Here is a 272,930-nt window from a genome sequence, read left to right on the forward strand (position 1 = left end):
GAAGGGGAATTCAGGGCAGGTCATTAGATGCTACACAACAATAGCAATAAAATCACAATTAAAACATTAACTAAACAGTAAATTAAAAGATTCATTTAAAAATTAACAAATCCAAGTCCAAATCCACATCCAAAGTCATAGCTGAAGTCTGTCCATTGTCAATAAATAAATAGTTTGCATTATTACTTCTGTATCTGCTGCTCAAATGCTTGGTCCCATAACCATGATTTAAGCTTTTTTCTAAAGGACAGGAGAGAAATGGTTGGCCTGATTTCATTGGGTAGTGCGTTCCACAGATGGGGTGTGTGTGAGGGGGGGGGCACCACAGAGAAGGCCCTGTCTCTTGTCCCTGCCAGTCATGCTTGCGAGGGTGACAGGATCAAGAGCAGGGCCTCCTCTGATGATCTTAAGCTCCTAGGAGGATCGTAGAGGGAGATACATTCAGACAAGTAATCTGGGCAGTGGTTCTCAACCTGTGGGTCGCCAGGTGTTTTGGCCTACAACTCCCAGAAATCCCAGCCAGTTTACCAGCTGTTAGGATTTCTGAGAGTTGAAGGCCAAAACATCTGGGAACCAACAGGTTGAAAACAATATAGGGTTTTATAGGCTAAAGCCAGCACTTTGAATTGTGCCCGGTAGCAGACTGGCAGCCAGTGGAGCTGACGTCACGAGGGTGATATCCTTGTTTCTAGAAAGAATGAAGGTGCAGAGTAGAGAATGAGTCCTGGCATCAGAACAACTGGAAAGGTAGGAGGAAGCTAAATCAATGCTGCCTCCAGTCTTTGCACATGACAACAACAAATCAATAAGTTCTTCAAAATGAAAATGTAGCAAGCTATTTGTTAGCAGAGCTGGAGAGTTCAACTCAGTCCTTTGCTCTTGCCCAGATCTGAGCCGACCAAAACTGGAGGCTTTTTAGCCTCATTCTCACAAAAACGGTGTGGGTGTCCTCGGGCAAGCCACAATCTCTCAGCCTAAAGGCAGCAGCAAACCTTTGTTTATTTATTTATTTATAATTCAAACTTATATGCCGCCACTCCCCTGGGGCTCGGAGCGGCTTACAAGAACAGGCTAAAATCTAACACAATGTAAAAACAATTTAAAACAATTTAAAAACAATTTAAAACAACAATGTCAAAGATCAAAGGCCTGTCGAAACAGATATGTCTTACATGCCCTGCGAAAAGCTGATAGGTCCCGCAAGGCACGGACTTCAGGTGGCAGAGTATTCCAGAGTGATGGTGCCACTGCTGTGAAGGCTCTGCGTCTGGTTGCTGTTAGGCACAAGGTCTTGACACTGGGGACTTCCAATATATCTTGGTCCTCAGAACGGAGGGATCTCTGGGGTTGGTAGGGGGTGAGGTGGTCCATCAGATACATTGGCCCCAGACCATGCAAAGCCTTCAAGGTGAGTACCATCACTTTGAAAGTTTTTTGAGAAAGCCCTAGGATAATATATCTGAGGGTACATAAGAACAACAGAAACATGGTCAGATCAATATCCAGTTCAGCTTGTACTGATGTCCTAGACCAGGGGTCCTCAAACTTTTTAAACAGAGGGCCAGGTGACAATCCCTCAAACTGTTGGAGGGCTGGATTATAAATTGAAAAAAATGAATGAATTCCTATGCGCATTGAACATATCTTATTTTTAGTCCAAAAAACACTTTAAAACAATGCAAAAATTAAAATGAAAACGATTTTTACAAATATAAACTTATTAGTATTTCAATGGGAAGTGTGGACCTGCTTTTGGCTGATGAGATAGGATTGTTGCTGTTGTTGTGTGCTTTCAAGTAGTTTCAAACTTAAGTTGACGCTGAGCGAGGGCCGGGTAAATGACCTTGGAGGGCCGCATTCGGCCCCCTGGCCATAGTTTGAGGACCCCTGTCCTAGACAGAAATATTATGTACTCCCTACATAATAGGATTGCTTTCACCACAGTTCTATTGCTAGCACAAACTGGAGTAGACCCGTGGATCTGCAATGAGATTTACCTATGCGTTGACTCATCATTGAACAACTGAGATAAATTTTGGACCTTTTTTCATTAGGATTACCCAATACAATCCAGGTCAAAGTGTTCTCTAGATTCTCACTGTGCTTCACAATCTGACAAGACCTTAACTCAAAAAGGGTGTGGAAGTGTATCCTAGGAGCAGTAAAACATGTTTAAAATTCTGCTACATATTGGGCAGGCGTAAATTATGCATTTCCCCCTTTTCCAGTCTCAAAGGGCCTTTTAAAATTCTTCTAAGCAGCCTTCTTCCCATTATAGGAATGCCTATAAAATGAAATTCTTAATAAAAGGGGAAGGAAGCCTTGATAAAAGAACAAGGAAATGATGCTGACAGAACAGTTCAGCATGTGAAATTGGGAATAAAAATTGAATTGGCCCATTACAGAATTCCTAAAACAATGCTGAGATCAGTGGTTAGTGGACCAAAATATTTTATTTTTATTTTTAAGTTGGAATTCTTGGTCTCCATCCCTTGCTTTTCTCAATTAGAACACAATAATTGCCTCCAAGGAATTTATCTCAGAACTTTATTTAGCGCTGAGTGAAAATTGAATAGGACAGCATGACATAGTGGTTTGCATATTGAACTATGGATGCATCTACACTGTAGAATTAATGCAGTTTAACACCACTTTAACTGCCATAGCTCAATTCTGCCAAATCCTGGGATTTGTGGGCACCAGCTCTCTTTGGCAAAGAAGGCTAAAGACTGTATAAAACTACAACTCCCAAGATTCCCTAGCACTGAGTTGCTGTTAGTTCAGGTGGTGCCAAACTGGATTGATTCTGTAGTGTAGATGCACCCTGGTGCATAGATGTATTTGAGGGATCCAGTATAAGAACATGGGAAACTGTCACACAAAAGACCCAGAGAATACTAAGCATCAGATTAGACCATGGCTTTGAAAGCTATTGCTTGACTATTTTGACAACTGACACTGATGCCAACTTTTTGTCCCTAGAATATTGCTTCTGAGTTTCTACAAAGTCATACAATCTGAGAGATGTAGAAGCCTGAAGGCTACAAGCTGGGAATATTACTTTGCTGGATTGTTGTGGCTGTTCTGTGCTTTCAAGTACAAGCGGATTCTGACTTATAGGATTTTCTTGGCAAGATTTATTCAGACGAGGTTTGCAGTTGCCTTCCTCTGAGGCTAAGAGAGTATGACTTCCCAGTCTGGGTGAGGATTGGAATCTGGAGATGCAAATATACTGTCAAATGAATGCAGTTTGATACAACTTTAACTGCCATGGCTCAGTGCTATGGAAATATATGTGGTTATAGTTTCACAAGGTCTGCTAACTTCACATTTTTGCATTAGTGAAGGAAATAATGCAATCCTGGACTTCCATTAGACCAGTGGTTCCCAACTTTTTTTTTTTACTAGGGACCACTTTGACCAGGGACCACTCTCCAACATTAGTACCAAAAGGGTTATAAATCAGTTTTTGGCCAACTTTAGATTTGATTGGTTATTTGGGGTGTTGATTCAGAAAATTGCATTGGATAGACCACATCAGCTCTATTTTCTGATACATAACATATGCCATCCAGTAGTTGCTTACTGCTCGCCCACATAAAACCATGTATAATAAGCCTCGGCACTATAAGAGGATTTTACGCTCCCGTTGCAATGGTGTAGTAACAACCATATTTTAGTTCTTGCGGACCACTGGTGGTCCACAGAACACAGGTTGAGAACCACTGCATTAGACCAAGTCAGCATAGCCAATGATGGGGCACTGTAGTAAACGTAGACTATCTCCATATGGAAGGCCACAAGCTGCCCATTCTTGCTATGTCTATTTACCTGGGAATAAATTGTAGTTAACTAAACAGACTTCTTAGGAACTATACAAAAGTCAGAAACAGTTAAGTCTTTTGTAGTCACTCGGGCAATAAAAGCTGAGATTCTGTTTATTAAAACAAAACAAATACAGGGTGGGACAGAGGAAACACATGTTTTTCAAATGGGTAGCACATTGGACGGGGAGGGGTGATGGTCATCCCTCTCCACCAGCTGCCAACAAAGACGTTGCCATTTCAGTAGTCATGGCCCTGTGAACTGCAAAGCACCGTGTGCTTTCAGTGGAGCACTTTTAAAAAAACAGTGAATTCATGGCAACCATACAACAGACCTGACTACCTCTGAGGATGCTTGCCATAGATGCAGGCAAAAGGTCAGGAGAAATAGCTCTAGAACATGGCCATATGGCCCAAAATAACCTACAACAACCCAGTGATTCCGGCCATGAAAGCCTTCGGCAATAAACTGTACAACATCTCTTCAGACAACATTTCAATATTGCATGACATGGAGCGATACCCAATTGCAGCACTCTACTGCGATGGGTTCATATGTTCCGGACCACAGGAAATGTGATAAAGAGGTAGCCACTCAGCCTTCCTCAAAGCATACGGACACCCAAAACTGTGGAAGCAGTGAGGCGGACTGTTCTCTCTAGTTTGCAATGTTTTGTGCAGCACCACACAGTGGCTTTGTGGGTGTCAAGTCGGTCCCTAAGGCACGTATTTCACACAGTATTGCGCTTCCATGTGTACAAGCAAACGATTGTGCAGCAGTTGAATGCCAATGTGTGATCGCCTAATTTGGCAATATTGTGTGGCTCCCACAAGCCTGGTTTATTGGTTTGTGATTTCTTCTTATGTGGATATCAGAAGGCCAGAATGTATGCAAGAAAACCACACACATTAGTGGACTTAAAATGCAATTCATCAAGAAATTAGGGCTGTGGCAGAGCAAATGTTAGTGAGTGCAATGGATAACTTTTTGCAGCAGTTCCAAATGTGTGTCCGGAATGACGGATGACATCTTCCAGATATTATCTTCTCTATATAACTCTTACTGTTCCTGCATTTACCTGCATGGACGTACCTTATTTTCTGTGTATGCATGTATGATGTATCTTGCAAATAAACTAAGTTATACATATTTCAAAACCACACATTTCCTCTGCCCCACCTTGTACATAAGAACAAAAAGTAGCGACAGTTAAGTCTTGCATAGTTTCAGGTAATAAAAGCTGATATTCTGTTTATTAGAATAAAACAAATACATAAAGTCTATAAGGAACAATCTGTTATAAAAGCTAAAAATACGTAAGTAAAGGAACAAACATGGCAGTTATTTTTATGCAAAACCACAACACACCTGCAGTAAAAATGTAACACTCCCTAACGCAAATACAACAGAGTGCTAGATGTTAAAAGCACACCATTTCCTTGAAATCATACCAATTAAACCAAAATCCCCATTGAAAAGTTATGCATCTTGGAGAGTGACTATTCAGTATCTCCAGTGAGGTGTAGTAGTTTGAATGTTGGATTTGAGTGCATCTACAGTGAATATCGTTTCACAACACTTTAATTGCCATGGCTCAAACTTCTGGAATCATGGGAGATGAAAAATTACAAGGTTTTTAGCCAAATGACAACTCCTGTGATTCCATAGATTGAGCCATAGCAGTTGAAGTTGTGTTGTATTTATTTTTCATGTCAGAAGCAAATTGAGAATACAGTTATAATGCATTAAAAACCACAATCAAAGTTAAAAATTTGGCATTGTACTAAATTTTCTTTGACCAGAAGCTGGCCACTTGGAGTGCCTCTGGTGTCGCTCTAAAAAGGTCCTCCATTGTGTATGTGGCAGGGCTCAGGCTGCATTGTAATAGGTGGTCTGTGGTTTGCTCTTTTCTACACTCTCATGTTGTGGACTCAACTTGGTAGCCCCATTTCTTAAGATTGGCTCTGCATCTCGTGGTGCCAGAGCGCAGTCTGTTCAGCCCCTTCCAAGTCGCCCAGCCTTCTGTGTGCACAGGGGAGAGTTTCTCATCTGGTATCAGCCACGGATTGAGGTGCTGGGGCTTATCCTGCCACTTTTGGACTCTCACTTGCTGAAGTGTTCCTGCAAGTAACTCTGCAGATCTTAGAAAGCTATTTCTAGATTTGAGGTGTTGACTTGCTGGCCAATATCCGAATAGAGGATGGGATGGAGATTCTACAGTGTAGATTTCCCCAAGGACTCAGACAGACCAGAGTTTGAATTCACACTCAGTCATGAAAATCTTTGGAAAGTCACACTCCTTCAGCCTCAATGGAAATCAATGGCTAACCCTCTCTTAACAAATCTTTCAAGAAAATCTATCTATATAGCTATCACAACCACCACTCACAAAGAACTTTATATATGTTGATGACCTAACAACACAAGCAACAGTTGAAATCCAACTTACTAATGCTTTGAAATATCTCTCCAGCTACTGCAAAGATAACCACCTGAAGCCTAACCCTGCCAAGACACAAGTGTGTGCTTTCCACCTACGCAACCGTGAAGCCAACAGGAAATTGAAAGTCACCTGGGAAGGTCAAGAGCTTGAACATTGTTTCCATCCTAAATATCTCGGTGTCACCTTAGATCAAACACTAGCATATAGGAAACACTGCTTACACACCAAGCACAAAGTAGCTGCATGCAATAACATCCTCCGGAAACTTACTGGCAGCACATGGGGTGCAGACCCAAAATTAATAAGAACATCAACCCTGGCCTTGTGTTATTAAACTGCCAAGTATCCCTGTCCTGTTTGGCATAAGTCTGTCCACGCAAAACAGGTGACCATAGCATTGAACGAAACATGCAGAATAATCACAGGATGTCTTAAACTCTTCAAGCTAGCTGGCATTGAGCCCCACACCTCTCCCCAATGTTCAACAGGAAGTTGCTGTTAAATGTGAGAGAAATAAGGTTGAACACTGTGAAAGCCATCCACTACATGGCTACCAGCCTCCTCCTAGTAGACTCAAATCAAGGAAAAGCTTTATGAGAACTACCACTCCTCTTGGTGTCCCTCCAGCAACACCAAGGGTATCCCTCTGGGAAGCTAAACCAGGAAATTCCAAATGGATCCCCCCCCCCCCCCCCGGTGAAGGTCTTTCAAGGACAAACCAAGAATGGGCAACTTGAAAGTCCCTGAATAGACTCAGAAGCGGAGTGGGCAGATCAAAAGACAACCTGGCAAAATGGCACTACCTAAAAAAATCCCATACTTTCTGTGACTGTGGAGCAGAACAGACAACTCCAAATCTGTATGATTGTCCATTGCGCCCTGCCTCATGTACAGAGGAGAAATTGTTGGAGGCTACAGACAATGCCGTTGCTGTTGCCCGTTTTTGGTCAAAAGATATTTAGCTGCCTGCACGCCTTCTATTTTTATCAGTTTTATAGTAATTTATGCAATGCTTTTGATACGAAATAAATAAATGTACACTTTAAAATTAACACTGTTTTACACCACATTACTGTCAAGGTGCAATACTATGTGATCATAGGAGTTGCAGTTTTACAAACACCTCAGCTTTCTCTGTCAAACAGAGCTGGTGTTTCACCTGGGAAGGTCAAGAGCTTGAACATTGTTTCCATCCTAAATATCTCGATGCCATCTTAGATCGAACACCAGCATATAGGAAACACTGCTTGAACACCAAGCACAAAGTAGCTGCACACAATAACTATAACTCCCAGGACTCCACAACGTGGAGCCATAGCATTTGACGCAATGCCAACCTCAATTTATTCTACAATGTAGAAGATGCACCCTACGGACATGGTACCGAAGGTGGCTTACGCCAAAGCTTTATAATGGATGAAGCTTTAAAAATGTATGGTACAGAAGTAAAAGCACAATTAAACAAAATATCATATTAGTCATTCTTTTTTTAAAGAACAGCTGTATTATTATGAAATAAAAGCACAAGTCAAGCACAAATAACAATTTGCAACACGCTACATTAACAATAATAAAAATGAAGCACAGACAAATGAAATGAAAAATGGAAACTCCAATGTCCTTGTGCTAGGCGAGAGGAGATAATAGATAATGTATTTTAGCAGGTGAGATGGTCTTAGTTGTTGAAGTCAGCATTTGTGGAGTGAGCGAAGATGGATTTATCAAATCATATTTCTATTAATAAATGCCTTTCCAGAAAATGCTGTTTGTGATAAATTTGCCTGTAAGTTAAAGGCACTTTAAAAATCACAACAAAAAGGTAAAAACAAAAGTTTTCCCTTGACATTAAGTCTAGTCATGTCCGACTCTGGGGGGTGGTGCACATCTCCATTTCTAAGTTGAAGTACCAGCATTGTCCATAGACACCTCCAAGGTCATGTGGAGGTGGCCAGCATGATCGTTACCTTCCTGCAGAAGTGGTAATAATAATAATAATAATAATAATAATACTTTATTTGTACCCTGCTACCATCTCCCCAAGGGACTCGGTGCGGCTTACATGAGGCCGAGCCCACAATACAACAATAAACAATAGCAACAGTAATACAAAACAATAAATAAACTCATAAGCAAATAATAAGCAATAAACATTAACAATAACACAACGCGTTTAAAACCTATGGCTGGTCCAAATGTAATAATTAATTTTTTAAAAAATGCTGGGCATGACAAGGTGACATATAACTGGGATAGAAGTTTTGGAGAGGGGTGAAATGTGCAGACAATCTTAGATCACTAATAAAGTACGTTTAGGGACATATTGCTGGGAGTTTCCTTATTCTGGGAAGGCACACTGAAACAACCCCGTTTTCAGGTTCCTCCTAAAGACTGCCAGAGTTGGGGCTTGCCTAATGTTCTTGGGGAGTGAGTTCCAGAGTCGAGGGGCCACCACCGAGAAGGCCCTCTCCTTCGTCCCCACCAATCACACTTGCGATGGTGGTGGGAGCGCGAGCAGGGCCTCTCCAGCTGATCGAAGAGATCGTGTGGGTTCGTACACAGAGATGCGGTCACGCAGGTAGGTGGATCCCAAACCGTTTAGGGCTTTGTAGGTAAGCACCTGCACCTTGAATTGGTACCTATTGATTTACTCACATTTGTATGTTTTTTCGAACTGCTAGGTTGGCAGGAGCTGGGACTAACAACAGGAGCTCACCCTGCTCCCCAGATTTGAACCACTGACCTTTAGGTCAGCAAGTTCAGCAGTTCAGCGGTTTAACCCACTGCACCACTGGGGTCTCCAAAACGGATAATGCTGTTCCCTAAATGTGAATAATTATTTGGTGAACTGTATCATTTTGTATCTTATGCGTATCATCTTGTATTAGGTGCAACTTCATTTTGAATTAGACTACAGCAATATGGAATTGGGTGTGCTTCTTAATTAAATTAGTAAACTTTTCCTTAAAGCTTGATGCTTTTTCTTTAGAGGTCGGATTATCCATGATACGCACAAAGCTTTATTTCTTCAAGTCTCTAAAAATGACTTGGAAATGGTCTGAACTTATTCTTAGGTCCATTCAAAAGATGAATGTGTTCTTTTCAGGGTGTTTGCTATGCCTCCTGCAAACCTGGGTTCTGTAGAAGATCTGTCGCAGGAGCAAAAAAAATCCAGGTCATCTATGCAGAGCGAGTGTCTTATTTTGGAAGACTTCTGCAAAGAGAACCATGGGTTCGATGTTTGCTCCTGAAGAACAAGTGAGAAACAAACGTGTCACTCCATAGCAAAAGTATCCATGCCAATGTGCTCTCCTTCCTCCTTTCTTTCTCCATCTCTCTCCCTTCCCCATGGAAGCACAAGTCTATATTTGGCTTTGCTTTATTACTCCATTCTATATAGAAGCAACTCAAGGAAATTGAAACATCATTTTTTTTATTTGTGAGATTGGGGTGGCATTTGAATATCTCATAGGGATGCAAATATTTCTTGCAGATTTTCTCAGTCTTGATAGGAAAGGCGGCCAGAGTGTATCAAGCAGTTACTCATCCCTAAAACTTTGGGGCATCAATAACTGGAAACTGCATCAATAGGAATATAGTGTCTAGATCCAGGGAAGTCATGCTACCCCTCTATTCTGCCTTGGTCAGACCACATCTGGAATACTGTGTCCAATTCTGGGCACCACAATTGAAGGGAGATGTTGACAAGCTGGAATGTGTCCAGAGGAGGGCGACTATAATGATCAAGGGTCTGGAGAACAAGCCTTATGAGGAGTGGCTTAAAGAGCTGGGCATGTTTAGCCAGCAGAAGAGAAGGCTGAGAGGAAAAACGATAGCCATGTATAAATATGTGAGAGGAAGTCCTAGGGAGGACGGAAAAACCACTGGAGATGCTATGGAAGACACACTCTACCTACCTCTGCCTAGCCTGAAGAAGAGAAGAGAGAGAGGAAAGATTATGAGAGCCATGTATAAATACATGAGGGGAAGTCATAGAGAGGAGGGAGTAAGCCTTTTTTTCTGCTGCCCTGGAGACTAGGACTTCAAAACTACTGTCAAGAAAGGAGATTCCATCTGAACATTAGGAAGGACTTCCCGACTGTGAGAGCTGTTCAGCAGTGGAACTCTCCGCCCTGGGTGTGGTGGAGGCTCCTTCTTTGGAGGCTTTGAAACAGACACTGGATGGCCATCTGTCGAAGGTGCTTTGAATGCAATTTTCCTGCTTGTTGGCAGGGGGTTGGACTGGATGGCCCACAAAGTCTCTTCCAACTCTATGATTCTATGATTCTAACTACTGCCAATTTAATGTAGTAGTTTGAGTGTTGGAGTACAACTCTGGGGACCAAGGTACAATTCCCTGCTCAGTTATGCAAAGGCATTGGGTCACTTTGGCTGAATCATGTTCTCTAAACCATAGCAAACCCTGTGATAGGTCCAACTTAGGGTTGCCATACATCAGAAATAATAATAATAATAATAATAATAATAATAATAATAATAATATATTTATATTCCGCTGTATCTCCCCAAGGGGACTGAGAGTAGATTAGAGGTACATATATGGCAAAAATCCAATGCCATTATACAACTGACAAGACAGACAGTACATAAACAGAGGCAAGGCTTCCCTCCCTTTTCCATTTCCAGCATCTGGAGGCTGTGCTCGACTTGGCCAGGAGGAGGTGCTGTTGTTTCATTTTTCTGCACTGAGGAGCCCATCATCCATGAACGCCTTCCTGATCAAATTTTGCCAGCATGTTTTTCAGAGGTGCCTTTTACCTCCTCACCAAGTGGTATCTATTTATCTACTCATTGCTGTTTTCTAACTGCTAGGTAAGCAGAAGCTAGAGCTAATAGTGGGAGCTTGTCCCATTCATGGTTTGAGCTGCCAACCTCTTCTGTAGCTGGTGGTTTTAACCACTGTGCTAGCCGCGGCTCAGAAATGTCTTGAAGGCTCATAGCACCATCAAACATAAAAGTATAGATAATAACTGAAGGAAAAAGAAGGAAGGAAGGAAGAGATGTTGAAAGCTGCCTGATGTTGAATCAGACCCTTGGCTCATCTGATTGAATCCTGGGAGTAATGGCTTCCCCTTGTTTCACCTAGACTTCAAGCAGGTTTCAAGAAGGTTTTTGCCAGGAGGAGAGAGAGAATGGAGTGGACAGAGAGAAGAAGGGGAAAAGTGACCCCCCCCCCTGCTTTTTGAAGGAACAGTGAATTAAACAAGATGGAGCAGAAATGGCATCTCCATTAAAACATGACAGAGATTTTTACACCTGCCGACACTGCAAAAAGCCTGCGGGTAATCAATAAATAATAAGACGAGTTGGGCTATTCATGGCAATGAAGTCTTTTACGATCTAGGAAAAGACTTCTCCTCCCGTTGCTTGGTCAACATTGTTTTGTTTTTGATGGGGAGGGCCTATTCCTGAACCCCTTTCCTCTTTATCATCACTACCATAGCCACCAATTTCTTTCAATTTAACTTCCCCTTTCTGATGCTAAAGTAGATTTGCAAGTAGCTGCCTCTGCTTTCCAAGATAGCTATAACAAGGGGCACCTTTCCCCAATAATGAGGTACAATCATATGCAAAGGCATATCTGTTACACTTCTATCAATCTTTTAAACTTAGCTTTTAAAATAGCAGGAGATTTTTAGGAAGTGCATCTAAGAGAGGAAGCTGAAGATGTTAATCTTTCCTTATTTCATTCTGTCTTGTAAGTATTTCAAGATTTTTTTCCCTACTGGGTGAGGTGGTGAAAAGCACATTTTAATTATTTCTTTTGGAACTTTGTGGGTTTTTAAAGCCAGATTTAGACTGGCATTGGGTTACTGATATAAATGTAAGCATCAGTTTCATCTTACTTCTGAATATATATTTGGGAGGAGGTTAATGCAGGAGCCCCCAGTGGCGCAGTGGATTAAACCACTGAGCTGCTGAGCTTGTTGACCAAAAGGTCACAGGTTTGAATCCAGGGAGCAAAGTGAGCTTCCGCTGTCAGCCCCAGCTTCTGCCAACCTAGCAGTTGGAAAACATGCAAATGTGAGTAGATCAATAGGTACCACTCCGGCAGAAAGATAACGGTGCTCCATGCAGTCATGCTGGCCACATAATATTGGAGGTGTGTGCCGTTGCGCCTGGGGGCTATAACTCTTAGTGTAAGAGGCATGGATGTGATATCTCTCCCCAGGGGATTGCTTCTTGCCCTCCTTTAGGAAAACTGGAACTCCCAAGGGCCAAAACACTGTAGATAACTCAAAATTGGTTTTATTGTTCACAAAGAGTTATCCCTTTAAGACAATAAGCTGGAAGTTTCAAAGGGGTAAAGGAAAATATACATTACAGATTCTGGTTGTCCTGGGTCCAAGGAATTTTGCAGCTGAGAAGCTTTTCCAGGTCCCTCTTTCTCAATGGCTGTGTACATCGGAATAATCCACAACCCCAATTCCAATGGCCTATATTATGAAGGGACAAACTCTTCCTCTGGTGAGGAAGAACTGGTTTGAAGGTGCTTGAGACTTCTCAGTGTTGTCCAGGTTGATCTGAACATGAAGCATAAGTCTCAGGGGTAAGAACCTCTGAATTGGTGCTGAGAGGTAACTTAGTGGCTTTTAGAGCCAAGTCTCTTTCTCACATCCATCTGATATAAAGTCTGATGGTGGAATGGAAAAGGAAAGCACTCCCTTCCTCCAGGAAGAGGTGGAGCCAAGCAAGCTGAGGCAGCAATATAACTGGTGCAAACAACATTGATTGACAGCTATAAATAACCAATCAATCCAACTATACATAGGGAGGGTAAAAGGGCAGGATTAAGCATGATACAATAATTTAAATCTTGTAACTAACAGTTCTACATATAGGTGGCGCCACTCGCCGGACAACGGCGGCTCTTCTGCTTAGAAATGGAGATGAACACCAACCCCCAGAGTCGGACACGATTGGACTTAATGTCAGGGGAAATCCTTTACCTTTACCTACTGCAGAAGCAGAGATTAGCTCTCTGTCTTAATGACAATCACCCCTAAAATTCCCCAAGACCAAAATGGCATATAGAAACAAAAAGAAGATAATGTAAAACTCAGTGAGGGTTGTTCAGCTATATTCCAATAACTAGACATGCAACAATCAAGGCAATTCCCAAGGAGAGTAGTAATTACCAATGAAGTTCTACATGATTCAAGTCCAGATTATTTGAAGGACCTTCTTTAACCAAATGGACCTTCCTATGTTTTGAAATCTGGCCCTGTTCTCTGTCCCACTTCATAACAATAATATAAAACTTTCTTTTTAACCCGCCCTTTCTCCCCGAGGAGATTCAGGGTGGCTTGTATTAAAAACACAGTGGCAAACATTCAATGCCAAGGACCAAGAACAACATATAACAAATCAAACCAAACTCAATAAAAATTAATATAACAACATAAATAAACATAGTATAGTACAACCCACACTTTACAACATACTAAGTTATTTAAAACTTTGACTAAAAAGTGATTATTATAGTGAAGGCGGTATAAGTTAATAGACAAAGGTGGGTATTCAACACTTTGGCAGGGGTATATATTAAGATGTAATCAGTCCTCACAGGTACAGTTGCCAAGAACATGGGAAAAATACCTTCTCAGTGGCTTCTTCCAAGTTCTGGAACATTTCTATCACCACACGTTCTCAGCAGTAACATATTACAGTAGTGCGTGTGCGTGCATGTGTATATGCCTTCAAGTTGCCTGTGGACTTATGGTGACCCAATGAATTCCATTGGGGTTTTTATAGGTAAGGAATACTCAGGCATACTTTGGCAAATTCTTTCTTCTGAAATATAGCCTAAAGCACCTGCTATTCATTGGCTACCTCCCATCCAAAGACTAACCAGAGCCGATTCTACTTAGCTTCCAAGAACAGAAAGGATCTCATAGTATTATCAAGTCATGGTAACTCTTCCTTCCCAACAAGGATTTATAGTTTACAAAGGGACTGCAAGCAAATATATGAGTTCTTGTTTTTATTAAAAACCTTTTCCAGAAACTTGCAAAACTCTGACGTTTTAGAGGACCAATAATGGATCTAGCAGCTGTACCACTCTAATTCTGTTGTGTCTAACAATTTAATAAATTGTACTGGGGAACTAGTATCTTTCTTACTGTGTACTATATTAATGTCTTCATACCCTCTGTTTGCATAATCTCTTGGAAAGGGGACATTGACTAAATCCCTCCAGCCATTTCCCAAGCTGGATATCCATTGTTTGTATGTATAAATAGATGATCTTCTTTACCAGCAAGAGAAGCTCAGGATATTTGTCCATTTCTTCTGAGGCTGAGAGCCTGCTACTCCCACGGAAGACGGGACTTAGTATATCTGCATTTGTTAATTTTCTATACTGATAGCCAAGTCCTTGATTGTCTGAAAACAGCATCTTTGTCTTTTGAACTCTACATCTTTGCATTGAATGGAAATGGTTGTTTGAGTTAATAAAAAACTTATTAGCATATCTTTACGATTGTGTCTTCTCTGGACTGTGCCCTTCCAGGGGGTGTCTCTCCAGTGACATTTCCCCCCCCCCCAAAACTATATATCCCCCAAACAGTCTGAGGGACTGTGAACTGGCCCTCTGCTTAAAAAGTTTGAGGACTTCCTGACTGTGAGAGCCGTTCAGCAGTGGAACTCTCTGCCCCGGAGTGTGGTGGAGGCTACTTCTTTGGAAGCTTTTAAACAGGGGCTGGATGGCCATCTGTCAGGGGTGATTTGAATGCAATATTCCTGCTTCTTGGCAGGGGGTTGGACTGGATGGCCCATGAGGTCTCTTCCAACTCTTTGATTCTATGATTCTATTATTCTATGACCCCTGCTTTAGAGCAACGATAGTCAAACTCTAGTCCTCCATGTGTTTAGAACTTCTAGAAGCCTCAGCCACCTTTTGTTAATGATCTGGAATTCTGGGAGCTGAGGTTCAGCATATTTGAAAGACAAGAATTTGGGAAACAATGCTTTGGGGTATTTAGGCCCACTGTAACATTCTAAATAACTTTGCAAAACAAAACAAGCAAAACATCCCACCTGGGTTTCAAGAGAACAATGAAAAAAGTGGAGCTTTTTAATATTAAATCATATGTACCCTAGAAAAGCTGGTCAGTGGATCTAGTACTGAGAAAACTAAAAAGTGGATCTAGTACTGAGAAAACATGGAGGCAGTGACAGACTTCGTATTTCTAGGAGCAAAGATTACTGCAGATGCAGGCGGAAGCCAGGAAATCAGAAGATGTTTACTTCTTGGGAGGAGAGCAATGACCAATCTCAATAATATATTGAAGAGTAGAGACATCACACTGGCAACGAAGATCCACATAGTTAAAGCAATGGGATTCCCCATAGTAACCTACGGATGTGAGAGCTGGACCATAAGGAAGGCTGAGTGAAGGAAGATAGATGCTTTTGAACTATGGTGTTGAAGGAAAATTCTGAGAGTGCCTTGGACTGCAAGAAGATCCAACCAGTCCATACTTCAGGAAATAAAGCCTGACTGCTCACTGGAGGGAAGGATATTAGGGGCAAAGATGAAGTACTTTGGCCACATAATATGAAGACAGGAAAGCTTGGAGAAGACAATGATGCTGGGGAAAATAGAAGAAGGAAGAGGGGCCGACCAAGGGCAAGATGGTATCCTTGAATTGACTGGCTTGACCTTGAAGGAGCTGAGAGTGGTGATGGCTGGCAGGTAGTTCTGGCATGGAGTGGTCTAGGAGGTCACAAAGAGTTGGAAGCAACTGAACGAATAAACAACAAACTGAAAAAGGTAGTCTAGTTGACAGCAAAAACTAGTTCGGGAGTTATCCAGATGGATCTAAATTGAGAGTGAGTTGTAGAAAATTGAAACCACCCAGTGGCATTTGAAACACTACAAAGGAGCTGACCAGCTTTTCTAGGGTACATATGATTTAATATTAATAATCTCTGAACATGTCTGTTTTGGCTGTTGTGAATGAGTCCATTGTTATATGTCTCTTTGCTAATGAGTAATCAGTAATGTTTAGGGGTCATTTGGCGGGTGGCACCCATCAGAGTTGAGGAAGGGACAGAGAGACAGGCAAAGCAGTCTGTAGTGTGAAGCAAAGCTTTGCAATAATTCCAAAACTACATTTAAGGCAGATGACAAATTCCTGAGCATTACTTCTTTCACAGACAATTCAGTATCAAAATGGTATCAAGAAACTAGACCCCAAATTATGAATTATTATCAGAGGCTCTGGTGGATAATACATGGTTACCCGCATGATCATGTTACTTTTGAATATATCTTTGGTATATATAATTGCCCTAAAAAGTAACCTTTCTATGATATTCCCCAGAAAATGAATTCATCTCACCCTTGACTCACCTTCACCCGCACCCAGAGGAATTCATCATAGTCCCACACAATGAATTAGGAAGAAGGGGAGTGAGACACACAATGAATTTAGGTTTTCTTTATCTATCTGCCATGATATAATCTGGGCTAGTTGGGGAATGTTCCCTTTTCTCATATCTCTGTATCAGGTCCACGAGGAAAGGTCTATTGACTAACCAACACCTGATAGCACCTTACTGTGTGTTAAGATTCACCTCATTGTGTTCACTGGAAATTGCCACACCACATTCCTTTCTGATCACACCCCTCTCAGAGGTGGATCAATAAATGGATGATGTCGAAGGCTTTCACACTGGGTTACTGTGAGTTTTCCAGGCTGCATGGCCATGTTCCAGAAGCATTTTGCCAACATCTATGGCAGTCATCCTCAGAGCTTGTGGCTACTTTCTGTTGGAAACTAGTCAAGTGAAGTTTATATATCTGTAGAATGTCCAGGGTGGGAGAAAGAACTCTTGTCTGGGTTGTTGTAGGTTTTTTCAGGCTATATGGCCATGTTGTAGAGGCATTGGAATACTGTGAATGCCTCTAGAACATTGCCATGCAGCCCGAAAAAACCTACAACAACCCAGTGATTCTGGCCATGAAAGCCTTCGACAATACATTGAACTCTTGTCTGTTTGAGGCAAGTGTCCAGGGGCGGCTCAACCCATTACGCAAAGTAAGCATTTGCAGTATAGTTGATTTTGCTCAGGGGCACTCTTGAGGCACTCTTGGGGGGAAATAGACCTTGACATATGCGAATTGTAGTTACTGGGATGTATAGTTCACCTGCAATCAAAGAGCATTCTGAACTCCACCAATGATGGAATTGAACCAAATATGGCACACAGAACTCCCACGACGAACAGAAAATATATATCAGTGATTGGTTGGGGGAGGGGGGCAAAATACTGTTTGCTTACCATCGAAAATTACCTAGGGCCGCCTCTGCAAGTGTCAATGTTGCAATTGGCCATCTTGATTAGCATTTAATGGCCTTGTAGCTTCAAAGCCTGGCTGATTGCTGCCAGGGGATCATTTGTTGGGAGGTTTTAACTGGCCCTGATTGATTCTTGTCTGGAATTCCCCTGGTTTCTGAGTGTTGCTCTTTATTTACTGTCCTGATTTTTGAGTTTGGTAGCCTGATTTTGTTCATTTTCATGGTTTCTTCCTTTCTATTGAAACTGTCCACATGTTTGTGGATTTCAATGGCTTCTCTGTGTAGTATAGTAGTTGTTAGATCAGTCCAGCATTTCTGTGTTCTCAAATAATATGCTGTGTCCAGGTTGGTTCATCAATAAACAGAGTTTTCTGCCTCACGAAGAGTCAATTAGCAATGATGTCGGACAGAGTCCTGAGCCACTCAGGATGCAGATCCTAGCCAGGCAATTTCTGGACCAATAAAGAGCTGATGTGAGTTTCCTGAATAATGAAATAAAAATGTTCTGTATTTGCAATAGTAGTATGTCAGTACTTTGGAGTGTTTTCTCCACTGATATCCTCTCTGGCAATTGAGAACAAAACCTCAGTTTTTACCTTCTACCTGTCTGTGTCTGATTTGGCCTTGTGTAAAGCTAGACACACCACAGCTCTGAACCAGCGATTTTACAGAATCGGAAATCATTCAGCAACAAACAGAAATAATATGAAAAATAAACAGATAGGCTCCAGGAAGAAAAAAATGGTTCGACATGTTTCTCCAAATGTTTATCTGAGTATAACATATGCATGTCTGAAATGAAATGTTCAAACCAGATAAGCCTTGCATAAGAACAGCAAAATATTTTGAGCCTTCTATGCCTGAAAGCTTCTTCCAAAATGAACCTGGGATTATTTCTTTTGTCCACTTTCGCTTTTCTAGTTATTTTTGTTTTAGTAGCCAAAGTTAAAGATCTATGTAAAGGGATCTTGTAGCTTTCTAGGCCCCTTCTGCCTTGCCATATACAATCCAGATTATCTGCTTTGACCTGGATTATATGGCAGTGTAGACTCATATACTCCGGTTCAAAGCAGATAATCTGGATAATCCACTTTGATAATCTGTATTATATGGCAGTGTAGAAGGAGCCTAAGAATTCTCGCCTTCCATCTAAAGTATAAAAAAAATCAACAATATCTAGAAGCTATTGTAGTAAGGCAGTGTAGACTCATATAATCCAGTTCAAAGCAGATAATCTGGATTACCCAATTTGATAATCCGGATTATATGGCAGTGTAAAAGGGACCTAAGATTTATTGCTTTCCATCTAAAGTATGGAATCAACAATAACTAGAAGCTATTGTAGTAAGGCAGTGTAGACTCATATAAACCAGTTCAAAGCAGATAATCTGGATAATCCACTTTGATAATCTGTATTATATGGCAGTGTAAAAGGGACCTAAGACTTATAGCTTTCCATCTAAAGTATAGAATCAACAATAACTAGAAGCTATTGTAGTAAGGCAGTGTAGAACTCATATAAACCAGTTCAAAGCAGATAATCTGGATAATCCACTTTGATAATCTGTATTATATGGCAGTGTAAAAGGGACCTAAGACTTATAGCTTTCCATCTAAAGTATAGAATCAACAATAACTAGAAGCTATTGTAGTAAGGCAGTGTAGAACTCATATAATCCAGTTCAAAGCAGATAATCAGGATTATCTGTTTTGATAATCCGGATTATATGGCAGTGTAAAAGGGACCTAGGACTTCTTGCCTTCCATCTAACCAACAATAACTAGAAGCTATTGTAGTAAGGCAGTGTAGACTCATATAACCCAGTTCAAAGCAGATAATCTGGATTATCCGATTTGATAATCTGGATTATATGGCAGTGTAAAAGGAACCTAAGATTTATTGCTTTCCATCTAAAGTATAGAATCAACAATAACTAGAAGCTATTGTAGTAAGGCAGTGTAGACTCATATAACCCAGTTCAAAGCAGATAATTTGGATTATCTGATTTGATAATATGTATTATATGGCAGTGTAGAAGGGGACTAAACATTCTTGCCTTCCATCTAAAGTATAAAATCAACAATATTGTAGCAAGGCAGTGTAGACTCATATAATCTAGTTCAAAGCAGATAATCTGGATTATCCAATTTGATAATCTGGATTATGGCATCGTAAAAGGTGTCTTAGAGGTAACTGAGAGAATAATATTGATAGCAAAGCCTTTTCGAAGGCTGAGTCTACATTTCCGAATATTACAGAATCAAACTGCATTATACGACAGTGTAGATCCAGCCTTAGACTAAGCGTACATCTACGCAGTAGAGTTAATGCAGTTTGGCAATCCTTTAAGTGCCATGGCCCAATGCCATGGAACCATGGGAGCTATGGTTTGTTGCTCTATTTACTGCAGTTGCGTTGCTGTAACCTGACATGAAGCCCAATTCTCCTTCACCATCCTTTCGGAGCCAATTCTGCCAAAAAGCATCCAGCTAAACAAAAGGCGAGAAGGGAATTGGGGCAAGTGAACAGGATTAAAAACCTTTTAACAGACTTTCTTTATCAGAGGCTTAGTTAACAGAGGAACCTGTTTTTGAAGAGGAGGTCTCCAGGAACAAATGCTATTTAAGAGTTCCCTCATGCCTTTTTTTGACTGAACTAATCCACCTGTTTTCTGGTCTCCTTTTCCTACTGCCTCCTATTTTTCCGATCATTATTATCTCTTCCAGTGAGTCATGTTGCCTCATGATTCATTGAAAGTATGAAAACCTGTACGTTCCTTGTAATGAAATACTTATTTTCTGTTAATGAGGCTACATTTCCAAGGCAACATATTGAGCAGGAACAATGCAATATGGAGGGGTACAACAAGAAAACTTTCCAGTTATTCTTCCTAGTTATCCTTAATGGGAAAAGTTGGAGGCATTTTGAATTAAATGTCTCAGCTATTATGGATGTCTCTTAGTGTGGATCCACGTGGGCGTGAAAATCCAGAGTCATGCCAAATGGACTCCTATTCATCCTCACACTTTTCAAGTGAGTATCCTAGGTTAATCCAGCTCTACCCCAGTGGCGCAGTGGGTTAAACACGAAGGCAGTGACAGACTTTGTATTTCTAAATACAAAAAATTATTGCAATGCAGACTGCAGCCAGGAAATCAGAAGATGTTTACTTCTTGGGAGGAGAGTAATGACCAGTCTCGATAAGATAGTGAAAAGTAGAGACATCACACTGGCAACTAAGATCTGCATAGTTAAAGCAATGGTATTCCCCATAGCAACCTATGGCTGTGAGAGCTGGACCATAAGGAAGACTGAGCAAAGGAAGATAGATGTTTTTGAACTGTGGTGCTGGAGGAAAATTCTGAGAGTGCCTTGGACAGCGAGAAGATCTAACCATTGATGGATTTCTGAATACTCTTTGATTGTAGGTGAACTATAAATCCCAAACATCAAGGTCTACTTTCCCCAAACTCTGCCAGTGTTCACATTTGGGCATATTGAGTATCCATGCCAAGTTTGGTCCAGTTCCATCATTGTTTGAGTCCACAGTGCTCTCTGGATGTAGCTGAACTACAACTCCAAAACTCAAGGTCAATGCCCATCAAACCCTTCCAGTATTTCCTCTTGGTCATGGGACTCCTGTTTTTCAAGTTTGGTTCAATTCTATCATTGGTGGAGTTCAGAATTCTCTTTGATTGTAGGTTAACTATAAATCCCAGCAACTATAACTCCCAAATGACAAAATCAACCCCCCCCCCCCCCCAACCCCACTATTATTCAGATTTGGGAATATCACGTATTTCTGTCAAATCTTGTCCAGTGAATGAAAATACATCCTGCATATCAAATATTTACATGACAATTCATAACAGTAGCAAAATCACAGTTATGAAGTAGCAACAAAAATAATGTTATGGTTGAGAGTCACCACAACATGAGGAACTGTATTAAGGGGCCGTGGCATTAGGAAGGATGAGAAACACTTCCTTACAGGAAAAAGGGGGTGGATCATTCCAATTTCACTGCCATTGCTGCTGTCAGGTGACCGAACTCTGTGTGAGCTCTGACTTGTCATTCTGATAGAAACATAATGCTCACATGAAGAATGCTATAGAATCATAGAGCTGGAGGATACCACAAGAGCCATCCAGTCCATCCTCCTGACATGCAGGGACACACAATATAAGCACTCCCAACAGATGGCCATCTGGACTCTGCTTAAAAACTACCAGAGAAGGAGACTCTACCACATTCCGAGGCAGCATATCTCTGTTGAAGACTATTAATGTTAGGAAGTTCTTTGTAATGTTTAGATGGAATTTTTTTCCCCTGCAGTTTGAATCCATGCTCTCTCACTCAACTTAGGGCACTCACAACAGCCAGAAGATTGCTTGGAGATCTGTGGTCAGTTAGATAATGTGAAAGGTAACATGATGCTCACCTGAATTGAGTGAACGCAAATCAGTTTAAAGTCTTGGCTTCGCTGGATCCTGTAGGACACCAACACTGTGCCACAATGGGTTCAGCAAAGTGTGTAAAGCCATCTCCAGGGCAAATCAAGAGCATTTTTACTCCAGATTGGCTATGGATTTACCAACTAGTGTAGACTTGTTCAAGGGGTGCACCTACATTGTAGAACTAATGCAGTTTGAAATTACTTTAGGTGGTATGGCTCAATGCTATGGAATCATGGGGGTTGTAGTAATACAAAGTATTTAGCCTTCTCTGAGAAAGAGTGCTGGTGCCTCGCCAGACTACAGCTTCCATAATTTGCATAGTACTGAGCCTTGGCAACTAAAGCATTGTCAGACTGCACTTATTCCACAGTGTAGATGCACAGTAAGTTTCAGGTTCCACCTCCAAAAAGTAATGAAGAGTGATGTAAGCTGGATGACGAGTGATGCAAGTTGTATTTTTATATTGTGGTGAATAATGATCACAAATTACTTACTAAACACTGTAATGAAGAACAGAAATGAATTAATTTTGAGAAAGAATTGTCCCATACGGGGAGAGAGAGATGGAGTATTGATCCACTATGGAAATATGACACAGAATTAGCAGTTTTGCTGCCCACAGTTGGATTCTCCTTAGATCTCAAAACTTTTTTTAAAGAACTTTTGCATTATTTAACATGATTGCTGCCCTAATTCTCAAATTAATTCATTTAGTAGTCAGTACATTACTCTTTAAGGCATCTAAGGCACATTTAGATTGTATAATTAATGCAGGTTGACACCATACTAACTGCCATAGCAAAATACCATATGGGATTTGTAGTTTGGAAAGGCACCAGCACAAAACTAAAACTCCTATGATCCCATGGCATTGAACCATGGCAGCTAAAGTGTTGTTAAACTGCATCTGGTCTACAGTGTGGATGCACCAAAAAAATTAACTGTAAAAGGTGGCTTAAGTGGGCTTGTTCCATTCTGTTTTCTTACTTGAATACAATAGGAATCCCAGGTGGCACAATAGGTTAAACCAGTGATGGCTAACCTTTTGAGCTTGGTGTGTCAAAATTCCCCAAAAACCTGAGCAAAACTTGGGTGGGGTGTCACTTTGAGAGAAAAAAACACACCATCATTTTGCAATATTTATAGTTTAAATAAGAAAAATATATAACCCATGCTGAGTTATGGAGTGAGCAATGCTCAAATGTGCAGATGTTAAATTTGTAGAGCCTTTTACAAATTTAAGGGTGGAATTAGATTGGCTCTTATAAGGTGTACTTCTCTGTATGTGGCTGCATGTGTCTGCGTGTCATCAAAAGTAGCTGTGCGTGTCAGTGCTGACACACGTGTCATAGGTTCACCATCACGGGGTTAAACCCTTGTGCCAGCAGGACTGAAGATCAACAGGTCGTAGGTTTGAATCTGGGGAGAATGTGGATGAGCTCCCTCTGTCAGCTCCAGCTCCCTATACAGGGAAATGAGGGAAGCCTCCCACATGGATGGTAAAATCATCAAAAAACATCTAGGCAGTGTCCTTGCAGACAGCCAATTCTCTTACACCAGAAGTGACTTGCAGTTTCTCAACACCAAAAAAAGAAGAAGATACAACCCTTGAATACAATTTGGCTGAGAAATCAAAAAGTGCACTACAAACCCCAGGATTCTGCTACCTCAGTAAACACAAAATCACTATATAGCAAAAGGCCCTTCAAAAACTTGACTGCACTTAAGTAAAGCAATTAAGCTGAGAACTTCCCAGGCAAAGCGCAGTAGACTCTGTCTTGAGGATCCACCCAAACTAGGCTAAACCGGAGCATGATGAGTTGATCTGTCATCTCCTTTGCGACATCTCAGAGTCTGTTTTTTTCCACACACATACACAGCTGGCTTCTTCAATGCCATTGTAAATTAGCCATGACAGCAGCAGAGCTGTGCGCTGAAGAATCAGATCGGCAGCCAAATTTCTATAACGGGATGGGAGCAGAGGAGACGATTCACAGCAGAGTATAGGCAGAAGGAGAGGGCTGGAGTTTGGACTCTGGCCTTGACTTCCCAACCCTTCTGCAAACTCAACCTTTTTTATTTCTCTCCCCCCACCAAAAAAATATTTATATTTATTTTATTTTTATTTTTCTCATGTTCTTATTTGCCATCTTTCCCTTTCAGTGGGACCCAGGATGACTCACATAAACAATGAATTCAAACACTTATGATTTTTTAAAAGGCAGTTAAAACCATCACATTTAAACAGTATAAAAACATTCATAGGAAAGTTGTTCTGTCGCGCGCTGGGCCTGTAACAGCTGTTATTTCTATAGGACATATACTTTAAGCCCAACGGGAAGCCAGGGTGCCTCAAAGAGAGGTTCTCAGGGGTTTTTCTGAAGTAATGGTCTTTAGAGTCTTTAATGATACAACAAAGTCTTTATTATGGAACAAACAACAAATCTTCAATGGTTCAAACAACACTTCAAGGCTCTCTTAGTCTAGACCTCAATGAACTGGTACCTGACTTTGATTAACTGTATTTTCTCTGCAGGAAAAAAACCCTTTTTAACCTCTCCCAGGCTGCTTACTATCTATGCCTCATCGGTGTGGGTCCTACTACCGATTCCAAATGTACCTGGGTATCGAGTAGACCTACCAGCCAAGGCTTGTAGATATTTCAGATGGAGTTCCATAGATCTGTGGTGCTGTCCTCCTTCAGAGAATTCTTTGAAAATCTCAGGGTTGTTTTCACTCTGATTGCTGTGAGGCTGAGAGGCTGTGAGCTCTCAGACAGAACCTTGGGACCTTTTCCCTGGAATTTCTGTTTCTGTTTCCCCAGATGTTCTTGAGAAAAGAAGCTTTTCTACGGGATGAGCTGGTCTACATCCTATAGTTTAGCTTCCTTATGTGAGACTGCCCAAAAAATGGCTCCTTTCCCTCCCAGAGCCCTGAACAAGGGGCGAAACCAAAGCTTAATTATGATGGACAGGAGGCCTGCCCTATGACTGCAAACAGATAACAGAAAGGAAGTTGGAGCTACTGGTACAGCCGTACCAGCACAAAAGTCATGCACAAGTTTAAAATAAAACACACACTCTCATAGCTGCTTTGAGTCTCCTTATGGAGAGAAAAAGTGGGGCATAAATAAACATAATTTACATAATAATAATAACAACAACAATAATAATAATAATTCCTTGAGAGTAATAATTAGACATTCAGGGAGTTGGACTAGCTGGCCATTGTGGTCTTTTCAAACTCCGTGGGTGCATCTGTATTGCAGAATTAATGCAATGTGACACCACTTTAACTGCTGTGGAAGTTCCCTCTATGCTGACAATCTTGCCTTCACTGCCCAAGCAGGGAGCTTTGAAATGGTTGGACGCAAGCTCTCCAAAGCTTTTGGTGCTTTCACTGCCCATTACAGGGAAAACCAGCTGATTCCTAATCAATCTAAAATGCAGACGTGTGCTTTTCACCTTAAGAACAGACAAGCATCTCGAGCTCTGAGGATGACCTGGGAAGGAGTCCCATTAGAGCATCGAAGCACACCCAAATACCTGGGAATTATCCCGGAGCGTGCTCTGACTTACAAGAAGCACTACTTGACTATCAAGCGAAAAGTGGGCGCTAGAAACAATATCATATGAAAACTGACTGGCACAACCTGGGGATCACAACCAGACACAAGTGAAGACATCTGCCCTTGTGCTTTGCTACCCTGCTGCTGAATAAGCATGCCCAGTGTGGAACACATTTCACCATGTTAAAATAGTGGATGTAGCTTTCAATGAAACATGCTGCAAACATGCTGCACCCCACAGCACTGGAGAAATTGTACTATTTAGCCCAGTGGTTCCTAACCTTTTTTTGACCAGAGACCACTTTGACTAGGGGCCACTTGACCAGGGACCACTCTCCAACATTAGTACCAAAAGGGCTATGAATCAATTTTTGTCAACTTTAGATTTAGTTTGGTTATTTGGGGTGCTGATTCAGAAAATTGCATTGGATAGACCACATCACCTCTAGTTTCTGATACCAAACATATGCAGTCCAGTAATCGCCATCTGCTTGCGGAGAGAAAACCATATTTAATAATCTAGAGCTATTGACCTTATTTTAATTCTCAGAGTCCACAGGTTGGGAAACACTGATTCAGCCGGTTTTGCACCTCCTGACATCAACTGGGTAGAAGCAGCCAATAATGAAAGGATCAAGGCAGTGGAATCTCTGGCCCATCCCGTTTGGTTATGAGCCAGCACGCTAATGTCTTAAATCAAGAAACAGCTTTCTAAGATCTACAGAGATACTCGCAGGAACACCTCAGCATGCAAGAGTCCAAAAGTGGCAGGTGAAAACCCAAAACCTCAATCCATGGTTGATACCAAATGAGAGACTCCTCCTGGGCACACAGAAGACTGGGCGACTTGGATGGTGCTGAACAGACTGAGTTCTGGCACCACGAGCGAATTTTAAGAAATGGGGCCACAAAGTGGAGTCCATGACATGCGAGTGTGGAGAAGAGCAAACCACAGACCACCTATTACAATGCAGTCTGAGCCCTGCTACATGCACTATGAAGGACCATCTTATAGCAACACCAGAGACACTCCAAGTGGACAGCTACTGATCAAAGGACATTTAGAATAGTGCCAAATTTTTAACTTTGTTTGTGTTTTTAAATACATTTCAATTGTACGCTCGATTCGCTTTTGACATGATAGATAGATAGATAGATAGATAGATAGATAGATAGATAGATAGACAGACAGATAGATAAACAGCTATGGCTATAGAATCTTGAGTGAAACACCGGCACTCTTTGGCAGAGAAGACTAAAGATCTTGTAAAACTACAGCTCCCATGATTCTATAGCATTGAGACATGGCTGTTAAAGTCGTGTCAAACTGCATTAATTCTACAGTGGAGTTTTATTTATTTTGTATCAAAAGCACTGCATACATTAGTATAAAACTGATAAAAATAGAAGGAGTACAAGTAGCTAAATATTTTTTGACCAAAAAGACTCTGGTGAAAGTTGAAGAAACTGCACTGAGAAATTCCTCTCACTTTGCCAATCCACAAATTGCAGAATTCTGTAGGATGGAGACAAGGCAACTCATGAAGCATCAAACTGCTGTAATTGAGCTGTGTGGACAGATCTTTTGGCTGCCCTAGAATTTCCTTGTTATGCCTGTTGTTCAGATCTCTTTCTTTGGCACAGCACACATTTCCTGCTGTGCCTCTTTCTTTATTTCCCACCCTCCTTCCCTTCAGAAACCGAGCCTATACATTCCTCTTTTGGCTTCTGCTGCAAATACAACCTCCCATTCTCTCCTTCATGTTTTTCTTTCTCTCCTTCCCCCTCTCACATTCACACACATACGCTCAATAACACCTTCTTTCAACATATCCATCCTAAATACTACTGCAAACAGCAGCAGGGCTTTATCCATTCTGAACGGAAGATTCGTCATACAGCTGTTGCATTTCAGCATGGGTTTAAAACGCTTGAGCAATCATCTTAATTCTTTATGTTGCTTGACGCCTGGAAATCGTTAAGCCTCTAGTTTGATTTAAATGCAGCATTTTGACTTTACCTATGAGAATTTCTATAGCTTAGGAAACCCGATGCCATAGAACTGAAACTTTGGAAGGGACCCCAGGAGTAATCTAGTCCAACAACAACATATAGATGGATCAGTGGAAGAACACATGGGTAAAAGTTTACATTAATCTCTGATTTTAGTGGAAACGTTTAGAAGATAATGTATTGATGGTACGTGACAAGTGTGAGAGCACATCTATGCAATTGGAGACCACTCTAAATACCATGGCTCATTGCTATGGAATCACGGGAGTTGCAGTTTCACAAGATATATTGCCTTCTCTGTCAAATAATGTTGATGCCCCAACAAACTACAGAGCCCACATTTCCATAGCATTGAGCCATGGCAGTTTAAGTGGTGTCTAAAGACATTAATTCTATATTCATTGTATATGCACCCAACGTTTACTACAGCAGGTAGAGGCAGGGAATGCTGTGAATATAGCTTATCTGGAATTCAATAAGGCCTTTGACGAGACACCCCCCCCCCCCAAGACTTCAGGGAAACAAACTAGTCAAATGTGGGCTAGGCAAAACTATGGTTATGTGGATCACTGTATAAGTATGTGAGGGGGAGTCATAGGGAGGAGGGAGCAGGCTTGTTTTCTGCTGCCCTGGAGACTAGGACACGGAACAATGGCTTCAAACTACAGGAAAGGAGATTCCACCTGAACATGAGGAAGAACTTCCTAACTGTGAGAGCTGTTCAGCAGTGGAACTCTCTGCCCTGGATTGTGGTGGAGGCTCCTTCTTTGGAGGGTTTTAAACCAAGGCTGGATGGCCATCTGGCGGGAGTGCTTTGAATGCAATTTTCCTACGTCTTGGCCCACGAGGTCTTTTCCAACTCAATGATGCTATGACAGTGCTCGGCACCACAATTTCAAATTGTGAGTCAATATATTGTAGTTTTGGTGGAGTTAACATAAGCTGCTCTGATAATAGTACAATTGTAATTGAAACCAGAATTTTTTTTCTGCTGGGCCTGATGGATGAACAGATGGAGAAGAGACATGGAAAAATGACCCAGTATGTGCTATCCTGCTGTAAGGATGTGCATAAATTGTCACACGAAGATCGGCTGATGAAACGATATAATCTTGTAGAGATGAATAGATGCACTGACAACCTTGCTAAGAGAGGAGTCATTAAAAGTTGGAAAATCATAATTGTTTCATTCAGGGAATACAGGGGGAGATTTTCTGTATCTGGATTTGAAGAGGAAGCAAGATTTATTTATTTATCATGTCAGAAGTGAATTTAGGGTATGGTTATAATGTATTTAAAAGCACAAACAAAGTTAAAATTTTGGCATTATGCTAAATGTCCTTTGACCAGAAGTTGGCCACTTGGTGTGCCTCTGGTGTCCCTGTGAGAAGGTCCTCCATTGTGCATGTGGCAGGCCTCGGGTTGCTTTGTAGTAGGCTGTCTATGGTTTGCTCTTCTTCACGTTTGCATGTTGTGGACTCCACTTTGTAGCCCCATTTCTTAAGATTAGCTCTGCATCTCATGGTGCCAGAGTTCAGTCTATTCAGTGCCTTCCAGGTTGCCCAGTCTTCTATGTGCTCAGGAGGAAGTTTTTCATCCAGTATCAGCCACTGATTGAGGTTGTGGATTTTATCCTGCCACCTGGACTCTTGCTTAGTAAGGTGCTCCTGCGAGTACTTCCATAGATCTTAGGAAGCTATTTCCTGAAATAGGAAGCAAGATAAGCAGATAACTATAATGATTAGCTGGAAAGTTTGAAGACAATTATTTCCCTCCTCCCTCCTTTTAAAAATATGCTAGTATAGTGTAATATGTGAGTATAGGATTGAAGTACCATTTTTAGCTGTACAGGCTGTGCATCACTTATCTGGAAATCTAAAATACTACAAAATTCAAAATTATTCACGTGGTTGGCTGAGGCTGCATCTACATGGCCATACAATCCAGTTTCTGAATCCAGATTATTTGCTTTGAATTGGATTATGAGACTGTTTGTTGTTTATTCATTCTGTCGCTTCTGACTCTTTGTGACCTCATGGACCAGCCCACGCCAGAGCTCCCTGTCAGCCGTCACCACCCCCAGCTCCTTCAAGGTCAAGCCAGTCACTTCAAGGATATCACCCATCCATCTTACCCTTGGTTGGCCCCTCTTCCTTTTTCCTTTCATTTCCCCCAGCATTGTTATCTTCTCCAAGCTTTCATGTCTTCTCATGATATGGCCAAAGTACTTCACTGTTGTTTCTAATATCCTTCCCTCCAATGAGCAGTTTGGCTTTATTTGCTGGAGTATGGACTGGTTGGAGCTTCTTGTGGTCCAAGGCACTCTCAGAATTTTCCTCCAACACCACAGTTCAAAAGCGCCTATCTTCCTTCACTCAGCCTTCCTTATGGTCCAGCTCTTGCATTCATAGCTTACTACAGGGAATACCATTTCTTTAACTATGCAGATCTTCATTGCCAATGTGATGTCTCTACCCCTAATTATTTTATCAAGGGTTGTTCATTGCTCTACCCCCAAGAAAGAAATGTCTTCTGATTTCCTGACTGCAGTAATCTTTGCACTTAGAAATACAAAGTCTATCACTGCCTCCATGTTTTCTCCCTCTATTTGCCAGTTATCCATCAGTCTGGTTGCCATCATCTTGGTTTTTCTTTAAAATGTTTAACTGAAAACCAGCTTTTGCCCTTTCTTCTTTCACCTTGGTTAGAAGGCTCCTTAGCTTCTCCTCACTTTCAGCCATAAATGTAGTATCATCTGCATATCTCATGTTGTTAATGTTTCTTCTGACAGTTTTAACTCCAGCCTTGGATTCATCCAGCTCTGCATGTTGCATGATGTGCTCTGCATACAAGTTGATTAGAAAGGGTGAGAAGAGATAGCCCTGTCGTACTCCTTTCCTAATCTTGAACCAGTCTGTGGTTCCGTGGTCTGTTCTAATTGTTGATACATAGGTATATGTGTGTGTGTGTATACGTGTTTTATATATATATATATATATATATATATAGAGAGAGAGAGAGAGAGAGAGAGAGAGAGAGATAGTCTACACTGCCACGCTTCAGCAGTGTGATTGATTGACAGATTACCGGAACACGGAATAATGGATAATGAGTTTGGATTCTGATTTCATTGATGAGACCTGATGGATTTGTTATATTGATGTACTGATGTATTGATGCTGATGTTTAATGACTTGTGATGCTATTGCTTTTAAATGCCTAATGATTTTGTATTGTGTATACCTAAACTGTTGTAAACTGCTCTGAGTCGCCTAAGGGCTGAGAAGAGCGGTATACAAATAAAGTAAATAAAATAAATAATAAATAAATATAACCCAGTTCAAAGCAGATAATCTGGATTCAGAAACTGGATTATATGGCAGTTTAGATGGCACCTCAGATAGTGACACCTATCCTTTCTGATATTCCAAAATAGACAAAACTTTTTTTCATGCACAAAATTATTGCAAACATTGTGTATAAAACTATCTTTAGGCTATGTGCATCAGGTGTATATGGGACAGAAATAAATTTAGTGTTTAGACTTGGGTCTTATCCCCAAAAGTATATAATTATGTACATATATGGAAACACAGGTATACCAAACACCTTTGATCCCAAATATGAGATACAGACACTCCATTTGGAATTGTTATTTTAGTATAGATTAATTGTGTTTTCTCTTTCTTGCAGCCTTATATATATATTGTTTTCTGCTATATAAAATGTTGATGTTTAATAAAAAATATTTTAAAAAAACAAACAAGCACTGATCGTATTGAACACACATTACAAAGAGTGGCCTCCGGGTTGCTATTAGTGCAGCCAAGCCATCAGTTATTAAGCAGTTGCACTGCATAATTAGTTAAAAGTTATAAAAAAGCAATAAAGATTTAAAACTATTAGCAAAAAACCCCATTAAAATTATGGGAAGTAAAACAATATAACTTAGCAATAAAGTCAAATAAACTGCAGAAGTTCTAGCAGAGCTACGTCTCCATTGCCTTCTTGGACTTCATATTCCAGTGAAAGCCTTTCTGAAAACAAATGTTGTCAGAGAGCAATTGACAATTTGAACACTGATTTGTCCTTAGAATGAAATGCCAAAAATAAATGTAGTGCTCTAGATGAGGCTGAAACAGCATAAAATACAGTAGCACTATTACAACCCTTGATTTGGATACTATATTTCTTTTCATACAGGCTAAAATAGCATTTGCCTTCAGTGTTGCAGCATTACATTGCTGGCTCATGTTCAGCAATAATCCTGAAGTTCTTTTTCCATGTAATAGTGCTGAGTCCTGTACCTGTGCATTTGAATTTGGCCCTAAATACCAAATATTGCATTTGTCTCCATTGGATTTCATTGTATTAATTTCTGCCCAATTTTCTAGTTTATCAAGATCCTTTTATATCCTGTGATGCTTTCCCCTCGTTCTGCAGAGAAGACGAGTGGCGGCAGGCAAGATGGACAGTGTTCTTCTCCTCCACTTCTGATTGGTCCAGCAGGCAGGGCTCTGAGGGAAAGAGCATGCGGTAGTTCTCCATGGGGCCGCGTGATATAAAAGCAGGGGAGGAGCCAGTAACCGCTCCACTTGCTTTTGTGGCGAGCTTATTTTCGTTCCGGGGGAGGAGTTCCCGTTTTTTGCTCCCAAAAGAAATGAAAGAATGGCTGAACAGGTACCGCATACTCCTCTACTGCATTTGAGACCTCTTTCCAGCATGAAACACAGCCAAGGATGACGAGCATGGTTTTCCAGCAATTTATGGATCCATCTAATCCACATTTAATCAGTTTTGTGAATCCAAATATTATGCTTGACCTTATGCAATGCTTTGCTGAAATACAAATAAAGAGCATGCACAGCATTCCCGCCATTGACTAAACAAGGGTTGAGACTGAAGATTAGTTTGGCATGACTTGTTCTTGATAAGCCCATATTGGCTCTTGCTAACCGCAGCATTATCATCAAAATACTTCCAGAGACTCCTGTATAAATCATTCTAAGCCCCCCCCCCCCCCCCGGTATTCAGGTTAGGCCAACTGGTTTGTAGTTTCCTGGGTCATCTTTGTATTCCACCTCATCTTCTCTTTATCTGCCTTTTTAAAAGAGCAGGTCAATGTCTTACAAGCACAAAGTAAATGTGAAAGGTCCCTTCATGTAGTCCGTGTAGCTTACGACAAAGTAGGGATGGATTGAAGGAAACTGTTATATTTATATTAATATCTCTTAGGCTGGTTCTAACTGCATGGAACTGGATTAAACAGCAGTGTAGACTCATATAAATCAGTTCAATGCAGTTAATATGCATTCTGAAACTGCATTATATAGCAGTGTAGATCCAGTCTTATGGTTTGATCATTTAGTACCTTTTTCAAATTGATAATCTGGCCACAGTGGTCCACGCTCTTGTTACATCCCGAATAGACTACTGCAACGCACTCTATGTGGGGCTGCCCTTGAAGACTGTTTGGAAACTTCAACTGGTCCAGCGAGCGGCAGCCAGATTGCTCACCGGAGCGACATACAGGGAACACACCACCCCCCTGCTGTGTCAGCTCCACTGGCTGCCGGTTCAGTTCCGAGCACAATTCAAGGTGCTGGTTTTGACCTACAAAACCCTATACGGTTCCGGTCCAGTGTATCTGTCCAAACGTATCTCCCTCTACGTCCCACCCTGGAATTTGAGATCATCTGAGGAGGCCCTGCTCTCGACCCCACCGCTATCACAAGTGAGGTTGGTGGGGACGAGGAGCAGGGCCTTCTCAGTGGTGGCCCCTCGGCTGTGAAACTCACTCCCGGGGAAAATTAGGGCATCAATATCACTCCTCTCCTTCAGGAGGAAGGTAAAGACGGGGTTGTGGGACCAGGCCTTTGGGCAATCGGACAACTAGATAAGAACAACCAGACGGATAGGACTGACAATTGTAGAATTGGAATTTGAACTATGAGATAGCGAACGCTGACCATCAATGAGGAGAAAGTGGTTTGTATTGGTTTTATGGTTGTAATGCAAGAATTGTTTTTACTGTTAATTGATGTTATTTTGTCTTATTGCTGTTATGTGATGCAGGCATCGAATTGTGCCTTGCTTTTGTAAGCCGCCCTGAGTCCCCTCCGGGGTGAGAAGAGCAGGGTAGAAGTAACTGAAATAAATAAATAAATAATCCCCAAGGAAACTTCTATTCCAAATTTACCAGATTGTTTTGTGGCGTTGGCTCAATGCATGCGTAGTCTTGCATGCTGTTGTCTGCCTTCAAGTTGCCCCAGTGACCACAAGGCAAATCTATCACAGGGTTTTCTCAGCAAGGTTTGTTCAGAGGGCACTGGCCGTTGCTCTTCTTAGGTTGAGAAAGTGTGGCTCACCCAAAGTCACCTAATGGTTTCCATGGCTCTGCTATTTAACCCTGGTCTTCAGAAGTGTGGTCCAATCCTCAAACTACATTTCATGGATGAAAAGCTATTCATGTGTGGCTAAATGGTATCAGAATGTGGTCAAAACGGCAAGTTATTAATCAGGAAAATCAAACTAAGCGGGGATGAAGCGGTTTGCTTTTGCCAGTCTCCTCGGAAGGATATTTATTTATTAGCTGTCCACTGCCACGTGTTGCTGTGGCCCACATGGGGGTTCTGTCTGGGAGGTTTGGCCCAATTCTATCATTGATGGGGTTCAAAATGCTCTGTGATTGTAGGTAACTATAAATCCCGGCAACTATGACTCCCAAATGTCAAGATTCTATTTTCCCCAAACTCCACCAGTGTTCACATTTGGGCATATTGAGTATTTGTGTTGAGTTTGGTCCAGATCCATCATTGTTTGAGTCCATAGTGCTCTCTAGATGTAGGTGAACTACAACTCCAAAACCAAAGCACACTGCCCACCAAACCCTTCCAGTATTTTCTGTTGGTCGTAGGAGTTCTCTCTGTCAAGTTTGGTTCAATTCTATTGTTGGTGGGGTTCAGAATGCTCTTTGATTGTAAGTGAACTATAAATCCCAGCAACTATAATTCCCAAATGACAAAATCATTTTTATGAGTGAAGGACATACATTGGTTTGTTAGGTGTCTTGTGTCCAAATTTGGTGTCAATTCGTCCAGTGGTTTTTTAGTTCTGTTAATCTCACAAATGAACATTACATTTTTATTTATAAAAATTTATTTATTTACAGTATTTATATTCCGCCCTTCTCACCCTTCAGGGGACTCAGGACATATTACAATACACATATACATGGCAAACATTCAATGCCATTTAGACATACAACACATATAGATAGACACAGAGGCAATTTAATATTCCAACTTTCCGGCTTCATGAGGGTAAGCTCGATTCCAGCCACAGGGGGAGCTGCCACTTCACCATCCACTTGTGGCACCGAGTCCTTGATGGAGTACTTCCGCATTCTTATGCACACTTCTGGAAGGTTTTATGGTATCGTAAATTAGTTAAATTAGCCTTCCCGCATAAATCGGTACCTAAATTTCCTACTTGACAGATGCAACTGTCTTTCAGGCTGATAGGTCTACAGTAAGCTGGACTATGGGATCAGGACTTTGTAGATTAGGTTGACCTGCTGACGTGATGGCTTTTGTGGAACTGACTAACTGCTCCTTGGACGATGACTTAAACGGGCGACTATTGACTGTTTGATTGTCTTCATACTGTTTTATATGTTTTATTGCTATATTGTTATTTAAATTGTATATTTCTGTTTTGGTTGTGGGCACCATGGGGTGCGGGTTTGTCAGCCGCCCTGAATCCCTCTGCAGAAGTTGAGATAGGATGGGATACAAGTGTCTGAATTAATTAATTAATTAATTAATATTAATAGTCAGGGGCTCACTCTGACCTGGGCTGGCTTCGAACTCATTACCTTTTGGTCAGTAGTGATTTAATACAACTGGTTACTAACTAGCTGCGCCATAGCTCAGACCTGCACCACAGTCCGGTCTTCTCTCCTCTCCCCCAAATAAAAAGTACTTTTGGACTTTGAAGTCAGTTTTCTTCCATTGAAAAATGCTGAGAACAAAGGGGGAAAAGTGGGAGGAAAAACTGGGACCTTCTAAAAGCAACTGAAAAATTGGGATAGCACATGGTTAACCTGACACTATCCCTGCCAAGATGGAGACAGTTGGAAAATATGGGATCTTGAAGAGTATCTCTAGTTGGGTTGTTGTGGCTAGTATCTCTAGCCTTTGCTCCCACATTATGTTGTCTTTGGGACTTGATCATCCATCACAGAGCCAGCTTTTAAAACCTATCATTACAAGGGTTAGCTGAGAGATTTGCCTTAAAAGGGAAACTTTAAAATTCTCTGTCCTGAATGTTTTCAGTCCCAACTGATAGACATCTAGTTAAATGGCGCTTTATGACCGGAGAAAATTCATAAACCAAGTGAGTTTACTCTGGTGTAGAGGGCTAAGCGATAGGTTCAGTCTTTCTTCAACTGTAATGAATGGCTGAGGAATGAATCATACGAGATTAAATGGAGTTGTGTACGTCCATGTCTCTCTCACACACACTGTCATTTTTCTCTCTGCCTCTCTCTCACACACTCATATGGCCTCTCTCATACATATCCACACTTTCAGGTGATTTGTCTCTCTTCTACACATCCACACTCACTCGTATGGTCCCCTCTTATCTTTCAAACACATAGACACACACTGTGTGTGTGTGTCTCTCTCTCTCACACACACACACATGCTTTCTCATATAGTCTCTCCCATATATTATACACACACTCTCCAGTCACATACACACTCTCATATGGTCTCTCTGGCAGTCACACACAAATACTCATGTGCTCTCTCTAGCTCTCTCTCTCATATGCATACATATGTTCTCTCTCTCTCTCTCACACACACACACACACACACCTCCCTCTCTTGCACACACATATACACTCATATAGTCTCTCTCTCTAAGGTATGGTCACTTCCTCATACACAAACTGACACATTCTCTCTCTCTCTCACACACACACACACACATACACACCTACTAATATGGTCTACCCCTTCTCACACACACATGCTCATAAGGCTCCCCTCTCTCCCACACATACAGTCTCTCCTATGGTCTCTCTCTCAGTCACACCCACAAACACTCATGTGCACGCTTTTTCTCTCTCCCACACAAACATAAATGTGCACTCTGTATGACCCCTTTCTCTCACACATATTCACACTCATATTGCCTGTCTCTCTCACATCCACACTCAGTCTTATGGTTTCCACCTTCTCTCTCACAAACACACTTATACACTTATAGAGCCTCTTGCATACTTTCTCATCCAAACTCGCCAATCACATTCACACAGTCATATGGTTTCTCTCTCTGTCACAAACACTCATGAGTGCCCCACACAAACATAAATACACACTCATATAGTCTCTCTCACACATACACACTCATAGAGTCTCTATTACACACACACACACACACTCATATGGTCCCCTTTTCTCTCTTACACACAAAGCCCCTCTCATGTACACTGTTATGATCTCTGTCACAAACATTCATATGCATGCTCTCTCACGCACACATAAATGCACTCATATGATCTCTCTCTTACACACATAACACACTCATACAATCTCTCTTGAACATCCACACTCACTGATATAGTCTCCCCCTTCTCACACAGACACATAAAAACACACACTCATAAAGCCCTTTCTCATGCACACTCTCATATGTTCTCTTCCTCAATCACACACCCACTCATGTGCTCTCTCTCTCACACACAAACATAAATACACACACATATGGCTCTCTTCTGCACCCATTCTCATATGATCTCTCTCTTTTAGTCACAAACACTAATGTTGTCTATCTCATACACATAAATGCACACTCATATGATTTCTCTCTCTCACACAACATACTCATAGTCTCTCTCACACATCCACACTCACTGATATGGTCCCCCCTTCTCTCACACACATATAGAAACATACTCAGAAAATCCCTTCTCATGCACACTCTCATACGTTCTCTCCCTCAATCACACACCCACTCATGTGTGCTCTCTCCTTCACACACAAACATAAATGCACATTCATATGGCTGTGTTCTGGCACCCACACTCATATGATCTCTCTCTCTTTCAGTCACAAACTCCTATGTGCTCTCTCTCATACACATAAACACAGTCGTATAGTTTCTCTCACACAGTCACATTATGCACTCACTCATGCCTTTAAAACCTATAATTACAAGTCGCACACGCACAAACATAAACACACCCTCATATGGCTCTCTTCTGGCACCCACTCTCCCATGATCTCTCAGTCACAAACACTCTATCACATACACATAAAGACAGTCCTATAGTCTCTCTCACACAATCACATTGAGCACTCTCTCACACAATGATCTGGCCTCTCACTCTCACACTGGCTCCGTCCAGTTCACTCTTTCTCCTCAGGAGGCTCTTCTTGGGATGGAGGCTGCATCTCCGTTCCTTTTCCCTTTCCCATCCCCATTTGCCCGCCTTTCCTATAGTCTCTCTCTCACACGGTCACATGAAGCACTCTCTCACACAATGGTCTCGCCTCTCATTAACACACCGGCTCTGTCCCATCCGCTCTTTCTCCTCCGGAGGCTCTTCTTGGGATGCAGGCTGCATCTCAGTTCCCCTTTCCATTCCCATTTGCCCGCCTTTCCTATAGTCACATGAAGCACTCTCTCACACAAAGGTCTTGCCTCTCACTCACACACCGGCTCCTTCCCGTCCTCTTTTTCTCCTCCGGAGGCTCTTCTTGGGATGGAGACTGCATCTCAGTTCCCTTTCCCATCCCCATTTGCCCACCTTTCCTATAATCTCTCTGATACAGTCACATGAAGCACTCTCTCTCACAATGGTCTCGCCTCTCACTCACACACCGGCTCCGTCCCGTCCTCTCTTTCTCCTCCGGAGGTTCTTCTTGGGATGGAGACCGCATCTCAGTTCCTTTTCCCTTTCCCATTTGCCCGCCTTTCCTATAGTCTCTTCCTCACACGGTCACATGAAGCACTCTCTCACACAAAGGTCTCGCCTCTCACTCACACACCGGCTCCGTCCCGTCCTCTCTTTCTCCTCCGGAGGCTCTTCTCAGGATGGAGGCCGCATCTCAGTTCCCTTTCCCATCCCCATTTGCCTGCCATTCCTATAGTCTCTCTCTCACACGGTCACATGAAGCACTCTCTCACACAATGGTCTCGCCTCTCAATCACACATTGGCTCCGTCCAGTCCGCTCTTTCTCCGAGGTTCTTCTTGGGATGGAAGCCGCATCTCAGCTGCCTTTCCCTTGCGCACCCCCATTTGCCTGCCTTTCCTATAGTCTCTCTCACATGAAGCACTCTCTCACACAAAGGTCTCGCCTTTCACTCACACACGGTCTCCGTCCCGTCCGCTCTTTCTCCTCGGGAGGCTCTTCTCGGGATGGAGGCCGCATCTCCCTTTCCCATCCCCATTTGCCCGCCTTTCCTTTCCTTTCCCATCCGGACTGGGGCCAGAGAGAGAGAGAGAAGGAGAGAAAGAGAAAGCGAGCAGCGGCAGAGAGGGTCTCCTTCTCCTTCTCCTCCCCTTTTTGAGGAGGAGCTTGTGTTGCGCCGGGTTGCTCTCTCTCTCTCTCTCAATCTCTCTCTCTCAATCCGTCTCTCTCTCTCTCTCTTTCTCATCCACGTGGCTTCGGTGGGGCGGGAGCCGCTATATTAGGCACTGGGGAAGCCTCCAGCCCGGGGCTTGGGCGCTCGCCTGGCTATTGTTGCCGCCGAGAGAGAGAGAAAGAGAGAGAGAGAGAAAGAGAAGAAGGAAAGGAAGGAGACGGCAAGGATCGGACTCGGAAAGACACAAAGGAGGAGGCGGCGGCGAAGGAATGAGATCGGATCTGCTCAGGCTCAGTGAGGGTGAGTGCCTTAGCGATCGGGTGGGGATCCCTGTTTTGGGAGGATCCGAAAGGAGAAGAGAGAGGGAGAGGGAGAGGCAGGCTCCGTGGGAAGCCCCCGAGAAGGTCCGGCTGGAGCTCTGGGGTCGGAGAGAGGAGTGGGGAAGAGGGGGCGTCCGCAGGGCAAGGAAAAAGCGGGACGATCCCCTTTGGGGGGCCAAGGCATCGGGGTGGAAGTGGCAAGGAACCTCCCCCTCGAGCCAGGAAGGGCAACTTGGAGGAAAGTTCACTTTTGGAGGCGTTTGAGAGAGAGAGATTGAGAGAGATTGAGAGAGAGAGCTGGGTTGTTGTAGGTTTTTTCGGGCTATATGGCCATGGTCTAGAGGCATTCTCTCCTGACATTTCGCCTGCATCTATGGCATGTATCCTCGGAGGTAGTGAGGTCTGTTAGAAACTAGGAAAGGTTGTGAGGTCTGTTGGAAACTAGGAAAATTTAGAGAGAGAACTCTTTGGGCGCGTCTACATAGTGGAAGTGATTCAGTTTGGCCCCTTCTTTAACTATCACTCAATGCTCTGGATCAGTGGTTTGAGGCGATTGGAACCTCTTGTTTTCACTATTCCGTCTTCACTACTTGGAAGTGTCCTTTGAGTGGATTGCTGTGAATTTTCCGAGCTGTCTGGCCATGACACGGAAGCATTCTCTCCTGACGTTTCGCCCGCATCTATGGCAGGCATCCTCAGAGGTTGTGAGGTCTGTTGGAAACTAGGAAAATTGGGTGTATGTATAGAATCCTAGACTTGGAAGAGACTTCATGGGCCACCCAGTCCAACCCCATTCTGCCAAGAAGCAGGAAAATTGCATTCATTTTAATGATTTCTCTTTAGCTGGAGTGGATTTAAGAGTGGCTCCACTAAAACTAAATGGATGAGTACAACCAGAGTTATGTTGGTATACTATCTATCGGAAGACGGGACTCCCAGGTTGGAAGACAGAATCATATCTTCCAGTTGGAAGAGACCTCGTGGGCCATCCAGTCCAACCCCATTCTGCCAAGAAGCAGGAAAAATTGCATTCAAAGCACCTCCGACAGATGGCCATCCAGCCTCTGTTTAAAAGCTTCCAAAGAAGGAGCCTTCAACACACTCCGGGGCAGAGAGTTCCACTGCTGAACGGCTCTCACAGTCAGGAAGTTCTTCCTCATGTTCAGATTGAATCTCCTGTCTTGTAGTTTGAAGCCATTGTTCCGCGTCCTAGTCTTTAGGGCAGCCTTGTTCCCTCCTCCCTATGACTTCCCTTCACATATTTATCCATGGCCCTCATCATGTCTCCTCTCAGCCTTCTCTTCTTCAGGCCAAACATGCTCAGCTCTTTAAGCCGCTCCTCATAGGGCTTATTCTCCAGACCCTTGATCATTTTAGTCGCCCTCCTCTGGACACATTCCAGCTTGTATCTGTGGAATGATGTCCAGGGTGGGAGAAAGGATTCTTGTCTGCTTAAGGCATGGGTAAATGTTGCCATTGGCCACCTTAATTAGCATTTAATGGCCTTACAGCTTCAAAGCCTGTCTGATTGCTGCCTGGGGAAATCCTTTGTTGAGAGGCCCTAAATCCCCTGTTTTCAGACTGTGGTTCTTTATTTACTGTCCTAGTTTTAAACATTTAAAAATATTCCACCCTGGATCTTCCACAGATATATAAACCTACCTTGCTTGGGAGGTGTTAGCTGGCCCTGATTGATTTTTCAATCAGGGTTTTTTTTTTTAGTGTTGCTCTTTATTTGGTCTCCTTGATAAGCATTGAATGGCCTAGCAGTTTCAAGGTCTGGCTACTTACTACCATGGACGTTCAACAGATATATCAACCCCAATCAAGCCTGGTTGATTGCTGTCTGGGGGAATCCTTTGTTGGGAGGTGTTCGCTAGCCCTGATTGACTCTTCTCGGGAATTTCCCCTGTTTTTTGAGTCTTGCTGTCCTTGATAAGCATTGAATGGCCTAGCAGTTTCAAGGTCTGGCTTCTTGCTTCTTATCACCCTGGTCTGGCTTCATACTATCCTTGATAAGCATTGAATGGCCTAGCAGTTTCAAGGTCTGGCTTCCTGCTTCTTATCACCCTGGTCTGGCTTCATACTGTCCTTGATAAGCATTGAATGGCCTAGCAGTTTCAAGGTCTGGCTTCTTATTTCCTTGAACTTTCAACAGATATATCAACCCCAATCAAGCCTGGGTGATTGCTCTCTGGGAGAATCCTTTGTTGGGAGGTGTTCACTAGTCCTGATTGACTCTTCTCGGGAATTCCCCCAGTTTTTTGAGTGTTGCTGTCCTTGATAAGCATTGAATGGCCTAGCAGTTTCAAGGTCTGGCTTCTTACTACCCTGGGCATTCCACAGATATATCAACCCCATTTTTCTCGTTTCCAACAGACCTCAATTGCAACATTCACACTTGCCCACAACAGACAAGAGTTCTTTCTCCCACCCATCTATATAAATAAAAATGTAATGTTCGTTTGTGGGATTAACAGAACTCAAAAACCACTGGATGAATTGACACCAAATTTGGACACAAGACACCTAACAACCCAATGTATGTCCTTCACTCAAAAAATTTGATTTTCTCATTTGGGAGTTGTAGTTGCTGGGATTTATAGTTCACTTACAATCAAAGTGCATTCTGAACCCCACCAACGATAGAATTGGGCCAAACTTGGCACACAGAACTCCCATGAACAACAGAAAATACTGGAAGGGTTTGGAGGGGAATATCCATTGATTTTGGAGTTGTAGTTCACCTACATCCAGAGATCACTGTGGGCTCAAACAAGGATGGATCTGGACCAAACTCTACACGAATACTCAATATGCCCAAATGTGAACACTGGTGGAGTTTGGGAAAAATAGAATCTTGACATTTGGGAGTTGTAGTTGCTGGGATTTATAGTTCACCTACAATTGCAGAGCTTTCTGAACCCCACCAACGATAGAATTGGACCAAACCTCCCAGACAGAACCCCCATATGGGACACAGCAATGCATGGCAGGGGACTGCTAGTAGATATATATTTTTTGTTGCATCAGGAGTGACTCCAGGTGTGAGAGAATTGGCCGTCTGCAAGGATGTTGCCCAGGGGACGCCCAGATGATTTTATGTTTTTATCACCCTTGTGGGAGGGTTCTCTCATGTCCCCGCATGAGGAGCTGGAGTTGATAGAGGGAGCTCATCCGCCTCTCCCCGGATTCGAACCTATGACCTGTCAGTCTTCAGTCCTGCCCGCACAGGGGTTTAACCCACTGCGCCACCGGGGGCTCCGGGCTGTCTGGTCATGTAGCATTCTCTCCTGACGTTTCGCCTGCATCTATGGCAGCCATCTTCAGAAGTTGTGAGGTTTGTTGGAAACTAGACAAGTGAGGTTTAGTAGATATATAAGCCTACCTTGTTTAGTTTCCAACAGACCTCACAACCTCTGAAGATGGCTGCCATAGATGCAGGCGAAACGTCAGGAGAGAATGCTACATGGCCAGACAGGCCAGAAAACTCACAGCAACCCAGCGATTCCGGCTATGAAAGCCTTCGACAATACATTTTCCCTTTTGAGTGTTTTGAGAGGAGAAATCGGGAGAGGGGTAGAATCATAACGGGGAGCAGCTATAGTTCGGCGAGGCACCAAAACTATATCTCCCGGGATTGCACGGCATTGAAGCAAAGGGAATATCAAACTGCATTCCTAACCGATACAGTGTGGCTGTCCCTTTTCCCTGGAAGCGTCTTGGGCCGGACTGGGAGTGACAGAGCTGGCTTTGGCCCCCTTTCTGGCTGGGATTGGGGGGCTTCCTTTCCCATTCCTTGGAAAGATCCGCTTCTCAAAGCCTCAAGGAGACCACAGAGGACAGGAAGGCTTTCCCCTTCAGTCCCTCCCTTCTCAGGGAAAAGGGGGATTTGGAGAAGGGAAGGGGCCAAGGGGGAGCTTCTCCTCCCCTCTCTTCCCCTTTCCCCCAATTCTTCAAGTCCACCCGGGGAAGGATGGAGAACTTTTTGCGGTCGCCTCGCACCGCCTAAAGGGGAAGTTCTGCGCTGCCGGAAAAGTCGGGCAGGAAAGCCGTCTCTCGCCACGTGGGTTGCCTCGCTTTCCTCTCTCTCTGTGTGTGCATCTTTCATTACACCAGTGGCTCTCAACCTTCCTAATGCTGTGATCCCTTAATACAGTTCCTCATGTTGTGCTGACCCCCAACCATAACATTATTTTTGTTGCTACTTCCTAACTGTTATTTTGCTACTGTTATGAATCATAATATAAATATCTGATATGCAAGATGTATTTCCATTCGCTGGACCAAATTTGGCACAAATATCTGACATGCCCAAATTTGAATGCTTGTGGGGTTGGGGAGGATTAATTTGGTCATTTGGGAATTGTAGTTGCCAGGATTTATAGTTCCCCTACAATCAAAGAGCATTCGGAACTCCACCAACAATGGAATTGAATCAAACTTGGCACACAGCTCTCCCATGACCAACAGAAAATACTGGAAGGGTTTGGTGGGCATTGACCTTGAGTTTGGGAGCTGTAGTTCACCTACATCTAGAGAGCTGTGGACTCAAACAATGATGTATCTAGATCAAACTTGGCATAAATACTCAATATGCCCAAATGTGAACACTGGTGGAGTTTGGGGAAAATAGACTCAACATTTGGGAGTTATAGTTGCTGGGATTTATAGTTAATCTACAATCAAAGAAGGTCCATGAGGTCACAAAGAGTCGGAGACGACTGAACGAATGAACAACAACACAATCAAAGAGCATTCTGAACTCCATCAACGATGGAATTGAACCAGACTTGGCTCACAGAACTCCCAATGCCAACAGAAAATATTGGAAGGGTTTGGTGGGCATTGACCTTGAGTTTGAGAGCTGTAGTTCACCTACATCTAGATTTTTTTTGTCGTGTCAGAAGTCGCTTCTGGTGTGAGAGAATTGGCTGTTTGCAAGGACGTTGCCCAGGGGACGCCTGGATGATTTTGATGTTTTTATCATCCTTGTGGGAGGCTTCTCTCATGTCCCCACATGAGGAGCTGGAGCTGATAGAGAGAGCTCATCCGCCTCTTCCCGGATTCGAGGCGGATGAGCTCTCTCTATCAGCTCCAGCTCCTCATGCGGGGACATGAGAGAAGCCCGTAGATGTGCCTCTGGGTTCAAATCTCCACTTTGTTATGGAAACACATTGGGTGATTCTGGGCAAGTCACTCTTTCTCACCCTAATACAGTGTTTCTCAACCTTCCTAATGCCACAACCCCTTCATACAGTTCCTCATATTGTGATGACCCCCAACCATAAAATTATTTTTGTTGTTACTTCGTAACTGCAATTTTGCTACTGTTATGAAACATGATGTAAATATCTGGTATGCGAGATGTATTTTCATTCACTGGACCAAATTTGGCACAAATACCCGATATGCCCACATTTTAATACCGGTGGGGTGTGTGTGTGTGTGTGTGGGGGGGGGGGGGGGGAATTGATTTTGTCATTTGGGAGTTGTAGTTGCTGACATGGTCCATGTAGATGTTCCTCTCGGTTCAAATCTCACCTTTGTTATGGAAACACATTGGATGATTCTGGGCAAGTCATACTTTCTTAGCCTCAGAAGAGATCCCCCTGACCTGGACAAAGTTTGGCAAGTAAACTTCTTGATGAGGTTGCCTAAGTATGAAACTACTTGAAGCCATAGAACCTCAAATGTCCATGGAGACCCAATATTAGAAGACAGAGCGTTCCTGTACCAAAGGAAGCATGCACACAAATAAAGACCTGGCTTTTCCAACAAGCCTTCCACCATGTTTAGACTCTCTAATAATACCTATGAGGACCTTTAGATTATTTATTAGCACTGAGATCGACTATTGCTGTTTTATCTACGGCAATTGCTGTATTTTATTGTATTTACTAGGGGGTGCTGTGAATTTATGATGTTGTGTTTATTGCTTATTGTCTACTTGCATGCTTTGTTTTACACTTGTTGTATTTTTCATGTCACACCTTGAGTGTTTTGTGAGCTGCCCCGAGTCCCTCTGGGGGATGTTGGCAGGATATAAATAAAAGATTATTATTATTATTTGAAACATAACAAGATGAGTCCACAGCAGACACTCTGCTGGCCGTTGAACTGAATCACACGTTGGACACTTCCCAAGTGTCTAGGACTGTGTGATGTATCGGCGAACAATGCATGCAGATCCTGGTAAGGTGGCCTTTTGCAGCCAGCAGATGGTAATTTGGTCAGTGCCGATTGTGTTTAAGAGCAGGCCAAGGTCTTTAGGCACTGCACCCAGTGTGCCAATCACCATTGAGACCACCTTTACTGGTTTGTGCCAGAGTCTTTGCAGTTCGATCTTTAAATCTTCATATCGTGTCAGCTTTTCCAGTTGTTTCTCTGCAATCCTGCTGTCACCTGGAATTGTGACATCGACGATCCATACTTTGTTCTTTAACACATTTGTGAGTATTAGTAATTATTTATATGATGTGTGCCCCATCCCCAGAATTCTATTATTATTATTATTATTGTTATTATTATTATTTACACAAAAGCACAGTATGTCACAGCAAACGAGATCTATATGCTGGATTCCGTATCACAAAATCACGTCAAACACTTCCCAAGCATCTAGGACTGTGTGATGCATTGATGATGCACACAGATCCAAGTAAGGTGGCCTTTTGCAGTTGACAGATCATAATTTTGTCAATGTTTATTGTTTCCAAATGCCGGCTGAGATCTTTTGGCACGGCACCCAGTGTGCCAATGACTACTGGGACCACCTGTACTGGTTTATGCCAGAGCCTTTGAAGTTAGATTGTGAGGTCTTGATAGCGGCCGAGTTTTTCCTGTTGTTTTTTCTCAATGCCACTGTCACCTGGAATGGTGACATCAATAATCCAGACTTTTTTCTTTTCCACAATTGTGATGTCTGGTGTGTTGTGTTCCAAAACTTTGTCAGTCTGGATTTGAAAGTCCCACAGTATTTTTGCATGTTCATTTTCCACAACCTTTGCGGGTTTATTATCTCACCAATTCTTTACTGCTGGCAGGTGGTACTTGTGACATATGTTCCAGTGAATCATCTGGGCCACAGAGTTGTGTCTTTGTTTGTAGTCCGTTGTGTGATTTTCTTGCAACAGCTGAGGATATGATCCATGGTTTCATCAGCTTCCTTGCACAGTCTGCATTTTGGGTCATCCGTTGATTTTTCAATCCTGGTCTTAATTGCATTGGTTCTGATGGCTTGCTCCTGGGCTGCAAGAATCAGGCCTTCTGTCTCCTTCTTCAGGGTTCCATTCATGAGCCATAACCAGGTCTTCTCCTTGTCAACTTTTCCTTCTATCTTCTTCTTCTTCTTCGTCTTCGTCTTCGTCTTCTTCGTCTTCTTCGTCTTCTTATTAGGGATAATGGGGGTTGTAATTCAGCTTGCGATCCAGGAACTGTTTTTGATGTGGCAGCAAAGGGGGACAACACTGGCAGGCAAGCAGTTTCCATCCATGAGCATGGAAACATCATTAGAGATGAAGACTCACCAGCACAATGTCTTCTTAGAAATTCTTTTCATGTGTTTGGGGTAGCTTATTGCTGTCATTTCTTGCTAAGATGTGTCCAGAAGGGGTTTCTGTTGCCTCCCTCTGAGGCTGAGAGTGTGTGGCTTGCTCAGAGTCACCCAATGGGTTTCCATGGCTGAGTGCCAATTAGAACCGTGTTCTCCAGAGTCATCATCCAACTCTCAAACCACAACAATCATGCTGGTTTTCTTAGAATAACTTACTCCCAAGTCAGTGCTATAAACTAGATTGTATTATTCCTGGGAGGGCTCAATGAATATTTCTTAGCCGTTGATCATTTAGTAATTATTTATATGATGTGTGCCCCATCCCCAGGATCCAAAGAAGCTAATTAAAATTCAAATAAAAGTATAAAATAGCTTGCTTTTGATCACTAATTTTTGCATAAGCTATATAGGCGTCTTGGTGGTCCAGTTTTGCCTGATCATTTTAAGAGCGGCTCAAATCCCCCTGTTGTCTAGCTGTGTCTGAGAACAATGATGACATTCAACCAAGTGTTCCTCCAAAACCTACTTCTCAGAAAGTAACATTGCTTTTCTTGCCGTAGAGCATCCACTGCAAAGGAACATGGCACTTTGATACCACTTTAACAGCTATATCTGTGTCATCTGGGTTTCTGGTATTTATAGTTCAGGAATTCTCGCAGAAGAGACCTAGTGGTATTGTTCAGGAGAAAGTAGTAACATAGCATGACTCACATTGCCAGTCTCACTAAATTGCCTGTAAAGAAAGTGATAATAGTAATTTGTGTATGTGTGTATCACATGCTGGCTTACAGTAACTCCATGAATTTCCTAGGTTTTCTTAGGCAAAAGATACTCAGAAGTGTTTTTGCCATTTCTTTCCTAGTCTATGACATCTGATATTTGTTGTCCGCCTCTCTTCCAAGTGCTTGGCTTCCAATATTGGACAGAATCTGATGCCTTTTGATGTGGCACAGATATAATACTATGACATGGGGGTATTAAAGTGTAGAGTTACTGGTGGAACAGATAATTTGAGAAACGCTACATTTTAGCTCTTCTAGCAGAGATTGCTTACTTTTTTGCCAAATCATAAATCTGAAGATTTTGCAGGGTGGATACCATTTAAAGTGTTTTGCTGTTGTTACGAAAGTTCAAGCTGACACTGACTGATGACATCCTGTTTCTTGGACAGATTTCTTCAAAGTGGTTTTGATGTGTCCTTCGTATTAGGGCGGTGTTTCTCAACCTGGGTGTCAGGACCCCTGGGGTTGTTGCAAAGGGGCGTTAGAGGGGTCGCCAAAGACCGTTGGAAAACACAGTATTTTCTGTTGGTCACGGCAGTTCTGTGTGGTAATTTTGGCTCAATTCTATTGTTGGTGGGGTTCAGAATGCTCTTTGCTTGTAGGTGAACTATAAATCCTAGCAACTACAACTTCCAAATGTCATGGTCTATTTTCCCCATACTCCACCAGTGTTCATATTTGGGCATATTGAGTATTCGTGCCAAGTTTGGTCCAGATCCGTCATTGTTTGAAACTACAGTGCTCTTGTGATGTAGGTGAACTACAACTTCAAGACGCAAGGTCCATACCCACCAAACCCTTCCAGTCTTTTCTGTTGGTCATGGGAGTTATGTGTGCCAAGATTGGTTCAATTCAATCATTGTTGGAGTTCAGAATGCTCTTTGATTGCAGATGAACTATAAATCCCAACAACTACAACTCCTAAATGGCATAATCAATCCCCCAACCCCACCAGTATTCAAATTTGGGTGTGTCAGATATTTGTGTCAAATTTGGTTAGTGAATGAAAATACATCTTGCACATCAGATGTTAACATTACAATTCATAACAGTGGAAAAAATGAAGTAGCAATGAAAATAATTTTATGTTTGGGGGGTCACCACAACATGAGGAACTGTATTAAAGGGTCGCAGCATTAGGGAGGTTGAGAACCACTGTATTAGGGTGAGAGAGAGTGACTTACCCAAGATCATTCAGTTGTTTTCTCTGACTGAGCAGAGATTTGAGCTCAAGTTGCTTAGTGTCCTCCTATTTCAGCCCCAAACCATCATCGCATCCAGTCTTGTTAAAATGATATTGAATTCCTATAACACCACAGTGTGGGTGCACAAATGCTTACAAGGTGGGATACATATGTTTGCAATTCTGTCACACCTGGGACGGTTTAACTTTTGTATTTCTCTTCAGGTTTTAGATACGTGGCTAAGCTATGATTATGAGGCTGCGGGACTTTTGAGAAATTGTGCTTGGTGGTTATGAATGCTGCACTTTCGAGTCTGCTTTTAACACATTTGGCTGCTATGTTTTATTTATGCTTGTGATCCTCTTGTAGCGGGCTCTTCTGAAAGGCTGTGTAGCAGACATCTTTTAAATAAATAAAAGCCAAATGTAGAGCGTGCAAAGTACTTTTCATAAATTAGTGGTTTACAAGCACCCTTTAGGTAGGTGTTATTGCTGAGCTGCAGACAGGGGCAACAGACTCAGAAAACCTCTCGCTTAAGGCAGAGCAATTCTGTTTGTGCTTACTTGAACTTCCCATAATGTTTCGTAGAGTGCCAGAAGCAAATTGAGACTATACTGCAAGTCGCTTCCGGTGTGAGAAAATTGGCCATCTGCAGAAATGTTGCCTAGGGGATCCCCAGATCTATTACCATCATGTCCGAGGCTTCTCTCATGTCCCTTCATGGGAAGCTGGGGCTGACAGATGGGAGCTTACCCTGTTTTGAGGATTCAAACTGCCAACCTTTAGGTCTTCAGGTCGGCAGTTCGGCCAGCACAAGGGTTTAACCCATTGCCCCACTGCGGCTCCCTTCATAGGAAATATATTTCGAAAGCCAGGACACAGCAGAAGGAAATTATACTTAAATTCTAGGATAATTCCCTTAGACAGGATCCCTTTCTAGTGGGATAAGATCAGAACTAAACTTGGTAAAGTTATTTTTTTTAACCGTGTCTCCTTAACCAAGTCATCAAATAGGTTAGCAAAATATGGACTGTTATTAATACATCCTATATGGGTTCTTTTTGCGGGTTTAATGCAGCTCAAAAACATGGGACTACAATTCCCAGTTGGCAAGTCATTTTCTCTCATCTTCAGAGGGAGGCAAAAGCGAACCCTCTCTGAACAAATCCTGCCAAGAAAACTCCTCGATAGGTTTGCTGTAGGATTGCTTTCAGTTGAAATTCCTTGAAGGCACGTCGCAACAAGGTTGTAACTAACTATCGCTTTGAATAGTGCATGCAAACAGACCGGCAGCAAAGGAAACGGCAGGATGTCACATGCACAAATGTGCAACGGTGTCTCAAATGAGCAAGCTTCTATAAAAAGGAGAGAGAACAGAAAGTGAGGCTCAAACATGTCAGAAAGGAGGTTTCAGTGATGGTTTGTCAAATGATTTATTTTCCTCCATGCTTCCAAATTCTCCAAACTCGGCTTTCTGCATACAGGCAGTCCCCCCACGTTATGAACAAGATAGGTTTTGTAGGTTTGGTCTGAAGTTGAATTTATATGTAAGTTGGAACAGTTACATTTTCTTAGTGTAGGTAGGTTCTCAAAAATGTATAAACCTTTTAACAGCTAATGGTAGTAAAGGTTTTCCCCTGACATTAAGTCCAGTCGTGTCCAACTCTGGGGGGTGGTGCTCATCTCCATTTCTAAGCCGAAGAGCCGGCATTGTCCATAGACACTGTCAGCGTTAGCATGAGTAGCCCGGAGACTGACTCTAGCCCTTATAATTCTATGTGTGATAAAGTAACTCATAAAAGAAAACTAGAAAAGAAATAAAGTTGTATTCACAGCGTACAAAACAAAACAGAAGAATTGCTCTCAACATAACATAACACAGTCTCTTTGGTGAGTCGTCTTCATTCCACGTTGATATGCAGACTTTTAACAAAAACAATATACAGTCCCTTTTACTCAGTTGTCCATAGAGTGACCCTGACTTGCTGCCTTAACTTCAGTTCTGGACGCTTCTCCCGGCATCAAACAAAGGTTTTTCAGCTCAAACCGAGCCCCACGCAAAGCATACAAACACAAAAACTGGGATTGTGGCGCAGCTGGTTGAGTGTCAGCTGCATTAAGATAACTCTGACCAAAAGGTCATGAGTTCGAAGCCAGCCTGGGTTGGAGTGGGTTTCCAACCAATTGTGTAGCCTGTTGTCGACCTTTGCATCTGTCAAGTAGGAAAATTAGGTACCACCTTAAAGTGTGGGGAGGCTAAATTAACTGATTTATGAGGCCATAAAAAAAGACTCCGACAAGCACTCCAGCTAAAAGCATGCGGGGAATGTGGAAGTACTTCATCAGTGTTGCAGATGGACGATGAAAGCAACAGCTCCCTTGGCAGCCAGAAAAAGTTAAATAGCCTCTGTCTATGTCTGTATATGTTGTATGTCAAAATTGGCATTGAATGTTTGCCATATATATGTGTACACTGTAATCCGCCCTGAGTCCCCTGCGGGGTGAGAAGGGTGGAATATAAAAGCTGTAAATAAATAAATAATAAATAATGCTCAAACACGGAGAACACAATACTCTAACACAGAGGATGCAAAACTCCAACACAGATAATGCAAAACTCAGAGTACAAACACACAGTGACTTACTATATAGATGAGATAACAATACACTCAATTATCCCATTAATTAACTGTGTCAGCTGTAACAGAAACAGCCCTGGTCCTTTCCACAACTTAGGAAAACTACATTGCAAACCTTTAGTAGCAACAGACACCTCCAAGGTCATATGGCCGGCATGACTGCATGGAGCGTCATTATCTTCCCGCCAGAGCAGTACCTATTGATCTACTCACATTTGCATGTTTTCTAACTGCTAGGATGGCAGAAGCTGGAGCTAATAGCTCACGCCGCTCCCCGGATTTGAACTTAATAATAGCTATGGTGATTATTTGACAGCTAAAGAAATACAAGTATGGTTGAGAGAGAGGGCCTTTTCGTTGGTGGCCTCGCAGCTCTGGAACTCCCTCCCCAAAGAAGTGTGTTCGGTCTCCACATTATTGGCCTTTTGCTCCAAAGTGAAGCCCTTTTTATGGAAGCAAGCCTTCCCCGACAACCCACAATAGCAGCTTACCTCAATCAGACAAGGTTTGCATTGTCAAAGACGTGGAACTCTAAGACTTTTAGTTTAATGTTTTAGGACAACCTCAGTGGCCTGATTTTAATTATTTAATGAATATCTGGCTATTTTTATGCTTATTTACATTTATGTAATTTGTATTTTATGCAATGGGTGATCTATAGTTTTATATGTCGGGTTGTGGGGATGATGGTTATCTGTATTATGTAGTTGTGTGTTTTTTTCTATTTTGTTTGCCACTTTGAGTCCCATTTGTGGGAGAAAAGCGGGAGAAAAGTAAATAATAATAATAATAATAATAATGAAAAGTAAATTATAAAAATGATTTATTTAGAGTTAGGAAAAAACCCTTAAATTATAATTTTGTGTTAAATGTTCAAATTGTTATCCAAAATGAAGAAATGCATTGCTCCCAGTGTGGAAGCACAGAGTTTCAAACCTCTATTGAAATTTTGCAACACCTTTCCAGTATTGATTCCTGTTCGGGTTTATACCCTTTTTACAAAGGTGTTGCAAAGGATATGTGTATTTTCAGAGGACAACCTGTATGTGTACTTGCAACAACCAGTGAGAGTTTAAAAACAAATAGTGTTTATACATGATATGCTCCCAAGAATATCAGAGAGGTTTCTACCCATTCTTGTAACACAAATATTGCCATACATGATGTTCTTCTAATCCCAATTGCAGAACAAGCGAGATGAACTTTTAAGCCTCTTCAGAAATCATTTTCCAAGTTCTGTTGTTGTGTGCTTTCAAGTTGTTTCTGACTTATGGCAACCCTCAGGCTGGGTTTTCTAGGCAAGATTTCTTCAGAGGGGATTTGTTTGTGCCTTCTTCTGAAAATGAGAGAGTACGATCTGCCCTAAGTTACTCAGTGGGCTTCATGGCCAAGTGGGAATTCGAACCCTGGTTCCTAGAGTCATAATCCAACACTATTTTCCAAGGTCTGGTTGTTGCGTTATGAATAACTTTTCAGTAACTTTAAAGCATAGGTTATTTTTATTGCAATTTTTCAGTAAGAGAAAGTTTTTACAGAACAACATGTACACATACAGATTTTATGTAACTACATTGAATCCACAAACAACCTACAGTTACATTGGCTAACAGACAGATAGAGGGGAATTACATTTTTACTCAGCATTCTTCCTTCGTGAAGAACATCTCTTAGGGCAGACTGCTTCCTTGCAAATCTGCCACTTTTCCAATACTTCCAAAAGTTCTGAAATGCCAGAATACATCCTCTTTCCCCAAGAACAACTCCAAAAGCACACTCCTTTCTCTTCCCTTGAGAAAAGGAGCCCAAGTGACCAGAAATCTATTTTTCATTGCAGATCTGACACTCCTCGTGCATAATGACTCCAAAGTACACAATCTCTCAATAGAGCGCTGCTGTCTGTCACAATTTTTGGATTGTAATAAGGTCTCTTATATAGCAATATTTCTTTGCTGATGTTGTCCCAAAGTTGAAAATGAATGATAGATGTTTTTCCAACCTGAAAGATCCTGATTTTATCAGTTCCTGGACAGATGTTAACTTTTATTTATTTATTTATTTATTTATTGCATTTGTATGCTGCCTTTCTCAGCTAGAGGTGTCTCAATTGGTGTTGGTAATGAACCATTCTGTTCTGGATTTGACTTGAAAGAACATCGTCTCTGACTAATGTAAACAGAGATAATTTCTCTTAGAGTTAATCCGGTTTCTGGTCAGCAGATGTTGACAGATGTGAACAGATGTAAACATTTCTCTTATCACTGCCACAGTTCTTATCACAGTTTACTATGGCAGGTCAACCATTTCAGTTCTCATTAGCAGGTTTTAATTACAGTTCACCAAAAGGTAGTTAATGATTTAGTCATTGCAGGCCTCAGTATTTTAGAATTGGTGTCTTGAAAATTATTAGCTCTCATTCATTCATCTTGCATAAAATTCCATTCAAACCATATATCATATTTCATGACCGTTGTTGCTGCTGCTGCTGCTGCTGTTGTTGTTGTTGCGTGCCTCTAAGCAGTTTATAGTAATATCATCACAGGGTTTTCTTTGCAAGATTGATCTGCAGCTGCATTTAAAGGTCTTTACCTTTTTGTAGGCAGGGAGCAGATGCTATGGAAAATCTATACAATTGTGCTTATGGGATGCTCTGCTATTCTAGTATTCAAGATCCAGCTCATTTAGATACAGTGCAGCCTCTGAGGAATACACTCCTGAACTTCACATGGATATGAGAAATGGTGGATTAGGACTTCTGGCCATAAAGTCATGATGGAGGACCTAGATAATGTCAAGTGAGAACATGTTTTGTTAGAAGTGGATAAATGGAATTGCAGGTGCAAGTCTTGCAGATACAAGAGTTGCACTGCACTTATTCAGTGAAGTAGATGAGAACGAAAGCAAATCTTTATTTGGTATAGTCAAGTCTATAATTTATTTTGACATAACTTCTATGTGTCTGTGTATGAGAGAGAGGTAGGTAGATAGACTGAGGAACAGAAGTTTCTAATAGCAATTTTTGTTACTTTGAACATTCCAAAGTTTATCTTGTGTTTACAACCTTCCTGAGTCTGGTCATCTTCAATTGTTTCTTTAGCTGTGCTGGTTGGGGTTGATAGGTGTTGCATTCCCAAGCACCCAGGGTTCCTTGGCAGGGGAAAGGCTGCAACATATTGGTATTTAGGAAAAAGGTCAAGACCTGGCTATGGAACCAGATGTTTGGGGAGTAGTGCAATATGGAACCAACATAAATGTAGCAGCACAAATGACCACTGTAGGTCTAGGGCTATGTTTTAACAGTGTTAATTGTATTTGTTTTATATGTTTTATTGCTTAAGGTGTTGTATTTATATTTTTGTATTTGTAATATGCCATTGAAATTACCAAACTGTAAGCCACTCTGAGTCTACTTTGGGGTGAGATACAGCAGGTTAGAAATATAGTAAATAAATAAACATATGGAAGGATCTGGAGTGCATGGACATGTTGTTGGACTACAACTCCCATTGTTGGCTAAGATGGCTAGGTACTGAAGGGAGTTTGAATCCAATGATTATTGAATCATGACATTCTCCACCCTTGCTGTGAAGTATAATTTTAGACTAGAATCTAAAAGATAGAGGGAACACTAGGTTCTTGTGGGTTTTTTCAGGCTATAGGGCCATGTTCTAGAAATGCCTCTAGAACATGGCCCTATAGCCCGAAAAAACCCACAAGAACCTAGTGATTCCAGCCATGAAAGCCTTCGACAATACATAGAGGGAACAGTTTGGATCCATGCTAGTAGCTGCTCTTGACCAAGTCATTCACTCTCAATCTAGTGCTGGTCTGTTGTATTATAACAATGAAGTTTGAAAAATCATGTAGAGTCACCTTGGAGTTTGTTTTAAGGGACAAAATAAACGCATAAATTAAAAATATTGTACTGGATTCATGGCAAAGCAGGATTTGAATTGATGGTGCTTTCTAGTTCATGGTTGTTAGCTCATTTCCTCACAGAAGGCTCCAATTCTGCCTGGAGGCTCTGTTTGCTATCTATGCAAACGATGTTAACAGCTGACATTAATGCAGCGGGGGACATTTGTAATGCAAATTGGCATTCTAACACCCATCGCCATTATCTATTGGAGCAAATTCACTGTGGACAGTTAAAAATTTAATGATGTTTCCCTCTTGGATTTGTTTTGTGTGTGTGTGTGTGTGTGTGTGTGACAGCTCCTTTAAATAGGCAAATAGTTGCCTATTTAGTTTCATCTAGTTTCACTTCTTTTTTTGGTATAGGTGTAACCCTGCCTTGTTGCCAGTAATGTTCTCATTTTATATGGTATAATTATAACATTAGCCTCACTGCTGAAAAATACCTTAGATGCTTGATCCTGTGCAGACCGTTCTTCCATACTTGCAACTAGCTTCTGCATGTCCAGGGTTATGGATAATGGTAAAAGGTATGATGGCTTAAGGAAGCAACCTTGGTGTCCTTTAGGTCCACATGTTATGTGAGGGATCCCTTCTAAGACTCTTAAGGTAATAAGATTTTTGCATAAAATCTGGAATCACTTTCAAAGGAGAGATTTGTTGGTTGAGTCTCTTGCTGACCACAATGCCACTGAAGGCTGAAAATATAGTACATCGTTAAAATATTTCCCTGCTCACTTTCTGCCCCTGGAAGGGAGAGTAGTCAAATGGACAGCTCTCATTTTGGAGTGCAGGCTGCCTGTGTTGTAGGAAATCTGGGGTTGCAGGAAGTCTGGCTCTGAACTTGGGTTCCTCCTCTGCTGACAGAGGCGCATCCAAGCTCCTGGTGCTTTTCTCAACCAAGAAAGGCATTTGTCTCCTTCCTCTGCCAAGAGAAGTGCATCTCTACCTGTCTGAACGTATCTCCTGTTACGAACCATTACAAAGTTTAAGATCTTCAGGAGAGGCCCTGCTCTCGATCCCACCACCATCGCAAATGCGGTTGGTGAGGACGAGAGACAGGGCCTTCTTGGCAGTGGCCCCCTGTCTGTGGAACTCTCTTCCCAGGGACATCAGGTTGGCCACCTCCCTCCTGTCCTTTAGGAGAAAATTGAAGAGAGAGAGAAGTGCATCCAATCTTCTGATGCTTTTCTTTAACAATCAAGTTATTAATTTCCTTCCTCTGCCAAAAGAATCACAACTAAACTTCTGGTGCTTTTTTTCTACCAAGAAAGGAATTTGTCTTGTTTCTCTGCCACAAGAAGTGCTGGTTTTTTTCTCCATCAAGGAAGGAGTTTGTCTCCTTTCTCTGATGAGAGAAGCAAAATCAAACCTCGTTGCTTCTCTCCACCATGCAAGGAGTTTGCCTCTTTCTTTTGCTCAGAGACGAACTATTGGACTTCTGCTCTTGTTGAAATAGGAAGAAGATGAACCCCTTCTTCAGCTGAGAGAAGTACAACTGGACTTCACTTCGAATGTTATACCTGGGGAGTGGACTGCTTTTGGGAGCTTAGTGTGGGCAACCTGGTCCCCTGGTGCCCTTCGGTTCATTTGTGGAGGGGGTTTTCATGTATAGTTGAAACTATATAACACAAGCTTACATAATATGTGAGCCTGCTGTACCCTGCCATGCCTTCTTTTCTAAGGTGACATGCAGTCAGTGCCCATCTAAAAGGTAGTGTATGCTGTTGACAAATATGTATGCTCATGGAAAGTGTGTATGTCTATGGAAATGCACTAGCTCATCAGACTTACACCCACTGGTTCAGTATCAGTTATAACATCTAAATCAGAACAGATCCAAATGATTTTATTTGCAAGGTACCAGACCAGTTCTTCACACTGGGGTGTCAAATTATCCAAATTTTCCTCTCTTGACCAGTGTATAAAAGATCTCTGATTACTCAAAAAAGCTTTGCTGGCTGGCTCCCTGTAGAAATAGAGGCAGAGAAGAAATGCACATTTGCTGCCTTTATTGCCACAGAGGAAGCTCTCAGATAAGCTCTAGTCAGTCTTTGATCATATATACTTCCAAGTTTTCTGCCAGTGCTTTTCTAGTGGCCTACTTTGGTTTTAATCTGTTAGAAGTCCACTGACTTGACAGAGCAGTGGTTCTCAACCTACGGGTCCTCAGATATTTTGGCCTTCAACTCCCAAAAATCCTAACAGCTGCTAAACTGCCTGGGATTTCAGGCAGTTGTAGGCCAAAACACCTGGAGACCCACAGGTTGAGAACTACTGTTCTAGAGACTGGCCAAAACATCAAAAGGTTCGCCTATCAAGTCATCAGAAAGCTCAAGAGCCATAAGGAATCCATCCAGAGTCATGAAGCTTCTAGGGCAGTGGCTCTCAACCTGTGGGTTCCCAGGTGTTTTGGCCTACAACTCCCAGAAGTCCCAGCTAGTTTGCCAGCTGTTAGGATTTCTGGGAGTTGAAGGGCAAAACATCTGAGGACCCACAGGTTGAGAACCAGTGTTCTAGGGAAAACTGAAATAACATGAGCTTTTTTCCCAGTTGGGTCTGCAGGGGAAGGGCATTCCATAATTGGGTTTCATGGTGTGAAGGTCCTCTCACATGTTCAATCACAGTGTTTTGAATTTAGAGGTATAACACAGATGAGGCCACCCCAGGCAGACACACATGGAGAGGGATCATATTTCCCCCAGGTACCATATTTCTTCAATAGTAAGACACCATTGGTTGTAAAACCCCATCACCAACGATAGAAAGACATAAGATTTACCTGTTGTAAGACACATACCATTTTAGAGATGTTTATATAGGAATAAAAGTGGAATTGAAGAGATATTTTATTGAATCCCATTATAAGTACCTTGAAGTCAGATTGGAAATATATTGGCAGGCAATGCAATTATTTCAAGACTGGAATGATATGCTGCCAATCTGGTACTCCTATTAGTAATTGCAATGCTCTATTTTCCACTTGCTTCAACTTCTAAGCATTCTTCAAGGGTAGACACACATGTAGCACATTACAGTAGTCTAACTGGGAAGTTACCAGTGCAGGGATTATTGTGGCTAGGTTATCAATGTCCAGGAAAATGTGAAAGGTATATAACACAACTCCCCCTTTCTGGAAAATGTTTGCATAGATATGAATATTTTTTTAAAAAAAACTTGATTAAATATATTTAAAATCACTGTGCAGGTACAGCTGTACCAGGAACTCCAATTTTGTTTGCTTTGCATTGAATGTTTGTTTGTAGTCCTAAGTTTCAGGGACTGCAGGTAGATGGCTTCTTTTGGCTGCAATCATAGGGCAAGCCACCTGTCAATTATAGTTAGGTTCCCTGGTCCCGCCCCCTTTTTTGGGTTTTGGAGGGAATAGGAGCCAGTTTGGGTTCAGTCCACACAGAGAAGCCTTTCATGCAGGACATAATACCAAGAGCTCCTGTAGAAAGCTTTGTTTTCTACGGCTTGACCGGGGAGATATACAGCCCACAGCTTGGCCAGGGTTATACAGCCCTACAGTTCCTTTGCTGAAGGACTTCAGTCAGCCATCACAGAAACCTGAACTCCTTTTCCCCTGGAAGTCTGCAAAGCTCTGCTTGGTAAGGGTCACTCGCGGAAGCCAGACGCAGTTGGTACCGGGTGTAGGGGCTCCACGCCAACAGAGGCAAAGACAGACTGCCCAGATTAGAAGTTAAGGATTTCCCCATTAGTTACAGTTAAGAAGATAGTGCCTGTTCCCTGTGGACAAGCTTGAGAGAGAGCCAATAGACTGTTAAGAAAGCCTTAAAGTACCTGTTTGTTTTCATTAATAAAGAACTTTGTTGAACCTTTAAGCAATCTAAAGACTCTGTTTTAAGGAAATCCAAAGGCCTTTAATCTGAGGCATCCCCGGCATCCCGTTGGGCACACAGAATTTATGTCCTGTCTACAGTCATGTGCACAGGCCCAGCGTGTGACAGCACAATCACTGCTTCTTAAAATGTGGGTCCCAACTCCAAATGGGATTCCCTTCACTCAATGTTGGGGTAATGAAAAAAATGATAGCAGTAAAAGCTTTCTGAATGCCACCCATTTGCAAAAAAAACCTTGCAGTGTTTACAGCAGACTCTGCAGAAAATGTTTCAGCTGTACTCTACAAAAAGGGAAATCAGCCTTTTTAGCAAGCCTTGCAAATTCTGATTTATTATCAGTAAATGTTTGATTTTATACCTATTTTATATGCCTATATATCTGGCATCTATAAAAATGTACAGGGCAGAAAGGGGTTGTGAATGGAAAAAGTTTAAGAAGCCCTGCTTTAAATGATATCTCTGTATGGCACAAAGTTTGAGTCTGTCACAAGATATTAGACTCATGATTATGTTTTGTTATTCACACTGCATGAATTCATTAGTTTACTAAATGCTAGAATATGTTATCAGCAGCAGTTTTCTGAAAGGACAGTGCTAATAATCTCACTGTCATTCCAAGTATGTTCTGCATTTAATTGTCCTCTGGCTAAAGTTTAAATTCCACTTACAACCAGAGGTGCTACGTACACACCTGGAGGTCTGCCATGCCAACCTCTTTGGTTTTTAGTCTGAACTTTCGTTTATACCCCCAAATTGATTCATCATCTTGATTAACTCCTTTGATGTTGAGACAGAACTCTAGAGTAGATTTACCATCACACTACCATGAGGGACAAGATAATATTCCTGCATTCAGTAGAGCAGCATTTCTCAACCGGAGGGTCAAGACCCCTGGGGAGGGTCACAAAGGGGTGTGTCAGAAGAGTCACCAAAGACCACCAGAAAACACAGTATTTTCTGTTGGTCATGGAGGTTCTGTGTTGGAAGATTGTGCCAATTCTATCATTGGTGGGGTTCAGAATGCTCTTTGATTGTAGGTGAACTATAAATCCCAGCAAACACAACTTCCAAATGTCAAGGTCTATTTCCCTCAAACTCCATCAGTGTTCACATTTAGGCATATTGAGTATTTGTGCCAAGTTTGGTCTTGATCCATCATGGTTTGAGTCAGAGTCCCTGGTGGCACAGTGGGTTAAACCCTTGTGCCGGCAGGAAGACCGACAGGTCGCAGGTTCAAATCCGGGGAGAAGTGGATGAGCTACCTCTGTCAGCTCCAGCTCCCCAAACGGAGACATGAGAGAAGCCTACCACAAGGATGATAAAAACATCAAAAATCATCCGGGCGTCCCCTGGGCAACATCCTTGCAGATGGCCAATTCTCTCACACCAGAAGCTATCTGCAGCTTCTCAAGTCACTCCTGACATGACAAAAGAAAAGTTTTGAGTCCACAGTTTTCTCCGGATGTAGGTGAACTACAACTCCAAAACTGAAGGTCAATGCCCACCAAGCCTTTCCAGTATTTTCTGTTGGTCATGGGAGTTCTGTGTGCCAAGTTTGGTTCAATTCCATTGTTGGTGGAATTCAGAATGCTCTTTGATTGTAGGTGAACTATAAATCCCAGCAACTACAACTCCCAAATGACAAAACCAACCCCACCAGTATTCAAATGTGGGTGTATTAGGTATTTGTGCCAAATTTGGTCCAGTGAATGAAAACATATCCTGCATACCAGATATTTACTTTATGATTCATAACAGTAGCAAAATTACTGTTATGAAGTAACAATGGAAATAATTTTAGGGTTGTGGGGTCACCACAACATGAGGAACTGTACTAAGGGGTTGTGGCATTAGGTAGGTTGAAAACCACTGCAGTAGTTCAATTTTTGGTGACCTTCAGGCAAATCTTTCACAGGATTTTCTGAGGCTGAGAGAGTGTGACTCACCCAAGGTCACCCAGTGGCTGTCCATGGCAGTGCAGGGAATCAGTATTTATTTATTTAAAAAATTCTGTATTTATTTATAATTAATCAAACCCTGGTCTCCAGAGTCAAGAACTATGCATCATGTTGACTATTGTAGGAAACCTTTCAGAGACTGCAAAAAATCTTCCTTGTTTTCTTGCTGTGACAGATTTACGCTCCTACCCTTTTGGAAACTGCCAGCATCTGTTGCTGCTCTACTCTTTGCATATCTTTTCAATATAGATTTGTTTGCCTAGGTTTCCGGAGAAATAGACACCCACAGACCTAAACACCCACAAGAAGAACAACACGTTTTAACTGACACTGACAGCAAAGCAAACAACTCAGTAGTCCTCTTGCTTCATTTCTGGGGCTCATCTTAATTCACCAATTAAGACAGGAATGTGCTGACAGATTGGGCTCCGGTCTCTCACCGAGCAGATGGTCTCTTCAGTCTTTGGTAGTTGCTGATAAATTAATAAAGGTGCCTCTCAGGTTTTCTGTTGCTGATCGGCCTCACTCTCCAGTCATAACAACTTGGCTGTGGATGTTGTAACCACAGGATCCCATCACCTCATAGAACAGGACATTTGGGCACGGTTGTATGTCTTGATCAGGGAGGGAAGCAGGTTAGAGGAGCCGAAAGTGATTGGGTGTGATGTCACATTATTAAGTTTATTCACACCCTGCATGGAGTATGTGCCGAGGAAACCTTTCAGGATGGTAGGCATATCTATTCTTTCATGCAATAGCAAAGGCTACAAAAGAATGGCAAAACTCATGGGTTCTTCGTGCATTCAGTGAAATGGTCTATAGAGTAAAATGTGTTGTATTAAATCTTGCCACAAGGGTCTTTCTTGTTGTGGCAAGACTCTGTTGCAACTGGTTTATGCTGCTGCCATCCTTTTGGGAAAGGCAGGGTTTTGTTCAACTTTTCAGCAAAGCTTTTCTCATCCCATAACTTTTGGCTGGATGTGGAAGGAGTGGCAGAGTGCTTGACACGTCACCTTTGTAGTAGGATTGATGAATAACCTGTCCCCATTTTGCAGGTGTAGAGACTGAGGTAGAGGTATACGGCTCTGGCCCAGCGTACCTGCCCGAACGTATCTCCTTCTATGTCCCACCTTGGAGTTTAAGATCTTCTGGGGAGGCCCTGCTCTCGGCCCCACCTTTATCACAAGTGAGACTGGTGGGATGAGGGACAGGGCCTTCTCAGTGGTGGCCCCTCACCTGTGGAATTCACTCCCCAGGGAAATTAGGTCATCGACATCCCTCCTTTCCTTCAGAAGGAAGTTGAAAACATGGATACGGGACCAGGCCTTTGGGTAATCTGGCAGACTGACAAGGTAATGACGACCAGAGATTGGAAAATCCTATGATAATGCTGAATGGACTTATGGATTTTTAGAACTCGATGAACGTTAGCCACCAGATTGGCTTTCTTTTAGTTGTTATTGTATTAATTGATTGTTTTTAACTATTTGTGATTACCGTTGCTATGTATTTTATTTGTTGAATTGTTGGCATTGAATTGTGCCATTTGTAAGCCGCCCTGAGCCCCCCCCCCTAGGGGGTTGAGAAGGGTGGGGTAGAAGTACTCGAAATAAATAATAAATAAATAATAAGAAAGAGGGAGGAAGATCACCACAACAGGTAGTTTTGAGCCAGGAATTTCCTGATTCACAGGTTACAGGATGGTAGAATTGTTGAGTTGGAATAATAATAATAATAATAATAATAATAATAATAATAATAATTTGACATATATAAACTCAATTTTCCTAGTTTCCAACAGACCTCACAACCTCGAGGATGCCTGTCATAGATACAGGTGAAATGTCAGGAGAGAATGCTTCCAGAGCATGGCCATACAGCCCAAAAAACTTACAACAACCCAATAATAATACCACGGAGGTGAGCAGAGTTCAATGGGAAGTTCTCTATTACAGGGAAAGGACTGGAGGAGGGCTTTGGGACACTGAAAGCTATTATAAACAAACTCAGGACACAGGAAGGACAGAAGACATTGATACTTGAAGATAGATGGCTCCCGTTAAGTCAGTGTTTCTCAACCTGGGGGTCAGGACCCCCGAGGGGATGTCAGAGAGGTCACCAAAGACCATCAGAAAACACAGTATTTTCTGTTGGTTATGGGATTTCTGTGTGAGAAGTTTTGGCATATTGAATATTCATGCCAAGTTTGGTCAAGATCCATCATTGTTTGAGTTCACAGTGCTCTCTAGATATAGGTGAACTACAACTCCAAAACTCAAGGTCGATGCCCACAAACGCTTCCAGCATTTTCTGTTGGTCATGGAGTTCTGTGTGCCAAGTTTGGTTCAATTCCATCACTGGTGGAGTTTCGAATGCTTTTTGATTGTAGGTTAACTATAAATCCCAGTAACTACAACTCCCAAGTGACAAAATCACCCCCCCCCCCAACTCCACATATATTCAAATTTGGGCATATTGGGTATTTGTGCCAGATTTGGTCCAGTGGATGAAAATACATCCTGCATATCAGATATTACAATTCACCAGAGTAGCAAAATTACAGTTATGAAGTAGCAATTAAAACAATTTTATGGTTGGGGGTCACCACCACATGAAGAACTGGATTGAGGGGTTGTGGAATTAGGAAGGTTGAGAACCACTGTGTTAACTAGTCTTGCCTAAAAACCAAGATCTGTAGCTGGGCTCTGCTCATCCATGTCTGCTCTGGTCCAGAAGGAGGTCCATGGAAGTGACACCATGAGTTACTGCACTGGGTGAGACCAATCTTAGCACTGCCACTGATAAGCCACCACCTTCTGAAATATCTGCAGTGATGCTGTAGTTCACACAGCAAAGCATTAGTTGAAAACATGTTTAAAGACATTGCAAGATACGTTTGTCTCATGTCTACATTGTGACAGCAGTGAGCAGTTTAGCCTTCCTTTGTCCTGATTTACATTTAATCTGATTTCAATCCCATTAACTTCAACAACATAGGCGGGGGGAGAGGGGTGGAAGAAGTCTAAGCCAGTGAGAATCTTGCTTGAGTTTACTGCTTTGAGAGATAAAGGTACTTTTTGTGTGTGCATGTCAGGAGCGACTCGAGAAACTGCAAGTTGTTTCTGTTGTGAGAGAATTGGCCGTCTGCAAGGACGTTGCCCAGGGGATGCCTGGATGTGTTGATATTTTATCATCCTTGTGGGAGGCTTCTCTCATGTCCCTGCATGGGAAGCTGGAGCTGACAGAGGGAGCTCATCCATGCTCTCCCCAGATTTGAACCTGTGACTCATTGGTCTTCGGTCCCGCCAGCACAAGGGTTTAAACCCATTGTGTCATCGGGGGTTCAATAGATACAGGTACTAGTATTGTGTGAATGCTTGCACCTTGATTTAGTTTTAGCTTTCACAGTCTGGACCAAAAGTCATAAAACAGAGATGCCCTGGAAGGCCATATTCCACGCCTTTTCTCATTGGTTGCAGTTAGGAGTAGAAAGACATTAAAGCAAGCATTCCTTGAAAGCTTGCTCCTATGAACCATCCAGCAATTTTATCTATTAAGCGTGAATGTACAAGAGGAATTTTCCTTCATGGAGATAATTCATGGATATGCAGCAAAAAAGAGAGGCAAGGAACATAATGTTTTCAAGTGAATTGATCTGTCTATAAAGTACTTGAAGCTGCCTTGGTTCATTATTTTTTTATTTTCTAAATTGAAACACTCACAGATTTTAAGAGCAGGCAAGAAAACACAAAATAGCATGCTTTGTGGATTTCTTGTACAGGATACTGTGTTAACAACAACCAAAGGAAGGAAAGGGCGGAGTGGGAAGTGGGGAAAATGACACAAAGGCTGCAACATAGGTCATGGCCTCGTTTTAGAAATTTGGAAAATGTATTCTTGAATGAAAAGCTCTGACAAAGTCTTGGGATGTTGAATTAGATTAGATTTGGCTACATGTTGTTAATAATGTTTTAAAATGGATTTTAACTTAATGGTTTTATTTAATGTGTAATGTTGTGATACATTGTGTATGTATTCTGTATGTGTTGGCATCGAATTGTTGCTGTTGTAAGCCACGCTGAGTCCCCCTTCGGGGGTTGAGAAGAACAGGGTAAAAAATATTGGAAGTAATCAATAAACCAATCCCAGCAACTACATCTCCCAAATGACAAAATCAATCTCCTCCCCCCCCCCACCCTACCAGTATTGGGTATTTGCGCCAAATTTGGTCCAGTGAATGAAAATACTGTTACAGTAAGTTGTAACAGGATCAAGTATGTATGTGCGTCTGTTATAGAAAACCTTATACTGTTGATTATTGTGTGCAGCTGTTAATGTAGGTTAACTAGTAAGTTTGGACCACACCTGGTGAGGTATAATTGTATGGGTTTTAGAATACAGTTCAGCTTTGCTCTGAGGAGCCTTTGCTCAGGCATTTTGCTCACTCATTTCTACTGCTCTCTCATTTGGATGACGATGAAGAAGCCTTATTCTGTATTACTTACAAGGACTATGTAAGTTTGTTGCAATGTTTGTTTTTGTTTGCAACATTGCAAGTTTATGTTTTAACTCTGCTGATAAGAGTAAAGTTTTTCTGTTCTTTTTCCACTTGCCTGGGTGTAATGTTATTGTGTCTTCTACATTGGACCTGACTATTTGCAACAAATACATCCTGCATATCAAATATTTACATTACAATTCACAACAGTAGCAAAATTTCAGTTATGAAGTAGCAACGAAAATAATTTTATGGTTGGGGGATCACAATGTTATGGTTGGGGAGTATTCAGGGGTCACGGCATTAGGATTGTTGAGAACCACCGATCTAGTTAAATGCAGCTGAATCAGTGTCCTTCCACACAGCTGTATAAAATCCACATTGAACTGGATTATGACAGTTTGGACTCAGATAATCCAGTTCAAAGCAGATGTTGTTGATTATCTGCCTAGATATTCTGGGCTATATGGCTGTGTGGAAGGGCCCACAGTGGGTTACCAGATCACAGTATTGAGGTTGTCCTTTCAGAATTTATACAGTAACTTCATTTCATGGAGTAAGATATGTAAGGAATGGAGTAGGAGAGGCCCATGTGTGTTTATGCTGTCTGCCCTCATGTGATGCATAGACCATGATCCAAAGTTCTTCTAATTTTAGTGGTAGTAAATCTTGCCAAGAACATCCTGTGGAAAAGCCTTAGGATCACCATAGGTCAGAAATGGCACATTATAGTAATAGAGGTTGTGCTCTTGTATTAGTAACTGCCACTAAGTGAATCTGATCTTTTGTCTTTCTTCAGTTCTTTTTGCTTTGAAGAGAGTTTAATAAGTTTGTGCAGAATATGGTAGAGATTCTCAGTCTTAGGTTCACCAGTTGTGGTCTATAGATCCCGAATTGTAAAGCTTTGCCTGTTGTAACTAGAGGTAAATCTCCAATGTGGAATGAATGCATCACTTTGACTGCCACGGAGTTGTAATTTTACAAGATCTTTAGCCTTTTCTGCCAAAGAGTCCTGGAACCTCCTCAAAGCGCAAATTCTAAGACTTGAGAGCTGTTCAGCAGTGGAACTCTCTGCCCCAGAGAGTGGTGGAGGCTCTTTCTTTGGAGGCTTTTAAACAGAGGCTGGGTGGTCATCTGTCGGGGGTGCTTTGAATGCAATTTTCCTGCTTCTTGGCAGAATGGGGTTGGACTGGATGGCTCACGAGGTCTCTTCCAACGCCATGATTCTATGATTTGACCCATAGCATTGAGCCATGGCAGTTAAAGTGGTGCCAAACCGCATTGATTGTACAGTGCAGAGCCAGATGGAGTTCCTTCACTCTCTTCCATGTTCTGAAGTGACTGTCCTCACACGGGTTGCCTCCAGTTTCATTTGGTGTCCAAAAGACAATGGGAAAGAAGGGGAGCAGTAGTCCAAGATAATGTCTTTCTTGTCTAATGCTTGAGATATACCAGCTTCAAAGAAAACTTTCTTGAAAGAGGAAGGAAGTGAAGGATGTTGATAAAACAATACATAGAATGGGGAAAGAAACAGAACAGGATAGCCATGTATAGATATGTGAAAGGGTGTCATAAGGAAGAGGGAGCAGGATTGGTTTCTATGTATTGTCGAAGGCTTTCATGGCCGGAATCACTGGGTTGTTGTAGGTTGTTCAGGTTGTATGGCCATGTCCTAGAAGCATTCTCTCCTGACGTTTTGCCTGCATCTGTGGTAGGCATCCTCAGAGACTGTGAGACCATACAGCCCGAAAAACCTACAACAATCTAGGATTATTTTCTGCTGACCTTGAAACTAGGACTCGGAGCAATGGGTTCAAATTAGAAGAAAGGACATTCAACCTGTACATTAGGAAGATCTTCCTGACTGTAGGATCTGTTCAACAGTGGAGTGGAGCCCCCGATGGCGCAGGTTCAAATCCGGGGAGAGGCAAATGAGCTCCCTCTATCAGCTCCAGCTTCTCCTGCAGGGACATGAGAGAAGCCTCCCACAAGGATGATAAAAACATCAAATCATCCAGGCGTCCCCTGGGCAACGTCCTTGCAGACGGCCAATTCTCTCACACCAGAAGCGACTGCTCCTGACACGACAAAAAAAAAAAAAATCAGGGGAGTGTGGTGGAAGTTCCTGCTTTGGAATCTTTGAAGCAGAGGCTGGATGGGCATCTGTGAGGGGTGCTTTGATTGTGCTTATCCTGCATGACAGGGGGTTGGATTAGATGGCCCATGTGGTCTCTTCCAACTCTATTATTGTATGATTCTATGACCCTTCTCTTGCCAGAACACAAGACCATGATCAGTAATGTAAACAGGATGTTTTGCACTCATGGAGCCTGAACCTCAGCTGTGTTTCTTTTTCTCAGCCATATTGTTTTGATGTTGTTTATAATGGTGATTGTTTTTATATTTTATCAGATGCTTTTTTAATTGGTTGTGTTCTATTTGTAATGTTTGGGCTTGTTCCTTGTAAGCTGTCCCAAGTCCCCTTGGGGAGATGGTTGGCGAGGAATAAAAATAGGTATTATTATTATTATTATTATTATTATTATTATTAATTTACTCCTGGCTTTGTGGCTGTGAACTGTATGGACCGGGCTGTGGTGCAGTTAGCTAGTAGCCAGCTGCATTAAATACTGACCAAGAGATCATGAGTTCAAAGCCAGCCCAGGTCAGAGTGAGCTCCCGACCACTAATAGCCCAGCTTGCTGTTGACCTATGCATCCCGAAAGACAGTTGCATCTGTAAAGTAGGAAAATTAAGTACTGCTTTATGCGGGGAGGCTAATTTAACTAATTTACGACACTATAAAACCTTCCAGCAATGTACATAAGAATGAGGAAGTACTCCATCAAGGACTCAGTGTCACAAGTAGGCGGTGAAGTGGCAGCTCGCCCCTTTGGCCAGAATCAAGCATACCCTCGTGAAGCCAGAAATGTTGGAATGTCAAATTGCCTTTGTGTCTGTCTATACATGTTGTATGTCGGAGTGAGCTCCCGCCCACTAGTAGTCCATCTTGCTGTTGACCTATGCATCCCGAAAGACAGCTGCATCTGTCAAGTAGGAAATTTAGGTACCGCTTTATGCAGGGAGGCTAATTTAACTAATTTACAACACTATAAAACCTTCCAGCAATGTACATAAGAATGAGGAAGTACTTCATCAAGGACTCAGTGTCACAAGTAGATGGTGAAGTAGCATCTCGCCCCTTTGAAGCATACCCTCATGAAGCCAGAAATGTTGGAATGTCAATTGCCTTTGTGTCTGTCTATACATGTTGTATGTCTAAATGGCATTGAATGTTTGCCATGCATATGTGGATTGTAATCCGCCCTGAGTACCCTGTGGGGTGAGAAGGGCGGAATATAAATATAATAAATAAATAAATAAATAAAATATGGTCTGTGGGTATTCCCCTCTGGCCTGCAAGCTTATTTTGCTGTTTTTTTTCTGACCAGTGATCACAGATAAGAACCTATCTAAATGCCAGCAATTGAATTCTGGTTTTTAGACTTATCACAATGTAAAAAGCGTAAAAAAGGCCTTTTTTGTGTGCAGTGAATAAAAATAAAGAAATAAATGATTGCCCCTGCAATAGTTCCACGAAGCTAGCAAAGTTGTGGGGTTATTTTTTAATTTAAAGTTTGTCTTCCAAAGCTGGAGAGAGAAACCCGAGAATAAAAAGCCGGGGTTGATTGTAATCGTGTTAAGCGGTTTTCATATCAGAGGGATCTCGTGCTCTTTTCAGGTCGTGCCTGGTATTTGGAAGCAAACAGAGGAAGATTGGAGAAATTGGTACCTGCACAAAAGTTCCTGTTATAGAAGGAAAATCACTCAAGTGCCTAATTCAGCCGGAAAAAAAATAATAATCATGAGACTGGCTTAAAAATAATGAGATTAAAATAATCCTTTAAAAAAGAGAAGACACAAAGAAACATTGTCTGGTTTCGAAGGCTTGAAGGTCCCAGTAGGGTTATATATCCAGATTGTCTTGCTCCGTTTTAATTTAGTTATTTGTGCCATTTATATCTATCCTTTCTCCTAATACTTGGACACAGGAATGTAAGTGCATTTTTTTTTGTTTGCTTGGCTGATACAAAGTTTCATCTTACCGTATATACTCCTATCCAAGCCAGCCTTGTGTGTAATTTGAGGGCAAGTTTTGAGGCCAAAATTGTGATTTTATTTATTTATTTATTTATTTACACTATTTATATTCCACCCTTCTCACCCTGAAGGGGACTCAGGGTGAATCATAGAACATATATACAGTAGGGCTGGGCGGTTTCGTTTCGTTAATTCGTAATTCGTTAATAATTCGTTAATTTTTTCAATTACAAAACGATAACGAACCATTCTGGAGCAATTATTAAAAAAAACGAATTTTCAAAAACGTTTTGTAAATGCTTCGTATTTCGATATTGTATTCGTTTCGTTATTGTTTTGAGGTCGTTTCGTTATTATTTCCGCATGTCTGGGCCAGTTTTATGGTTTAATTAGTGAAAAAAATTTATAATATCACACCAACAGTCAACAACAGAGGGAGAGGGAAGCTTCAGAAGGTTTTGGAGGTTTTTTAGCATATTTCGCGGTCGCGTCCGCCATTAACGAATTGATTCGTTATTGTTTCGGAAATCGATTCGTTAATTTTTTACCATTTACGAAATTTCGTAAATATCGAACTTTTTAAAAGGAAAATTTTGTAATTATTTTAAATATCGAAACAAAAAAAAACCCAAATACAAATCGATTTTAGAAACAAATTTTTCCGTTGTTACCCAGGCCTAATATACAGCAAACATTGAATGACATTAAACATACTTACAACTGTACATAGCGGTATATATAGGCTTTTCCCCTATCTTGGAGGCTGTGCTTGGTTCCGGCCATGGGGAGGGGGGTGCTGTCACTCCATCTTCCCTGCCAAAGAGCTTTTGTTTGCGAACTTCCTCCTTTTCGATCAAATCACCAGCATTTTCTGGCATTCCTTATGGGTGCCTAAATACCTCCTCACTTTTAAACAGTGCCTATTTATGTATTGTCAAAGGCTTTCATGGCCGGAATTACTGGGTTGTTGTAGGTTTTTTCGGGCTATATGGCCATGTTGTAGAGGCATTCTTTCCTGACGTTTCGCCTGCATCTATGGCAAGCATCCTCAGAGGTAGTGAGACCTCCAACAACCTACAACAACCCAGTACCTATTTATCTACTCACAATCGTTGTTTTTTATCTGCTAGGTTGGCAGGAGTTGGGTTAAAGGCTAGGAGCTCACCCTGACCCCAGCTTTGAACTGCCACCTTTCAATTAGTAAGATTTACTGCAGCTGCCAATTAACCAGCTATGCTAAATTTTTGATGAATTCTATAAAGAAGGAAAAATGCTAGCTATACCTGATTGCAAAGAATGATGGTTGTTGTTATCTTGTCTTTTAAGTTTATTAGATTGTGTTATGTTGTCAAATGTGTTATTTTGATGTAATTGTCTGTATGGTTTCTTTTTGGCAATTGAATGTTTGCCTTACATGTTGGAAACCGCTCTAAGTCCCTTTACAAATATATTATATTATTATTATTATTATTATTATTATTATTATTATTATTTGAAACACAACAAGATGAGTCCACAGCAGACACTCTGTTGGCTGTTGTATTGGATCACATGTCGGACACTTCCCAAGTGTCTAGGACTGTGTGATGTATCAGTGAATAATGCGTGCAGATCCCAGTAAGGTGGTCTTCTGCATTATTATTATTATTATTATTATTATTATTATTATTATTATCATCATTACCATTTCCCTGTTTTTACATCCCAAATGCCCAGAAAAATATGGTGGCCGATAAAATATAAAGCTTATGTGATTTTTATAGGTTTTCCCAGGATGAACTCTTTATTTATTTATTTATTTATTTATTTCGTGTACTTCTACCCCGCCCTTCTCAATCCTCGAGGGGGGACTCAGGGCGGCTTACAAACAGGCACAATTCGATGCCTACACAATAATACAAAACTTATAAAAACAGCAGTTAAACAGTTATAACAATTAAAACAATCAATATGTATCACAATCAATAACCAATCTCATGCTCAGCGTTCGCCAACTCAGAGTCCATACTTCATTCCACATTGTCTATTCCTATCCATTGTCGTAGTCCTTTATTTATCTGCCAGATTGCCCAAACTCCTGGTCCCAAATCCATGTTTTTAATTTCTTTCTAAAGGAAAGGAGGGATGTCGCTGATCTAATTTCCCCGGGGAGTGAATTCCATAGGTGAGGGGCCACCACTATTTTATTTATTTACTTCATTTATACCCCACCTTTCTCCCACACAGGGGACTCAAGGTGGCTTACAACTCTAGTACAATTCAACACTGGTAAAAGCAAAACTAAAAACAATAACAGATCCCCTCGATTAAAATTGATTAATAATTAGTCAATAATCACATTAAAACAGTAAACAGACTCTTGCATTTTGCCACTCTGCCCAGAGAAGGGTCTGTAGTAACAGCACATTTGGATAACTCAACTATGATTTTTGGGTCCCTTTGAATCACAGAGTCATAGAATCATAGAGTTGGAAGAGACCTCGTGGGCCATCCATTCCAACCCTCTGCCAAGAAGCAGAAAAATCGCATTCAAAACATCCCCGACAGATGGCCATCCAGCTTCTGTTTACAAGCCACCAAAGAAGGAGCCTCCACCACATTCCGGGGCAGAGAGTTCCACTGCTGAACAGCTCTCAAAGTCAGGAAGTTCTTCCTAATGTTCAGATGGAATCTCCTTCTTCCTGATGTTCAGATATCATCTATGTTTATTATATAATGGTTTGAAGTGGAATGTTCTATTTTCGGTTATACTTCTGTATGTTTCAGTGTCTTTGTTCTTAGAACCTTGCTTGGGCCCCAAGGATGCATTTTTAATTCTTTAACTAAAATGCCTAGAATGAGGTTGGGGGCTGGGTGCACTCTGTTTGATCTAAACGTATCTGATTTTTCGGTGGCTGTCAGTGTATTTGTTGCCAGCCCTGTCTGACTTCCCTCCATGGCAAATCACTCTTCTCCCTTAAGTGCTATTTCTTTGTTTGTGTTCCGTAGATCTGTTCTCAATAGTACTAAGGGAGAGAAAGTAAATTAAAAGAATGGGATTTTTAATTCCACATCACACATACACACAAGGCAGGGGAATAGGAGCAGAGCTGCTAGTAAAGTCAGTAGTTTAAAGGAGTTCTTAACTAATTTCTTTTGAAGTTGCCACAGTTACTTGATGCGTGCTGTTTCGACTTCCTTTTTCTTACAGGGAGGAAGAAACATCTACCTGAAACTATCAAACAAATGTAAATGTGGCATCTGGGGCAGAGAGTTCCACTGCTGAACTGCTCTCACAGCGAGGAAGTTCTTCCTAATATCCAGGTAGAATCTCCATTCCTGTAATTTGAAGCCATTGTTCTGCATCTCAGTCTCCATCTGCATCCCATAACTTTCTGCATCCCATAACTTTCCATCACAAATGTATACATAGCCCTTATCATGTCTCCTCTCAGCCTTCTCTTCTGCAGGCTAAACATGTCCAACTCATAAACATAAACTCATAGACATAAACGTAAACATCTACTCATAAACATGCCTCTCTTCATAGAGCTTGTTCTCCAGATCCTTGATCATTTTAGTCATCCTCTGGACACATTCCAGCTTGTCAACATATTTGACGTTATTTTTCCTATACAGGAACCATAGTTTCAATGATCCCTTCCTTCCCTAGAAAAGATAACCTTTGGAACCAAACAACTTCTGATAAAATTGGAGAGGAACACAAATAAATGGAGCTTACATTTTAACCAAATTGTGACTGTTTTTCTCTTCTTTGTTGGCCAATCTCAACTCCCTATCATCACCTTTGTCTGTGTGGTTGCGTAAGGGGAGATCTTTGTAGATGTCAATAGAATCATGATGGATGCATCTTCCATCAGAAAGCAATCTTGTGCTTGTCAAAATTCTGCTTTATTTATTTATTTATTATTGTGTCAGGAGCGAACCAAAACAGTTGAATTGCATTAAAAAAACAGACAAACAAACAAAACACAAAGTTTGCAGACTTGGTATTCTATTAAATGTCCTTTGACCAGTAGCTGGCCACTTGGAGTACCTTTGGTGTTGTTGCAAGAAGCTCCTCCATTGTGCACGTGGCAGGACTCAGGTTGCATTGCAGTAAGTGGTCAGTGGTTTGCTCTTCTCCACACTCGCATGTCGTGGATTCCACTTTGTAGCCCCATTTCTTAAGGTTGGCTCTGCATCTCGTGGTGCCAGAGCACAATCTGTTCAGCTCCTTCCAAGATACCCAAGTTGCTTTAAGAAACAACAATAACATGCCTTTAGAGAGGAATGTCTATTCAGCTTTTAAATATCTTTGATTTCAGGATCAATGTTCTGGGAAAAGAAACATGAAATGCATTTGACCCATTCCTCCATATTTACGTGATATAAAACTTGTATGCTGCAGAGGATGATAGTATACCAGATGCTTCCAAATGATTCATGTGCCACAAAGCTTGTTGAAACTGTGTGCAATTACAAGTTTGCCTCCTGGGCTCATAGTTTATCAGGGAAAAGTCATCTAATTCTGGATTTTTTAAAAAGAAGAGGTTGAAATGCTGACACATTTGTCAACCATTCAGGGGTTTTCTTTATAGTACTATTATCTTTTTGGTTCTTAATGCTTGTGAAATGAAGTTTAGAAATTAAATTCTGATTCCTTGAATGGAGACCTGGAGGTTGGCTGCTGAGGCAGGCTGAGACAAAATGCTGTTTGAAGCTGGCATGTCATGGTTCTTTCCCTGCTGTGGAAAGGATGAATGCATAAACCGAATGGAAAAAATGGGATTCTTCAGGAGAAGTAATATATATCACTGTAGTGACATTGTGGTAGTGCTACAATAAAATTCCAGCCCATATTTGCTCAATCAGCAACATCCTGTCTGCAGTCATTTCCATACTATCTGAACATCTAAATAGGTGAGCACAGTGAAGCCCTGCAGGCATTGTACGATTATTAGTACCATCAACCCTAGCCAAGATGGCCAATAGGGAGGAATTATGGGAGGCGCAATCCAACACTACACTTTGTCTACATTTTTCTAAGATTGCAATCTATCAATTTGCATAAGGAAGCTGTCATCTATATAGTTATGAACTGGCTAGTCAAACAGACAAATAGTTTTTGTTGTTTCTAGTAATGTCTGAGTTATGGTGACCATAACGCGGTGGTTCCCAACCTGTGGTCCATGGACCACAAGTGGTCAGCAAGAACTAAAATATGGTCCACAGACTCACCATTACTACACCATTACAACTAGAGTGACTGGTCTCGCAAAACCCTCTTATAGTGCCAAGGCTTATTAAATATGGTTTTCTGTGGGTGAGCAGATGGTGACTATTGGATGGCATATATTCTGTATCAGAAACTAGAGCTGATGTGGTCTATCCAATGCAATTTTCTGAATCAGCACCCTAAATAACCAAACCGAATCTAAAGTTGACCAAGATCTGATTCGTTAACCCTTTTGGTACTAATGTTGGAGAGTGGTTCCTGATCAAAGTGGTCCCTGGTCAAAAAAAGGTTGGGAACCACTGTCATAAAGTGACCTATCAATGTTTTTTACTGGTCCAACAAAGGTCACATAGCTGGTTTACATGGCCAAATAGGGAACCAAAACCAGTTCTCCAAAGTTTTCACTTCATCACATTGACTCTCATAGGTAATGGTGTTAGAGTATTTTCTACTAGCAACTTGGCAAATGCTTTTAGAATGTTTTAAGAAGAGCACAGAGACTGCAATTATCAGGATGTTTTGCATCAAATATCAGACAACAGCAGATTGGTTGAGTGACTTGAAGAGTCAAAGATAATTTCCACCATTTTCTTGGGTGTGAGTTAAAATTGTTTTATGATAAGTCACAGGAATGTGCTGTCTTCCAGAAATTGCTAGACTATAGCTGCAATCATCCCTTATATCTGGTGTGGTGGGCCTTATAGTCCATCATTGTCTGAAGTCACCACTTAGCAACCCTTGATGTATAATGTGTTATATCTGGAGGATATCTAAGAAACTGAGGCTGAATTCAACCTTGTGACCATTAGATTTTGACTGCAGTTTTTTACATCATTATTTGGAAGCAAGGTCCAGATGAATACATGATACTGAATTTGGTGCCCAGTTCATTTTCCAAGTAATAGCGACATAAATAGTCTAGACAGTTTATTTGGCCCTATTCACCAAGTATGAATTGTGGTATTCTATATGCCAAGTCATTTTCTGAAAGCTCGTAAAGAGAGAGGGAGAGGGAGAGGGAGGGAGATTACTGTGAACTCGATGGTGGTGCAGATTTCCTGCTCATTTTTCCTTGTTTTCTTGGAGATTACTGTGAACTTGATGGTGGTACACTTTTCCTGCTCATTTTCCCTTGTTTTCTTGAATCAGATTTTGTTCAGTATGGGCCAAGGCAATAATGCCAGCTTCACACACCAGTGAGTCTGTCAGGACAGACTTTTCATGATCCACATGGAAAGTCATGGACATGTTCCAGATATTGGCCCTCTTGTCCATGGTGACCTGCAGCTGGTCTAAGTGAATAGTGTCGGATTCTCTATGGTTAATTAGAAGAGAAAGAAAAGCAAAGTAGGGATGGGTTGGTTGGGTGGGAAGGAAGGAAGGCTAGTCACTTTGGTAGCCATTGCCTCAGTAGTTCTGTCATGTTGGCAGGGGCAAAGTGGGCAGAAGAGCGATCCAATATCACCCTACTGGAAAACTCTCCTCTTTGAGGTGTTGAGGTGTTGAGTGCTACCAATGCTTCCTTTTTGCATAAATTAATGTCAACTATGGTGACTACATAAAAAGTGGCAATTTTGATCTATAAACTTCAAATCTTCCTTATTTCAGTCATCAATAGTCTTACCTTTTAGTCTTTCAAATCATCACAATGATGTATTGTTGAAGGCTTTCATGGTTGGAATCACTGGGTTGTGCAGGTTTTTCGGGCTGTATTGCCATGTTCTAGAACATGGATATACAGCCCGAAAAACCTACAACATCACAGTGATTTCTACCTTCAACAAATGTTCACCATTCTCCATATTCTAGTCTTCTGAGTACAGCACATTTCAGTATGCCCATCAAGCCATTTCCCAAGCATACACACTTTGTTTTGTGCAGTTTCGGGCTATGAGATTAAGCACAACCTTCACCCACTGTATTGATTCTTAAAATATAGGTTATTTAACAAAATAAAAAGTGCTCTAATTGCTAGAGAAGGGCAAGGACTCAATGGCTGCATAGACAAAACCATGAAGCACTCCACTGATAAGTGGCAAAAGCCTTTGGATTGAGACTGAATGGGTGTTAAAAGAGTATTTTGAGGGATGGTATTTCACCTGAAACTCTAACACTGTAAAACTGGGTAACACTTAAAACAAGTGTTCTTCTAATAGAACATGTATAAAGTTCAACCAGACAGCATGAAAACACATCCTCTTCCCTAATCCAATCAATCACCTTTTAACCTGTTCACCTCTCTCAACATAGCCATTTGCTGGCTGGTGACTGCCTTGGAGAACAGCATTCTTGTTGTTTGTCCAGCCATAGGACCATAGCTGGATGCTTCACTCCAGTCACACTGGTTGGCCATGGTGTGTACAACAGGTTAAGGGTTGCTTGGTCATTGTGTGAGGTTGATAGACCTCCATGATGACCAAACAACATAGATGTCAGGTGAACATGCACCATTATAAGACATTGGCAGGATGCTAGTCAAGATTGTATAGTTAGAAGGTACTCCCAAACTATACAGTTAGAAGGTACTCCCAAACAGCCTAGGAACAATGCAGGAATCCATCTGTGAAAGCATCCTGGATGGATGACTGCCCATCTAAAGTGGCCCATCTAAATATGGCACTTATCTGTGCCAAGTTAGTGTGGTCTATATGAAAAAAAAACCCTATTTGTAGTTTGGTTTCATGTTTTATTTCCATCATTTTCATGGAGAATCTGGATTCTGGTGATGACACTTCTATATATTACAATATGACCCCAATATCCTCAGGGAATACGTTCTTGAACTGAGGAAAACAAGAAAATGTGGATAATAGGAAATGCTGTTTAAATGAATGACTCTTGCTGGAAGTTGCCATAGAGTCATCCTGGAGGACTTAGAAAATACTAGAGTGGCCCTATTTTGTGGAATGTGGTTTGGTGAAACTGTAGATACTGTTCTCATGGGTATGAAAGTCATGCTATAGTCATATGTCTATATTGTATATAGCAATGGTTCCCAACCTTTTTTTGACCAGGGACCACTTGACCAGGGTCCACTTTGACCAGGGACCACTCTGTAACATTAATACCAAATGTTTATGAATCAGGTTTTTAGTCAACTTTAGATTCGGTTTGGTTATTTGGGGTGCTGATTCAGAAAACTGCATTGAATAGACCACATCAGCTCTAGTTTCTGATACAGAATATATGCCATCCTGTCATCACCACCTGCTCACCCATAGAAGACTTAATAAGTCTCAGCACTATAAGAAGGCTTTGCAAGACCAGTCACTCTTGTTGAACGGTGTAGTAATGGTGAGGTTGCGGACCATATTTTAGTTCTCATGGACCACTGGTGGTTCACGGAGCACAGGTTGGGAACCAATGATGCATACATTTCTATACCTAAAAGGGAAGTAAGCTAAGCATAACCTTGTGGAATGATTATATTTGAATATTTTCATCATTTCAGGTGGCTTTCTAAGTGGTTTGGGAGCAAAAAGTACCCCAAAGATGCACCAAGCCAAAGGAAATCCCTAAAAAGGATTACACAAGCTTTCATATATTTCTCTCTGTTCTGGATGTTCAACATGCAACAGCTTCTATCAGCTCTTAAATACTGATAGGTGCTCGTTTTTCTTGGTGTTCTACATAATAATGGGCTTGCAAGATCTTTTTTCATTTGTACCCATGAATCTTTATAGCACTGTCATTAGCTAATGCAAGAGACAATAATTTCCTACAGCTATTTTTAAACCTTAGGTAATCTTTGGAGAGTTGACAGCGCTGTAAAGTTTCCGTGTAATTGATGACTCTTATATAACAATAATAACGTCTTCTGAGGAATGTTCGAACTATGCAAATCACTTACCACATGTTGTAGACACGATGTTTTTGTCTCAATTTTTATCTCTTGTTAGAACTGTGTCCAAGAACTGAAAACCGTGGAGTGGAATTACTCATTTAAAACTTTACAAAGTTCATCTGAATTTAGTAAACTGCATAATAATAATAATAATAATAATAATAATAATAATAATAATAATAATAATTCGAGCTTCCAGTTACTTTTGCACTGAATTCCATCAGTCTTTTTTTAGACTCCTCATCTGGACTCCTTTGAGTTTAAACATCATAGAATCATAAAATCATAGAGTTGAAAGAGAACTTGTAGGCCATCTCATCCAACCCCCTGCCAAGAAGCAGGAAAATCACATTCAAAAGCACTCCCAACAGATGGCCATCCAGCCTCTGTTTAAAAGCCTCCAAAGAAGGAGCCTCCACCACACTCAGAAGCAGAGAGTTCCACTGCTGAACAGCTCTCACGGTCTGGAAGGTTCAGGTGGAATCTCCTTTCCTGTTCCGCATCCTGGTCTCCAGGGCAGCAAAAAACAAGCCTGCCCCCTCCTCCCTATGACTTCCTCTCACATATTTATACATGGTCCTCATCATGTCTCCTCTCAGCCTTCTCTTCTACAGGCTAAACATGCCCAGCTTTTTAAGTTGCTCCTCATAGGGCTTGTTCTCCAGACCCTTGATCATTTTAGTCACCCTCCTCTGGACCCATTCCAGCTTTCCGACATCTCCCTTCAATTGTGGTGCCCAGAATTGGACACAGTGTGATTTCAGTTGTGGTCTGACAAAGGCAGAAACAGAGGGGTAGCATGACTTTCCTGGATCTAAATCTTCTGCAGTTTAGCATTTCCAAGGCTTCAACCCACTGTTATGTCCTTAAATCAACTTTTTGATTCCTAATGGATTCAGAGAATATTTATCTCAGATGTTTCACTCTTTCTACATATGAAACACAATTGGATTTCTCAACTTGTGCCTTGCATTGTAAAACAAATAACCTTGCTTCCAATTTGATCCTGGGCACAGCGGCCAAAAACAGATTGAATTATCCTCTCATTTGTGCTCTGAAAGTCTGTTCCAGGAAACTTTCTAGGGGTGTGTCTGCACTATAGAATTAATACAGTTTCACACCACCTCAATTGCCATACCTCAATGTTATTGAACCTTGGGAGTTGTAGGCACCAGGGTTCTTTGGCAAAGAAGGCCCAAGGCCTTGCAAAAGTACAATTCCCATGATACCATAGGATTGATCCATGACAGTTAAAGTGGTGTTGAACTGCTTTCATTCTACAGTGTAGATCCACCTTAGAAATCTGTATATACAATATTCTACCATGTATTCTCATACTAGCCAGACCTCTTATACACTGCCATATAAAATCCCGATTATCTGCTTTGAACTGGATTATATGGCAGTGTAGACTCAGATGATGCAGTTCAAAGCAAAAAATGTGGATTATCTGATTCGATAATCTGTATTATATGGAAGTGTAGAAGGGGCACAGTTAAAATGGTTTGATCCCACTTTCACTGTTCCATGCTGCAGTATTTTGTGGTTATAGTTTAGTAATGGCGCTCCATGCAGTCATGCCGGCCACATGATCTTGGAGTTGTCTATGGACAACGCTGGCTCTTTGGTTTAGAAATGGAGATGAGCACCAACCCCCAGGGTAGGACACGACTGGACTTAATATTAGGGGACAACCTTTACCTAGTTCAGTAAAACACACCCTATATCCCAGGATCTGATCCAAGATTATCTTCTTTAAATTGGAATAACTGAGTCTCCACTGCCAGATATTCTGGGATAAGAAGATAATTTGGGATCTGACCCTGGGATATAGGGGCAGTGTGGAAGAGCCCTTAGATTTCTCCCCCACCAAACTACAAGTTCCAGGATACTATACTATGGAAACACAACAACTGAAGTTTGATGAAAGTGACAGTGCAGACACACTCCTATGTTTTCAGCCATTTGTGGAAATCTGAATCTTCTGTTTGGATGCGATTACAGGTGCAAGACCATAATTGATTAAAAATGCTGTTTTTTGAAATCTGTGCTCAAGCAGAAGTTGACTGTAGAATCATACTAGATGTGGAGGGCCACCTGCAGCTGGATGTATACTGTGATATAATCTAGTTTCTTAATCCAGATTATCTGAGTCTAAACTACCATATAATCCAGTTCAAAGCAGATAATCTGGATTCAGGAACTAGATTATATGGCAGTGTAGATGGGAACTGTATTTTATAAAAGTGGAAGGAAAAATGCCAGCAGAAAAGAGAAAGCGAGGGTGGGGAGAGATAATTTCAACTATATCATATATGTTTATTATACAATTGTTTTAAATGGAATTTTCTATTTTTGGTTATACTTCTATGTGTTTCGGTTTCTTTGTTCTTAGAACCTTGCTTGGGCCCCAAGGATGCATTTTTAATTCTTTAACTAAAATGCCTAGAATGAGGTTGGGGGCTGAATGCACTCTGTTTGATCTAAACGTATCTGATTTTTCAGTGGCTGTCAGTGTATTTGTTGCCAGCCCTGTCTGACTTCCCTCCATGGCAAATCACTCTTCTCCCTTAAGTGCTATTTCTTTGTTTGTGTTCCGTAGATCTGTTCTCGATAGTATTAAGGGAGAGAAAGTAAATTAAAAGAATGGGATTTTTAATTCCACATCACACTTACACACAAGGCAGGGGAAGAGGAGCAGAGCTGCTAGTAAAGTCAGTAGTTTAAAGGAGTTCTTACCTAACTTCTTTTGAAGTTGCCACAGTTACTTGATGCGTGCTGTTTCGACTTCCCTTTTCTTACAGGGAGGAAGAAACATCCATCTGAAACTATCAAACAAATGTAAATGTGGCATCTGGAGTCGGGGTGTGTTGTTTTCAAGCAAGAGAAATCACTCTTCCTCAAGCTGTTGCTCTTCAAATCCATTCTCAAGATTGGGTCCTTCAGTGCCAAAAGATTGGGGGTGATAGTATGATAGATGGGTCCGGAAGCTCCGAGCGTTATGGAGATGCCGCAAAGGCGGCTGTGAATAAGGGAAGAGAAGAGGGGGAGTGAGAGCAGGGAGAGTGAAGGAAGGATAGAATGGTGGGGACGCTTAGGATAAGTGTTAGGGCAAGGTTTAGGGCTTGGGTTACGGTTAGGGTTAGGGGTTACGGTTAAGGTACAGTTTAGGGTAAGGGTTAGGGTAAGCTTTAGGGTTTGGGTTACGGTTAGGGTAAGTGTTAGGGGTTACAGTTAAGGTACAGTTTAGGATTTGGGTAAGGTTTAGGGTTTGGGTTTGGGTTAGCATCAGGGTTAGGGTAAGGGTTATGGTAAGGGTTTGGGTAAGGGGTTAGGCTTAGGTTTACCGTACAGTTCAGGGTTAGGGTAAGGTTTAGGGTTTCACCATTACAGAACCCTTACATTCCTTCTACATTATTGTCTCCGGCCTGGCTTACATTAGCTAAGTCTCTCTTGTGCAAACAGTGCTCCCGGAGGAGCGATGCAGCATCTCTGTAATGCTCAGAGCTTCCGGACCTAGCTATCATACTATTACCAGATTGGGTCCCAAAAGACTAAGGGCCCTTCCACAAAGCTGAATAAAGTCCCACATTATCTGCTTTGAACTGGGTTATCTGAGTCCACACTGCCATATTTTCCAGTTCAAAGTGGATACTGTGGGATTTTCTGCCTTGATATTCTGGGTGGACTGGCCCCCAGAGATCCTAAGAGATGAAGTCCAAAACTAGGAGGACCAAAGTTTGAAAACTCTGCATTAGTCTTATTATATGAATAAATTTAATCAGGGATAAATGTACATTAATACATTAGACAGAAAATATATGGGATATAGGATGTGTGACAACTAGAGTTGTGCACAGTATTCATTCCTAACATTTCTACTGTTTCTTTCACGTTTTCCTTTTCTTCGAAAGTGCAAAACGGGAAGCCCCCTCCTCGAATGAAAATCTGTTCAACACGAAAGCCTGCTTTCATGTGCATCCAAACTTGCCTCCTTGCCTTGGAAAAAGAGTGCGTATGTGGCAGGGCATGCAAGCAGACAGGCCTGGAGCCCAGCTACAGGCACCCTTCAGGCCTGCCTGCACATCCCTACACACACTCACTTTTGAATAGTGTGGCAGAGTGTGTGTGGTGAGGCATGCAGGCACCAGGCAGGCCTGGAGCTCAGCTGCAGATACGCTCTGGGCCTGCCTGCGTTCCCCGCTATACACACTCTCTCTGAGAATGTGGCAGGATGTGTGTGGCAGGGAGTGCAGGCAGGTCTGGAAAGCGTGCAGTCCTGCCAGGTCCTAGAGCTGAGCGCCTCTTACTCTAGAGTAAGAAACAGCAGATGCCAAGAGGAACGATTTACAAGCCCCCAAACCAAAAGAACCGAAAACCACCCTCCCAATTTTGGGAAGCTCCCCAGAAACCAATCAGGGCTCCCAATGAAAGCTGGGACACTAAATGAGCCAATGTTTACTCCGAAAGCACAACCCTAGTGACAACTGACCTGAAAATAATTCATGTGAAAGGGATCTAGGAGTCTTTGTAGATCATAAGCTGAACAGGAATCAATAGTGTGGCAGTGGAAGGTGATGGTGGTTTCCTTTTCTGGTGGATTTTAAACAGAGGCAGAATGACCATCTGTCAGGAGTTCTTTGATTGTGAATCCCGGTATGGCAGAATGGAGTTGGACTGGGTGACCCCTGGGTCTCTCTGATTCAGCCATTGCCTCCCAGCACTGGAGATTGGGCTGAACTTCTCCAAAAATGGTCTCATCAAGACTCCAAACAGTTGAGCCTTCTCAAGAATGATGAATCAAAAGTGGGCTATTTTACAGAAAAGACAGTTTTTTCCATGTACAGATGAAGAGAAAATTGTCTTGCTTGTAAGGACCACCTTGCAGCAGGAAGAAAATTAATAAAATTAGCCTTGGTTTTCACAGATAACAAAATCCGCTTTTGCTTCCTTTGAGAACAAACTTAGTGAAGCATTGCATTTTTACTGCTTACCATTTCAGCAACATATCTGTACATTTGCACATCCTGTTATGTCAGGGTCTGGCAATATTGCAGAAATATAGGACTGTGTCTACAGCCTGATAACGTATTGTTACTTAAAGCATAACTCCTTTTGAAAATAACTGAAAGCTAAAGAATAGGGAGAATGTGTGGTATATCTAAATACATTTCTTTGTAGTAGATGTAAACAGAAAACCTGTCATATGACCTGTCATATGAGAATCACATGTGTCATATGAGAATCACATGTTTTCAGATTGTTCTCATGTGTTTTATTAGGTGTTGCTTGTGTGCCTTAGAGTCATTTCTGCCTTATGGGAATACTAAGGTTAACCTATCACATTATCTGCTTTGACCTGGATTCCATGAGTCTACACTGGCATATAATCCAGTTCAAAGCAAATAATTTGGATTTTATATGGCAGTATAGATGGGGTCTATGTGACTCATCCAGGGTTACCCAGAGGCTTTTCTTGGCTAAGCAGGAAATTGAATTCTGGTTTCCAGAGTTACAGTCCAGCACCGAAACCTTTGCACCACATTGTTCTTCATTTTCTATATGATACTAGCCATCCTTTGCCATGTGTTGCTGTGGCCCAGTCTGATGATCTGGAAAATAAAGTAATGAGAAAGTGTTGGTTTCTAATATATGTAATTTCTTTATGCTTGTGGGTAAACAGCATTTCTTGTTGTTTCTTTGTCAGTGTTGATGTAGAGATTGTCTGGTTTGCCGACACTGGAACATGCAACATATAGTTGTCCTTCTTTAGGGATCCCTTTCAAATCTATGACACTATATCTGTCATATACATATATGTGTGTGTGAAGGATAGCTATCTATCTCTATCTATCTATCTATCTACCTACCTACCTACCTACCTACCTATCTATGGCTGGATGCCTCTTTGTCAGGAGGGCTTTGGTTATGTTTTCTTCCCCTGGTGAAGGCAGTTGGACTGGATAGCCTTAAGACAACATTTCTCAACCTGGAGGTCGGAACCCCTGGGGGGTCATGAGGAGGTGTCAGAAGGGTCACCAAAGACCACCAGAAAACACAGTATTTTCTGTTGGTCATGGTGGATCTGTGTGGGAAGTTTGGCCCAATTCTATCATTGGTGGGATTCAGAACTCTTTGATTATAGTTGAACTATAAATCCCAGAAACTACAATTCCCAAATGTCAAGGTCTATTTTCCCCAAACTCTATCTGTGTTCACATTTGGGCATATGGAGTATTTGTGCCAAGTTTGATCCATATCCATCATTGTCTGAGTCCACAGTGCTCTCTGGATGTAGATGAATTCCAACTCCAAAACTCAAGGTCAATGCCCACCAAGATCTTCCAGTATTTTCTGTTGATCATGAGAGTCTGTTTGCCAAGTTTAGTTCAATTCCATCGTTGATGGAGTTCAGAATGTTCTTTGATTGTGGGTTAACTATAAATCCCGGCAACTACAACACCCAAATGACAAAATCAATTTTTTTGGAGTGATGGTCACTCCTTGGGTCTTGTGGGTCTTGTGGCCAAATTTGGTGGCAATTAGTCCAGCAGATTTTGAGTTATGATGTCACTCAAAATGAACAGAGCATTTATATAGAGATTTATCTATAAACTGTTAATTTTACAATCCTAACTTCTTTTAAGTCTCCAAAAATATGTTGATAATGATCATGCCCTTCAAAACAGTTTTATCAATGTAACCATCAGACATATTACCTTTATGTTGATGCCAAGTGTATAATTTAATTTACCCAGAACTATAAAACACCCTTACTTGTCAGCTTGTCTCATTCTTTTTATAAAAAGCATAAACATGTACAACATCTACAGCTAATTTGCATTCTGTTTTTCTGGAATCCTCAAAGCCTTGGACCGATATACCATCTGTCTGGATACTTAAGCAATACAAGTTAGATTGCAAAGCAAGTACTTCTTATTGCAAAATACCGCAATACATGTTGCAGCATAAATATAAGGCCTGGGGACTGTTCCGTCTTAAAGCCGTGGTTTCCAATCTTTGGTCGTCCAGTTGTTTGGAATTTCAGTTCCCAGAAGCCCCACGTAATTTGGCCAACTGTTGGGTATTATGGGAGCTTTAATCCAAAACACCTGAAGGAACAAAGGTTGAAAAACTGCTCTAGAGCAATGGTTCTCAGCCTGTGGGTCCCCAGGTATTTTGGCCTACAACTCCCAGAAATCCCAGCCAGTTTACCAGATGTTAAGATTTCTGGGAGTTGAAGGCCAAAACATCTGGGGACCCATAGGTTGAGAACCACTGCTCTAAAGGATATCTGGGATGTTAAAATCCTGCTGGAAGTATATAACGTCTCCAGCTAACTAAACGTTCTCTAACATAATACTCTCCAGATGTCTTGGATTACAATTTGTGATGGCAAGCCCAAGACTGTTGGAAAACTATATTGCTTTACTCGGCGGCTATCAGATACCTTCTGTTAAGATTCAGACCCTTAGCAGACAGAGGCACCTTAGGCAAGGTGAAAAAATAACCAAAATGAGTTTACTGAAAACAAGATGGATAAAGGGTTAACTCCACCCGGGACTATAATAAGGCAACTTGAAAGAATACATTACAAAATGAGATCTTGCTGGTGGTAGTCATCTATCTGGAATCTTCTGCCTCTGGTGCAAAGTGATAGATTACAAGTTGCTGCTTATAAACTGTCTTAATCTTCTTTCCTGTGAAGTTTAGGCTGGCCAAAAGCTTCTGTTGTCCTTTGGACTGTTGGTATAAGAATACTGCTAAATGCAGCAGGTGCTAAGAATGCCTGTTTGGATTGCTTGGGCCTAGGATTCCAGATAATATCCAAGCCTCTAGTGATTGTAGAAAAGGGAGGAGGCCACCAAGAGAGCTCTATACAGGGAAATGGAATAGACTAACTAAGACTGGCCTGTGGGGGTGATTTTAAGCTCCATCCAAAAACTAATACAAAGGAAGGTCTCTAACTATTGGGAAGGCCTATAAACAGGGAAAACTAAAGCAGAGGAGAGGAGAAGGCAGAGCCAAGACTTCACACAACTCTCATGGCCAACCAGGTTCAGAAGTGTGATGTACCAGCAAGGCTGGGTTAAAACAGTTTGAGACCTTGAACCATATAGTATTTGAAGCCCCTAAACTATGGTTGGACTTTAGCTCTCAGTATTCCTCACCAGTATTTCAGCTGGGTACGGCTGCTGGGAATCAGGGTCGTGTGATATTTGGAGAGGTTCTGGTATTGCAGGGTTCTTGGACTCAGCATTTTAATCATGTCCACAATGGTCAACCCCACAAATTTGGAGAGTTAACTATTTTATACAAGTGGAAGAAAAAATGCCAGTGGACAAGAAAGAGAGGGCGTGAGAATTTCAATTATAGCATCGTGCGGTATATAAGCTATTTATGGTATATAATGTTTTTTAATGAAACTGTATATTTTGTGTCTAAATTTCAGGGTGTTTCAGTGTTGTGCCCATTGCTCCGAGCACATGGGGGGTGGTTGGATAGACTATGCTTGATGTAACCATATCTGGGGCTTTTTAAAGTGTGTTTCTCTGTATAACTTCCATCTGTGGCAAATCATTTTTCTCCCTTAGGTGCATTTTGTGTGTGTTCCATAGATCTGTTTCTAATTGATTAATAAGCTTCCATAGAGCTGTTCACTTTGCCCAAGCAAGCTGAATAGTCTCCCTGCAATTATCAAAATATGGATTGTTTCAGGAATTATGTAATGGCTACCAGTATTAAAAAAACCTCTAAAATCAGGACAGTAAATAAAGAGGATCATTCAAAAAACAGGGGAATTCCAGACAAAAATCAGTCAGGGCAAGCTAATACCTCTCAATAAAGGATTCCTCAAGCAGCAATCAGCCAGTCTTTGAAGCTACAACACCATTAAATGCTAAACAAGGTGGCCAATTGCAACATTCACACTTGCCTCAAGTAGACAAAGGTTATTTCTCCCACCTTGGACATTCCAAAGATATATAAGCCTCACTTGCGAACCATGAAGTACCAAGGGAACACTGTATGGCCTTACAGTCCAGAAAACTCACAGCAACCTGGTGATTCTGGCCATGAAAGCCTTCGACAACACAATTAGGTAAAAGTTTAAATTGAGTATTTTTACAAATTACAGAACTCTATTAATCAGAGGCCCTTATTGAAAGCATATTTGGCTAATGCACGAAACTGAAACTTGAGATCATATCAGGGGAAGACCAAGCCATGCTCTGGATTTCTCTTTGAGCTCCCCTGAGCTGAAAACAGTCATAAGCAGTGGTTGATCTGGCAAGAGAGGAGTTAAACATCCTCTTCTCCCCAGCCGTTCCCCCCTGTAACTGGCCCCCACCCCATATTGCCCATTATCTCAGCCAACCTGGAGCTGAGACCTTTGGACTGATAACACTCATTTTGGCAGATGGAGTCCCGCTGGCAGATTGCGTGTCCCTGGGCATTTTGCCAGGATGAGACTTTGGTATCAGCAGGTCCTGGCTGAACCGAACAAACAGAAATGCAAGGGGGAAATGACCTGTAGAACACAAAATTCTGGATTGCTTGTTGCTGTGCATCCACATTTAGCAAACTGGTGCTTCCTGAGCTTGTTCTCATTCTTTCTCATTCTTTCTGTGTGTATGCTTACGTGAGCCCTTGCTCCCGCTTCATTGGGCAGCTTAGAGAAGATCCTGTTTGGTGTACTCTCAGAAACTTCGCCCTGTCCTTCCAAGGGCGCATTGATGCAGTTTAACATCACTTAAACTGCCTTGCTCAGTGCTCTATAATGATGGAAGTTGTAGTTTAGTGGTGTAGAATCATAGAATCATAAAGTTGGAGGAGACCACAAAAGCCATCCAGTCAACCCCACTGCTATGCAGGGACACACAAGCAAATAATTTATGTTGCTCTCTTTGGCAAAGAAGGCTAAAACTTCATAAAACTTCCCATGATCCCATTATTTATTATTATTTTATTATTTTATTTCTCGCACTTCTACCCCGCCCTTCTCAACCCCCGAGGGGGGACTCAGGGCAGCTTACAAAAAGGCACAATTCGATGTCGGCACAACAACAAGGTAAAAAATAAAACATATAAACAGTAATTAAAACAATTAAAACAATCCATTATGCATCACAATCCCTAAAAACAATCTAGTGCTCAACGTTTACCAGCTCAGAGTCCGTAAATTCAAATTCCACATTGTCCAATCCATCAGTTCTAGTCGTCGCTTGTCCCTTATCTATCCGCCAGATTACCTGCAGACCTGGTCCCAATCCATGTTTTTAATTTCTTTCTAAAGGAGTGGAGGGATGTCGATGACCTAATTTCCCCGGGGAGTGAGTTCCACAGGTGAGGGGCCACCACCGAGAATGCCCTGTTCCTTGTCCCCACCAATCTCACTTGTGATAGAGGTGGGGCTGAGAGCAGTACCTCCCCAGAAGATCTTAAACTCCGAGGCGGGACGTAGAAGGAGATGCGTTCAGACAGATAGGCTGGGCCGGAACCATTGCATTGAGTTATGGAAGTTAAACAGGTATCAAACTGTATTAATTATATAGTGTAGATGCAGCCCAAGTTCTCTCCACTATAGGAGAAATGGGATGTGCTGTGTAGGAAGTGAGTCAAGAATCACTACCTCAAGTGATCAAGACCTCACTACCTCTAAGGATGCTTGCCATAGATGCAGGCGAAATGTCAGGAGAAAATGCCTTTAGAACATGGCCATATAGCCCAAAAAAACCTACAACAACCCAGTGATTCCGGCCATGAAAACCTTCAACAGTACATTGAGTCAAGAATGTATTGTCAAAGGCTTCCATGGCCAGAATCACTGGGTTGCTGTAGGTTTTTCAGGCTGTATGGCCATGTTCTAGAAACATTCTCTCCTGACATTTTGCCTGCATCTATGACAGACCTCACAAGCTCCGAGGATGCCTGTCATAGATGCAGGCAAAACGTCAGGAGAGAATGCTTCTAGAGCATGGCAATACAGCCCGAAAAACCTACAGCATCCCTGAGTCAAGAATGGTTCGACTGTTTCAGCAAAAACAACCAAAGGCCCCTTCCCACCATGCAATTATAGCACCGTGTTTCCACTTTAATTGTAACGATAGCATCCTGGGATTTGTAAAAGCACCAGAATATGTCCCAAATTACACGTAGGCTTTGAAAACTGTGGTTTGCAAAGACCTTCTTGCAGCTAAAGAAAATTAATGAAATGAGTCATTACTTCCTTTGAGAACTAGTTTAAACTACGTCTGTAGCATTAGTGAAGTTTGATGCCACTTTAAGTAACATGGGTCAGTGCTATGGAATCTTGAAGTCTGATCTTGGATACTAAGCAGGGCTTGCTTTGGTTCATACCTGGATGGGAGACTGACAACAAACCTCGGGTGCTGTGGGCTATATTTTAGAAGAAGGGGCTGGCAAAACCACCTCTGCATGTACCTTCCCTAAGACAATCCTATTAAATTCATAGGGTCATCATGAATCAACTGGCAACTTGAGGGCTAATGTGTCCATAGTTACCCATTCCCTGGAATAAACCCTATAGTGACATTTGCATGCTTGCACAGATTAACACATAGGCTCAAAGAGCTCAGTGGTGAATTTGCTGTCTGTTAGAAAATCTCCATGGGTATGCGACACAGTAAGCCCCTAATCTGCTTGCACCCTATTTCTCCCTAGTACGCAGCTTTTGGGCAGGAGTCGCCTGCTTGCTCACAATGACAAGGCTTTGTTCCATGTTGTTGTTCATTCGTTTAGTCGTTTCTGACTCTTCGTGACCTCATGGACCAGCCCACACCAGAGCTCCCTGTCAGCCGTCACCACCCCCAGCTCCTTCAAGATCAAGCCAGTCACTTCAATGGTGCCATCCATCTTGCCCTTGGTCGGCCGCTCTTCCTTTTTCCTTCCATTTCCCCCTGCATCATTGTCTTCTCTAAGCTTTTCTTTCTTCTCATGATGTGGCCAAAGTACTTCATCTTGGCCTCTACTATTCTTTCCTCCAATGAGCAGTCAGGCTTTATTTCCTGGAGGATGGATTGGCTGGATCGTCTGGTGGTCCAAGGCACTCTCAGCACTTTCCTCCAACACCACAGTTCAAAAGCATCTATCTTCCTTCACTCAGCCTTTCCTAAGGTCCAGCTCTCACATCCGTGGGTGACTATGGGGAACAGCATTGCTTTAACTATGTGCTTTGTTCCATAGAGTGAGCTTATTTCTATATATTGTTTAGCTCAAGGATCACTATCCTGATCTCTCCAAGTCCTCCCTTCCATTATTCTTATTAGATTAGAACAACAATGTTACTTTTTGCTCCTAGAAGTATGCAGAAGAGAAAAGTTTGGAGGATGTGGCCCTTCACATTTGTGGAATTAATAATTCACGAATTTGATTAAAATGTTATCTCTAGGAACATTATAATACCCTATGTCAGTGGTTCTCAACCCGCGGGTCCCCAGATGCTTTGGCCTAAAACTCCCAGAAATCCCAGCCAGTTTGCCAGCTGTTAGGATTTCTGGGAGTTGAAGGCCAAAACATCTGGGGACCCACAAGTTGAGAACCACTGCTCTATAGGAATTAACCATAGGGTCATGCTGAAGGGTCTAGAGCAGTGGTTCCCAACCTGTGTGGACCACCAGTGGTCCACAAGAACTAAAATATGGTCTGCGGCCTCACCGTTAATAATAAACTTTAATAATAAACTTTATTTATACCCCATCACCATTTCCCCAAAGGGGACTTGGAGTGGTTTATATGAGGCCAAGCCCAGCAATACTACTACAGCCCAACCAAAAATATTTATTTTCTTGGTGTCTTCATTTTTAGTCCTGTCCCTGGGATTATTTGGGGTGCTGATTCAGAAAACTGCATTGGATATACTACATCAACTCTAGATTATTAAATATGGTTTCCTGTGGGCGAGCAGATGGCAACTACTGGATGGCATATATTCTGTATCAGAAACTAGAACTGATGTGGTATATCCAATCCAATTTTCTGAATCAGCATCCCAAATGACCAAACCAAATCTAAAGTTGACCGAAAACTGATTCGTAACCCTTTTGGTACTAATGTTGGAGAGTGGTCCCTGGCCAAAGTGGTCCCTGGTCAAAAAAGGGTTGGGATCCACTCGTCTAGATATTCCTAAGGAGGACATCTCTATGGGAATTTCTTAAGTTTTTCAGTGCAGTTATGTGGTTAACGTCTGGTAGAAATTGGCCATAGATTTGCACTGGAGGATCAACACATTCCAAGAGAGGTGTTGTCTAAGCAAATTTTTATGCTGTGTTATTTTTTTCCAGGGTCCAGTGCCCCTAACCACAGCAAATGTGATGGGCTGATTGTACCTCAAAATACCACTTCCCTCCAATATATGAGCTGGACTTCAAACCACTTCTTTGTACTGTTCCATTATCCAGGTAGAGGCCAAAAGAGGGTGCTAGACAGAGAAGAATACTCAATTTTACCAGGGGGTGGGGGGGACAGGATTTGAAGGAGTAAAACCATTTCCTCCTGTTTTCCGTGTCACCATCCTGGAAACAACCGTTGTTTATGAAATGGAAAGTGGGGAGGGGGAATAACCAGTAAAATCGAGGGAAACGGTTTTTATCCTTCAACCCCCCCCCCCCCCCTATAAAATTAACTATTCTGTCTAGTGCCCCTTTTTGGCCCTTCACATGTATAATGGAACACATTTTAATTTTTGGGCTAAGTGTTTGGATTTCTGTAGCTGCTCCAAAAGCTGTGAAACTGAACCTCAAACTGATCAGCATTGTCCATACCTGGTGCTATATATATTGTCCAACTTTACTTGTTGTGTTTTACGTCTCCTTTTTTGACAAGCTAGTCAGAAATTCAACAGTTCTAAGGTTTCTTTGTCTAGTTTGTTCAGAAAGGAAACAGGAAAGGCGGCAGATGTTCCTGTATTTAAACAGCATGCTAAGCAAACCACAGTTAGTTAGCTTTACAATGACTTTTAGAGCAATTTCCATTTTAAGTGGGAGCAAATGGACTGGGTTTGCCAGGTGTGCTGGTCATAACCAAGAAGCCAGAGTTCCTGTGGATCCTTGGTCGCGTTGCCAGATCTCAGGGCCCAGGATGGAAACGCTCCGGTTTGGAAAGACTTGACTCCAGGCAACAGGAAAAGGCTGAGCATAAATTTCTAGCCCAGCTAACAGAGCAGCTTACTCACTACAATTTGCGAAGCTTAATTGATTTCTTGCTGTAACTTGCAAAAACTCTCTGAGGGAGTCTATGTATTTACTTAGTTCTGGTGCTATATATTTTCTTGGCTCAAAATGCTATGGAATCGTCAAGAGTTTGGCAGCATACCAGAACCTTTGGCAGAGAATGTTAAAGACCTTCTAAAACTACAACTCTCAGGATCCATGACAGTTAAAGTGGTGTCAAATGGCATTAATGCTGCAGTGTAGATTCACCATCGGTTTACTATCAATGGAACCCCCGGTGGTGCAGGTTAACCCACTGAGATGCTGAACTTGCTAATCAAAAGGTCACAGGTTCAAATCTGGGAGCGGCATTAGCTCCTGCTGTTAGCCCCAGCTTCTGCCAACCTAGCAGTTCAAAAACATACAAATGTGAGTAGATCAGTAGGTACCACTCCGGTGGGAAGGTAACACTGCTCCATGCAGTCACGCTGGCCACATGACCTTGGAGGTGTCTATGGACAATGCTGGCTCTTTGGCTTAGAAATGGAGATGAGCACCAACCCTCAGACTCAGACACAAGTGGAGTTAATTATTTATTATTTATTTATTTACTTTATTTGTATACTGCCCCTCTCAGCCCGAAGGTGACTCGAGACGGTTTACATTTGGCAGTCAATGCCGTACAAGATAAAAATATAGTCAAAACAATTATATTAATGTCAGGGGAAAACCTTTACCTTACTGTCAATAAATGCCTTTGAACTTAGGAAGACATTATGGCTGTTAGAGGGTTATACAGTTCTTTAGAAATCCAATACTGATATCATATCACTTCCATACCTTTATCTCAAGTCCCTTTTATTTCAATTGTGGTTAAGGCTTATCTAGTTTTATTTGCAGGACTTGTGCAAACTCTAGATTACTCCGGTCAAATATTTAGTATACTTTGGGTACTGAAGAATGAAGGCTCCCTTCCTGCCTTGAGATGGGTTGAAACTGAAATAATTACAATGGCCAGCAAACATTTTGGTGTCTCAAATGTTAGCCATGTTTCTGAGTATATTTGACCTGCGGATTCCAAAAATGGCACAGTTTTCCGCTATCAACACCAGTTTTTAAGATACAGAACATATGGTATCTACCAGTCTCCATTTGCTCACCCATCATTATAATCATATCTAAGAAACTAGAGCTGTTGTGGTCTATCCATTACATTTCCTGAATCAGCACTCCAAAATAACACCAGGAACAGGCCTAAAAGGCAGTAAGATTTTCTTTTCTTGAGCTGTGTTATAATAGTACTAGCTCCTCGATTGGTAACATAGGTATAGGCACCTTGCATTATGTCATGTTGAGTTCCATCGAGGCAGTGCAATTGATGCAAGGAGAGAACCTCTTAAGAAACTCAGACCGAGCTTGTTTCTGATTATGTCTTGAGAAACCCTGGCAGAAATGTAACCTGACCATCTTGTCCAAAGTTAGTGCCTTCCACTTGTTTAACACCCTCCCCAATTCTAGCATTAAAATCTCCACACAAGAGGAACTTTGTGGAGGACCATCGGCATTCCAAACAGGTGAGGATAGTCTCATTTCAAGCAAAGCTACGGAATCATTGAATGATGAGTCAACAGATAAGTAGATTCCAGTGATTTAATAGATTTAATGGGTTTACTCTTGTTGCAACTAATAATAGGTTTCAGGTCTATATAAATAAAGATTGAGATAGAAATACGTGTGAGCGAGCATTCCAGGAGAATCAAGACTGTAAACTTTTCAGAGCTTTGCTAAAGAACAAGAGAGCCATAAAAAGTGAATGCCTAGTCACAGAAAATCCTACAAAACTGTAGCCACGGCCAAGACATACCAGTGGGCTCCAGTTCAACTTTTCTTTTTTCTCCTGATCAGGGCTTGATGGCTTTGTCACAACATCAGCTAAACCTTCCAAAGCCAAGGAAGCACAGAGAGATCATTTCTCCGAGACAGTAACTCTCGGCACATGCAAAAGTCACGTCAGCCAAGGATTAAAAGAGCAAGTGACTGGGCAGAGCCCTTGAATAATCAACTTAGCCTTCTCAGCAGCCAAGCGGAGAGCGTGAGGGTGGATATATATCCTTCCGTCAGTAAGGAAATTGAGGACCTTTCACATGGGGGGAAGGCGTCAGTATTTCTTGAAGCAAATGTCCCTTCTACCATGAACCATGTGCAGCCATCACAGTATGCTCAAGATGACAACATCTATTAAAGAAGAAGACACAAGCTAGCCAACACTGCAACAGTTTTCTTTTGCCTGAGCCTGTTAGGAAAAAGTCTACTCCTCTCCCTTCCTCCTGGCTTTGAGTTTGCAAGATTTGAGCAGGGCTGTTGATGCCTAGGATCCTTGCACACCTCTCATTCATATAGGGTCACCATTAGTTGATACTGACTTGACAGTAAATAGCAACATCTACGCCAGCAGTGGCTCTCAACCTTCATAATGCTGCAACCCCTTAAGACAGTTCCTCATATTGTGGTGACCCCGAAACATAAAATTATTTTTGTTGCTGCGCCATAACTGTAATATTGCTACTGTTATGAATTGTAATGTAAATATCTGATATGCAAGGTCTATTTTCATTTACTGGATCAAATTTGGCACAAATACTCATTTGGGAATTGTAGTTGCTGGGATTTATAGTTTACCTATAATCAAAGAGCACTCAGAACTACACCAATGATGGAATTGAACCAAACTTGGCACACAGAACTCCCATGACCAACACAAAATATTGGAAGGGTTTGGTGGGCATTGACCTTGAGTTGTTGTTCATCTACATCCAGGGAGCACTGTGGACTCAAACCATGATGGATCTCAATATGCCCAAGTGTGAACATTGGTGGAGTTTGGGGAAAATAGACGACATTTGGGAGTTGTAGTAGCCAAGATTTATACTTCACCTACAATCAAAGAGCATTCTGAACTCTTGGGTTGTTGCAGGTTTTTTGGGCTATATGGCCATGTTCTAGAAGCACAGCCTAGATGCAGGCAGAACGTCAGGAGATAATGCTTCTAGAACATGGCCATATAACCTGAAAAACCTTCAACAACCCAGTGATTCCATGAAAGCCTTCGACAATACATTCTGAACTCCACCGACGATTGAATTGGGCCAAACTTCCCACACAGAACACCATAACCAACAGAAAATACATTGTTTTCTGGTGGTCTTTGGCAATCCCTCTGATTTCCCTGGCACCCCCCACAAGGGTCCCTACCCCCAGTTTGAGAAATGCTAATGTACGCCATCTCCTTGCTTCCCCCTATAAAAATATTGATAAGGACCAAGTAATACAGATTTGCCCAAGCATGTTGGTTAGATCTGTATTTGCAAACCGCAGACAAATTTGTCAGGGAGTGGCAACACAGCTTTGAAGACCACCTAGATATCTGAATTCTCTAAAGGGAGATCTCTTCATCTTTGTCAAAGCTTGGTTCCTTTCCAGCAGCATTGGGCTATTTTGTACTTTAACAGCTATTTGACAGTATCAGTTCCTCCAAGAAAATGACAATGCTCTTTCTCTCTCTTTCTTATTATGCTGCTGTTGCATCCATTTGTGAATACTTAAAAACCGTCTGCTCTACAGCTGTCAAAATCAATTTGCTACAGTTCCCTCCATGCTGCCATTCTTCCTTTCCTCTCCCCATTATTTTTCTTCCACCTGGCTGATGCAAAGAGCCTGAGAGTAGGGTGTTGCCTATCACTGAAGATGAAATACTCTTATTCCAGTGCTGCAATAAAATAGTGCAACTTGGCCTGTTTCTATATAGTCTTCTCTTGTTTAGCTTCAAAATCAGATGAGATAACTTGTGTTCAGGTGGCATGGTGATTGTGATGGCATGCCTGAGCCTTTGGGAAAACTATAGAGTCTGGCTTTCGTTGGGGGCTGTCTGAATACCTTTAGTTAAGATTAAGAACTTTTAACACAGAGAGGCACTTTAGGCAAAGTGAAAAGATAACCAAAATGAGATTACTGCAAACAAGATGAATAAAGACTCCACCCAGGGCTATCTTAAGGTAACTTAAAACAATACATTACAAAAGGAGCCTTTGCTGGCTGCAGTCATCTCTCTGGAATCTTCTGCCTCTGGTGCAAAGCAATGGTTATAAACTGTATCAATCTTCTTTCTTGTGAAGCATAAGCTGGTCATAAGCTTCTGTTGTCCTTTGGACTGATGGTATAAAAATACTGCTGAATGCAGGTGCTAAGGATGCTTGTTTGATTTTGTATTGTCGAAGGCTTTCATGGCCGGAATCACTGGGTTGTTGTAGGTTTTTTTGGGCTATATGACCATAGTCTAGAGACATTCTCTCCTGATGTTTCGCCTACATCTATGGCAAGCATCCTCAGAGGTAGTGAGGTGAGGATGCTTGCCATAGATAAAGGCAAAATGTCAGGAGAGAATGCCTCTAGACCATGGCCATATAGCCCGAAAAAACCTACAACAACCCACTTGTTTGAATTGCTTGGGCCTAGAATTACAAGACAATCCCAAGCCTAAATTACAGTAGCTCTGCTGTAGAAAAAAAGGAGGAGTCCAGCAAGAGAGCTCTATACAGGGGAAATGGAATAGACCAACTAAGGCTGGCCTCTGGGGGAATTTTAAGCTCCACCCCAAATGAATACAAAGAAAAGTATCTATACTATTGGGAAAATCTATGAACAGGGGAACTAAAGCAGAGGAGAGGAAAAGGCAGAGCCCAAACTTCACAGTGGTAGAGCAGAGGTTGGTAAATCCCTTGAGTCTGGGGTCCCTTTTCAGACTGGCCAAGTGCTCAAAGCATTGTTTCCTAAACTTTGGCCCTCCAGTAGTTTTGGATTTGAGCTCCCAGAATTCCTGACTATTGGCTCAAACGACTGGGGCTTCTGGGAGTCAATGCCCCCAAACACCTGGAATACCAGTATTTCAAAATCAGTGGTTCGAGGACTTTAAAAGTTTTATTTAGTTGAAATCATATACAAAATTAACTGTGTGAGTTTGAAGTGAATGAAAAAATGTCAGAATTCCTAAAAGGAATTCTTAATAAAATATTATTAGGTTCATTAAATTCCCCACACATATTAATAATAGATCAATCCTCCCACACTCATACTTGATCCTTGTGATGTATATGTTTATAAATAAGCCATAAATATAATTAAATTCACTTTATTTCATATAATACTCATTATGGTATTGAATTAAATAATATATCAAGTATGAGAGTAGCATAGAGTGAGTAAGTGGTCTGAGCATTGGACTATGACGCTGGGGAATAGGGTTTGAAAGCCCACATGGCAGATGAAAACCCAGTGTTAGGTTCATCTGTTGGTCACTGTAAGTTGGAAATGACTGGAAGGCATGCAACAACAAATGTAACTTTCTGTGCCATGAGTTGTAATGTGTTTAGTGGATCATCACTTAATTTCACATTAAACTGCTTGCTTTTTTAAAAAAATGCAATTTTGAATACCAGCAAGAAAAAAAGGTTGGAAATGTACTTTTCATACTTTAAGCAGTGGTTCTCAACCTTCCTAATGCCGTGACCCCTTAATACAGTTCCTCATGTTGTGGTGACCCCCAACCATAAAAATTATTTTGGTTGCTACTTCATAACTGTAATTTTGCCACTGTTATGAATCACAATGTACATATTGGATATGCAGGATGTATTTTCATTCACTGGACCAAATTTGGCACCAATTACTGATGTGCAAATTTGAATACTGATGGAGTTGGGGAGGGGATTGATTTTGTCATTAGGGAGTTGTAGTTGCTGGGATTTATAGTTCATCCACAATCAAAGAGCATTCTGAACTCCACCAACAATGGAATTGAACCAAACTTGGCACACAGAACTCCCACGACTAACAGAAAATACTGGAAGGGTTTGGTGGGCATTGACCTTGAGTTTTGGAGTTGTAGTTCACCTACATCTAGAGAGCACTGTGGACTCTAACAATTATGGATCTGGACCAAACTTGGCACAAATACTCAATATGCCCAAATGTGAACACTGGTGGAGTTTGGGGAAAATAGACATTGAGTGTAGTCAATTGAACATTGGGCTGTGATTCTGGAGAACATTATTCAAATTCCCACTCAGCCATGGAAACACACTGGGTGACCTTGAGGAAATCACACTCTCTTGATCTCAGAGTAAGGCAAAGTCCCTCTAAACAAGAAATTACCTTGCAGGATTGCTGTAGTGTTGCCATAAGTAAAAAGTATCTTGAAGGCACACACCAACATCATCAGGATCAGTATAAGTGGTTCTCTGCAAATTTGATGTCAAGTGTAAATAACTCCCTATTTCCAATGCTCCAGAGCTTGTATTTGTGGTAAAAGGGTGTTCATTGGAAAAGAGGGGATTTGCCAACTTCCTAATTCAGCTTTTGGATGCCTTTCAAGAGGGGCATGATCCAGCTGAGGTTGTGCTGCCAGTCTTCCGCATCTTCTGATGTGTATTGAGCATTTTTAATATGGTTTGTGCTTTTGGGATGAATAGTTGAAGGGTCACTGGTAATCCCAAAGGCCACATTGGACCTGCTATAGGCCACAAGTGGCCCACTGACCATAAGATATCCACTATATCCCTTGCAAGTTTTACTGGAGACAGCTGCAGATCAGCTTTAGTGAACCTGTGGAATGCCTTAGCTGTTTCCTTTACAACCCCGTAGCCTATTAAACGTGCTTTCTTCCACCACTTTGCGTAGATGAGGTCTAGGAATCCAGGACTTCTTGTTTTGGTTTCCATTTCACTTCTGCTGACCTGGAAGGTTCTTCCCCTTTTACGCAAATCAACTTAGAACACCTTTTGTTCTTCCTTGAAGATGTATTGGGTGATTGATGACTTGGCATTAGTTGCAGGTGTGAGGAAAGAAATTTGAATCCACTGAGGAGAAAACAAAACAAAACATGAATTCATTGGTTATTTAACAAAGTTGGGTAAGACTCAAAAGGACTATTGAATCAACCAAAATGGGTATTTCAATTGGGATACAGTTTAAATTTGTTGAGATATGATTTCACTTTTATGATGCAACTTCTAAACATTTAACATAGGGCAAGAAATGTGCAGGCCTGGGGTGCATATGACTCTTGCCCCCTAAAATCTTGTTTTGCATCCCAGACTGGCCTACTTCTGTTATCTCCAAGGGTAAATGAAACTTTGGACTATGAATACCCCATTCTCAGAACTAATCTACCAGATGTTAATATCCTTTGGGGTGAATTTTGCCAGCCTTTCCAAACCACAGAGGATCCTAGGCATAGAAAATGGGGCTCTGAGTCTGGAGCAGGTACCCACACTCATTTCAGGCCAACTTTGGACTGTGAAACATTCCTTATCACCACAGCTCTAAACGTTTGATTCATTTGTAACTGCCACTTGCTATTTTCCATAGTTCTTCCAATTTCCCCATGTGTTTCATGGGCAGCTTCAGCTGAAAGGCAATGAAGAAAACTGGTTTATACCAGAGCTTGGAAAAATTATTGCGGGCTGGCAGAAGCAGAGAGTTGTAGCCCCTCAAAAGCAATATTTCTACTCTCTGTAGAAAGCACACAGTAGAAGTAGATGTGGCACAAGAGTATCTAATTGCAGACTGTAATAAAGATTTTGGCCTCAATTGTGGACTCCACATTTACTTTGGAGTTAGTTGCCTTCGGGTCAGATGTGGATTTCCAAGCTTTTACGGTTGACAAGATCAGATCCTATAACTGTGAGAAGCTACAAATAGGCAGGTCTGCATCCTCCCACTGCTTGGTAGCTGTCAAAACTTGTGAAGGGTTTCTGTTGCAGTCATTTATTAGTCAAAAGGGCTGGGAAAGGAGAGGTGATTGGAGCCATGGTGAAGCAGCTGCTCTTCGCTTGGTCAGGGGAAAGCCATGGGGATTTGCTCTCGCCCACCTTTTCCTTCCACTTGGAGCTCAGAGCAACCAGATTGTCATGGTTTTAAGTGCCTCCTCCTTCCCAAAGGTTGATGACCCATTCAAAACAGTACTTATGGATTTGTAAGCCGTGCTTGTGTATGTGCCCCTGCACATCCCCTGTCAGTTTGTGGTGGCCCCATAGATTTAATGGGATTTTCTTAGGCAAGGAATACTCAGATGTCTTTTTGCCAGTTTATTCCTCCAAAATATAACCTACATCAATGGTTCTCAACCTTCCTGATGCCGTGACCCCTTAATACAGTTCCTCATGTTGTGGAGACCCCCACCATTAAATTATTTTCGCTGGACCAAATTTAGCACAAATGCTCAATACACTCAAATTTGAATCCTGGTGGGGATTGTTTTTGTCATTTGGGAGTTGTAGTTGCTGGGATTTATAGTACACCTACAACCAAAGAGCATTCTGAACTTCACCAACGATGAAATTGAACAAATGAACCAACCTTACCACAAAGAACTCCCATGACCAACAGAAATTACTGGAAGGGTTTGGTGAGCATTGACCTTGAGTTTTGGAGTTGTAGTTCACCTACATCAAATAATGATAATTTTGGACCAAGCTTGGCACAAATACACAATATTCCCAAATGTGAACACTGGTGGAGTTTGGGGAAAATAGACCTTGACATTTGGGAGTTGTAATTGCTGGGATTTAGAGTTCACCTACAATCAAAGAGAATTCCCCACAAACGATAGAATTGGGTTAAACTTCCCACCAGAAAATACTGTGTTTTCTGATGGTCTTCGGCGACCCCTCTGACACCCCCTCATGACCCCCCCCCCAGGGTTTTCATTGACAGTTTCCCATCAAAGTACAAACCAATGCTAACCCTGTTGGGTTTCCAAGGTAGAATGTGATGGGGAACTTTTATAGTATTAATTACTACCAATCAATTCTTAGTATTACTAATAACGACTATCCAGGGCTGCCTTCTTTGCTTCCAAGAGGTGACAGGATCGAATGCCTTCAGGGTGCTTCCGTGGAAGTAAATCACTGACAGAATACTAGCCAATTTTACCTCCTTGAGCAGACAAGTCTAAAATGCAGCCTGATATTTCTCTTTTCACTCACTTCTTTTGAGTCTGATGAGCTCACTGCTAGACATATCTCAAGACAGGTCAACATGCTACCAAAAGTAATTCTGAAGGGTACAGAGCTGAGCATTTGGGAGAAACTTCAATTTCTGCAATGCCTCTTCAGTGTCAAATTCACAGCAAAATGATTGCCTTAACCCTTCAGAAACCCATCTCCCATTTCCCAAGTGTTCTGGCTCTTTGGCTGTTACTTTGTTCCTTCGGTCATTCCTTGATTTCTCAACATTTGACTGTTTGCTTGAACCCCATCAGAGTATCTGAACTATCTACGTGTTCCTAAAGGTGAAAGAAACATTTTATTTAGAGTATTTGTATCTCTGACATACAATATTTTGAAGTCAATAATGGCAGAAGATCCAGGGTGCACCTACACTGCAGATTTAATACAGTTTGGCACCACTTTAGCTGCCATGGCATCATGCTATTGAATATGAGTGTTGTAGTTTTACAAGGTCTTTAGCATTCCCTGCCAAAGAGTGTCCATGGTTCATCAAACTGCAACAGTCATACTTCAACAGCATGGAACCATGGCAATTAAAGTGCTGTCAAACTGGATTGATTCGACAATATAGATCAATGATTCCCAACCTGTGGTCTGTGGACCACCAGTGGTCCCCAAGAATGAAAATACGGTCCACGGCCTCACCATTACTACACCATTGCCTTGAAACTACATGGCAATGAGAGCGACTGGTCTCATGAAACCCTCTTATGTCCTTAGGGAAGAGGCTGACTACGCACGAAAGATTACTATATAACATCAGCTCTAGATTTTTAATATAGTTCCTGTTGGTGAGCAGATGGTGACTACTGAATGGCAGAAACTAGAGCTGATGTGGTCTATCCAATGCAGTTTTCTGAATCAGCACCCCAAGTAACCAAACTGAATCTAAAGTTGGCCAAAAACTGATTCATAACCCTTTTGGAACTAATGTTTGAGAGTCCCTGGTCAAAGTGGTCCCTGGTCAAGTGGTCACTGGTCAAAAAAAGGTTGGGAACCACTGGTGTAGATTGACCCCCCACATATGAACTACTATATTTTTTCTACCCAATTCCAAGAGTAAATTAAGGGATATTTTCCTTCTCCAAAGGAAAAAAAATCAGCTCCTTAAAACATTTTATTTAATTACTTTTGAGGCATACCATTTGCAGTAGTGGAGATTGACGTGCTCTTCAAGAGAGGAACTGAGGAAGGGGTAGATGATTAGCCTCGCTTCCCATAAGGAAAAAAATATATCTTTCGGCGAGGGATTTATCTTCCACTCTAAATAATTTCCTGACTGAATAACTGAAGTGCTCATTTGGAATGCAGAGTCAGAACCTGCTTTGCTTTGAAGCTATCTCGGACTTCACAGGTGTAAAAAGTGTGTGTTCTCCAGTCAATCGGCTTGAATGAAGAACTCCGCAGGCGCCTCTGAGGAAAATAGACCCCATGACACACATCACAAAATTGTGGACTGTAATTTGAGGCAGCTAGCAGTCTCCCCTGACAAGGAGCCAAGAGCTAGTGGGAGGAATTCATTACCATATCCTTAGAGTCGAGAGTCCTCTGACATGAAGGGAAAGAAAAGTGGAGAAAGAACCTGGACTGCTTGGCTGTACCAGGAGGCACTGGAATGCCGTCCATCCGGGGTCCGGTTCAGGAGAGAGGATAACATGGGAGCATTGCTCCATCAGTAAAAACGCCGCCATTCTTTAAGGAATTTTTCCTTCAGCCCTGAAATTCCTAGCATTGCAGTGTCATAAAACCTAAACGTTAAGAAATCTGGTTTAGGCAGCCAAAGAAAAGGGGCAGACCAAATTACCAAGGGAATAGAAACACCTGAAATAGAAGGGATTGAGGTGTGAATTATTTTCAATGTCTCACTGTCTGCAATGCTAGAAATTGGGAGAATGCAGGAAAACTTCAACTAGGGAAGAGTTTTCTTTGGAGGAGAATTCTCTCCTTTCATTATCAATGTCCATTCCCATTTTTGTTGTCAGTCTTCATTGCATCCAGCAAATGACCAGAACATTCTCCATAGAAGTTATACCAGGAATAATATCCCCAACAGTGTAGTAATAGTAGTATTAATATTACTCTTGGACTACTATTACTCTTGGACCACACTCTTACAACTGGATATGCAGGTACTTTCCAACACACACAATTTACACAAGCTAATGAATCTTTGGATTGTTGGAGGCTTTCATGACTGGAATCACTGGGTTGTGTGGGTTTTCCGGGCTATATGGCCATGTTCCAGAAGCATTCTCTCCTAACGTTTCACCGGCATCTATGGCAGGCATCCTCAGAGGTTGTGAGGTCTGTTGGAAACTAAGAAAATGGGGTTTATATAAATATGAAAGGTCCAGGGTGGGAGAAAGAAAATACTCTTGTATGTTGGGGGCAAGTGTGAATGTTGCAATTAATCTGTCGTAACCTAGAAGCCTTAAAGAGCCAGACTCAGGAGTATGTCCAAAAGAAACAGTTTACTGAATCAAACAAAAGGACTCAGAGACACTTACTTCAGTGGCTCTGGTCAAAACTCAAAGGTAGCTGCAAAGATTAGCTCAAAAAACCAATTTAGGAAATAAACCGGATTAAATAGAGATATAATCCGGATTAAACTGAGTAGTGTCCAAAATCACCCAAAATAGAGCAGCAGATAAAGGGTAAGCAAACAAAGGTCCGTGAAGCACAGCCCTCGTCCAAATGCAGTCCAAAGTCGAAGAAATTCCAGTTGGAGGTTCCAAGTCCACAAGGCAGCATCATCGTCAAAAGCAGTCCAAAGTCAAGGAGAGGGGAAATCCGCACTTACGAGAATCCAAGTTGGTCGGTACACAAAGCAAAACAGCAACCTGCAGTTCCAGAACCCAAGCCCAACAGGAAAGCGGCAGCAACAAGACCCAAGGCACGAAACCAACACTTTGCCTACTGCAAAGTTCTATCACTCCAGTGTCTTCATTTATCTTACAACCCATCATCTGTTGATGAGCTGCCCTCCACCCCATCCTCATCACTATCAACTGACTTAGCCTCTACAACTGAACGCCAACGCCCATCCCTCCAACTCTTCCACCTTTTGTCAAGACTTAGGTCTCCCCACGATTCCATGGTATCACCAGATTGCCAATCCTTGCCACCAGAAAACCCCTCAAATGTGTCACTGGATGTTGGTTGAATACACACATTCCAAATATCCTGAGCCTTGGTCCAATCCAGTGGTTCCTCTTCATCCCCTCTACTCTCAGACCCATCATTCCCAGAAAAGCCCATGAAATCCTCTTCCTCACTAATGTCACTCTCGGAGAAACCGTCAAAGGATTCTTCATCAGTGGGTGACATAAGTATCTCCTGAATTCTCTTCTTTTGCTGCTCTTCATCTAACACCTGGGCGCCTCGTTTCCCTCCTCTACCACTCCTACTACCAGTTGCAGCGTTGCCAACAGACTCTACTACAACATAATCACCTTGATTAGCATAGACTAGCCTTATAGCTTCAAAACCGAGCTGATTCCTGCCTAGGGGAATCCTTTGTTGGGAGGTGATTAGCTGGCCCTGATTGTTTCTTATCTGGAATTCCACTTTTTTCAGAGTGTCTTTCTTTATTTACTGTCCCAATTTTAGAGTTTTTAAATCTCCCACCCTGGAACTTCCACAGACATACCTCACAACCTCTGAGAATGCCTGCCACAGATGGAGGCAAAACGTCAGAAGAGAATACTTCTGGAACATGACTATACAGCCCACAAAACTCATAACAAATAAAACTTTACTTAGATTCTATTTTTCTTTCTGTTGTGTTGGCAGTCACTTACTTTGCAGTCACCTGTCCTGCTGACATTTAGGAGAAGCATGGTTTAGTAAACTGATCATTGCAGTTCAGTGTTAAATAACACGAGAACTGTTAATCTCTCCATGGATCAGACTGTATATAGTACGGTGCAACTCAAATATATTTAGTGACATGTCCGAAATGGTTATTGCAGGGGTGGAGAAAATGGGAGAGATGAACAAGAAGCTGTGCCTACAGCAGACTATCAATTGCTTAAATGCATGTAGGACTGTCACTATAGTAACTTTGCCGAAAACTTCTCCAATTTCAGAATTAAAAGCTCATGTGGAAGACAAGTCAGTGCCAAAGGTGCATTAATGAAGCAAATGGAAACCTTCTGTGGTCCATTTTTTCTGACTGCAGCACACTAGAAATGGATACAGCAAATACAGTTGGGAATCAGATCCTCTCAGACAGAGCTTTGTATTGTAAAGCTTTCAAAATGCTTTGCGACCTTTAAAATTTTGGCAACTTTTTGACTAAGAAATGATCCGTTCTTTACACAGAATGAAGTGGCAGATAACGCTTCTAACTTCTGGATTTGCCATTATTTGAGATGGATAGCTGGATATGATTTTGTTTCTTGATCCATTTTAAATATGCTTCCATACAAATGTCCCCATGTGTATAGTAAGCTAGCAGACGGTCAATTCTCTCACACCAGAAGCGACTTGCAGTTTCTCAAGTCACTCCTGACACACACACACACAAATCTCAGTACCAGACCTATATATGTCAGCCCTACTATCGCATCTCAAAATATTTGAGCTAATTTGGCTGAATGAGTGGAAGACAGGACAAGAAAATAAACTGAAAGTCAGGTTGTCTAAGAAACAGGAAACAAACAAAACTTCCAGAATTGGTTCAGGTTCATTTTTTTCTTTCTTGCCCAAGGGACAAACTGTGCTCCAGTTGGTGCAGATGCATTTCATAAAGTGAGTTTTCTGATGGACGTTGGACTCTTTTTTTCCCCCTCCTCCCCTTCTTTTTTTAATTTGAAAAGCATTGCTCAAACAGAACTTATGCAATCAAAATGAAATGCCAAAGAGGCCGTACAAAGGAGATGCTGATAAAAGCATTTCTTGAGGACTGACATACACCTATTGAAGACGAGAGAGAGCGAAAGACAGGGAGGAGGAGATAAGGTGGGCTGAAATGCTGGGTAAACTGGGCAGCGGTCAGTCTACAAGAGCCGAAAGTGGTGACAACTCAGAATACCCGCCAGAAATTGCTCAGTAAAGTGGTTTATGTGCATTTACACACACACGTATACTCTTTTTTGTACCCTAACAGTTTGCAGTAGATATTTGTGACCTACATCATTTTTGCTTGTTGCTACCTATCAGGTAAAGGTAAAGGTTTCACCTTGACATTAAGTCTAGTCATGTCAGACTCTGGTGGGTGGTGCTCATCTCCATTTCTGAGCCAAAGGTGCCTCCAAGGTCATTTGGCCAGCATGACTGCATGGGGCGCTGTTACCTTCCCACCAAAGTGGTACCTATTGATCTACTCACATTTGCACGTTTTCAAACTGCTAGGTTGGCAGAAGCTGGGGCTAACACCAGGAGCTTACCCTGCTCCCTGCATTCAAACTGCTGACCTTTCAGCCAGCAAATTCAGCAGCTCAGTGGTTTAACCCACTGCCCAACCAGGGGCTCCGTTGCTATCTATAACTCCCTTTAATCTCTACATTAATACATATTGACACATACAAATTCATACACTGGAACTGCTGAGAACAGTGTTATAACACTCGGAGAAGTGCAAAATCTGTTGAATAGTTAAATTTCCAGTACATGTGGAGCAGGGCATTTTGCAAAAAGATTTTCGGGGATCAGATTCTTCAAATATTTCTCCTCAAGAGGCAAGGGGAAAGCTCTCATTCGCATTTTCTGTAGTCTCTCTCCCACAAGAAGCAGGGGATTAACCTAACTCAAAAACCACTGAACGAATTGACACCAAATTTGGACACAAGACACCAATCAGGCCAACGAGTGACCATCACTCATAGAAACACTCGAAAACACAGCGGAAGAGACTTAAAAAGCAAAAAACTAAAAATAAAATAAAAAATACATTACATTACAACTTATGCGCATAACCACGTAAATACATATATACACAAATACACACACACAAACATATACACAGGCTGGGCCACAGCAATGCAGTGTTCGGGTTGTAGGTTTTTTTGGGCTGTATGGCTATGTTCTAGAGGCATTTTCTCCTGACATTTCGCCTGCATCTATGGCAAGCAACCTCCGAGGTTGTGAGGTCTGTTGGATAGTTTGTGGGATTAACATAACTCAAAAACCACTGGGCAAATTCACACCAACTCTGGACACAATACACCTCTCAGGCCAACGAGTGGCTATCACTCATAAAAATACTGAAAGACACAGTGGAAGGGACTTAAAAAGCCAAAAAACAAAAATTACATGCCAATCAAGGTAGTCAGTTGAAACATTCACACCTAGCTCCAGCAGACAAGAGTCCTTTGTCCCACCCTGGTCATTCCACAGATATATAAAGCCCTTTTCCTAGTTCCAACAGACCTCACTACCTCTGAGGATGCTTGCCATAGATGCAGGCGAAACGTCAGGAGAGAATGCCTTTAGAACATGGCCATATAGCCCGAAAAAACCTACAACAACCCAGTGATTCTGGCCATGAAAGCCTTCGAGAATACAAAAATTACATTACAACACATGCACAAAACCACATATATGCACAAACACACATATATACACATATACACAAATATATACACACACAAAACACATATACACAGACTGGGCCACAGCAACGCATAAATAAATATAAAAGGCAAAGCAAGTGTGACATATTTCCAGTACAATCATGCCACATATATGTAAAACCATAGAATCCCAGCACACTCACACACATCCAAGCTGTAAATATTGACAAGTGTGTTTTGAATCAGAGTGATTCCATATAGGGCTACCCCTAGCATTAAGCAAAGTGGGGTGACGGCCTTGGATTTCAGCACTTCTCTTGTGTTAGAGATCCGCATAGTCAAAGCCATGGTATTCCCTGTAGCAACCTACGGATGTGAGAGCTGGACCTTAGGGAGGGCTGAGCAAAGAAAGATAGATGCTTTTGAGCTGTGGTGTTGGAGGAAAGTTCTGAGAGTGCCTTGGACTGCGAGAAGATCCAACCAGTCCATCCTCCAGGAAATAAAGCCCGGCTGCTCACTGGAGGGAAGGATACTAGAGACAGAGTTGAAGTACTTTGGCCACATCATGAGGAAACAGGAAAGCCTAGAGAAGACAATTATGCTGGGGAAAGTGGAAGGCAAAAGGAAGAGGGGCCGACCAAGAGCAAGATGGATGGATGGCATCCTTGAAGTGACTGGACTGACCTTGAAGGAGCTGGGGGTGGTGACGGCTGACAGGGAGCTCTGGCGTGGGCTGGTCCATGAGGTCATGATGAGTCGGAGACGACTGAACGAATGAACAACAACTTGTGTTGGAAGATGGATCAGGGGAGCTACCCAGCCTTTCCTGTATCCTCTAAAGTAGCCTACTGCACCAGGGATGTAATGGAAAATGACATTCAATTACCTGCATTCAACGGACAATCCAATCATCGTTTCCGTGTGATATCAAGAAGGGTGTACCATCTTGTCCTTTCCCTCAGGAAGCAGAAATACAATTGGCCAGCTCTGATTCTTTAATAAGTCTAACCAGATCTTTTGTGAGATGAGACATTCACCTTATAGCCCTCCCTTTGTTCAAAGTGAAAGACATGAAATCAATTGGAAGACAACGCCTGTTTCAGACACCAGTGGAAGCTAGTCTTCTGCAAAGCAAGTAATTAGAATATATATTGGGTGGACTAGAATCTCTCTCACTTGGTAAGACCATGATTTATAGCATAAGGTCGATCACAAGGCAAATCACTTGTTCTTTATACACGAGGTGCAAGGGCCAAGGCTTGATGCTTCCAGCTTAAAGGATCAGATAACAGGTGATCCATGAAGCTACGCTGCCTTGAATCTGAGCCATACTTAGAGACGAGACTACCAAGGAATGTCAGGAATTTCCTGTTAGGGCTAGAATAAAATCCATACATCCCTTTATTTATATCCAGATTTTCTTCCAGACCAAGAGTCTAGGTGGCTTACAATAAAACATATACAACCTCCCTGCATATTTGTGGGTTCAACTTTTGCAGATTTGATTATTCACGGATTTGATTAATATGGTTTCTCTGGGAATCTGAGGTCAACTTCTGGCAGGTCAAATAAAGTCACACTGGAGCACCTAGAGATTTTTTTAAAGGGAACTCCTCTCAAGTTAAAAAAAGTATGTTTTAACTGGGTTGTTGTAGGTTTTTTCGGGCTATATGGCCATGGTCTAGAGGCATTGCCTCTAGACTATGGCCATATAGCCCGAAAAAACCTACAACAACCCAGTGATTCAGGCCATGAAAGCCTTCGACAATACATATCTTTTAATTCATGATCTTTCAAGAATCCTGCATGCATAATCCTAGTAAATGTGGAGTACCAGCTGTGTAGCTACAATCACACAAAACTGAGATGGAAACAACATAAAACGACAGAATTATAATAATTTAAATACAGTAACTAGAAACAGTGCGTCACCAAATAGTCCTTTTGTTAAAACATCAGTTCTCAAAAGCTCTGTTGGAGAAGAAAGATCTTAACCTGCTTTTGAAAGGAAAACTAAAAAGAAGTCTTTTAGTTTCCATAGGAAGGTAGTTCCAAAGTATGGAAGCTGCCATGGAGAAGAACTTCTCTATCATTCCCCTCAACTATATTTAAGAAGGTGATGGGAAATAGAGAAATGACTTCTTACAGAACTCAAATCTCTGACAGTTTTTTTTGAGAAGATATGGTCCTGAAGGATCATTGGGCTAGATCCGTGTTTCTCAACCTGGGGGTCAGGATCCCTGAGGGGGTCACCAGGGGGATTCAGAGAGGTCTCCAAAGACCATCAGAGAACACATATTTCTGATGGTCTTGGGAACCCCTTTGGCAGAAAAGACTAAAGATCTCTCCACCTTCATTTTTGGAAACAGACAGCAAATCTGAGGATGCTTGCCATAGATGCAGGCGAAACGTCAGGAGAAAAATTGCCTCCAGAACATGGCCATATAGCCCGGAAAAACCTACAACAACCCAGACAGCAAATCCTTTCACCAAACCCCTCTTCTGCTGTGATTGGCTGGCCTCTCAGTGAAGGAGAAGGCTGTTTCTGAGACTAAGTAGGGAGGGGAGAGCAGGCATGCTGTCCCCTAAATCACTGTCAATTCCTCCCAAATCCCTTCAGTATTTTCTGTTGGTCATAGGGGTTCTGTGTGGGAAGTTCAGCCCAGTTCTATCATTAGTGGGGTTCAGAATGCTCTTTGGTTATAGGTGAACTATAAATCCCAGCAACTACAACTCTCAAATGTCAAGATCTATTTTCCCCAAACTCCACCAGTGTTCATATTTGGGCATGTTGAGCATTTGTCCAGATCTATCATTGTTTGAAGTCCACAATGCTTTCTGTATGTGGGTGAACTACAACTCTAAAACTCAAAGTCAATCCCATCAAACCCTTCTAGTATTTTCTGTTGGTCATGGGAGTTCTCTGTGCCGAGGTTGATTCAATTCCATCATTGGTGGAATTCAGTATACTCTTTGATTGTAGGTGAGCTATAAATCCTGGCAACTACAACTCCCAAATAACAAAATCAATCTCCTTCCCAACCCCACTAGTATTCAGATTTGGTCTTATCGAGTATTTGTGCCAAATTTGGTCCAGTGAATGAATATACATTCTGCATATCAGATATTTACATTATGATTCATAACAGTAGCAAAATTACAGTTATGAAGTATCAACAAAAAGTAATTTTATGGTTGGGGGTCACCACAACATGAGGAACTATATTAAGGGGTCACGGCATTAGGAAAGTTGAGAACCACTGGGCTAGATGAAACAATGGTCTGGCTCAGTGTAGCCAGCTTCCTATGTGATGGAGATGAACTTCTCCTTGAAAGCCAAGTGAGCCACTTCCAATACAAGTATAAAAATATTGAGCATCTTGGATAGATAATTCCACCAGTTGGTGGGAGAGCAGGATCAAACAAAGGCACGAGGATCTCTGTTTTTCACTAGTGCAATGTCGGAATTTGTGCCTTGACCCAGTTTGTAGAGGATTCCATACGAATGATCCATAAGCTGTGTGCACGCGTACATATAAGCTCTTGCAAAGGCAAATGCATCAAAAGCTGAATTAAGTCACTTTCCACACAGACACACACATATGCATCTACATTTCTGCCATAGCCAGGGACTTAAAATGTGACAGGCATATTTGCATACTGAGAAGCTTTCTTGGGTTTTCCTTCCCTCCAGTTGGATGATCCTGTCTGGTGGAGATATATTGGCGGTTCCCAAAATAGCTTTGTACACTGTTCCACCTAAATACCTGGTCTCTCGCTCACACACATTCAGAGACACAGAGATGCTTGCCTGTTCCATTTTCCTCTTTTTTGTGGGCATGTGAGGCCCCTTTCCTTATTCTAGATGAAAAATAATCTTTTTAAGAGTCTTACATTCTGACCTGCAATACCTAGATATCTAAAAAGAAAGAATCAGAGGCAGCATAGCGAAATAGGGAGCAATCTGATGAAACACCTGAGCCGCTGTGCATTACTTTCTCAAACTGTCACAAGGCTGTTAGAGTGGGAAGCACAGGCATTGCTTCAGCAGAGAGTTCAGATGTCTTTGGTGCTTACTCTTCTGAAAGTATATCTGTTCCAGCTGGGCATTAGAAGATCATCTGGCTAACTTGGTTGGCCAGGTTGGCCTTCTTTCCCTCTTCATCCCCTTTGCTTTTGGTGTTGTGCGAACCCATCTAATCTTGAAAGCTAAGCAGGTTCAACTTTGGTTTGGAGACTACGATGAATACCATGTGCTGTAAGCTATATTTCAGAAGAAGGAACTGGAGGAATGACCTCTTGCCTAAGAAAATCCCATGAAATCCATGGGGTCACCATGAGTCATGGTGTACCCTACCGCCATCTCCCCGGAGGGCCTTGGGGCGGCTTACATGGGGACAAGCCCGATCAACATAGTTAAAATATCACACACTAAAATACATAAGCAACAGAATAAAATACATAAACAGAATAAAATAACAACGTTATGGCATAATATAAAAGCAACCATTGAACCAACACCCAATGGACCTGAATTAATAATCAGTTTCTAGGGACAGGTGGGCGGACTGGTGCAAATCAACTGTGAGGGTAAGGCTGGTGGATAAAGTGTGTAAGTCAAATGGCAATGTAAAATAGAGTGTTATATCTTTGGGTAGAGAACAGTAGAAAAGTGCAAGGGTGAGATTTTGGGTCATAGCTGGAACCAAATTGTCTGGGAATTGTCTAGTCAAAAGCACAGTGGAACATCCAGGAACACCTGGTGGCGCAGTGGGTTAAACCCCTGTGCCGGCAGGAGTGAAGTCCGACAGGTCGCAGGTTGGAATCCGGGGAGAGGAGGATGAGCTCCCTCTATCAGCTCCAGCTCCTCATGCGGGGACATGGGAGAGGCCTCCCACAAGGATGATAAAACATCAAATCATCCAGGCGTCCCATGGGCAACATCCTTGCAGACGGCCAATTCTCTCACACCAGAAGCAACTTGCAGTTTCTCAGGTCGCTCCTGACACAACAAAAAAAAGTGGAACATCCATGTTTTTAGATCTTTACGAAAGGTGGAAAGGGTGGGTGCTAGTCTAATCTCCCTGAGGAGGGAGTTCCAGAGCCAGGAGGCCACCACCAACAAGGCCCTCTATCTCGTCCCCACCAACTGTGCTTGTGACGGGGTGGGAGTGAGAGGAGAGCCTACCCAGAAGATCTTAGAGATTGTGCACGTTCATAGGGGAAGATGCGGTCACGAAGATAGGCAGGCCCCAAACCGTTTAGGGCTTCGCCTTGAATTGAGACCAGAAACCTATCAGCAGCCAGAGGAGCTGTTTGAACAGGGTGAATGAATATGACTTGTATTGACTGTTTGTGTTCTCAGACAAGCATATCTATCTATCATTTGCTACTACCCCACCCCACCCCCTTTTTTTTTTGGAGGAGATGAAAGGAATATAACTTTCTGCATGCCAAGTCTGTATCCCAAATATCTGCCTTGCAGGGATATTTTAAAAAGTTCCTGAGAGAATAAATGAGCAGCTTGAAAGACCATCACACAAACATTAGGCATGAATAGCATACAACTTGTAAGTTAACCAAAGTACTCTTCAGACTGTTATTTCTAGCCATTAGCCTTAAAAGAGGATGGTGTGTTAAATGTCTTTCAAAGTGTACTTTCTAGTTGCTATTAGTAACTGGATGCTTATATGAGCTGAAGTAGTTACATGAACATTTTTGTTTTGTTTTTGCCATAATAGATCAGATGTCAGCTGAGAAGATTCAAGCAGAAGAAAGAGCTTAAATCTACCTCTTCCGGATGCTGCAAGGTAGGTGTACAATTTGTTTGGGCAAGCAGTTTGAGGAGCTCCTTCTTTGGCCTTTGCAATCCTTTTGAGGGCTGCTCAAATTGCCAAAACTGCCATTTTTAAAAAAATCAGAGTAAATAGCTAGAATTGGGAAATGAGCACAAAAGTAGTTACAGAATATAGCAAAGGAACTGCAATTGCTTGCAAAGGGCAATTGCTGCTCCCAGAAACTTCCCAGAGAGATAATTAGGATGTAAATATTTGAAAATCTTGTTCTTGCAGGGAAGACCAAAGAACTTTACAAAGTTTTGTTCTTTTGGAAATATGATGTCATAACCGGGTTGTTGTAGGTTTTTTTGGGCTGTATGGCCATGGCCTAGAGGCATTCTCTCCTGATGTTTCGCCTGCATCTATGGCAAGCATCCTCAGAGGTAATGAGGTTGTCATAACCTTTTGGAAAATGGCATCCAGAACCATTTGGGAACTCTTTTAAGTCAACCTTCTTCTTAGTGGTAAATATCCAGTTGTATTCATGCAAGGCAATAAGGTTTCTCAGCTGTTAAACTGATATACCTAGATCTCTTGGAATGGTTAGGAACAAACATATGCCAATGCACAAAAACACACACATATATACTAGGGCTGGGCGGTTTCGTTTCGTTAATTCATAATTCGTTAATAATTCGTTATTTTTTTTAATTACAAAACGATAACGAACCATTCTGGAGCAATTTTTTTAAAAACCGAATTTTTAAACACGTTTTGTAAATGCTTCGTATTTTGTTATTGTATTCGTTTCGTTATTGTTATGAGGTCGTTTCGTTATTATTTCCGCATGTCTGGGGCAAGTTTTTTGTTTAATTAGTGAAAAAAAATTATAATATCACACCAACAGTCAACAACAGAGGGAGAGGGAAGCTTCAGAAGTTTTTGGAGGTTTTTTAGCGTATTTCGCGGTTGCGTCCGCCATTAACGAATCGATTCGTTATTGTTTCAGAAATCGATTCGTTAATGTTTTGTAATTTTTTTCACATTTACGAAATTTCGTAAATATCAAACTTTTTAAAAGGAAAATTTTGTAATTATTTTAAATAACGAAACGCAAAAAACCCCAAAAAACGAATCAATTTTAGAAACAAATTTTTCTGTTGTTACCCAGGCCTAATATATACCAGAGTTTCTGAATGTTCTTTCAATTGCCCAAAAACAGCTTTCTTTTAAATCGTGCTCTCAAGAGACCAAAATAAATGGACTTCTTTAAAAGTTGCATAGTTGGTTTACTCACACACTTTATGTATTCAGCATACAGGTATATGAACCCAGTTACAGATAGGATTTGAAGTAGTTTCTCTGTGCAGATAACGCAGAGCATCTTTCTTAGAATTTTTTTTGTCATGTCAGGAGTGACTTGAGAAACTGCAAGTCGCTTCTGGTGTGAGAGAATTGGCTGTCTGCAAGGACGTTGCCCAGGGGATGCCTAGATGGTTTTGATGTGTTACCATCCTTGTGGGAGGCTTTTCTCATATCCCCGCATGGGGAGCTGGAGCTGATAGAGGGAGCTCATCCGTGCTCTCCCTGGGATTCGAACATGTGACCTGTCAGTCTTCAGTCCTGCCAGCACAAGGATTTAACCCACTGCACCACCGGGGGCTCCTTTTTCTTAGAATCAATAGTACAAAGTCCAAAGCATTTCTCCAGTCTGAGAGTCTAATGGAGTCTGTTATCTAAAGCATCCTGTTTTTACTGACTTCTAAAAGCATACTGTGTCCACAGTCTTCTGTAAAATATACTGCTTCTGACATCATAGAATTAAAATATGTGCATACCAATATACACATATACAATACAGTAAGCAATCTGAATTATATACATAACAAATAACTAGTGGAGGCTTGAAGAAGGTTGCTATTTCCAACATGTTTTCACTGCTCACAACTGTTCTGTTTTCCAAAGCTCAAGGCTTATGTTGCATGCAAAAACTTCACAGGTGGTCCATTAATGCTGAGAATGATATTATGTATACAAAAAGCATGTTTCCTGCACAGAAGAAATGCTGGGATTTTCTGCAGGAAACTTGCTTTCTGCACAAAAAGTACTTTCTGTGCAAAAACCTTTCCTGCCCAGAAAAATCATTTTGTTGCAGATTTTCTTTTCTGTGTATATATTTTTTCTGCACAAAAATGTGTTTTCTGTGTTATAAATGCTATTTTCTGTGCAGTAAACAATCCCCACAAATCTTTCAGGCGGAATAGTAAGTATTTTTGTTATTAGGGTATGTTTCTTAACTATTGAGAACCTCATTTTAGGGCCATTAAAAAAAGAATTATTTCTGGGTTGTTGTAGGTTTTTTCAGGCTATATGGCCATGTTCTAGAGGCATTTTATCCTGACGTTTCGCCTGCATCTATGGCAAGCATCCTCAGAGGTAGTAAGGTCTGTTGGAACTAGGAAAAAAGGGGTTTATATATCTGTGGAATGACCAGGGTGGGACAAAGGACTCTTGCCTGTTGGAGCTAGGTGTGAATGTTTCAACTGATCACCTTGATTAGCATTTGATGGCCTGGCAGAGCCTGGAGCAATCTTTTGTTGAGAGGTGATTAGATGTCCTTGTTTGTTTCCTCCCTACAACAACCCAGTGATTCTAGCCATGAAAACCTTCAACAATACACAGAATTATTTCTATCACTTGTGGCAATTCCATCTTCTTTCTTCATTCCCTTCTTTCTTTCCTTTCTTTCCCCATTCTTCCCCCTTCCTTCCTTCCTTTTTTGATGACAAAAATAATTATCCAGAAGAGACTGATGGTTGTAAAAATTGCTTTGGATTGAGGGCTTTGTGGATATTAAAGTTGCAGATTGCCTACCCCTAAAATACTATATATGTTTATGACATTGCAAGTGACACAAAAACCCAGACTCAATATATTCTTGCGAAGTCCTTTGAGTGACATAAAGTATGGTAGCTACTTGGCTTGTAATGGAAATCATTCCTCCTTTTCTTTCCTTAGAGTTGCACTAAGGGCTGTAAAAGGCCACTTTCAAAGGGTGGTGGTTCATTACTAGGCATTTTTGGTATGTCAAACGGATACATTCCCTTTCGGTCTCTCTTCTGTGGCCGTTTTCTGCATTAACAGCATCATTTTTCCATTTGGACAGAACAGAGATGAGGCGAGCTATACAGGACACACACAATGCTGCATGTTTTGTCAACAACATGCCCATAAGCCAGGCTTTTGTGTACTTTTTGTTCAGCAAAGACAAATAAAGAAATGATTTCTGCTTATTCCAGCCAGTTTGAAAGAGTCTGGATTTTCAGAAAAAGAACTTTTAAGCATGATAGCATTCAAGGCTGCCAAAATCCAGCTTTGTATTTCATACAATATGCAATATGTTTGTATGGGGATGGAAAGTAGGCATTTGAAAACAATGGGTGCTTTTGAAAATCAGAGAACCTTTCACTGTATTTTATTTAAAAGCTAGATACCTTCCTTTGATGTTTCCTTTGCTCTTCTTGGTTTATATGGAATTATTATATGCTGAGCCAGACCAAAGGCCTTTCCAGCCATGTATTCTATCTCTCCTGGATCTCTAAAATGTAAAAGTCTTAAATGGAAGGATTATGCAGTTTTCTGCTGGTATGAGTGGAAAGTCCAGTAGTACCTGCATCATGGGAGAAACCGACACAAATGCAAACCCTCCAACTCTCTTTATTTAACTCCTGGGATGGCATGGGACCACTCAACCCCCCCCCCCCCAAAAAAAAGCCCTTAAAAGGAGAAATAGCTTAATGGGTTGCCATTAAGATGCTTCTGGAGTCCTCCTGGCGTGTTGAAATGACATGCCAAGAGATCGGGGGCGGGGGGAGCAATTGCATTGAAGTCATGTGTGGAAGCATCTTTAGTATGCTCAAGCAAAGGCAAAATGTTACAGTTTGTGTCTTCTTCTCCCAGCTTGTGTCTTCTTCGCCATAAACAACTTCTGCACTTTTTGCCACACATTGATGTTGCATGCCACATGTGCAGGGGCAGCTCGTCCATTATGCGAAGTAAGCGGTCGCAGAACACTTTTTTTTTGCCAGGGGCGCAGAGGCGCCTCTGTAAATGCCCCTCGACTGCCACTTGAGGAGTGCCCCCTTAGCTCATAACAGCCCTAGCAGTCCGGGAGGAGCCTATGCTTTCTTGCCTCGCTGCCGGGCGATCCTCTTCCCAAAGGGGCTGGGCCCTTGAGCCTCGCCTAGCCCCTCCCGTTCCTGCTCCACCCGGCCATCGGGTGCACAAGCAGAGCCGGCGCTCAATCGTTCTCCGCGTTCGATCCCTTCCCCATGACCGGCTCCCTTTCCCGATCCCCTGGCGCTCCACCCGCCTCCTCTCCTCTCCCCAATCAGCGGGTGGGCCAAGGGGCGGAGCTGCCGCACCTGGCCCGCTACGGGTCCGGAGGCATGTCTGAAGACCCCAACGTGCACACCAAAAGTTGCCTCTTCTCCTGACTTTCTCTTCAGCCATTGGGACCGAGAGAGAGAGAGAGAGAGAGCCCCTTCGGCTGAAAGTATCTCCCACCTCCGCTCCCTCCTTTGTTTTTGCGCCTATCTTCAGGAAAGATGGGCATCTCCACCTCTCTCTCTCTCTCTCTCTCTCTCAGTCCCAATGGCTGAGGAGAAAGTCAGGAGAAGAGGTGACTTTTGGTGCACACGCCGGGGTCTTCAGGCACACCTCCGGACCCAAAGCGGGCCAGGCAAGGGAGCAAATGCGGCAAGTGTAGTTACTGGGATGTACAGTTCACCTACAATCAAAGAGCATTCTGAACTCCACCAATGATGGAATTGAACCAAATATGGCACACAGAACTCCCACGACAAACAGAAAATATATATCAATGATTAGTTGGGGGGGGGGGGCACCAAAATACTGTTTGCTTACCGTTGAAAATTACCTAAGGCCGCTTCTGCACATGTGTCTATCTGTGAAATGCAACAACAACAACAACTTTATTTACATCCCGCTCCATATCCCCAAGGGGACTCAGTGTGGATATATAAGTATATGAACTATTGACAGATACCACACAGCATTTTTCTATGAATTTGAAAAGGGACGTGTTAAGCATTAATATGGAGCACTGCCTGAGAACTGAACTAAATTTCACCAGGCAGCTATGCATTCCAGAGATAAGATAGGTTCCCAGCCGAAAGTATGTAAACTTAATTGGACTAAAGGCCCTTCAACCCATTGTGTGGAAGCCTCTCCTTTGTTTAAATATTCTGGTTGTTTCTCGATGGGTTAGAAAAAAGGTTTTGATTGTGGTGTTTTTCCCCTGGGGAAGGGAAGGAATATGTTTATGGAAAGATGAGAAAATCTGTGTATTTACAGTTGGCACATGAAAGCAGAATATAGTGGCAAGCTTTTCTCTGCTGTAACCCATCATCTATACGCATTAAGTGTCTTCAATAATATCTTTGATCACATGAATGACCTGAAGTAGTTAAAACTAAGGAAACCTGTCGACATAATCTCAGAAACTCTGTCTACAGTCCTACAGAATTCTTGGAGAATAAGTGAAATTTCTTTTGACCTCGACCTGATGTTCTTCATTAGCTTTATAAATGCTTTGGATGGAGGAATAGAGTGGATGCTCATCAGATCGACAGATGGCACCGAATGGGGAGGAAAAACAAATATCTCTGAGGACAGAATTAGGGTTCATGATGACTTCAAGAGATAGGAGATATGGACCCATATTACCAAAATGAATTATAATAGCTACACTGAAAAGTTTTATGTTTAGGCAAGAAAAAACAGATGAAGAAATATAGGGTGGGTTATTTATTTATCATATCAGGAACGAACCAGGGGTACAGTTGTAATGCATTTAAAAAACACAATGTGTAAAAAACTTGGTATTATACTCAATGTCCTTTGACCAGTAGCTGGTCACTTGAAGCACTTCTAGTGTTGCTATAAGAAGATCCTCCATTGTGCATGTGGCAGGCCTCAGGCAGCATTGTAATGGGTGGTCGATGGTTTCCTCTTCTCCACACTCGCATGTTCTGGACTCCACTTTGTGGCCCCATTTCTTAAAGTTGGCTCTGCATCTTGTGGGTCAGAGCCCAGTCTGTTCAGAGCTTTCCAAGTCGTCCAGTCTTCTGTGTGCCCAGGAGGAAGTTTCTCATTTGATATCAGCCATGGCTTGAGCTTCCTGGTTTTAGCCTGCCACATTTGGGCTCTTGCTTGCTGATGCGTTCCTGCAAGTATCTGTAGCTCTTAGAAAACTATTTCTTGATTTAAGGCATTGGCATGCTGGATGATATCTGAACAGGGGATGGTCTGGAGATGTCACTGCCTTGGTCCTTTCATTATTGGCTGCTACTTTCCAACGGATGTCAGGTGGTGCAATACCACCTAAACAGTATAATTTCTCAAGTAGTGGGTGAAAAAATAGATGTATAGTAGTACAAGTGAAAAATATACAGGAGTCTCAGTAAACTATAAGGTAAGCATGAACTGGCAGTGAGAGGCAGTAAGCAAAAAAGTGGGATGCAACTCCAGGCATCATTAATAGAAGCATAATGTTCAAATTAAAGCAATTATATTGTGGTCGGCCAGAATTTCAAAGCACTGCATTCAGTTCTGGACACTGCAATATAAGAAGGATGTGTCCAGAGGAGAGTAATAAAAATGAGAAAGTTGTGAGGAAGAGCGGAGGAGTGTATTTCAGCTGAGAAATGAAATGATAGGGAACTTCAGACGTCTGAAGGGTTATGCCTGGAAGATGGAGCTGGTATATTTTGTGTTGATTCATAGGAAAATACCTACACCAGTGAATTCAAATCACAAGGGAGGAGATCCCAAATAAAGAAGAACTTCCTGATAGTAATTGCTGTTTTGTATGAATCTGTTTCTCTGTTGGAGGCTGTTAAACAGAGATTGGAGAGCAGCAGGAATGCTTTAGCTGTGGGTTTCCATATTGAGGTGGGCAATCTTTGATAAGATATTTGATGTATTGCCATTCTACAGTCAGTTTTCTGCTTATAAGGACATTTCCCCAAGCTTAAAAAGAACATGTTACTTGTAGTACATGTCAGTAGTAGGATCCGTCACTTTACACAATTCTAAGGCATCATATTTCAGCTGCTGATTCAACTGCAATACAAGAATTTAAGGTAGAGCCATATCATATTTGGTATCATCATAGCATTTCCAGAAGTTTGCAGTACTTCAGCAATGCACTATGTCTGTATACATTGCATAATTTAGCAGAGTTATAATCAAAATGCAATAAAACTATCTGTTTAGCAAGCATTGTTAAATTTGCGATGCTGTTACCTTAATCAGAATATGGTAAACAAAATATTTTCAGCCATTCCGGGAATAGGAAACAGCGCCTATTTCTTCTTGCTCAGTTAACTGACTAATTCCAAATTTACCAGTTTATGCAGAGGTTGCCAAGCATTTCTCATTTAACAAGGGGAACCATATCGGAGAAAAGTGAGATATAATCTAAATAAATAGGTTTAATGCTTCCAAAAAGGAGAGGCATCGAAAAACCTGTAGTGACTAATTTGTCTTCCTATAATAGTTACACGGGTTTTCCTCTTTCTCATATTGAGAAGAGTTAACCTTGTATTTTCTTGTTCCTCTTCATTATATCCAGCTGATTTGCTTTCTCATTTCTTGTTTCAAAATAGCTGGCACAAACAGCCAGCCCGGGCATATAATATTTCCTTGTCTATTGTACCTACAAACATCTATTTAACTCTTGATTTCAACATGCAGAGACTGAAGTGGCAGAACTCGTATCCTTATTTTTGAACGAATTGCCATTACAATCCCACTGCACTTGAATTTCTCATGGCAGCAGCTTTTGCAAAAAACGTCTGCCTTCTTAAAGGTAAGTGAGGAACCACTTGGTGTCTCAGAGCTTCCCTGTTTGTGAATCCACTCTGGGATTTAATTCAAAATTGAGCCCAAACCATCCCTTTAGTTTCACCAGAACAGAAACACATACTAAGTGCCACAGCTTTAGCAATTGGAATAGGAGCCCCCGGTGGTGCAGTGGGTTAAACCCTTGTGCTGGCAGGACTGAAGACCAACAGGTCACAGGTTCGAATCCGGGGAGAGCGCAGATGAGCTCCCTCTGTCAGCTCCAGCTCCCTCTGCGGGGACATGAGAGAAGCCTCCCACAAGGATGGTAAAACATCACAAACATCTGGGCGTCCTCTGGGCAACGTCCTTGCAGACGGCCAATTCTCTCACACCAGAAGCGACTTGCAGTTTCTCAAGTTGCTCCTGACATGCCAAAAAAATAATTAAAGGAATTGGAATATATGGCTCTTGTGATTCTATTATTAAATGAGATTCACTGCTTCACTGGCATGGAAACTCCACACCATCATTGCTTATACTAGAAGCTCTAAGGAACCACAATTTCCCCTTAAGTCAAACCATGCCAGTGTAAGGTAAACATAAAGGTAAAGGTTTCCCCTGACATTAAGTCTACTCATGTCCAACTCTGGGGTAGTGGTGTTCATCTCCATTGCTAAGCCAAAGAGCCGGTGTTGTCCGTAGACACCTCCAAGGTCATGTGGCCAGCATGACTGCATGGATTGCCGTTACCTTCCCGCAGAAGTGGTACCTATTGACTTACTCACATTTGCATGTTTTTGAATTGCTAGGTTAGCAAAAGCTGGGCCTAACAGCAAAAGCTCCCCCCGCTCCACGGATTCAAATCGTCAACCTTTTGGTCCACCACTCAATTTCCTTTCCCTCACAGCCTAGAAGAGCTGCATTTTTATTGTTTGAATTTCAGTCCTCCCATTGGAAATCAACAGTAGTCCCTCCTAGTGCTTGATCACTGATGGAGAAGGTGCAAATGTCTAGGGAATGGTCCACTGTGCCTTATCCAATAGGAGACATATATGCACATAAGCCACATTTATTGTATATAGTCATAGGTAAGTCTAGAAATTTTAGTTAAAACATCTGCAAAACCTGGTTTGATTACTTACTGGTTCAGTGGAAGTACTCTACCTTCACTCTTATCAAAAAGGAACCATCCTCTTCTCTGAGTAGAGTGATGAAAGCTGGAAGCTTATTCTGTCACACATCCACCATTTACCATACTTCCTGCCTGAGCCATCAAGCTTGAGCACAGACATTTAATGCCTGACAGAATTTTGTAAGTCCTTTGGCATCATTTTCCTCTGCGTCATCCTTTACATCCTTTGTTGCACCCCCTTTAACTTTTACTTTCTGCTCATCCATGAGTCATATCAAAACGCATAATTTTGGCCCCAAAACATGCCCTATGAGATCGATTTGTAAACAAATACAAGGATTGAGGTCATCTACAGAATACTGTCCGTTGTCCACTTTCCAGTCTTGTGGTTCAAAGGCAGTGACAGGCTGAGTAATTTTGTTTTGCATTTGAGTTTGTCCAGAACTCCTGGGTTGGGTACTCTGCAGACCCATTGATAGGCTTGTTTTCCATTTCTCAATAAGGTCAACAATCTTATCTCTTGCCACCACTGTTTTCCTCAGTGGTGCAGACTCTTTCCTGGAAACGTTAGTTCAGACAAACGTATCTGCCTTCTATCAGCATAATGCGGCTTCTTTGCAGTCATCCTTTAGCGTTCCTCTCCCTCCCTTCCTCTCTCCCTTGTGATCCAGCTGGTTTCCTGCTTCTGATGTATTTACACATTAGTTTTTGTTGTTGGTCTCAGTATTTTAAGCCATAGCTTTTTTGTCCGTTGTGTCTTGTGTTCCAACCCAATATTGTTTGATTAAAAACTAAACAACAAATTCCTTGTTCCTCCTTGCATTTTGAATACAAATATATATCATACTTTAAGCATGACTGCAATAGCCTACTCAACACTGTTGTTAACCACACTTGTGACCTGTTGGACTTGATTTCTTTCCTGACTTGTGAACATTCTGGCTCTGTTTCTGTGCTTTTGATTCATCTCAAAATCTTCCTGAGAATTGTGACTCCCTTGAATTTCCCTTTTAACTTCCTTTTGAGCAGTTTGAAAAGTTCCCTTTTTGTAGTCAAATGTGACTGTTAGGCAATTTCCTCACTTGAATATACATGAAATATGATAGCACTGTGATCTCTCTCTTTTTTTGGCCAGTTCAGTGACATTTGTATCTCACATTAGGCCCTCGGCTTGAAGAATGAGTTGACCTCTCCTTTGGTCTGCTCCATGACCACTTCGGAAGAACTCCTGGTTGACCTTCTTCTCCAGTCAGTTCCAGAAACAGCTTCTTAAGGGCACAGTCATTTAACAAATCTGGGAACGTTATCCTTTTCCATGGCTGGATACATTTAACCAAACATACCTTCTCATCTGCTAGCTGAATGCACAGGGGGCTGGAACTGTCTTTTGTCAAAATGGAGTTATCAGAAAAGAAAAGGTAAAAGTTTCCCCTTGGCATTAAGTATAGTCATGTCCAACTCTGGGGGTTGGTGCTCCTCTCCATTTCTAAACTGAAGAGTCGGCGTCATCCATAGACACTTCCAAGGTCATGTGGCCAGCATAACTGCATGGAGCACCATTACCTTCCAGCATAGGTAAAGGTAAAGGTTTTCCCCTGACATTAAGTCCAGCTGTGTCCAACTCTGGGGGTTGGTGCTCATCTCCGTTTCTAAGCTGAAGAGTTGGCATTGTCCATAGACACCTCCAGGTCATGTGGCCAGAATGACTGCATGGAGCACCATTACCTTCCAGCATAGCTAAAAGTAAAGGTTTTCCCCTGACATTAAGTCCAGCTGTGTCCAACTTTGGGGGATGGTGCTCATCTCCATTTCTAAGCCGAAGAGTTGGCGTTGTCCATAGACACCTCCAAGGTCATGTGGCAGGCATGACTGCATGGAGTTGCATTACCTTCCTGTCGGAGCGGTACCTATTGATCTACTCACATTAGCATGTTTTCGAACTGCTAGGTTGGCAAAAGCTGGGGCTAACAGCGGGAGCTCACGCTGCTCCCCAAATTCAAACCTGCGACCTTTCGGTCAACAAGTTCAGCAGCTCAGCAGTTTAACCCACTGCGCCACTGGGGACTCCTACCTTCCAGCATAAGTGGTACCTATTTATCTACTCACATTTGCATGTTTTTGAACTGCTAGATTGGCAGAAGCTGGGGCTGACAGCTGGAGCTCACCCTGCTCCTTGGTTTCAAACTGCCAACTTTTTGACCAGCAAGTTCAGCACCTCAGTGGTTTAGCCCGCTGCACCACCTGGGGGCCCTACAATACAACACAATACAAAACAAAACTTTATTATGGTCACTGACCAGCACAAAGTGGGGCACAAGCACCCTGAGAAGGGGAAACACGGCTCCCCAGTAAAGCAGTTGGGAGCACCGTTACCATCCTACAGAAGCAGCACCTATTGATATATTCACATTTGCATGTTTTTAAACTGCTAGGTTGGCAGAAACTGGGCCTAACAGTGGGAGCTCACCCTACTCCTTGGATCTGAACCATCAACATTTCGGTCAGCAATTGCATCATCAGGGGCTCAGGTTTAACGCACACATCCCCATTTCTCATAATCAGCATCCATTTATTTTGAGCTGAAGGACTCTGTTGACCTCCTTATTGTGACCTTCCCCCAATGAAACTTGTTTCCTCTTAGAAATATCTCGAATCCTCCAGCTAGGCAGACCTTACCAGTTTTCCTTCCTGAATTCTGCAGGTGCCTCTCAGCTATTACTCTTATTAAAATGTTTATTCCGGGAACAATCTCTCTACACTTGACAGAAACTGAACAAGCCAGCTGGCTGGCTGGTTTGCTTGATGACTGATCTATCCTTTCTTTCCCTTTCTTTCTTTCTTTCTTTCTTTCTTTCTTTCGTTTTTGAGGAGAATTTAAAACTTTAGCCACTCAGCACAATGAGCGCATTCATTAAATGGTGCAAAAGAAGTGGGTCCATAAGAGATTTGCCATGTGCCTTGGACAGTGTTCAAAACAAAGATAGCCCTTTACTCTTACTTTGCAATGCTTGGTTGTTGCTTTTATTTGCCATCAAGTTGACTTTGGCTTATGGTGACCCCATACATGAGGGTCTTCCAATATCCTGTCAAAAAGCCAATGGGATTTTGGCCTGCATCAATAGGATCATAGTATCTAGATCTAGGTATATCATACTGCCCCTCTATTTTGCCTTGGTCAGACCACACCTGGAATACTGTGTCCAATTCTGGGCACCACAATTGAAGGGAGATGTTGACAAGCTGGAATGCATCCAGAGAAGGGCAACTAAAAGGATCTGGAGAACAAGCCCTTTGTGGAGTGACTTAAAGAGCTGGGCATGTTTAGCTTCAGAAGAGAAGGCTGAGAAGAGACATGATGAGGGCTGTATATCAATATGTGAGGGGAAGTCATAGGGAGGAGGGAGCAAGCTTGTTTTCTGCTGCCCTGGAGACTAGGGCATGGAACAATGGCTTCAAATTACAGGAAAGGAGATTCCACCTGAACATGAGGAAGAACTTCCTGACTGCGAGAGCCATTCAGCAGTGGAACTCTCTGCCCCAGAGTGTGGAGGAGGCTCCTTCTTTGGAAGCTTTTAAACAGAGGCTGAATGGCCATCTGTTGGGGGTGCTTTGAATACAACTTTCATGCTTCTTAACAGGGGGTTGGACTGGATGGCCCATGAGGTCTCTTCCAACTCTATGATTCTAAGTATTTCTTAACTGGGGGAGCTGTTCAGCAAGGGAACTCTCTGCCCTGGAATGCGCTGGAGGCTCTGTCTTCGGAGGCTGGATGGCCATCTGTTGGGGTGCTTTGAATGTGATTTTCCTGCTTCTTGGAAGGAGGTTGGACTGGATGGCCCGCGACGTCTCTTCCAATTCTAGGATTCTATGGCAAGTGCAGGGTTGTGTGCTTACTTTGTATTCAACATCAAGAAAAGCATGATATATTTTGCATACTAAATACCTTGTTGCATTTGTTAGAGCATTGAAAAAGGCACTAGTCCTTGTGAGGGCTTCCATTAGGTAGCATCCTTTTTACAGAAGTATGGGTTTTGACTGCTACACTTTGACTTTTTAGTTCTGCCCAGAAGAGAATGTGTTTATTCAATAGCTCATGAAATGTTTCTTTTTAAAATAAAATAACAACAGTTATTATTTCACTTTATATAATTCCCCAGCTGCCTAGTATTGAAAATAGCTCATCTGTTCCAATGTCTATCAACAAGGCACAGCCAAAAAGAACATATCCAAGATGGTCCCAGATCTATAAACCATTTTTATTGCAGTCTTTCATGGCTGGAATCAATGGGTTGCTGCAAGTTTTCCGGGTTGTATGGCCATGTTCCAGAAGCATTCTCTCCTGACACTTGGCCCACTTCTGTTGCAAGAATCCTCAGAGTTTGTGAGGTCTGTTGAAAACTAGATGAGTAGTTTGGAATGCCCAGAGTGGGAGAAAGAACTCTTGTCTGTTTGTGGCAAGTGGAAATGTTGCAATTGGCCAGCTTGATTAGCATTGGATGGCCCTGCAGCTTCAAAGTCTGGCCACTTCCTGCTTGGGAATAAATAAATAAAGATTAACACTAAAAAAAGGGGAAATCCAGACAGGCAACATCAGGGCCAACTTACACTGACGCTGGACTTAGCCCCTACAACACCTCCTAACAAAGGATTCCCCCAGATAGCAATCAGCCAGGCTTTAAAGCTGTAGGGCCATTCAATGCTAATCAAGGTGGCCAATTGAAACATTCACACTTGCCTCAAACAGACAAGATTTCTTTCTCCCATCCTGGACATTCCACAGATGTATTATCTAGCCCACTTGCCTAGTTTCCAACAGACCTCTAATCCTCTGAGGATGCTACCATAGATGTGGGTGAAACATCAGGAGAGAATGCTTCTGGAACATGGCCATATAGCCTGGTAAACTCAAAGCAACCCACTTTTATTTATTCAATATTGTAATAGGTTCCTTAAGGTATGGATTCACAATATTTCCTATTTAGACAGGATGATAATAATCCTGAACTCAATCCTTAAATTCATATTTGTGCACAGAAACGTCTCTTCAGTTCTAGCAAATTGAATTATTCCCCTCCCCCTCCCCCTCCCCCTCCCCCTCCCCCTCCCCCTCCCCCTCCCCCTCCTCCTCCTCCTCCTCCTCCTCCTCCTCCTCCTCCTCCTCCTTCCCCTCCTTCCCCTTCCCCCGCCTCTTCCTCCTACTCTTTCTATTTATAGCTGGAATTTTCCCTGAGTTTGGTACTCAAGGTAGTTTACAGCAATTAAAACAGACAGGAGTTAAACATCCACAGCATGCAATAATTAAAAAGCAATTAAACTATAAAAAATTGAAAATTGACGAACTTGTTTTAACTGAAAGGCGCCATCCTACCATGTAATGTTCGATATCGGTGAAATTCCCTTTCTGGTTTGAAAGGACACCTGGCTATTTTTGGATGCCTCGGTGGTCTCAGGGAGCCAATGTGCATCATGGCTTGAGTTATATTCACGAGGCCTACGAGTTCTCTTCCAACGCTATGATTCTATTCTCCAGGTTATAGCTCTGGAGACCAAGGTTTGAACCCATACGTGACCAATGAAGCTCACTAGGTGATGTTGGGCAAGTCGCCTTCTCTCATTCTCAGAGGAAGCAAAGACAATCCCTCTCTGAACAAATCGTTTTGAGAAAACTCCATGATAGATCGCCGTAACTTGAAGGCAGACAACAATAGCAAGTTGTTTGTGTATTGTCGAAGGCTTTCATGCTTGGAATCACTGGGCTGTTGTGAGTTTTCCTGGCTGTATGGCCTTGTTTCAGAAACATCAGGAGAGAATGCTTCTGGAACATGGCCATATGGCCCGGAAAACACACAACAATTCAAGTTGTTTGTGGCTTCCAGAAAGGTTTCCAGTTTCCACCCACATGTGAGTTATTTTCTGCTAAGGCTCACAGTCTGAGTCAAGTTTTTCATAGAATCATAGAATCAAAGAGTTGGAAGAGACCTCATGGGCCATCCAGTCCAACCGCCTGCCAAGAAGCAGGAATATTGCATTCAAATCACCCCTGACAGATGGCCATCCAGCCTCTGTTTAAAAGCCTCCAAAGAAGGAGCCTCCACCACACTCCGGGGCAGAGAGTTTCACTGCTGAACGGCTCTCACAGTCAGGAAGTTCTTCCTCGTGTTCAGATGGAATCTCCTTTCTTGTAGTTTGAAGCCATTGTTCCGCGTCCTAGTCTCCGGGGAAGCAAGCTTGCTCCCTCCTCCCTATGGCTTCCTCTCACATATTTATACATGGCTATCATATCCCCTCTCAGCCTTCTCTTCTCCAAGCTAAACATGCCCAGCTCCTTAAGCCGCTCCTCATAGGGCTTGTTCTCCAGACCCTTGATCATTTTCGTCGCCCTCCTCTGGACACATTCCAGCTTGTCAATATCTCTCTTGAATTGTGGTGCTCAGAATTGGACACAATATTCCCGGTGTGGTCTAACCAAAGCAGAATAGAGGGGTAGCATGACTTCCCTAGATCTAGACACTATGCTCCTATTGATGCAGGCCAAAATGCCATTGGCTTTTTTTGCCGCCACATCACATTGCTGGCTCATGTTTAACTTGCTGTCCACAAGGACTCCAAGATCTTTTTCACACGTACTGCTCTCAAGCCAGGTGTCCCCCATTCTGTATCTTTGCATTTGGTTTTTTTCTGCCTAAGTGGAGTATCTTGCATTTGTCCCTGTTCAACTTCATTCATATGGGACAGCTGTCTATTCTTCCTGTTTTCCATTCGATGCACATACCCCATCCTACTTTCAGGAAACATTTTCCACATCGATCTGTATGTTATTTATTTGTTTCGTGTCAAAAGCATTGCATAAATAAATAAGTTTGAAGCTGATAACATAAAGGGATCACAAGCAGCTAAATAGCTTTAGACAAAAAACAGTCGACAACGACTGCATTGTCTGTAGCTTTAAACAGTTCTTCCTCTGTGCATGAGGCAGGGCATTGTGGGCAGGCATACAGATGCTGAATTGTTTGCTCTGCTCTATAGTCACACAAGGTGGAGGATTCTTCTAGGTAGTGCCATTTAGCCAAGTTGTCTTTTGAGTGGCCCACTCCACTTCTGAGTCTGTTAATGGGACTTCCAAGTTGCCCATTCTTGGTTTGCCCATGAAAGGCAGATCCTCATGGGGGCCATCCAATTGGGGTTTCCTGGTTTAGCTGCCCAGAGGGATACTCTTGTTGCTGCTGGGGGAACATTAGGAGGAAAGCTGGTTCTCATGAAGCTTTTCCTTGATTTGAGTCTACCAGGAGGGGACTGATAGCCATGCAGTGGGTGGCTTTCACAGTGTTCAACCTTATTTCTCTCGCAATTGGTAGCAACTTCCCATCACATATTTGGGGGGCGGGGGGGCAATGCCAGCTAGCTTATAGAGCAGTGGCTCTCAACCTGTTTGTCCCCAGATGTGTTGGCCTTCAATTCCCAGTAATCCTGGTAAATTGGCTGGGATTTCTGGGAGTTGTAAACCAAAACACCTGGGGACCCACAGGTTGAGAACCACTGATATAGAGCCTATAAACAGGTATAGGGTTAAGACATCATGTGATTCACCTGCTTCGCATGGGTAGATTTATGCCATATGGGGAAGGCATACTTAGCAGTTGAGTCATACAAGGCCAGGGCTGATGTTGTTATTAATTTTGAGTCTGCACCCCATGCACTATTAGTAAGTTTCCGCAGGATGCTATTGCGTGCAACTACTTTGTACTTGGTGTTTGCCCTGTGTTTCCTAAATGTATGTGTACCTGTATGTGTTGATTTGGAGTCTCCGCTTTTTACAGAGGATTTTGGGAAACATCCCAGGGCATGCCCTGAGTTCCCATGCGTTGTCTTCCAAATCCACAGTGCTTCAGTCGCATTTTAAGACTCAAAACACCGTTGTTGCAGAAGCTGGCCAGGTGTTCCAGGTTCTTTTCCTTCTCTCATCTCTCACGCCATGAAGTGGTGCCAAAAAGAGAGAGATAAGCTTGAAGTGCCGCCTTTGTTCATTTAGCGTGGCTGGGAATAAAAGCCCACTTAATGGAATGCTGTCGCAGAATAAACATCTCTCGCTCTGCAAAGGAAATGCGCCCTCCTCTCCTGTCACCACCACTTCAACTCAGCCAACAGAGGCGTGATGACAGCCCAGTTTTCCCCCCACCAGCCTGTCCCCAAGGTGGAATAAAAGAAGTTGCTTCCTCTTTGTAAGAGGAAAAATTTCTGCTTGGAACTTTTTCTGTTATTGAGCACTTAGGTAATAGATTTTTCAGACCAGATTTGGAAAAGGCCTACCTACTTTAGCTGTTGGTTCTTGTTGCTTTTTTATATGGTACCACCAATGGTCTGTAACTCTTTATAAGAGATTGTCCACAATGGGCAGCGTAGGCCAGAGCAACCCCACATCCAGCACATCCTGGGGCTGTCGTCCAAACAGTCCGGAACTATATTGCCTGCTCTGGATTGTCATCTTTTCTGAGCTTCTGGTTTTTGTAATTGACCCCTGTAGAAGCATCTCTTAGGCCAGACCTTGCTTTCCTGCAGCCTGTCAATGCATAGTTCCATAACACCGTAACTTCAAAACACCAAAATGCCAAAACTTCTTTCCCTAAGAACAATGCCAAGTACCAGATCTCTACTTTCTATACAGCAGAACCTGACTCCCTGCACAAAATCCAAGACTCCAAAAACGCACTTTTTGCTCTTCCCTTGAGAAAGAAGGCCAAAGTGACCAGACTGCTCCCTTGCAAATCTGCCACTCTCTATAGGTACACTATTTCTCTCTTTCCCATGGAGCAGAGCATAACAGGTGGAACAGACTCCTCAGGTCTGCCACAATTTGAGCATTATTAGACTGCGTCTTTTATAGGAATATTCTGCTGATGTAGTCCCAAAGTTGTAAATTAACAATAGACTTCTTCCATCCTGGCCAGATGTTGATTCTTCTTGATTAGTGTTGATCTTATGTTGACTTCCTTCTTAACATTGTAAACATTTCTGTTATCAATGTCCCAATTTTTATCAGAGTTTACTTTTCAGTTCTTGTTAACAGGTTTTAATTACAGTCCAGCAAGCAGGTTTAATCATTGCAGACCTTAATATTTTACTGGTGTTTCCAAGATGATTAACTGCATCCATACATCCTTCCATTATTCCAGTCATCCCCACACATCATATTAAATTCACATTTATCAAATCTGCAATAATATTTTTGTGACACATTCACTACAAACCTATCCTCCACCCCCCCCCCCCCATGACCACAAAGTACTCCTTTTGTAATCATGACACATGGTTCTAAATCAGGTATGGGCAAACTTTGGCCCTCTAGGTGTTAGGAATTGTGGGAGTTGAAGTCCAAAACACCTGGAGGGCTGAAGTTTGCCTGTGTCGGTTCTAAACCATTGACCTATGGCAGTTAAATTGATGTCCAACTGCATTAATTCTTCAGTGTAGATGCACCCCATATTGAAACTAAATCCAATATGTTGTTGTGAGTTTTCCAGGATGCACGGCCATGTTCCAGAAGCATTCTCTCCTAATCTATCACCCATATCTATGGCAGGAATCCCCAGCTTCTTTCAGATCCTCATAAAGAGTTCTTTCTCCCACCCTGGACATCATTCCACAGATATATAAAACCCACTTGCCTAGTTTCCAACAGATCTCACAACGTCTGAGGATGCCTGCTTATTGATGTGGGCGAGACGTCAAGACAGAACGCTTCTGGACCATGGCCAGAGAGCCCGGAAAACTTACAGCAACCCAGTAATTCCGGCCATAAAAGCCCTCAACAACACATATATCCCCTCTTTTTGCCCCATCCATCCCTTCTTACTCCCACCCCCAATTTTGAGAGAGAGAGAGAGAGAGAGATAAAAAATCACTCTTCTGTCTCCATTTTTTATGCTGCCTCCACAGAGATGCTAATTTAAGATGACATTGGGCTGAGTTATATTTTGTCTATTTGCTGCAATATGCTCCACAGCCTTTAGTACTGGCAATGGAGTTCCCATGAACTTTCTGATTTCCAAGCAAAGCTGGAAAGTGTTTAAGTCAAATTGGCAAGGCTGAAATCTGAACCTCTGGAGGTCTGCAAACAAAGACAAATTGGAGCTGGGAACAAGAAGCAAAGAAGAAACATAGTGTATCAACAGTAAAAGCTTGATGTTAGGCAATTTCACCGCACAGAAATTGTCCCTGAATTTCACAATAAAAATTAGTTGCTTTCCTAAGGGATATGGGGACTGAGGTTACATTTGCAAACCACACATCATTATACTGTAGTACCAAGAACATTTTACAGAACAGTGTGTATTGCTGCTTTTTTAGGCCCTTTGATAAGTATATGGAGTAAGCAGCTATTTAACTGAGATTCACAAATGGTGCAGTCTAAACTTTGTGTTCTTGTTCAGGTATTTGTTTTTACAAGGACTTTAGACTTCTCTGCCACAGAGTGTTGGTTCATCAACAAACTACAAATCCTAGGATTCCATAGTACTTGTTGGGTTTCATCCCTGGACTGCATAAATCTCCAGTCCTCAAGGAGTAGCTGGGTTTAGATATAGAATTAGAATGAGGGATTCCTTTCACCACATTCCTATGCATAATTTCCCAGAAGGAGCTTTGTTTTTACTCTTCTTGCTTGCCACTATCTCCTTCCCCTTTTGAAGATGTAGCAATGGAATCTCCGCTCAGGATGAGGTAACTTCCTCTTTAAAGGTATTTTGTATTGCCCTAGCTTGGTCATGTGACCATTCTCTAGTGCCCTCTCTTTGCTTTTGTCTCCTTTCCAGTGAGGACGCATTTTGTATTGCCCTAGCTTGGTCATGTGACCATTCTCTAGTGCCCTCTCTTTGCTTTTGTCTCCTTTCCAGTGAGGACGCATTTTGCCACTCTCCAGGCAAAATGTAGCTGCATGGATATGTTGACGTTTTATCCTTTGTACCAGTGGTTCTCAACCTGGGGTTGCCAGATGTTTTTGGCCTACAACTCCCAGAAATCCCAGCCAGTTTACCAGCTGTTAGGAATTCTGGGAGTTGAAGGCCAAAAACATCTGGGGACCCCAGGTTGAGAACCACTGCTTTGTACCTTTGTTAGAAGAGCTTAGTAATCTAGTTAGCTCCAAGACCTCTACTATCTACAATAGATTTATTTTCTTTAATAAATATTTTGAATCTAAAGTACTGTCTTCAATCCAGTTCCATCCTGTTGAATAGAAGCTTATCCTAGCTCACCACACATAAGTTTCTGCTGGTTATGAAGTCTGCTTCTAGCACTCTGCTAAATTTTAGGTGGCATCACCCAGAGGCGGCCCTAGGTAATTTTCAACGATAAGCAAACAGTATTTTGCCCCTCCCCTCCAACCAATCACTGATATATATTTTCTGTTCGTCGTGGGAGTTCTGCGTGCCATATTTGGTTCAATTCCATCATTGGTGGAGTTCAGAATGCTCTTTGATTGTAGGTGAACTATACATCCCAGTAACTACAACTCGAATATGTCAAGGTCTATTTTCCCCTAAGAGCACCTCAAGAGCGTCCCTGAGCAAAATCAACTATACTGCAAATGCTTACTTTGTGTAATGGGTTGAGCCGCCCCTGGCATCACCCCAAGTGAGGGTTATTTTTTTTTTTAGTCTAACAGTTCTGATTTCCAACAGTACTGACCCATGTCAGTTAAAAGTGATGTCAAACGACATTAATTCTGCAGTATGGATGCACCCTTGGTCTGCTTGGATATAAAACCTTTGTATCTAGCTTTTAATCTGAATTTTAAAGCAAGTTTCCAAGGCTGTGAATCTAATCTGGGGAATAGATCCTTGGTAGTTCAGACTAAATATAGAACTCTGTCCTAAGCACACAAACCAAATTTCATTTCAGACTTTGATTGTGTAAGACAGAGATTATTTTATAAAGCAGAAAGCCTGGAAGATGCATCTTCAACCAAAGACCCCTTTTTCCTTCAGCCAAAACATCATGTGTGTAGCTAATAACAACCCATCCGACGTTTATGATGTGCCAGGTTTGTCTGATCTCATCTTTGAATGGCACTTCCATGATGACTGCATATATTCATTGGGCAGAAAATGCAAACAGTGAAAACTGTATGCCCATAATAGAGCCTGCCTTTTTGACGGTGGTGGCTGGGCGCCACTCAAATATAGAGGACATTCTTTTCATGCAACCCAAATGAAAATCTTAGTTGTTTGTGATATAACAGTTCAAAAGCGATTCATTTCACTAGACATGGAGGGAATGGGCCCTGTCCATTCATTCTTCCTTAAGCACACACATTTCAGCTGCTTGTGACAAAGGTCCACTAGCTTTTGCTGTATCTCTCCTGCTTTATTTATTTATTTTTTTGCCTAGTAAGATCACAGTTCTCGATTCTAATTCTAGAGCATTTTATTTTTTGCCCAAATAATGTCTTTTCTACTATACATATACACATATATGCATACATACTTTCACTTTTTTATATATAGTTTATTATTTTGCCCTTATACCAGGGGTCCTCAAACTCTTTAAACAGAGGGCCAGGTCACAGTCCCTCAAACTGTTGGAGGGCCAGGTTATAATTTGAAAAAAAAAATGAATGAATTCATATGTACACTGCACATCTTATTTGTACTGCAAAAAAACACTTTAAAACAATACAATAATTTTTTTTTGTCGTGTCAGGAGCAACCTGAGAAACTGCAAGTCGCTCCTGTTGTGAGAGAATTGGCCGTCTGCAAGGACGTTGCCAGGGGACGCCCGGATGATTTGATGTTTTTATCATCCTTGTGGGAGGCTTCTCTCATGTCCCTGCATGAGGAGCTGGAGCTGATAGAGGGAGCTCATCCGCCTCTCCTCGGATTCGAACCTGTGACCTGTCGGTCTTCAGTCCTGCCGGCACAAGGGTTTAACCCACTGCGCCACCGGTGGGTTAATTAAATGAAGATTTAAATTAAATTAAATAATTAAATGAAGAACAAATTTAACAAATATAAACTTATTAGTATTCCAGTGGGAAGTGTGGGCCTGCTTTTGGCTTATGAGATAGGATTGTTGTTGTTGTGTGCTTTCAAGTCATTTCAGGCTTAGGTTGATCCTGAGTGAGGGCCAGGTAAATGATCTTGGAGGGCTGTATCTGGCCCCTGGGCCTTATTTTGAAGACCCCTGCCTTATACTTTTCTGTCACGGGTAAAGGTAAAGGTTTCCCCGGACGTGAAATCCAGCTGTGTCCGACTCTGGGGATTGGTGCTCTTCTACATTTCTAAGCCGAAGAGCCGGCGTTGTCCGTAGACACCCCATGAATGCATGGGGTGCTGTTGCCTTCCTGCCTCAGCTGTATGTTCATTCATATGACGATTCCTGAAAGTTGTGCCACTAATACATGTTTTTTTTTTATTTAAAAAACCCCTCATTTTCTACTTTTCTCATGTTCTTTATATTTATATCATTTAAGAATTGGGCCAAGATATAATACTTAGTTGTACATACATAGGGTAAAGGTAAAGGTTTTCCCTTGACATTAAGTCCAGTTGTGTCCGACTCTGGGGGTTGGTGCTCATCCCAGTTTCTAAGCTGAAGAGCTAGCATTGTCCATAGACACCTCCAAGGTCATGTGGCCAGCATGACTGCATGGCTTGCTTTAGCGGTACCTATTGATCTACTAACATTTGCATGTTTTTGAACTGCTAGGTTGGCAAAAGCTGGGGCTAACAGTGGGACCTCATGCCACTCCCAGGATTCGAACCTGCTATCTTTCAGTCATACTTTCTATCATACCTAATCAAAAACAGTGAACTAAAGCAGAACATTCTTCTCTGTATCACCTTTTGTACATACCTTATGAGATCAAATCAAGAATGGGAATCATCCAGCCTTTCATAAGTTGTTGCACTTTAATTCCCAACAGTCCTTGTAACATAGGCAGAGAAGAAGACTTTAGTCTAAGAACATATGAAAGACGACCCAATTCTCACCTCTGGATTCAGGTAAAGAAGACAAGTATTATTAGTCTTATGTAGGCAAATCGTAATTGTTTGATTCTGCCCACTATATCATAAACTAAGCCTTTCAAAAAATGTTTTTAGGCACAATCGATTAATTGTGTTAAGCCCCCATTGTGCATTTGGGTTAGTGGTTGCAGTTTAGAGTTGTTGTTTGCCTGTTGGCTCTTTCTCACCCTTTCTTTGTCATCGGCGGCAATAACTGGGAACCGTACACCCGTGTGTACTTAAATTGGATACAGTGCTTAATTAATGCCCTGATTAATATTTGATGATTAATTGCTCTCTAATCATCTGCTGGGTTTATTCTTTCCGCACAGTATCACTTGAGGCTCAGGTGATGGATCATCTTGTCAAGGTTGAGCTAGCACCGAATTGATTAAAATCTAATTCGCTGCGCATCTCTTTTGCATGGGCAGAAAGTTGAAGAATTCCTCCTGCCTTGTTGTAGAATAAACCATTGCCTTGTTTCCTCCAAATGCATGAGGATGGAATGATCTCAGGGACTTGGAGTGTATCAACACTTGGTAGTTTGCAGAGGCACCACCAATCTTTGGCAGAAAAGGTTAAAGACCATGAAAAACTACAGCTGCCATTATTTCATAACACCATTACAGCTAAAGTGATGTCAAATTGCATTCATTCTACAGTCTAGATGTGCCCTTGGTTGAATGTGGTGCTGCCTACTTCTTTTGAGGATGAACTTTCATCCATTTCACATGTGGTCCAAGTTACTCTAGAACAGTGTTTCTCAACCTGGGGGTTGGGACCCCTGGAGGGTCACAAGGGGGTTTCAGAGGGGCCCCCAAAGACCATCAGAAAACATTTCTGATGGTCTTGGGAACCCTTTCGGTAGAGAAGACGGAAGCTCTCTCTGCCTGTCCTTCTCTTTCTTTTTGGTGTTGTTGAACTACAACTCACAGAATTCAAAGCAGGCCCCCCAAACCCCACCAGTATTCAGTGTTGGCCATGTAGGTAGTGTGTCAAGTTTGGTGCAGATCCATTGTGGGCTGGAGTTCAGAATGCTCTTTGATTTTAGTTGAACTATAAATCCCAACAACTGCAAGCTGTCCCCGTCCCTCCCAACCCCACTAATATTCACATTTGGGTGTATTGGGTATTTGTGCCAAATTTGGTCCAGTGAATGAAAACACATCCTGCATATCGGATATTTACATGGTTGGGGGGTCACCAAAACATCAGGACCTGTATTAAGGGGTCATGCCATTAGGAAGGTTGGGAAACACTGTTCTAGACAGATTCTATCTTAGCTGTAGTTGGCAATCCCAACCCTGCTCCGCTCCCTTAACTAGATAACATTGCGTGTGTTAGGATGGTATGATGGTCCATGCTTCCCATTTCTTATCAGCAAAATCTTTGAACTGGTAGGTGGTGTCAATATGAGGGAAGCATTGCATGTTGCCAAGCTAACTGAAGCCATTCAAGTTGATAATGATCAATGTTCTTTCTGCCTAGGAGTGGCACAGAATGTTTCATATTTACTGATTTGCATTTGCAATAATGCACTTTGTATTTTCAACAGTGTATGGCAGTAATTCACTTGACCCCAGATAGCTTTGATAGAAAGTCCTGGACTAAACAGGGACTTCCCTCCACCTTCTGACTGGGAAGCAAGTGAAGCTGCCTTGTTTTTGTAGCTGAGAATGCAGGATACGTTATGCTGTCCGCATTTCTGGGTTTACTATGGTCTCTATAGGAAACCCCTTCAGAATGATTCTGTGGTCAGCTTCCACAGGACTTTGACCATAACATTGTGGTGGAGGACCCAGAGTGGGATATTATTATGATTATTATTATTTATGACAAGCCTCTCCTTGAGTGATACCATTGAAAGTCAGGCCTGATCATTACTGTACTCCCCCTGGAAAAATCCTCTTCAATGGGGAACCCAGAATCTCCTGAAATGAATTGTCCATGGGAAGTGCTTGAACCTATGGTTCTAGAGCAGTGGCTGTCAACATTTCTAATGCCGTGACCCCTTAATGCAGTTCTTCATGTTGTGGTGACCCCCAACCATAAAATTATTTTTGTTGCTACTTCATAACTCTAATTTTGCTACTTTTATGAATCACAATGTTAATATCCGATATGCAGGATGTATTTTCATTTACTGGACCAAATTTGGCACAAATACCCGATACACCCAAATTTGAATGCTGGTGGTGTTGGAGGCATTGATTTTGTCATTTGTGAGTTGTAGTTCATGGGATTTATAGTTAACCTACAATCAAAGAGCATGCTGAACTCCATCAACAATGGAATTGAACCAATATTGGCACACAGAACTCCCATGACCAACGGAAAATACTGGAAGGGTTTGGTGGGCATTGACCTTGAGTTTTGGAGTTGCAGTTCACCTACGTCTAGTGAGCACTGGGGATTCAACAATGATGAGTCTGGACCAAACTTGGCATGAATACTCAATATGCCCAAATGTGAAGACTGGTGGGGTTAGGGAAAAATAGACCTTGACATTTGGGAGTTGTAGTTGCTGGGATTTATAGTTCACCTACAATCAAAGAGCATTCTGAACCCCACAAACAATAGAATTGGGCCAAACTTGGCACGCTGAAGCCCCCATGACCAACTTGTGTTTTCTGATGGTATTTGGCAACCCCTTTGACACCTCCTTGCGATACCGCCCCCCCCCCCCCAGGTTCTGATCCCCAGGTTGAGAATTGCTGTTCTAGAAGTTGTACAAAAGCCCACCACTGCCGGCCAGAGCTGACAGTACTTGCCTGTATGAACTAGTGGTCTAATTCAGTGCTCCCTATGTTTCTATCTCCATGCTCACCAGTTGCTCTTGGCAGTCTCCAGGCCTAACAGGGATGAGTGAAAGTGTGTTCAAAAGACACAGAGAAGTTATGGCCTGCTTTTAGAAATGCTTTTGCACTGTAACATGGGCACATTTTACAGAACTACCTATATCAACTGGAACTTCCTCTTCTAGTTGTATAAACTTCCTCTAGCAGAAGAGGAAGTTTCAATTGATATAGGTAATTCTGTAAGTTGCAAAAGCAATTTAAAAAGCAGGTCAGAACTTCCCAGTGTTTTTTAAAGCACACTTGCACCCATTCATGTCAACACTGGAAACTGCCATCAGCAACTATGAAAGGTACAAGGGTCACACCTTTTTGTATGTGGGTACTATTCATCTTCTTCTTCTTCTTATTCCTCCTCCTCCTCTTCTTCTTCTTATTCCTCCTCCTCCTCCTCCTCTTCCTCTTCTTCTTCTTCTTCCAACTCATTCATCTTCCTCCTCCTCCTCCTCCTCCTCCTCCTCCTCCCTCTCCTCCTCTTCTTCTTCTTCCTCTTCCTCTTCTTCCTCCTCTTCCTCTTCCTCTTCTTCCTCCCTCTCCTCCTCATTCCTCTTCTTCCTCTTCTTCTTCCTCCTCCTCTTCTTCTTCTAGGCATTTATACTCTGCCCTTCTCAACTTCCGAGGAGGGACTCAGAATGGCTTCCAAACAGGGAACAATTCAATGCCAAACATGATATAAAACACATAATAAATGCATCCATATACATTAAAATGGTTAGAATATATACATTAGAACTAGTTTGCTAGATTAAAATTGCCAATGTCTGAGTACAGTCCAATAAAATCTTCCCTTCCCAGTAAAACATCTATTCTGTGAATGCTTGATCCCATAACCAGGATTTAAGTTTCTTCCAGAAGGTCATAAGGGAGGGAGCAGATCTAACCTCATTAGGGAGGGAATTCCACAGCTGAGGGGCCACCACGGAGAAGGCCCTGTCTCTCATCCCCACCAAACACTACTGTGATGGCGGTGGGACCGAGAACAGGGCCTCCCCGGATAATCTTAAAGTAATCTGACACCTTCTGTCTTATTTTCAAAGATAAAATGGAATTAGAAACCCAAAGACTGAGCAATGAATTTAAACAGCAGGGAAAGAGATTCCACCTGACTATTAGGAAAGAACTTCCCAACAGCAAGAGCTGTTCAACAGTGGGACATGCTGTCTTGGAGTTTGGTGGAGTCTCTATCTTTGGAGTTTTTTTAAACTGAAGCAAGGTGACAATCTGTCAGAACTGCCATGACAAAGTGTTGGACTAGATGGCCCTGGCGGGCTCTTCCAACTCCACGATTCCTTGATTCTAGAATTATGAAGCATCAAAACATACCATTCGTAAATCGAATTATAATCCAGTCGGATATATTTTTATCTCCAAATTGCCTTTCTTGGGAAGAGTATCGTAGCCCTAAAATATTTATTTATTTTAGGGGTACAATGGGGGGACGAACTCAGGGCGGCTTCCAATCGGCAGCAATTCGATGCCTCGATATATACATAATAAAAACAAATAGTCAATAATTATAAATAGTTAAAACCATTAAAACAATACAATTAAAATCTGCTAAGAATTACCACTCTGGTAGCCATTATTAGCCTAAAACTGTGGTTGGATGCTCCATAAAACTTATCCATAATCCATTTCCAAGCCATTGTCAACATTGTTATTGTCATTGTCTGATTAATTTCCCAAAGGCCTGGTCCCACATCCACGTTTTTAACTTATTTCTAAGGTTGAGGAGGGATGAAGATGACCTAATTTCCCCAGGAAGTGAGTTCCACAGATGGGGGGCCACCATCGAGAAGGCCCTGTCCCTCATCCCCACCAAGCGTGTTTGAGGCTGAGGCGGGGCCGAGAGCAGGGCCTCCCCAGAAAATCTTAAACTCTGAGGTGGAACGTAGAAGGAGATACATTCAGACAGCCAACTTTCATAATCCTTCCTCCACAAGCTTTTATGTTGTTGCTGTTGTCCTTGTGTGCCTTCAAGTTTCTGACTTATAGTGACAGGTTTTACTTGGCTAGATGGTTCAGGGATGGGGCGGGATTTGCCTCTAAGGCTGAAAAAGTTGACTAGCCCAAAGTCACCCAATGCCCGACTACTCACTAAAGGGAAGGATATTAGAGGCAAAGATGAAGTACTTTGGCCACATCATGAGAAGACAGGAAAGTTTGGAGATGATAATGATGCAATGGGAAAAGGAAGGGAAAAGGAAGAGGGGCAGATCAAGGGCAAGATGAATGGATGGTATCCTTGAAGTGATGAGCTTGACCTTGAAGGAGCTGGGGGTGGCCATGGCTGACAGAGAGCTCTGGTGTGGGCTGGTCCATGAGGTCACGAAGCTTCAGAAACAGCTACATGAATAAACAACAACACACCCAATGGGTTTCCATGACCAAGAAGGGATTCAGTCCCTGGTTTCCAGAGTCACAGCCCAGTGCTCAACCCTGTACTCCATGATGGCTCTACCAGCTGTTATAGTTGACCTTACATGATATAATATCTACCAAGTTAATGTTTTGCTCTCCAAATAATTGCAGTTTTTCTTAAGATGAGGCAACCATGGGAACGTTCATTCACCCCATGTTTTCGAACTCTGCTCAAAGATAAGAACCAAAAGAATTTCCTGGACTTGAAAAACTCCCTTATTTAGTCATATATAATTAGATGCAAACATGTTTTCCCTCTTCATTTGATGTAGAGATGAAATGGGAGGAAGGAGAGACTTGAGAAGTGGGATGAAACATTTTTTTCATCGATAGCCTTGACTGACATTGTCAAACATTTACCTCTTGCTTTTATGCATGTCGGTTCAGCCTTTAATTGGGTCTTCTCTGTGATATTTGAATGGAGCAGTGTTCAAACAGTAAAAAGATAACCATCAAGGTAATGCTTCCCATAAGGCCAACCAGACTAACTTCTTTCTACCAGTAAAGAAAGCATTTTTTTTTGCTTTCATTCAAGCATACACATACTTTTGAAGCCAATTAGAATGTCCAGAAAGTTTTCTAATTGTCATCCTTGGACAATGATTTTATGAATTATGGTAGATCGAAATATTATCCAATAATGCCAAAGCTATGACTAGAATAAATTATGAGGGTTGAATAAAAATAATGCCTCCACTTTCGTACCTCCTCAACAGATGGCCGTACTGGTATGCGGCAGGTACTGTCTTGTTCGGTAGACTCTCCTCTACAGTTCCATTTTGGCAGGAAGACTTAGCATTGAACAGTTGTGTTGTTAAAGTGCGAAGTATGGAACCCTAGGCAGAAGGTCGGTCAATGTGACTTAAGCAACATGCAGTCATTGAAGTCTTGACAGCAGAAAGTGATATATAAGTATGTGAGGGGAAGTCATAAGGAGTGGGGGTGGGGAGCAGGGTTGTTTTCTGCTGCCCTGGAGGACAATGGCTTGAACCTACAGGAAAGGAGATTCCACCTGAACATTAGGAAGAACTTCCTGATGGTGAGAACTGTTCAGCAGTGGAACTCTATGCCCAGGATTGTGGTGGAGGCTCCTTCTTTGGGGGCTTTTAAACAGAGGTTGGTAGCTATCTGTTGGGGGTGCTTTGAATGCGATTTTTCTCCTTCTTGGCAGGAGGTTGGACTGGATGGCTCAAGAGGTCTCTTCCAACTCAATGTTGCTATGATTCTATGAAAAGAAAAAGCACCAGTGACGCCTGAAAGGGCCAGTTGCCCAAGCAACTCCCATCATCATTTCCCCACCCAAGAAGGTGAGAAGTGACATCATGGTGGGCGTGGTAGAGAGGATCATTGCTTGTTTTAATTTTTCCTTGCTCTAGCCTTTCACCACTTTACTCAAAGAAGGGGATGGTTCATTTTTTTGATGAGAGTTAAGCTATAGTACTTAACATTGATGATTGAATAAGTCGACTCAGTTTTTTATAGAAATCATTTACTGTAACTCCTTCGTTACTTTACTTAGGCGATCCCTCATTGTCCAAGTAGGATTGTTTTCCAAGATTGGTGTACTGGCGGTGGGTCCGTAGGTGACTGTGGAGCCCTCTTCTTGACCTCCATGTTCCCCTGCAGTGAGGGCATTGGTTTCCAGGTGGAAGGCGGTCCCGGTCGGGGTTGGCTTGATGTGCCTTCCTCCTGGCACATTTCTCTCTTTCACCCTTCATTCATGCCTCTTCAAATTCTACAGCACTGCTGGTCACAGCTGACCTCCAGCTAGAGCTCTCAAGGGCTAGGGCTTCCCAGTTCTCAGTGTCTATGCCACAGCTTTTAAGGCTGGCTTTGGGCCCATCTTTAAATCTCTTTTCCTGCCCACCAACATTCTATTTTCCGTTCTTGAGTTCAGAGTAGAGCAACTGCTTTGGGAGACAGCGGTCAAGCATCCGGACAACGTGGACGGTCCAGCGGAGTTGATGGCGGAGGACTATCGCTTCAATGCTAGTGGTCTTTGCTTCTTCCAGCACACTGACATTTGTCCACTTGTCTTCCCAAGAGATTTGCATGATTTTTCGGAGGCAACGCTGATGGAATTGTTCTAGGAGTTGCATGTGACATCTGTAGATAGTCCACGTCTCACAAGCGTTTAGCAGGGTTGGGAGGACAATAGCTTTATAGACAAGCACCTTGGTATCCCTACGGATGTCCCGGTCCTCAAACACTCTCTGCTTCATTTGGGAAAAAGCTGCACTTGCAGAGCTCAGGCGATGTTGTATTTCAGTCCCAATGTTGACTTTTATGGAGAGGTGGTTGCCAAGATAGCGGAAATGGTCAACATTTTCTAATGTTACACCATTATGCTGTATTTCTGGCATTGGAGAGGGATTGGCTGGTGCCTTCTGGAACAGCACTTTGGTTTCCTCGATGTTCAATGACTGGTTGAGCTTCTTGTATGCTTCTGAGAAGGTGTTTGTAGTGGCTTGTAGGTCTTCTTCTGAATGCACACAGATGACATTGTCATCAGCATATTGGAGTTCTATAACAGAAGTTGTTGTAACCTTGGTTTTGGCTTTCAGTCTGCTGAGGTTAGATAGCTTGCAATCTGTCAGATAGATGATTTCCACACCAGTGGGAAGCTTCCCATCAACAAGATGAAGTATCATAGCGATGAAGATGGAAAATAAGATTGGGGCAATAACACATCACTATTGTTAGTCCTAGCTGTTTCCATCTCTTGAAGGACAAAACCCTACATAGCCCTCAATAGATCTGTTTCCTTATGCTTTGAAAAAGTAAGTTCTCCCGTATCCATCCCAGCTCATTTCTGTGAGTGAAATGGAGAGGCACCATCTCATCTGTCACATGTGGTTTTGGACTGCATTTGCCCAAAACATTTTGCCCAACAACCCACCCTTTGAAAATGCTCTTCTGTCTGCTATCTCCTATCCATCTTCTACTCTTTTGTAGGCAGCTGAGAAGCACATTGTTCACAATCTTAGGCAGAGATTGTTTCCTTTGAGAAGAGATGAGCTGTTACAAGGCGCCCCTAATACGAACCACATTTCTCCTTGTCATACTATCCACATTAAAGAGCCAAGGGAGGCAAAGGGTAATGTATACTGTCCAAGATTTCACAAAGAAGCTTCTTCTTTCAGAATCAAATGTGACTGTACTGAACTTTCTTGGCTCTTCTTCACTTACTTGTGAGTGAAACTTGATATCACTGAAGTCATTATTTCCATTTGGTTCAACAGCACTTACATCTTGCTCTAGATCCTGAATAAACTCTACTGAAGGTTAAGTCTAGGGTCATACCTCTTCCGAGCAGTTTTGAACAGTTCTGTCACCAGCTGTTCTAAACCACAGTCATTTAGGGCATGTAGAAACAGATACCTTTTTGTCATGAGTTCAATGAACACTGAGTCAATGTCCCTTTACTGCATCTATTATTGGTGGATCTGGGAAAAATTTGGTCCTTCCAACATGTTCCAACTAAAACTTGTGCGCCAGCTGTGTCCATACCTTGAGATGCCAGATCTGGCCATGGTAGCCCACACCTTGGTTACTTCCTTTCTACATGGGGCTGCCTTTGAAGATAGTTCGGAAGCTGCAGTTAGTTCAGAGATTGGTAGCCAAGTTACTAACTGGAGCATCATACAGGGAGAGATCCACTCCCATGTTACGGCAATTCCACTGGCTGCTGGTCAGCTTCTGGGCTAAATACAAAGTGCTGGCTGTTACCTATAAAGCCCTAAATGGTTTGGGCCCAGACTATTGAAAACCACATCTCTGCTTGCAAACCAGTACGAGCACAGGAGGAGGCCCTACTCTCAGTCCACCCTCACCTCAAGAGTGTTTGGTGGGAATGAGGGAGGGGACCTTCTTCCTGGTCGCTCCCTACATCTGAAACTCCCTCCTTTAAAAAACTAAACATGACCCCCTCTCTCTTCTCCTTTAAAAAGCCTTTAAAGACCCACCTATGCAACCTAGCTTGGTCGAGAGGAGGAGGATTAGTATACTTTTCACACATCCTCCTCTAGACATATGATACCTACCTCAGACCACTGCTGCGACATATTTTATTAGGCTTTTAACGTTTTAATGCATTAGGTTTCAATTGGTTTGACCTTTTGTGTTATATTATGTTTGTTTAGCTTATCCTTGGTTAAGTTCTGTGGTTTGTAAGTTATATTTAGTTTGATTTATTTCATGTTTTGTTATGAGTGTTATTTATTTGTTCCTGGCATTGAATGTTTGCCATTTTTGATATACTTTGGAAACCACCCTGAGTCCCTCCGAGGAGACAGGGCAGGGTATGAATAAAGTTGTTGTTGTTGTTGTTGTTGTTGTTGTTGTTTGAAACACAAAAAGATGAGTACATAGCAAACAAGGTCACTCTGCTCAGCTGTTGTATTGGATCACACGTCAAACACTTCCCAAGTGTCTAGGGCTGTATGATGTATCAGTGAATAATGTGTGCAGATCCAGGTAGGGTGGCCTTTTGCAGCTGAGAGATGGCAATTTTGTCAGGGCCGATTGTGTTTAAGTGCAGGCCAAGGTCTTTAGACACCACACCCAATGTGCCAATCACCATTGGTTCCACCTTTACTGGCTTGTGCCAGAGTCTTATCAGTTTGATCTTTAAGTCCTCGTATCGTGTTAGCTTTTCCAGTTGTTTCTCTTCAATCCTGCTGTCATCTGGGATTGCAATTGATGATCCATACTTGGTTTTTTAACACTATCGTGAGGTCAGGAGTATTGTGTTCCTAAACTCTGTCAGTCTGAGTTCGGAAGTTCCAGAGTAATTTCATGTGTTCATTTTCTATAACTTTTTCAGGCTTGTGATCCCACCAGTTCTTTGTCGCAGGCAGATAGTATTTGTGGCACAAGTTCCAATGACTCATCTGAGCAATGGTGTTATGCGTCTGCTTATAGTCTTCTGGCTCCATCTTCTTGCAGCAGCTGAGGATGTGATCTATTATTTCATCTGCTTCCTTGCAGAGTCTACACTTAGAATCTGTTGTCGACTTTTCAATTCTGTCTTTGATGGGATTGGCTCTAATTGCTTGTTAAATATGGTGAAACAAATTCTCCTCCTCCTCCTCCTCATTACTATTATTATTATGTGTGACTTCAGTTTCCCCAGAGCCAGTGCGCATGGATTGTGGTTGTTGTCATCCAAGACACTTGAAGAACCAAACCCTCATCACTCCTATATGTGGTATTACTTGTTCAAGTTGAGCATTTCTTTTCTAGAAATCTGAAATCTAAAACAATTTTAAATTGTCCATAAGGGTAGTTGAGATACTGACACTATTGTACAGAAACTTGGTTTTATACAAAATTATTGAAAATTACCTACAGGCTATGTGTATAATGTAGTGTTTTTCAGTATGTGGGAGATGGTATTGAGCATGGCTTTGACCAACTGACATTTTATTCCACATTTGTCACTTCCATGAACCACTATTTGGTTCATTAAAATATATATATTTGACCTCACCTTTTGGATATAATGACATAGCTGGCATTTCAGGATCCTCTTTAGATTCATAAGTTTCCTCTGGCAAGACTAAATGGTCTACCTGGCAATGCATTACAGAGTGCTGCTGTTCAAGAAAAATGTTCAGTTGAGCCAGAGTAGGTGAGCGCATGATGCATTTACAACCACATATACACGCACTCATGCCAAAGTCATCCGCTTATGAAGGCTAAAGAGTTTGTTTTTCTTTTAAGTAATTGTTTGCTTTATTGCTACTTACACATTCATTTTAATCGGCAGTTAAACACAGACTGCAGTACCCACACATTCTGAGCTTCCGACATGCATCAAATTGACAACCCCGCTAGTTTCTTAGCAGCAGCACACAAGATAGGCCTATAAATTTGGGTTATTATTATTATAACCCATCTAACATTTATTTATAATTAATGCTGGGGACTTTATAGCTTAATGCCAATTATGGACGTTCTCTAAATGGGAAGAAGAGATGATTTGTTCTTCTGTTTGTTCATTTTGTTTTAGGGTTGTTGCTGTTTTTATTACCCTTTAACACAATGCAAACTAGCTCATATGTTGTACAGAGGGAAGTAGTCTCTCTGCAAAGGACTCACCTGCTTATGTCAAAATAGAACAGACGCTCCTTGTATTGCTTCCTGATAGGATTGTTGTTGATCTTTGGCCCCAGATCATCTTCAGGTTTTGACAATCCAGTAAAAAGGAGACCTTGTGAAACACTATTATTAATAGCCTTGTTCAGGTCTTGCAGACTCATGACCATGGCTTCTGGTATTGAATCAATTTACTTACACAGATCTCCTCATTTCTGGGGTCATGGGCATGGCCCCAATCTCCATGAAAGGGAAGAACTGCAATAATACAACAACAACAATATACTTTATCCACTCTATCACGCTGAGGGGACTCAGAACAGATTGTTGTTGTTCATTCGTTCAGTCGTCTCCAACTCTTCGTGACCTCATGGACCAGCCCACGCCAGAGCTCCCTGTCGGCCGTCACCACCCCCAGCTCCTTCAAGGTCAGTGCAGTCACTTCAAGGATGCCATCCATCCCTCTTGTCCTTGGTCGGCCCCTCTTCCTTTTGCCTTCCACTTTCCCCAGCATAATTGTCTTCTCTAGGCTTTCCTGTCTCCTCATGATGTGGCCAAAGTACTTCAACTTTGTCTCTAGTATCCTTCCCTCCAATGAGCAGTCGGGCTTTATTTTCAGGACAGATTACATAACACATATATGGAAAATACCAAATGCTGTTATACAATTGATAAGGACAGACAATACATAAACAGAGTTATAGACTTCCCCATCTTTTTCCAATTCCAGCATCTCTGACATCTGAAATCTGTGCTCAACTCTGCCCACCAGGGCGAATGTGTGTGTGTTGTCACTCCATCTTCCATGCTGAGGAGTTTTGTTTTCCATAGTTGTTGTTGTTCATTCGTTCAGTCGTCTCCGACTCTTCGTGACCTCATGGACCAGCCCACGCCAGAGCTCCCTGTCGGCCGTCACCACCCCCGGCTCCTTCAAGGTCAGTCCAGTCACAACCTCCAAATCCTCGGCATGTCCTTATGGGCGCCTTTTATTACCTCATCGCATTAAAGTGGTACCTATTTTTATTTTATTTCTACCTTGAAATTTGCGAGTTGTAGTTGCTGAATTTTATAGTTCATCTACAATCAAAGAACATTCCGAACCCCACCAACGATACAATTGGGCCAAATCAATTGGTGAGGACGAGGGACAGGGTCTTCTCGGTGGTGGCCCCTCGACTCTGGAACTCATTCCCCAAGGTCATCAGGCATGCCCCAACACTGGCAGTCTTTAGGAGGAGCTTGAAAACGTGGTTGTTCCAGTGTGCCTTCCCAGAATAAGGAAACTCCAAGCAATTTGTCCTGAATGCACTTTATTAGAGATCTAGGATCGTCTGCACGCCCCACCTATCTTCAAAATACCTATCCTATTTCACCTGGTCATGCCCAGCATTTTTGAACAATTTTAATTATTACACTTGGCCCTGCCATAGGTTCTTTTAATGCATCGTGGTGTTATTGTTGATGTTTACTGCTTGTTTATGAGTTTATTTATTGTTGTTTTGTTGTTGTTGTTTTACTGAGGTATTTGGGCTCAGCCTCTTTTAAGCCGCACCGAGTCCTTCAGGAGATGGTAGCGGGGTACAAATAAAGGTATTATTATTATTATTATTATTATTATTATTATTATTATATTTATCTACTCATATTGCTGTTTTTGATCTGCTAGATGTGCAGAAGCTGGGTTGACGGCCGGAAACTCACCCCGATCCAGGCTTGAAGTGTCAACCTTTCAATTGGCAAGATTTTCTGCAGCTGGTGATTAATCTGCTGTGCTAAAGCCCAGCCCAATGGTGGGTCTTTTAAAAAAAAACCTTCAGCATGACTCTAGAGCAGTGTTTCTCAACCTGGGGGTCGGGACCCCTGGAGGGGTCACGAGGGGGTGTCAGAGGGGTCACCAAAGACCACCAGAAAACACAGTATTTTCTGTTGGTCATGGGGGTTCTGTGTGGGAAGTTTGGCCCAATTCAATCGTTGGTGGGGTTCGGAATGCTCTGTGATTGTAGGTGAACTATAAATCCCAGCAACTACAACTCCTAAATGTCAAGGTCTATTTTCCCCAAACTCCACCAGTGTTTACATTTGGGCATACTGAGAATTTGTGCCAAGTTTGGTCCAGATCCATCATTGTTTGAGTCCACAGTTCTCTCTTGATGTAGGTGAACTACAACTCCCAAAACTCAAGGTCAATGCCCACCAAACCCTTCCAGTATTTTCTGTTGGTCAGGGGAGTTCTGTGTGCCAAGTTTGATTCAATTCCATCATTGGTAGAGCAGAATGCTCTTTGATTGAAGGTGAACTATAAATCCCAGCAACTGCAACTCCCAAATGACAAAATCAATATCTTCCCCCAATCCTACCAGTATTCAAGTTTGGGTGTATTGGGTATTTGTGCCAAATTTGGTCCACTGTATGAAAACACATCCAGTCTATCAGATATTTACATTACTATTTATAACAGCAGCAAAGTGACAGTTATGAAGTAGCAATGGAACCAATTTTATGGTTGGGGGTCACCATCACATGAGGAAGCGTATTAAGGGGTCGTGGCATTAGGAAGGTTGAGAACCACTGCTCTAGAGTGAGCTATGCCCTGGAAGATCAAGATATCCCTAGAGAGATATTCTCTTTAGCAATTTCTAAGTCCTCTTGCAGAGGAAAGTGTCCATAGAATCAAAGAGTTGGAAGAGACCTCATGGGCCATCCAGTCCAACCCCCTGCCAAGAAGCAGGAATATTGCATTCAAATCACCCCTGACAAGTGGCCATCCAGCCTCTGCTTAAAAGCTTCCAAAGAAGGAGCCTCCACCACACTCCGGGCCATAGAGTCACATTAGAAGACCAAGAGATTCCTAAAGAGATATTTTAGATGTAATGCTAGCCATTATGATCAGAATCTTTTTGTTTAGTTCCAACCAGAGTAGATTCTTGACTGATGAGTGTTCATGTAGGTAAATCTTATTGATTTAATTGGTCGTCTTTAACTGGGAGTAAACACAGGATATAGACCTGTACACAGTTTTTTTCACCCGGGTGGGGTGGGGGGACTCAAAACAATTTCCAACAAATATACAGCCAAATTCAATGTTCAGTTGATGGGAATTGAAGTCCCAGAACAGGATAGAGCAGGCATTCTCAGCTGGTGACCCTCCAGCTGTTTGGGCCTCCAACTCCCAGAATACCTAACCATTGAAGAAGGTAGCAAGGGCTTCTGGGAGTTGGATGACAAAACAGCTGGAGGGCCGTAGTTTGAGGATGCTTGCAGGGTCAAACATTTCTCACTTCTGTTCTGCAGGGTGCAGGGAATCCATAAATAATTTCAGGATAGTTTGGGGGTTATATTTTCATTCTTTCCATCTTTTTTTGCACATTAATGTTTCTATAGAGGGGACTAGGCGACATTTTGGCCAAAGTTGTGGCGCTATTGAAAAATCTGTTTTAGTTTTACTTCCTATGTCCAGTTTCAAGACTTAGATCTTATATACATCCATGTACCTAGGCTCTAGTTAGGCCAAAGGTGAAAGGGAAGGGAAGAAGAAAAATAGAACAATTGCCAGATTGAACATTCTTTCCTCTAAGTCAGTGTTTCTCAACCTACCTAATGCCCTGACCCCTTAATACAATTCCTCATGTTGTGGTGACCCCCAACCATGGCATAAAATTTTGCTACTGTTATGAATCATAATGTTAATATCTGATATGCAGGATTTATTTTCATTCACTGGACCATATTTGGCACAAATACCCAATACACCCAAATTTGAATACTGGTGGGGTTGGGGGGATATCTTTTGTCATTTGAGAATTATAGTTGTTGAGATTTATAGTTAATCTACAATCAAAGAGCATTCTGAGCTCCATCAACGGTGGAATGGAATCAAACTTGGCACACAGAACTCCCATAACCATCAGAAAATATTGGAAGGGTTTGGTGAGCATTGACCTTGAGTTTTGGAGTTATAGTTTACCTACATCCAGAGAGCACTGTGCACTCAAACAATTATGTATCTGGATCAAACTTGGCCCAAATATTCAATATGCCCAAATGTGAACACTGGTGGAGTTTGGGGAAAATAGACCTTAACATTTGGGAGTTGTAGTTGCTGGGATTTACAGTTCACCTACAATCAAAGAAAATTCTGCACCCCACCAATGATACAATTGGGCCAAACTTTCCACTCAGAAATCCCTATGCCTTGAAGGGACTCACTGGGATGAGCCTCCCTCCAGTCTGACATGCTCTACCTCATTTGCACATGTGCACCACGCTGTCATGTTCCAAGCACACCTGCTCTCCCCTCCCTGCCTGGAGTCTCTGAAACAGCCCTCCCTTGACCGAGAGGCCGGCTGAGAGGCCAGCCAATCACAGCAGAGGACTTTTGGTGGGAGGATTCGCCATCTGTTTCCAAAAAGGAAGAGAAGGACAGGCAGAAAGATCTTCAGCCTTCTCTGCCAAAGGGGTTCCTATATGTTTTCTGGTGGTCTTTGGTGACCCCTCTGAAACTCCCTGGCTGCCTCCTGGGGGGTCCTGACCCCCACGTTGAGAAACGCCGCTCTAAGTGGTCATTACTAAAGCTCAGAGAAGTTCTTTAAAAAAAGCTATGTAGCCGTGCTCGCTAGGAGATTTGTGTATTGGGAATGCTTTTTCAGGCTCTGGTTGACGGTCTGTCAGTCTGTTTGAACTATCTGTAACGTGAGACCTCCAAGGACTGGTTCCTTCATTCTCTTCTGGCTCTATTCCACTATGCCTGAGAAGGTGGGGCTCTGACTCAGGGTGGCTACAAAAGGTTGCTCCGACAGCTCAAAGTGCCACTCCACTTGGCGTGTATTATAAGAGGACTTCCCTGGTAATGCATGTCTTGCTGCTGCCTGGAGTCAAAGACAAAGGAGAGTTGGTAGGCAAGGTGGATGAGGTAGGTGGTTGAGGTTCATCTCTTGGGACTAGCCATAAATGTCTTTAACGTCTGTGTGGCTGCTTGAGGAGCCTGAAGTTGGGGCGATTTATCTGCTGTTTCCCTTAGTGTGACAGAGATGAATGCAGCTTCAGTTCCTAGTGTCTTACAGCTATGCCAGTGCTTTGACAGATGTTAAATCAAATTGCTTTAAATCATCAAATTCTGAAACTGATGCATTTTCCACAACTGATTTTATAGGAGATTTCCAGACAAAGTATTAGTCATATACAGTACAGCATGATCCCCGTATCCGTGGGGGACAGGTTTCCTGAATTTGCACGGATATGCAGTGGATAACAGCAAACTATTGAAATGAAGAACTTTCTGAAAATACCATAGAGCTTTGCTGAAGGACTAGAAAATGTCTAGAGAAGCTGTAGATAAATGAAACTGGCGATACATGTCTCACATATATGTGAATCGTATTGTAATTATTTTGCTTATTTCCAGAGTTTTATAAGTAATACTGAAAACATTATTTTCCCTATCATGCATCCTACTGGTTTTTCTGTTCCTTCTTTTGAAATTACCTATCAACATGTGCTTTTACGTGCCTTCAACTTGTCTGTTGATTTATGGTGACCTCATAAATTTTCATATGGTTTTCTTATGCAAGATACAGAGGTGGTTTTGCCAATTCTTTCCTCTTGTGGAGATGCCACAAATGTCATAGGTCAGTGTTTCTCAACCTGGAGGTCGGGACCCCTGGGGGTCGTGAGGGGAGTGTCCGAGGGGTCACCAAAGACCATCAGAAAACACAGTATTTTCTGTTCATCATGGAGGTTCTGTGTGAGAAGCTTGGCCCAATTCTATTGTTGGCGGGGTTCAAAAAGCTCTTTGACTACCTCTGAGGATGCTTGCCATAGATGCAGGTGAAACGTCAGGAGAAAATGCCTCTAGAACATGGCCATATAACCCGGAAAAACCTACAACAACCCAGTGATTCCGGTCATGAAAGCCTTTGACAATACAGCTCTTTGAGTGTAGGTGAACTATAAATCCCAGCAACTACAACTCCCAAATGCCAAGGTCTATTTCCCCCAAACTCCACCAGTGTTCACATTTGGGCATATTGAATATTCGTGCCAAGTTTGGTTCAGATTCATTATTGTTTGAGTCCACATTGCTCTCTGGATGTAGGTGAACTACAACTCCAAAACCAAGATCAATGTCCAGCAAACTCTTCAACTATTTTCTGTTGGTCGTGAGAGTTCTGTGTGCCAAGTTTGGTTCAATTCCATTGTTGGAGAAGTTCAGAATGCTCTTTCATTGTAGGGGAACTATAAATCCCAGCAACTACAACTCCTAAATGTCAAGGTCTATTTTCCTCAAACTCCGCCAACGTTCACATTTGAGCATACTCCCAAATGACAAGATCAATCCCCTCCCAACCCCACAAGTATTTAAATGTGGGCAAATCGGCTATTTGTGCCAGATTTGGTCCAGTGAATGAAAATACATCCTGCCTATCAGAAGATTATATTACAATTCATTACAGTAGAAAAATTATGGCTATGAAGTAGCAACAAAAATAAAGTTATGGTTGGAGGTCACCACAACATGAGAAACTGTATTAATTGGTTGCGGCATTAGGAAGGTTGAGAAACACTGTCATAGGTTGAAGGTGGTTTGAAAGCTCTTTCGTCTGAAATATAGCCTACAGCACCTGGTATTCCCTTGGCAGTTTGCTATCCAAGTATTAACCAGGTCTGATTCTGCTTAGCTTCCAAGGTCAGGTGAGCTCTGGTGCCTTCAAGGTATATAGACATACAATCTACAAAAGTACAAGGAGGAAAAGTGTGTTTTGATTAATAATCCAAGGAACTGTCAGCCTGGAAACCACCTAAGCAATTTAGTGAAAACATGTGAGCTAAATGTGGATATTTTGGCAATCTTTGTTTTATGAAACTGATACTTTGCATATATTTGGAGGAAAACAAGTGTCATGTTTTCCCCATTTGCTAGTGTGGATATAAATAATGATATAATGATGTTAGTCATAAATCCACCAGTTTTTCTGCTAAGTCTTGAAAATTTGTTTAGTCTCCTTGAAGCTTGTTTTGAGGGGACATACACCGGCCCTTCGGCCCGTGGCAAGGAACTCACCCTGCCTAATGGGAGAGGTGATGTTGAAGAGACGCAACATATAAAAAATCATTGCCGTGGGGTGATACGACTGATGCTCTCTACAAATACATTCTAAAAATACATTCCATTAATATTTAACACCGAGACTTTTGTAGGTATGTATAGACGTTAGTATTGTTTTCCTGCCACAAAAAAATCCCAAACATTATACAATATTAAAAGCCAGAAGACAAAGCCTTCTGGATGATTAAAAAGAAAAATTAAGTACTGTTCCTTTTGTGCATGTATGCCCAGAATATATCCTTGTTGCTAGTTAGTTAACTGGGTCTTATACTTTTTAACTGCCCTGGTTTCATTCTTTTGGGATCTGTAGTCTGGTGAGATGTGAGGAATTCAATCCTTAGGAACTCTAGTGCTGGTAGTTCAGTGTTTCTCAACCTGGGGGTCGGGACCCCTGTGGGGGTCGTGAGGGGTGTCAGAGGGGTCGCCAAAGACCATCAGAAAATGTAGTATTTTCTTTTGGTCATGAGTTCTGTTTGGGAGGTTTGGTCCAATTCTATCGTTGGTGGGGTTCAGAATGTTATTCATTGTAGGTGAACTATAAATCCCAGCAACTACAACTCCCAAATGTTAAAGTCTATTTTTCTCAAACTCCTCCAGTGTTCACATTTCAGCATATTGAGTATTCGTGCCAAGTTTGGTCCAGATCCATCACTGTTTGAGTCCACAGTGCTCTCTGGATATAGTTGAACTACAACTCCAAAAATTCAAGGTCAATGTCCACCAGATCCTCCCAGTATTTTCTCTTGGTCATGGGAGTTCTGTGTGCCAAGTTTGGTTCAATTTCATCATTGGTGGTGTTCAGAATGCTCTTTCATTGTAGGTGAACTATAAATCCCAGCCATTACAGCTCCCAAATGAAAAAAATCACCCCCCCCCCCAAACCCCACCAGTATTCAAATTTGGGCATATGGGGTATTTGGGATTTGAAAATACATATCAGATATTTACGTTACGATTCATAACGGTAGCAAAATTACAGTTACGAAGTAGCAATGAAAATGTTATGGTTAGGGTCACCACAACGTGAGGAACTGTACTAAGGGGTCGCAGCATTAGGAAGGTTGAGAACCACTGTTGTAGTTCATAAGAGTTTTCTATAGCTCTGTATGGGTGCATCTACACTGCTGAATTAATGCAATTTAGTGCTACTTTAACTGCCATGGCTCAATGCCGTGGAGTCCTGATATTTGTAGGTTGGTGAGGCATCAGCACTCTTTGGCAGAGAAAGTCAAAAACCTTTTAAAGCTACAACTTCCAGAATTTCAGTGCATTGTGCCAGGACATTTAAAATGATGTCAAAATGCATTGACTCTACAGAGTAGAGAAAGGCATTGTTTGTGTTTGTAAGTTTGTTACAACTCATTCTTCCTCAACCAGGAGCCCTCCAAGGAGAACCTCTGCTCACTCTGTTAGTTCCTAACACTATCCAGAAAATCTCTATGGATGGGCAAGGATCAGTAGACAAAGGGATCTTCTCAAGCTCCACCACAGATGCCAAAGTAGCCAATGGCACCAAAGGATATGATGGTCCAGATTCAGGAAATGTTAGTTACTCTAGGACCAGGTTCATCTACCACCTGGATGCCACACTAAAGTCCATCTCCAACCCTTTGGCATGCACCATCACCACATTTTTGCCTAGCAAGTGTGTGCTCTTCTCTTGCTAGAAATCCTTTCTGCTTAGAGTTTTTGGGCATTTTCCACATCTGGGGTTGCCAATCAAGGTTGGACTATTATAGTCTTCCTCAGGTACTGTAATTGGGAGGGATGCTAATTTTAGTGCTAACAAAATGTGCTTATTTGATTATGTTTTACTGATTTGGGTTGTTGTAGGTTTTTCGGGCTATATGGCTATGTTCTAGAAGCATTCTCTCCTGATGTTTCGCCTACATCTATGGCAGGCATCCTCAGACGTTGTGAGGTCTGCCATAGATGCAGGCACAACGTCAGGAGAGAATGTTTCTAGAACATAGCCATATAGACTGAAAAACCTGCAACAACGAGTGATTCCAGCCATGAAAGCCTTCGACAATACATTTTACTGATTTGTTATTGTTTACCTTGTTTACTTGTGTGATATTACTCAGTTATGTCTTTCATCAAATGTTTGCCATTTTTGTTGTGAGCTGTCCTAAGTTCCCATTGGGGAGATGGGATGGAATACAAATAAAGTTATTATTGTGGACAGCCAATAGCCAGTTGACCAGCCGTTGTCCATATGTTACCACTTCGAGTAGCATAACTTTAACCATTTCCCTGAACATATAATTTGAAATACCAAACACCAAATTATAAATCCTAGGATTCCATAGCATAGTCTCTAACTTTTTAATGATGAAAAGTTGAACATATGCAGCTAAGAGTCTGACCAAATGGCCAACCTTTTTAAAATGGAAACAATACATGTGTTAGGAAAGACTGCATAATTTGCTTTTGCCTGAACCTATTGGGAAAAGCTAGAGTCTCCGGTCCCCAGTTACAGAATCAGTTGATTACAAACTATTTTTGCACTTTGTACGTAGTTTGCAGTCATGAAAGTGGAGCCCCCGGTGGCGCAGTGGGTTAAACCCCTGTGCTGGTGGGACTGAAGACCCACAGGTCGCACGTTCGAATCCGGGGAGAGGCGGATGAGCTCCCTCTATCAGCTGCAGCTCCTCATACGGGGACATGAGAGAAGCCTCCCACAAGGATGATAAAAACATCAAATCATCTGGCGTCCCCTGGGCAACGTCCTTGCAGATGGCCAATTCTCTCACACCAGAAGCGACTTGCAGTTTCTCAAGTCACTCCTGACACGACAAAAAAAAAAGTCATGAAAGTAAGCTGAAGCTAAAAGGGAAGGAAGAGAGAGAGAGACATCCCCATTTACACTACCATCATAATGAGAATAGAACAGCATTATATGATCAGTGCAGACATATAAATTATAACTGAGCCCAAAGCAGGTAAACTGCATTATATGAATCTACACTGACCATACAATGCAGTGGTAGTGTAGATGGGGCCTTAGAAACAACTGAAAATGTGGGACAGGACAGGATTAATTCAAACAAATCAAGACAGTTGGAGGTTATACTGTAGGAGGGAGTTACAGCAGTTTGATTGAGGCTGATCATAGTGCTGTAAATATGCAAAGAAAGAGATTTTCTCTTCCTTTCTTTATTTCTCTTTCATACAAATACTCCTACTTTCTTCTGTGCAAAGTAAAATGCAGTCCGCTCTCCACATTTGCAGGTTTAACTTTTGCAGATTTGGTTATTTGATTAATGTGTTATCTCTAGAAACCTCTGGTGTTTCCCTATATGACTCTGTCATGTTGGAAAACCTAGGAAGAACATTTCTCCAAGTATAGTAGGTCTTCCAGCTTGATTCTGTGGTCAGCATTGGTGGATAGATTTGGACCATAGAATCATACTGGAGGATCTAGAGCAGTGGTTCTCAACCTGGGGTCCCCAGATGTTCTTGGCCTCCAACTCCCAGAAATCCTTACAGCTAGGAAACTGGCTAGGATTTCTGGGAGTTGTAGGCCAAAAACATCTGGGGACCCCAGGTTGAGAACCACTGCTCTAGAGATTCCTAGAGAGGTCTTCTCCCAGGTAAAAAAAAGAGCATTTTAAAAATTCACTTTTTCCCTGTTTTGCAGTGGGCCTGCTCCCTTAACCCCCACAAAAGCAAAGGGTCTGCTGTATTATGTTGGTAATACAAACATAAACGCATCTATTTACTGACTGGTGTATACATCGCAATTGACGTTTTCACAGATTGCATAGATCCATCATTCCTTTTCAACACATTTTCCCCCAACTAGTGCCTGTTTTCATACTGCTCTTTGTCTCCATGCCAAAAAGATATTTGGCGGAGGCGACATCAGACTTGGCAAAGGGCAACTCAACATCCTCCTCCTCCTCAGTTGCCAAACAAACAGCCCACTGCAGGCTCAACAGCACATGCCGGCGTTTCTGCTCCTCGCCCTATTGAGATTTGCTGAGAGCTTTCCAACAGAAAGAAAAGGAAAGGCATTTGGCGAAATTGTACAAGAGGCACAAGGGAAAGTTACTGTAGTGCGATTGGAACAAATGACTTTTATTTCTCAGCGTGGAGGGTGCATGGAGGTGAATGCTTTTTAAAGCCGGACAAAGGACAAAGTGATTGAAAGAATGGACAAGCCCCTCACTGCCTTGAAGGAGACCTACTGGCAACTTTGAGACCTGACGTGATGGCTTCTTAATACCAGAATGTGTAGGGGAGATGACCTTTTTGGTCTACAGTTCTCAGAAAATCCCTGGCGGTTGCAGATATGGGAATTGCACTTGGAATTTTTTTTCTAAACTCTGGTTGATATAATAATAATAATAATAATAATAATTATTATTATTATTATTATTATTATTATTATTATTCCCCACCACCATCTCCCCAAGAGGACTCAGGGATGGCTTACATGGGAACAAGCCCAAATCACAGATAAAAACAACAGCATTAAAATCAATCAATAAAACATAACACAGGCACAAACAACAACATCATAGAAACAATAACATGGCTGAAAACAGATTCAGAACTGGGTCTGGGCTCAAGTAAGTGCGATAAATTCCTAAGTAGAGCTGAGGAAAAATGCAAAAAGGGTCAGTCTAGAGCAGTGGTTCCCAACTTGTGGGTCCCCAGATGTTTTTGGCCTACAACTCCCAGAAATCCCAGCCAGTTTGCCAGTTGTTAGGATTTCTGGGAGTTGAAGTCCAAAAACATCTGGGGACCCCAGGTTGAGAACCACCGGTCTAGAGGGAGTACCTCTGGTCATAAAGTGTCAAGATTAGGGGGGTGGGCAGAACTAAATTGCAGAAACTTAGGTAAGATTGAGCCAGTTCTCTGGTCATCTGCCTAATCAAAGGCACAACGGAATATCCAAGTTTTAAAATCCTTACGAAAGGTGGATAAGGTGGGTGCTTGTCTGATCTCCTTAGGGAGGGAGTTCCAGAACCGGGGGGCCACCACCAAGAATACCCTTTCCCTCATCCCCACCAATTATGCTTGAGACGGTGGAAGCGAAGGAAGAGCCTCTCCAGATGACCTTAGGATACGTACTGGTTCATAGGGGATGATGCGATCGCGAAGATAGGCAGATCCTGAACTGTTTAGGGCTTTGTAGGTAATAACCTGTATCTTGAATTGGGATCAGAAACTTATTGGAAGCCAGAGGACCTGCTTAAACAGGGGGGTTGAGTGCTCCCTGTAGCTAGCTCCTGTTAACAACCTGGCTGCAGATCTTTGGACCAGCTGCAGTTTCTTGGCCATCCTCAAAGGCTGCCCCACATAGAGTGTGTTACAGTAATCCAACCTGGAGGTAACTAGGGCATGGACCACCATAGCCAAGTCAGACTTCATGAGGTACTCTCCTATGGCCAGTAACTCAATGGACTGAAAAAGAACAAAGGCAGGCAGCAGCTTTGAATGTAATTTTCCTGCTTCTTGGCAGGGGGTTGGACTGGATGGCCCATGAGGTCCCTTCCTACTCATTGATTCTATGATTCTATGTGTGTGTGTGTGTGTGTGTGAGAGAGAGAGAGAAAAACAGGGACAGAGAGAAAGATGGAAAGAAAAAGTAGGATTAGGATGTTGGTGTGTTGGAAATGAGAGATAAACGTCTTCTGCCTTCCAATTCTGCATAAAATCATGCACTGTTCTAGCATTAAAAGTTGGGAACTGATTTCAGGAGAGGATGACTTTCCATAGGAGGAAATGTCCATGGCTGACTAAGCAACTGAAGTGCTATCCAAAGCTTAGAAATGTTACATTTCTGGACTACAAGTCTCAGAATTTCAGACATGTCTGGTTACCACAATTTCCAAGATAACGTATCTGGAGGACTTGCTTTCTAGAGCTTGAAAGTCATCCAAAAATAACTTTTCCAAGCCCTGGTGTATCTGTTTGCCCATGCTGGCTCTCAATTATCTGCTGGTTGACCAAACTGTGCTTTGCCAGGATGCCAGCATTCGGATCAATCTAAATTCTCTCCTCTCCCTTCTTCTAGGTGCTGAATCTGACCCTACATCTCTTCTCTCCAGCTGAAATTTTGCCGGAAGGAAAAAAAATAGAGTAGGAGAGGTTCTTTGGCAAAAACAAGGGGCAAGAAGTGGTGACCTGCCGTGACAGGAGAGAAAGAAAAAGAATCCATCAACAGTACATCCAGTGTTTGGAAATGCAGCCAAGTGAAAGAGCCTGGCAAGGTAAATGGGTCCTTTTGTGTTCTCACAATGCGGAGTTGGACTCAGGTTCAGTAATGGAGCCCTCCTTCCTGAAATCTCTCATGTCAAATAGAAAGAGAGAGGGCCGAGGAGCTGTTGAATGTTAAAGGAGTCTTCCTTTCCCTGGGCAGAGACTGCAAAAGGCAGAGGGAAAGCAAATCACTAAGAAGAATACATAATTTTGCAAAACCAGCTGGATGCCCAACAGCTCAGTTCATTTCCATTGAGTCTTAGCTCTATAGGAGTAAGAAAACTGGTCCATGAAAGAAAGTAGTTCTTGGAAAAGTTACTTTTTGTAGACTGCAGTTCCCGTGTGCTTTTCCAAGACTAACTTTGCCAGTCTCTTCGGAATAGGTCTACTAACGCCAAAGTGGGATCTGCAACTCAGGATTGCATCCAGGGTTCCAACCATGAATGTTCCTCTTTCATTGATACCCTTTTCTTCTCCTCTGCTCCCCATTTCCATTTTCCCTTAATACAGCATATTGTTGGTACAGAGCAAGTTCAACCCCAACTGGGCTTCCCCACTCCTTTGGGGTTTTATTTCTAACTAGCTTGGGGACTCGGCGGTGCCCGGGTTATTTGAGAAAGGCGTTGTTTGTGTTTGTAAGTTTGCTAATATCAATTTGGTAATGTCTAATGCTATTTATTAGAAAGAAGCCAGTCTTTCCTTTTGTTTTTCATGAATGCTCCCAATAGAAAATGCATAAGGATGTGGGTGAAGTACAGTTCCCAGAACTGTGAGTCAATCCTTCCCAAACCCTGCCATTATTCAAAATTGGCCATGTTGTGTCTGTGTGCCAAGTGTGATCCAGATCTGATATCAGCTGGGTTCAGTAATATCTAGGTAAGGGTGAACTACAACTCGCAGATTCCCAAGGCAATCACTCACAAACCTAGCCAGTAATCACAGTTGCCCATGTTGGATCTGTGTGCAAAGTTTAGTTTAGATCCATTGTCGACTGGGTTCAGTGCTCTCTGGAAAAGGGTGAACTACCATTCCTAGATTCCCAGGGCAATCACACCCAAACCCTGCTAGTATGTACAGTTGACCATGTTGGGTCTGCATGCCAAGTTTGGTCCAGATCCGTCGTTGGCTGGTTTCACAGTGCTCTCTGGATGTAGGTGAACTACAACTCTTATAAATCAAGGTCAATTCCCCCAAACCTGATCATGGCATATGTGGTCCAGGTCCATTATCAAAGGGGGTCAGAGTGCTCTGCCTTGATGCAGGGTGGACTACAACTTACATCCTGTTGGGTCAGTCCCCGAAACCCTCTAGTCTGTTCAGTTGCTGATCAATTCCTCAGTGTTTGCTGTGTGCCATAGGAAAGGGTAGGAAAGGGTTAAGGGGAAGACAGTGGACAGGTCATGCAAATTCTACACAAGGAACCCTGGGATGCCTGTCAAATCTAGGATGAAATTGTCCCCAAATGAAAACATTCTTTGGATGGTTAGTGTTTAGGGGGGACATTGGTAGGGTTTGGGTGACATATTAATGGCACTCGCTCTACTTTGCAATGTCAGTGGAGGGAACACCTTTGGAGGCTTCTCAGCACTTGGAACTATAGCCTGTTTGTGGAGGTGGGAGGCAGTCTGTGTGGACAATCATCTCTGCCACATACACACACATTTTTCATTTTTATTATGTGTATAGATAGATTTTGTTTTGTACTTCCACCAACTTGGACCTTTCCCCATGTCTAAACTTCCCTTGTATGTGGCCAATTTCAGCTTGTCAACATACTGAGCCATACTTGTGCTCTTACTCTTCAGAAGAATTGTACAAAGAAAGGCAACAGATGTGGAGATACAATACCTCAGTTATTGTTGTTGGCATCTGGTTGTAGGAAAAGAAAGTGGTAGACTTGCTGGTTCTCGGATGTGATTCAAGAGAACTTTCCTGTCCCTGGCTGCCCCCTCCCCCAGTTGCCATCCCAGTTTCCAGTACCATCAATCCCAGTCTTAAACTTTTTCATAATTAATTACACTAGAGCAGAGTGAGCAACTGTCAAGATTTAGGAGGCCACTTTGGCTCCCCAGCTGACTTTGGAGGATTATATCCCCCTGTAAAATAAAATTTCCACAAATACTCCTTGCTACTCACCAATGGGTACTTTGGTCCCATTTCCCCCCTTCTGGTCTAGGAATAAGGTTGCCAGAGTGAAACCTGGAGACTAATTCTGTACTTTTAAGGTTTGCCTAGAAGTGAGATTTCAGTTGGTATCACTGTTTGGATGCACGAGAAGCCATGCCTGCTTCTACCCATCTCTTTCTCTCTCTCTTTGATCTGGCAAGCCTAACCAAATACCTTCCTTTACAATATGATGAGGCCTGGAAATCACCACTACTTCATTTCCTGTTTTTACAAGCTCTCTTGGTCTTAAAATGACCAAGTAGAGTTTGAAACCAATATCTCCATACTCAGAAACTAGAAAAGTATCACCCACACCCTCAGATGTATATTTTATCCATGAATTTCACAAGAACTACAAAAATAGACTCTAGTGTTTCAATTATTCCTGAGGACTACACTTTGCACCTTCTTGTGCTGGAGTGAAACTGGAAATTGTGCATTCCAGATTCTGTATGTTACCCAAACCTCAGCACTATTGGCAGAAAAAGTAAATCAAAGATTGAGAATATCACCCAAAGGGGATACAATTCTCTATTTCCTTGCTGCTGACACAGCACCTTGAAATAATATAGAAGAACCTCATTTCAAAACATTGTGGGAAAAGGTACATCCTTGACAGTCTGATGGGTGGAAAATTGGACCACCCCAACTCTTTGTGACTGTTGATCTTTGCACTAATGTTGGCAAAGCATTCACTCTGAAAGTATGCATCATTTGTAGCCCCAAACGAAATGTTCCCAATCCAATTCCCACAGTTTAGCAGGACAGCTAAGGAGCCCCCAGTGGCGCAATAGGTTAAACCTTTGTGCCGGCAGAACTGAAGGTCACAGGTTTGAATCTGAGGACAGCGCAGATGAGCTCCCTCTGTCAGCTCCGGCTCCCCATGTGGAGACATGAGAGAAGCCTCCCACAAGGATGGTAAAACATAAAAAACATATGGGTATTCCCTGGGCAACATCCTTGCAGATGGCCAATTCTCTCACACCAGATGCAACTCACAGCTTCTCAAGTCACTCCTGATACAGAAAAAAAAGCAGGACAACCCATTTTGTTGGCTGGGGATTTTGAGAGTTGTAGTCCAAAGTGGAGTAGATCCATTGAACCGATGAGAATGTGGCAAGGTAACATTTAGAATATGTCTGTTAATTCTGTGGGTTGACTCTAGTTGGGACAAACAGTGGAATTTAGACCCCCACCCACCCAAAATCACCATTTTGAGTTAACTGAGCCAGGGATATGAAGCCATGTGTTGCAGAGGTTTACATTGTTGCATCCCAAAATTGTCACAGGCGATTTGGAAAACGAGATTCCTTTTTGTCCGGCTTTTTTTTTTTTTTGCAAACTTTGGAGGCACACGTTGGCTTAAGATTCTTTTTTAAAAGAATATATTATTATGCTGAAAATCCTTTCTGTACGACATTTTAATTAAAGTCTTTTCTCCATTAATCCCCTGCACATATGGAGGTGGGATTCTTTGAAATTCTGTTCGAGCTGGATGGGGGCTGGAAGGAAGGGGGAAATCTTTCCTGAAAATGGAGAGACACTGAGCTTTGATATCTCACATTTCGAAGGAAAAACAAATTGCCAGAAACCACAACGTGGAAAACCTCCAGCCATCTCTTCTTTATCCCTGCATCATATTTTTTTTTGCTTTGTCTGTGCTTTTCCTCAAACCTTTGGTTATCATCTTCCAACTAATTCAGTATTAACATTTTTAATGCGCTTTAGGGTTCTCAGCCAAGAAACCACACAGGGGGTTTTGTAATGTGCAAATCCCTTTTGAATGTGATTCTCGTGCGCTATATATATATATATATATATATATATATATATATATATTCCTATTTCAGATAAAGCCAAGCCTATTGCTTCCCTAATGTATGCTAATCTTGTGTCTCTTAAGAACTTCCCACATGTAGCGCGAGAGGGCTGTTTGGGAAGAGACAACTGGCAGCCCAGGAATGGACTTGGTCTGACCTTCCCTCCAAAAGCTTTCCATTTGTTCAATCAGCATAGTTAATGATCAGCTAATGCGCTCATGGCACAGGCACATACACAAGCTCCCACACTATTTGTAAGGTGCTGGACTGGAATAAAATCATGGTCAGGATCCTTTTGTTGTTCATTCGTTCAGTCATCTCCGACTCTTCGTGATGTCATGGACCTGCCCACGCCAGAGCTCCCTGTCGGCCGTCATTACCCCCAGCTCCTTCAAGGTCAGTCCAGTCACTTCAAGGATGCCATCCATCCATCTTGCGCTTGGTCGGCCTGTCTTCCTTTTACCTTCCACTTTCCCCAGCATAATTGTCTTCTCTAGGCTTTGCTGTCTCCTCATGATGTGGCCAAAGTACTTCAACTTTGTCTCTAGTCTCCTTCCCTCCAGTGAGCAGCCGGGCTTTATTTCCTGGAGGATGGACTGGTTGGATCTTCTCGCAGTCCAAGGCACTCTCAGAACTTTCCTCCAACACCACAGTTCAAAAGCATCGATCTTCCTTCGCTCGGCCTTCCCTAAGGTCCAGCTCTCACATCCGTAGGTTACTACAGGGAATACCATGGCTTTGACTATGCGGATCTTTGTTGCCAGTCTGATGTCTCTACTCTTTACTATTTTATCGAGATTGGACATTGCTCTCCTCCTAAGAAGTAAGCGTCTTCTGATTTCCTGGCCACAGTCTGCATCTGCAGTAATCTTTGCACCTAGAAATATAAAGTCTGTTACGGCCTCCACATTTTCTCCCTCTATTTTCCAGTTGTCAATCATTCTTGTTGCCATAATCTTGGGTTTTTTTTTTTGTTGACGTTTAGCTGCAACCCGGCTTTTGCGCTTTCTTCTTTCACCTTGATTAGAAGGCTCCTCAGCTCCTCCTCGCTTTCGGCCATCAGAGTGGTGTCATCTGCATATTGCAAAATTAAGTGTGACTGTACGCTCAGAGAATTGCATAGTAAATGTAAACCTCATCTAAAGTCTGCATGAGTAGAAGTATAGTTTGCAAATGGATGGAAATAATGTGTTGTTGTGTGCCTTCAAACCATTTCATACTTATGGTGACCCTAAGGCAAATCTATCATGGGATTTTCTCTGCATGTTTTGCTTTTGCCTTCCTCATAGAATCCTAAAAGAATAGAGTTGGAAGAGACCTCATGGGCCATCCAGTCCAACCCCATTCTGCCAAGAAGTGGGAAAATTGCGTTCAAAGCACCCCCAACAGATGACCATCCAGACTCTATTTGAAACCCTCCAAAGAAGGAGCCTCCACCATACTCCAGGGCAGAGAGTTCCACTGCTGAACAGCTCTCACAGTTAGGAAATTCTCCCTAATGTTCAGGTGAAATCTCCTTTCCTGTGGTTTGAGGCAATTGTTCTACGTCCTAGTCTCCAGGGCAGCAGAAAACAACCTTGCTCCCTCCTCCCTATGACTTCATCTCACATATTTATACCTAGCCCTCATCATGTCTCCTCTCAGCCTTCTCTTCTGCAGGCTAAACAGAGGTTGTTAGAGTGTGTCTTCCATATCATCTCCAGTGGTTTCTATGACTGAGCAGTGTTTCGGACCCTGGTTTCCCGAGTTGTCCTATGCTGAAAGCACTATACCATCATGGCTCTTGAGGGAACTAACAATCCCATTGCCTCTGCATGAGGAGGCCGCATCTAGAGTACTGTCTTCAGTTTTGGATACCTCATTTGAAGAAGAATATAGACAAGTTAGAGCATTGATATGATAGCCATGTATAAATATGTGAGAGGAAGCCACAGGGAGGAGGGAGCAAGCTTGTTTTCTGCTTCCTTGGAGACTAGGACGCGGAACAATGGCTTCAAACTGCAAGAGAGGAGATTCCATCTGAACATGAGGAAGAACTTCCTGACTGTGAGAGCCGTTCAGCAGTGGAACTCTCTGCCCCGGAGTGTGGTGGAGGCTCCTTCTTTGGAAGCTTTTAAGCAGAGGCTGGATGGCCATTTGTCAGGGGTGATTTGAATGCAATATTCCTGCTTCTTGGCAGGGGGTTGGACTGGATGGCCCATGAGGTCTCTTCCAACTCTTTGATTCTATGATTCTATGATTTCAGAGAAGAGCAACAAGAATGGTGAGATGTATGGAGAACAAAGCATATGATGAAAGGTTGAAGGAACTGAGCATGTTCAGCTTGGTGATGAAAAGACATAATTGTACTCTTTAAATATCCAAAGTGCTGTCACAGAGAGGAGAGGACAGATTTGTTGCCTGCTGTCCCAGAGGAATAACCATGTATATTGGTTTTAAGTTATAGGAAGGTAAATTTCAACTGAACATTAGAAAAACCTTCTTGATGGCAATGGTGGTTTGGCAATTGAACCAATTCATTAACAAGAAGGTAGCATCCCAATCTCTGGACATCTTCAGGCAGAGGCTGGAAAGCTGCCTGTTATGGACACACTTGAGCTCTTGAAGAGAAAGTCCATAATCATCCAGAACATTTGAATGTCTTCTAATAGTTAATGATTTTCCCAATCTAGGCTGGATGTTACAACTTGTGCATAATACATTTAAGAATCTAGTGCAGTGGTTCCCAACCTTTTCTTGACCAGGGACCACTTTGAACAGGGACCTCACTCCAATATTAGTACCAAAAGGGTTGCGAATCAGTTTTTGGTCAACTTTAGATATGGTTTGGTTGTTTGAGGTGCCGATTCAGAAAATTGTATTGGATAGGCCACATCAGCTCTAGTTTCTGGTCCAGAACATATGCCATCCAGGAGTCACAATCTGGTCACCCACAGAAAACCATATCTAATAATCTAGAGCTGATGTGGTAGTAGTAACCTTTTGTTGATAGTCAACCTCTCCCCTCCTGACATCCTTGTTGCCTCGGCACTATAAGAAGGTTTGAGAGACCAGTTGCTCTTGTCACCACATAGTTTCGAGGCAATGGTGTAGTAATGGTGTGACTTTGGACCATATTTTCGTTCTTGGGGACCACAGGTGGTCCACGGACCACAGGTTGGGAACCAGTGATCTATTGATACAGCTTGTAGAGGTGTCCTCAAGATTACATGTTCCTAAATGATATTTAAACAATTGCATAAAGCACCCCTCCTTTGTACAGATGAGATGCCTCTAGATTGTGGTCTAGATCTAGAACTGGTTTTCAGTGTTTTCTACATGTTCTTCATTGTACTTTCCAAAGATCTATCCATCTCACCTCTGGTTCCCTCTGGACAACTTCTGATCTTATCTCAGGTTATTGATCAAAGATAAGATTTTTGGGGGGGGGGGGGGGGACCTAGCTCTGAACTCTGCTTTGTTAGCAAAATGATTCTATTTAAATTCCTCATTGAATACTTTGAGTTTTAATGCTATTTAAAGAACAAGAAATTCTGGAAACTAGGCATGTGTTTTAAAAGTTAGTTTCCCTGGCAGGTCTCTAAAAAAACATTCATAATAATGACTTGGCCTTTGTAAACCTGTTGAGCCATCAATCATAGAATCATAGAGTTGGAAGAGACCTCATAGGCCATCCAGTCCAACCCCATTCTGCCAAGAAGCAGGAATATTGCATTCAAAGCACCTCTAACAGATGGCCATCCAGCCTCTGTTTAAAAGCTTCCAAAGAAGGAGCCTCCACCACACTCCAGGGCAGGGAGTTCCACTGCTGAACGGCTCTCACAGTCAGAAAGTTCTTCCTCATAAGTGACACCTCAACAGATGTACCTAGAATTGACCTGCAGTTTACATGCTTTGTAAGAAAATATTAATATACTAAGATTTTTTTAAAAAACAACACTCTTTAATTATTATTTCATTCTAGATTCCAACGATTTGTGGTTAGTTTTTAGCATGTCAGTGGAACAGTTAATGCACTTGGTTTTTAGTCTGAATTGTAAAGGGCATGTCCAAGATTCTGAACCTTTCTTTGGAGATATGATTCAGCACTTTGGATGGTTCCTTTACAGTTCAGAGTCATGCAGCAGCAAATTCACTACACCATTCACAGGGAGGCCACCAGCCATCTAGCCATTAAGCCCTGCCCACTTTTGGAACGCAACCCTTTCTTACAGATGCCACAGGTATCTGGTTTTCCATATGCACACATTATACAAGGGTTGAATGAAAAGTAATGCCTCCACCTTCGTTACTTGGGTTTGGATGGGAAAATTTTAATACATCAAACACAGAAATAATCCTTAGAATGTGCTCTTTAACTACCACTATTCACTTTTCCACATAATCATCAGACAATTGGATACATTTCTGCCAATGATGAATAAGTTTTTTGTAGCCTTCACGGAAGAAGTCTGTGCACTCTCATTTCAGGCATCAGCATCCTGGGTACCCATCATGCAGAGATCTTTCGATAACCAAGCAAAGCAATAATGGGACCCACACATTCTTGCAAAATGCTGATTATGCTTGAAATTTCCCTCTGAGTGATATGACAATTCTCCTGAATCAATCTGTCAACCTTTTACTTGTGAAACTCGATGGTTGCTGTCACAGGATGTCCAATTCTTTGTCACACAAGTCAGATGTTCCCACCTCAACATCTCTAAACTTACTCGCCCAATGACGCACAATACATCAACACAATCACCATAAACAGTTTGCATTCTCTGATGAATCTCCTTTGGGGTGACACCGTCTGCTGTCAAGAATTCAGTGACTGCACGTTGCTTATGTTGCATTGATCGGCCGTCTGCACAGTGTTCCATACTTCGCTCTTTAACAACACAACCATTCAATGCTAAGGCTTTCTGCCAAAATGGAACTGTAGAGGAGAGTCTACTGAACAATCCAGTACCTACCGCATACCAGTACTGTCATCTGTTGAGGAGTTATGAAGGTGGAGGCATTACTTTTCATTCAACCCTCGTAATATAAGCTCACAGAACTTAGACCAAAGGATCAACACTACTAGGAGGTTGCTTACTTTAAGTGGCCCTGTGCTCCAAAATAGAAATAACCACTATGATATAATAATGGTTCTTTTTGTACCCTGGAACTCGGGTTTGAATCTCCACTCAGCCATGTAAACCCACGGGGTTTACAAGTCACATTCTACCAGTCCAAGAGGAAGGCAAAGGCAACCCCACACCGCCCACTTTGAACAAACTTGTCAAGAAAACTCCATGATATGGTTGCCATAGGGACTTGTCATCATCATCATCATCATCACTATCATTATTATCATCATCATCACCTCACTTTCCTTTCCTAAATTGAAAATGCCATAAATTGAAAATGAAGGCACACCACCACCACCACAACAACAACAACAACAATGTAAGGGAGACTTGGATGCACTGGAACTTCAAACTCTTCCAGTTCCCTTTTGACCGTAAGTCCTTCATTTAGTTCACAGGACAACAATGATAACCATCTTGAATCTATTCCATTCTTCCATCCAACTTGTGACTTCTAAACTGATATATTAATCAATTGTTTTATAGGAATGAAACTGTTAATCTGCTTGGGAGTCTTTAGTAGACATGTTAGCCCGGCTCTCTTTCTTCTATGGGTAGTCTGTTGGGTTGTGGCTTTTGTCCCAGTTTAGAAGTGTATACTTTCAGTATCCAATGCTCAGACCACTACATCATGCAGGTTGATGGAAAGTTTTGCAGTGAAACCCAAGAGTATGCAGGGACAAGAAAAGGGTTAGTGTACCCAAGAATATGAGAAGAGATCAGATAGCTAGTGTCTTGGAACAGAATAAGACGTATCCTTTGATTACATGTGGGTGGAAGCATACTATAAAATTGCACTGGAAGACCTAGAGAGGGTCACAAACACTTCTGGGGGATGGAAATATATTTTGGAGCATGGGTAAGCGAAACCATGAATATTAAATGCATGGAAAGGATAGGGGACATGCTGTATTATTTACAAAAATCCATTACCTTTCAAACAGCCAAGGATTACAGTAGGAAGGATAAATAAAGTCTGAACGTATCACCCACTACGAACCACCTAGGACCTTAAGATCGTCAAGGGAGGCCCTGCTCTCAGTCCCTCCACCATCACAATCGTTTTTGGTGGGGAGGAGAGACAGGGCCTTCTCTGTGGTGGCCTGTCGGCTATGGAATTCCCTCCCAAACAAAATCAGATCTGCTCCATTACTCTGAACCTTCCGGGAAAAAATGAAATCCTGGCTGTGGGATCAGGCCTTCATGGATTAGACTGATTGGTTGGCAAAGTTAAGGTTTTAATGGACTTTGATGGACTGCTTTTAGGATGACGATTGAAAGAAGCCATTTGTTTTAATGTTTTTATATTATTTTTATTATAATATGTATATTTATGCGTTTCTTGTTGTGGGCACCATGATGTGCTGGTTGTTAGCCTGCCCTGAGTGCGGAGGTTGACATCGGACGGGATATAAATGCCCTAAAATAAATAAATAAATAAATAGTCGAAGGCTTTCATGGCTGGAATCACTGGGTTGTTGAAGGTTTTTCAGGCTATATGGCCATGTTCTAGAGGCCTTCTGTCCTGACATTTCACCTACATCTATGGCAAGCATCCTGAGGATACTTGCCATAGTTGCAGGGTTTTTTTGTCGTGTCAGGAGTGACTTGAGAAACTGCAAGTTGCTTCTGGTGTGAGAGAATTGGCCATCTGCAAGGATGTTGCCCAGGGGACGCCCGGATGATTGTGATGTTTTTATCATGCTTGTGGGAGGCTTCTCTCATGTCCCCGCATGAGGAGCTGGAGCTGATAGAGGGAGCTCATCCGCCTCTCCCCGGATTTGAACCTGCGACCTATAGGTCTTCAGTCCTGCCAGCACAGGGGTTTAACCCACTGTGCCACCGGGGGCTCCTATAGTTGCAGGTGGAACATCAGGAGAGAATGTCTTTAGAACATGGCCATATAGCCCGGAAAACCTACAACAACCCAAATAAATAAATTAATTGTTGAATTCAAATATGTTGGGCTTCAACTTCCAGAAGCACTAACTATCATAACCAATGGCAAGGAGGTAGGAGTTATAGTTCTAAATCTGTGGATGCCCAAAGGCTGCTGTTCTGAATCTGAAATTACCCAGAGGATACGAACACCCAAGCGTTGTGCTCTCAAAGTGGGTGCATGAAGCAGGATGCAAAGTCAGCTGTATTTCCCAGTGGCAGTTGTTGATGCATTTTCTCTGTCCTCTTTATCTCATGGGTATAGAGGAGAATTGGGAACAGACGACACGGAGCATTAAGACCGGCTTAGGAGAGATTGGCAGCCTGGCATACAGATGGTCTTTGGTTGAAGATGCGCCAGCATGAACTATAGAATGGAGTGTGCCTTGCTTTATTTTGTTTTGTCTTTAATACCTCAAAGCTCAGCAAAGGCTCAGCTGGTGAGGTTTGATTGGGAGGCCTTTGGCTGAGGGCCAGATGCTAGTGTTTCGGGCTTTTAAAAAACTTTCTTGCTAACCCAAGCTAGCTTAGCCTGAAACGGCAGTTGTCGCCAGAGATGAACATGCTTAGTGCATCAACATTGATCAAGCCTGCCTGAGCCTTGGTGTGAAGGGCTGTGGGAACCGCTGCATAACTTTGACCTAACAAAGGCCCTTGCCATAATTGGTTAGTTTCCTGGGGGCATCCAGTGACAGGATTTCTCCTCTCTCTGTCTTCCATGTTCAGTAAAAAAAGGAAAGTTACAAAACTATCTTCAATCCACGAGGCTTCAAAAAAGGGCACTGGATACAAATCAGGGTGGCTTTGTTTTGCTGCTATGATTATTTAGCGAAACAAACAGTTGTATTGCATTAAAAAACAAACAAACAAACAAAAGACAAAGTTTGCAAACTTGGCATTCTGTTAAATGTCCTTTGACCAGTAGCTGGCCAATTGGAGTGCCTCTGGTGTTGCTGCAAGAAGGTCCTCCATTGTGCATGTGGCAGGGCTCAGGTTGCATTGCAGCAGGTGGTCAGTGGTTTGCTCTTCTCCACACTTGCATGCCGTGGATTCCACTTTGTGGCCCCATTTCTTAAGGTTGCCTCTGCATCTTGTGGTGCCAGAGTGCAGTCTGTTTAGTGCCTTCCAAGTCGCCCAGTTTTCAGTGTGCCCAGGAGGGAGTCTCTCATTTGGTATCAGCCATTGATTGAGGTTCTGGGTTTGAGCCTGCCACTTTTGGACTCTCGCTTGCTGGAGTGTCTCTGTAGATCTTAGAAAACTATTTCTTGACTTAAGTTGTTGGCGTGCTGGCTGATACCCAAACAGGGGATGAGCTGGAGATGTCACTGCCTTGGTCCTTTCACTAGTGGTTGTTACTTCCCGACTGATGTCAGGTGGAGCAATACCGCCTAAACACTGTAATTTCTCCAGTGGTGTAGGGTGCAGACACCCCATGATAATGCGGCATGTCTCATTAAGAGCCACATCCACTGTTTTAGCGTGGTGAGATGTGTTCCACACTGGGCATGCATACTCAGCAGCAGAGTAGCATAGCGCAAGGGCAGATGTCTTCACTGTATCTGGTTGTGATCCCCAGGTTGTGCCAGTCATGATGATGCCAATTAATTTAAAGCCTGCCTTTCCCTCAGTAAGAGAATTGAAGCCCCCAATGGTGTAATAGGTTAAACCCTCATGCTGGCAGGACTGCAGATTGAAAGGTCAGTGGTTCGAATCCAGGAAGCAGGGTGAGCTCCCATCTGTCAACTCCAGCTTCTCATTCAGGGGCATGAGAGAAGCCTCCCTCAGGATGGTAAAACATCCGGGGTTCCCCTGGGCAACTTCCTTGCAGACAGCCAATTCTCTCACACCAGAAGCGATTTGCAGTTTCTCAAGTCGCTCTTGACATGAAAAAAAAAAGAGAATTCAGTAGGGTTTGCAGCTTATTACAAATATGTGTGTGTTCTGTAGCTTCAAGTCATTTCCAATGCAGGACAACCTTAAGATGAACCTATCATGGGGGTATCTTGGCAAGATTTGTTCCGAAGTTGTTGGACATCTAATGTGAATTCACCAATGTCATCCAGCCAGCTTTTCTTGGCTGAGTGGGGATTGTATTCTGGTCTCCAGAGTCATAACCAAATGCTCAAACCACTATATCATGCCAAATCTCTAATCAAAATAGTACGCATTAAAAGTCATATAAAACATCACACACACGTACACATTCCAGGTTGTGTATCTCCCAGTTCAGAGCCAAAACTAGCTTCTTGCAAAGAAAATTCAGTTTCTGCACACAAGAAACAGCCACGTGAATGCTTTGCACCAAATAGGTCCTGAACTATAACTAATCTTCAAAATCTGCAGGATTTCTTTTTATGTCTTTCTCAAAGTTAGCAGAAACATAATAAAATTAGGACTTCTTGCCTGTTAGTATACAATGTACTACAATTGTACATCCCTTCAATTGAATAGTATTTTGGACTGCAACTCTCAGAATCCGACAGAAATCATGACAACAGTTGTGTTGACTGGGGATTTCTGGGAGTTATAGGTGCTTCTAAACTGAAGATTTAGGGCAGTTTGACACCGCTTTAACTGCCATGGGTCAATGCGATTGAATCCTGGGATTTGTAGTTTGGTGAAGCACCGGCCCTCTTTGTCAAAGAAGGCTAAAGGCCTTCTAAAACTACAACTTCCATCATTCCACATAGCATTGAGCCATGGTAGATAAAGTGGGGACAAACTGTATTCATTCTAAAGTAGGGGTGCCGCCATAGACTCTAAGGCAGTGTTTCTCAACCTGGGGGTTGGGACCCCAGGGGGAGGTCACAAGGGGGTTTCAGAGGGGTCGCCAAAGACCATCAGAAAACATATGTTTCTGATGATCTTAGGAACTCCTTTGGCAGAGAAGGCTGAAGATCTCTCTGCCTGTCCTTCCCTTCCTTTTTGGAAACAGATGGCGAATACTCCCACCAAAAGCCCTCCTCCTCTGTGATTGGCTGGCCTCTCGGCCAACCTCTCAACCAAGACAAAGGCTGCTTCTGAGACTTCAAGCAGGAAGGGGAGAGCAGGCGTGCTCAGCGCATGGCAGAGTGATGTGCATGTGCGGGCGAGGGAGAACAGGTTAGAGGGAGGTTCACACCAGAGTCCCTTCAAGGCAGAGGCCATTCTGTGTAGAAAGTTTGGTCCAATTTTATTGTTGGCGTGGTTCAAAAAGCTCTTTGCTTGTAGGTGAACTATAAATCCCTGCAACTACAACTCCCAAATGTCAAGGTCTACTTTCCCCAAACTCCACCAGTGTTCACATTTGGGCATATTGAGTATTTGTGCCTGTCCTTCTTTTTGGTGTTGTTGAACCACAACTTCCAGAATTCAAAAGTAGCCTCCCCCAACCCCACCAGTATTCAGTGTTGGGCATGTAAGTAATGTGCCAAGTTTGTGCAGATCCATTATAGGCTGGGCTCAGAGTTCTTTTTGATTGTAGGTGAACTATAAATCCCAGCAACTACAACTCCCAAAGGTCAAGGTCTACTTTCCCCAAACTCCACCAATGTTCACATTTGGGCATATTGAGTATTTGTGCCAAGTTTGATCCAGATCTATCATTGTTTGAGTCAACAGTGCTCTTTTGATGTAGGTGAACTACAACTCCAAAACTAAGGTCAATGCCCACCAAACCCTTGCAGTATTTTCTCTTGGTCATGGGAGTTCTGTATGCCAAGTTCAGAATGTTTTTTGTTTGTAAGTTAACTATAAATCCCAGCAACTACAACTCCCAAATTACAAAATCAATCTCCTCCCCGATCCCTGACCCCAACAGTATTCAAATTTGGGCGTATCGGGTATTTGTGCCAAATTTGGTCCTGTGAATGAAAATATATCCTGCAATGTTTACATTATGATTTATAACAGTAACAAAATTCCAGTTATGAAGTAGCAACGAATATAATGTTATGGTTGGAGGTCACCACAACATGAGGAACTGTATTAAGGGGTCGCGGCATTAGGAAGGTTGAGAAAAGCTACTCTAAAGGATCTTTTGAAAGCGACGCTGTGCTGGAGGACAGGCTGGATTCTGCCATTTATGGGTTTCCCTGGTTTCCATTACAGGCGCTTTATTATGGTTTGGTTCAAAACTGAGAAAGAGCAACCAGGTCTGGTTGCCATGTCTTTAGGGCACTGAATGTCTGCTTTCCATTTAAATTGTTCCAGATCCTGTTCAGAGTATTTAGAGGGAGAAAGGGTGGCCATTTATTTCCTCTTGACAGCGGCAGCCCTGCCGAACACATGATGAATAAGGCTGTGCTAATGCTGACCGTGTTTGCCTTAAATTGCCAGCAAAGGGGAGAGAGCTCTTATCCCACCAGTGAGTCTAAGCCGGTTATGAAGTCTGTACATTGATAAGACAAGATAAACATTGATTTACTTGAACAGTTAACATCTCGCACCCTTTCGTGGGGAATTCCAAGCAGCTTCTGGATCTCTTCATTGTGATGAATGAGGTTCTGCCAGTTCTTGACCTCAATACATTACTACAGGTCAGGAAGAAAATTGGTCCTGCCCACACGTTTCTCTTGCTTCTTTACTGAATTCAGGAAGCAAAACGATTCAGCCATTGGGATGGTGAATTTGCTGTGGCTTTTACTCCAAGCTTTAAAGTTACTGAACCTTCTCTCCAAACTAGATACTTGGAATCATAGAGTTGGAAGATATCCCTAAAGCCATCCATTGTAATCCCATTCTAGCTTACTTAATTTTTACTTACTTAGGCGATTTTTCGTTGTCTGAGTAAGATTCTCCTTGAAGGTCGATGTTCTGATGGTGGATACATAGGTGACGTGGAGCTCTATTCTTGATCTTATGTACCATCCAGCCTCTGTTTAAAAGCCTCCAAAGAAGGAGCCTCCACCACACCCTGGGGCAGAGAGTCCCACTGCTGAACAGCTCATACAGTTAGGAAGTTCTTCCTAATGTTCAGGTGGACTCTCCTTTCCTGTAGTTTGAAGTAGGCCTGGATAACAACGGAAAAATTTGTTTCTAAAATCGATTTGTATTTGGGGGTTTTTTTTGTTTCGATATTTAAAATAATTACAAAATTTTCCTTTTAAAAAGTTCGATATTTACGAAATTTCGTAAATGGTAAAAAATTAACGAATCAATTTCCGAAACAATAACGAATCGATTCGTTAATGGCGGACGCGACCGCAAAATACGCTAAAAAACCTCCAAAACCTTCTGAAGCTTCCCTCTCCCTCTGTTGTTGACTGTTGGTGTGATATTATAATTTTTTTTCACTAATTAAACCATAAAACTGGCCCAGACATGCGGAAATAATAACGAAACGACCTCAAAACAATAACGAAACGAATACAATATCGAAATACGAAGCATTTACAAAACGTTTTTGAAAATTCGTTTTTTTTAATAATTGCTCCAGAATGGTTCGTTATCGTTTTGTAATTGAAAAAATTAACGAATTATTAACGAATTACGAATTAACGAAACGAAACCGCCCAGCCCTAGTTTGAAGCCATAGTCTCCAGGGCAGCAGAAAACAACAACAACAGCAACAACAGCAACAACAACAACAACAATCATCTTTATTTGTACCCTGCCACCATCTCCCCAATGGGGACTCGGGGCAACTAACATAAAGCCAAGCCCCCCCCCCAAAAAAAAATACAGTACAACACAATAAAATACAGAATGCAAAAAACAAGTCTGCTCCCTCCTCCCTATGACGTCCTCTCAAATCTTTATACATGGCCATCATGTCTCTTCTCAGCCTTCTGCAGGCTAAACATGTCCAGCTCTTTAAGCTGCTCCTCATAGAACTTGTTCTCCAGACACTTGATCATTTTAGTCTCGCTCCTTCAATTGCAGTGCCCAGAATTGGACAAATGTGTGGTTCCAGGTGTGCTCTGACCAAGGCAGAATAGAGGGGTAGCATGACTTCTTTGGATCTAGACACTAGACTTCCATTTATGCAGCCCAGAATCCCATTGACTTTTTTAGTTGCCACATCATATTCTGGCAGGTTAAAACCCAGAAACTCAATCAATGGCTGATATTGAATGAGAGACTCCCCTCTAGGTACACAAAAGACTGGGCCACTTGGAAGGTACTAAACAGACTGTATTCTGGCACCACGAGATGCAGAGCCAACCTTAAGAAATGGGGCCACAAAGTGGAGTCCATGACATGCGAGTGTGGAGAAGAGCAAACCACAGACCACCTATTGCAATGCAACCTGGGCCCTGCCACATGCACAATGGAGGACCTTCTTATAGCAACACCAGAGGCACTCCAAGTGGCCAGGTACTGGTCAAAGGACATTTAGTATAGTGCCAAGTTTTCAAACTTTGTTGGATTTTGTTTTTGTTTTGTTTTTTAACACAATACAACTGTTTGGTTCCCTCCTGATATGATAAATAAATATAAATAAAGATTGTTTGCTTGCATTGTAGGGTCAGCCCTTAGTTAGTAAATAGATGGGAGACTGCTAACAAATACTAGCTGCTCTAGTTTGTGTTTTAGAGGAAATAACTGGCACAATCAGCTTGAGAAGCCTAACTTTAAAACCATATGATACGTTCTGAGTAAGGAGGAGGAAGGAAGAAATGTGAGTCTACTTAAATGCCCTGAAGGCACTGGATCCCATCTGATATTGTAAGCTAAGTAGGGTTGGCCCTGGTTAGTGCTTGATCGGGAAACCATCAATGATTACTAGGTGCCGCAGGCTATGTTTCATGGGGAGAAACTGGTAAAACCATCTCTGAGTATTCCTTTCCTGAGAAGATTCTCTAAAAATGCATGCAGTTGCTATAAGTCAGCTGGCAACTTGAAGATGGATACAGACAGAAGAAGGGATAAATTGCTTTTTTGCCAAGGAAAAGTGGAGGAAAGGGAAGAAAGAAATGCAAGCTGGGAGATACGGATCACAGCTGTGTACTTATGGGTGGGCGCTGGGTCTTCGGAAACGTCTCTTTTGTCAAGGGGAGGTTGATGAGGAAAATCAAGAAGTGGGGAGGGGAGAAAATACACCCGTCTGTTACAAACAAATTCTTCTTTCAGTTTCAATTAAGTTGTCAAATGGGAATAGAACCAGGTTTCCAGGCAACATAATGGCCATTGTGTTCTGTTTAAGCAGATGTACAGAAAATGAACTCGAGCCCAGTGCTAAATTGCATACCAACCAGTCTTCCAGCAGGATGTGAAGCCGCCCAACCTCCTCCGGGTCTGTGGTTAAACTTGCAAAAAATGAATTAGAGAAGCCATCAACTTTGCTATGGAGGACCAGCAGCAAAAGGTGTTTTGGGGTGAGGTCTGTTCATTAGGTCCATAAATCAAAGGGGCTGCTGTTTCATTTCTGAATTGGTTTCCATTTAAATGTATTTATTTAACATAATTACATGCATTTTCAAATTGCAGAGACACAGAAATTACCTTGGGCAAGCCCTGCGTGGATTTGTGACCATAGTATTGAGTGAAATCGAGTTCTGAGACACCAAAGTGAAATGTTCCCCTATTAGTAGAGTAAATTTATTTATTTATTTATTGTATCAGGTGCGAACCAAGGGTACCGTTGTAATGTATTTAAAAAACACAAAGTTTAAAAAACTTGGCATTATATTAAATGTTGTTTGACCAGTAGCTGACCACTTGGAGTGCCTCTGGTGCTGCTATAAGAAGGTCCTCCATTGTGCAAGTGGCAGGGCTCAGACTGCATTGTAATAGGTGGTCTGTGGTTTGCTCTTCTCCACACTCACATGTCGTGGACTCCACTTTTTAGCCCCATTTCTAAAGGTTGGCTCTGCATTTCGTGGTGCCAGAATACAGTCTGTTCAACACCTTCCAGATCGTCCACTCTTCTGTGTGTCCAGAAGGGAATCTCTCAACCAGCCTCAGCCACTGATTCAGATTCCGGGTTTTAGCCTGCCACTTTTGGATTCCTGCTTGCTGAGGTGTTTCTGTGAGTATCTCTGCATCCCAGGAAGCTGTTTCTTGATTTAAGGCATTGGCATTCTGACTGATATCCGAACAGGGAATAGGCTGAAGATGTCAATGCCTTGGTCCTTTCATTATTGGCTGCTACTTCCCACCGGATGTCAGGTGGTGCAGTCCCGGATAAACAGTATAATTTCTCCATTGGTGTGGGGCGCAGACATCCTGTGATACTGTGGCAAGACCCACATCCACTCTTTTAGCATGGTGAGATGTGTTCCCACACTGGGCATATCTACTCAGCAGCAGAGTAGCATAGTGCAAGGGCAGATGTCTTCACTGTATCTGGTTGTGATCCCCAGGTTGTGCCAGTCAGCTTTCCTATGATATTTTTTCTAGCACCCACTTTTTGCTTGATATTCAAGCAGTGCTTCTTGTAGGTCAGTGAATGGTCCAGGGTAACTCACAGGTATTTGGGTGTGTTGCAACGCAAATAGAGTAATAGTATGTGCTGATGTTCTTTTCTTGGGCACTGACAAATCTTGGGTGTTGGCAATGAACAGGAAGACCTTTTCCTTCAAATCCAGAACCTGCAACTTGTGACTGGTTAAAGTTCTGTTTAGGGCAAATGCATCCCTGTCTTCAATGGGGAGTAATGAACATTTTTTTTATTCTCGCAAAGATCTTCCTTTCTACTTTTAATTGACCAAACCTAATTCTTGCTGTCTTGGATGTCTCAATAAGGAGTTGCCTAACTGGCCTGGACTAGTAATGACTTGATTGCTTTACAGTTCTCCAATTTTGAACTAGAAAGCTGGGTCAAATACTTTTATATATGTTTTATAGCCGTTGCCCAAATGTGCACATTTTTGTGTGCATTTCTCTGACGCGTCCTTCCTTGTCTATTGTGTACCCATCAGCAAGAGTGAATTGTTTTGCATTTTGGGATCACATACCATTTTGTTTGCCTCGTTTTAAACTGTGCAGACATCATCAAACGCATGATTCTTTCATTTTTGGAATGCCTCGTAAATTTGGAAAGGGCTCCATAAAATCGCATTCAGTTTCAGCAGGTCAGAACTGCTTCAACCTCTCCTTCGACAGAGCCAAATTTCTTACCCATCTCTATCCCAGTGTTTCTCAACCTGGGGGTCATGAGGGGTGTCTGAAGGGTCGCCAAAGACCATCAGAAAACACAATATTTTCTGTTGGCCATGGGGGTTCTGTGTGGGAAGTTTGGCCCAATTCTATTGGTGGGGTTAAGAATGCTCTTTGATTGTAGTTGAACTATTATTATTTATTATTTATTTGCTTCATTTATATACCGCTCTTCTCAGCCCTCAGGTGACTCAGAGCGGTTGACAACCAATTTCAACAAGACAATACAAAAACAGTAATCAATTAAAACAGTAGTATCAATTAATCAACATTAGAGTCAATACAGCAATATAACAATCTATCATGTCTCATCAATAGAATCAGCATCCGATCTCGCTGTCCATTATTCCATTCCAATAATCACTCAATTGTACTGCTTAGTTGAAAGCCTGTTCGAAAAGCCAGGTCTTCACACTCTTCCAGAATGCCAGTAAGGAGGGGGCCGATCTAATGTCTGTAGGAAGGGCATTCCACAGCCGAGGGGCCACTACTGAGAAGGCCCTGTCTCTCGTCCCTGCCAGGCGTGCTTGTGAAGCTGGCGGGATCGAGAGCAGGGCCTCCCCAGACGATCTTAACGTCCTAACTGGTTCATAGGAGGAGATGCGTTCGGACAGATAGGTCGGGCCAGAACCGTTTAGGGCTTTAAAGGCTAAAGCCAGCACTTTGAATTGTGCCCGGTAGCAAATTGGCAGCCAGTGGAGCTGGCACAACAGAGGAGTTGTATGCTCCCTGAGTGCCGCTCCTGTTAGCAACCTGGCTGCCGATCATTGGGCCATTTGAAGCTTCCGAGCAATCTTCAGAGGCAGCCCCACGTAGAGAGCGTGGGGCTGCCTCTGAAATCCCATCAACTACAACTCCCAAATGTCAAGGTCTATTTTCCCCAAACTCAGTCAGTGTTCACGTTTGGGCATATTGAGCATCCGTGCCAACTTTTGTCCAGATCCATCATTGTTTGAGTCCACAGTGCTTGCTGGATGAAGGTGAACTACAACTCCAAAATTTAAGGTCAATGCCCAACAAACCCTTCTAGTGTTTTCTGTTGGTTATTGAGTCTTGTGTGCCAAGTTTGGTTCAATTCCATTGTTGGTGGAGTTCAGAATGCTCTTTGATTGTAAGTGAACTATAAATCCCAGCAACTACAACTTCCAAATGACAAAATCAATCACCTCCCAACCCCTCCAGTATTCAAATCTGGGTGCATTGGGTATTTGTTCCAAATTTGGTCCAGTGAATGAAAATACCTCCTGCATATCAGATATTTACATTATGATTCATAACAATAGCAAAATTATAGTTCTGAAGTAGCAACAAATATGATTTTATGGTTGGGGGTCACCACAACATGAGGAACTGTATTAATGGGTCACAGCATTAGGAAGGTTGAGAAATACTGCTTTGTCCAGACAGTGGGCATAACATACCTTTGAGACATTTCACCCTCCAAAGGTGGCTGAATCTACGCTGGTGAATTAATGTAGTTTGACACCGCTTTAACTGCCATGGCTCGGTGCTGTGGAATCCTGGGTTTTATACTTCGGTAAGGCACCTGTTCTCTTGAACAGAGAAGGCTAAAGATTTTTATAAACAACGACTCCCAGGATTCCACAGCATTGAGCCATGTCAGTTAAAGTGTTGTCAAACTGCATTGATTCTGCTGTGTAGATGCACCTGGTGTCATCCTACTGATGGCAGTCCTAAATAAACCCAGAGTGGAGGAGAAGGAGTAGACATATCTGATCTTGTCCCAGGGCTTCGACACAGTAAGAGCCAAGGGTATCAGCTGTTGCTGCAAACTCAGCCAAGTTACTCTTGGCCATCAGATGTCTGCTCCAGCTATTAATACTGCTTTACTGCTTATTTATGCCATGGAGTGGCTCTTATCCAAGTGTTGGGCAGGCAGTGTTTGAACATACCTCAGAGACCAAGTTTTTGGCACAGAGCTGCTCAAATGAAAGGTATTCCATATGTCTTCAGCACATGGGAAGTCAACATGCTAACTATTGATCAGTGTCATTTTAAGGTGACCTGCAGCTACTCAAACTGAAACTTCATAAATCCTTTTTTGAAACCAATTTGCAATCATTGCTTCAATGTGTGAGTGAGCCCCCAGTGGCACAGTGGGTTAAACCCTTGTGCCAGCAGGACTACAGACTGACAGGTCAGTGGATCAAATCTGGGGAGAGTGAGTCGAACTCCCTCTGTCAGCTCCAGCTCCCCTTGCGGGGACAAGGGAATCCTCCCACAAGGATGGTAAAAACATCAAATATCCTGGCATCCTCTGGGCAATGTCCTTGCAGACGGCCAATTCTCTCATATCAGAAGTAACTTGCAGTTTCTCAAGTCACTCCTGACATGGAAAAAAAAAGAGTGAGGTTCATCATTCATCTTTGCATTGCACAAAGAAAACTTATTACACAATTTGGAGAGTAAACATACTTCCTTGGAGTTTGGTTTCCAAAAAAACACATTGATCATGCTGTCTAGGACACTGTGATAGTTGTAGGATGCATCTGCACTGTAGAATCAATACAGTTTGACCCCAGTTTAACTGCCATGGCTACAAGTTGTGGAATCCTAGGAGTTGTAGTTTGGTGAGGCCTTATTTGACAGAGAAGGCTCAAGATCTTGCAAAACTACAACTCCCGTGAATCCCATGGCAGTTAAAGTATGATCAAGCCGCATTAATTCTTCAATGCACTTCCAACCAAAATAGCAGCTTTTCCAAGCTCCATCACTTGCTTTTATCTGTCTAAATGCACTACCAATCAGTAGAAGATTGTCGGTGCAATTCTGATTCACAATTATAGTGCTTTGGATACCATTTTAACTATCATAGCTGGAACTTAAATATTCTTGGCATTTGTAGATTGCTGCAATCTTTAGAATTATCTTCTGGAGACATTATCTTTATGTAGTTCAACTTTCAATTATAACTTTCCATCAAATAATTCTAATCTCTTCCCCAAACTGCAAACCCTGGATTATTTTCTGTTACAGTTAAAGAGACATCAGACTGTTTTAAGCATCTAGTGCAGATGCACTTTGAGATTGCAACTTTTAGTCTGACCAAAGAGGGGCATTTCTCTCCCTTCCACTTCACAATTTTCCCCAACTCTATAACCATGGCTTCTTTTTATCAAAATAACCAAAGGGACTAAATATATTTTCCTTTTATGCGGAGCAGGAACACTTCAGCCCTTAATAGCTTTGGTGGCCATTTTCTGTACTTTCTCCATTGCTGTTGGGAAGGTTGTACCAATTTAATTTATGCCTCCGAGATAAAAGACCTTGTACGATTGTCCTCTTGAGGCTGGATAAATATTTTTGCTCCCTTAAGAGCCAGAGGAATTCAACTTCGAGAGGCCTCGGCCACTAATACAAATACCTCTTTGGCCATCCAAGCAAGATAACCTTATAATGCTAAAACCAAACAAAAAGGGCACATAAAAACTAAAGGAAACAGAGCAAAAACTGCCCAAGTTACTTCCTTGTGGGCTAAACTAAGAAAGAGACATATTGTCACTTTGCGTCATTGACGTCTCATTGTGTTGTTGGTTTGTTGGTTTGCCAACTGGGGAAAAATAAGCATGTATTTTGAAATGCAGCTGAATGATGATGTATATTTAGTTCTGTAACCACATCCTTTGCATAAACAGGGAACTTATAAAAAGCCTTCAGCAAAAGGTCGCCCTCCATCTCCCTCTTACTGCACCACCTCTTGCTAAACAAATCTTGGAAATAAAGTTTGAAACAGTTGGATTTTTGCTATTATTATATACAACTGCTGGATGTGACACTTGGATTGAATCCTGTAAGGATTTGCTATGTGAAGGCAATGTTTTCGTATGATTCCCACCCTAAACAGGCTTACTAAGCAAGAGGACCAATGGAATGAAATGGGGTTTGTGTGGATGAGTCTGCATTGTAGAACAAATGCAGTTTGACACCACTTTAACTGCCATCACTCAATGCTATGGAATCCTAGAAATTGTAGTTTGATGAGGCACCAGAACTCTTTAGCCAATCAGTATCAGTTAGCATCCCTCTCTTTTCTACTCAGAGAAGACTATAGTTCCTTTATTTCATTACAATTAAGTTACAGTACTTACATTGACCCATGGATAAGTTGAACCAAGTTTTTTGGGTCAATGTTTTGACAGCCATTTCTGTTCTTCTACATGAGTGTAATCTAATAATAGAAAATGCATCTCTTCAAAAGGGAAAGGCTATCTCATTCCTTTCTTTTTGTGGGGTGTTGTTCTGAGCAAATGGGGCCGTGGTGGTGGCAGAACTTGGTGGTGGCAGAACTAAGTGGCAGAACTTGCTGACCAGAAGGTTAGCAGTTAGAATCCATAGGAAGGGGTGAGCTCCCACTATTAGCCCCAGCTTCTGCCAACCTAGCAGTTCAACAACATTCAAATGTGAGTAGATCAATAGGTACCACTTCTGCAGGAAGGTAACGGCATTCCATGCAATCATGCTGGCCACATGACCTTGGAAGTGACCTGCTGAACTTACTGACCAAAAGGTTGGTGGTTCGAATCTGAGGAACAGGGTGAGCTCCGCTGTTAGCCCCAGCTTATGCCAACTTAGCAGTTCAGAAACATGCAAATGTGAGTAGATCAATAGGTACAGCTCCAGTGGGAAGGTAACAGTGCTGCATGCAATCATGCCGGCCACATGATTTTGGAGGTGTCTAAGGACAACGCCAGCTCTTCAGCTTAGAAAGGGAGAGGAGCACCACCCCCCACCTCCAGAGTCGGACATGACTAGACTTAATGTTAAGGGGAAACCTTTACCTTTATCTTTTCGCTCTGGACATTTTCCCTATTGCCAGATTATTCAGATAACAAAGCTTTCAACCTAACATGAGAAAGGAAGGAAGGGGCGTTTCCTTTGAAGGACAGCGTCTCTAATCTGTCAGTGAGGGTTATACTCCATCTGTCAAATATTTGTTCGTGTCTTGCTTTTAAGTCTCGGTATATTAACAAACTAACGAGAACTGCCATAGAAAAGCAGATTGGCACAAGGGGAAGTGTGCACACAGTGTTTGCTTCCCAATATCTGTTCATCGTGGGGCACCACCATCTACATATATGTTTTCCATATGGGGGATTTGCCCAAAAAAAGGCAGACATAAAGTCAGTTAAGCCTTGGAAGCAAGAAGTTACACTCACCTTTGTAGGGTTCTCTTTTATTCAGCCTCATAGTGGAACCAGTGCTTTCAGAGTTGGTTATCTAGCAGATCCAATTACATTGTTTGCCATCCACTCCTCAAGACTTTGTATCTCCTCTGAGCTTAGATGAAGTGCTAACAGTCATACCAATGAAGGGGAATGATATACCCAGAAACAACGTGTTTTGATAAGCTACCCTAACCATTTTCAGGTGGAATAGTCATTTCGGAGTCACTGAATCATAGAGGTGAAAGAGACCACAAGGGTCCTCCAGCCCAACCCCATTCTGCCCTGTAGGAACACACAATCAAAGCACTCCCAACAAATGACCATTCGGCCTCTATTTAGACACCTTCAGAAATGAACTCCACAGCACATCAAGGTTGCATATTCCACAGCTCTTATCAGCAGAAAGATTTTCCTAATTTTAAGTGGAATCTCCTTTCCTGAAACTTAAATGGGTTGTTCTGGGTTTTTCAGACTGTACAACCATGTTCTAGAAGCATTTGCTCCTGAGATTTCGCCTGCATCTATGGCAGGCTTCCTCAGAGGTTGTGAGGTCTGTTGGTAACTAGGAAAATTGGGTTTATATATCTGTGGAAAGTCCAGGGTGGGAGAAAGAACTCTTGTCTTTTGGAGCTAAGTGTATATGTTTCAATTGGCCACCTTGATTAGCATTTGATGGACTGACAGTTTTTAGGTGTGGCTTGTTACTGCCTGGGGGAATGACATGTATTACTCCATGTCATAGTCTCTACTAAGCATGGTTAGTTTCGGTTGGAATCCTCGTAATTCAGAATAAATTCAGAAAGATTTGTTTTTTGAAGCTATTTCGAAGTTTTTAAGGAAACCGGAAGTCCCTTTGCCCTTCTGAAGTTTTTTCCGCCATTTCTGTAATGAAGCAGTAAGTGAGTCGGAAATGATTCAGCTTTCCCCCGCTTCTGGTCCCTGGCCTCCACTCAAGCCAGAGAAGCCATTTTAAACCAGAGTGGATGAATTCCCTCCCTTTCCTTTGCCCTTCTGAAGTTTTTTCCGCCATTTCTGTAATGAAGCAGTAAGCGAGTCGGAAATGATTCAGCTTCCCCCCGCTTCTGGTCCCTGGCCTCCACTCAAGCCAGAGAAGCCATTTTAAACCAGAGTGGATGAATTCCCTCCCTTTCCTTTGCCCTTCTGAAGTTTTTTCCGCCATTTCTGTAATGAAGCAGTAAGCGAGTCGGAAATTATTCAGCTTCCCCCCGCTTCTGGTCCCTGGCCTCCACTCAAGCCAGAGAAGCCATTTTAAACCAGAGTGGATGAATTCCCTCCCTTTCCTTTGCCCTTCTGAAGTTTTTTCCGCCATTTCTGTAATGAAGCAGTAAGCGAGTTGGAAATGATTCAGCTTTCCCCCGCTTCTGGTCCCTGGCCTCCACTCAAGCCAGAGAAGCCATTTTAAACCAGAGTGGATGAATTCCCTCCCTTTCCTTTCCCCCCAGCTTCTGTCTCAAGCCAGAGAAGCCATTTTAAACCAGAGAAGAATGAATTTCCTCCCTTTGCTACCTCCCCCCCCCCCCGGAGTAAAACAACTACTTTCAAAGTAAAGACCACCCAATGAAACAGGAATAACACTTTCAAACCATTGAAAATAACACTTTCAAACCATTGTTGTAAACCGCTATGAGTCGCCTTAGGGCTGAGAATGGCGGTATACAAATGAAGTAAATAAATAAATAAATAAAGGATTCGGAAGTCTCTGAAGTTTTGAAAAGTTTTCAACATTTTTTTCTGTGAAAATTGTAATTGACTTTAGAATCGAACCACCAGTGCCCCCTACATCCGAAATGAGTTTTGAACCATTTTTTTTAAAATCAAACAAGCCTAGTCTCTACAGTAGGGGGAAACAAATAACTAATAGGGCTAACATGTCACCTCTCAATTTTCTCTTTTCTCAACTAAATATATCTAATTTTCCTTAATCCACTCCTCATAGAGCTTGGCTTTACCATTCTGGTCACCCTCCTTTAGACATATTCCAGCTTGTTAACCTCCTTCATGGATTGTGATGCCCAGAACTGGACACAGAGTTATTCCATGTGAAGTCTAACCAAAGCAGAACAGAGTGGAACTGTGACTTCCCTCACTCTAGAGCAGTGGTTCTCAACCTGTGGGTCCTCAGATGTTTTGGTCATCAACTCCCAGAAATCCTAACAGCTGGTAAACGGGCTGGGATGTCTGGGAGTTTTAGGCCAAAACACCAGGAGGTCCACAGGTTGATAATGACAGCTCTACAGACACTATTACTCCTGTTGATGCAGCCTAGAATTAAGACGTATTAGCATTACAGAATCCCCAGTCCTTGTAGAGATAAAGCTTGCTAGAACTGGTCTGTTGAGATGAATTTCAAGCTTTGGGAGTCTCCCGAAATTTCCCTTCAAAATTTGCCACTATACTGCTGAAGACATAAGGAGGACTTGAACACCAAGTAAGACCATTCTTTCATCCGGCCCTTCGTTATCTAATGTCTAGAAAGAGTGCATACACAGTAGAAGGAATGCAGTCTGAACACCACTTTAATGGCTATGGTTCAATGCTATGGAATCATGTGAGTTGTAATTTTACAAGGTCTTTAGCCTTCTCTGCCAAAGAGTGCAGGGGCCCCATCAAACCACAAATCCCAGAATTCTATAACATTGAGCCATGGCAGTTAAAGTTGTGTCAAATAGTAATAATTCCACAATGGAGATGCATGCATTGAGAATCAGGCAGGGGCTTTCCCAATCTCCTGTTACTTGAAGTCCCCGGAAGAAACAAAAGGCAGGAATAAAGAAATAAATGGTTTCTTATCTGTATCATTTTTGTAGTATTTATTCACAATCCCTTGTGTTTCGGTGCTTTGTTTTTGTTGGTTTTTATATACGTATATTTTAAAGTCATTTATGTTCATATCTAGGAGCCCCCAGTGGTGCAGTGGGTTAAACCGCTGAGCTGCTAAACTTGTTGACCAAAAGGTCACAGATTTGAATCCGGGGAGCGGCATGAGCTCCCGCTGTTAGCCCCAGCTTCTGCCAACCTAGCAGTTCGAAAACATGCAAATGTGAGTAGATCAATAGGCACCACTTCGACGGGAAGGTAATGGCGCTCCATGTAATCATGCTGGCCACATGACCTTGGAGGTGTCTACAGATAATGCCAGCTCTTCGGCTTAGAAATGGAGATGAGCACCAACCCCCAGAGTTCAACACAACTGGACTTAATGTCAGGAGGAAACCTTTATCTTATGTTCATACCTACTACTTATAACACTAGAGAATGAATCCACTTTAAATCCAGTTTCTGGCTCCTGCAGAATTCTAGGGTTTGTAGTTTAGTGAGACTGTTAAAGGTTCCTCCCTAAACTACAAACCCTAGAATTCTGCAGGAGGCAGAAACCGGATTTAAAGTGGGTTCATTCATAGAATCATAGAATCATAGAATCAAAGAGTTGGAAGAGACCTCAAGGGCCATCCAGTCCAACCCCCTGCCAAGAAGCAGGAATATTGCATTCAAATCACCCCTGACAAATGGCCATCCAGCCTCTGCTTAAAAGCTTCCAAAGAAGGAGCCTCCACCACACTCCGGGGCAGAGTGTTCCACTGCTGAACGGCTCTCACAGTCAGGAAGTTCTTCCTAATGTTCAGATGGAATCTCCTCTCTTGTAGTTTGAAGCCATTGTTCCGCGTCCTAGTCTCCAAGGAAGCAGAAAACAAGCTTGCTCCCTCCTCCCTGTGGCTTCCTCTCACATATTTATACATGGCTATCATATCTCCTCTCAGCCTTCTCTTCTTCAGGCTAAACATGCCCAGTTCCCTAAGCCGCTCCTCATAGGGCTTGTTCTCCAGACCCTTGATCATTTTAGTCGCCCTCCTCTGGACACATTCCAGCTTGTCAATATCTCTCTTGAATTGTGGTGCCCAGAATTGGACACAATATTCCAGATGTGGTCTAACCAAAGCAGAATAGAGGGGTAGCATTACTTCCTTAGATCTAGACACTATTCTCTAGTGTGATGAGGTCCCTAGTTTTTCCGTATAGCACATTTTATGTATGATATTGCTAATGTATATATTTTTTGCATGGAGTTTTTCCTGGTACTGCTTTTTTCTGTTCGTAGTTTTGGAGCCAAGAACTATACCACATGATTTGTAGAAGTGAATGATCCAAAGGTTAATTGTGTTCCAACCAACATGTTAGTCAAGGAAGCGTGAATTGGGTTAATTCACTTAAAAGGGCAAATAAAGTTCTTCCCCTTTCTCTAGCCAGGAACTGATCTTTGGGCCTTCTCAATGCAAAGCATGCAAAATGTTTGCCTTTATTCACGCGAAAGTATTTTTTAAACCTATATTCAAGGGTGTCTCTTGGAAGGAGGCTCATAGGTTAGACACGGAAAAGAGAAGTTCTTTTAGAGTAAACTTTTCAGAATGATCCAGCTAACACAGGCATAGGTAAACTTTGGCTTTTCAGGTGTTTTGGACTTCAACTCTCACAATTCCTAACAGCCTCGGGTCCTTTCCTTTTCCCCCTCAGCTGGGGGGCAGGGGAGGGGATACTAAACTGAGACTGTTGTACTTTGCTCATATTACAAGAGTACTTTGCTCATATAACAAGAGTACTTTGTTCATATCACAAGAGGAGCCCCCGGTGGCGCAGTGGGTTAAACCCCTGTGCCGGCAGGACTGAAGACCGACAGGTTGCAGGTTCGAATCCGGAGAGAGGTGGATGAGCTTCCTCTATCAGCTCCAGCTCCTCATGTGGGGACATGAGAGAAGCCTCCCACAAGGATGATAAAACATCAAATCATACGGGCGTCCCCTGGCAACGTCCTTGCAGATGGCCAATTCTCTCACACCAGAAGCGACTTGCAGTTTCTCAGGTGTCTCCTGAAATGGCAAAAAAAAAAAAAAAAGCTTGGGTGTGATCACAAGAGTACAAGAGGCAGCCAAGTTAATAACTGGGACGGCATATAGGGAGCAAACAACTCCCATGTTACGTCAGCTCCACTGGCTGCCTGTTTGCTACCAGGCACATATCAAAGTGCCAGCTTTGGACTATGAAGCCCTAAAGGGCCCCGGCCCAGTTTGCCTGTCTGAACACATCTCCCTTTGCGAACCACTGTGGAAACTAAGATCTTCTGGGGAGGTCCTGCTCTCGGTCCCACCACCATCATAGGCACGTTTGGTGGGGATGAGAGACAAGGCCTTCTCAGTGATTACCCCACGGTTATGGAACTCCCTTCCTGGCAATATTAGATCAGCCACCCTCCCCCCTCCTGTCCTTCAGAAGGATGGTGAAGACCTGGCTGTGAGACCAAACCTTTGGGGCTGTGCAGTGAGCCAAAATCGTGTCCTGAGATGGCTTTTAAGCAACTTTTAATGTGAATATAAGTGATTTTAATGTTTGTATATATTTATGGTTATATGTTCTGACACTGAATGTTTGCCGTATATATGTTGTGCTCCACCCTGCGTCCCCTGCAGAGTGAGAAGGGCAGAATATAAATGTTTAAAATAAATAAATAACAATGCAATACAATACAATACAATACTGCTTGTCCAGATGGATAGGATCAATCAAAGAAGTTATGGCACTGAGTCTGGATCCAAACTGCCATATAATCCAGTTTCAGAATGCAGATTAACTGCATTGAACTGGATTATATGGCAGTGTAGATCCAGCCTGAGACTGCAAGACCTACACAAAGCTCTTGAGGATAGGGTGACTTAGAAACTTCAGTTAAAGCGTTTCCCATAAAATCAGAATCAACTACACCAGCTTACACCAACAACAAAATGGTCACACTATTCTACCCATGGTTATGCTTTTGGTTAAATCACATAACTACTATGCTGCTTGAGAGAAATGTTTGTTGGTGATACCTTGTTTCTTTGGAAACAAGATATGAGATGATGCTAGGTAGGTTGCCAGAGACATCTCCTATACCTTTCATAATTATGTAGAAGAAATAATTTCTGCAGATGCTGCTTGTCACGAAAGCAAGACGCAAGCAACACCTGCCCAAACTCCCACTCTTGTACAACTCTTGAAAGTACAGGAAGTTGGTATTCACTCTGGCAACCTGGATTTTGCACACGTCTCAGAACAGTTGTGTGTATGTGCCTTCAAGTTGCCTGCCAACTTATAGCAACCTCATTGGGTTTTCTTTGGCACTGTATACTCAAAGATGCTTCTCTGCCTGTTCCTTCCTCTCACACAGTACTTGGGAAGAAGACATGAGAACCAATGGCCTTTCAGATGTTGTGGAGCCTCACCTCTCATCATACCTGCCTACATTGACTGGGGCTCTCTCAGTTGGGCCCCTTCCACACAGGCCTATATCCCAAAATATCAAGGCAGGAAATCCCACATTATCTGAGTGTGGACCCAGATAACCCAGGGTCCTTCAACACAGCCCTATATTCCTGAATATCAAGGCAGGATATCCCACATTATCTGAGTGTGGACTCAGATAGCCCAGGGCCCTTCCACACAGCTCTATATCCCAGGCAGAAAATCCCAAATTATCTGCCTTGATATTCTGGGATATAGGGCTGTGTGGAAGGGCTCCTAGTTCAAAGCAGATATTGTGGGATTTTCTGCCTTGATATTCTGGGATATAGGGCTGTGTGGAAGGGCCCTTAGAGTCCTGCAACATGTGGAGGTTCACAGGCGCTGTCCACAAATATCAGCTGTTAGGTGCTACTTGATGCATTGAGTAGATTCAACAGAATATTTCAAAGTGTCCTCTGAAAAATGACAATGTTACAAAATTCAGTCAGACCACATTTTCTAGGCTTAGGGGCATAGGACTCCCATGAAAGTGAAAAGCCACAAAAGAAAAACATCTTTTTTTTCATCTGAAAAAAAAAAAACACTTATCCAGAAGTCTTTAATTTTTTGAGGACAATTAGCTTCCAAACTCCATAGAGTCACACTGGAGGACCTAGGGATTCCTATGGAGAACATTTTAATCAAAACTATGAATAATTAAATCAAGTCAAGCCCACAAATGCAGAGGACTGACTGCATTCAGCAATTTAGTTCATAGAAAGTATTGTTGTTTTGCTAATGTTTTTGTAAAAAAAAAATATCCAGGACACAAGCACTCCATGGTGGGTGCAACGAAAACATTTCCTTCTCCTTGATTTCACAAACTACAGGAGGTAGAGAATGAAACCCACAAGCTATTATTAAATGGAAAGATCTTTAAAAACTCCTTAGTGAATTTTTCTCTTTTCTTTTTCTTTTCAGATGGAAAAGAAAGGCATTTCAGCAGATCCTGGCAATAAGGTTTCGACTGCCATGAACTCCACCCTCCACACAAACTAATCAGCGGCTACTAATGAAATAGTTTTGAAGAGAAGGGATATTTCCCTACCTAAGTCTTTTAGATTTGAGCTTCTCCATCCCACACGGCAGAAGGAAAATGTGTATTTCAGACTGTTAATAATATCCTCTCTATCTGGATGGGTGGTAAAGAGAAAATTACAGTTGTTTGCTTTGATTAAACCTTTGGAGGAGAAAATTAGTAGCTATTCAAGGAGACTGAAGAGATCTGAAGTCGGAAGATTTTTTTTTGTAAAGGAAGAGACGAACGAGGCAATCCATGTTGGTTCCTTTGCAGTGATTCGAGGGTACGACAATCAGGTCTGTTTCTTCTAACATCAAAGGGGATTGAACAGGTCCTTGTGGCCTAGGAACAGCTGAGGAAAGCATCCTACAGACTCTCCACATTCTCTTAACCTCAGCCACAGGTCAAAATGCTGGCCATGAAGAAGCGGAGCCTCAAAATGTTCACACTAGCCTTACTTTTTGTCATCACCATCACATCATTCTTACTCAACTACACGAACAGTGCGGTCGCGGTCACTTGGGACCCTAAGCAAATTGTCTACCAGTTTTCGGAGCAGTTTAGAAAATTGATGAAATACTCAAGGAGGCCATGCAGCTGCAGCACATGCGTGTCCGAACAAGGGGCCTCGCTTTGGTTTGATGGAAGGTTTAACCAAACTATGCAACCTTTCTTGACCACCCAAAATGCCTTTGTGCCTGAAGAGAGCTATAAGTGGTGGCAGGTGAGTAGGAAGGGCAGCATGACTTTGTGGGAGTAAGGAACAATGGATCTTTTCTAGTCAGGAGTAACACAATTATTTAGGCTTAAGAGTCTCTCCAAATGGAACTCCCTGGAACCAAATAGACAACAATTCACTTATATAAGAGCAAGAGTAGAAGTCTGTTTGCAGATAACAATCAAGGTCAACACTTGAGGTTTCTGGGTCAAAATCCCAGAACTTCAACATGCTTTACTTACTTAGGTGATCCCTCATAGCCCGAGGGCGATGGTCCTCCAAGTCTGGTGTCTTGACGGTAGGTTTGTAGGTGGTTTTGGAGCCCTGTTCTTGCTCTGCATGTTCTCCTGCAGTGAGGACATTGGTTTCCAGGTGGAAGGCAGTCCTAGACAGGGCTGGCTTGATGCACCTTCCTCTTGGCACATTTCTCCCTTTCGCCCTTTATTCATGCCTCTTTGAATTCCGCAGCACTGCTGATCCCAGCTGACCCTCAGTTAGAGCTCTCAAGGGCCAAGGTTTCCCAGTTTTCGGGAAGTTCTCTGGGTCAAAATCCCAGAACTTTAACATGCCTCCCCCTCCCTGCTAAGTACTGGGCATCGGCCTCTATGTATTACAGAGGTCTAATCTCCTATCAGCTGAAATGCACTGGATAGATGTTTTCACCTCCTTCCCATCAATGATTTCTGGTGCAGGTCAGAAACAGGAAGATCCCTACTATGAGACCTCCTCATAGTAGAGAAAGTAATGGAAACAGCAGTTTACTGCATCCTGATCAACCTGATTTCAGAGCTTTATTGCTCACAGCAGCTGCTACCCAGTAAGCATGAATGGGCACTTTTACAATCCCTACACATTTCTACGATCATGAATATTGCGAATATATAGGGACTGTGAATATGAATCAGTTATATGTACTTATAACTCCATTTATAACAGGACACATTTGTAACAGTACTCATGAATTCCAGCCCTTGACTTTCTGTCCCACTTGTGGAATGCCCTCCTTTTCTTCATCAGTTCAAGATACAACTTTTTTTTTACTGAATCCTAGTTTACTTTTGAGCACGAACATGGGTTTTCAAGCATTTTCAGCCTTTCAAATTTGATATGTTTTTATTATGTTTAAATTATTAGATTTTGAGGCATTGTTTTAAGTAGCTTATATAGTTCATCTGTCTGCTGCTTGGTGAGCTCAAGATAAAAGGCAGGATAAAATATTTCATAAATAAGTTGTTTTTCATGAGAAAAATGCTATATACATACAGAGAGAGAGAGCAAGAGGAGCCCCCAGTCACGCAGCAGGTTTAACCACTAAGCTGCTGAACTTTCTTACTGAAAGGTCGATGGTTTGAATCTGGGTAGCTGGGTGAGCTTCCACCATTAGCCCTAGCTTCTGCCAACCTAGCAATTTGAAAACATGCTAATGTGAGTAGATCAGTAGATACTGCTCCGGCGGGAAGGTAACAGTGCTCCGTGCAGTCATGCTGGCCACATGACCTTTGACAACGCTGGCTCTTCGGCTTACAAACGGAGATGAGCACCAACCCTCAGAGTCGGACACAACTAGACTTAATGTCAGGGGAAAACCTTTACCTTTACCTTTACCTATATATAGCAAAATGTGCATGATAAAAAGGCCCCTGCTGAGTTTTCGGTGAATAGTCAAAACTATCAATTCATTCTTAAGACTGACTTTAAGACTGACTTAAAGCAATACTATAATGTCTCTTGTTGGTCATCATTTCAGGTAGTCAGAGAAGTAATTAAAATATTTTTAATAAATGAACAAAAACAATATAATTATATCAACAGTAATATGAAAATAAATGAATGAATCAATAAAATAAAATATTGGAGGGTGGGGGGGGGGGTAATACACACATTATCCAAAATTCCTGGGATCCATCTAGAACACAGAGCAATGGAAAAGAGATTCCACTAAACATTAGGAAAACTACAGGAAGAGATTCCGCTTAAATATTTGGAAAACATCCTGATGGTAAGAGCTTTTTGGCAATGGAATATACTCCCTCGAAATGCAGTGCAGTCTCTTTCTCTTGAGGTTTTAAATCAGAGGCTGGACAGCCATCTGTCAGGAGGACTTTGATTGTGTCTTCATGCACAGCAGAATGAGATTACACTGGATGGTCCTTGGGGTCTCTTTTAGCTTTATGGTTCTATGTGCTTGAGATGTATTTTGGATTTTTTTCAAATTTTGGAATACCTGTATTTATATATATTTACATAACGACATATCTTGGGAGATGGGACCTAAATCTAAACATGGAATTCATTTCTATTTTATATATAGGGTCTCACTTATCCAATATAAACAGGCCGGCACAATGCTGGATAAGCGAAAATGTTGGATAATAAGGAGGGATTAAGGAAAAGCCTATTAAATGTCAAATTGCGTTACAATTTTACAAATTAAGCACCAAAATATCATGTTTTACCACAGATTGACAGAAAAAGCAGTTCAATACATGGTAATGTTATGTAGTAATTACTGTATTTACGAATTTAGTACCAAAACATTGCAATGTATTGAAACAGCAGTGGATCCTGGTGGGAGGCAAACTGCATTGGATAATACAGAACATTGGATAAGCGAGACTCTACCGTACCTTATATCTATATAAATAAAAATGTAATGTTCAATGTATTGTTGAAAGCTTTCATGGCCAGAATCACTGGGTTGTTGTAGGTTTTTTCAGGCTATATGGCCATGGTCTAGAGGCATTCTCTCCTGACGTTTCACCTGCATCTATGGCAAACATCCTCAGAGGTAGTGAGGTCTGTTGGAACTAGGAAAAATGGTTTATATATCTGTGGAATGACCAGGGTGGGACAAAGGACTCTTGTCTGCTGGAGTTAGGTGTGAATGTTTCAACTGACCACCTTGATAAGCATATAAAAACAAGGACATCTAATCACCTCTCAACAAAAGTTTGTTCCAGGCTGGTTAATGAATAGATGCTGGTGAAACGTCAGGAGAGAATGCCTCTAGACCATGGCCATATAGCCCGAAAAAACCTACAACAACCCAATGTAATGTTCGTTTGTGGGATTAACATAATTCAAAAACCACTGGACAAATTGACACCAAATTTGAACACCATACACCTATCAGGCCAACAAGTGATCATCACTCATAAAAACACTAAAAACACAGCAGAAGAGACTTAAAGAGCCAAAAAATAAAAAAAAATACCTTACAACGCATGCACAAAACTACGTATATACATGCAAACATACATACACACACATACACACACACACACACACATATGTACACACACAAAACACATATACACAGACTGGGCCACAGCAATGCGTGGCAGGGGACGGCTAGTGTGAAATAAAAATACATTTCATATTTAGCTTGAAAGTTATTTTATGTGCAATAATTTAAATGTTTGTACATTTAACCACCAAAAAACAAAGATTTCACTAACAGCCAATCATGTGGAAATTTTTGGAATTTTGGAGTTTTTCAGATTCCAGAATTTCTGATAAGGGATACTCAACCTCTATACTTACTGATTTCTGTGCAGAACTAAAAAAACTGTTACAAATCAGTCCAAAAATGGGATAGAACCAGAATCCTGGGAGGAAACCTAAGAAATTGAACAAGAATGAAACTGAGTGATTTTCAGGTCCTTAGAGAGAAACATAAAAGACCAAATGGCCATTCCTAGAGATGTTTTATTCCCCCTGGCATCTGATTCCTGTAGTAAGCTGTCCTTGAGAGGTTTTTCAGACTCATGGCTTTCCAGATGTCCAAAGGACCTATTAAAGCTTTGCTGACAGCAGAAAGCCTGCCAACCCCGCACTCCCGCCCCCACCCCCAAGAATCAATACCATTAAACACAGTGACCGGACTTTTACTGCCTCTGGCTTTCCTGGCTGACTCATTTCTGGTTTCTGATTATAATTGGGTTTGCAGAAAGAACATCTGCCAGGAAAAAAGAAAACACCAACAATTCTTTTGCTTGTTAATAGATGTTCACATTTGTTTGCAAACAAAACAAAACACCGCAGAGGCAGAGAAACTGCAAATCCTCGTCTCCATAGCAAGCCTGCTTTTTTTGAGTTGCTTTAACCATGGAAAGTACAAATAGATTCCTTGAGCAGTATCACCAAGTCTCAGGGCCTCAAACCATTTTTACCGGTCCTCAGTATTAGGGTGGAAGAGTCTCAGGGTGAGAGCACAGGCTTGAAATCTGTACATGTTTGTATATCTATTTTCCACATTTGTGAAACATGACATTTTCTATTTGAATGGTGTACTATGTACATGCGTCATACTTTATGACATCTCCAGGGCTGGTCCTAGAAAGCACACCCTGTGACCTCACAAGAGGTCATCCTTAGGTCTCAAATTTTGGTTCTGGCAATCTTCTTTGAGGAACAGCTTTCTGGTTACCTCAGGTCTCCAAACCAAAATCTGGACTGTGGATGAAACCAGAAATGGTCAAAAGTTTCATGAAACTATTTGAGGGATGTGCAAGCAAAACAAGGGGCAGGAGCTTTCTGTGATTTCTTTTTAAAGAGCCATGTTCCTCAAGGCTTCCATGAGTGGAAATTCTCACTTCCAGACAAAAAATACAATAAGATACAGGATAGCTGAATGGTCCAGGGAGGACCTACAAAATGGTTTTACAGACTGCATGATATCATGGTTGCCAACATCAAGGTGTTCTCAACCCAGTTGATTCTCAACCTTGGGTCCTTTGGATGCTTGAGACTTCAGCGCCCAAGAATGCTTTAAGCATTGGCCATACTAGCAGACCTTTTCAGGACTAGAGACTAAAACATCTGGAAAACTAAAGGTTGAGAACCATCAATGTATAGCATGGATTGGAGACATTTTGATGCTACCAACCATGATATGATACCATGAATTCTGGGCACCACAATTCAAGAGAGATATTGACAAGCTGGAATGTGTCCAGAGGAGGGCGACTAAAATGATCAAGGGTCTGGAGAACAAGCCCTATGAGGAGCGGCTTGGGGAGCTGGGCATGTTTAGCCTGAAGAAGAGAAGGCTGAGAGGAGATATGATAGCCATGTATAAATATGTGAGAGGAAGCCACAGGGAGGAGGGAGCAAGCTTGTTTTCTGCTTCCTTAGAGACTAGGACGCGGAACAATGGCTTCAAACTACAAGAGAGGAGATTCCATCTGAACATTAGGAAGAACTTCCTGACTGTGAGAGCCGTTCAGCAGTGGAACTCTCTGCCCCGGAGTGTGGTGGAGGCTCCTTCTTTGGAAGCTTTTAAGCAGAGGCTGGATGGCCATTTGTCAGGGGTGATTTGAATGCAATATTCCTGCTTCTTGGCAGGGGGTTGGACTGGATGGCCCATGAGGTCTCTTCCAACTCTTTGATTCTATGATTCTATTGTTCACTAGGTAAATGCATATATTATAGGCTGCAGGAGATTGCTGTTAAAAGCCATCTTTAGTCAAGGGGAGGACTGCAACTTTTGGTTTCATCCAAAGACTAGAATACAGCTGTTTAATCCCCACTAGAGTAGGCCCATTGAACCATTGTTGAATGATGAATCAACATGTAGGAAAAGCCAATGGATTCAATGGATGCGTGTCTCTAAATGCATATCCATGGAAGCAAATGGACAACAATTCATTTCTATAAGGTAGAAAAGAGCTAGAGGTTATAATTGACTACCTGAAATTCGTTGAGATACTTGTTTGTCATTGTGTCTGAAGTGTTGCTTGCTACTGGTGATTGCTGAGTATCCTGGAGCATCACTAACATGTTACTCTCAATTGTTTAACAGAAATATGAACCGAAATAGCCAACGTAGTTTCAACCACCCTAGCAATTACCCCAAATTAACATTTCTGAAAATAACAAAGAAATGTGTTGTAAGTTGTTGTAGGTTTTTTGGACTGTATCGCCATGTTTTAGAAGTATTCTCTCCTGATGTTTCACCTCCTCAGATGTTGTGTGGATGCCTGCCATAGATGCAGGCGAAACATCAGGAGAGAATACTTCTAGAACATGGCCATAGAGCCCGAAAAACCTACAACAACCCAGTGACTCTGGCCATGAAAGCCTTCGACAATACAAATGTGTTGTAATTTGGATGTTCTGGTTGTTAAAGCATCATGAAGTAATAATATTTCCCTCTGCCAATAATACAGTCATAAACATTACATCCAAACTCTGAAAAAGATATTGCTCAATCTGCAACTAATCTTATTCACAGGTCTTTGTAGAGATCTAACGTACTGTTGATGTTCAGGATGCATCTTTTTGCTATTGCTAACATTTTACTGTCCCTTGTTCTCTTCCCAACAGAAACTACAAGGAGAAAGGAGCCCTAAAGGGGTCAATGAGACCATCCAGGAGATGTTTGAGATTATTCCTGGTAATGGGGATCAGCTTTTGGAAAGAAGCAGTTCACAGTGCAGGAGATGTGCCGTAGTGGGGAACTCGGGTAACCTTAAGCAGTCCCAATATGGCCAAGAAATTGACAACCATGACTTTGTGTTTAGGTGAGTAGCCATGAAGTGTTATTTAGCTGACAGCAGAAATATATGACTTGAAAGTTATACAGGCAGCAACGGTAATTCAACCCAACCATGGCTCCACCTTAACAATTTACTGCAAATTAAAGGTTGGCTTACACACAGCCTTTCCTGTCTTTTGAATTAGTCAACATTTGCAGCTGAATAGGGGAATGGACTCTGTTCCAGACAGCATCCTACTCCATTTGTAACCTTCCTGGCTGAAAGCCTACATTACATTAGAGCTGCATTGCATAAATCTCCACATGCAGAATTGCACAGTAATTCTGCTGTATTACCCTTTGTTGAATGGCAATTCTTTGCAAATGAACTAAGACTTGAAATGTGCACCTAGATGCGCACCAAATATACAAGCACAAGATGCATCCATGTGCTTTGGGCATGCATTATCTATGCAGTGTGGCCTCCATTGCTCCATACTTTTGCATCCTTCAACAGAATATAGTCATTATGCATCAGACAAAAACATTGAACTATAATGTTTCTCGCTGCGTCTTCTAAATTATTTCTATCACCAAAAAAACAAAAAACAAACATAAAGTAGGTGCAGAAATCCTATTAAGAACATGAGAAGAGCTACACTGAAGTCCAATGAACTTCAGCATTCACTTCCTAGAGTGGTCAATATATTTTCTGTGGCTGCATCTGTAACCTCAATTTCTCTTTGCCCAGCAAACAATATTCAGAGCCACTTTGTCTTGATACTGGTGCTTATATATAGTAGTTTTGGGGCTAACAGATGACCCTAAATTCCATGGGTTTATCATTAAACAGGCTCTCATGTACTCAATAAAACATACTAATATCAAATCCACTGTGAGCAGTCCACACAATATATGCCCTGCTCCACATCGGAATTGCTACATCCAGCTGTTAATTTGGCACAAGTAGAACAGCATGTTACTCTGATCAATCTGGATCTGGAGCAATCCTATTATCCACAGCTATTTTGCTTCCTAGAAGCAGGTCCAAGCAGGTCCCTGGCAGAGCCTTGCTGTTGACATTGCATCTGGTGATCCCATGGACAGACATCCTGCTGTGATCAAACCAAAATCAATGCCACCATCGAGATTCAGCTGGAGAGCTGCTTGGAGCAGCTTCTGGCCAGTGAGGTGGCAACAGCAGCCCCCGGAGGACAATGTGCTGTTGTCTGGGCAGCCACCTGGACTCCAAACGGATTTGGGTTGCTTCCATGGCAATTGGACCTAGCCTGTTCCCCAGCCTTTATTGTTAGGGAAGCCAATGGATTCCTCACTGCCCCTATGGCATACCTAACATACTTGGAGGTGCCCAAACACCAAAGAGCTTTTACCATGGCAAGATGTGGTATTGGAGGGGTGGTATCGGAAAACCCCCTTCAAGGAGAGACTATGCCCCTGTGAGTCCAAACACATAGAAACAACTGAGCACGTGCTTCCACCTACACTGGTAGGTGTAGGCACCCCATGCTATATGCAGGGCAGTTCCAAGGCAGGTTACTTTGAAGTATTTAGACTGGTGTAGATGCAGCCTCAGGTGGCAGCTATCACAGTATCCTGGTGCAGAGAATTCTACAGATTATGGAGATTTTGACTGATAGTAAATACTACTTAGCAGTGGAATAGAATTTCTGAGAAAATGGTATCTTCTTCTCCATTGCAGATAGTTGAACAGAGTCAGAACGGCCAACTGATGAGAGAGCCTTTTCTCTCCTTCCCTACATGAGCAGTGGGTTGGATTACATAGTTCCTTCCAACTCTTTGTTGCTCTACAGGAGAAAGTACTTCCTTTTATCTGTTCTAAATCTTACACACTATCTACAATGATGAAAGAGAGAGGAAATGCTTTCAGTATTAACAACAAAAGATGGCCATCAGAACGCAGCTATAGACAGACGATAGATCAATATTTCCAGGTTTTGCATGTTTTAAATTTGGTTTTGATTAAACTTCCCAAAGTGGAAAAACTTGTGGGCAGACATAATATTCAAATAAAATAAATGTCTATTTCTAGTTTATTTACATTTTTAAAATACTGCCTTTTAATAAACAGTTTATGTAAACATTAACAAGTCAGCCTGGGAAATCTGGCACAAGACTACTTTCTTTCTGCCTTTTTGACCCTCTCTTTTCTGCACATGCCCAGCCATGTACAGAGCATGTTCTGCTGGTCCTTTGGAAGCAAAAATAGAGAGACCTTTTAATCTAATTCAAACAACTTTGAGCACGTTCTTTACTGTAGTGTTCAAGGCAATCTGGAAAACAGCTTAGTTAAACAGCAAGTCCTGGCTAAGCAATTCTAAACTCTTGACTTGAGGGCCAAAGGGAATCTTTCTCCAAATAAACTCTGCTTCTGGGGAACCGCTGTTGTATTTGTGTTGAACAAGGTCCAACTATTTTGAGGGAATGTGGCTTTCTGACTAGCAAGTCATAACTCACCTTGGGTTTTTAACGCAAATGATCTATGCATTGCATGGGGAAGGAATACCGATCACTTAACTCTTCTTAACATTGACTGGTTCTCTTTGCTTTGTAAAGGTGATGGTTAATGCCTCCCTACAGGAAGGAAAGATTCTAGCCACCCTAAAATAAGCTGTTATAGAACTGCTGTTGACAAACCATCACTAGACCCCATTCAATTCATCAACTTTTGGCCAGTTTCCAATCTTCCCTACTTGGGCAAAGTCATGAAATGTGTGGTGGCTTCACAACTCCAGGGATTCTTGGAAGACACTGATTGTCTAGATCCTGCACAGTCTGGATTTAGACTGGGACATGGAATAGAAACAGCCTTGGTCACCTTAGTAAATGATCTATGCCAGGAACTAGACAGATGCAGTGTGTCCCTGTTGGTTCTGCTGGACCTCTCAGTGGCCTTTGATACTGTTGACCATGGTATCTTTCCTTCTGGGACACCTCATGGGCATGGGACTTGGAAGCACTGTTCTGCAATGGCTCCAGTCCTTCCTGGAGGGACGGCCTCAGAAGGTGTTATTGGGAGACCTCTGTTCCACCCCACAACCTTTGTGTGTAGGGTCCGACAAGGTTCAGTTATGTCCCCCATGCTGTTTAATACCTACATGAAGCCACTGGGAGAGATCATCCAGAGTTTCAGAGTATGGTGTCACCTGTACGCAGATGATGTCCAAATCTGTCACTCCTTTCCACCTGTCACTAATGACCTTGAACCAGTGCTTGAGAGCTGTGTCAAACTGGATGAGGGCTAACAAATTGAAATTGAATCCAGACAAGACAGAGGCCCTGGTCAATGACCGAAATAAATGATTTGATTTGAAGACAGAGGCCCTCCTGGTCAGTTGAAAGGCCAAACAGAGCATAGGGTTACACCCTGTGTTGATGGGGTTACACTCCCCTAAAAAGACTCAGGTCCGCAGCTTGGGATGATTCTGGATTCATCGCTGAGCCTGGAACCCCAGGTCTTGGCAGTGGCCAGGGGAGACTTTACACACAGAACTCCCATCACCAACAGTAACTAAACCTTGTGTGCCAGCTGCACTCGTACCTTGGGAAGTCTGATTTGGCCACGGTGGTCCATGTCTAGTTACATTCCGAATAGATTATTGCAATGCACTCTACATGGGATTTCCTTTGAAGACTGTTCGGTAACTCCAACTAGTCCAATGATTGGCGACCAGATTACTCCTCGGAGCAACATATAGGGAGTGCACCACCCCCTGCTATGTCAGCTACACTGGCTGCCAGTCCATTTCCGAGCACAATTCAAAGTGCTGGTCCTGACCTATAAAGCCCTATATGATTCTGGCCCAGTTTACTTGTCTGAATGTATCTCCCTCCATGATCCACCTCAGAGTTTATGGTTGTCAGGGGAGGCCCTGCTCTCGATCCCGCCACCCTTGCAAGCATGGTTGGTGGGGATGAGAGACTGGGCCTTCTTTGTGGTGGCCCCCCATCTATGGAACACACTCCCCAGTAACATCAGGACAACACCCTCTCTCTTTTCCTTTAGAAAAAAAGGTAAAATAATGGCTTTGGGACCAAGCATTCGGGCAGCTGACTGAACAGTAATTGCAATGACTCATGGATAGACCTTGGACTGGAACTTTGGACTCCAACTTGAATTTGAGATTGGGCTTGGCTATGTTTTAATATTTTAAAGTTCTGATATTTTAATATATATTTATAATTAATTGTCTATTTAATGTTAATTTCCTTTGTATTGTGACAGTTTGTTGTTGTTGGCATCTAATGGCTTCCAGTTGTAAGCCGCCCTGAGTTCCCCCTCTTGGAGTTGAGAAGGACGGGGAAAAAATGTTTGAAATTAATAGATAAATAAATAAATTGTTTTCCTTTCTCTTCTCCCCACCTTTTTCTGATGAAAGAATGAACAAAGCCCCAACGGTCGGTTTTGAGTCGGATGTTGGTTCCAAAACGACTCACCACTTTGTCTACCCAGAGAGTTACAGAGAACTGGGAGACAACGTCAGCATGGTCCTCATCCCTTTCAAGACGCTAGACCTGCGTTGGATCATCAGTGCCCTCACCACAGGCACCATCAACCAGTAAGTTGGTCAGAAAGAGAAAGCAACTCAAAGAGCTCCATTGGAACAACGGCAAGAAGGCTAACTTCTCCATGTAGTAAAGCAACAATAGGCAATCATGGTGGAGTGTTGGATTTGAGTGCCCTACCCTATTTCCTGCCACAATGGGCTGGACCTATCCATTATGGGGAAACTAGAGGCATAACATGGGACATAGCAGTGAAATTCTCAATTTGTTCACCCAAAAAATGTAGCATAGTGGGTTAAGCACTGGATTACAACTCTGGAGATCAGGATTCAAATTCATCCAAGGCCTTAAAAGTCACTGGGAGACCATGGGCAAGTCACATTCACATCCCATTGCAAACCCCATCCAAATAAATCTTGCCAGAAAAAACCCCTCTGAGGTCATAAAAGTCAGCAGAACATAGAATCATAGAATCAAAGAGTTGGAAGAGACCTCATGGGCCATCCAGTCCAACCCCCCTGCCAAGAAGCAGGAATATTGCATTCAAATCACCCCTGACAGATGGCCATCCAGCCTCTGTTTAAAAGTTTCCAAAGAAGGAGCCTCCACCACACTCCGGGGCAGAGAGTTCCACTGCTGAACGGATCTCACAGTCAGGAAGTTTTTCCTCGTGTTCAGATGGAATCTCCTTTCTTGTAGTTTGAAGCCATTGTTCCGCGTGCTAGTCTCCAGGGCAGCAGAAAACAAGCTTGCTCCCTCCTCCCTGTGGCTTCCTCTCACATATTTATACATGGCTATCATATCTCCTCTCAGCCTTCTCTTCTTCAGGCTAAACATGCCCAGCTCCTTAAGCCGCTCCTCGTAGGGCTTGTTCTCCAGACCCTTGATCATTTTAGTCGCCCTCCTCTGGACACATTCCAGCTTGTCAATATCTCTCTTGAATTGTGGTGCCCAGAACTGGACACAATATTCCAGGTGTGGTCTAACCAAAGCGGAATAGAGGGGTAGCATGACTTCCCTAGATCTAGACACTATGCTCCTATTGATGCAGGCCAAAATCCCATTGCCTTTTTTTTGCCGCCACATCACATTGTTGGCTCATGTTTAACTTGTTGTCCACGAGGACTCCAAGATCTTTTTCACATGTACTGCTCTCTAGCCAGGCATTGTCCCCCATTTTGTATCTTTGCATTTCGTTTTTCCTGCCAAAGTGGAGTATCTTGCATTTGTCACTGTTGAACTTCATTTTGTTAGTTTTGGCCCATCTCTCTATCAAGATCGTTTTGAATCCTGCTCCTGTGTCCATGTGGCAAGTTATCCCTTCAAATCAGACTCTGCCACAATAAAAAAGGGAGGTACTGGAATCAACTTTGGTGACTTTCCTGCATTCAAAAGCGATATTGTTCAAGGGACCAATAATAATATTTTGTGAGCAAACACAAGTCTGAGAGAGTCACAAAATGTGCATCTCTAGGGTAGAGGGCAGCACTAATGTGTTATGTGCTTGTTGATGCAACACAGCTCTGGAAGTTCTGGAAAACCTGATGCAATTTGCTCCAGCATGAGACCCACATGGGAGGCGATTACAAGATGTAGTCGTCATATTATGAACATTCTGCCTTTATTGTGAAAAATTACTTATCGGATTAAGGTCTTTGCTCACTGAAGCCTACAATAGATTAGTAATAAAAGGAAAGCGAGGAGGACAAATCTAGACATTTGTTATTCTTTTGATTCTGCAAAGAATGTTGCTGAAAGGTTTTAAGGCATCCATGTTAAGAAAGTCTCGTGACTCTGCTTCTGTCACTGCTCTAAACATTCCCAACCCAATGCATTCCAGATGAGTCAGATGATGATAGCCATCATCCTCTAGTACAGTGGTTCTCAATCTTCCTAATATTGTGACCACATAATACAGTTCCTCATGCTGTGGTGACTCCCAACCATAAAATTATTTTTGTTGCTACTTCATAACTGTAATTTTGCTACTGTTATGAATCGTGATATAAATATCTGATATGCAGGATGTATTTTCATTCACTGGACCAAATTTGGCACACAAATCTGATATACCCAAATTTGAATACTGGTGGGATTGGGGGGGATTGATGTTGTCATTTGGGAGTTGTAGTTGGTAGGATTTATAGTTCACCTAAAATCTGAACTCCACCAATGATGGAATTGAACCAAACTTGGCACACAGAACTCCAATCACCAGAAGAAAATACTAGAAGGGTTTAGTGCACACTGGCCTTGAGTTTTGGAGTTGTAGTTCACCTGTGTCCGGAGTGTGGACTCAAACAATGATGGATCTGGACCAAACTGGGCACAAATACTCAATATGTCAAATGTGAACACTGTTGAAGTTTGGGGGAAATAGACCTTGACATTTGGCAGTTGTAGTTACTGGAATTTATAGTGTGCCTACATCAAAGAACATTTTGAACCCCAACAATTGAATTGAGCCAACTTCCCACACAGAATCCTCATGTCTTGAAGGGACTCATTGGCACGAGCCTCCCTCCAACCTCACACACTGTCCCTCGGCCGCACATGCATACCACGTTGCCATGCGCCTAGCATGTCTGCTCTCCCCTCCTGACCTGGAGTCTCAGAAACAGCCCTCCCCTTGGCTGAGAGACCGGTTGAGAGACAAGCCAATCACAGCAGAGGAGGGCTTTTGGTGGGAGGATTTGCTGTCTGTTTCCAAAAACGGATAAGGACAGGTGGAGAGATCTTCAGCCTTCTCTGCCAAAGGTGTTCCTAAGACCATCAGAAATGAGTTTTCTGATGGTCTTTGGGGGCCTCTCAGAAACACCCTCACAACACCCCCCCCCCCCCCACAGGAGTCCCGACTCCCAGGTTGAGAGACTCTGATCTAGTACCAGCCAAGCTGGCTGGAGATAACCAGAAGTGTAGTCTAATTCATCTGGAAGTATCAGATTCTGTCCCAGTTGAAGTTGAAAAATGAGCCATGCTTGTCCTGCAACATCAGTGGTGGTAAGCTTCAGCAGTGCTGGGACTCCTGTGGTCCTGCAGATGTTCCTTGACTTCACTGCTTGGCCTTCCTCCCCTTTTGGCTGTGCTGGCTTGAGCTGCTGATATTTGACATTCATAGAATCATAGAATAAAAGAGTTGGAAGAGACCTCATGGGCCATCCAGTCCAACCCCCTGCCAAGAAGCAGGAATATTCAATGACATCTATAGGGTGCTACAATTCCCACCCTACCTTTACACAACTTTTCAAAGAACAGGTGCCTCTGTTTCATAAAGCTATTGCTGATCTCTGGTCTCTCTTCTTGAAGCTTGTCAGAGACATGAGTAATAGACTCTTTTTAAAAAAAAAAAAAAAGAAAATCCTGAATGGAACTTGATGGGCCATTGCTTTGGTGGTAAATAACTGGCTGACAGACACAGTGCTGAGAATCCTCCAATCTGCCGCAGTTTCACAGACTCAATAAATGAAAAGAAAGGAGCAGGGAATCACGGAAGAGAGTAAATATCAGATGGAAAAAGAAGGAAGGTTGTGAAAGACATTTAGGAGCTTTTACGAATATGACTCATCCAGGTTGTGAAGGATAGATAAGCAGGTCAGAGACAGAAAAAGTGCTTTTTTTCACATCCTTTTCCTCTAAGGAAATAGTCCTGAGTGCTGCTGAAGCATGTTTTCCAGGGTAGGGTGTTTGTGCACTCCATTCTCATAATGTTATGGATGCTGTCCAACAGGTAACCATGGCACTGGAATGAAAAGTTTACTTTTTGGAAGAAGGCATGAAAAAATGTATGTTATTCCTTGGAAATAAAATATTGTGTAATGGGTGCCAAGAAAATGAGATATCATTGTTGCAAAATATTTGTAAAAGGAGGGGTTAGAGACTCTCCCACCAGCATCATATCCTTGACCTGGACTTTGCGTAACTTAGTGGCTCAGCCCCATGAATTCATCTATAGTCCTTGGTGAAATTGCATAGAAAGCATGCTGGAAAACTCAAATTCAAGTAGGCTTTGCAATTGGAGATAAGTCTGGCAGTGTTTGTACCCTTATAACAGACTTGCCATGCTTTCCCGAAACATTATTGGTTTCATTTTGGGAATCAAATGAGTGACTCATGCAGGAGGAATCCAAGTAATCTCCTTCATAGAATCATAGAATCAAAGAGTTGGAAGAGACCTCATGGGCCATCCAGTCCAACCCCCTGCCAAGAAGCAGGAATATTGCATTCAAATCACCCCTGACAGATGGCCATCCAGCCTCTGTTTAAAAGCTTCCAAAGAAGGAGCCTCCACCACACTCCGGGGCAGAGAGTTCCACTGCTGAACGGCTTTCACAGTCAGGAAGTTCTTCCTCATGTTCAGATGGAATCTCCTCTCTTGTAGTTTGAAGCCATTGTTCTGTGTCCTAGTCTCCAAGGAAGCAGAAAACAAGCTTGCTCCCTCCTCCCTGTGGCTTCCTCTCACATATTTATACATGGCTATCATATCCCCTCTCAGCCTTCTCTTCTTCAGGCTAAACATGGTCAGCTCCTTAAGCCGCTCCTCATAGGGCTTGTTCTCCAGATCCTTTTTCAATCAATCAATCAGTGATTTATTACAGTCTTTGACCAGCACAGTATAAGGACCCTTTATCATTTTAGTCACTCTCCTCTGGACACATTCCAGCTTGTCAATATCTCTCTTGAATTGTGGTGCCCAGAATTGGACACAATATTCCAGATGTGGTCTAACCAAAACAGAATAGAGGGGTAGCATTACTTCCCTAGACACTAGGCTCCTATTGATGCAGGCCAAAATCCCATTGGCTTTTTTTGCCGCCACATCACATTGTTGGCTCATGTTTAACTTGTTGTCCACGAGGACTCCAAGATCTTTTTCACACGTACTGCTCTCAAGCCAGGCACCCCCCATTCTGTATCTTTGCATTTCGTTTTTCCTTATGCCCCTTGAAACCATCAGATGAAAAGCTATAGTTCTTTGGCTTGAGAAGAGAAATCATCAACTAGCAGCAAAAGATTACAGATTGTTGGTGTAACTACAGTAGACAGAGAGAGCGGTTTTCTCTTCAAGGGGCCGTGCGAACTCCCATAAAAGCTTCTTTCCCAAAAACAGCAGCAGCAACAACAAAGAAAGAGGCAAATGGAGGGGTCTTTGACTGGACAGACCCTTGCCATAGGTCTGCCAGAAGATTTATGTGGAGAAGGATTTAGGCAAAGTCCTGCATAGAGTTGTGCAATTTGGGTAAACCGCAATCCATTTTGATGTCCCAGATTTCAATGGGGGCCGAATCGGTTTTTCAAGAGCCTCCCAAATTCAAGAGGACAGTAATCCATTTTCGATCCAGGAAGCAGAACTATTTGTTTTTAATCCAGCTCATTGGTAGCAAAGGAGGGGACTTCCCAGGCTTCCCTTCCCATCATTTTAGGCATTGTTTGCCTTTATATCCTTCATTAAGAACTGGATTAAAAGCACCAGAATTAAGATAACTCTCTTTCTGTGATTGTTTGTCTTTATATTCTCCTTTATAAACCATCAAGGGCATTAAAATCTTCCGGAGAGGCCCTGCTCTCAGTCCCACCACTTTCGCAGTCATGCTTGGTGGGAACAAGAGACAGGGTCTTCTCTGTGCTGGCTCCCTGGCTATAGAACTCTCTCCCAAATGAGGTTAGGTCTGCCCCCTCCCTCCTGACCTTCAGGAAGCAATTGAAATCCTGGCTCTGGAATCAGGCATTCGCAGAGTGATGGCTGAGACCAGTAAAGACTAAGTTATTGGACCACAATGTGAGGACTGAGTTTGGTGATGTTTTAACTTGGCGAATGGTTTTATATGTATTTCAACTTATTACATATTTTAACCTATTGTATTATGTATGCTGTTTTAAATGTTATTCATTGTAAAGCATTGCATTTTTGCTGTCAGCCGTTCTGAGTCCTTCCATGGAGATAGAGAAGAACGGGATACAAAAGTTCTAAATAAATATAATGATAATAATAATCATCATCATCATCATCATTATTTATACCACGCCACCATCTCCCCAGAGGGACTCAGGGTGGCCAACATGAGGCCAAGCCCAGACAATAACATCAAATTAAATGCTAAACAATAACAAAATAATACAATAAAATAATGACAATAACATAATGATACAAAATATAAAGTAATAAAAGAGTTAAACACAGCGAGCTGGACCAAATGCAAAAGATAAAATTATAAAAACTCCTGGATGAGGTAGATAGATAGATAGATAGATAGATAGATAGATAGATAGATAGAGTGGTGAATCTAGTGGGAAGCTCAGGTGGGAAAAATCTTCACTGAGTTAATCTTCACTGAGAGGTGAGATAAAGTGCATCAGAAGGACAAATTTGTACTGGCATGGACATGGGATGGGGACTTGGGGATTCCTTCATTAAGACCTGGATTAAAAGCATTAGAGTTAAGATACCACTTTTTCTGGGATCCTTTCCCTTATTTATTTATTTGGTTTACTTCTATCCCACCCTTCTCACCCCGAAGGGGACTCAGGGCGGCTTACAAAAACAAGGCACAATTCGATGCCCGTATCATACAACAGTAATAAAACAAAATAGCATAAATTAGCAATCAAACCACAATTATACATCTATAAACCGATAAAACCAATAAGACCAATAAAAATCCATACAAACCAATACAAACCAATTACTCCTTATTGCCGGTCAGCGTTCGCTATCTCATAGTTCAAATTCCAATTCCACAATTGTCAGTCCTGTCAGTCCTATTCGTCTGGTTGTCCTTATCTAGTTAGCAGATTGCCTGAAGGCCTGGTCCCACAACCACGTCTTTACCTTCCTCCTGAAGGAAAGGAGGGATGTCGATGCCCTAGTTTCCCCCGGGAGTGAGTTCCACAGGTGAGGGGCCACCACTGAGAAGGCCCTGCTCCTCGTCCCCACCAGCCTCACTTGGGATAGCAGTGGGGTTTAGAGCAGGGCCCCCTCAGATGATCTCAAATTCCAGGGTGGGACGTAGAGGGAGATACGTTCAGACAGATACACTGGACCAGAACCGTACAGGGTTTTGTAGGTCGAAACCAGCACCTTGAATTGGGCTCGGAACTGAACCGGCAGCCAGTGGAGCTGACACAGCAGAGGGGTGGTGTGCTCCCTGTATGTCGCTCCAGTGAGCAGCCTGGCTGCCACTCGCTGGACCAGTTGAAGTTTCCGAACCGTCTTCAAGGGCAACCCCACGTAGAGTGCATAGAAGTAGTCTATTCAGGATGTAACAAGAGCGTGGACCACTGTGGCCAGATCAGACTTTCCCTTCTGTCTTTAGAGGTAAGGTAAAGGTAGTCCCCTGACATTAAGTCCAGTCATGTCTGACTCTGGGGTGTGGTGCTCATCTCCATTTCTAAGCCAAAGAGCCAGCATTGTCCGTAGACACCTCCAAGGTCATGTGGCTGGCATGACTGCATGGAGCGCCGTTACCTTCCCGCCGGAGCGGTACCTATTGATCTACTCACATTTGCATGCTTTCAAACTGCTAGGTTGGCAGAAGCTAGGGCTGACAGCGGAAGCTCACGCCGCTCCCCGGGATCGAACTTGCGACCTTTCGATCAACAAGCTCAGCAGCTCAGTGCTTTAACCCACTGCACCACTGGGGGCTCCAGGTCTTTAGAGGAGACCTGGTTTAAGGCGAGGGCTTAAGAAACCCCACTTCCTGGGATCCTTTCTCTTCTAGTGGCTTCCTCCCTCCCTGCACTCCACATGTAACCAAAAGAAACCAAAAGCAGCCAGGTTTTCGATAGCCACTGTTCTGTAGCTGCTGAGAAAAAATGCCGGTGGAGCCCATGCCGTTACAGGTGTCCAAACCAGCCAATCCAGCCTTAAACCCTAAAGACTATTTTTGAAAACAGATCTGTGCACAAGCTTAGTCCTGCGCATGTAGGATAGGCAATTTCTAAGGATATATTTGAATAAATAATTTTCATAGCTTAGCTGAATTACTGTGAACTCCACACCTCCACAACCAACAGAAATACATGTGGCAGAGAAGGAACTAGCAAACCACCTCTGGGTATACTTTCCCTAAGAAAGCCCTATGGAAATGCATTGAGACACTATAAATCAACAGATGGCACAAGACCCAAAATGGTAATGATAAGAGAAACTTATCTGGAGTAATTGGATCTGATAAATGACTGATAGCCTGGTTCTGCTCCCAGTGAAAATAATGGCTTATCAGAAGCTATGATATTTGATATTTAACCAGCCAATAAGAATCTATGTGACTCATTATTGGTTTGCTTGCATTGCACATTGTCCAACTGGCCTTGTCGTGTTGTTTCCCATTTTGAGAGTAGGAAAGAAGAGGTCAGGGTTCCTTCATTTGTTCTTCCAACAAAAGCATCAGGAAAGAAGAGCAATGTGAACGAATGCACGTAATGAGTAGGAGTAAAGGCTAAATAAATTAAGGCAGCTTAAGGTGTAAGAAAATCAAAGCAACGTTTCTGGCTGGGATAATCAAAGGCTTCGTGTTTGAGGGTTTTCTTTGGGAGTTGAGAAAGGACTGATTTTCCCAAACGCCTCTGACAGAGCTTCAGAAGGGATTACGTCTCCCTTGGCAGAGAAATCAATTTTAACTTCAGAATGTCAGGGACACCTCTGTGTCAAGGAAGTGAAACCGATCTTTGATCAGTTATGGATGAGTACATCTAGTTATGGTCAGTTATGCATGAGTGAATCTAGGTAAACGTTCCATATTCACAATCACTGCTTGCTTTCCAGTATTATAGCAGTTTGATACCACTTTAGCTGCTATAGCTCCATCCTGTGGAACCCTGGGATTTGTAGTTTGCCATAGCACCAGAGAAGGGTAAATATCTCACAAACTACCAGTGGCGCAGTGGGTTAAAGCACTATGCCGGCAGGACTGAAGACCGACAGGTCACAGGTTCGAATCCGGGGAGAGGCGGATGAGCTCCCTCTATCAGCTCCAGCTCCTCATGCGGGGACATGAGAGAAGTCTCCCACAAGGATGATAAAACATCAAAAATCATTCAGGTGTCCCCTGGGCAACGTCCTTGCAGACGGCCAATTCTCTCACAACAGGAGCAGTTGCTCCTGACACGACAAAAAAAACAAACTACAAAACCCAGAATCCAATATATTTTTGCTGTGAGGATACAGTCTGAGGCTCCATCTACACTGCCATATAATGAAGTTTGAAACTACAGTATATGGTCAGCATAGACTCATTGAACTGCACTATATGAGTCTACACTCATATAGTCTACACTCATAGAGTCTCACTGACAATATAGTTCACTTCCAAATTGGATTATATGGCAGTGTAGATGGGGCCAAAGCTATATAGTTAAGTACGAAATACCTGATAAGAATTGCAGTCCATGTTCCCAAACTATAATGTAAGAAAGCAGTGATTATGCAAACAAAGACAGTTGGTGCTACTAAAGATTAAGTCTTCCTTAACTGGAAAACCAAAATACTCCAAAACCCAAAACGTTTTGCTGCGTACCTGTGCCTAGCCCCCTTTCCCATCATCCCTCATCCACCATGTATGTGGAAAATCTGAAATCAAACAACCTCCTGGTCTCAAGCATTTCAGGACTTCTTCCTATGTAGGTTTGGTGCCTCTCAGAAAGCATTAGGCATTTACTAATCCCTTTCTGTTCTCCTTTAACAGCACATACATTCCAGTTCCCCGTAAAATCAAAGCCAACAGAAACAAGGTGAGTTGTTGTTTTTATCTATTATGAGTCCAAAACACTTTGGAACATTATTTACTTACGCTGGTGCTCACATTTTCCCTCCCCTTCCTTCCTTCCTGTTCCAGGCACAAAGATTAATTTTATACCTTCTGTTTTTCTTTCAAACACAGCTGGGTACCTGTGAGAGATTAAAGCAAGGATTAAAAGCAAGGATTAAAAACCATATTTTCATATCACCTGACTCTCTGTTGTAATTTTTGCATGGGATTGCACTTTTAGAGGATGTTTATGGGATTTTACGGCATATCTTCTGCTTGTATTCTACTTTTCTCCTCTTTCCTGTGAACATCCCACTCAATGGGGTGGTGTGAAGAAAGGGAAAGGAGAGGATGTGGTAGACTCTTGCCTTTCCCAATAGGCTCAGGCAAAACCAAACTGCTAACTTTCATGTCCTTCCTCATTAATAACATTGGTCATCTTGACCACTTGGATACATACATCCTTGTTTGAAATGTTGGAATGTAGAGTCAAATCCTTTGCCAAGTAGCTTTTGATGTGTCTTCCTAATCTTTAGGTTGAATCTGTTTTCTTGTCATTTGAATCCATCAATTCACACAGACACACACACACACACAGAGAAAGAGAATATTGCATTATGTGGTAGGGTAGATCCAGCCTTCAACACAAATTGCAAGAAAAGGGTTTCCATCAAAACATCTACTGGCCAAAAGTATTAATAAGGAAGAATATTCAACCAAGAAGCGTTCACGGTAGTTTTATTTGGCCTCAGTCTACTGCAAAGAGCAAGACTCTTGGTGTATCTACACATTAGAAATAATGCAGTTTGACACCACTTTTAACTGCCATAACTCAATGCTATGGAATATTGTAGGTTTACAATATCTTTACCCTTCCCTTCCAAAGAATGCTGTTGCCTCGCCAAACTACAACTCCTATATCCCATAGCATTGAGCCATGGCTGTCAAAGTGGTGTCATACAACATCAATTCTACTGTGTAGATGCACCAAGAGTCTTGCTCTTTGCAGTAGACTGAGGCAAAATAAAACTACTGTGAATTCTTCTTGGTTGAATGTTCTTCCTTATTAATACTTTTGGCCAGTTGAACCAAACTCTGATGATCCTTGCCCATAGATGTCCTTGTTTTGATCTATAAAACGTTGAAAAGTATGCATTCAACAGATGTCATCTTCAAGAAGGAGCCCACATCTATCTGTTTGAGGATCCTCATGCCAGCTTCCTGGGATAGTCAATGGTATATCCATATCAGTGATATAATGAATCAAATTTGAGTTTTATTCCAGAATTTAAAGGAGCTATACAAGCTGTCAAGCTATACCTCGCAAATATTGTCAGTGCCTCCTATAGCTTCTTTAAAGTCTGGAATAAATGTCTAAATTGATCTGTTTCCACAAAATTCTGTAATCTGCACTTCCTATGCAAACAAAATCTCATATTCCATTGCTTCTCAGCAATGGCACAACATTGATCCCACTTTCATGAAGATCAAAAAGCCATTTGAGGGCCCTTCTACACAGCAGAAAAGGTGCAGGAAACTGGAGTTTAAGAGCCCTTCCACACAGCCCTATAATCCAGAATATCAAGGCAGAAAATCCCACAATATCTGCTTTGAACTGGAATATATGGCAGTGTGGACTCAGTTCAAAGCAGATGCCATGGGATTTTCTGCCTTGATTTTCTAGGTTATAAGGCTGTGTGGAAGGGCCCTAAAACCCTGGTTCTCTGCACATTTTCTGCCCACACACAAGGTCAAAATCTCTCCCTTTTGGCAAGCGGGTGGCTACATTCCCTCCTGTGCCAAACCAGCACAAGGAGGCTATGGCTACTGACCCCTGTCCTCCCTCACCTTCTTTTTGCCTTTAAAAGTATAAAAACAGGATCCTTATTGAGCCTGGGGACTCTTACATGCTCCATGGTGCCACTAAATCACACATGGAGCCTTCAAGGGGGAATTCCCCCTACCCTCTGGAAAGCTCAGTTGCATCATTTTCAGGAGATATGGAAAAACCAGTAATTGTCAATTCTACATATTTTAAGGTTTAACCTTTGTGGATTTGATTAATATTTAGGAATATTTAGGTCATCCTGCACAACTCTGTGGTCAACTTGTGGAAGTTGGCCACATGGTTGTGCTAGAGAACGTAGAGATTTCTGGAAAGAACACCTCCCTGGGAATCTCTAGGTCCTTCTGTAGAACTCTATGTTCAAGTTCTGGTGGAAGTTGGCCATGGAGCAGGGGTGCACAACCTGCAATCCACCAGATGTTTGGGACTCCAATTCCCGGAATCCCTGGCCAGCTTTTGCAGTGGTCACGAATTCTGGTAACCAAAGCAAAGGTCAAAACAGCTGGAGTGCCACAGGTTGTGCACTTCTGCCATAGAGACACACTAGAGGATCCAGAAATTCATAGGGAAATGTTCTCAGATTGAAAAAGGGGTTTTTATTCATGATTTTTCTATTTTAGGGGGATCCCTGTGCCCCTAATCCCAGGAATTGTGGAGGATCAATCCCAATCTTAAAAGTGCTACCATGTTCCTTGTTTTTGTTCTTCCCTCCCTTCTTCCTTTTTTAAAGCTGTATGGCAGTGGTTCTCAACTTGTGGATCCCTAGATGTTTTGGCCTACAACTCCTAGAAATCCCAGCCAGTTTACCAGCTGTTAGGATTTCTGGGAGTTGAAGGCCAAAAACATCTGGGCACCCCAGGTTGAGAACCACTGATGTAAGGGATTAACTTCTTTAGAAGTTGCTAGTCAGTCACTCTAAGAATCTAAAATGTGTCTGTGCCTCCATCTATTGGTAAAAAATGAGAACTGTGCCCATGATATGTAGCACATTTGATTTATGCTGTTAATGCCTGATGTTCTTCTCTGTCCTTGCATTTATGAGGATAGGTCAGGATGAGGGAGGCATTCAGTTCTGTTCTCACTCAGCATTCCATAAGTACATCTTGTGTAGCATCTGCTGCTCACTTTCAAACTTTGAAAAGCTCCAGCATTTCTCCTCCTAAAGGTTCTGGGTCTCTCAAAGAGGATTGTTGCATGAGCTTGGAGAACGTTTATCAATTAGGCCCTTTGCAACCAAAAGTAAACAAGCTGTACTATCTGTCTGAGGACAAAGTTGTAACCGTAAGTCAGGGAAGTCTTCAGATCTGCATTCCAAGAAATAACTTGCTGTGTTGCTTCATTTCATGCAGATCCTGGTTTATCATCCTGTCTTCATCAAATACGTTTATGACAACTGGCTGCAACATCACGGGCGATACCCTTCAACGGGCTTCCTGTCTGTTATATTTGCTCTCCATCTCTGTGATGAGGTATGTGCAAAGCCAAGGCTTAGGCTAGGCAAGGGGTGGGCATGCCCTAAGGATGTAGGGACCAGTTTCCCCCAAGATCCATAGCAGGATGCACTCTTTCCAAACCAATATATAGAGTTCTACTGCTGATTTAATCTTTTAAAATATGTAACAAAATGAAGCATTCAGAACTGAAAAACCTAGTAAGGAACACACCTCTATTCTAGGAGGAAACCGTGGTTTGCTATTTTGTGAAGATTGTGGTTTCCTCTTTTGTGTTGCATGAAACTTGGGTACAGGAGCAACTATTTAAAGGAGCTATCCAAGATACTAAACCTTTTTTGTGGTTAAAGTCCAGAATCTCAGGGCCTGTCTACATGGGTCCAAAGCCCTGAATTGAGCCAGAAAGTGAACCTGAACATGCAGCCCAGCTGGATAGTCTGGTCCTGTGGTTCAAGTGTGGAGTGTGTAGACTATAGGTTATCAACTATAAAGCCCTGTATGCTTCAGATCCAACCTATCTTCGAGACCACATCTCCTTCTATGAACTGGTGCGAGCCATGAGATCTGCTAGGGAGGCCCTTCTCTCAGTCCCACCACCATAACAGATGCAATTGGTGGAGACGAGAGAGGGCCTTCTCAGTGGTGGCTCCCTGGCTCTGTAATGCTCTCCCTAGAGAGATTACATTAGCCCCAACTCTCCAAACCTTCTAGTGTAGCCTGAAAACATAGCTATTTAAACAGGCCTTTGACCTGGAGTAGTGTCCTATAATCGTATGTGATGATGTCAACCATTGTTGTTTGGCACTTGAAGATTGACTGAAGAAGCTCAATGATTGAAGAAGCTCAATGACCCACAGGCTTGACTGTGTTTTAGAAATATTAAACTCTTAATTTTATCAACTAATGTTGTTCATTGTTTGTACTCCGTTAATTTATGTATTGTTCTGGTGCTATGTAATTTTATTCTTCTGTGTGGCACTTGGAGTGCTTTTGTGAGCCGCCTCGAGTCCCTTCAGGATGATGGGGCGGGTTCTAAATCAAGTATTTTTATTATTATTATTACATCAGCTAATCCAGTGTTAGTCCAAAATAAGATGGAACCCTGGATTTAGGTGACCATGTAGATGGGCTCCTGGATAGCTCCATTAAAGATAATGCAAAAACCCGGAGCAAATTCACCACTCCACTGACATCAGATACAAAATCTCTTGCCTCTCTTATGCATCAGAGAAGCAGCCTAAAAACCTTCACTTTCATATTCTAGCTAAGCATAGTTTGCCATAATGGCCAAATATCAATATTCAATCAATTCAAGATGCAGGTATGGACAGCTCATTTGAAGAAGGATGCAAACAAACTAGAGGGGGCTCAGAGGAGGTCAGGCAAAATGTTCAAAGGAAAACAAGTCTTATAAACAAAAGTTGAAATAAATATTTTTGGTCTGGGGGAGAAGTAATGGAGGAAGGACATGATAAAACTCTTCATTCCCTTGACGCATTATTATCACTCTTAAGAGGGCAAAGACTTTGCCAGCTCAGCAGGAATGAGAAAATCAAATGAGCTTAATGTATAAGAGGGTCATTTTCTGTACAGAAAGTAAAAAAGTAAAATTGAACATTAAGAGCCATCTGATAATGAACCAAGAGATTGAATAGTCTGTCCTTTTATTAAAGGTCTTCAAGGGCCTCATGTTAAAGATTTTCTAATTTTATCAAGAGGCAATTAGATTAGGTCATCTACAATATCAAACCAATTCTTCCATTCTGCTTTTCTGTGTAGGTCTATCAGCATTGCTTCATCTCTAATTCCTAAATAAATATAAATAAATAGTTCCTAAATGATCTTGGATTTTTCTAATCATTCACAGTATGAGCAATTTTAGCAATTTTCCTCTCACTGTAGAAAAGTCTTGAAAAACCACACAATTTTCAAAGACTAGTCGCAATCCAGGACATAGTCTGTGCAAAATTCACATATAATTATTTTTCATAGAAAATGGTCTATGCATATTATGCGCTGTTATGTGCCTACAAGCCAAATTTGACACAGGGTTCTTTGGCAAGGTTTATTCAGAGTTGTTTTGTCACATAGTCACACAATATATTTCAATGTCAGAGCAGGCATTTGAACCCTGAACCCCGAGAGTCCTAGTCCAACTCTCAAGTCATGGTTTCCACTCTTGTCCCTATATCTGTGTAATAGGAAAAACATGGCATCTTGTTATCTTTGAGCCAAGCCAATCTTCCTTTGTAGCTCAACAGTAAGTATGCAGAGAGATCAAACATGTCCTTTGAGGGCCTCAATTACATTATTATCCTCTTGTCAAAATAACCAGGAAGCTGTGGTGATATTTTAGATGTACATTTCCTTTGAACACAACTCGCTGCATAAACAAGTTAAGCTTACTTGGCTCCGATCCCAAGGCTTGGCTGGTAACATCCCTTTGTCTTGGCAGTCCAATTCCTGTTCAACCACAGTGTAGCTTCCCCAGCCCCTCATTCAAAACTTAGTTTAGTTCCCTACAAATCAGAACTTCTTTGAAGCTGAAAAACTATGTAATTTGGGGTAGTAATGTCCTCCAGCATAAAAAGGTGACAAAGGAGCATTCTTTTGTTATCAATGACTGCTTCAGTGTGTGATGCGTATGAAGATAATAGAATTACAGTAGAGTCTCACTTATTCAACATAAACGGGCTATCAGAACGTTAGACAAGTGAAAATGTTGGATAATAAGGAGGGATTAAGGAATCATAGAAACATAGAATCAAAGAGTTGGAAGAGACCTCATGGGCCATCCAGTCCAACCCCCTGCCAAAAAGCAGGAATGTTGCATTCAAATCACCCCTGACAGATGGCCATCCAGCCTCTGTTTAAAAGCTTCCAAAGAAGGAGCCTCCACCACACTCCGGGGCAGAGAGTTCCACTGCTGAACGGCTCTCACAGTCAGGAAGTTCTTCCTCGTGTTCAGATGGAATCTCCTCTCTTGTAGTTTGAAGCCATTGTTCCGCGTCCTAGTCTCCAAGGAAGCAGAAAACAAGCTTGCTCCCTCCTCCCTGTGGCTTCCTCTCACATATTTATACATGGCTATCATATCTCCTCTCAGCCTTCTCTTCTTCAGGCTAAACATGCCCATCTCCTTAAGCTGCTCCTCATAGGGTTTGTTCTCCAGACCCTTGATCATTTTAGTTGCCCTCCTCTGGACACATTCCAGCTTGTCAATATCTCTCTTGAATTGTGTTGCCCAGAATTGGACACAATATTCCAGATGTGGTCTAACCAAAGCGGAATAGAGGGGTAGCATGACTTCCCTGGACCTAGACACTATGCTCCTATTGATGCAGGCCACAATCCCATTGGCTTTTTTTGCCGCCACATCACATTGTTGGCTCATGTTTAACTTGTTGTCTACGAGGACTCCAATAAAAGCCTATTAAATGTCAAATCACATTGTGATTTTACAAATTAAGCACTAAAACATCATGTTTTACAACAAAGCGACAGAAAAAGCAGTTTAATACACGGTAACATTATGTAATAATTACTGTATTTACGAATTTAGCACCAAAACATCACAATGTATTGAAACAGCTGTGGATCCGGGCGGGAGGCAGACTGTGTTGGAAAATACACAATGTTGGATGAACGAAGGTTGGATAAGCAAGACTCTACTGTAATACAAGAGCCAAATTTTTACTGACTTCTTGTCTCTTTTTGTATTTTCCCCTCCCTGCTGCCAATACAGGTGGATCTATATGGCTTTGGGGCAGATAGCAAAGGGAACTGGCACCACTATTGGGAGAACAACCCATCCGCTGGGGCTTTCCGGCAGACAGGCGTCCATGATGGCGATTTTGAATCTAACATCACATTGACTCTTGCCTCAATTGACAAAATACGTTTCTTCAAGGGCAGATGACCCCAGTTGTAGGAAGAACGGAAATTGCCAGCTGCAGGGATGATGGATACATTTGTAAAAATAATACAGGAGGATTGTCTCTCCCACCTCAACTAAGAGAGCCTCAACCAACAGTTGGTTGGTGTCCACAAGTAACATTGATCAACACCATTTTATTGGCTTCCATTTCTCTACCAAGGTTTGATAGACATGGGAAAAACCATTCCAGTCTTCTGACCTCCTGCCTTCATGAGACTCCCTTTGCAAGATGTTCCTTGCCTTGGGCCAGTTAGAAAGGAAGTGGTCCCACCTTCTCCAACTTCTGAAGACCTTCTCTGAGGAAAAACATAATAGAAGAGATGCACATAAAAACCAGCTTGCAGGCATAGAGGCACCCCCTGGATTCTAAGATTACCTCAAAGGACCTTATTCCATTCTTGATCTTTCCTCTGGAGTAGCCACACAAGGCCTACCAGTTCTCATCCTGTATTATGAGAAACTGTAACATTATCTCCTGTTGGCAGCCTTGGTGCCAGCCTGCATTTACCATCATGGAGAAGATTTGAACAAGACCTGCATTTACCATCATGGAGAGGATTTGAACAAGACCCGTCTTTTCTAGAAATATATTTGTGTGTGACGCAAAGTAATAGTCAGTCATCATAGCCATAAGAAAGGAGGAAAAGTGGGAGAGATCATAAAGGAAGATGATGGCATAAACTAGTCACTGTTGTTTACTTTTTCCAAAAAAAGATGTCCTTTGGACTGCTACTCAGCTCTGAAATCTCTTATAATGTAGAATATTGAACTATTTTTCTATATCTCTCTATACCTACCTACATATATATAAACCCATATAAGCATACACATCTGTCATTGACACGTGCCTTTTGAAAATGCAAGGAGGGTCCTTTCTCTGTTGGGCTCCCTCAAAAACTGAAATTCTTTGCTTACAACCTTTTGTATGAAGATACTTGATCAACGCTCAAATCCACCCACCATATTATTTTGTACTGATACTTTTCTTCTGTCAGCTTGAAATAACCACAATCAACATGCAAGGAGGTATTTGGGATTTTTATTTTGGCAGAGCTAAACATTTTTGCCTTATTTTCAATATTTTTTAGAAAAAGCAAAAAGAAGTTGTCTACCCTGGGTTGTTGTTTTTTTTAAGAACTGTGGTTGAAAATCCCTTCGGAATAGCACGCTTCCCTGATGGCATGTGAATTTAGCAATCCATAGAGATAGGCAGTACTTGTGTCAAGATTCAAGAAAATAGCCTATAAAGGCAAGTGTTGCACACCTTGCGGGGGATCCCTCTGCACCCAATGGGACTTCTGGAATAACGTTGTGTCAGATTGTACTGTGAAATGTGAAAAAGAATGAAAGAAAGAAGAAAACATATTGTCGAAGGCTTTCATGGCCAGAATCACTGGGTTGTTGTAGGTTTTTCAGGCTATATGGCTATGTTTTATGGCAAGCATCCACCTCTGAGGATGCTTGCCATAGATGCAGGCGAAACGTCAGGACAGAATGCTTCTATAACATGGCCATATAGCCTGAAAAACCTACAACAACCCAAAGAAGAAAATATCAACAAAAATAAAAGGAGCAATGCTGTTGGGAGGTCATTTGAAAGAATATTTTGGAAAATTGAACACAATCAAGAGGAAAAGAAAACTCAATGGGAAGACAGAACCACAGGAATGAATTGTGATTAGTTTAAGAACATGGCTGGCTACATATGGTTTCAAGAAAATGGAGATGGATTGAACCACTTAAAAGTTACCTCACATTACCAGACACAGGACCTGTTGACTCGAGGAGAAGGGGAAACAATGGTTGACTGCCTGTCCTAAAATCTAGATGGTTGAGGCACGTACACATCATTGTCGTTGTCATCATCATTACCATCATCAATGTCATGTTTTGAGAAATTTATTTCAATTTTTTCCCTACTACAGTCAAACTGCCCACTACAAGGAATCCATGTTTCTTCTTGTTGGCTTTGTTACCTTTTTAAAAGCTTAAACCAATGATTGTTCAATTAGACATTGAAGTAGCCACAAAATTTGGCACTTTGGGCTCAGTCAAGACCATGCATTTGGGTTTTAATCAGCCAGTTAACATGCATATTTTAAGTAACAACATGTGACATGGCTCTGGCTTGGTTGGTGAGTAAATTTGTGTGTGTGTGTGTGTGTGCTTTGAGCATTGTCTTAATTCAAAGCTCTTTTCAACCACTGTCTCAACAAGAACACTGTCCGCACTAGAATCATTTCATGTTTGTGATATGGATTGTCGATTTCTGGGTTGTTGCAGGTTTTTTCGGGCTATATGGCCATGGTCTAGAGGCATTCTCTCCTGATGTTTTGCCTGCATCTATGGCAAGCATCCTCAGAGATAGTGAGGTATTGTTGATTTCTCTTGGCTGCCTTCTAACAACTTGATGTTCAGACATGAACAAGTGGTTTCTGCAAGTGAAGCTCTTGTTAAAAGCAATGCAGCAGGTCAGCTACTTTTTCTTTTCCCGCTCAGATGGCAGTCCTGGTTTGTGTACTACAGCTGGCATCCCATGAAGCCAGTCCAGCACAAGGTAGACTTAAAAACCCATAATTTAGTACCATATATACTCATGTTTAAGTCAACCTCATGTATAAGTCAAGGACAGGTTTGGGAGCCAAAATCATGTAATTTGATATGATCTATAGATAGGGGCCATGGTGATTTGAATCCATAGGATAGGGTGAGCTCCCATCGTTAGCCCCAGCTTCTGCCAATCTAGCAGTTCAAAAACATGCAAATGTGAGTAAATCAATAGATACACATCTGCAATGCAGGATCTCAGTTTGGCCCTGCCCAATATACTGGGTTTTGTAGTTGTTGTTTTTTGTTCATACCATAATCTGAGACTTTTGGATAGGAATAAAGGCTGTTTAAATCAACTTGCAACTTCGGCGGGAAGGTAATGGTGCTTCATGCAATCATGCTGGCCACATGACCTTGGACAAGGTTGGCTCTTCAGCTTAGAAATGGAGATGAGCACCACCTCCCAGAGTCAGACTTGACTAGATTTAATATCAAGGGAATACCTTTTATAAATAAGGGGAGGGGGTGTCAGTCTGTCAAGGAACAGAACTTACGACACATGGATAAATCAATCAAGTCTTTGGGACTTTCTATTTTTGAATAAAATTTCTAGACTTAAACATGAGCATGTACAGTTTTCATGTTAATTTTCTCCAAAATAAAAAAAAACCTACCTTATATCTTATATTGAGTTGGTTCTGCTAATATTCAGGCTGTTACAGGATGATGTTTCCAGCCCCCTCCCACCAGCAATCTGCTGTACGACAATCACAAATGGGACCCTTGTCACAATTCTTCACTTGCTGATAGGAAGGGGCTGGAAATATCCTCCTGTTGCGCCCTGTCCTCCTGCAGAACAGACCCCCATCACTTGGTGTGACTAGTGGCTCTTAGGGTAGTTTGGAGAGTCAGGTCAAAAGTTGATACATAGATACACATCTGCAATGCAGGATCTCAGCTTGGCCCTGCCCAATATACTGGGTTTTGTAGTTGTTGTTTTTTGTTCATACCATAATCTGAGACTTTTGGATAGGAATAAAGGCTGGTTAAATCAAAGTCTTCAGAGAACTTTCATCTCTGAAATCAGAAAACACTGGACTAGATGGAACAAAGGCCTGAGTTGCACAAGACAGTTATTTGAAAATGGAAGAGAATGTTAAAAATTAATCTGTTGTTATGGGATATATATCCAGAGGTGGTCCTAGGTAATTTTCAATGGTAAGCAAACAGTATATCCCCCCCCCCCCACCAACCAATCATTGATATATATTTTCTGTTCGTTGTGGGAGTTCTGTGTGCCATATTTGGTTCAGTTCCATCACTGGTGGAGTTCAGAATGCTCTTTGATAGTAGATGAACTATACATCCCAGTAACTACAACTCGCATATGTCAAGGTCTATTTTCCCCCAAGAGCACCTCAAGAGTGCCCCTGGGCAAAATCAACTATACTGCAAAGGCTTACTTTGCGTAATGGTTGAGCCACCCCTGTATATATCCACCAATTTCCACCTATGGGATGCTTATCAACTCTATAATTCTATAATTCAGTATTTAGGTTGAGTATCCCTTATCCAGAAATAAAAATATTTCAAAATCTAAATCTAAAGTGACACTTCTACTTTTATGAAGGTACACAAATTGTCTCACCTTCAAAATTATTTTTAAAAATTGTGTACAAAATTACCTTCAGGTTATGTGTGTAAGGTGTATATGAAACATAAATGAATGTTGCGTTTAGAAGATAATTTGGATTCGAAGGTATCTCATGATTTGTATGCAAATATTCCAAAAACAAATGTGCATATATAGAATCATAGAATCATAGAGTTGGAAGAGACCTCATGGGCCATCCAGTTCAACCCCCTGCCAAGTAGCAGGGAAATTGCATTCAAGGCACCCCCAACAGATAGCCATCTAGAGTCTGTTTAAAAGCCTCAAAAGAAGGAGGCTCCACCACACACCAGGGCAGAGAGTTCCACTGCTGAACAGCTCTCACAGTCAGGAAGTTCTTCCTAATGTTCAGATGGAATCTCCTTTCTTGTAGTTTGAAGCCAAAGAGATTCTCTATTTCACTGGTTCTCAACCTGTGGGTTCCCACATGTTTTGGCCTTCAATTCCCAGAAATCCTAACAGCTGGTAAACTGGGTGGGATTTCTGGGAGTTGTAGGCCAAAACACCTGGGAACCCACAGGTTGAGAACCACTGAAATAGAGAATCTCTTTTCACAAAAAACAATGAGTTAACTATAACTAGATCCTTAAATGCAGGAACGAGCAATTATGGGACTTTTAACTCCCATCGTTCCTCGCTTTTGTCTATGTTAGTTAGTTAGTCCGGCAAGTGGCAGGAGAGATGTTCTCAATTTCTAAAAATATTGTAGAGGGGAATTAGGTAAATTCATGGAGAAGGAGAGATCACAGAAAAATGGCTGTTGCTATCTGTGATGGCTCCTCCGTGTGAAGTGGCAGTAGACTTCTGGAAAAGGGCCCCATTTTATCTTTGTATTTTCAAGTAAAGGTATATTTGAAGAGGTCCCCTCTCAAAGAAATGCTTTCACCCAATAGTGGTTGGTGACTCCTGAAAGCTCCTACAAAGGCTCCCAAAGACACCTAATCTACGAAGGTTGAATGAAAAGTAATGCCTCCACCTTCGTAACTCCTCGACAGATGCCAGTAGTGGTATGCAGCAGGTATTGGCTTGTTCAGTAGACTCTCCTCTACAGTTCCATTGTAGCAGGAAGCCTTAGCATTGAACAGTTGTGTTGTTAAAGTGTGAAGTATGGAACCCTGCACAGACGGTCGACTTAATGCGACTTAAACAATGTGCAGTCATTGAATTCTTGACAGCAGAAGGTGTCACCCCAAAGGGGATTCATCAGAGAATGCAAGCTGTTTATGGTGTTTGTGTTCATGTGAATACTGTGTGTTGTTGGGTGGGTAAGTTTAAAGATGAGGTGAGAACATCTGACTTGTGTGACAAAGAGTTGGACATCCTGTGACAGCAACCACTGAGTTGCATAAGCAAAAGGTTGACAGATTAATTCAGGACGATCGTCGTATCACTCAGAAATTTCAAGCATAATTGGCATTTCACAAGAATGTGTGGGTCACATTATTGCTTTGCTTGGCTATTGGAAGATCTGTGCACAATGGGCTGCGGAAACAGAGTGCGGAAACAGAGTGCCAACACTTGTTCATCGTTGGCAGAAATGTATCCCATTGTCTGGTGATTATGTGGAAAAGTGAATAGTGGTAGTTAAAGAGCACATTCGAAGGATTATTTCTGTGTTTGATTTTTTAAAAATATTCCCATCTAAACCCAAGTAACGAAGGTGGAGGCATTACTTTTCATTCAACCCTCCTAAAGAGTAATTGCTGGTCAAAGCAAGCAACATTGAGCTGGATGGACCAGTGGTCTGATTCAGGTTGCGGTTCAAGGTTCATGGTAAAATTCACATATATTCTTTGTTTCATTTCCATACGTTGAAAGTATAATACCAAGCATCATCATTTTGGCCTGCATTTCCTACCAATGCAAACCATCTCACAAATATTTATTTATGTATGTGCTATGTGTTTTGAGCAGAGCCAAGTTTGTTGGAGAATTGTCTTCTTTTCTTCCTTTTCAAAAAAAAATCTTATACTAATGTTTTTATGATCGCTCTTTCCAAATGAAGGATCACTTGTTTTTTGCAGTGACATCTTATTTATTGCTCACGTTTTCAATATGATGCAAATGATTTTGAAATAAATTTTTGTACTGCAATAACCAGCTGTTTGGAGGTGTTTTTCCCCTGCTCCTGAGCAAAGAAATGTTGTTGGATGACTTGTGAAAGGTTGAAGGTACTTGAAATAATTCTAATATTAATTGAGTAAATCGGCACATGTTTGTGAGAGAATAAACACTGAGGCTGGAACTCAGTGCAGGAGTAACTGAATTTATATATGCAACAAATAGAACTGGGCAGCATCACAATGTGTGAATTCACCCAGATGCTGGTGTGACTTACAATGTATGTGTTTCCATTGTGCAGTGGTAAGCAATGGACAGATTAATGCACCATGGCCCAATGCAAAATGGGCACAAACGCACATTTAGCCACTCTTCAAATGCACATTCAGACAATTGCCTGGAAAATAGCGGGATGTTGTTGATGTCCAGATTCACATTTCACAATTCACTAATAGTGTTGGTTGCATGTGTGCAACTCAGTTGCAAGTGCATGGAAATATACACCATGGACCACAATGTAAAATATTGACCATAGTTCTGAAAGAGAGGAAACTACACCTTTCTTTTTAAATAGGCCAGAGTATCACTTCCCCCTTAAGAGGAGCGTGATCTTCAAGATTTAGGAAGTGAGAACTTTTTGCTTCATGGGTTCATCTCAACAAGGAAATAGGGAAACATGCAGTTCCAGACTCCAGATATTGTAGGACTACACTTTCCAGCAGTCGTAGCATGCCAGGAAGAAGGCTACTACTGCTGCAGGCCAATGGTGATGAATGCTGGCAGTTGCTATCTAACATCTGAAAGGCTGCATGATTCCCACCCCTGGCTTGATAGCTCTCTACTAAAACAGTAGTTTTTCAACTGGTTCACCACTTGTTCTGGACTTCAACTCTCAGGTGACTTGGATAATACTCAGGGATTTTGGAAAGTGAAGTCCAAAATGTTTGAAGGAGCAAACCTTTAAAACTTCTATGTAGGTTGATCAAAAATAAGTCACATATCTATGAGATCGGGGGTTGGAGTAGAAAGTGCCTTTTGGAGAGCAGGGATCAACTGGCATCATATCATTATGGTATAATGATATTTATTTATTTATTTATTTATTTATTTATTTAGACCATTTCTACCTTCTTACCTCCAAGGGGGGGGACTCAGGGCGGCTAACACAGGCAACAATTCCATGCCAACAGTATCAAAACAACATTTTAAAACAGCAGTATAAAATCCATTACATAACAATTAAACAGAGATATTAATTAAAATTACATAATAGCATAGAACAAATCACATAATCACAGGTCATAAAGCCATTTCCAATTTTCAAACAATCCTATTGTCTGAGTTCAGTGCCTAAAGTGCTGCTGTGCCCGCTAGCCAAAGCCCTGGCTCCAAAACCACGTGTTTAGTTTTTTCCTAAAAGTAAGGAGGGAGGATGCCGATCTAATCTCGCTGGGGAGTGAGCCGGGTTTTTGTGTGTCCTAATGGGATTGTGACTCATACATTTTTCAAAAGACACGATGCTACTAAAAAAAAAAAAGACTTCTAGAACTGATTTGTAGATATGGATCCATGCAGCATTTTTGGGCTTCCCTTCATGGGCAGCCATGAGGACTAGTCATACCTTCACTTCAAGACTCATTGCTACACATAGTGTGAAACTTACTTTCATATTGGTATTGGAAACACAAATAGAATGAATGAATTATCTCATGAAATCCCTCTCTGCACCTTCTCTCCAATACCCAAACTGCATGGAGGGAAAACCTCTCCTCGGAGGTCTGGCCCCAAATTGCATAAGCATCATCCATTTCCCCATGCTTACATTATCACTATAAACATAAATTTGTCAGTTTTCCCTGCCTGGTGAAGGATCCAAGCCCAGCAAAAACTGTGATACATTTTCAAATGTTACATGCAGATCCAAGTAAGGTGGCCTTTTGCAGTTGACAGATCATGATTTTGTCAATGTTTATTGTTTCCAAATGCCATCGTGGTGGGGGGCTTAACTTCTCCAAGGATGCTGAGAGCTGTGCTGGTGGTAGTGTAAGTACCAGCAGGTCCAACCAAGTCAGAGAAGTCTCAGGCAAGGAATGGAACTAAGAGCGCTTAACCCATTAACACTATGGAGAAACAAACCAAACCAAAATGAAGTCTATACTGGCTTGGTCGTCACCCAGGATAAAAAGGACCACGGTGGATGCTGCTGATTCTGAACATCCATCAACAAGTGGGCTACAGAATCAAAGTACAAATGAATAGTCACAGAAGCGGCAGAAATCTACAATGCCAGAAAACTACACAATTATTATTATTGACACAAAAGCACAGTATGTCACAGAACAAGATCTATATTCTGGATTTCGTATCACAAAATCACAAGTCAAATACTTCTCAAGCATCTAGGACTGTGTGATGTATTTTTGAATGATGCATGCAAATCCAAGTAAGATGGCCTTTTGCAGTTGACAGATCATGATATTGTCGATGTTTATTGTTTCCAAATGCCGGCTGAGATCTTTTGCCATGGCACCCAGTGTGCCAATGACCACTAATTATTATTATTATCATCATCATCATCATATTTATGCCCTACTTTATCTCCCCCAAAAGTGACTCAAAGTGGTTAATGTAAGGTGACCCTATGAATGAACCACTTTCAGGTTACCCTATCCTCAACTATCCTGCTCAGGTCTTTGCAGACTCGGATCAACCAAGCCTTCTTTGAGTCTATGCTAACAGCCAGTAGACTGCTAGGAATAGTAGGAGTTGAAGTCCAAAACACCTGGAGGGCCAAAGTTTACCCATGCCTGATATACAGTATATTGTGCAGCATTTCACACCTGAACATGGGAGGAGAGGGGTTATTGGCTAACAACTCCCTTTAATGGGGATTGGGGAAAGAGGGGATTCAGAGAAACCATCGCTATGCATTTCCCTGCCTAAAGCAGAGAAAGAAGTTGAAAATGCCACAGTGGATTGAACTGAAAACCAGCTGTGTTATATTGGCACTCAAGGTTGAAATCTCACAGGTGCATGAAAAATACCACCACAAGGAATCACACACGAGCAAATAGATGTACTTTCAGGAGCAGAAATACCAGAAACAAAATACAAGTGAAAGGACTGGAAAGATCCTATAGATCTATTAACATTTGAACAGGAATAAAATGCATTGTACTACTTTTGCCTTTTTTGGGGGGTCAGGAGCGACTTAAGTTGCTTCTGGTGTGAGAGAATTGACTATCTGCAAGGATGTTGCCTAGGGGATCCCCAAATGTACTACCATCCTGTGGGAGGCTACTAGCATGTCCCCGCATGAGAGGCTGGAGCTGACATATGGGAGCTCACATTGCTCCCCGAATCTTTCAGTCAGCAGTCCTGTCAGTACAAGGGTATAACCCATTGCACCACTGGGGGCTCCTTGTTTCTTGAAATCATTTTATCCCCAGGATCTAAGTTCCCATCATATAAGAGAATGTATATGTTGAATATTTCATCCTGAAGGCAATCTGACTTTAAGGTCCAAGCAGAGGAACATATGATTATTTCCTGCACTTTCAGATATTGGCTGGTATCTTGTTGGACACAGAATCATTGAGTGAAAGAGAGACAACTAGGGCCATCCAGTCCAACTCCCTTCTACAATGCAGGAATAAATAATGCAAGCATCAAGATATTCTTTCTTGATGCTTGGGCTTTCCTTTTTTTGGAGATGCCCAGATCTGATCCTGGAATTTTCAGCCTGAAAAGCAGGACTACCTTGTATTTTATCATCCGGAGTTTCGGGGTACGGTGTCATCTGTACGCAGATGATGTCCAACTCTGTCACTCCTTTCCACCTGCTACTAAGGAGGCTGTCGAGGTCCTGAACCGGTGCCTGGCCGCTGTAACAGTCTGGATGAGGGCAAACAAATTGAAACTGAATCCAGACAAGACAGAGGTACTCCTGGTCAGTCGCAAGGCCAAACAGGGCATAGGGTTACAACCTGTGTTGGATGGGGTCGCACTCCCCCTGAAGACACAGGTTCGCAGCTTGGGTGTGATCCTGGACTCATCGCTGAGCCTGGATCCCCAGGTTTCAGCGGTGACCAGGGGAGCATTCGCACAGTTAAAACTGGTGCGCCAGCTGCGCCCGTACCTTGGGAAGTCTGATTTGGCCACGGTAGTCCATGCTCTTGTCACATCCCACCTAGACTACTGCAACGCTCTCTACGTGGGGCTGCCCTTGAAGACAGCCCGGAAGCTCCAACTAGTCCAATGTGTGGCAGCCATGATTCTAACAGGAGCGGAGCGCAGGGAGCACACAACCCCCCTGTTGCGCCAGCTCCACTGGCTGCCGATTTGCTACCGGGCTCAATTCAAGGTGTTGGCATTGGCCTATAAAGCCCTAAACGGTTCTGGCCCAAGATACCTATCCAACCGCATCTCGGCCTATGAACCCACCAGGACTTTGAGATCTTCCGGGGAGGCCCTGCTCTCGATCCCGCCAGCCTCCCAAGCACGGTTGGCGGGGACGAGAGATAGGGCCTTCTCGGTGGTGGCTCCTCGGCTGTGGAACACCCTTCCTACAGACATTAGGCTGGCACCATCTCTCATGACATTCCGAAGAAAGTTGAAGACCTGGATGTTTATGCAGGCGTTTGAGTAATCTAGTGCAATCTGGTAACTGAACATAGGAATGTAACAATGGACAATGAACGTGGACTATGCTTGGATGATGAGACGATTGGGTACGGTTTTTGTTTTTTTTTGTAATAATGGTGCATTGTAATTGCTTATTGATTATTAGTGGATAATGTGCTAAGTCAATTGTTATATGTTGTATGGAATTACTGCTGTTTTTACTGTTTTTACTGTTTGTGAACCGCTGTGAGTCGCCTTCGGGCTTGAGATACAGCGGTATATAAGCAAAGTAAATAAATAAATAAATAAATAAATAAATAAATAAATAATCTTTAGCAACACAACCCATGCAGACTCATAATTATTTTGTTGTATTGTCGAAGGCTTTCATGGCCAGAATCACTGGGTTGTTGTAGGTTTTTTCAGGCTGTATTCTCTCCTGACGTTTCGCCTGCATCTATGGCAAGCATCCTCACTACCTCTGAGGATGCTTGCCATAGATGCAGGCGAAACATCAGGAGAGAATGCCTCTAGACCATGGCCATACAGCCCGAAAAAACCAACAACAATCCAATTATTTTGTTTTCCGGAAAAACTTGCTTTTAAAATAAAGCTAGCTGTCACATATTACTATGTCCACTAGAGAGCACTGTATGACTGCCATATTGGCTTTTTAAAAACCACATTTTTCTTAGTTTTATCATAAACTGCAGGCTAAGCTCTGAGCTATTCTTTCCCTTTCTGTCTGCACTTTGGTTTTGGAACAAATTTTTCTCCCCCTCACATAAAAAGCCTACAGCACATTGTAGTGATAAGTACACTTAAGGGTCTCCATAGCTTGGAAATGACTTGAAGGCATACAATGCCAGAACAAAGACCTTTGTGGCACTTTAAAGGGTATCAAGTTTTATGTGGCATGTTTTTAAAGCAGTCCATATCATGAGATGAAATGTATATAACTTTATAACATGATGATCTCATTCCAAAACGGAATGACTGCATCCTGTTAGGTACTTTACTTTTCAATATGAATACAATTATTGATGCAATGATATTATTGAATCACTGTATCACATGACATAATGTATTTTAATATCCTGAAGTAACAAAGCAATTTCCGTTCTCTAAAGCAGTGGTTCCCAACCTTTTTTTGACTAGGGACCACTTGATCAAGGACCACTTGACCTGAGACCTCTTGACCAGGGACCACTCTCCAACATTAGTACCAAAAGGGTTATGAATCGGTTTTTGGTCAACTTTAGATTCGGTTTGGAGTGCTGATTCAGGAAATTGCACTGGATAGACTACATCAGCTCTAGTTTTGGATACAGAACATATACCATGGTCAGCCACAGAGAAGGAGTAGCAGACGGCATGAAAGAAGAGGAAATAAATAAAGTAAATAAAATAAATAAAGAGGAAGGAGGCTCACAGATCAGATGTTCATCCTTGCGGCTCACTGGTGATCCACAGCCCGTAGGTTAAGTACCACTGCTCTGAAGAATACTGATATCATGTTTCATTTTCTATTTTCCAAAGGAAAACAAAATTGGGGGAAAATGTTTTTTCCCATGGGTTGTTGTAGGTTTTTTCGGGCTATATGGTCATGTTCTAGAGGCATTCTCTCCTGACGTTTCGCCTGAATCTATGGCAAGCATCCTCAGAGGTTGTGAGGCCTGTTGGAACTGTTGGAACTGTTGTTCATTTTCATGGTTTTCTCCTTTCTGTTGAAATTGTCTACATACTTATGGATTTTAATGGCTTCTCTGTGTAGTCTGACGTGGTGGTTGTTCAAACAAAATTTTGTTTGAACAAAATCTGGCTACCAGTATTTAAAAAACTCTACAATTACAACAGCAAAACAACAGAGAGGGAACAATCAGGGACAGCTAATCACCTCTCAACAAAAGATTCCCCCAGGCACTAACAAGCCACACCAAAAAACTGCCAGGCCATCAAATGCTAATCAAGGTGGTCAGTTGAAACATTCACACCTAGCTCCAACAGACAAGAGTTCTTTGTGCCACCCTGGTCATTCCACAGATATATAAGCCCAATTTTCCTAGTTCCAACAGACCTCACAACCTCTGAGGATGCTTGCCATCAATGGTTCCCAACCTGAGGTCCTCAGATGTTTTTGGCCTTCAACTCCCAGAAATCCTAACAGCTGGTAAACTGGCTGGGATTTCTGGGAGTTGTAGGCCAAAACACCTGGGGATCCACAGATTGAGAACCACTGCTTGCCATAGATGCAGGTGATACATCAGGAGAGAATGCCTCTAGAACATGGCCATATAGCCCGAAAAAAACTACAACGACCCAGTGATTCTGGACATGAAAGCCTTTGACAATATGTTTTTTCCCATACCTTCAACATTTTGGGGAATTTAAATAATTCCAAAAATTTTGAAGGCATGAAAAAGAAACATTGTTCCCCATCTCTAGCCCAAATCCAGGTTTATTAACATTGCTTCTGTTGTTTATGAGACCGAAGTGTAGGCTATCACAGTAGGAAAAAGTTGGCCAATCTTAATGTTGCTAAATGTGCTGAACCATTCAATGTGAGAATCCTCCAAACAGTGCTGCAATTTATAAGCAGCCATTTCATTCAGTGCCCTGGAATTGAAGAGTCCCCCAACTTCCGGCTCTTCAAAAAAAGTTACTCGATTTTGCAGAAAGGGCAGATTGTTTGTAAGCCTGCACAACTTGCATCCTCCAACTCCCAGAATTCCTGGTGATTGGGGAAGTTGGTCAGGGCTTCTGGGAGTTGGAAGCCAAAACAGCTGGAGGGCTGCAGGTTATGCAGGTCTAGATCATTGCAACACCATCCACTTCAGACCTCTGGGAGAGTTGGGATGGATGGGAATCAATTAGAAGTTTATTTTGGTTTTGTTGACTGAAATACACCCAAACCCCAAGCATGCAGAACCCATATCTGCCGTCTCATTTTGGTGGTTTTATAAAATACTTCTCCAGAAATGTGCAGAGTTGCATTGGAAGATATAGCAGATGCCTAGATCTTCTATGAATCTCTGGGTCCTTCAACACAACTCTATGTCATGCTGGGACCAGAAGTGAAACAATTCAATTGGATTCAATTGGATTCAATAGTATTGGAGTTCACATAACCAGGAGCACATCTTTCATGGATACAGATGTCTTTCTGTACAGCTATACAGAGTCATTCCGGAGAATGGAAAAGAAAACACTGGGCAACACTCATTTTGGTGCCTCAAATGTTAGACCTGTTTCTGAGTATATCTGACCTGCTGATTCCAGAAATTGCAACAGTTTTCCCCTATTAGCTCTAGCTTTTGAAGTACAGAACATATATTATATACCAGTCTCCATTTGCTAGAAAATAATGATAACTGTATCTTTGAAAGTGGAGCTAATGTGGTCTATCCAATGCAATTTTCTGTGAAATTTGAGAGGATACACATAATCCTGTTATCTCTCAATTATAGATGGCTTCGGCATGTCTTTATATTCATCACTCTTTAAAAAAAATAACTTTCAGGGCACCAGGACACCCAGCTGTTCATGGATCATCACTCCATTGATGTCCAACTCACAAACAGACACAAACAATTTTTTTCTGACACACCTGCATCAACAGGATAGATTTCAGGAAATGAATATCTCTTCCCCTCCATCCCAAAATGTGCAATCTTTATTTTCCTGTTTTTCTTTTGATTTCACCACCAATGACAAAGATTAGTCAGAGGACTTTGTTGCAAAGTCAAGGAGGTTACCCAGGTGAGAATTAAGTAGGCAGAAACGCAATATGCAGGCAAGTTCTTTTTTCCTGATACAAATATTTCTAATCATGGTCATCATCAAATCCTAAAATAAGATGGAAGGGAACACAAGGGCCATCTAGTCCAAATCATTGCCTTGTAGGAAGACACAACTAAAACACCCCTGACAGATGTCCATCCAACTTCTGGTTGAGGAATTCATACCCACTTGGATATGGTTTTAGTAGTATCAAGAAAACAAACTGCAAATTATTAAATTTCTAACATACTAGCCTGGGGAACCGGCAGTGCCCGGGTTATTTGGGAAAGGCATTGTTTGTCTGTTCTCCAAGTTTAGTCGAGATCCAATGTCAGTAGGGTTCAGTGGGTGCGGGTAAACTACAATTCCCATATGCAAGTCCCATGGTCCATCCTCCTCCAAACTGCACCAGAATGGAGCACCTTGGTGGAGAGCGACTAATAAAGAAATAAAGTGAAGTGAAGAATGCATAGTGGGTCATAGGGGCTCTGTGTGCCATGTTTTGTCGTGATTCATCATTGGTAGATGGTCTCAGGAAATGAGTGAAGGTATTGCAAGTCCCATTCTCCATGGTCCATCCTTTGCCAAACTACACCAGGATGTAGAGTGAGGCATGGGGGTTATGTGTGCCAAGTTTGGTCCTGGGGGTTTCAGTGGCCTGTTAAAGTGGAAGCCAATCAGAAAGCTGCCACATACATACAAACACCACCCGCCACATACAAACACTGACTTTTATTATAGATAGATAGATAGAGATATAGATATAGATAGAGAAGGCTGAGAGGAGATATACCATGTATAAATATGTGAGAGGAAGCCACAGGGAGGAGGGAGCAAGCTTGTTTTCTGCTTCCTTGGAGACTAGGACGCGGAACAATGGCTTCAAACTACAAGAGAGGAGATTCCATCTGAACATTAGGAAGAACTTCCTGACTGTAAGAGCCGTTCAGCAGTGGAACTCTCTGCCCCGGAGTGTGGTGGAGGCTCCTTCTTTGGAAGCTTTTAAGCAGAGGCTGGATGGCCATTTGTCAGGGGTGATTTGAATGCAATATTCCTGCTTCTTGGCAGAATGGAGTTGGACTGGATGGCCCATGAGGTCTCTTCCAACTCTATGATTCTATGATTCTATGATTCTATGATATGAAATACGAGAAGCTGCCCCACTAGAACATATAGAGAGCATGCACACATTTGTTTTACAATAATCTTTTTGGATGAATTACCTTTGCAGTGCTGTCTGACACACTGAGATCCCTTTCTTTAATTTCCATAATTCCCTCACAAAGAGCTGGGAGATTTGAGGTGGGCATATGATAAATTTATGTCAGAATTCCTGGGTGCATTTCCTGTTCCCATTGCTAAGATCAGGACTATCAGAGGGAACAATCCTTCTCCCATGCCTCAAGTCAGCCTCATCCTTACAATATATACAGAAATTGTGAATTTCTTCAAGCACACATGGTGTACTTTGGTCAAAAAAAAGCCAATCGGATTTTGGCCTGCATCAATAGCAGCCTAGTGTCTAGATCTAGGGAAGTAATGCTACCCCTCTATTCCGCTTTGGTTAGACCACACCTGGAATATTGTGTCCAATTCTGGGCACCACAATTCAAGAGAGATATTGACAAGCTGGAATGTGTCCAGAGGAGGGCGACTCAAGTGATCAAGGGTCTGGAGAACAAGCCCTACGAGGAGCGGCTTAGCGAACTGGGCATGTTTAGCCTGAAGAAGAGAAGGCTGAGAGGAGATATGATAGCCATGTATAAATATGTGAGAGGAAGCCACAGGGAGGAGGGAACAAGCTTGTTTTCTGCTTCCTTGGAGACTAGGACGCGGAACAATGGCTTCAAACTACAAGAGAGGAGATTCTATCTGAACATGAGGAAGAACTTCCTGACTATGAGAGCCGTTCAGCAGTGGAACTCTCTGCCCCGGAGTGTGGTGGAGGTTCCTTCTTTGGAAGCTTTTAAACAGAGGCTGGATGGCCATCTGTCAGGGGTGCTTTGAATGCAATATTCCTGCTTCTTGGCAGGGGGTTGGACTGGATGGCCCATGAGGTCTCTTCCAACTCTTTGATTCTATGATTCTATGAACCCTATTGTTTCCACCAGAGTCAACCCATTGGGTTCATCATGGACTCAATACCCAATGCCACACTGTATTCCTTTCTGATACACCCTCTTGGAGGCAATTCAATAAATGAACTGACACTTCAAATGCTTTAATGACAGTTTATTACATTTCCTGGCACCACAAAAAGAAAACCTGCTATGATGTCTAACAGAGTTCTGAAACAATTGGGATGCAGATCCTAGCTAGGCAGTTTCTGAGTCAACCAGGAGTAAGAGCAGGTTTCTTGAATAGCTACCAAATGGAATAAAAATACTCTGGGTTAACAATTGCAGCATGGAGTACTTTTTCCACTGACATTCCTTTTGACCATTGAGAATAAACTTCTGTGTTTGTTTTTTTCCATCTATGTCTGATTTGGTTTTCTGGAAAGCGAGACATGCCAGGCTCCCAAAACAAAGGTTCTCACGGTAGCTAAAATCACTCCACACTAGGATCCCATGGATACTAAAATCTGTGGGTGCTCAAGTCCCATTACCTGCAATGGTGTTTCTTGTGTAAAGTGGAAAAATCAAAGTTGTATTTTCAGACTATTTTTGAATATTTTAGATCCAGGGATCAAGAATATTTGGCTATGGAAGGCAAACTGTATGCCTTTATTTGCCTTTTGCAGATTATCACTTTGCACATCTACCATCCATATATCACAAAGCGGAACAGGAATTCATATAGTGCTTATAGTCAAAAGAGATGCTCTCATCTAACCATCCAAAAAAGCAATTACAGGGGTTTTGCATGCACCATTTTGCAGAAAAAAGAATTTACTCTAATGTCCATGGTTCTCATTTCTCCCCATATTTTTCCCCCATTTTCTACCAGTGTGCTTCATATGGTTTATTTATTGGTTTTGCATCTGCACCAGGTCTTGACTTGATCTAATATTCCTGCCCATGGAGGGCAATGGTGCTGCACATTTCAATGTCCTCTATTTTCAGCAGTGTTTACGAAACCCGCCTTCATTTTTTATAAACTTTTGAACCCTTTTGGCAGAGACCTCTGTTTTGGTCTCCATTTGAAATTAATCATTTTAGAGTTGCAGAAACTCGCAAGGGAGTTAATGAGTAACGCTGATGGTTATCAGCTGCTCTTAGCCATGTATTCCTATCTTGCAAAGCTGCACGGTTTTTCCTTTATCTTTCCTTTTCGTTTTTAATAAGTAACCACCAAATGAAGAAAATAAATACACCTGTTCTTGCTGAGCACACACAAGTCTCTATGCTCGTTAGCAGAACTAAGTTCTAAGGGAGAGACCTTGGTTTTTGCAAGATCAGAAGTCCAAATGCCTCCATTGCAGTTCGTTCTCAACCTGTGGGTCCCCAGGTGTTTTGGCCTACAATTCCCAGAAATCCCAGCCAGTTTACCAGCTGTTAGGATTTCTGGGAATTGAAGGCCAAAACATCTGGGGACCCATAGGTTGAGAATCACTGATTAGGGGGAAAGAAACCCTTACATTCCAATAATTTGAGAGAGTCAACCTGCAAATTAAAGGCTTATTTACACTGCAGCATAAATGCAGGAGGACACCAATTTTATTGCCATGGCTCAATACTCTGAAATCCTGGGAGTTGTAGTTTGGTAGACCTCCAGCATTATTTGACAGAGCAGGTTAAAGACTTCTTCTATACGGTGTGCACACATGTATATAGGTCGGCAAGTTTGCTTTCAACTGATAGTCACTCCATGAAAGTTGTAGGGTTTTCTTAGGCCACAAATACTCTGGTTTTGCCAGTGTCTTCCTTTGAAATGGAACCTACCATGTCTGGTATTCATAGATGGTCTCTCATCCAACTCCTAACCAGGGCTGACCCTGTTTAGCATCTAAACTTCACAAAAAGGTGCCAAGACCTGTTGTAGTAGAGTGTGCTTATCAAGCTACAACTAGTAGTAGAAAGGGAAAGAGGGCTGCTCAGGTGTTGGAACTAATTAGGGAGATATTCATGACACCTACAGATACTGATTCATTTGAAGGTTTCTCAGATTCTGAAATGGAGGAGGAGGGAGACAGGAGTAGAGATTTGAAGCGGGTTACTCGGGAGCAAGAGTCAGATGAAGAACGGGAAAGGAAGCGGATCTGTGAAATACTTAATGCTCCAACTGAGGAGGAAGACTTTATGGGGTTCACGGGGAGTGATGGGACTGGGAGTGATTACGGAGAGGAGGATGGGCTGGACTGGACCCGTGTCCAAGAGATCAGGGACATATGTACACAACCAACATCTAGTGATGAGTTTGAAGGGTTTTCGGGAGACTGGCAACCTGGTAATACATGGGGTGATCTAAGTCTTGATAGACGCTGGAAAAGTTGGAGGGACGGGCGGTGGCGAGCAGCTGTGGAAGCTAAGGCAGCTGAAAGTAATGAGGGTGGAGAGAGGGTGGTTCATCATCCGATAATGAGTTATAGGATAAAAGAAGGTATCAAACATTGGGGACTTTGCAGTAGGCAAAGTGTTGTATTCGTGCTTGGGAATTTGTTGCTGCCATTACTCTTGACTTGGGTCCTGAGACTGCAGATTACTGTGTTACCGTGCTTCTACAGACTGGAATCTCGTAAGTGCTGACTTCAACTCCCGTTTTGACTCCGGATTGTTTTTGGACGATGACATCGCTTCCTGGACTTTATCTTCTGTTTTTGAACGTGTTTTGACTTGGGACTGTTTCTGGACTACGATTTTGCTTGCTACCACCTTGTTTCCTCTTGGTTATTGAACTCTGTGATTTTAAAGCAGTTTGCTAAAGTTTTTTGTTATTCCGGATTATATCTCAGTATAATCCGGATTTTATCCTAAGTTACGTTTTTTGCACAGCAGTTGCTGCAGACTCTTAGTTATCATTAGGAACACTAAGTTAAGTGTTCCTAAGCTATTTTTGTTACATTAATAAACATTGTTTGGACTTTTACTGTGTGTTTGGCTCCTTTAAGGCTTCTGGTTCACTACAAGAACACTGGCCTTCAATCCTCATTAGAGATACCTTTTCAGGGTACCTCTTGCCTAGATTTTGAGCATTTCCTTTTCCTTTAAAGAGGTTCTGCACTTCTACGAGATTTATTTTTCACCTCCCCTGTGATTAATGATATTCATTTTGGCCACATGGGCATTTAGTCTAGGACAAATGAGGTTAGTATTACATGCCCAATGCCGCTGGTTTAATCTCCAAACCTGATAAATGTGAATAGAAACAGGGACAACCGTGTTACATAATAAATACATAAATCACTCTGTTTGTTGCCCTGTAATATAAATTTCCTGAAATTCCAGAGCTTATGGGACTCTTACACTGAATGCAGATGTTGATCTAGCTAACAAACATACAACAGGCCCTTGATATCTGCTGGGGGTTGGTTCCAGGTGGCTGCTCCTGTCCCATTATATCAAATGGCATAGTAAAATAGTGACCCTTTGACAAAATGGCAAAATCAAGGTATATGTTTTCAAATTGTTGCTGCTTGAATATGTGGATAGAGAATTCATGGAGGTGCTAAGTCAACTGTAGTGTTGTTATCAGTCTTAGGAAGCCACTCCACTAAGCCTCCAGACAGTGTATGCCGGGATCCTAACTGGACCACTTTTCAGCCAATCAGAGGCTGGTGTGGGTATGCTGAATAGTTGTCAAAGTGAATAAAAAGACTCAGTATTTTCCATCACTTTGTATTAGTACTTTTTGAGTACTATCTCTGCTAATATCCTTCCTGGAATAAAGGCCTCTGCTTTTGCCTTCACGCCCATCTGTGTTCTCATTTAATCTTCTGACTGATTGTCAGTCTGGGCTCCTGAACCATGTGATACTAGCAAAGCTGAAATCACACAACATGTCTATGTGCCTTCAGGTTGCCTGCTGACTTGTGGAAACTCCATGAATTTCATAGGATTTTCTTAGACAAGGAATACACAGAGGAGGTTTTTTTCCAGTTCTTTTCTCTGAAATAGAGCTCTCAGGCACCTGGTATCTATTAGTGATTCCTCATCTAAGAAATCACCAGGACTGACCCTGTTTAGCTTCCAAGAACAGATGGGATAAGGTACTTTTAGGGAATGGAAGCCTATAGCAACTCTTGCTAAATACTAGGATTGTGCTTTCAGTTTTGTGTTCCAGCTTTCGGTAGGGGTCCCAATCTGTTTTTTGAAAGCCTCCCGAAATCGCGAGGGCAGACATCTGTTTTCATTCTGGGGTGCCAAAATGTCTGTTTTCCATTGGCCCATTAAGGGGGAGAGCTTCCCAGGCTCCCCTTCCCATCATTTTAGGCATTGAAGCTGGGCAAAAATATGATAGCTGGGACCCAATGCTACACTAGTTGTGTAGCACGGCTCTGACTTAAGGAAGGGAAGAAGTGCACGAGTGAGAGCACGCAGCTGCATCAGAGTCCTGGGAATATTGTTTGCCAGAAAAAGGGAGAGGAAACATTTCTACCCCATTTACCATCTTCGTAAGCAATTGTTTATCATTTAGCAGTAAATAACTCTAACATTATTTCACTCACCTTATGTAGTATGCTTGGCTGTTTGTTGTCATCCCCCTTTCTGCCCCCCCCCCCTTTCTGACCCGTATTGCGCATGTCTTCCCTTCATTAATTCTGGCCCACGTTGCGCAACCAGCATAGGGTCCCAGCTACTAGTGTAGGGTCCAGCTATCATACTTTTGCCTGAAGCTGTTTTATTCTAGAGAAGAGGCACTCAGCTGCAAGCAGGCACATGGTTTAAGGAGACTTCTTACCTATTTCTACTCTAGAAGAGAGGCACTTGGCTGCAGTCAGGCACAGGCTCTTTCTGGGCCTGCACACCACACACACACTTTCTTTCCAAGACAAGGGAACAAGTTCTCATTCTTACTCTAGAGGAGGCGGTTATCTGCAGGCCTGCATGGTACATACACACACATTCTCTTTCCAAGGCAAGGAGGCAACAGGGGAGTTCTCATTCTTACTCTAGAGGAGGTGCTCAGCTGCAGGCAGGTATGCACGCTTTCTGGGCCTGCATGTCACACACGCACTCTCTTTCCAAGGCAAGGAGGTATGGAGCACGAACGCACTCACGAAAAGCTGATGAGGAGCTGGGATCGTCTCCTGCTTGCTTTTATGTCAAGCTGAGTTTCGTAGCAGGAGGGGTTTTCCTGTTACATACTCCCGAAGGTAATGAAAGTAACCTAAAAGATTGGATGAAACAAAGGAAAATGGTTCCACACACAACCCTACTAAATACACATTAGCAAATACAAGGCAAATAGTCTTCAGTCCTCTGCTAAAAGAGGAGTGAAAAGCATCTTTTCAGGCCATCTACACTGTCATACACAGTTTGAAACTGCTCATATAATGCAGTGCAACGTATATAAAGTGGTTTCAGACTACCTTATATGTTGATGTAGATAGAACCAAAAAAGGGTAAATATCTCACAAAACTACAAATCCCAGAATTCCATAGCATTGATCAATGGCAGTTAATGTTGGGTCAATAGCCTATTTTTGCAGTGTGGATGCAGCCCAAGAGATAAAAAAAGGACATTGGGTTCATATTTCCAATGTGATATAACCAAGGGATCTTTTTGGGGTATTTCTTCAATAAATTGGGCTAAAAACCAAAGTTGGGTTTCTTGCATGTCCTTCTGGATAAAACAGTTATGTCACTCAGGAAACAGACAATTTACACTTGAGTGATGGGTTCAGCAAACAAGGCAGATTGAATCCAATGACATATTTCCCCCTTTCCTGTAAACAAATGCAGCCTAAAAATGTAGACGTTTCCCACTGCTGATCTTGATGACAGTCCCATCCAGTTCTGTGATCAGCAATGTGATTCACCAAACAGGAAATATATCAGAAAGGAATTAAAAATGTTCTTCCAGTTTCCAAATTAGGATCAGTTGTAACTGTTTTAGCCAACTGGTAGCAGTCACTTCCTCTCCTGACAAGTCTGCTACTGCATGTAACTTAACCAGAATTTGTTGGTGGTGGTGGTATTACTATTGTATTGTCGAAGGCTTTCATGGCCGGAATCACTCAGTTCTTGTGGGTTTTTTCGGGCTATATGGCCATGTTCTAGAGGCATTTCTCCTGACGTTTCGCCTGCATCTATGGCAAGCATCCTCAGAGGGTCTGGTTGCAATTAGTACAATGGGTTTATATATCTGTGGAATGGTTGGGGTGGGGCAAGGAGCTCTTCCCTGCTGCAGTTAGGTGTGAATGTTAGCTAATCACCTTCATTAGCATTTGAAGGCCTGCCTGAGTCTGGGAAAATCTGTTGCTGGGAGTTGTTAATCTGTGCCTGGTTTCTTCCTCTCTGATGTTTAGCTGTTAAGATGAAGATCCACCCCGAGGAAAAGTGTTCCTGCCATACATCAAGGGAACCACTGACCGCATAGGGAAGCTGATGAGGAAACACAACATACAAACAATCTACAAACCCACCAAGAAAATCCAACAAATGCTACGTTCAGCAAAGGACAAGAGGGATCCTCTCACCTCTGCAGGAGTCTACCGTATACCATGCAGCTGTGGACAAGTCTACATAGGGACCACCAAACGCAGCGCCCAGACACGCATCAAGGAACATGAAAGGCACTGCAGACTACTTCAACCAGAGAAGTCAGCCATAGCAGAGCACCTGATGAACCAGCCTGGACACAGTATATTATTTGAGAACACAGAAATGCTGGACCACACCAACAACCACCATGTCAGACTACACAGAGAAGCCATTGAAATCCACAAGCATGTGGACAATTTCAACAGAAAGGAAGAGACCATGAAAATGAACAAAATCTGGCTACCAGTTTTAAAAAACTCAAAAATTTTAACAGCTAAACATCAGAGAGGAAGAAACCAGGCACAGATTAACAACTCCCAGCAACAGATTTTCCCAGACTCAGGCAGGCCTTCAAATGCTAATGAAGGTGATTAGCTAACATTCACACCTAACTGCAGCAGGGAAGAGCTCCTTGCCCCACCCCAACCATTCCACAGATATATAAACCCATTGTACTAATTGCAACCAGACCCTCTGAGGATGCTTGCCATAGATGCAGGCGAAACGTCAGGAGAAATGCCTCTAGAACATGGCCATATAGCCCGAAAAAACCCACAAGAACTGGGTATTACTATTACTATTACTATTTGTATTAGTATTACGGTTTGGATGACAACTCCCAGAATCCCCCACTTTGAACTGAGCTCACTTCAAAATAACATTTTGAAGCTCTGAATTGAAATATCACTTTTAATGGGTTTTTTATCCTCAAATAAGGGGTTTGTCTACACAGTAAAAGTAGTACTTTGCTTGCAGTATCCTTATTGTTCATAACCTTTTGTGAAGGAAGGGGTGCCATGACTCCAAGACACCTTGGATTTGCTGCATAGCCACAATGGCTTTTCAGGTGTATCACATTTTTTCCTCCATTCCATTCCTACATATTTCCTGCTATTCCTACCAATCCAATTAACTCGGCATTTCTTGCCTCTTGTATTGAAACTGCATAATATAGTAACAGTAGACTCATATAATTCAGTTCAGTAACTCTACAGTGACTATATAATCATAGAATCATAGAATCAAAGAATTGAAAGAGACCTCATGGGCCATCCAGTCCAACCCCCTGCCAAGAAGCAGGAATATTGCATTCAAATCACCCCTGACAGATGGCCATCCAGCCTCTGCTTAAAAGTTTCCAAAGAAGGAGCCTCCACCATACTTCAGGGCAGAGAGTTCCACTGCTGAACGGCTCTCACAGTCAGGAAGTTCTTCCTCATGTTCAGATGGAATCTCCTAAAGTAGTCCCAAACTATTTATTTATTTACTTCACTTGTATACCACTATTCTCAGCCCTTAGGCGACTCATAGCGGTTAACAACAATAATAGCAAAAATTCAATACTACATTATATGGCAGTACAGATGGAGGAGGGTGAGCTGTTACTAGTCTATGGGAGGCTTATTCAAAGAAGACCTGGAGAGAAGAAGTAAAATATTTCTGAAATTTATCTGGGTTTATCCATATATGACAATGAGTACATTGTATAATAAATGCAGCTTGACACCACTTTCATTAACTAATGGAATGGCCTTGGTTCTGATGCTGGATAATGTGATTCTAATAATTGTCTTAATAATGCTGTTGTTTTTGAGTTTTAGGGCATATATTTATTTTTATTGTATTTATGTATATGTACAGCATTGAATTTCTGCCTTTTGTGAGTTGCTCTGAGTCCCTCTGTTGCAATGATAAGGATGGGATATAAATATAGTAAATAAATTAAAAAATAATTGTCATGGCACAATGCTATATAATCCTGGGATTTGTAGTCTAGTGAAACATCACCACTCTTTGGCAGCAAAGGCTAAAAGTCATGTAAAACATCTCCCATGATTCCATAGCATTGAGCTACAGCAATTAAAGTGGTGTCAAACTGCATGAATTCAAAAGTGTAGATACACCCAAAGTCATATATGGGGTAACCGAAAGTATTTCCTGGTCTTCTTCTGGCATACCACCATTTTATCACAGGCACATTGGCTATTTCTGTAGATATGGCAACATGGCAAGAAAAAGACAGCAGCCTTAAAAAGACATACGAGGGCAAACTCCAATGATAGAACTCAAGTTAAAACTTGTAGACAGGAAGGGATTCATGGTTTTACTGTAGCTTGCATCAGAGCAAATAATTATACCAAAGTGTCATTGCATCAGGTGAGAGTCATCACATGTTTTGTTTTGTACCTGACAAACGTGGCTCCTTGTTCAAGGTAGAGTTGTAGTATGGAAGATCATATCCTGACCTAAGGAGTTTCATCAGACATTGGAAATGGGAAGGTTCAAAGAGGCATACATCTGATAGCATATCAGAACATCAGTGTACTGAATTGGTGTAAAATACTAGACTGAAAAATAATGTGTATTGCGTTTTTCTTGTTGTTGTTGCTATTGTGTGCCTTCAAGTCATTTCCAAAATATGGTGACTCTAAGATGAACCTATCACAGGGGTTTCTGGGACTGAGAGTATGTGACTCACCCAAGGGCATCAGTTGGTTTCCATTGCCATCTAAAGATAGGCTTTGATTATTACTTTTAAACCTCCACTCTATGTCTAAATTTTGTTTTGTATTTTATGGAAATATGTTTTAATGTGTGTATTTTACAGTCTTTTTAAATGATTGTGTGTTTTGATTATGTGTTTTAGCAATGTTGTTGTAACCTGCCTCAATCTGTGAGGAAAGGCGGGTAAGAGATGATGATGATGATGATGATGATGATGATGATGATGATGATGATGATGATTCTGGCCATCAAAGCCAGAATTGAAAAGTTGACAACAGATCCCAAGTGTAGACTCTACAAGGAAGCAGATGAAATAATAGATCACATCCTCAGCTGCTGCAAGAAGATGGAGCCGACAGACTATAAGCAGAGGCATAACACCGTTGCTCAGATGATTCATTGGAACTTGTGCCATGAATATCATCTGCCTGCGACAAAGAACTGGTGAGATCACAAGCATGAAATTATTCTGGGACTTCCAAATTTAGACTGACAGAGTTCTGGAACACAATACTTCTGACCTCACAATCATGTTAAAAAACAAAGTATGGATTGTTGATGTTGCCATCTGAGGTGACAACAGGATTGAAGAGAAAAAGCTGACACAATATGAGGATTTAAAGATCGAACTGCAAAGACTCTGGCACAAGCCAGTAAAGGTGGTTCCAGTGGTGATCAGCACACTGGGTGCAGTGCCTAAAGACCTTGGCCTGCACTTAAACACAATCGGCACTGACAAAATTACCATCTGCCAGCTGCAAAAGGCCACCTTACTGGGATCTGTACACATTATTTGCAGATACATCACAATGTTTTAGACAGTTGGGAAGTGTCCGACATGTGATCCAATACAACAGCAAGCAAAGTGATCTTGTCTGCTGTGGACTCATCTTGTTGTGTTTCTAAGAAGAAGAAGAAGAGGAAGAGGAAGAGGAAGAGGAAGAAGAAGAAGAAGAAGAAGAAGAAGAAGAAGAAGAAGAAGAAGAAGAAGAAGAAGAGGGCAGAAAGCTCTCTCAGGGTTTATGAACTAGCTGACTTACCTAACCCAGTGTTGGACGGCCCAGCCCTACCAAGGAGAAACACCATTTTTATTAGATCAATGATTCCATCTTACCTCTTGATGTGGCTCATAATTCTTTCTGTTCTCTTATCTAGAACATCCTGCTCTTCTCAGACAAAAGCTGATAAGAGGCCAAGGCATCGAGTTTCTCAATCAATGGCATTCTTGACCTCCAAATTCACCGAGGGCATCCAAGGAAAGCCTCCACTCAAAGCAGTGGTTAAAATCAGAGGCGCCACAAATCATAAACAGAGTGCAGAGTTCAGGAAACCTCACTTGAAATGTTGCATGAAGAACACACAGGATGCATTTTACACTGTAGAATGTTTGCAGTTTGACACCACTGCCAGGGTTCAATGCTATGCAGTCCTGGGTCCTGGGGGATTGTAGTTTTACAAGGGATTAGCCTTCTCTGCCAAAAGAGCTGAGGTGTCATCAAAATACAGATCTCATGATTCCATAGCATTAAGCCATACAGCTCAAGAAGTGCCAAACTGCATTTTTTCTACAATGTAGATGTGTCCATAGCTGAATGAGAAGACTCAAAGGTGGCAAAGAGAAGCCTTCAGTTACAATTCCAGAGAAGGAGGTCTGCAAAGAACTTCCATCTCAGAATATGGAGATCCAAGAGCATCCACCACATACCATGGTGGGCTTCATGGGGCAATGAACTGTTTTAGGTTGGATTTACACTGCCCTGTATCTCAGGATCTGTCTCCAGATTATCTGCTATGAGTCTACACTGCCAGATAATCTGGGATGAGAATATAATCTGGGATTGGATCCTGGGATACAGGGCAGCGTAGATCCAGCCTAAGAAAAACCACCTGGACTATAATCTGATGTTGCTTGGTCACACACATCCCAATTTTTCTTCTTTGCAATGTAGAAGGTTATGTGGTCAATCTCAGGGTGCTTCCAGACAGCACCAAAACACGGGTTTAATAAATGGGACAAAAAATAAACCCAGGACCTGAGATCTGGTCCGCACACAGACCTGTTGATCCCAGGATTTGTGCCTGTGATGTCTGGACTTGATGCTTTGTTCTAGGATTTAGAAACCTGCAAAATGGCCACTGTTGGATGTCCGCTGGAAATTCTGACATTTAAAAAAAAAATAATGCACTGATGCGAATATCCGCATTGTTCATACGAGCTTTGTTCCTGGGTTATAAATGTCAGTTCCTCATTGGCTCCATCATAAAAACCTGGTGAAAGTTGATTACAGGGCGAAAACTTTGTCCTGGCAAGAGAAACATCACCATCCATCCATTTATCAAAGTTTGTGACACACAAACAAAAATTTTGCCATGTAATCGACCATGTTTTTACAATAGAAGCAATGAAGAACCAACATGTATAACCCAGGAGCAAACCAACATAATCCTGAACAAACCAACATAATCCAAATCTTCTGGCCAGAACTTTATGCATTGCCTGACTTACCAGGCAATGCCCATTGTGGTGGGGGCACTCTTCCACCAGCCATGTTGGTTGCAGGGGGCTTCTTCTTCTCAGAAGCCCCCTGCACTGTGGGATCTTTTCCCACCATGCCCTCTGATTGGCCAAGGCCAGCCTCCTCCCTTCGCTAAGCAGCTCTTATAGGGATGCCCCAGATACTTGCAGGCACTATGCCTGCTTCAACTTGCTATCCCACCCACCAAGCATGACTGTTTGGTTTGGATGTTGTTAACATTGTTGGGTTATTGTTATCTCATCACAACTTTGGTTGGCATGTGGCATGGGCCCTGGATCTGGTTTCCTTCCCCCCCCCCCCCCGGTGGAAGGGGGGGAATGTACAGTGTTTCCCAGGGGTGCCGAGTAACGCAGCCTGGTATTGTGCCAGTGGCACCCCAACGTGCGTAGTGGTATTGGTCAGCAGCGGGCTGACCAATCATGATCCAGAACCCATGCCTGGCTGCCAACCCCTTTGTTCCTGAAATCAGTAAACAAGTTGTGGCCTTTTTCCTACCCAGCTCCTTGTTCGTGTCTTCTTTGGTTCTGTTGGCAGGAGGGGTGTTGCCCATCCACACGCAATTTATCTCACAGTTTTCCAACTTTGTAGTAATTCCTCCCGCATTCGTCTAGTCACACTCCATTTTGAACAGGGAGCTCCTGAGATAAATGTACTGTGTGGATTGGCCCTCAATCTCTTTCATCATGGGGACAGTCCTGATTTATATTTTCTGCACATATTCCATTTTAAATTGGGCCCACTTTCTTTTCCTAAAGCCGGTTTCCTACCTCCTCTTTGGCAACTGAAGAACTCCCTGATAATGTCAAAGAGGAGGAGGAGAGACATTTTAATGTGGAGCAAATCTGAGGTTTCTTGAGAGCAGCTGAGCCACTGGTCCTTAAAGGAATGTATGGAGAGATGCTTCCTTGTGATTTCTGCAAAAACCACCTCCTCTCCAAGAAGCAGTTCCAAATCCTGCAGAAAGATAACAATCCCTTGTGTTCCACGCTGCCTGGCTTTGATTTGTCTCAAAAGAAGCATTCAACAAGCAGGCTAATGAGTAAAGCTTGTGACTTCAGTTTCACCCACGCATGCTCACTGGACCCAACAAAGGGCATTATGCTTGTTGTAGCGTGTTAAAAATAACATGAAGGAAATGCTTCCTTTTAGCTGAGGGTGATCTTTCTCTGCCCACAGAAATCCTGTTACAAAGCATTTCAGGAAGTTTTAAATTAAATTAAGGCATTTATATGGAACTAGACCAGATCGAAGGAAGGAAGGAAGGAAGGAAGGAAGGAAGGAAGGAAGGAAGGAAGGAAGGAAGGAAGGAAGGAAGGAAGGAAGGAAGAAAGATTATTGTCCTCCTCCAAAGCACTTCATATTGTTTTAGGTCTGCTTGTATGTTTCCACAAACCGCCCTATCACTTCCCTTGCCCATATCCAGCATTATTTTAATTTTAATTACATTTGGCCTACCCATAGTTTTTAAAGTGTGTTGTCCTATTTGATAATGTTTGTGTTATTGTTTCATTGTTTTGTTGTTTCTAAACTGCTTGTGTTGTTGTTGTTATTACTTGTATTGCTGTATTTTGGGCTCGGCCTCATGTAAGCCACACTGAGTCCCTTAAGGAGATGGTAGTGGGGTATAAATAAATTATTATTATTATTATTATTATTATTATTATTATTATTATTGTGCCTAAGTATAAACAAAGATGGCCACAGTAGCTAAATGAAAAATAGGTGAACTGTGAAATTTGTAAATATTTTCCTAAAGAAGTCTATCCTGCCCAATCTCATGGAATCTTGTCCTATTTCATAATGTCTTCTGGTATGAAATAAAGATTTACTATCAAGTTCAGCACAGCCCACTGCAATGCAACCTGAGCCCTGCTACATGCACAATGGAGGACCTCCATGCGGCAACACCAGAGGCACTCCAAGTTGCCAGATACTGGTCAAAGGACATTTAATCAACTACTAAGCTTGCAAACGTTGTGTTTTGTATGTTTGTTTTGTTCTGTTAGAAATGTAATACAATGGTCTGGTTGCCCTTGACACAATAAATAAATAAAAATAGCACAGCCTACTGAGATCCATGGTCAACACTTTGGGAGAAGTCAGAGGATCATATGAAGTCTCCTTACCTCTACAGAACCTGGTTCTAGGGATGGAAAATGTTCACAAAATAGTAAGCACACACAAACATACACACATCTAATGTAATGCAGTCTTCTGTGCAGAACAATCTATTTTCTGTGAAAAATAACCACATGGGAATTTTGCACAGAATAAGTCCTGACTTATGAATAGCCTTCAATTTTTTTATGGTTTCCAAAAATTATGTCAGAACAGGAAGAAAATTATTAAAATTACTGATTGCCTCCTTTCAGAAGGAGCTTAATGAAGAATTGCATGCCTAGTCAGATAAAAAAAAAGAAAACATTTTATAGCCCCATAAACTTTTCTAAGACCATATTCTATAGTCTTATTCACAAAGGCTAATAGTGCAATGAAGTAGTTTCTGCTTTAACCTGTTTTAGCTTTTGCCTAAACTGACAGCATAACTACCCATCTGAAAGAAGCTGATAAAGGTCTGGGAATCGTTTCTGTGGAATAGTAACTGAAGCAGTACCTTTGTAGGACTGGTTATTGTCCCCATATAGATCGTCAGCCAGGTTACTAACTGGGGCCCCATACAGTGACAGAACCACTCCCGTGCTATGGCAGCTTCACTGGTTGCCAGTCCGCTTCCATGCTAAATACAAAGTGCTGTCATTATCTATAAAGCTGTAAATGATTCGGGTCCAGGCTATTTTTCTGATCGTATCTCCCCATATAGGTCATCTTGTGCACTGAAGTCAGCAGAGGAGGCCCTACTCTCGGTCCTACCCCCATCTCAAGTGCGGCTGATGCGAACGAGAGAGGGGGCCTTCTCCGTGATCGCTCCCCGTCACTGGAACTCCCTCCCTAAAGAAATAAAAACAGCCCTAACCCCCCTCTCCTTTAAAAAAACCTCTTGAAAGTGTACCTATGCACTTCAACGTATGGAGAGGAGGAGGACTAGGACACTTTAAATGAATTCCATCAGAACACTCGCTAACTTGCTTCTTCTTCATGGCTGCTATGATACATTTTAAGTGAACACCTGGGACAGCCATTCCTAATGTATTTTAATTGTCTTATATGATATAATTCATGCTACTAGTGTTATTATGTCCTAGGTAGGTTTTCCCCTGATATTAAGTCCAGTCGTGTCCAACTCTGGGGGTTGGTGCTCATCTCCATTTCTAAGCCAAAGAGCCAGCGTTATCCATAGACACCTCCAAGGTCATGTGGCCAGTATGACTGCATGGAGCGCCATTACCTACCCGCCGGAGTGGTACCTATTGATCTACTCACATTTGCATGTTTTTGAACTGCATAATTTTGACAGAAGCTGGGGCTGACAGCAGAAGCTCACACCACTTCCTGGATTCAAACCTGCGACCTTTCGGTCAACAAGTTTAGCAGCTCAGCGGTTTAACCCACTGCGCCAATGAGGGCTCCTTATTATGTCCTATTTGATTATTTTTATTCTGTGTTCATTTTGCTACTTAATTCTTTTGTTAAAAGTTTGCTGTTATCATAGTGTATTACTCTGTATTTTATGTGTTTGTACTTATTTAGGACATCGAATGTTTGCCTTCTTTTGTGTGTAAACCACCCTGAGTCCCTTTGAAGAAAGAGTGTGGTCTAGAAATAAAGTTATTATTATTATTATTATTATTATTATTATTATTATTATTATTGACACAAAAGCACAGTATGTCACAGCAAATGAGATCTATAAAATCATAAGTCGAACACTTCCCAAGCGTCTAGGACTGTGTGATGTATTTTCAAATGATGCATGCAGATCCAAGGTGGCCTTTTGCAGTTGACAGATCGTGATTTTGTCGATGTCCATTGTTTCCAAATGCCGGCTGAGATATGCGCCAATGACCACTGGGACCACCTGTACTGGTTTATGCCAGAGCCTTTGCTGTTCAATTTTGAAGTCTTGATAGCAGCTGAGTTTTTCCTGTTGTTTTTCCTCAATGCGACTGTCACCTGGTATGGCGACATCAATAATCCAGACTTTTTTCTTTTCCACAATCGTGATGTCTGGTGTATTGTGTGTGGACACAATACAAATAATGTTTCAAATAATACTAATACTAATACTACTAATAATAATAATAATTTGAAACACAGCAAGATGTGTCCACAACAGACAAGATCACTCTGCTGGCTGTTGTATTGGATCACACGTCGGACACTTCCCAAATGTCTAGGACTCTGTGATGTATCGGTGAATAATGTGTGCAGATCCCAGTAAGGTGGCCTTTTGCAGCTGGAAGATGGTAATTTGGTCAGTGCCGATTGTGTGTAAGTGCAGGCCAAGGTCTTGAGGCACTGCACCCAGTGTGCCGATCACCACTGGGACCACCTTTACTGGCTTGTGCCAGAGTCTTTGCAGTTCGATCTTTAAATCCTCATATCATGTCAGCTTTTCCAGTTGTTTCTCTTCAATCTGTCACCTGAGATTGCGACATCGACGATCCATACTTTGTTTTTCAACATGATCGTGAGTTCAGTAGTATTGTGCTCCAAAACTCTGTCAGTCTGAATTCGGAAGTCCCAAAGTAGTTTGACGTGTTCATTTTCTGTAATTTTTTCTGGCTTGTGATCCCACCAGTTCTTTGTCGCAGGCAGAAGGTATTTGTGGCACAAGTTCTAATGGATCATCTGAGTAACGGTGTTGTGCCTCTGTTTGTAGTCTGTCTGTGCGATCTTCTTGCAGCAGCTGAGGATGTGATCTATTGTTTCATCTGCTTCCTGGCAGAGTCTACATTTGGGATCTGTTGTCGATTTTACAATTATTATTGTTATTGTTATTATTATTATTATTGGTATTATTATTATTATTATTATTATTATTGGGTTCTTGTAGGTTTTTTTGGGCTATATGGCCATGTTCTAGAGGCATTCTCTCCTGACGTTTCACCTGCATCTATGACAAGCATCCTCAGAGGTAGTGAGATCTGTTGGAACTCAGAAGATGGGTTTATATATCTGTGGAATGACCAGGGTGGGACAAAGAACTCTTATCTGTTGGAGCTAGGTGTGAATTATTATTATTATTACTATTATTATTATATAGAAGAAAGCAATTAAAATCAGAGCTTTATTTGGGGGATTTCTGAATTCTCAGTGTTGATATACTGTACAATGCATGATGAGAAAACAAGAAAAGATAAACAGAGATGAAAGAAAGATTGCCCTCCCAATTGTTCTCCTTATAAGCATCTTGATATGGAAACGAAGACCCACACGAGGTGGTCCTAGAGCCCATAAATCATGACATTTCTCTCTCCTACATTATAGAGCCAGGATACTGCAGGCTATTTTAGTCTGAAGTATTACAGATCCAGGATATTGCCGGCTATTTCTGGCTTGCGCATTAGAGATCCGGGATGAAGGTCGCTGGACATGGCAGTCAATTTCTATGTGCCAACCCTGAACATCTGGCAGCCTTCAGCCAGCAATTCATTCAGCTTTCTAGACTAACAATCACTCCTTCGCTTGCTATATTAAGATTATCTGGCCCAACTCCAAAGCATTACCTCGGGGAGAGGGATTATAGAGTATTAACCAAGTGTTACCAGTTCAGGATTGCAATGTTTATGTTCCTGGAACATTTGCTCTCTGTGGTGACTGGTAGCTGAGACAACACAGTTCTGTGCTAACCTTGACTTGGAAGCAGGAAGGAAGATTTCCTCCAAAGTTTTTCTATCTCCTGTGTTATTGGGTAGCTGCAGATAAAGAGAAATTATAGGTTTCAAGAAAATAAACAAGGATGAGACTGTAAACAAAATCCTGTATTACACGCTTTTACTTAAGCATACATTCACTAGAAAACCAGTCATCATCCAATAGATTCCATCAAATTAAAAATGCTCTTGTTTCCCAGAGCTTTTGGGAAATCAGTTTAATATTGTTTTATAACCTTGTGTACTTCAATTATACGTATTTCTCAATACTCTTGACGCTATACCACACTGGTTTGTGTTTCTGTCTGGATAATGTATTTAATAATTGTATTGCATAATGTTGTATTTGCATTACTCTTTCCTTGTCTCTTTCTCTCTGTGTGCTTATGTATTTGATTGTGTCTCTTTAGTGGGGCTGGGCTGCTTTTTGTTCTTGCTTTACTTGCAAAATGCCATGATGGTTCTATAAAAAGAAACTATCATAACAACAACAACAATGATAAAAGCCTTGTACACAGAAATTCATATAATGGCTGGTTGTTTCCACACCACTGGTATGGCAAATCAGCTCAATATTCTAGTCCAATTTTTAAAGGGGATATCTAGAGTATTGCAGTATCTCCTCAAATTAAATTCAGCATCTTAAAACCCTTCCACATAGTTGTATAATCCAGAATATCAAAGCAGAAAATCCCACAATATCTACTTTGAACTTGGTTATCTGAGTCCCCACTGCCATATATTCCAGTTCAAAGCAGTTCAAAATGTGGGATTTTATTCAGCTGTGTGGAAGGGGCCTTAGGGCTCTTCCTCACAGCCTATATCCCAACAATGTGATGTGGCAGGGAAAAAAATCCAATGGGATTTTGGCCTGCACCAATAAGAGTATATTGTCTAGATCCAGGGAAGCCATGCTAACTCTCTGTTCTGCTTTGGTTAGACCACACCTGGAATATTGTGTCCAATTCTGGGCACCACAATTGAAGGGAGAGGTTGACAAACTGGAATGTGTCCAGAGGAAGGTGACTAAAATGATCAAGGATCTGGAGAACAAGCCCCTTGAGGAGCAGCTTGAAGAGCTGGGCATTTTTAGCCTGAAGAAGAGAAGACTAGGAGGAGACATGATAGCCATGTATAAATATGTGAGAGGAAGTCATAGGGAGGAGGGAGTGAACTTGTTTTCTGCTGCCCTGGAGACTAGGATGTGGAACAATGACTTCAAACTACAAGAAAGGAGTTTTCACCTGAACATGAGGAAGAACTTCCGGACTGTGAGAGCTGTTCAGCAGTGGAACTTTCTGCCCCTGGAGTGTGGTGGAGGCTCCTTCTTTGGAAGCTTTTAAACAGAGGCTGGATGGCCATCTGTTGGGGGTGCTTTGTATGCGATATTCCTGCTTTTTGGCAGGGGGTTGGACTGGATGGCCTATGAGGTCTCTTCCAACTCTATGATTCTATGATTCATGAAGAAACATCTGGGGGGAGGAAGAATAGTTAATTACTCAAGTATGAACAGAGATCTGGGGTTATTTTAATCTTCCAGCAAAATCACTAGTTTATTTCTTGCAGTCCACCAATCTCTTCGGATTTAAGATTTCTGTGTGGCTTTCTAGATTTGCAGTTTTGATGTTTCTGACCTTCATGTCAGAATATTTGTTTAAGTTGAATGAGTGAGACAGCGAGAGAGAGATGCTTCATGTAGTTTGGTGAGGGACCAGCACACTTTGGCAGATAAGACCAAAGATGTGGTAAAACCGCAGTCCCCAGGGTTCTATAGCATTGAGACATGGCAATTAAAGTGGTGTCAAACTGTGTTAATTCTACAATGTGGATTCACCTCTAGCTTCTCTATGAATATCTATATATCCCTGCACAATTTTATGGTTGCAGCTGAAGTTGACTCTAGAACCACACTGGAGAACCAAGAATTTCCTAGAGAGACCATATTAATCAGATCCTTGAATAATCAAATCCACAAAAGTCAAAACTCCAAACATAGAGGTATGACAGTATTTTGTCTTCGGTTTCCATTCTATTCTTTCATCAAAAACCTTGTGAATTTCAGAATCTGGGGCGGTGGGGGGCACAAGAGGTCCTTTTCCCAAGCAGTGGGAATCTGGGAATTGTGCTTTTAAAGGAAACACTTTTCCAAACAAGATGGTTTTGCATTTTTGGAAGAACACGTGCTTTCTCTCTCGCAGAAATGCACAAAACATCCTTTTTCAGACAGAACGAAATGGAAGAGAAAGGTATTTTTAAACTGCTCAAGAGAAAAAGCACTTCAGGCAAACAAGTTTTCTCTTGCCCTGTGAAATCTGCAAAGGCCTTTCAATGAGTATGTTGCTATGTCTTGGTTTCTATTTAACTCGGGGAGCAGGTCACTCATTTACAAACCAGCATAAACATTTGGACTCTGTGTATGTTACCATCTTATTAGGCTTTTCAAGGACTGACAAATGTACCGTACAGTAAAGCCTCCGAGATAAGGCCTGCCAAAGACACACACAGGCCTTTCCTCTGGAAATCTTGCTCAGAATTTTCTTGGATGTGAAAGACAACTCGGGATATTTGCACTTTCTCCCTTAGTTAAGTGAAGCTGTTTCTGAAGGTTTCCCATACTAACTTGAAAGTCTTGCAAATCTTGCACAGCACATTTTTGGAAAAGTTACTTTTCTGGAGTACTACAACTCCCAGCATTCCATAACTGGTTTAAATTCAGAGTTTATGATGATGGCCGTTGTTCTATATTGAGCTAAGGAACTGACTATTTTGTCAGTTTCCTAAACCCAGTATAGCTACATTACAAAGGACTAGCACTACTTTGGCACCACTTTAATTGTCACAGTATTGTCCTATTGAATCCTAGGATGTGTAGTTTTGTGAGATACTTGGGATTCTTTGCTAGAGAGCTCTAATGTGGTAATTGTGGGAGTGGACATGGATAGTGGTTCTCAAACTGTGGTCTTTCAGATGTTTGAGACTTTAACCCACTATGAGTCCAAAGCAACTAGAGGAATAAAGTTGGAGAAACATAGAATCATAGAATCAAAGAGTTGGAAGAGACCTCATGGGCCATCCAGTCCAACCTCATGCCAAGAAACAGGAATACTGCATTCAAATCTACCTGACAGATGGCTGTCAGGGGTGACTTTAACATTCAGAGGACTACAAACCCCAAGATTCGGCAGGATGGAGACATGGTGGTATCAAGGTACAGTATAAACATGTCCCAGAAGCCCCCAGCTCACGTATTTGCTGGATGAGGATTTCTGGAAGTTGAAATCCATAAGGTTAGTTTTCCAAGCTGCAGCCATTTTCAACTCACATCCTTCAACCCCATAGAACCCACTGATCCTCCCGATTGTCATCCCTGAAATTTAAAGAGAGAGATAGAAAAGTATGAGACCCAGCTTTCTCTAAGGTCTTTGTTACTTCTTTTCCAACTACTTCTCTTGCTTCTAGACTGTGAAAAAATGTGCCTACACACCCACTTGGGCATGCCATTGTGGGGCTGAGACAGCAGTCACATGCTATGGGGTGTGTGTATGCCAAAGACTTTTTATTTGCCCAAAGAGCAAAGTCATGAAGGCAAAGGTGTGGTTTATTTACTTGGAAGCTGAATGTGTGTGTAATGTATGCATGCCTTAAAGCCTCCTGTTGACTCATGGTGACCCCATGCATTTCATAGGGCTTTCTTAGGAAAGGAATACTCAGAAGTAGTTAACAGTTCCTTCCTTTGAAATATAGCCTACAGCATGGAATTTTCATTGCCAGTTGCCCATCCAGGTACTAACTAGGTTGGCCCTACTTAACTTCCAAGTTCTAGCTAGATCAGTGTAGTTGTAGGCCAAAATCATCTGGGGACCCCAGGTTGAGAACCACGGAGCTAGATTGACCCTACTTAAGATCAGATGGGATCTGGTGACTTTAAGGTATTTAGGCACTTCTCTGGAAATTGTTCATCCCCATTGGAGAGGGTCTTGGTGTACTGCATCTGACTGCCAAGACAATCCTGGGACACACTCAGGACCTCTGGGCACTCCTCGCTGACTATCCACAACCTCCATCACCATCTCCACCTTCATCCATGCTCCATGACTCCAGACCAAGGGACACCTATTTCAACATCATGTGATCACCCACCACTGACTGAACATCAGCTTTCACTTCTTCATGCTCCATCACTAGGCGGGTGCAGGAAATTCAAAGGAAAAAATGTATAAAAGTGTATGCTTTACTGTGTTGTGCATCTCAGCCTATTTTGGGGGCGGATTACAGCAGGCTGGCAACACCCTCAGCTTAAATTAAATACCTTGGTGACTTCTGCTTCAACTTGGTGAGTTTTATTTTGGAATATTGGCTTCTTTTCTCACCAGGCTAAACCCACAGTGGTTTGGATCTCACTATCTACTGCCATTCTGAATTGCTCGATAACATTGGTGTGCAAGAGGAAGGGAAGAAACGCCAGCTGCCTCTGTGAAGGTGAAAAGGAGACCCCCAGGTTTCCTTAGCAGGCCTTTTTGAAAATGTTTCTTTCAGAGGGTATAAAGCAAATTTGGACATTGCTCCCCCTCCTCCCCAACATCTCCAGAAGCTGAGAAGGGGCCAGGAGGACAGTTCCATCTTGTCTCCTGTGCTATGCTAATAATATAATATATTATTCTATTATTATATTTAAATCGAATTCTATCTAAATCTTTCTTCTACTATTAGCCCCTATTGTTGTTTATTCACTTCTGACCCTTCGTGGCCTCATGGATCATTGTATATTCATATAATATTTATAATATTATAATGTAATACTAATAATAATACAATATTATAGTCACATATTTTATATTACATGTAATATTACTAATAATATTACAATATAATGGTATAGTACAATATAGTAATATATAATACTGATATTGTGCTATGGTAATAATATAATATATTGTATGTATATCTCTATGGTAAGCCACTCCTGTCAAATAATTCTTGTCATTAGGAAGTTTTTCGTAATGTTTGGGTGGAACACCTTTCCTACAGTTTCAATCCATTGCACCTAGAATCTGGAGCAGCGGAAAACAAGCTTGCTCCATCTCCAATATGACATCTTTTCAAATATTTAAACATGGCTATCATGTCACCTTTTAACCTTGTCTTCTCGGGGCCAAATATACCCAGCTCCCTAAGCTGCTCTTCATAGGGCAAAGTTTCCAGACCTTTGACCATTTGGGTCACCCTCCCCTGGACATATTCCAGCATGTCAATAAATTTCTTAAATTATGATGCCCAGAACTGGATGAGATTTCATATTTCCCAATACAGAGAAGGAATTTGACAAATCTTGCCCAATGTCAGTTGTTTTTTTCCGATGTATTCAGATGGGGTAATAACTTGTGGAACACCTGGTTTGGATTCAAAAGGCCCAGCTCCAAGGGCTGCCATTTTGGTATTACAATGGCCAGGCATTGGGAAGTACAGGATAGGTTTGTGATCGTTATTGATTTGTTAGATACAATGTAACTGCAAAAAGCCACCTCAATTTGATATTTTAGCACCGGGACTGTGGCACAGCTGGCTAGGAGTCAGCTGCATTACGATCACCACTGACCAAAAGGTCATGAGTTCAAAGCCAGCCCAGGTCGGAGTGAGCTTCCGACCAATTTGTGTAGCTTGCTGTCAATCTTTGCAGCCCGAAAGACAGTGGCATCTGTCAAGTAGGAAATTTAGGTACCACTTATGTGGGGAAGCTAATTTATGACTCCATAAAAAATCTCCAGCAAGCATGCAAAGAATGAGGAAGTACTTCATCAGTGTCACAAATTGACGGTGAAGCAACAGCTCCCCTGGTGGCCAGAATACCCTCATGAAAAAGCTGGAATGTTAAATAGCCTCTGTGTTGTGTGTCTATGGAATTGAATATTTGCCATGTATATGTACATTGTATTATTTTATTTATTTATTTCCCACATTTCTATCCCATCCGAAGGGGTGACAAGGGCAGAATATTAAATACTGTAAATAAATAAATAATAAATTGTCCTATGCCAGGGCAAGATGCAGGGCTTCAAATGTTCTTACAGTGTTATTCCCATCATCATTCTTCTTTGGTGAGATACCTTGGGAGGGATAATTGCAGTTGTAGTTCAGTATCTGAAAGGACACAGATTGCCCTGACCATCACAGTCTAAAAACAAAATAAAATCTGAGTGTTTTGGTGTTTAGGCCTGTTACTGGAGTTATTTGGGGCACTGATTCAGAAAATTGCATTGGATAGACCGCATCAGTTCTAGTTTCTTATATGGCTATCATGATTTTCTATGAGAGACCAGATGAAGCATGACGTATATGGCATATGTTCTATATCTCAAAAACTAGAGGTGATAGGGGAAAACAGGTGCCATTGTTGGAATCAGCAAGTCAAATATACCCAGAAACAGGGCTAACACTTGAGGTGCCAAAATAAATGTTGACCAGTGTTTAGAGAACACAAGATCCTGCTTTAAAAAGATTAAAGCACTTGTGTAAAGGAAGGGGAATCTGTTAACACCCCCCCCCCCCCCCAAAAAAAGCACATTTTATGCAACCTCTTTTCCACTTTTGTTTGGAGAAGCATTCTTTCTTTGCTGGTAATGTATAAGCATCTATCTGAATTCAGAGGAGAATACGAATAAATCTTCCTCACGTTACCCAATTCAAACCCTGTCCCTGTATAATTAATTGTTCTATAGTAGTGGTTCCCAATCTTTTTTTGACCAGGTACCACTTGACCTGGGATCACGTTGACCAGGGACCACCCTCCAACATTAGTACCAAAAGGGTTACGAATCAGTTTTTGGTCGGTTTGGTTATTTGGGGTGCTGATTCAGAAGAATGCATTAGATAGACCAAATTAGCTCTAATTTCCAATAAAGAACATATCCCATCCAGTAGTCACCATCTGCTTGCCCACAGAAAACCATATTTAATAATCTAGAGCTGATGTGGTAGTAGTAATTTTTCGTGGGTGGTCAGCCTTTCCCTTCCCGATATCCCCATTGCCTTGGCACTATAAGAGGGTTTTGCAAGACCAGTTGCTCTCGTTGCTGCGTGGTTTCGAGACAATGGTGTAATCACGTTGGAGGACAGGAAAAGAGATGTAAAGATGACCTCAAAGCCAACATTAAAAACTGTGACATAGACACCAAGAACTGGGAAGTCCTGGCCATTGAGTGCTCTAGCTGGAGGTCAGCTGTGACCAGCAGTGCTGCAGAATTTGAAGAGGCAGGAATGGAGGGCAAAAGGGAGTAACATGCCAAGAGGAAGGCACATCAAGCCAACCTTGACCAGGACCGCCTTCTGTCTGGAACTCAATGTCCTCACTGCGGGAGAACATGCGAATCGAGAATAGAGCTCCACAACCACCTAAGGACCCACCACCAAGACACCACATTGGGAAGACAATCATCCTCACACTATGAGGGATCACCTAATTAAGTAAAAGTAAGTGATGATGGTGAGGCTGTGGACCATCTTTTTGTTCTTGCAGACCATTAGTGGTCCATGGACCACAGTTGGGAACTACTGTCCTATAGAAAAAGGAATTTCAGCAAGTCACCAAGCAATATATGTTGGTACGCTTGTCTATACTACCACTAGAGATATTGGAGGCCTCTCCAGCTTCTGCTCTGGCAGCTGTGTGTAGACCTGTCAAGTAATTATCCATGAGAGATACATCTCTGAACATATTGTGAAAACATGAAATCATGGATAATAGTGGACTCTACTGAAATAAACACCCTCCAATGCAAGTATATCATAGAATATCACTGGAGGAACAAGAGAAAACACCTTGTTAGTATTTCTAAGTCCTCCAGCATACCAGCATACCAGAACCACACTGGAGGATCTTCAAAATAACTAGTGAGAACACAATTTTCTGGATGTGGGTAAGTGAATCCAAGGGTAGGAGGCATATTGTACACAATGGGACTTGTGCTGTTGCACACTGGGCCTGTGCATAAGACTGTAGACAGGACATAAATTCTGTGTGCCCAATGGGATGCCGGGGCTGCCTCAGATTAAAGGCCTTTGGATTTCCTTAAACAGAATCTTTAGATTGCTTAAAGGTTCAACAAAGTTCTTTATTAATGAAAACAAACAGGTACTTTAAGGCTTTCTTAACAGTCTATTGGCTCTTTCAATCTTGTCCACAGGGAACAGGCACTATCTTCATAACTGTAACTAATGAGGAAATCCTTAACTTCTAATCTGTGCAGTCTGTCTTTGCCTCTGATGGCGTGGAGCCCCGACACCCGGTACCAACTGCTTCTGGCTTCCGCGAGTGACCCTTACCAAGCAGAGCTTTGTAGACTTCCAGGGGAAAAGGAGTTCAGGTTTCAGTGATGGCTGACTGAAGTCCCTCCGCAAAGGAGCTGTATGGCTGTATGATCCTCGGCCAAGCTGTGCACTGTATAACCCCGGCCAAGCTGTAGAAGACGAAGCCTTCTACAGGAGCTCTTGGTATTATGTCCTGCATGAAAAACTTCTCTGTGTGGACTGAACCCAAACTGGCTCCTATTCCCTCCAAAACCAAAAAAGGGGGCAGGACCAGGGAACCTAACTATAATTGATAAGTGGCTTGCCCTATGATTGAAGCCAAAAGAAGCCACCTATCTGCAAAGTCCCTGAAACTTAGGACTACAAGGAACATTCAATGCAAAACAAGCAAAATTGGAGCTTCTGGTACAGTTGTACCTGCACAGGACTTCTGTGCCTTTTGTAATTGTGCAGAAAAGGGAATTTCATCAGCTGCACAACTACTAAAGTTACAGCAGCCCTGTCCCATTTTTCAAATAAGGATCCCATTCCTCAGTCAGATTCAGACTTTTTGATCCTTCTTGGCTTCTAGTAACTGTTTTACTGAAATAACAGCTATAACATCATGGATGTACATTTTAGACTATTTTTAAATAGTGTGCAATTGCACTTTTGAGAGGGTCTGGGTTTCTGACGTCGAAACACAAGAAACAAACCTCTTCAGCAATGGTTGTTATTCATTTCGTAAGAACACAAGGAGCATCCCACTGCAAAGTCCTTTAGGCTGTTTAAATATAAACCTTGGGATGCCATGTTTGGTTCCAGGTCAGGGCTTCATACCTCGATTCCTTAACCGCAGTGCCAAGAAAATCACGTAGGTTTACACAGGGTGACCATGATATAAATGGAGTAGTGTATGTTGTTATGACTGCTTCTCTGTTCCTTTAAAAAACATGCAGGTTTAATGAGATGTAATAGCTTGTTCTTGGAGATACTTTTTGCCCTCTGCTTTAAGGAAGGCAAGTGGAAAAGAAGGTCTCCATCATCTGGAACTTTATGAAGGGTACTGTTGAACAAATACCATTTGATACCACTTTAATTACCCTGACATCATGCTCCTGGGAGCTGTAGTTTTACAAGGAATTCAGCTTTCTATGACAAAAAGGGCTGTGTCTCATCAAACTACACATCCCTTGATTCCGTAGCATTGGGCCATGGCAGTTAATGTGGTGCCAAACTGTGCTAATTTTACAGTGTAAATTCACTTAGAGAAAGCTGAATGGCCCTTGAACGCAAAAAAAAAAAAAAAAAGTCCAATCATGCTACAATGTTATATAGTGTTATTATACCATTTTAATGGCAATTTTCTGTCTCGGGATTTCCAGTCTCTTTCTTCTTGGTTTACTGAAATTGCTGGAAAAGTAGTCTGCACTCCATCCATCCAAGGAAAGGAAAGGACAGAACCTTGCCCTTCCCATTAGGCTCAGGCAAAAGGAAACTGCTGCTTTGTGTCTATATTTACTTAAATTAGCTTTTGCCATTCTGAGAACACTCTAGTTGACAGCCACATGCATCCCAGTTAGCTATGAAATGTTGGAGGATGGCACTGGCAAGCTCCCTCTCAGAAACCTTTCCGATAATATGCCTTGATAGGTTTGACTTAGGGTAGTCATAAGCCAGAAACAAACTGAGAAGAAACAACAAGAAGAACATTATCCTGCTTTTCCTCTTAAGATTATATACCATCTTCTTCCTCTCCAGCTGCATCCAGGTAGGAGTTGTTGTTGTTGTTGTTGTTGTTGTTGTCAGGGGTGGCTCAACCCATTACACAAATTAAGCATTTGCAGTATAGTTGATTTTGCCCAGGGACGCTCTTGAGGCGCTCTTGGGGGAAAATAGACCTTGACATATGCGAGTTGTAGTTACTGGGATGTATAGTTCACCTACAACCAAAGAGCATTCTGAACTCCACCAATGATGGAATTGAACCAAATATGGCACACAGAATTCCCACGATGAACAGAAAATATATATCAGTGATTGGTTGGGGGGGGGGGCAAAATAATGTTTGCTTACCGTTGAAAATTACCTAGGGCCGCCTCTGATTGTTGTTGTTGTTCTGTGCCTTCGAGTAATTTCCAATCTGTATCAGCTCATTCATAGGATTTTCTTGTCAGAGTTTCTTCAAAAGAGGTCTGCAATTTCAAGTGTTCTTAGAAGAAATAGGCTAAATAGATCCATTTTAGTCTGGCTTCAGACTGAGTCATGGAACCGAGATGGCCTTGGTCTCCTTAGCTGATGATCTATGCAGGGAACTTGACAGGGGGAGTGTATCCCTGTTGATTCTCTTGGACCTCTCAGTGGCCTTCACTGACCTCAGTGTCCTTCTGGAGAGCCTCGTGGGAATGGGACTTGGAGGTACTGTCTTACAGTGGCTCCAGTCCTTCCTGGAGGGTCACTTCCAGAAGGTGTTGCTGGGGAACACCTGCTCAGCCCCACAGCCTTTGTTCTGTGGGGTCCCGCAGGGCTCAGTATTGTCCCCCATGTTGTTTAACATCTACATGAAGCTACTGGGAGAGATAATCTGGAGTTTTGGAATTCGATGCCATCTGTATGCAGATGACCATCTCTATCACTCTTTTGCACCTACTGCTAAGGAGGCTGTTCAGGTCCTGAATTGGTGCTTGGCAGCTGTGACAATCTGAATGAGGGCAAACAAACTGAAACTGAATCCAGAGAAGACAGAGATCCTCCTGGTCAGTCGAAAGACCAAACAGAGTATAGAGCCTGTTCTGGATGGGGCTACACTACCTGTGAAATCACAGATTCACAACTTGGGAGTCATTACTGAGCCTGGAACCCCAGGTTTCGGCAGTGGTCAGCGGATAAAATATTTTATTATCTGACGACAGCAGCGAGGATTGTGTATGTGCGAGTGTGGAGACAGAAGGAAATACTCTCTACAGACCTATGGATAGCCAAAATACTGGGCATTATGAGTATGGATAAACTGATCTTTTTAGTAGCAAAATCACAAGGCAGGTGCTTAAAAACAATGGATTGGACATTACTTAAAATTTATTTGAAAGAGATTAAAATCAACTTGAAGATATAAGGAATACATGATGGAAGATTAAAAAAAAACACTTTCAAATATCGGGCAGAGGAGGAGCAAATGGACAAATAAAATTAGAAGGAATAGTATTTAGCCGAAAAGAATAGGCAACTATGAAGTGATTGAAATATTATTGGAATTTTTCCTGGATTACAATTTTGCGACTTTCCAATTTTAACAGTTTATTTAATGTATTGATTGTTATAGTTTTATTATTTTTATTGATTTTAATGTATAATATATATTGCATTTGTATGTTTATGTTTATTGTGCCATTGAATTGTTGCCAATTTGGAAGCTGCAAAAATGCAGTAAATAAATACATTCAGAGTCTAAGAAAGCTTGGCCCAGGTTTTCAAAATCATTACTCCAACACGGAAATCACTACAACACACTGATTCCCTTTGGGTGAGATGTGGGGGAAGATAAGGATCTGTTTAAACACCTTCTGTAAATGGATAGTCAATTAGTGAAAACAGAGATGTTCTTTCTTTCCTTTTTCCTCTAGTCACTGAGGAAATCCAAATGGTAGAAAAAATCCTGAGATCTTTTTACCCCAACCCTGAGCCACTATCTTTTAGAAAGCGTAGGCCTTCACTATTCCAGCCCAAGGTTAGTTTTGGAGATGAAGCAAATAGTGCTCAATAACTATTTCTCAATAACTCAATATCTATCTATAACTCAATTGCTCAATTGATATTCTATCTATCTATCTCAATTAGCTTCTTTATCTATATAACTCAATAAACTTCTTTCTATCTGTAACTCAATTACTCTCTATGTCTCAATCGTTCTTACAATGGTTTTTCAGAGTTACCTGCCTGACCAACAGCACATCTGAAGCTTTCTTCTCTACTGAAGGAGGCAGGGGAGATTCCAAAATGGAGATCTCAACACAGGAAAAAGGGCGGTCTTTAAACCCAAAGAGATACTTTCTAAACCAATAGCTGCAAAAAGGGGCCTGCAGGCTGGCTTTCTAGCCTCTAATGCTGTTAACTTTCAGAGTGCAGCTGAGATTGTAGCAACCCTGGGGAAATGCAAAGGAACACTATCCCATACAACTAAAAGGTAATGCAAACTATGCTCCTGAAAAACGGAACATAACCTTTTCGTGAGAGAGAGGAAAAGGGACAGGAAGAAAGGCCAGCTGCCACTGACATTTGGAAGAAGATGAATAGAATAGTAACATCTACGAAAACCACGCAGAGTCCTATTTCTTTGCTGGCGTTTGTCCCTGTTTGGCTGCCTTGATGGGAATAAATGGCCCCGTCACTTTGGTTTTGCTTGGCAAGCCTGACGGGTGATTAGGGTTTAACAAAAGTGTTGGATTTTCCTTAATGACTTCAGCCTTCAGGAGGAGGCACCCATCAGAGACTGGCAGGGGGACAAAGAAAATCGCACATATTTTCTTTACTTTCCCTTTGTCTTAATTTCTCTATTTACCAATGACCTTAACAGATTGGAGACTTGTACCAAAACGGACCTCAACAGGGAGAAATGTAAAGTACAGAAGCAGGGGGAAAATGACACAGATATAGAATGGGTGTTTTACTTCTTCTTATGCAATCCCTCGTTGTCCAAGTAAGATTGTCCTCCAAGTGTGGTGTCCTGGCAGTGGGTACGTAGGTGACTGTGGAGCCCTATTCTTCACTTACATGTTCTCCTGCAGTGAGGGCAGTCCCGGTCGCACCTTTTTCTTGGCATGTTTCTCTCCTTTGCCCTCCATTCGTGCCTCTTCAAATTCTATAGCACTGCTAGTCACAGCTGACCTCCAGCTAGAGTGCTCAAGGGCCAAGGCTTCCCTGTTCTTGGTGTCTATGCCAGTTTTAAAGGTTGGCTTTGAGCCCATGTTTAAATCTCTTTTCCTACCTTCCAACATTCTGTTTTCCATTCTTGAGTTGGGAGTATAGTAACTGCTTTGGGAGACGGTGATCGGGCATTCGGACAACATGGCTGGTCCAGCTGAGTTGATAGCAGAGGACCATCGCTTCAATGCTGGTGGTCTTTGCTTCTTCCAGAACACTGACATTTGTCTGCCTGCCTTCCCAAGAGATTTGCAGGATTTTTAGGAAGCAACGCTGATTGAATCATTTCAGGGTGTTTTATGCTTAGTTATATGCTGCTTGATTTATGATTTGGTTTATGTATATAAGGCATTGAATTTTGCCATTATTTTTGTAAACCACTTTGAGTCCCCCAGGAGTGAGAAAAGCGGTATATAAATACTGTAAGTAAGTAAGTAAGTAAGTAAATAAATAAATAAATAGGAAGGATATTGATTTGATGTCCAGAGAAGGACAGCCAAAATGATCACAGTTCTTGAAGCCATGTCCTATGAGTAGCAGCTTAAGGATCTGTATATGCTTGGCTTGAATAAGGAAAGGTCCTCTAGGATAAAGTTTGGCAACAGGTTCACCATAAAGTTGTGCTGAAAGACTAAATTCTTAGAGAGATCATATTAACATGCTTGGGTTTACAGATAGATGTCTAGATTTGCCTGAAGGCCAGTGAGGGCTAGTAGTTAAAGTGTTACCCTTGGGATGTAGCCACACTGCAGAAGTATAACATAGAATCAAAGAGTTGGAAGAGACCTCATGGGCCATCCAGTCCAACCCCCTGCCAAGAAGCAGGAATATTGCATTCAAATCACCCCTGACAAATGGCCATCCAGCCTCTGCTTAAAAGCTTCCAAAGAAGGAGCCTCCACACACACTTCAATACTTCTTTAACTGTTAAGTCTCAGTGCAATGTAATCCCGGGAGTTGCAGTTTTGTGAGGCCTCGGTAACACCAAGTTCCACAATTCCATAGCATTGAACCATGGAGTCAAACAGCATTCATTCCACATGCACCCTTCATCTCAAAGAGGGTACAAGATCCCTTGCTTTCTGGTCCAGACTGACAGAGCTATGCCTTTAAGCTTTCAGCACATATCAGTTTGTCCACTGCTTTTTCCTCTTTGGAAACCTTCTTTCTACTTCTTGATTGCCACAAAGTTTTTGTTTCCTTTTGTGGAGCTTTGTGCCTATCTTCCTTTTTAGAAGCAAATGTAAATATGAGTCACGGGCTGTGGTGGATGGGTGGATTGGCTTTTTGGTGTGACTCTCCGTCTGTGTGGGAGGGAGAAAGAGAACGAGAGAGAGAGAGAGAGAGAGAGAGAGAGAGAGAGAGAATGCTCTGTGTGACCCTCGGCACGTCTCCTTCTTGCTGGAGGAAAGAAGGGAAAAACCTCTCCCAAACTCCAGCTCACATGTCTAATTGCTTGCATGACACATTTTGGCAACTCCATCGTGGGTTTGATAATGACAGTTTTCTTCCAAAGGGAATTTCTCAGCAAAGATGCCTGCCTCTTTCCTCCACAGCAAAAGGAGTTGCCAACTTTTCTTCTAGGCCAATCTTTGGACCTTTCATCGCAACCTACTGAACCAGAACTGAGATGAGGAAGAAGTTTTCCTCCTTAGAAAAGCAATATGCCTAAAAGTGAACACTGGTGGAGTTTGGGGAAAATATACTTGATAATTGGTAGTTGAAATTTTTGTGATTTATACAATCTAAGAGCATTCTGAACCCCACCAATAATTGTGCCAAACTGCCCACACTGAACCCCCATGACCAACAGAAAATACTGTGTTTTGTAAAAGTCTTTGGTGACCCTTCTGATACACCCTTGCTACCCCCCCCCCCCCGGGGTC

The 272,930-nt window shown here is 42.2% G+C and overlaps 1 protein-coding gene across 3 annotated transcripts; it reads left to right on the plus strand.

Moving 5' to 3' along the window:
* Positions 1 to 39,266: 39,266 nt before the first annotated feature.
* On the plus strand, positions 39,267 to 230,016 carry ST3GAL1 (ST3 beta-galactoside alpha-2,3-sialyltransferase 1). 3 transcript variants are annotated; one of them, XM_067467278.1, is made up of 10 exons: positions 39,267 to 39,530; positions 73,233 to 73,345; positions 114,594 to 114,662; positions 162,136 to 162,331; positions 194,880 to 195,703; positions 202,025 to 202,221; positions 206,594 to 206,773; positions 216,401 to 216,446; positions 219,659 to 219,778; positions 223,503 to 230,016. In XM_067467278.1, the coding sequence occupies exons 5-10, from the start codon at positions 195,389 to 195,391 to the stop codon at positions 223,674 to 223,676; spliced, it is 1,032 nt and encodes a 343-aa protein (XP_067323379.1). In that variant the 5' UTR covers positions 39,267 to 39,530; positions 73,233 to 73,345; positions 114,594 to 114,662; positions 162,136 to 162,331; positions 194,880 to 195,388; the 3' UTR covers positions 223,677 to 230,016. The 3 variants fall into 3 exon arrangements, with proteins under 3 accessions (XP_067323379.1, XP_060631887.2, XP_067323380.1); XM_060775904.2 differs by lacking the exon at positions 73,233 to 73,345; XM_067467279.1 differs by lacking the exons at positions 73,233 to 73,345; positions 162,136 to 162,331.
* Positions 230,017 to 272,930: the final 42,914 nt, after the last annotated feature.

Source organism: Anolis sagrei, chromosome 4 (genome assembly GCF_037176765.1).
Source record: "Anolis sagrei isolate rAnoSag1 chromosome 4, rAnoSag1.mat, whole genome shotgun sequence".
Taxonomy (NCBI): Eukaryota; Metazoa; Chordata; class Lepidosauria; order Squamata; family Dactyloidae; genus Anolis; species Anolis sagrei.

What these genes read in the sequence shown, in the direction of transcription:
- ST3GAL1 (XM_067467278.1), top strand. Translation starts at nt 195,389, where the DNA reads ATGCTGGCCATGAAGAAGCGGAGCCTCAAAATGTTCACACTAGCCTTA. An exon ending in AGAGCTATAAGTGGTGGCAG is followed by an intron (nt 195,704 to 202,024) that starts GTGAGTAGGAAG and finishes TCTTCCCAACAG; the next exon opens with AAACTACAAGGAGAAAGGAG. An exon ending in AACCATGACTTTGTGTTTAG is followed by an intron (nt 202,222 to 206,593) that starts GTGAGTAGCCAT and finishes TTCTGATGAAAG; the next exon opens with AATGAACAAAGCCCCAACGG.